The 288,358-nt window shown below is 38.7% G+C and overlaps 2 protein-coding genes and 1 long non-coding RNA gene across 3 annotated transcripts; 1 reads left to right on the plus strand and 2 right to left on the minus strand.

The window, feature by feature from the left end:
• Nucleotides 1-51,475: 51,475 nt before the first annotated feature.
• Nucleotides 51,476-154,125, plus strand: COL5A2 (collagen type V alpha 2 chain). The gene is made up of 54 exons (XM_027704918.1): nucleotides 51,476-52,063; nucleotides 101,781-102,005; nucleotides 103,488-103,501; nucleotides 104,840-104,872; nucleotides 105,528-105,560; nucleotides 106,235-106,288; nucleotides 109,795-109,905; nucleotides 112,297-112,374; nucleotides 114,343-114,387; nucleotides 114,847-114,900; nucleotides 115,454-115,507; nucleotides 117,581-117,634; nucleotides 118,399-118,452; nucleotides 119,190-119,243; nucleotides 120,442-120,486; nucleotides 121,869-121,922; nucleotides 122,755-122,799; nucleotides 125,529-125,582; nucleotides 127,341-127,439; nucleotides 127,919-127,963; nucleotides 128,070-128,168; nucleotides 128,589-128,642; nucleotides 129,627-129,734; nucleotides 130,200-130,253; nucleotides 131,009-131,107; nucleotides 131,792-131,845; nucleotides 132,357-132,455; nucleotides 132,554-132,607; nucleotides 132,706-132,759; nucleotides 133,240-133,293; nucleotides 133,861-133,914; nucleotides 134,243-134,287; nucleotides 134,719-134,817; nucleotides 135,660-135,767; nucleotides 135,892-135,945; nucleotides 136,667-136,720; nucleotides 136,833-136,886; nucleotides 137,918-137,971; nucleotides 138,782-138,889; nucleotides 138,997-139,050; nucleotides 139,257-139,310; nucleotides 140,354-140,515; nucleotides 140,629-140,736; nucleotides 141,730-141,837; nucleotides 141,982-142,035; nucleotides 142,355-142,462; nucleotides 142,566-142,619; nucleotides 143,882-143,989; nucleotides 144,503-144,556; nucleotides 145,236-145,343; nucleotides 148,150-148,441; nucleotides 149,339-149,526; nucleotides 151,389-151,613; nucleotides 152,522-154,125. Exons 1-54 carry the CDS (start codon nucleotides 51,961-51,963, stop codon nucleotides 152,666-152,668), a joined length of 4,491 nt encoding a protein of 1,496 aa, XP_027560719.1. The 5' UTR covers nucleotides 51,476-51,960; the 3' UTR covers nucleotides 152,669-154,125.
• A 7,745-nt stretch (nucleotides 154,126-161,870) lies between these two features.
• On the minus strand, nucleotides 161,871-212,788 carry COL3A1 (collagen type III alpha 1 chain). The gene is made up of 51 exons (XM_027704917.1): nucleotides 212,576-212,788; nucleotides 194,657-194,862; nucleotides 192,889-192,927; nucleotides 192,232-192,348; nucleotides 190,525-190,599; nucleotides 187,280-187,345; nucleotides 186,621-186,674; nucleotides 186,376-186,429; nucleotides 185,582-185,635; nucleotides 185,372-185,425; nucleotides 185,004-185,057; nucleotides 184,465-184,509; nucleotides 184,230-184,283; nucleotides 183,236-183,280; nucleotides 182,481-182,534; nucleotides 181,886-181,984; nucleotides 181,719-181,763; nucleotides 181,498-181,596; nucleotides 180,477-180,530; nucleotides 180,234-180,341; nucleotides 178,976-179,029; nucleotides 178,755-178,853; nucleotides 177,875-177,928; nucleotides 177,439-177,537; nucleotides 177,229-177,282; nucleotides 177,006-177,059; nucleotides 176,407-176,460; nucleotides 176,006-176,059; nucleotides 175,771-175,815; nucleotides 175,582-175,680; nucleotides 175,386-175,493; nucleotides 174,878-174,931; nucleotides 173,839-173,892; nucleotides 173,677-173,730; nucleotides 173,009-173,062; nucleotides 172,682-172,789; nucleotides 172,455-172,508; nucleotides 171,909-171,962; nucleotides 170,424-170,585; nucleotides 170,191-170,298; nucleotides 169,311-169,418; nucleotides 168,857-168,910; nucleotides 168,567-168,674; nucleotides 167,899-167,952; nucleotides 167,695-167,802; nucleotides 166,460-166,513; nucleotides 165,995-166,102; nucleotides 165,095-165,374; nucleotides 164,414-164,601; nucleotides 164,038-164,280; nucleotides 161,871-163,040 (listed from the first exon to the last, which is right to left on the minus strand). The coding sequence occupies exons 1-51, from the start codon at nucleotides 212,652-212,654 to the stop codon at nucleotides 162,894-162,896; spliced, it is 4,383 nt and encodes a 1,460-aa protein (XP_027560718.1). The 5' UTR covers nucleotides 212,655-212,788; the 3' UTR covers nucleotides 161,871-162,893.
• A 4,072-nt stretch (nucleotides 212,789-216,860) lies between these two features.
• LOC113978181 lies at nucleotides 216,861-222,557 on the minus strand. The gene is made up of 3 exons (XR_003537505.1): nucleotides 222,474-222,557; nucleotides 221,100-221,285; nucleotides 216,861-217,053 (listed from the first exon to the last, which is right to left on the minus strand). It is a non-coding gene; the product is annotated as an uncharacterized LOC113978181 (long non-coding RNA).
• Between the last annotated feature and the right edge of the window lie 65,801 nt (nucleotides 222,558-288,358).

Raw genomic sequence — 288,358 nt, forward strand, 5'->3', positions numbered from 1 at the left:
ATCAGAAATGGTGTGTGGGGAATCTGATATTCTTGTACTGCTCCTCAGTGTTGTTTTTCTGGAGTTTAAATGCTCTTAGACTGTGTGTACTTCTAGTTGTTAAGACTCCATAGCATTTCTCCGTAAAAGAGATGCTGTACACCAGATCCCATTTATAAGGTGGTGTAGCTTGCTTCTACAATCACATAGTTCTGCTTTGGGCAGCAGTTTAAGTTCTAGATATGTATGGTTTTTATTTTTAATGGGTCTGCTGGAGTGGCAGCTATAAAATCAGGCCAAAACTGAATTACATAGTCACTGGAAAATGCACACTTTGAACTGGCCAGCAGTGAAAGAAAGAAGGAGTTTGTTAGACTGTCGGAGTTTATGCTGTGGAACAGATAAAAGGCCAAGTGTAGCCACTGCCAGTTAAATAATTTCTAAAATAAGCCAGTGGATCTTTTTTTCTACTGAAAACTCAGTTTTTCCATAACTCCTCTAATCTTCTAGTTACAGCTCCTGTTTTAGAAACACTACTGCAAAGCAGAGGCACCAATACATAATCCAAGTTTTACCTCATCAATGGAGTTTTTATTTACATATGTATGTAATTTATATGTATATATATTTTTTAAAATCACTGTTATTGCAACATGAGGTACTATTTATTGTCAAACCTGACCAAGTCTTTGAGACGAGCGCTGGTGAGTTTATTTTTTAAACCACTTTGAAGAGAGCTGGGAAATCTGTGGCATGTCAGATGGTGGTATCAGGTAATGAAAATGGGAGTGAGAGTCCTAGAGCTGGAAATAGCCTTCAAGTATGGAGGACTTGGCCCCCTGCATGCCTGAAAGTGCTGATATAGGACAACTGACGATGTCTCCTCCCTCTTCCTCACTATGAAGTTTTCTAAACTCTTTTTCAGGAAATTTTTGAGTATTTTTTTGCTTCAGTCTTAAGATTTAAATTATTTACAGTGAAAATTATCCAACTGCATTGTAGCTCCATATGCAATTTGTCATGCTGTGATCTGTTCTTGCTGCAGCAGCTAGAGAAAGGAAGTTGCCTCTGCTTCAGGATAGAGAATAAAGGTGACTAAAGCATTCAGCAAAACCCCATTGCGTTTCAGTTTGGAGCTGAAAGCTACTTCTGTCTGAATCAGCTGTGACTTGCTCACATTTTTGTCTGTGCTTACAAATCTTAGTCCAAGCAGGATAAAAAAACCAAAGCCCAATATTTTTCATCTCTACCAGCCCTTGGAACATTCTGTTCTGTTTATTACAGCTCTTTCCATCCACAGTGTGTTCAGTGGCAAAAGATGTGATATTACAGCTAAAACTTACTTCTGCTTTTGTAATCCCAGTTCTGGTTCCAGCAAAACTCTCCATACAAATGTGAATCCAAACTTTGTCAGGGGTTTGTAAAAGATGAGACATATGAAAACTAGATTAATTTAGTAATGGAGCTATTTGTTCCTTCAGAACCAGCCTTCAAAGATCTCTTTCAAGTCAGACTTGAGAGCTGTGTGTTTTAAGTCATAGCCTGCATTCTTGTGAAGGGTAGGATTATTGGGTCCATGACACATTTTGTATTTCATCCATGTTAGTGGGTTTTTACTTGTTAAAGAACAGGGCTATGTACTATAGTCTTTGGCTTTATTTATTTTCTTACTATTCAGTTTTTATTGTTGGTTTGCTTTGGTTTTTTTTCAAACATTCAATTAATTAAGTGTGTTCATGTAATAAAGATTTTTAGAGCCTGATGGACCCTATACATGAAGTTTCCAAGCTTTCATCATTTTTAAGTGTTCCATACACTGTAGGTTTAACCTTTATCAACTTCATATACGTACAAGCAAAGCTTGGTTGGATACATACCAGCAGCTTTCCAAGACAGTAAAATGAAACAAGCTTTTGAACCTCTTTAATGGTCTGTTATAGAGTAATTTTTCTTTCTTTTCTATTATCCAGTCTCTTGGCTCTGTGGAGGATTTATTTTCTAACTAGACTTGTTTTGCCTTACTGCAAGTAACAGTAACTTAGTGCTGAGGCACAGTCTCTCCTTGTTTCAGGGTTGCTTCACAAATCATTTGGATAGATTTAAGCACAGCAAGACAAAATTTGGAAGTGCTTTGTTGCAAGGGACTGGAAAGTTGGAGGTTTTTTCCCCCTTAGTTGGGGGTGTAAAACTACAGGAGGAAAATAAAGCGGGACAAACAGTAGTAGATATTCCGGAGATTATGCCCAACTGGTTTCGAGACCATAAAAAGAAATCCAGGAACCATCTAAAACTCTTATCAGTCAAAAAAAATACCCTGAAACTAACCTTTGAATTTCATTGATACTCCCTGGAACTGCATTGACTAAGTATATAGCAAATACTACATAGCAGAGCAGCTATATACTATATGTATATTACTGCTTTATAACTCAGCAAGAACTTTGTTTACCCATTGATTTCAAGCATTTATAAAAGTTCCTTTCTGGATCAATGCAAAGCATTTTCATGGGCTTATGTCTGTCCTAAAAGCTTATCTTCACAACGCCAGCAGCAGCCTATGCTTTGCTTGTTTTTCTTCATGTATCACCTTCTCTGCTGTCTCCCTCTGCTGTGTTATGACTTTAATTCTGAGTTTGAGGATTTACTGGGTAGTTTTATTGCATGCTTGGTGTTAAAACAGCTGTTCTGCCCTTGCTTATGATGAATGTGCAATGGAGCTCGGAGTTGCCACCGATACATTTTACAGAAATATATCGCTGGACCATGTCCTCACGAAAATAGATTTACCACCAGAACTGCTGGGGAACTGAATAGTGAGTTGCCACCACAATAAATTCTTTTTGAGAAAGAAAAGGGGTTTTTAGTACATCTTTCCATCTGGTTATGCTTATGGTCCTTTTTGACAATGAAACAACACAGCACTGTCATGATAGAATTTTCCATGACGAAACCTACTGGCAAAGCCTAGGTTTCTGCTATTGGAAATTATTACCTATTTCTATTAAGTAGGCAATTGCAGACAGATAAATTATTCATGTTATTGAAATATTAATTGCCCTAAGAAATAATCTCTGGAGAAGATGTGAAACTTTGAAATATAGTAGTTCAGTTTTGAGATGTGTATTCCAAGAAAGTCAGTAATTAACAGGACTTAGCTCTGTGGCATGGCCAAAGAGAAGTATGAAGATGTATGAATCATATGAAGAAGAATTTTCTGAACTGTAAGTTGAGTAAGTGTGTGAAATCATCATTTCTGATATGAGATGAATGCTGTAATAGCTGTACCTTAGTGTACCAGGCGCTTGTGGATCTTTTTGGTTTAGTTGAGTTGTTAACATTAGATTTTGGAAAATGAAAACTTCATAACAATACCCAAACCCAATGAATAATATTTTATGAAACTAATATATGTATTGTTGATTTTTCTACTCAGCTAATTAAATGGAAGTTTTGAAGAGGAGATGAAATTCTATAGTATGAAAAAACAAAAAGTCCCTGGCTGTCAAAAGCTATCAAAATGTACATGTGCTCGTGTTGCATGTTGGATTTGAGATCCCTTACAGAAAGACACAATACCTTAAAAATTCCCTCAAAAGGCACATTAGTGGTAACTACTATTGTAATAAGGCAGGGTTTTCTCTTCTTGTTACTTTCCAATATCTGATGGCCACAGAAATATAATCCAATTCTCAAAAATCTTTCCTTTTTTATTTCTAAATCAAACCCATTTTTAACAACAATATGTTTCTAAGTAGTACCTCTGAAATATCTCTACACCCTTAATTCATTTATCCTACATCAGAGGAACCACATAGATCTCCTAATACCCAGCTGATGAATTTTTTTTGTCTAAAGACTCTTTCAAACTCTTTACAGGATTTGAATGAAAGACCTTAAATATGTATCTAATAAAAAATTATATTGTGGCCAAAGAAAATGTCTTTTATCTGTATTCAGCTATTCTGTTCTGACCCACTCTCCCAGGCATCCATTAATTGCAGTATTTTTACAGATGTTAAAGGGTATCCTTGATTTTTATTTTAGTTTCTTGAAAGCTCTAAAAAAATCGTCAACAGCCTGGTAGTTGATGCAGAAATAGAAGTGGAACTGTTTCTCTGAACACTTTGAAATGTTGAGTATGTTCAAAAAGAATCAGTAACTGAACTTGTCCTGCCTTCTCTTGCAGAAGTCAAATTTCTGTTGTCCTTAATGGCCCTTCTGTGTATACATCAGTGCCTTGTGGTTTGTGCTTCCCTATAATTTATAAACTATCCTTCAAGCTGGTTTTGAAGATGTTTGCTTGAATTCATGATATTATATTGTTCCCTCATAAAACACACGCATAGAATTCCTTAAAAGTAGTGGATACTACATCTATGTAACAAGAAAAATACCATCTGTGGTGGATTACACAGCAGAACACACATGGTTCAAATAAGGGAAAAAAATCTATTGTTTACTAAAATTTTATATTCTGCAACAGATACCACATGAAATTCGGGCACTTTTTTTCAGGCTTCTGTGTCAACTGTCAGGGAGTAAAGCAGGAGGAATGCATGAATTGGAGTGGCAGAAAATCTAGTCTTACCTGTCTCGTTTCTTGAAGCATGTTAGAAATCTGGTTTCAGAAAGGGCAGCTGTAAAGGGGGAAGGAAAGAAATACTTTGTCCATCTAGGAAGTCAAACATAGGACAACCCTAGGTATTCTGTGCTTGTCACTAGGTTCACATGGATACAATAAAGCTTTCCAGACATGGATATGCTCCAGACTTTCATCACCACTGTGCAGCTTACTACTGAGTACACCTCCTGCACAGCAGATGATTTTTCCCTTGCTATCAGTGATGTAGTGACGTGTGCAAGGTCATCAGCAGCCCATCTATTTTCATGGAAAGTAAAGTCTTCACACTATTACACTTGCCACACTACTTGAAGAAGCTGTAAGGATTTTTTTTTTAATTTGAACCTAAGTAGGAAAAAAAAAATAGTCCTCCCCTACCTTTTATTGTAAATATAAAGGTGCTGTTTAAAAAATTTAAAAAGTTTAGATTGTTAAGCATGCTGTGCCTTTGACTTCAACGTGAGAAACTTGCAAGGGCAGCACACTCCTGGTTTTGCCTGGCAATCTGATACATTTACATGCACTTGTAACAAATTACCCTTGAACTCATGTGCATCAGGAAGTGCATGGGTCTGTTGAGAGAAGGTTTTGGGGGCACATGTCTGCAGTTTTAGGATTTGTTTTGAGTAAGTAGCCAAATATAGTTGCTGTTATGTGATGGCTAAGTAAGGAGCAGCAGAGCTCTAAAAACAAATTTCGAGAACTTAACTTATAAATAATGCTGAGCAAGGCAGGTGATACAGGTAGTAGAAGTGCAAGAATAATTTACCTGCATACAGCCAGCTTCCAGAGGCAGTGTCTGGCTGTTCTTTATGATCCCCGTGGTATCATATGGTGTTTCAGGTCTCCACACTTGGCCAAGACTTCTGGGTGCCCAGAGCACAAACTCCAGGTAGAGTCATAAGCCAGCTAGAGGCTTCTGCAAGCACATACAAGGTTGGTTTAAAAGCACACTCAGAGCACTCCTTGGAGTCTGGGAGCTGGCTAAATTTCTGTATGTACAGCTGGAACTGTCTTGCTCTAAACCCCATCCTGAATGCTGAGAAGTTAGCATGTGTGTTTTCACACACAATGTGTGGAATGGTTTCACATGCATTTTAATGTGTGGAACAGTTGATACCCAAGTGTTAGATCTCAGGTTAAAATCGTATCCCAACAAAAGCAGTGGAAAACTAAGTGTCATTGTTTATATTGAGACCGGGTTTAACTGAAATTGGTAAAACTACTTGAAAAATAAGCACAGTAGACTGAAGTTGGTCTCAGTATGATTGTTATGGTTCCTATAATTTTTTTTATACAACTTGTGTATCTTGTTTAGTAACTTCTTATTCAGGAGTCAGCTGTCCCACTGTAGAGACTGCAGAGTGAGCAGCAACACCTGCCTTGTTTTCCTGGTGCCTGTGAAGAGTTCTGGTTGACAGTGGAAACTCAAACCTTGCCTTGGCAAGACCTTCATGCCACTGACTATTGGGAAGGGCAAACTTCTCACTCTGGCATTGAGAAGGACCCTCGGTGTTCCAAGCTATGCTGGATAGGAAAGGTCACACAGAAACAAAAATTTTGTGCAAACTGCTGCTGGTAAGAAAGCAGGTTCTTGTACTGTGGCAGACTTAAGGAGATACAAATTGAGGGAGCAAGTATTTATTCTGGTAGCTGGGTGTGTGTTATGGTTACTGGGATGAGAAGGGTTTGGAGCAGAAGCAAGCTTGGACAGCTTGAGTAGAAATTCTTCAAAGACACAGGTGTTTGCTAAAGTTGCACACAGGGATCAATTTAGTCTTCATTAAATTCTTAGCTCTTGTTGTAGATACTGCATTTTTTTTTTCTAGTTGGTTAATTTGAAGTCTCAAAACAGTTATTAGAACCTGACAGGCCCCAAAACTGAGCATGTTTTGGAAATGCCTGTGGCACAGTGCAAGCAACCCCTTTCCTATTCCTTACGGTTTTCCAGGGACCTGGGTTTATAAGGGCATACCAGGAATCCCCATTGTCCTAACTATGGAAAAGGTGGGAAAAGGAGAAAAAGAAGTCAACATAAGACCTTAAAGAAGACAGGAATGACTATGGTGAACTGTTATAGTCAGACATGGTACTATTTACTTCGGAGAGACTGTGCCCGAATCTAAAATCCTGAGTTTCCACACATACTGGCAGAAGAAAAAAAGTATATGTGATATTGCAAGAACATAAAAACAAATGTGAATTTGTAGTTCAACACATTATTATTCGTTGTAATGCGATAATGTCAAGTTTTGAAACCCTAGGGAGGCTTTGTTTCACTCTGCCCCTACGCTGTATCACAGGGAACCTGGTTGCCCATGTTGTTTTGTCTTTGGTTATACTTAGTAGCAGATGTAAAGATATAGTAGGCTATCAGCAGTTAGTAAAAAGGCATACTGCAGGAAGATGAGTTTTTTTGGCACTGGGCATGCAAGTGCAACAATTTTGGAGTTAGCCAAGCAGTAAAGCAGCCACCCTGACCAGGTATCTGCCTGTTTGTAGTGAGGGTCAGCAAATAAAACAAATAATCCATCCTGGTTTAATAAGAAGTTAGCCTGATGATGAAAATTCAGAAGTGGGACAGAAAATAAACCATAGAGAGCAGAGTCTTCACTGCAGTGTAACATTATTTTAAATTATAAACTGCATGGTGAGCTTTTACAGTAGTTGTGGGAACTTCTTCATTTCCCATAGCTTCTTACCCAACTGTCTGCTACTGTGTTTCAATTGCTTTAATTCCCCTCCCCCAGTGAATTCCCTCTGTCCTATCTATTATCCAGAGAAAGAGAGTTTAACTTTGTTTTCCACATTCTTTAATTTACAGTTATTTTTCAAAAGTAATGCACACTCCTAATGTAGGGTTTAGAGACCGTCCATAATTCAAGTGCCATTCTTGTAGTGGCCACACACTGAATTGCAAAAGCAGGCAGTAAAATAAGGAGCTATAAATTGTGTACCTTCTATATTTGCTCATATTTCCTTATAACAGAAGCTGCTGCTTGTTAGGGGTTAGAGAACTAAAATGTTCTGGCATCTCTTGCAAGCAGGAAAATAAAAAACTTCAGTCATTCATGTGCTGCAGTAGCTGTGGTACTTAAAATGGTCTTGCCTTCTTACTTAAGATGAAGTTAAAAGTAATCTGTCATGCTTTGTACTGACCAGGAAAATGGTACTTCATTTTATTAGTTGTCATGCTGTTGCACCCTTTTCCCTGCACATGCATTCAAAATCCTCAATAGTTTTCTGTGTTTTTCCCTACAAAGCATAGTTCCCTACATGGTTCTGGGATTTTAGTATTTTTCACTGTCTCAATTATAAAATAAAAAAACAAAGAAAAAAAAAGAAAACCCAATAAAAACCAGAGGCACAACTCTCCCTCCCAAAACCTCAAACCCTCACAAAATGAATGCTTTTCCATTCATGGAACTTGCAGAGCTTATTACTGTTTCCATGTTTTTCAAGGAGGTGGGGTTACAAGAGTTATCCAAATTTTTGCCCTGGATGGAGGCTTGGTGTGTTTATCCCAATCAAGCTTTGCTCATATAATCACAGATTTTTGAGGCAGTGTTAAATTGGATTTCTTAAGGTAACAGAAACCTCTTTGTTTGAAACCTTCAATTCTGGAAATACCACAGTGAAGTTTAGAAAAAAAAGGAATAAGAAACATCTGGTAAGTCAGGATGCTGTCTGCACTGGCACAACGATACAATGATAAAAAGCCATTTTTTTCCAAGTCTGTTCTTGCAAATAACATTATTACAACACTTTTCTGGCTGCAGAGAGCTTTATGGGGATGAGAACATGTTGCAAAGCGTTTTGCTGCACAGAACAGCTACACATTGGAAATAGTTCTCTGTTGGCTACTTGCATGAGAGAACAGTGAGGTTGGCTTGTAACTGGGGCAGGTCTGTGCATCTTGCACGGACATATTCAAGCAAGCAGCTGGTAGCAGAACCAAGTGCAGAGCAAAAGTTTAGTTCCTTAGTAGTTAAGGCATTCACTGTACTCTGTTGTAATTGGTTCTTCACAGCCTTGGAAAAAGTTATTGGATTTCCATGGGGATCATTCTCTCTGGTGTGTCAGCCTGTCTTTGATACCCTTGGTAGTGACAGGCCTGCAAGAAAATGGACGTTACCTGTGCATACAAAGATTGTCCCCCAAACCCCAACTATGACTTATTGATATGGGCTGGGCTGAATGTCCCACTGCCTAGGGACAGTTTGCTCTAGGAAAGTAGCCAAAAAGCCCTGGCACAGAATGATTTCCCAGCCCACAAAATGGGACACGGAGAGGTTGTAGTAGTTCAAGCAAGGTAAGCTCATGCCAGCCACAATCCAAGCCCTTACATTCAGAATGCAAACAACTCTTGTGCTTTCTCTGGTGTGCAAGCTCTGCTCATCCTGGCAAAGATAATGCTAATACTGTTCCCACAAGAATGGGGAACTCCTTACTTTAGTAAAATTATTTTGAGATAAGACAGCCAATAGCACCATTTTGGAAAAAATGCATTGCGGAAAAAATGCATTGCAGAGAAAATACTGTGAATTTACTTTCTTCTCCCGGCCACAAGCATATCCTTGGCATTTTTACTGTTTCCTTTCTTTTCCATGTAGTCAGATTCTTGGTGTGGTTTGATGCTGGATGGGAGGTGCTGATTTACCTCAGTGTCAAACAAGCAACTCTTGAGCAAGTTGTGAAGTGGGACGTTTGTCGCGGTGTAAAATGTCTCTGCTGGCACCAGATGTCAGTGTCGGTCTGCACTAACAACCCTGGCAGGGCACATCTGAGTGTCCCCCTCTGCACCACAGGCTGAGCAACTGCCTCAGCAGCCCAAAATGGTGACAATTTACTTGGGAGGCATCACCTGCAATGGAGTTATAGATGAAAACAGCTTTTTGATTAAAAGATTTCTTAAAATAAAATACTCGCTTTAAAAGGGTTTTGATAAATTGTATCAACTGTGTGTGTATGGGAAAAAGGAGTTTAGATGAAGTAGGAAGGGACATGCTTTGAGGGGAGTGGCTGAGACTGATTTCTGAGTCAGATTCTGTGTTTCACCTTCGGGAGGATTGCAGAGAATTCTTGGCTTGTTGTGATCTATGGGCTGAAAGAGCTTTTGGCATAACCTTGCCAGGGAAATGTTACTCTGTGTAAGGGAAGCTCATGCTGGCTGCCTTTACTTTTAATGGCCACAGCGATGTGAAACCTGAGGCCAGCATGTTTGGCCAGTACTGCTGGTAAAGGGATGGCCTTCCCACACTACAGGAGAGTCAGAGGATAGGGTCAGGGATGCTGTTTCTTGGCTGAGACCCTCAGTTTTGAGGGGAGTTACAAGCAATTTTGGGGTAATTTTAGTCAACCTAAGTAAAACCTATCTGTGACTCGAATTGCCTTCTAGAGGTTCCTATTAATCTCTGATCATTGAGGAGAATACAACAGCAGTGCTTTGGGTCATATATATAATTTAAATAATTAAAATTTAGTGTGATCAAAGGTAATATCTCATTGTTTAATAGGTCAATAGATTGATGAATTTTTCTACTATTGCTGCCATAAAATTGTTACTTCCTACTACAGCTCACAAAATTGCATTTTGAAATCATGTAAGTTTTGACCTCTGGCATCCTGCAGCAATGACTTCAACAGTGTGACAATCTTTTGGGAGCAAAGGTATCTCTTTTGCCCCTCCTATGCCCCTCAAGAATTTACCTTCTATATTAAAGACAGACAACTAATTCCCGTCTCCCCATACTTCAGTATCATTCTTTTTTATTTTTCAGATTTTTGTCATGGTCCTTCCTTTGGTATCTCTCTTTGTCTAGAGACGAATATCTCTATTCATTTCCCAGATGGATACTACACCTCTAATAATGCTGTTCAGATTCTATCACTTTGCAGAAAAATGGTTTGTTTTCTAATTTTCCCTAACACTTCCTATTTATTTATTTATTTATTTATTTATTTTTACCCTTATGAAACAATTGATGTTTTTTATAGGACTATGCATTACAAACCTAAGATCTTTCTTCTTAATGGAATTAACTGCTTTAGATCTATTGTTATATATACATATAACACTTTTAAAAGAGGCCTTCTTTATTTTTTCCATTAGTTTTGAATTCTGGGAAAGATTTGGACTTTGGAGGTCCTTACTCTGATTCTGCTTCTCGTGGGGAAGGCTTGCAGCACACATTAGAGAGAATGTAATTCCAAACAGGACAGTCTAAAATCTGAAAATATCAAGGCTTGCCAAGGGACAGAAAGCTAAATGCTTGGAAAACCTCTTCCTTGTTTCTAGTTCTGTCAAAAAAAAAAAAAAAAAGATGTATTCCTTAACCCAGCTCCCATTTGAAGTAGCACTGAATGCTGCTTTCTAGACCCAAGCCTGCTCTTACTTCTGAGGTTTATTATAGGTGGGTCTGGATATAATCTGTTCCTAAATTTCTGAAATCTTGGTACGAGTATTATGTGTATACACTAACTTAGAAGATACTAACCATGCTATCCATAACTGTCTCCATAACAGGGACAAATACTTTTAGTTACTTTAATTTTATGCTCATGGGCCTTTTGCAGCAGGGAAGATCCTTTTGTAGTTACGTATTCCACAGCTCAACTACAACAGTAATTGAACAAAACAGAAACCACTTGAGAGCTGCTGTAATTGCTCCCAAAACTGAAGTATTACCTTGTGTTCATCTCCAAGCATATGACAACTTCGTGGGTAAAACTTTGAAACATTATTTAGTGTTTTGTTCTTATCCTTAAAGTGTTATTGAGAGGAAAATTGTATAAAGGTGAGAAAATCCCAGCATACACCTTTAACTCATCATTCTTCCTAAATGGCATCTATTTGGTAGGTGAAGTGGCTGTAGTTTAGGGGAGGGTGTGAAACAGATATTTAAAAGACTGTTTAACACACTGTCAGTATTTTTTCTCTCTTGCCCTTCCCCCACCCACATTATCTATATTCCCTTAAACTGCTGTTGTATTCATTGATGTGAAAGTATATCCATAAACTAAAGTTGCATTAGGTCCTCAGAGGAGGAAGAAGGTGAAGAAAAGCAAAACAGTAACTTTGGCTTAGTAGTACCGAAAAAAATATCTCTGGTAGGAGAGAATTCCAACAGTGTGAGAATTGGAACACTGCTGTAATTGAAAAGAATGCTGAACTAATGTTTGTGTTAGAATAAATTACTGGGAAAGAATAAGAGAAAATATGAAAGTATGAAAACATATCTAGACCACAGAGTCCAAAGAGATTACATTTTAAGGGAACATAGAAGGAAACAGGAAACTTCCTGTTATTCTCCTAAGTTAGATTGGTAATAGAAATAAGAAAGTGATTTTAGCAAGAAATGTATTTCGCTGTTATCTCTGACTCTTTCCTCATATTACCCTAAAAAAACATGATAATGGATATTAAAAATAACAAAAAACCCTCCACCCCTGCCCCAAAGCCAAAACTCTACCTGCTTGCCATCTTTATAACTCCTGTCAACCCAGAGGTACCTTCAAATACCCAAAAATATTTAGCCAGGAGAGAAGTTCTGACTTTATATTGCTTAATCATCCTATGTGCTTATTACTTTGTAGTTCTGTCTGTGATTTGCAGTCCAACCTGTCACCTGCACTCTCTCTTAGTATTTCCTGCTCTCACCATAATGCTGTTATGACATGATCTTTGCCTGGTACTTCTAAGGCATTCCACAAAATAAAATTATGCCATCAATTGTTTAAGTATATTCTGACAGCAGTGATCTAAAATATGTTAAAGCTGTAATAACTTGGTTAAAAAATGGAAATACTGCTCTATTTTAGAAATATATAGAAGCCAAAAAGTAGCCACAGCATATATGATAACATATTATTCTTGAAGAATTACAACCTGTTAGTGTATTTCTAGCTGTGTAGTAAGACTGCAAATTAAATACTCCATCTACTCAAATTTTCCTGCTTGGTGGTAGTAAGACCAACTGACATTATGGAAGTGGTATTTTAACATTGCTTTGAGAGATGAGGTAATACTTTGATCACTGAAAGGGATTCTTTTTCTTTAAGGATTTTTGTCCTGATTTACAGAAAAAACTGAAGAGCTCTCATCTGAGTGAGTTTTATGTGTTTCATCCAGGAAAAAAAAGTACAGTGTACAATTTATCTTCCTCTGTTCAGTGACACTGATCCAAATCCTATTGAAGTTCAAGAACTTTCTAGCTATTTCTATAGGTTTTTGCATCAGGTTAGAAAAGAATATCCTTTTGACTTTCATGCAAGTGAAGTACTTGTGTCTCAGATCATAAATCTAATCACCAGTGGAAGTCAGACAGAAGAATGTCCCTTTTTAGGCATGGAGCTGCACTCTTTCTTCTTGTGTGAAAGTAATGACTGAGCTTTCCAAAGGTAAGGGCTGATGACTCTTTCCTTCCCCATTTTTTCCTCAGGGAGTAGACAATTAATTCTCCTTCCCTAAGGTTGCCCAGCATGTTGCCCTCCTAAGAAGACAAGAATAAGAAGGATGTTTAAGACACTTCTTTCTCACATTGCCTCCTTCAATAAGTTCTGTGCTTCATTTTCCTTTTCCTGGATTTACTCCAAATGTTTCATCATGAGCTCAGAGTTTTATTTAAATCTTACATCTGTTAAATTAATCTGTGTGTAGCAGACTGCTACCATGATTAATATTTCCCATCTTGGTGTGGACAGTTGATGCAAAACACAGGCTAATATTTTCAAAACTGCACATTTCTAACTAAAATCCTATTACTCATCTTTTCTAGACAAAAATGAAGGGTCATGTCTACACTCAAAGTGAGGTTACTTTAAAAGGCAGACAGAAAATATCATGTAAAAGCTCACAGCGTTTTCAGAGCATGCATTGATATATGTAGCTCTAAAATATTCCAGGGTGTGGGTTTTTTCTTTTCTGGAAGAAAATACAGATGTTTGAACTCCAGCATTACCCACTGCACTAGTCATGTTTTCCAGGTTGGCTTCCTAGATGAACTGTGGCTTCAAGTCTAATATCTCTGGGATTCCTCTTCAACTACATCAATATCTGGCACAGTGATTTTTTACAGTTTTGTGATTACTTTCCCCATTTAAAATATATACACCTTGAAAAATGTTACTGGGTGGTGATGTGTTATCATACAAAGGAAAGATGTTTTTGTTTTCATGGTTAAACATGAGATTTTAGGCATGACTGGTTAGAGACCCTGATCATAACTTTAATTTTATTTTTCTTGTATCTGAATAAGAACTTTCATCAAACAATAATCAGTGATTAGACAGGCATCTGAAGCAAGCAGAGGGAGCAATGCAGGCACCAAGAAGCTTCTCAGGCAAATCTGGGTGACCTTTAGCATGGCTGCTGTAGCCCAGCCCTCCCTTTAGCAACACCAGAAAAATGCTACTGAGAGCAGAAGGTTTCAAACAAGTAAGTGAAAGTGAATAATGGCTCTTATTCATTCTACTTAAGGATGATAAAACAGGTAAATAACCCATGTATTGCACAAAATTGAGTTTTAAGCATGAGAAGCATGTCCGTGGTGAATTTGGGGCAGACAGGAGTGTGATAAAATCAGCTGACAGGAGGTGACTTCTGCAGACTAAACTGTACTTCTACACAGATCAAAAATTGCAGGGTTTTGTCTTCAATCTTAGACTGCTCAGAAATCAAAAATGCTTGAGGTCCTATATTTCCACTGCCTTTCTCAAGTCCTCATATAAAACTGTATTTTTTATACATTTAATTTTATAATGTCACGTAAGGTAATTTCTACTAGTTCTACCCAGTTTATGTCAGGGTTTCTTCAGTGTGTGGTTCCATGTGCTACACATATAAATACTAGAGCTGCCAGAGCTATGTTTGCCTATTGTTAAAGTGTCTGGGCTGCACACAAGGTCATCTTGAAAGGACTTAAAGACAAGGGGTTCTGCAGGACTTAGAAACAGTTTGAACCTAGTAACTTCTGGGGTACTGGTAAAGAAAGCACTCCTCTGGCAGGCAGACTAAGTAGCTAAGGTTTTGTGTTTTAGTTTAATTGCATTTAATGTATTTTGTAATTCAGTTAAATAATTTAGAGCCTTAGAGGTAGATTTAAAAAATTGATTAAAAATTAATAGCATATAAAATAGAATTGTAAATTCTTACCTTTAACCTAGTTAAAGCTGATCCATAACCCAAAGCAGAAAGGCTGGTTTATTATATCATCAAATTTTGTCTTCTGCATTTCTCATTTCAACAAGTGGGGCTACATATCTCTCTTTTTCACTAGTCTGGAAACAATAATTTGAATTCACCACTCCTGTGGAAAGAGGGAGGAAGGTAAATTCTGTGTTCAGCTCTAAATGTAACCGTACCTACATTCCTTCCTAGCAAAGAATAGCCACTATCCTGTAATTCAGAGAGGGATGTCCAAAGCTGTCCTCAAACACTCAGTCATAAAATTCGAGTCCCAAACACTAAACCTTGATCTTTTCTTTGATAAGAATGCACATGAGTAAGTCAATCAATAAACACATTGAGTGCTCCCAAACTCTCCTGGCAGCTTTGCCACTGTGAAGTCTTGCATCCTCAGGGCTCCCTGAGTACAGCACTGATTTACTACTGCAGCCACTCCTGTTTGCCAGGATCTCTGCGCTCATCTTCGAAGCTGCAATCATGTCAAAGTCTCTTGTCTTGTGCTCCCCTGAGAGTGCCTCTTATTGGGATTCTTGAAATATAAATCAGTGACTGTTTCAGCCCACGTTCTAGCGAGTGGACGACCTCTGTATCCCTTTGGATAGCTCTGTAGTGACTCACTAGTCTTGTCCAATCCTGGCTTTCTTAACGTTTTTCCGTTCACTTCAAGTTGCAGAACAGTGTTTTTTCCTGCACTTCGGCTCTAAGAACGAGGGAATTCTATTCAGCATAAATTAAGCTAGCTGACTAAATCCGTGCCTCTTGCTGTGTTCTTCGTGTGGCAGTTAACTTCCTTTTCCCTGCTTTGCTTTCTGCTGGACAAGGTCAGGCCCTGAGCAGGAGCAAACCAAGCGGGCATCTCCTCGTGTCCCTTGGCTCTGTGCAGTGTGACCTTTGTCTGGCACTCCACACTTGCTGCCATGTTCGGCCTGATTTAATTTGCCAGTTTGCACAGATTTTATTTTGGAAAAGAGATCTGACCATGCTGATACGTGGAACTATGAGATGACAAAACCTCTGCGTTACACCGTGGGAAGAGAGTGTTTGCAAAGAGGGACAGTCTGAGTAAAGCCTGCAGCCAGGACAGCAGATTGTTAAAGGTACAGAAAACTACCAGGAATACAATAGACGTAAGATTGAGAGTCGGTTTTCATACGGTGTCACCAATAATAACCCTTAATTGAAAACCAGTTACATAAAATAGTGTTTCATTCTGTGTATTACAGCAGCACAGATAATGAGAGTAACCAAAGCTGTGGCACTGAGAACTGGAACAAAGAGCTTTCTCCCCACAGGGAATGCTCTTACCTTGGGGGCTGTGGGTCCATCCCTCCCAGATTTCTGCAACTAGGAAGCTGTGGCTTTCAGGATTGGCTGCCTGCATTTTGGGGAGGTAAGGGATTTCAGTAACATGCTTCTAGAAGTCAGCTTTGTCCACCCCATCTGGTATCAGGGTTCTGTTCAAAGCTTCTACAAAATGTATCTCAACTTACAATACCTTGTAAGTTACTCTAACAAAGAACATGATTTCTTGTAAAAAGTAAAACTGAGTATTTTTGTATTTCATAATTTATGAAAATTTATAATTTTATTTGTATATTTCTGATTTTTGTAATTTATCATAGCTTCCATACTTTGGCAGGAAAATAAACAAGGTAATTAGCTGAGATTTAGAATCATAGGATGCTTTAATCCCGGTTATTAAAGGTATTTATCTGAAGATTCATGTATGATGCCTAAGGGTAGATCTTAAAGACATTTAGACAGAAACAAAATCCTGTTGTTTGAATTCTTTTTTTCCCCCTCCTCTGAAAGAGTTTATAATATGAGAGATATTAATTTTAGTTTTGCTCTGGTTTTGAACACAGTGTGAGTGCTGCTATTACAGTGATGGGTTTATTGTGGTGTATAAATGAAGCAGGTCTCTCCATCCAAACTCTGAAAGTCTTCCTCTGTGCATAAACATGTCTATGCAACACTCATTACAAACCTCAGCTGTTTGAAAACAAAATGTGTAATTTTTAAAATGTAATGTTGTAACTGCTAAATTTTATTTTTATCAGCAGGTTTGATCAACTTGGCAAGAAAGAACTATTTTGACAAAAGACCAGAGCTGAGGGAGATTTTATTCTGAAGGAGAAATTGTATGCAGTAAGTAGCAGACATATTGTGTGATTCTTATTTTATTCTTAAAATATTTAAGACTCCATCAGAGTGTGCAATAGAAATGCTTTTATAGAGGCTGAGTTACTAATGCCTGATACTGCCAACTTTTGGAATGGCTAGAACTGAATTTCTGTAAATGGTTGCCTGCCTTACACAGTTAAAATTAATTTGGCGCTTCCCCCCCCCTTTTCCAGTTAAAATTAAATACTTTAACACATTTAACAAATTGTTGCTCTATAACTTCACTGAGATGAATCCAAGGGCACTGATGCTTTTCTGTATTGTATTTATGGTACCTACTCCATTCTTCTGCCTTTCATTTCCAGATGGTGGATGAAAGAGAAGAGTCACTGATCTGGAGCACTGTTAAAAAAAAACAGCCCTCAAAGGTGCTTAAAAGTAAAGATCTGAACATTATATTAAAACTAAAAAGTTGCATTTCATTATCACAGCCGGCACTGAATTTCATGTATTCTACTATTAAATGAGACTTTCTGTGCTAAATCCCCCCTTTTAAGATTTGTCCTTTTTTTAAACACTAGAGGTTACTTGAGTTTTTTTTTTCCTAATAGGGTAATTTCTTAGCAAACCTGTGCTTGTGTGTTTTCCTAAAAATAACTAACAATGCTAAGAAAAGAAAGCTTTACAAAGGTACAGCAACCCATTACAGCACAATGTTAATTAAAAAGCTGTCTTTACATCTGCAGCTGATTACACTTTTGTGATTATTTTGTGCAGTAGCCAGGAAATGGGTGCTCACTTGTTAGGAAAAACAAACCTTAATGGCTGCTGTGAATCATCCAGGTTGTTAAGAGGTTAGTTCACAAACCAGGTGGGATTAGGTAGAGTTGAAAAGGAGGGCCAGGCTCTGCAGTAGCTGGGGGTTCAAGGTAGGTGAATTGTAGCCTTCACAAAAAGCTCGAGGGGGTAATCCTTGAATATGCTGTCTCTGACCTGGATTTCTAAATGTACAATGTGTTAAAGAAAAGAACTAAATGAAGTGACTGCCAAATAGAGGCATTGATCTCTTGTGTTCCTGAGAAGGAATTAAACTAGCTTCACTGCTTAAGTACTTTGCTTGCCTTAAAAACAAACAAACAAAAAAACAAACAAAACCTCCAAGAAATCAAAACCCAACACCTGCACGTTAACCAACATTTTGTGATGTTTGCCCTCACAGAGTTTATCTGGGGCAGAATTGGGATCTGCACTTTCAAACCATATCTGCACAGATTTTTCAGAGAGAAAAAGTGGATTGATAGATATGAACTAGAGTGGTAACAGAAATTGATAAAACCTTTTTATCTTTTTTGAAATAACCATTAAGAGCTTTTCTGAAAGATTCTACAGTTTTTGTGGGATTTCTACTTAAATGTTAGGACTGGACCACATGGTAAAAAATTGCAAAATCCTCTAGAGGATACCAGAAATCTAGAGGGATGTTGGTGGTGTTACCACTAGCGAGTCAACATGTTATAACTGAAAATTTTAGTTCTGGCCTCATATATCTTTATTTTGAACTAACAGAAGGTTAGAAATGGGCGGTTCTTGAGATCTGTTTGTTGAACTTTGAAGCTTATCTTTGTAGAGCAGCAGTGAAAGTCTAAGGGAAATGTCAGCTAGGGTTTTGGATGTTTTTTATACAGTGATTTATCTTTCTAATCAAGGAGGACTAAAACTTTAAGAATTTAAATGTGAGAAAGGAAAAGGGAAGAATGGGAACTTGAACTGTGGAATTGGCATCCACATGAGTGGAGGTATGGGGCTGTTTGTGGAAAGGTACTGATCATAACAGCACTGAGACTTTAATTTTTAAGGTTTTGTTCTGATGGAGTCATAAAAGAATAAGCTTTGTTGTGGTAGAAAAAAAAACCATTGTGATTTATTTAATCCCAAAGATATCTCCAAATATTTGCCCTCTGTCTTCCCCACAGTAGCCAGCTCTGACCCAGAGATACTAATTCAGCTGCTCTGGCACTGTGGGATTATACAGCATAACAGATCATAGCCATAGAGAGGAAATATAAGTTTACTTCCTTATCTTGCATTAAAACCCCTTGGAGATGTCAGTTCCTCCTGTTTAACACCGTGGTTTTACAACATGGACATGTCCAACAAAGACTTGGTTAGACAGACTTCTTCTTTGCATGTAATCCTCTGAGGACTTGATAAATCTTAGGGGGTTTCATTTTTATTTATTTTTTTTCTACTGGAATTTTTGAAAACAGGCTCTTGCAGGCCAACTCCTGAATCTTGTGAATCAGGGAGGTGGCACACAAGACCCACAGGTAAATTCACTGTGCCCCTGGGGCTGGTGAATCAGTCAGTATTTAGAAAGAACACTACGGAATCAGGGGTAAAAACTATAAAATCAGTAACTGGTAACAATTTTTTTGGATGTACCAGCACTGACCAGTTTTTGAAAGGGTGATCTAAACCACCTCTTTGAGCTTCTACATGCAGGCCTGTGTGGTGTTGCTGAACAACATTTACCCAACATAAGTAGTTTTACAGGTGGAATATTCTGAAGCAAAATGACATACCTGTTTTTATAGAGTTTTGTAAGTTATAAAGATATAGTTGGACATTTTATACAAGCAGTATCTAAGAATGGCAGTGTTTTATTAATTCTGAAAGCAGCAAAGCTTGCACAAATTGTTTGCGTCAGCCTTTGAAGTCTGTTTTCTTAACATGTTGAATTCTGGCTTTGAGACAGAGATGCTCTCTTGAATGATTTAAGAATGGTGGCAACTACACTTGAGCCCAGCTGCTTTAGCCAGTCCTAGTTTTGGTATATGACCCTTATGGCTTCCACAAAAACCATAATTCAAAATTTGTCAGAATGAGGGAGTCTTGTTTATGACATCAACGGTAACGCAGTGCTTACAAGGTCTGCTGCCAGAAAACATGCAGGGTTAGAATTGTATGCTTTTGTTCTGTATTTCTATAAAATAGAGAAGAAAATTCTATCTTTTATGCTCATAAAGTTTCAATTCATGTTCTTTCATTGCCTCTCTTGTCACTATGGGAATTCTAACTAACAGGCCCTTAAAGCACTGCAGTAAGTTGCTATGGGATTCATGTTTTTCCGTGCTGCACAGATGTGTGGGTTTTTTTTCTTAGCTGTGATTCTCATCAGGTAGTTTGGACTCTCTTTAAGTTATGTAGCAGAGGTAAAAGGGGAAGAGGCTTGTGAAAAGGAAGAAATCTGAGTTTAAGACCTAGTAATAAATGGGAAAGGAGAAGAGCAATTTTGTTATCTCTGTAAAAGAAAAAAGTTTTTCACTTAACCTTTCTTTCGTGTTTGTTGAGCTATAAGCATCTGCCTTCTCTAACATAATGTTTTACCAAAAAGTCCTATAAAATATGATTTTCGGTTTTGGGAAATTTTATTTTAAAAATTATGTGGGGTTTTTTTTTTGAAAATAGATGACTTATTTCTAAAGCACTTCTGAATTCCACTGGGTTTTCTGATGAAGATTTTCACCACTGTGTAGTGAGGTATCCCCATTCAAATTCAACTGTAGTTAAACAGTGAACTCCTGTGCTTTGAAAACTTCCCAGAGTACCTTTGAGCATTGGGAAAGGGCTGCATGGCTTCCCACAAGCTTATGCAATGACTGGAGCATTTGGAATGCGGCTTCATTTGTGGCTTCTAAAAGCATTAGATGTGAAAATAAGTAATAAAAAGTGGTGAAGGATCTAAAACTATTTTGAGAATTACACTGATGAAAAAGTATGAACGAACTTGTAAGGAGAGGTGCAGCAAAAAAACCTCCAACAACAAAAATCCTCCTCCAAACCACCTGAAATGCTGCTGTCATAGTTCTTGTTTTAATAAAGAAATAAATAAACACACCCCCTAAAAAAAACCCAACACCAAACAGACAAAAGCCAAACCAACAATTCAAAACTGAAGTTCTGTAATGTTCCAAACCCATGTTCTGCTATTTTTATTGTGAACATGAAAGCTCACAATGACCAAATAATATGTTCCCCACTTTAATAAACTTATAAGCCTATCTGTCTGAGGTACAATTTCTTTTTTTAGAATAAGTTAACAACTTTACCTGAATTATTACACGTAAATTTACCTGTATATTTACATATTTCATGGTGACTTGAACCATAAAGAACCTATTTCTCTGAACACCCCTGGAAAGGTGAAATTTAATAGATATTCTAAAATATACTTTCGGGGTGAAAAAGTTTAAGAAACACTCCATCCCTGTAGGATGAGAATACTTCATACAGCAAAATTAGGAAGGTGGAGACACAGAGGGGAATGTAGAGGTGATTGCTGTGCCAAATCCCAAAGAAGCAGTGCTTTCCCCCTTCCCCTGGAGAGGGGTGTGAGAGCTGTTGCAGCCTTGTAGTGCTTATTCACACTTGTGAAACTTGCTGACAACCGACTCAAGAGCCAGCAGAAGGAAAAGCTTGAAAAGGCACTCGTGCATCACTTTAGTTCCCTGCTTATATATTATGTATCAGCAGTGTTACTCAGAGTTAAACTGTAAATTAGGTGCCTTTGAAACTGAAATTGAAAACCCATATGGGTATTGGTCTCGGTTTTTTTCTGGTGGCTGGTGCTTTGCCTCAGCTCATGTTTCCATATGTACCCCAGAAATGAGCTTTCCCTCAGCCTGGGGAAAGCTGGGTGGAGCATCTCTTTGGTGTGCAAGACAAAGACCCGTCTGTGTGTTACGGACTGGAAACTGCATCGAAGGAAATGAATATTGTAGGTATGGCTCCCCTTCTGCTGGGTCTCAGCAGTGGTTCCAGGTTATTGCCGGGCATAAGACACCGGCGGAGGGGAAACTTCAAGGCTTCCGTGCAGATCTGGAATATTGCTTTGTAAAAGTAGTAGGAAAACTCAACCATGTCAGACCAAGTAAAACAGTAATGAGGGAACCGTAACAAGAACAACAAAAATGTTTGCAGTGTCTGCCTGCCTGGGCCTTCTCTGCTACTCTTCATTTTTGCTTATGAGCACCTGTAGCAGTCGGTACTTGCTGGCTTTGTTCAGTTTGTGCCACTGCTGCGTGGCTCCTCACATTCTGATTAGCTCACTGAGGAAAAAAATGGAAAACAAAAACGTCCAGAAATTAAGATGTGAAGTTCCCATAGACAGCAAGAGGGGAGCTGAAAAGCGAGGACCGGAGAGGGCTTTCATTATTCCTGTCCCGACCTCCTTAATGCTGCATCTGAACTTGTATCTGAGTTTTTGTTCAGCAGTTTGGGCAATGGTTGATTTATGACACGTGCACTTCTCACCTGAAGCTGAAATCATGAATGGGTAGGATAGGATTTGCTATCGCAATGGCATTATAAAAATAGCACTGTCTGGAAGCAATTTGAAGAGTCCCTGCAACACAAACAGCACACTATAAAGGCTTTCTGATTTGGAAAGTATTTTCTACTCCATGAGGCTTAACCCTTTGGTAACTGCAGACATGTAGCACTTGCCAAGTTACATACAGGGATGTGGTCTAGCAGAAGATAAGCCAGGTGGGACATCATGTTAAGAAATTATAAAGTCAGAGATACTCGTATTCCTAGGATGTGAGCATAAATTATGGATCTAGGCAGCATACTGCAGATTAAATGTCCTAAATATTTGTGTTTTTTACTAAATATTATAGAAATAAATATATAGCATATTTATATACATGGATAGAATTTGTGTGCTTCATGCTTTAGGTACACTTTCTGTTAATATGAACTGGATTTGCAGTCCAGAAAATATTTGTATTCAGACTGTTAACAAACACTGTTCCAAGAAAACTTTCTTTACAGAAAGCTTTTATGTAAGTTGAAAATGCCTTGCTGTTTATACATAACTGCATACACAAAAGTGGCATTACAGGTCAGTTGCTTTGGAAAAAGAGATGTGACCTGGAAAAAATTGCCTGTTTGTGAAAATTTCTCTGTTTTGTAGATGCAAAATATTTTGCTTTATTTTTCCTTCCTTTCCATTGGAAAAGAAGTGGTAGGTCTCATAGTGACATAGTTCATCAGCTAAGAGGATTTTACTGAACTTTTAGAGCACAGGAAAGACTGTGCAACAGAAATGCGTAAAACAGCATTTCCAAGCAGTTTGTGGCCAGCTCTAGCTGCAAACTTCCATCTGTGCCCAAGGGATGCCACCTCTTGTAACAAAACTTGAAAGGACCAGGTGCTTTCTTTAAAGATTTAGTTTCTCAATTGCATTTTTAATATAAGCAAAAGATGTGTCTTGCTTGCAGGTAGCTGATAATATTATTATTCTTAGCTACATGTTGTCTGACCTGCTCCTGAGTTGAAGTCCACTGCAATTTCCCTCATAGCCTTTAAAGAAAAGTGAACTGCTGGTTTACATTGCTTTAAAATGCTATGGTGTGAACTGTACCAGCTGAAGAGATGATTGGTGAATATTCCAGTTGTCCCAGGCAGCTGAGGCCACTGCCTCAGCAGTTATCCCAGGCCAAGTCATTTGTCCTTGTGGTCAGTGAGCTGTGACCTATTTCTCCTTTCAAGTATATTTAATGTACATCTTTTGCTGTTCCTTTTTCCTTGTCCCTGTATTTGAATCATGAATTGCAGTGCTACTTTGCTGAGAAAAAGAATTGTTGGCATCTCAATAAATGCAAGGTAGCTGAGGCAGGCAGCGTGTTCCTCTGGGGCCAGGGCAGGGATGGGGAGCTGGAGGCAGTGCAACTGCTCTGGACACAGCACAGGGTGGGGATGGCCACAGATAAACTTATTGCACCTCTGAATAACCTTCCTTGAGGAGAAAGCTTTCTCCACTGAGATATTGGCTTCCTGTGTGATCAGTTAGATTGTCTTCTCTGGCTGAGAAGCAGAAGGCAGAAAAATACAGTAAAGTTTAACAGAGCAAGTCAGAGGGTTTAACAGAGAAAGAGGATTTCAGATTATATGAACAGGAAAATGTATTTCTAGAGGAACCCAAATTACTGTATAACCTCTGCTCAGCAGCTAAAGGAGAGAGTGTGTGCTTTCTCCAGGCCAACACCCACTCATGACATGCCTTTTGCTCCAGTCTGAGGAGCTCATGAAATAACCATTTATTCTGTACAAGTTTTCCATGTGAACTGAAAGAATAGCTCAGCTTTATGATTACAGCTATTACTTTCATCCAGTGTCAAAGCTGAGTTCCAAAAAGGTCTGTGTTTAGTCTCCAGTGAAGGAAAAATAAGTTCCCTGCTCCTGATGCAAACTCTCTCATCTTTTCCAAATAACTTCTGTGTGAAGCAAAAGATGTGTCTGAGCAGCAGAGGTGGCAGCAGCACATGTTATGCTTTGGCTACGACTGGAATTTGCAGAGAAGTGCTCTCTGCCTGGAAACCAGGCTAATATTCCTTCACTTGAGTAGCATGTCCATGAAAAGGCATTATAACAGAAGGAATCCATGTCTGCTGTTTGTGCTCCCTGCTTAGGGACACACATGAGCACAACCCTGCAGAAGTAAAGCCTAAGTGAACTTCAAATTGATTTCCTTTCATGAAATGTTTCCTATTATATGTACCACCTATTCCACTTCTCTATTTATATAGTGGATAATAATTAATTAGAAAATAAGTTTTGTCAATATTGCATCTTCATCTTTTGGTCCTTGTTTATTTTAAATTAGCTTCTAAGTCTGAAGGTAGAAATGAGACTTGTGAAAAGACTTTAAGTTTACTTCAACCTAAAAACTGGAATTGAAACTGCACTTTGTCCTCACAGTTATTAATACTTCCATAATCAGTATATAAATCTGTTGTGTTAGAAAGATGGGAGTTTTACACGTGCCTCCTTCAGGCACAAATAGGTCTGCAAAGAACAAAGCAGAGGATCCCAACTTCTGGTTGCTCAGTGCTCTTTAATAGCTTTAGCATATGATGTGCAAGTTCTCTGTCTGTTTTTCAGAGCAGAGGAGTTGGTAACAGCAGTGCCCTGGCCAGATTCCAGCAGGGAACTCCGGAGCTCCATCTGCCAACTCCCTCCCGCGGTCACAGATGGGTAACTCTTGCCTAAATAAAGCATCCACCCACTGCCGACTCTCTCACGTGCACGGGTACATGCAGGGTGCACGGCTTAAGTGGCTTCATGCCTGTGTCTAAGTCATCTCTTTATTGTGATACACAGCAGCTTCTCGTTGTGTGTTACATCATGAAATGCTGAATTTTTTTTTCTTTATTTTTTTCCCTCATCTTTGAGCAGAGGGGTTTTTTTTTGTTTTGTTTTGTTTGTTTTTTGTTTTTGTTTGGTTTTGTTTGTTTTTGTTGTTGTTTGTTTGTTTGTTTTTTAAATAGAGTTTGCCAGGGCATTGATTGTAGACGTACCTGAGGGATAACGTGTCTGCATTTCGGCTTTGGAGAAGTTTTTTACTCTCTGTCGAGTTCAATACTGAGGAGGAAGTTGGCGGAAATTTCTTTTGCAACAATGTCTAGAAGTATCAAGTGCAACGTGAAGTGCTACAATGTAGGAGCTGGCAATCTCTGCGAGAGAAAGCAGAGACGACCTGGCATCTCTGAGCCTGAGGATACTGGAAAGAGGGAAACTTCTGTCCCCATCCAAGAGCAGGATTTAGGTTTTGCAGCAGGCTTTGACTTTTAAGGTACGCTTTAAAGAAGCAGTCTTTGTAACTTTACTTACAGGAAATCTTTATTTTGCTCCTCATGCAGAAACCAAGATGAGTGTCTTTAGCAGGAGGTGTCCAAGCATCTTTTCCAGCCCCGATCTTGTCTTTGCTTTGCTTACCCTAAACTGGCTCCTTTAAACAAGACACAATGAGAAAGAAACCTCCCAGGAAGGACAATGGTTTTTTTTTTAGTGCAAAGAGAAAAAGAGCTGTACTTCAACAGGGGCACCTCATTGGCAAGACATTTGCAGACAGTTGTGTGAGACAACGTTAGTCTGACATGATGAATATTCTGGATCAACAGCTGCATTACCTTTTCACTTTTTGCTGTCTGAAAACTACGGAATTTAAGCCAGTTTGTCCTGGCCATTAGTGTTATGTGTATGGTATATGCAGACGTTTTCTGATTCCCAAATAAGTAACAAATATCTTTATTTGATGCTGAAAGTACACATACTGTTTAAGTCTATGTTTTTACTGTAACAAAAATCTAACAATTATGCAACCAGTGCCATGCTGCTGCTTCTACAGTCTTTGTTCAGAACTGAATATGTGAGGGAAAATAAAGTTCTTAATCTCTAATTTTCAATAGACTTTATTTTCCCATTTCCCCAAGGTTTAAGCGAGCAATTGCTCTTTGGAAGTTATGTTTGTAAACGTGCTTCTGATATAGCTGTATGTTGATAATCAATTTTACAGCAGAACGACAATAAGAAATAGCTGACAGTGATTTAATATTTCCTTGATAATAAAAGGATTATTCAGTATGTATTTTTGTACCCTAGCCCCAGATTTATGTTTGAAATTGTTGCTAAACTCCTGCAGAATGCAAAGTCTTATAAACCCTTGTCATTGTCAGAGAAATGGAGGCTGGTCTGAAGTCTGGGCATATCAGATGCAAGTAGGATTTTCACAGTGATAAGATTTCACCCTTGGATTATGCTGAGTTCTCAGTCAAGAGATGACTGAAAGCTTAAGCAATTTCCTTTTTTTTTTTTTTTTTCCCTACTGGGAAATAAGAAGTTGTTTCAGGCTTATGTCAGAATCCATCTGAGTGGGTATGGAAGCAGGCAAGTTCCAAAATCACTTCAAATTAAAAATCAGGCCAATGATCGTTTGCGTTCCCTGCAAGCAAAGATTTCTTAGTATCCAAATATAGCTTGAAATTACGTGGCCGCAAGGAAGGATTAGTACCATCTTATGATAAATATGATTAAATAGAATAATCTATTTGAAGTTGCTCTGGAATTTGCCACTCCTATATTTATACACCTTTAGCTACTCCTGGAGGAAGGTGAGTGAAAGGAATTTTCCGGGATTTGTATTTGCAAACTTCTTTTCTAAGAATCAAGGACTCTTTAGGTTATTTGGAAAGTAAGAATGTGAATCCATGCCCTATTCTGTGTTTTTTCATATTGCTGATAAAAACATGCTGTGACATTTCAAAAACAAACCTGGAGAAACTCAATTCACGATACTGCTGTACAGGATACATCAGTATTATGATGCAGAAGATTTGAATACTGGGCCAATGGTTTCTATTTTGAATGTTCAGTAAAATAAGTGTGAAGAATACAGAGACTGAATCTACATTCCGAAACATAATGTTGTGGTGAAGGGAGAGAAAAAACACACAAGGGCTATCCTCTAAGCAACATTCTCAGAGTAAAAGTACGAAGAAAAAAAATAATTTTAAAGTGTATCAGTTGAATTTTCAGGTTTCGTGAGATTTAGCAGGCTGTGGATTAGGGTCTGAGCAGAAAATGAATGCAATTAGAATTTACATGAAAATATGGGGGGACACTACACATGCAACAAACGTCTAGGGAGTTGTGTACTGTGGTGTTTTGGCAGATGATGGCACCAAGTGTCTCAGCGGGTCTTCTCCTTCCCTCGTTTGGGTGATTCCTCATATCCCCAGGACCTTCGTTTGAACAATTATTCCTGTGGAAATCACTGGCTGAGCAGTTCTGTAAGGGATTGGTAGCACAGTGATGGTCTTTGGTACAAGGTGGAATTTTTGTTACTGCTAAAGCTGTTGTAGCCACAGGCACATTTAAGGGATCGGGAGGTTGTAACTGTTTACTTGTTAGGTCCTTCCCTGACACCTCATTCAATACAGATGTATTTATATACCTGTGCATAAATATGTATGTGTAGAGTGTATATATTCATGCAGAGTGAGTGAATTTTTGTGAATGGAAAATTCTAAGTTGGCAGTACGTTAGCAAAATGATTGGGAATTAAAAGGATTCTGTCGGGACAGTGAGGCCTCGGATTTTTATTTTGTTTTATTCAATCAGACATAAGACTTGTGAGATACGTCATGTTGATAATGCTAAAAAATAAAATTTATCTTTTCTGAGAACAAACTCAGTTTGAACAGGTATAGATCAAGCTGTTAATTTGATTACCCTAATTCAGAGAGACAACTTTAAAGCGTTTCAGCCTCCAGGGCATCTTTTGATGGATAGTTATGACAGTTTATGTACTAATAACACTTGTTCAGTAGAAAATAATTTTGAAACCATAGATCACCTATGTAATCATCCAACAATGAGTGAAAGTTAAATTCTAGGACTCGATTACATTTAAATCAGAAGACTACTAGTCAAAATATTTGCATTTCTTTACCAAACCTCTGCATCCCCTTGTCTCCTCAGAATTGCTTTGTTCAAGCACCATCATAAACTGACTTGTATTTTAACAAAACTGAGGTAAGTAATATCTGTAACTTTGAAAATCTAAGTAAAGAAATCTTATGCAAATTATGAGAACCAAAAAGTGAAGTTGGTGTGCACAAGGTGGATGGCTTTTATGGGGTAGAGAAAATGCATTTAACAGCATATCTTGAAAAATTCCTGTGACCTTAAAAATGCAGTCAGATTGCTGGTGTTGCATTTGCAATGTAAGTAACTAGGCTGATTTTGACTGCTGCTGTTATCAGCTGAATTACACAGACACCATGATAGGACACAGGCCTCATGTTTATTGTAGAAAGATTCAATAAAATTTGCAATTCTTACATACTTCTGCTACTCTTAACACTAAAATACGTGCATCTCTCCTCAACTGGATACAATGTTTATTTTTTATAGTGAAAAATGATGGCTGATGGTGAATCATCAGGCCAGCAACTACCGACCTTGTCTGGAATGATGCAACTGGTAGTCAGAGGCATGTGAAAGTCAGTCATTATCTGAAGCAATGCTAAAAGTACAGTATTTTAAACAAAACAAAAAATCAAATGTCACAGTAAATAGGTTCCATAGTGAAAAGGGTACTATTTTTTTTATTCTCCTCTAATTTAATTTGGGTGATGTTAACAACTATTCTGCATTCCTGTAACTACACTGCAGCTCCTTGGCATGCAGCTGAGCTTTCCAAGTAGATGCCATGAAAATCTCGGGACAAGGATTGTCCTGTTGCTCTCACAGTGACCACTGCATGATTTGAGATTCTGTGGATCACCAGAAAACCATCTTTGTAGTTCTTTTAATATTGGGAATCCTGAGAAAACTTAATGTTTGTGTGGCTTAGTCTGATGTGTAGATTGCTTTGTTGATTAAGCCCTTCCCTGACTTAGAGATGGGTCAAAGAAGAAGGCAGCAGGGAAAGCCCTGGTGGATTCCTAAAGCTGCTCTGCATCCAATCTGGTATCCCTTGGCATCCTTTCCTGCATTTGCAGCCCATCCTGATCATGGGACAGAAAACAGAGGGTGTGCTCTCCCAGACCCCTAAATCTGCTTTTCTGTGCCACTGTTGACAAATCGCTCTTAGCAGAACTGCATCAGAAGAAATCATGGGGGTCTCTAGATTTGAGGTTCTTAAGTTCTTTGAAAATTATCACAGAATGATGGATCCTTTGCTGTTTGAAGCAGACAGGGTTGTTCATATGTAAGTTCTTTTATCTGAGGAACTGTAGACGTGATGTGTCATATTTGCCCTGTAATTTTAATATCATGTGCTATATTACTGCGTAATTGACTTCTAAGTTGCATTTTTAGACGTGTTCACATGTTCACTGTGTTAAGTTTAGAGTGATCTATGTTTAGCAAGTGCAATGGTTTTCAGAATACCAGTGCTCAAATTTTTTTTGGCATAGTATTCTCTGTCAAAAGGCAGTGCTTGAAACAGGTTGGTGCAGAATTCAGTGTTTGCTGAATGGACATAAAATGGCAACAGGTCCGTGAGTACTGAAAAGTCACAGCTACATTTTTTTAAGCAATGGAGAGCATTTGCAATGGACCACATGTAAACATTTTTAGGGAGGTACTATTAATAAAGATCTTCTTTTCCTTTCCCCCTATCCCCAAGTTGCTTTTATACTGTTTTCTTTATGTTTGGGTGGAGTTTGAGTGGCTCTAGTCGTAAATACCCTTTATTTCTGATTGGTGTTTTTGATGGGAGGGACACCTTCCACTAGACCAGGGTGCTCAGAGGCCCGTTCAACCTGGCCTTGGACACTTCCAGGGATGGAGCATCCGTAGCTTCTCTGGGCAACCTGTGCCAGGGCCTCACCACCCTCACAGGGAAGAATTTCTTCCTAATATCTAACCTAAACCTACTCTCAGTTTGAACCCATTCTCCCCTTCTCTTATCGCTACATGCCCTTGTTTCTGATTATATTGAGGTGTAAACCAGGTTTATAAATCCAAGAAATTCACATATATAAAACAGAAAACAGGTTTCAAAAAGCAGAATTTGCACTGATTCTTGAAGACATTAAAAGTTAAGACAAAATGAGTGAGTTTTTCTTCACCAGGAAATTTCGAAAAAAGGATATTTTTTAGAAAGTTTGGTGCTGCACATATTCAAAATACATTTGTTCTTTCCTCTTCTGTTTCTTCTTCATTTCCTTCACTTGGACATAGTTGTGGGGAAGCATAACCACTATGAAATACCTGACTACTTTGGTAGGAACATAAATGATGACAGACGCAACTATTTTGGGGAACGAAAGCTGCTAATCCATGTAATTGTAAAAACATATGAAACTCAATAACAGCTTTTTTGTACACTGAAATGAATGTCTAATTGTTCACTTGCACTTGTCTTTGAGCTTAATCTTAAGAACTCAGGGCAATCAGACTTCCCAAGAAACTGTGGTACGTCAGAAACAGAGCACTTAAATCTGAGCTGTGAAGTTAATTTTGGCATGTCTTTCTTAAGTAGGGTTGCAGCTGGGAAAAAATGTTTACCTGGGTGGAAAAAAAAAATCTGTATGACCCAAGTGAACTAGTTTGGTCTATTTTTCAGAAAAGCAAACAGAGCAGCATCATAACATGATCTATAGCTATTCAGCAATGTTGGATTGTACACCAGAGGAAGTATCTTGGTTGAATGGAAAACTTGGGCTTACAAAGTGGCTGTGCTGGTTACCATTCCCCAGTTGCTATGTTTTGTTAAAAAAGGAATATTGAGATGTTGGTGAATTACTGTGAATTTCCATTTGACTTGCCTCAGATTCTGCACTTGGCATGAGGTAATTTCTAGCTGCCTTTTATTTTTTTTTATTCTCAGCTTCCAACCCCCATTTGACATTACTTCAAGACTGGTCAAAATGCAGAATGTTTGTTTATTATTAGACTCTGAGTGTATAGTGGAATTTTCAAAATCCCCTTTTTTGAACTTTATTTTGTTAAATGAGTTAAAAGGCACACTCGTAAAATTATGTGAAAATTAAAAAAAAGTGAAAACCAGTTTCATTTCCTTCACTCATATATTTGCTTTGCTGAACTTGGAGATTTAAGAAAGGAAGGGACTCCAAGAGTGTAAGGTCTAACACCTAAATGGGAGTATTGTTTTGCAAATCTGTTTTTACCCAGTTCCATTTACAGTGTGGATGGTATTTTAAGCTTTCAGGCTTTTAAATATTTTTTTTTTAAATTTATTTACCAGTGTCTGAATATTTAATCTTCCTTTTCTTCCCTTTGCAAAGCAGATGTATGGCAGTGGTCACTTGGATATTGGAAAACATTTTAAGCAGTAGGAGAGAAATGTCATTCAACTGGCATTAGACTAGTTATTTATACTTAAAACCAACAAAAACCTCTAAAACCCCGTGCCCTTCAAAACAGCCTGTTTCCTGTAGAAAGCTTGATGGTTAAATTCATCATTCTTATGTTTTTCTTGGATGCTTTTTGCATGTCTTTAAACACAACTAATAGCCTTGGGAAACATCACAGGAGGGTTTGCAGGCAACTCTGTGAGTTTTTCAGACTCTCCCAGCTCCTTTGCAGTGTGTTCCCATTTGTTTAATTGCTCTTTGGGGGCAGTTCCACAAACCCGCTCCCTTAGTTTCAAACCCTTGCAGCTGGATTATAAATGTCTGTTAACAACACTGGTAATGGTTCAGTGCCTTCAATTTGGATGCAATTAAAATATGTTTTATCATATATGTTTCCTTATTCTGTCTGTAAGGATCAGGATGGCTTTGAACTATTCTGGCATATAACTATCAGGAATTTATGCTGCTGCTGTTGAGGACTCTGGACTTCTTGCCAGTCTGAGAGTCCTTGATAGGCCATCACTGAGTGAGATAACTTCATCAACTACAGAAACACGTACAAAGATTTAATCTGTGTCTTTGCTTTTTTTGCAAAATGGAAGTTAAAAAGCCTGGGGGTCTGGTGGTTGGTTTTTTTGTTGCCTTCATTTTGTTTGTTTTGGTTTGGTTTTTTGTTTTTGTTTTGTTTTTTGGGGGGGGTTTGTTTGTTTGTTTGTTTGGGTTTTTATTTAGTGTTTATTGGGTTTATTTTTGTGTTTTCGTTTGGTTTTGGTTTTCAGTTTTCATTTGGTTTTGGGTTTTTTGTTGGTTGTTTGGTTTTCTTGGGTTTTGTTTATGGTTTTTTGTTTGGTTGGTTGGGTTTTTTGTGTGTGTTTTTTGGGTTTCGAATTTTTTGGTTTTTTTTTTGTTGGTTTGGTTTTTTTAAAGAAAATCTAGAAATTCTAATTTTTAGTTTTCTTAAGTTGGAGGAATTCAACTTTCTGTCAGAATAGAAATTTACAGCAGTGGAGGATATTTTCTCTTAGATTTATTGTTGCAGCCTGTGCTGGAATGATATGATCTCTTAAACTAGTTTGTGCCTGAGCTTTAAATGTTTATTAGGGTCAAACAGACAACTCCAGAAAGAAGCCTTTAAAGTACAACAGGGTGAGATTGATCAATTCAAGTTGTGGCTTGGAAGCAATTGAATTTATGAAGAAGGGTGAAAATTAAACGGAAAACTCTTGTCTGCAGCGTGTTATCATGAAAGGTGTGGCTCAGAAATTCAGAGTTAGAACAAGAAGCCCCTACTTCATTTTATTTAAAAGAGATATCAGTACTTAATTCTCATTCTTCTTGGGGAATTCTATTCCATGTAAATGATTTTAAAAAATTCCTCAAAAGATTTACTTAATGATTTTTAAAATGTGCCATCATTTTTTTCTTAATACTATGCAAACTAAGACATAAAGTTAGTGATTTGCAGAAGTGAAGTGAGCCCACAGGACAACCCGCAGTAAAATTCCGGTGTTCTGATACTGAATAAAATTCTGGTGTTTTGTTCCTTGCACTGTGATTGGATAGAGATGCTTGCACCAGCAACTGAACTAACAAAAATTTGGATTTTTATTTTAATTTCTTTAGTTCCCATTTATTACTGCATTTAATGACTTGGACCGAGTGTTCATAGCTAGTTCCTGGGAAAAAGTTGCAGGAACTACAAAAAATGGTTTACAACAAATGAATCCCACCCTTCTTGGTGTCCCAGTGTGACCTGTGAGATACTTGTCTTTAATCAAACTAGTAGGGCCATTCCTATGTCTATGGGAACAGTCATAAAGTTGTACCACGGTCCCTCTCCCTGCCTCCCTCAGTTTATTGAAGTAAAATACTAATGTCTGCACTGCTGAAGGTTGAAGAACTTTTAATATACTCACAAGGAGCTAGAAAGATGAGTCAGTGGTGACTCATTTAATTATCTGCTTCTCCTTAGCCATGTGGTGTTTCACATCTCACTAGCTCTACGGTCAAATTTTTGGCAACCCATCCCAGCAGTGAGTGCAACAGGCAGTTTCTTCTCTCCCTGAAGTGAAAATCCAGCTGTGACCCCAGGGGCTGGCAGCAGGCAGGTTTGCACTGGCCCCAAGCCATGTCTCAAATGCCATCCTTTCAGTCCCACCACTGCCTGACAGCTGCCCCTCTGCAGTCAGAGGATCAGCCTCCTGCCTGCCCCGAAGCAATATTGACCATCAGCCTCGTGTTAGATGGCACACAACCATCTCATTTTATTGTGTGAGAAGGCACCTCTTCCACAAGTAGAGGTGGGAAAAAATTCCACCGCAGAATCGAATTTCTCCAACCCGTAGAACTCGGACAAAGTTTTCCTTGGAAGCGTAGATTCGTGACAGAATCAGCCAGTGGCAGGTACAAATCAAATTCACTTGCAGATCAGAACCCTCAGAACTATAGAAAAGACCAGGTTAAAAATATGGTGGATTGAAGTGAGAAGCTGTTTAACGACAGTTAATAGGAGCTGAGGAACAAGAAGATGCTTACTGAAAAATATTTGTAAAAATACAAATAATATAAAAGGAAAGTACTATATATTAAAGTGCTATATATTAAGTACTGTATATACAGTACTACATATTAAACAGTAGTATATATTAAAAATCCATTATATAACTTGTCAAGTAAGAGAAATTACATCTGTTTTTACAGAATCATTTCACGTAACAAACACACAGCAGGACACAAAATTCAATGAAATGTCGGTGTAGAAAACAGCATCGCCCAACTGCTGCCTTTTGTATTTATGTGGTGATCAGGCAGATTTCTCTGCCTAGAAATGCCTCTCATTTAATTGGTATGCCTCTGTATTTACCACTCAGGTGACACATCTAGCAAACACACAGAGAAAGGAGATGTCCACAGGGAAGTCCTACTCTTCCTGATAGAAGAGCAGTCCACATCACACCCTCTTATATCATGGTGGCAGGGCTGAGTTTCATCACTGGTTTTAAAGAGCAAAAATATAATTAAATTGCATTTATCTTCCCACGTTAAGATACCATGATGTAAAACTGATGGCTACCTGAAAGAGTTTTGTTTACTACCAATTAGACTTGCAGTGACTGAAAAATCATTAAAATAGCAGCCAATTGAATTTGGAAAGACTTCCAAAGTAAAGAGACAGCTGCTTGTTTTATGCAGTTCCTCAACCTTTGTGGGTTCCCTGCTCAGCAGAGCATCCACAGAAGATCAGCAATGCAGGAAACGATGCATAAATCATTACTGCAAGGTCAGTAAATTCACTACTGGAAGTTAAAAGTTATTTGTGATCAGACAGAAGCAGTAAAACCTATCAAATGGGGGTTCTAGAATTCAAATAAAAGTTGAAAAAGCAGACAAACATTCTAACATGATCTATGTGTTTCTACTTTGAATTATTAAAGGCTAAATTAAATTTTTACTGAATCTTCTGGCTCCAAGTCATCTTCTTCCACCACTAGCTCAAATAAAAATGAATTGCTTCTATATAATAAAAGTAAATGTAATAGAACCTCTGAACAGTACTGAGGACAGGAGTAGTTTTTTATTAAGGATGGTGTGTGGGATTTTTTTTTCCTTTTTCAAGCCATGTAACCAATATTTGGAGCTTGCACATCCAGGAGTGATAGTGTACCTAATGGTCTTGGCTCTGATTTTTCCTACTGCTGGCCTGTTCTTTTAAGCTTTGACTGTTTCAGTTTTTTTTAGTGTAATGGTTTGCCTTCACTTCTGGACTATCTACTTAATTTATCAGGCAAATCCAGCATTTTAAATTTTCTGCACAGGCAAAGTGATGAGACTCTCTTATCTGTTGACACTGGCAAGCTTCACCCAAGGCATTGCTGATGTTGCACCTGAATTGTTGTGATCTGTCATGACATCCCATAATGTGGGGCATTTCTCACTGTTTTCCACCATACCATCTGCAACGTTTATATGCAGTTGTTGATGTCTTTCCCTTTGCTAAGCAGTTTATTTCAGATTTCTTGACTTTATGTTATGCTAGAAGCTATCTCCACGTTATATCTAAAATAGTTTCAAAACCTGAGGATTGATATGGACATTGACTCCATCCAAGCCAAACTTTACTGTGGATATTGATATGTGGGTTGTAAATCTGTTTATTTCTTGAAAAATTCTTCATTCCAATGAAACTTTGGCTTCTGAAAAGAAAGCTTCATTTTTACATGTTTTGTGGCTTGGTTTTACTAAAACTAATTGTGTTTATAATAATAGCTGACTTAATTTGTATGGTAATGGGTTATTTTGTATGATAATTAAGAGTTTAGATACAAAGAGGACACCGAAAGTGAGCTGTCACTGAGCATCAAGTACAGATTTATGGGTTCAATTAGGCTTCTTGTAATACTGAACCATATTAAAAAAACTGAATGAGGATCAAGGGGAGACAGAAACACATCTTTGTGTATCCAAGTTTCTTAACTGCAAAGTAGGTGATTGACAATTCCACATGGATTGACGACAACACGCTACTGTTCTCAGGGTTTTTCAGTCGGGTGGATTCAAGGTCATGAAATTGCAGGGACAAAGGTTTGGTGTGGAAATTGTCCCATAAATGAGTAAAGTGACTGGTTCTGGGCCTCATACAAATGTAAGGAATTAAGTGTTACTTAGATCAGTACCTTAGTTCAGTGGTTTTCTGTACTGATGCAATACTTTCCTTCCAGGAGATCAGTACTGGGAAAGGGGATGCAAGACAGGCATTTCTGAGTTGTCTCCCTTTTTACCTCCTCTCCCCCTCCCTTCCCTTTCTGAAACACAAAAAAACCCCACTGCATTTGTAGTGAACTTTGAACCTTGCACACACTTACTATACTGTCTTTAGTGAAGTGTGGCCTTTTCTCCCCACAGTCTCACTTTTCTCTGGAAATTGTGACCAAAGTAATTTTGGAGAGTTCTCTTTGGAGAAAGAAAATTCAGTAGGGAAGAAAGGAGAAGAGGAAGAAGAGGAAAGAGTAGATTAAAACAACACAGTGTAGAAACAAAAAGCCTATAGATCAGAATCCTGCTTAGGAGGCTAAATGTTTGTGTGTTTTTTGTGTGTATGTGCCGTAACATTAGGTGAAACCATTGGCATAACAAAGCCATTGCTGTTGATTTGAGTTTTGGTCAGGATTTTTCCTCTTCAGTATCTTCCTTTCTTGTCCGAACCAAGGTGAGATTCCTAATAAGCTGGTTTGTGTTTTGGTCTCTGAGTGTGTCACAAACTGTTACGTGACTGCATGGGGTTGAGGCTTTCAGGAAGGATAGAAAAATCAAGGGGAAAAAGTTTTGGGCTTGGAAAGCTGGGGTTTTTAGTATGCGTCACCTGAGGGCAAAAAAGCAAAAATCTGTGCCCATTTTCTAGGCTGTTCTACTGATTTGTGTGTGTGTGCTGGGAGAAGTTGAAAGACTTTTACCCTAGATCCAAGGCACAGGTACCAAAACATGAAAATCAGGGAAAAAATACCACTGCATGCAAAAAATAACATTGCACGGTGTTATAAAGCAAGATACAGAATGGACCCAAGTATGCAAATAGTTTCAAAGCTAATTCTGAGTAGGTAAAAATGTACCATGTACCACAGTATTATTTTTCCCATCCAAACCTGCTCAGCACCCCTGAAAGTGGTGGGAAATAGGACCTCTTTTAAAATATTTATTTAAAGGAGTCTGACCAAGCACCAAGAGTGTCCACGTAAATTGTGTTTTCTTTCAACTTCAGCAGTTGTACAAAACCCTGTACTTAAGCAACACTGTCTTTATGCCAAGTTGCTTTGGTTGACTGCTTGGAATACCCACGGGAACCTCTCAGTTCAGCAAAGCCACTGTGTCATAGTCTTTGGAGTAATGTGATGCATCTCAGAGTGACATGTTCATCTGGATGCAGTTGAACAATTTTTAAGTGAGATTACTTTTTAAACTAAACTCTTCCCTGCATGTTAATAAAAAGAAATTGCAAAAATGGAAAGCAGGTTGTGTTATTCTGTCTGTCCTGTTTGCTTTTCCTCTGATTTTCACTCTCTCATTTTTTCTTTTCATGTAACATATGTCTACCAGGTTAAATAAAAATAAGGATTCCTTTTCTGGGCAAGTAGTAGATCATGTGTTACATTTGAGAAATATATTGGACATTCTTTCACAAGGCTTGTGTCATTACTTCTACCAATGACAAAAGGTACCATTATTTCCTCAGACCTTTCTTGGAATCAGGAATACCCAGCCAATGAGTCAGAACCTCTTCACATTTCGCCTTTTAATAATTTTCCAGTTGCAATGGTTGCCTGTGTTGTTTTTTCTAAACCCTGTAAACGTAAAAACCCCATTCTAATTAAGTGAAAACAGACTAAAATGTGACTCATCCTACTCGTCAGGGATTGGTTTGCAGATGTAATTTCTCTTTCTATAGCCAAAACCTGGGAATAGTTATAACTAGTCTGACATGATATTATGTTTCTGGTGAACTAAATTAAATTTCAATCCTTTTAAAAAAAGTTTCAGTTGGAATTACTTTCTTTCAGTCCTCCTACTATTAAGTAAATTTGAGCACTCCCCAAATCAGTCCTGCACTCTTGCATGTCTTATTAGAACATAAACATCCAGCAGGGAATTTTTGGAATAAAATAGCAGCTTTTATGCTCCAGCAATAGGGATTCCTGGTAGCTGACTGTGCAGCTGTAGTAACCACACTGTTCAGGGGAAAGTGAGGTATTGCTTAGAATAATGCCGAATTTCCAATTTCCCTCTGTATTTTCTAGGGAACTCTGTTAAGAGACCAAAAAAAAAGTATTTTTAACATTGCATTGCTTAAGAAGTACACAGGAAGTTAAGTTTTGGTAAGTTATAAATTCTTGGGTTCCTAAATGCCTTAGTTCACAATCTCTTTGCTTGCTTTATTATTTTACTAGCCTGGCTGGGAAAACAGACTTTTAAGTTCTTATGGGAAAAGGGGAGGAGGAGGAGGAGAAGGGAGGAGCAAACATTAACATCTGAGAGAGAATTACAAAGCTGGGAAATAAAAATAGCTTTTGGGACAGCACTGTGAAGTGAGTCATGCACTTGGTTAGAGACTAGGATGAAGTAGGACTGTGTAAAGGAGGCAGCAGGCTGTGAGGGATGGCCTGAAGGGGAAATAAAAGGGAGAGTGCTTGGCCCTCTGATTAAAAGGGAAGACTTCAGGCATGACTGTTGCTTGAAGAAGATGGGATGTTAAAGTGGGATGATTCATTTCATGTTTCTCACCTCTCCTAACCTGACCAGAATTGTCTTTCTTGAAACTTGCAGACCTTTGAATGTCCTAAGCTGGGTACTAGCATGAAGCCTGCACAGGAGATCTGTGCTTGGATCAGGAAGCTTTGGCTCTGTGCTGGCCCAGGTACACACACCTCTACTCTTTCTTTTCCTTAGCTGTGCTCCTCCATGCCTCCAAGGTGGAATCTAACCCATGTGTTCACTTATACATGCCTTATTCTCAGATCCAGTCCCCTCCTTAGACAGGACATTAACCTGTGTCCTGCTATTTCCCTTTTCCTTTGCCATGCATCCTTATCTGCCAGAGAATACAAGTTGAAGTCACCTGTACAGCATTAGTTGTAGAAATAACACAGTTTAGTTAAATTGCTGGATGACAAACTCCTGATGTGCCTTAGGCATAAATTTTCTTTCAGAGATGGAGGAAATAGGTTAATCTGTAGAATTCTGAGGCCAGCAGACATAACCTGCAGAAGGACTAAGTAAGGATGGATCATGAATGTTTGCTAAGGAAGAAAGATGATTAAATTTTTAGTTTAGGGAGGAATTCTGTAGACAAGCAAAGCTATAGGATGAAAGCCTTCCAGTAGCCCCCTTGTAAATGTGAATGAACAAAAGACAGAAGTCCTTTTGGTATCTCCTTCTTATTGACAGTGGAGAATGACTTCCATGAAGGCTGGTAAGCATCAGACACTTAAGTTTCAGTATCACTTAAAAGTAGTTGTTTCTGCAGTTTTCTTGAGTCATCTCTCACCATCATTAGCAAAGCAGAGTTTGTCTTTGGCTTTTCTGACATTCACTGACCTCTGTGTTCAGAAAAGGTACTTGGTGCTGTCTTGAATTTGACTGTGAAAATGTTACACTAAACAAAGCTTGAAAATATACAATTGCAAACAGTCTCTAGAGGGATTGAGTGATTTACTGAAACATTCACTGTTGTGGAAACGAACAGTCCTTTGGGTACAAAACATGATACCTGGAGTTTTAAAAACATTACAATAAGCACTGAAGGAATATGCTGTTGAAAATGATCCAGCTTCATGAAAATGAAGGAACCATTTCATTATTATTTAGCTGTTCTTTTCTTTCCTATATAACTTTGGGTAGTGTCTTTTTTTTTGGAGTTTAGATACTTTAGATATTGCAAAAAGTGCATGATTTGGCTGTGTTTACACAGACTTGTTCTCTGCCAAAGAAAATACTTGTCCGTGTGCCACCCTAACTAAGTACTCCCTCTAGTCTGTGTGTGTGTTAAGTTCAGCTTGGCCTTCTGGTGGTCTGTTCTAGCCTATATATAACATAGTGGGCTTTTAAAATTCTTTGTTACAGGTTTAGCAGCAAACATTCAAACAGCCACTGCAAGACTGCTATAACAACAGTGTAAGTGGTCTCATATCCCCAGTCCGGGGCTATGGAGGATGTAAAAGGCTCTTTCTGCCTTATTTCTTGTCCACAGAATCTGCATTTTGTTATTTTGCTGTTGACACACAGATTGTTTGCCTTTGCTATGGTGTAAGTCCTGTTCCAGGACATGCTTTAGCAGGTCATCAGGCTGAGTTACTTCTAGCACTGATATTGGAGCTGCAGCGCAACGAGCCCTCGGTGAGCTGTAGGTCCCTCATTCCCTCATTGGAAATGGCTTTATCCTGCAGCTTCAGTGAGTTTGAGTGGCTTTTCAGAGGCCTAAAAGTTCTCTTACAAGCATATAGATTGTATTTTCAAACGTCTGTGGCACTGAGGAGAGGTTAGGAGTAACTTTTTTCACCTCTCCTCTCCTTCTCTGTATTTTCTATATATCAGAGTACTCTTATAAGATTATTCAGAAAAGCCTGAAAGTTACAAGCCTGAATTTAAGATTTCAAAAAGGCTAAAAAAAGAAAAAAAAGAAGGTATGTTAAGTAAACTAAACAAGTCCTGGAAAATGTCCAAGCCCTAAGAATATTTGACTAAATGCTGGTGACTTTTTAAGAGTTTGCCACATTCTTGAGTTAACATCTGCATGGAGCCCTCTGACTTCAGTGGGGCTTGTGACAGTTCTGACAACTATTCCCAAGGGAGTGTTACAAGATAAGGCAGGGATCAATGTCAAGTTCCTGACAGGAACTTACCTCTGACACATGAGTGTTTCCTTTCTTTACAGAGGGACATTGTCACAGGCTTCTTGAAGGCAAATAAATGAGGTCAAGATTTTATATTGAAAGTTTTTCCTGTATTCCCAGCAGAGTAGAGCTAGCATTTCATGACAGTCTCTTATTCTTAGGTGTAATTCTAAAAATAGTTGCAAGAAGCAGACAAAAAAAAATCTGGAAAATTCTTCCACCTTCATTAAAGTTGTATAGGAATTGACAGATTTTCTATTGCAAATTTTATAAGTAATTGTAAAAAATATTACATGAAATAATAATACTAGATATTCAAAACTTGTATTCTAGTTGCAAAAGATAAGTTTTTATTAACACTGTGCAAAAGGTAAGTTTTTATTAACACTAAGTTATTATTAACACTAAGTTTTTATTAACACTAAGTTTTTATTAACACTGTTTCATCCTGCTTGAAAATATCTTTCATGCAATTTAAACTTTGGTCTTCACCGGGCAATTGTTGGAATGTTGAATGTTGGAATTATACGGATGAAATCGAACCAGCATTTTCATTTATGTTTTCAACCCAGCATATGAGATGTTTAAACCTAAGAATAAAAATAATCAATTACAATCGAAAATTTTGTTCTTGGTATCCTAAAATCTGTGGAACATCAAGTACTTTTTGTATACAAAAAAGGGCTTTTTTATACATGGCTAAGTTTATGTGGGCTTGGCTCTGGGTAGCCATGTTTAGGCTTGATTTGCCTGCTGAGGTAATGCAGGTGTAATGAGTGTACTTGAATATAAATCCTTTATACAAACCCTTGTTTCCTAACAAGAACTCTAAATCTTTCCCAGAGAGCAAACAGTTGTTAACTGAGGGGAAAAAGAGAAGTCCAGTCACCCACTGTGGCTATCACTACCTATGGTTTAAACCAACCCATTACTGGACCAAGGATTATAAGGGGAGGTTGTGTTTGTGTCCTGCAGTGCCACCAAGTTTAAGGATTTCAGCCACTGTCAGAAATTGCATGATAGGAGATATAAGGAGACTGTTTTTAAGCTACCATGGGAATCTTGGGTATGGGGATCTCTGAGAAACAAGTTATGCTACTGAGGCAATGAACAACCATCTTTAAGCATTAATAACTATTTTATAAAACATCTGAGGCTCATCTAAGCTAAGCTAGCTCATCTAAGCTATCACTCAAAGGGTAAGAGACTGGTTTCCTGAACTACATCATGAAAGCAATCATTTGAGGCAAAATAAAACATGACAGTGAGTGTGGAGGGTAGGTATCCTCCTGAACAATCTGTTTCAGCCCATTAACCAGATGAAAATCCACTTGCTGATGGTCCATAGCTTTGGAACTAAGACTACCTCATAAAGAGTTCTGAAAAAAAAATATTTAAAGGGTTTTTTAAAAGTTAAAGCAGTTAATACATTTTTTCACGGCAAAAATTAAACCTAAACTTGAGGGATTGTTTCTAAGTAAACTATGTTTTCAATTAGCACTTGGTCTTTAAAGGCAGCACAAAATGTGCTCCACACATGCATTCATAGAATCTTAGTGCAATAAAGCTCATAAAAGCTATAAAATATTGGAAAGAAGACAGCAGGGAAAGGGAAAGGAAATGGAAAAGCAAAGCAGGCAGAATCAACATGGTTTGCATTCTGCATTTGAACCTAGCACAACTAACCAGCCAACTGCATTGACACCTATTTAATGTTGTCCTGGGCTTTTAGTTCTAGTAGTGACACCAACATCCCCAGTGAGGGATATATACATATTTTATATATATTATAACTCTTAGAGAAAATTTTTCTTGTTTTAGCTTTGTGAGAATGTGATGCACAAATTCAAGTCTTATATCCTTGACTTACACAGGTGCTGATTCCTTTCTTACTTCTTTTTCTCTATTATTTCCTTCTGCTGTTGTTGTTCTTCCCTTTTCTTTTATTAATCGTCCATAATTTTGTCAATGTTGACACAGTTTTTTCCTTGCTTCTTTAAAGAAAGAAAAATGGAATATTTATGTGAACATGGAAAATACTAAAAATATAAGAAGTTTTCCTTTTTCATGATTTTTTAAAAATATTTTTAAGTTGGGTTTTAATAATTCCCTGCTTTTTATTTATCAGATTTTATCGTCTGATAGAGGTGGATCCTATTTTCCAGAAGAAGACTCACTTTAAAGAGAGAATATAGTCAGTACATAAATCCCATTTTTCTGCTAGGAGAAAAACAATGTTGGAAAGAATCTAAAAGGATCATCCAGAGTATTGTAATGCATTATGGAAGGATAAACTCTATCCATATTATTCCTGGCAGGTGTTTATCTAACTTTTTCTCATAGACCTCTCGAGTATAAGCTGCCCATCCCCTGGAGGTGTTGAAGGTGAGACTGGATGTGGCATCAGTGCCATGGTTTGGGAACCACGATGGGGTTGGATCAAGGGTTGGACTTGATGATCACAGAGGTCCCTTCCAACCCAACTGATTCTATGATTCTATGATTCCATGATGGGATTGCTACTTCTGCTGGCACCAGCACCTGACAGAAGGACATTGTGCTCAACGCTCCAGGCAGGGATGTTTGTTTATGTGCTAACAAACAACGTGATGAAAAGATGGTTAGACAGGGGTGGAAGTAACCATCCCAAGAGAACACATTAATTCAACAGCTGAATATTGCTGCCATCTTCAACAGGACCATTCTTTCACCACGGTGTCTAATGCTTTGATTTGGTGTCAAGGATACCTGCCCAAAAATTGTTAAATCCATTTCTTCTTATCAATTAGATAAATAATTTATTTTAAGAAGATTACCTTAGAAAAAGCTGAGCAATTCCAGTAAGTTCCTTCTGTCAATGGAGTTGAGGCCTTTCCTAGTTTTAAGGGGTAAAAAAGTAGAATCAAAGGCACTTCAACTATCCAGGACAAAATCAGTATGATTAAATATGGGCGTTTTCTGGCAAATGTAAGTGTAACGTATAGTATTATATTGAACATTCACTAAACATCTGCTAAGCTTTTTTCTACATGAGAAACAGTATCCTGTGTAAATGGATCTCTTCAGTCCTACTTTATAGTCTGTGTAAAGTCACAGGCACTTTGTTTCACATGGATGCTGCAATAAATACAGTTTTGTATAAGGGGAAAAAATATATTCTTTAGTTTAGAGGTCCTTTGCCTCAGTGTTTCCCTCCTGAGAGAGCAAAGTCTCCTTGGACCCATCTCCACTTTTGGCTTGCACAGGGCCTCATCTGCTCGAGATATTGCCTTCTGCAGACCACCCAGGGTGGTTCCCCCACAGCTCCCCAGCAGCCAGCAGGCTCAGGCCCAGAGCACTGCTGACAAAGTCTCATTTTACCCTAACAGACAAATTCCAATCCACTTGGTTACCGTGGGGTTTATCTTATATGGCGACTTAGTTTATAGGGCTTGATCAGTAACTAGCTATCCCTGCAGCATTATGTATATATTTTCCTCTAAGTTTAATTTTAACGTACATTTACTGTGAGTAGCCTGTTCATTCTGAAGTCCCTCCTGGAGCTGCTTTAGCCATTCTCCAGTCAAATCTGCAGGCAAACTCTGTCAATTGACGTGTAGTGTGTACAGGTTTTCTCAGCATTTTTATTTTCCTGTGAAATCAGATGTAACTCGGGAGCAGCGTGGTGTGTAAGGCTGCATTCTGAACTTCTTGCTCTTGTTATGGTTGGTAAGAATTTTGCTACAGACTTAAGTGCTTTATTCCCCAGGCCTGTCTCAAGGCAATGACTCTTTCAGCTTCGGCTATTCCACAGAATTAGCTCTAAGGCTGAAGATCCCTGCTTTAAAAATGGAAGTGCAATGATAGGAAAAGCAATCAGCTGGGGGTTTTGCCACGCTTCGGTCAATCGTTGTGCAGTCTGGTTGAGCAGCTCATGGGATGTAAGTCCATGAGACCAAACATGGAAACCACGTGCTCTTTTCTTACCCAAACTGACAAAATGACACATCAGGAGAGCTGAACACGGGCCCAGGCAGCACGTTGTGAAACTATGGCTACTTTGCTTCTGGTAGTTGAGGAGAGAGACTCATGTCCTTAGCTTGAAGATAAACACTAGTGACTATAGGGTTCCTTCTGTGTGGGGCTTTTGATGAGAGTGTTTGCTATAAGGGTTTTATTATCTCCACATCATCTTCCTGATTTTTTCAATGGGGTTGTAATTGCTCCTTACATTTGCGAGAATCAATTCCATAATATTTCTGAATGTTCAAAACCTGCAGCAATTACCTCTGTTTAAATAAACAGCAACAGATACAACATTTCAACAACCATGGAAAAATCAATAAATAAGATTTTAATCATGACCTTAGTTAACACAATTTAAACTCTAAATGACAGACAGTACTTTGTTTCTTAAGAACATAACATGCTATACTAGGACATTACGACGAGTTATAAAAGGGCTCATTTTGTGCTTGGGCCTGCACTGAGCATATTAAATCACAGTTCAGTGATCTGGAATCGGTGACAATAAGATGAAATAGTTCTACATATTCTTAGACACAGATTTTTAAATAAAGGAATGACAATGAAATGAGTATAATATTCTTTTAAAACCGTGGATAGGGTTTTGTTGTGTTGAGTAAGTAACCCTGAGCCTCAACACAGTTTATAACAAGCCTATTCCTAAAAGACAAGAAGGTTCAAAACAAACTTTCAGCCAAATCCCCTGTTTACAGTCCCATCGATTTCACTGATGCCCTGGGTCAGGAAAATTGAGATATGAATGTGCTTGTTGGATAGGACTTTAACTCTACTTTTGCATGGACTTTCAGTCAATGAAAAGGTACAAAGTAAACTAAACTATCTTAGGGTCCTAAGGTAAATTAATAAAATATTAGGGGGGGAAAAGTGTAGACCTATCATCAGTTAGGGCCCATTTGAATTACAGATCAGCATTTGCCCTTGCCATCTAAGTGGGTAGCTTGCTGTGAACCTTTTATGTTTTCACTTAATCAGTTTAAGTTCTTAGGCAGACAAAAAAACAGACTGACAATGAATTTGCAATAAACAGTGAAATAATGATGCTGTTTTTCCTGTTCTAGGTAAAGAATAAGTATAATTTACAGAGGACTTCATGCAAGACTTTCCCTAATTATTTCCCTAATTAATTCCTTGATTTTTTTGCTTAGACTAATGTTGAGTTTAATTTAATTGGGGCATTCTGAAGGAAAGGCTGCCAGTGCCAATAACCTTACTGAGCTTATTGGGTTTGGAATTGCTCATAGAAAAAGCACATTTTCAGTGACTTGCATAATCCAAGACTCCACTCTAACAGTTTAAAATCAAAGTATCATCCTACTTCCCCAAATCAAAATAAACTGAAACAGCATTACGAAGTTTGAATGCAACCAAAAAAATATATTTCCTCTGTAAGGGCTTAAATTCATTTGTTAAACCTTCCTAACCAAAAGTTGATGGCAAAAATCTCCTGCAAATGGGCAACATGTCACTGATGTAGCATTGTTTAAATCTCTAGCTGTCACTAGCTTTTTTTTTTTTTTTGGGTGAATTTCTCTGCAGGAAAATTAGGATTTTGAGGTTGTGCAGTTTGTAATCTAGTCCATTTAAAAAGCTGATTAAAAAGTAATATAATATTTTACTGGTTTTATTCTTGCCCTTTTCTGTAGTTTCCTATTACATTTTCTTATTTTAAATAACAAAATTTTCTGTCCTTTTACTATGTGAAAAATCTGTATAAAACAAGAAAACTGATTCCTTATGCACTAAGGGTTTTAAAAGTGCAAAGTGAACACACTGCAAAGGAAAAGAAATATTTTCCTCTCAGTTGTGTTCATTTGAATGGTTAGTTCAAATGAAGAAGAGTAAGCTTTTTATGTGGACTATATTTTTGGGCTTTAAATATATGGTATGTCAATTTGCTGCCTGTTTTTATTTTTTTTTTTTTTAAGCTAAGTGGGTGATCAAAGAGCTTATACAAGGTGGAGATTTCAAACAGCACTTACCATGGATTTAACTGCCTACATAAAACTTGATAGCACCTCTCACACTGACTTAAGCTCACTTTGGTGAAACTGTGTTGCTCTTGAAAATATTGCTTGTTTTTTGAACAGACACCTTTCGAATTTAATGAGAACTTATTTCCAGTTTCCATGAATCCACTGATTTCATGTTTCTCTAAAAGACAGGTCCAGGATCTGATTTGTAACAGATAGTTTGCTCATTTTTATGAAGGCATTTTTTGTCAGTTTGGTACAAGTTAGTTCAAAACAGGAGCACTGCCACACTGTATGTAACAGTATGAAAAGTCCTTGAACTCTGTTGGAGAGACTCTCGTGGATATTGGATTTTAATTGCTCATATGTTTGTGTGCTCTGAAGCATCCAAATCTGCTAATTATTCAGGTTTTTCTGGCCTGACTTGGAGATTTTGAAAGATTTAAATGTGTGAATTATATTTTAATACATTTCTGAGTCCTCACAATTGCCTAGTAGTATTCCCTAGCTTCATCTATCCCTCACAGTGCTCTATGATTTTTGAATAATTTTGAATTTCATGCATGGTTTTTAGGTCAGATAACACACAGTACCAGCTTATTGGCTAAAAATAAGAATGGATGTCAATAGACTGGATATTAGGGAGTCTTTAGTTATTTTTTTTTCAGAGTACTATATCTTGATATTTTTAAGAGTTTCCTGGCTTTGGGGACAGCTGTGATTTCATGAAGACTTTTTAGAGCAGATCCTAAAGGAGCACACACTGCTTTTGTGTGGAGATTTTGCTATTGCTTTGTTACTTCTCTTCATTCTTCAAACTTGAATGTTGCTCCAATGTGAAGCATTATATATATAGTATCCTGCCAGCACCTAAAAGGGGGCCTGTGAGAAAGATGGGGACGGGCATTTGAGAAGGGCCTGCTGTGATTGGACAAGAAGTAATGGCTTTGAACCAAAAGAATGTAGATTCAGATCAGATATAAGGACAAATTTTGTGATGAGAGTGGTGAAACACTGGAAAAGGGGTTCCAGAGAGGTGGTAGATGCCCCATTCCTGGAAACATTTAAGGTCAGGTGGGACAGGGCTCTGAGCAACCTGATCTAATGGGAGATTTCCCTGCTCGTTGAAGGAGGGTTGGGCTAGGTGACCTATAAAGGTCCCTTCCAAACCAAACTATTGTGTGATCCTAACAGAAAGTGATTTTTTAAATCACTTACTAACATTATTCATCTCCCATGAGCCAGTAATCAGCCACTAACTGGTATCTATCCTGAATTCAAAGTGTCTCCTACTGCTGGAAAGAGCCTTGGTTTGTGTCCTGCATTTCCACATTTATTGCTCTACTGACATGGACCAGACAAAGAGGATTCAGTCTTACCACTCTGTCTACTAAATTTGGGGTTGTCACATTCTTTAAGCTTGGTGTATAACAATGAGTAGATTGAAGGTGGATTGGAACAGAATCTGCTCCAGGAGCCAGGGCCCAGGATCCCCTCCCAAGGAATTTTCATCTTGTGGAAGTTTTCATTGACACAGAATTAAAACAAGCTCTAGAAAGGCTTTACTACTGAATCCAGGATCTTGGGCTAGTTTGCAAAATTCCACATTCCTCTGTTCTTACAGAGTCCTAAAGTCTATGGAAAAAGTGAAAAACCACTGGAGAGAAGTTGCTGCATAAATATGCAGTATTATTCTATGCAATGCTGGCTTCTCCCCTATTGAGAGGAGGAGGGGGGAAGTGACACTGAGCATACTTGGAATTATTTATCTGCCCACTCTTAATTTCTTGGTCTGACTCTTTTTACAGTGGTGATAACTGAGGAATTTCTCTCACTCATATCCAACGGGATACTATCAAATAGCTCAGGCCTAGAAGTGAATTTGTTTAAATGAAAAATGACAGACTTAGTGACTCCTTATAACGCTTGTAATAAAACTGAAAACCTCTTTAAATGCAGATCCATGGTAAAAGGAAGTATTTATAAGGAGGCATAAGGGGATGGATTCCATTTGCATCCTTTTCTATTCTGTTGTTCATCTGTTTTATTTATGTGACATAATTTGTTGGTGGCACCAAAGCAGTAATAGATTTGAAGGGCAGCTTTTAGATGTTGCTGCAGGAATCTCTACAAAGGAGTGAAACGGCAGCAAGTCCTCAGAAAAAAATTCCATTGAAAATGGTCAAAGGGGTCCTTCTGATTTTTTTCTTAATATGCTGTATGGGGAAAATTACATCATCGTTATTCTATCCTGTTCTTGTTCTGGGGTTTGTCTCAGAGTGCTCATTCTTGCTATGAATACTCTAAGAATTTAACAACCTGTTGCAGACTTAAGATTTGGGGAAACTAGTGTGAGCACTTGTTATCCCATTTTGAGGACAAAGTGATTGTAAAGGTGAGTTTTACAAGTCTGTGGCCATTTCTCTGGTTCTGGGGTAGAATCTGAGTTCATAGAATCATACAATTGTTAAGGCTGGAAAAGACCTCTAAGACCCGAGTCCAACAATCAGCCCTGCACCACAACTGTGTTCACAGCTGAACCGTGTCCTTTCTGTAAAAAATTGTTTCCTAATATCTAATCTAAACTTTCACTGCACAACTTGAGGCCGTTTCCTCTTGTCCTGCCACTTGTTACCCGAGAGAAGGTATTTTGTGGTCTCACTGTAGCTTTCCCCAGGCTGCTTTAAGGACTTTCAGCTGTGGGTTCTCTGAGCAATTCACAGTTTTATTATAAGAAAATTCACATAAATTGTCTCCAGTTAGTAGCACATAGTTCAGAAACACCTACCTGTCTGTCATAATGGTTTTTCATCAACAAGCACAGGAGATTTTTCAAAGCAGTGTTCATATTCTCAGTCTTTCTCCTCTTAAATTATTACTATTTGTGTACTCAATGCTGTAAGTGACAGGTTACGTCTAACTGGGTGAAACCTTGATTAGTGTGGTTTTAAAAATCCGTTATTTTCCTTCTCATATATATATATATATATATATATATATATATAATGATTTTGCATTGTGTGATTTCATGGGATGATTTAGCCATGTTTGCTGCTCTGTCATAGCTCATGTGTGCACAGAACAGAGCAAACAGCAAAGGTAACATCTAGCTCTAAATTAGATATATTATCTAGAGCACCTGTTGTTCCTAGCAAGTATCACATAACATCAGCTTTTCAAGGGAGATTTCTTGGGGTTCTGCTAAAGTATGCCACTGAAATCATATGATTTTTGAGACTAGCAAACCTGTGCAAGTCCTGCATCAAAACCAAATTTCACCTGTGACAGGGCAGGTGTTATAACAAATAAAAGATAACAAATGTTATCTTTTGTTTTTCCAGCTCTGAGTTTCTCAACTGACACTTACCAATGACTGTTATTGCTTTTCAAAATAAAAATGGCAGTGGCTTGCACAGCTTCAATATTTTCTGGGTTTTTTTTCCAAAGTTATCACACGTGAGCAACAGGGACTGTGAGATACTCCACTCCTGCAGTGACCCCCTGTATGGGTTTAAGATCATTGAGTCGAGACTGCTTGGTGCAAGAGAATATAGAATTTTGACTTTGTTTTCTTTCAGCGTATTTTTATGCTAATATCTGATTTTACTAGTAGGAGAGGTTTGATGTAACATTGCAGTGCTGTACCATTTTCTGGGTTACCTTTCTTCTTCTGGTCATGTTGCTCCTTTGAAGAGATAGAAGAAAATTTCACAGGGTTTAGGATTCTGCATCACTGAGAAGTGCTAATTCATGCTGTGATAGTCAGAGTGTTTCCGTTTTGCTTTAATCCAGCTGAAGTGTTTACTTAAAATGGGATTGTTCTCAAACTGAAATGGCTGAACACAGAAAACCTTCCAGCTGATGAATCTGCATTTCCCTGCAGCAGGTATAGGTGACCCCACACAGCAAACGAGGGGATTAGTGACTGAGCTTCCTTTCAGCAGACCATAAACACTATGGGAAGAAAAAAATTAGCATCCTGCTCCCAGCTGCAATGATCCACAAAAGAGATTGGCTTAGTGCTCACGATAGAAAGCTAATTAAGGCACATTGTTAAGGGCTAAATACTAGGCTGGGGCTTAGGTAGGTTTCCAATTGTCGGGGAACAGTGGCAGAGAATATTGGAGAAAAGCAGATAATAGGATAGTTTGGATGGTCATTCTGGTGTTAGAAGTGCAGAGCATCTTCGAGAGATTTGCAATAGTCTTCCCAGCTGGTAGGACAGTAAATGTACAGCATGCTAAGCATTTGAGGGAAGATTATTCAGCGAAAGAATTCTTTTGAGAAAGATTATTTCCCTTTGGGTGAAAGGCAGTTACTTACACGTTCCTGAAACAAGCTGCCTCAGTAGCTCTGTGGTCCCTCTCAAGGGACTGGAGTCACGTTTGATAACACAGCTACAGCAAGGCAGGGGGCAGTTATCAGGGGAGAGGAGGAAATCCTCCTCTGGCGAGCTGGCAGGGATCAAGTTCCTAATAAGGGAATCGTCTCCAAATGGGGCTCTACCCTCCATTCCCAGGAAGCGTGGGCTGGGTGTGTAAAAAGAAGAGCTTTCTCTTCCTGACAGCTTCTTACGGAACTGTGCTGCCTTAATAACTGGTCCTGACACAGCACATGCACTGCACAGCAGCAGGAAAATATCCTACAAGTGTACTCGTAAAGAGAAAAGTTGGAGGAAGAGTGAAGCCAGCCCTGATTCGGTTATTTACCATCAATCAGACTGTTGCTTGGCAGGGAGTGGATGATTAGGAGCCTGAACGAGCTGAAAAGGGGCAGGAAGAGAAGTGGAGGCAGCATTCTTCCTATTTAAAGCTGCATCCCCTGAAAGGAGTGTTTGCAGACTGCGCTGGAGCTGGTGCTGAAGAAAGGGCTCGCAGACTTTGTCCTGGAACTGATGCGGAAAGGCAGAAAGACTCCCCAGCTGGCTTCATGGTGCTAAAATAACCTTACGGCTCTGCACTTTTTTTGCTGCCCAGGGAGGATACATGTCTCATATCTAGGCATGATGGCAATCTGGGTACAAACGAGAACTTTTTTCATCCTTGCTGCTTTATTAGGCCGATTTGTAACCACAAAAGCGCAAGAAGAGGACGAGTATGACGGTGGTGAGTTTCTCTCCCTCCCTCTAACAAAGTTATCATAAATCCCCCCTCTTTGCATGCAGCGTGCTTGTTGTGTGATTTGGCAAGTAAGCGGAATTGAAAACCTCCGGAGCGCAAGAGTAACAAGACTTTTGCTTTTACATACTGAGAAGGGGGCAGAGAAGGGTTTTGCGCTTTGGGCTTCTCACCAGAAGACCGAGGGAGGCTTTTAAAGCCGGGTTTTGCGATGCTCGCTGCGGGCGCGGAGCGGGAGGGGCGGTCAAAGGCCAAGTGGTGCCGCGGGGCTGAGCCCCCGCATCCCGGCGGGGCTGCGGCCGCTGGGAAGTTCCCAACAAAAAGAAGGGCTTGGGACGGGGCTGGAGAGCAGCTGGGCAAGCGAGCCGGGAGAGTAAACACTCGCAGGGCGGAGTCTTTTGCGCTGAACTACATCTGCTTTCTCACATTCTTTGTTTTAGAGAAACGCAGAAACGTGGATTCCCCTTTCTTCTCGCACACGCTCCCTTCGCCCCCTCCGGCTCTCCCCCCCCTTTTCTTTACCTCCTCCTTTCTTTCCTTCTCCGACTCGTTTCCCCCCGACTGTCGCTGGAAGGGCTGCCCGATCCCCCCGGGATGGCACAGCCTCCCCTCCGCCCGGGGCTCGCGTCGCGGTCTGTGCCGAGCTCTGCGGGGGCAGCGGGGCTGGCAAGGGGCGAACCTGACCCGTGTAACCCGAGCTGTCTCAGGCTGCTTTATATCCGTCTTTATTTAATGTCATTTCAATGCCTGCGAGAGAGAGAGACTGATGGTCAGAAGGACGCGCAGTGACTGTCCTCTTTCATCGCTCGGGATGGATGTCGTCCTGTGTGTTGATTTCCTGAAATGTGAGCGGACTGGCTTTGGGACAGTCTGGAGCTATTGTACTGAACGTGCTTCCGAGGCTTCTCATGTGTAACAGTCTTCTTTTCCAAATTATGCCCAACAAAGGGACTTTGTAGGGCATTCAAACACACTGTGGGATGTACCCGACAATACAGTTTGCAGTTACTGTATCGTGTATTTTCAAGAGTAATTTTTCTTGTAACTGAGCTTGTCTGGTAATGCGCTGGATTGCATAAGTGAGGAGGAGTCAAAGCCTGATGAATAAACCAGTGCAATAATTCCGAAACTTTCGTTCTACAGAGCAAAATGAGCCTGTCCTGCCCATGCACAGCTGCGTGAGAAGTCCCATAGAGGGGGCACTTTGTATAAACTTGCCATAAAGGGAGGCATACATTATGCATTTTTCAGTTACGTGTCATACCAAAGAAAACACTTGTGAAAATATTGACTCCTCTTTTGGTATCTATTTAGTAAAAATGATAGCTTTTTTGCCAGTTTAAAAAAAAAGGCAAAATTTATGTGAGAGTTCCATGGGCTTATTATACGTCATTTACTTCTTTGTTGCTATTGTGGAAATTATGGGATGAGCCAATAATGTAGTAACACATTTTGGGATGTACTTCCCGTACGCTGAAGGCTGAGGAAACGGAGAAGTACGTGGTAAAGTCAAAGAACAAAATATGTTGTAATGAATTAGTGACATCTGTTTTCACTTACTTCACTTATTCATCTTCCTGTTTGAGAATGTAATAGCTTTTGTCTACCACACGTCTAAGGAAGCCCCTTCTCCAATATTCATTATATTAAAAGAAAAAAGAAACCCAAAGCTATTTGAGTGTGATGTGAGGGATAGTGCAGTGATGGTAGAAGTGGGGCACATCCTGCACACTGGTCTGGTTTAATTGCATAAGCAAGGGATTTCAGCCTTTATTTAGTTCCTGATTGAAGCCTACAAATGCTGCAAAGTGGGCAGGTTTTTACCCTTATTTTGTCTTTGGCTTGGTGCTTGTGCAGAGGTCTAACATCAGTCAACATTGTATTGTACTGCAGGTGATTTTGTCCGTACAGTTGCTTCACTTCTCCCCATTCATCTAGTCAAATGTGTGACTTGAGTATAGGTAAAACAGGAAAACAAACACTGGAGGTGCCTGGGAAAGCAAGAAAGGCACTTCAGGAAGCTTAGATTAGAAAAAAAATCAGACTTTTAGAAAATATGTAAATGAGTGTTTTACCAGTCATTTGTCATGACAATCCTAGAAAAAATGAGAAGGATTAAATACTGACTGTCAACCTCAGCCATGGTGGAAGAAAGAAATAGCTTTTGTGGGAGTATGTAACAGAATTTATCATGATATGGGGGGAGTGATATGGACAGATGAGTTGAATATAATAAAACAGGTAAAGTGGTCTAAAAAATTAATGAAATAACTGTAGTACTTCTTCAAACCAAGCATACTGCTTAACAATATTTTTTTTTGGCACTTACAATTGTTATGCTTTTAAGTAATACCAGGTTTTGTATTAATTTTTTTTTCTCTTGGAACTATTGCAGATATCTGTTTTGCTCAAGAACTCTTGGCTGGCAGTGCTACATGGTGCAGGCACTTAAAATGCATGTAAAAATGTGAAAAACAGGCACTTTCAAACCTAGTACAGCAAAATTGGACATTTTGAGACTGACTGCTTAAATGTGCCTATTTAAAAGTTATTTATAAATAAGGTCAGCACTGTGAAATCCCAGAAGGACTGAAAGATCCTGGTTTTAAATTCTGTGTAGAGACCTAGTTTAGTTCAGAAATGCAGTAGGGTCAAAAATTGCCCAGGAGATGGCTGAAATTATGTGCCATTTAAGCACTGAATACTTGGAAGCCCTGAACCTTGGGTGTTGGGTTTTCCACACGCTGTTCAATCCTTCCTTTTTCCTTAGGGCTCAGGATAGAGAAAACTACTAGCAGAAGCAATGCATGCTTCTGGGATCCTTTCCCATCCACTTGGGAGTGTAAATGTGATGGCTTTTTTTCAAAAGAGTTTTTTAAAAAAAATTATAAGCACACCTTCGGTGGAAAATCAGTACACTTGAATCAGATCCAAAATTGTGGGAATCACCTTCTTCTCTTTGCATTGTCTGCAAATTCCACATGGGCATGGGCAGTGATGGTTTATTGCCTCCATCTCCCATATTTCTTACTGCAATCCTACACTTGCCCTTAGGTTCTCATCAGTTTCTGCAGCAAAACCTTGTCTGAATTTTGTGGTGAATTATCTTTCCCTGTCCCCCTCTTGTGGTGTCAACCCTACTTCAGCTGAGATCAGTGTGAGCCCTGGTATTGATTTAAAAGTATCTAATTTGCCTTGTTTGACAGCATGAGCAAACAAAAACAAAGAATGGCCGCTGTTCCGTTTGAATTAATGATCCTCATTGCTGCCTTTGAATTCTCAAGGTCTTTCATTTTGTCTGGAAGCCATGCAAAGGAGAGAGGAGAATGGACTGGCTTTAATGGAGACAGAAACAGCTCAGCTGGTTTAATGGGGGCTATTAAATGTGTCCATTATCCCCTCATGACATTGGAGACATTTATCTTCATGGAGAAAAGATGTTACTGCATTGCACAGTTTCCATAGTGGGGCAAGTGTTCCAAACAGGATGACAGGTGAAAGTCCTCTGTAGCTATGAGAAAGTAAGAGAATGACTGAGCATTCATGCCAGATGCTGCTTTAGTTTTTATGGGTCCTTCATCTTTGTAAAGAGTCCTCACAACTCCTAAGGGGAATGGTATGTATGAGAGGTACTCTGTATGAATGATATCCTATCATTCTGTAGGAAAGGGGGGAAAAAACCCTCTGTTTTGTGACTTCTCCCAATCTTAGCGAGGCTCTGATGATGCTTAGAATTACGGAATAGTTAAGATCCCGCTCTTATCTGTGAACTCGCTGCAATCCCCTTGTCCAGATCGTTGATAAAGATGTTAAACAGGACTGGGCCCAACACTGAGCCTTGGGAGCACCGCTGGTGACCGTCTGCCAACTGGATGTAACCCCATTCCCCACCACTCTCTGGCCTGGCCATCCAGAGGGTTTTTTACCCAGTGGACAGTGCACCCATCCGAGCCACGAGCAGCCAGTTTCTCCAGGAGAATGCTGTGGGGAACAACATCCAAGACTTTACTAAGTTCAGGTAGACAACATCCCCAGCCTTTCCCTCACTCACTAAGTGAGTCACCTTGTCATAAAAGGAGATCTTGTTGGTCAAGCACGACCTGCCTTTCATAAACCCATTCTGGCTGGGCCTGATCCCCTGGTTCTACTGTAGCTGATTCTTTTCTTTTTTTCCCCCAAATTTCCAGATTCCCAGATCACTTTCTTATATCTGTATTCTACTTTCTTAGTGAGAAAGTGTGCGTGTGTGTGTGCATGCATGTAGATATCTGTGTTTCGGGGCATAGTCACAGCAAATAACTCAAATCCAGAAATTATTATAGCTCTAAGCAAGCAGAAAATGGGAATTCAATATCTATTAAAAAAAAGTCATAATCCTTTGGGGGCTAACTCTTTGACTTTTGAATATTTGGCTTTCCTGACTGTAAAAGTGTGGGAAGGAGACTCTACACAGAAATTTCCACAAGAAGAGTTCTCAGGAGGATTCCTTCTGCTCAGACTGATCAAGCCTTTCATCAAAACTCTAGAATACATAAAACTGAGGGTCATGTTAAGCTATCCACATTAACTTGCAGTTTTTTTTGGAAAATACCTTTTGACTGAAGAATAATTGCATGCTGTGTTTGTCAGTGCAGGCATTTTTTTCCTACAATGTTTACAAATATAGATTGTTGCCCTAGAAACCAAATGGTCATTTCATGCTCTTATTCACATTTTGACCCGCTCAGTCTTCATTTCTTGGTGAAGTCCTTCCATCCTCTCAATTTGTTTTGATATGATAATGTTCTATCAGCTTGATTTGCTCATGTAAAACATGCAGGATGAGTTTAACAATAGTTGAATATAAGTTAGTTAAAAATAAGTATTTTTCAACTTGCTAACTCTTTTGAAATTTTCAGAAAAAAATAAATGTCCACCAACCCCCTTGACTGATTATAAATGTACCTAGGAAACCCCGCTTAGGAACAACTCCTGGTGTTGAAGTTGTATTTACTGTATGGGTAAATTAAGCTGTGATTTTTCTGTGGTTGGAATTAGAACTGATGAACTCACCACACAAATTGGTTTTTGGTGTTTTGTGAGAAAAGAAACGCAGGGATTTTTGTGGTATGTGCAGGAAAGCAGAAACTCTGGAGGCAGATCTTCATGCAACACTATGATCCCTTAAAAAAATGAGCAGATGTTCATGGCCTGTGTACAACTATTTTTCCATATACAGAGAAAGGCAACAAACTCTGTGCCAAAAAATAACAAAGTAATAATAAAAAATAGTCGAAATTCCAACTGGAGGCATGTGATCTATCCTTATATGCATACTGATTGTTTCACTCATGTTTGTCATTGTGACCCTGCACATTTTTGTGTGTAAAGTCCTGATGATACGACTTTCTCAAAAATTCTTCTTAGAAAGAATAAATCAAAGTGCTAATCCAGTGGATTCTCAGTTGGGCCAAGGAAGAGAAACGGGGTTTGAACTTCTACTTATTTTACAGACAACCCCCCCCTATTCTTAATCTAATGCACAGGGCAAAACCAAGTATCCCTTAGTGTAAAATGAATAAATTAATCAGATTAACTTGGAATTTCAGTATTTTACAAAGGCTTCTTGGAGTTTGAACTTTCAGAGCACGAGGAAGGATTGTTGCGCTGCCTGAAATCTCAAGCAGCAACAGACCCACCTTGTTCAACCGTCCTTTGAATGCCCTGGTGAGACTGTCACGAGAAGAGGGTCAGGTATAATTTGAACTGGAATGTAGCATGCATTTGTTCCAAGCTTAATGAGGAAAATGTATTTCTTCAAATAGTATAAAATAAGAAACCAGGTACTTTCAAGCTGGAGAAAAATGGCTTATAAGTCACGTAACACTTTGAGGAATAGAGGTACCCCAGAGGATGGCACTGTGTACTGTTTATATCTTTTATGTAATCAGTGTCAAATAATGTGTGTACAAAAATACCTTTTCTCTACTTTTTTTTTTTGAGGTGATCCTACACTTTTCCTAACTTAAATTCAGAGACATTTGAAGGGATAATGCTTTTGCTGAACTACCAGCAAGGATAAAGCAGTAATGCTGTCTATAGAAAGCGACACATTTTTTTTCAGAAAACTCTTATTTTATAATTTGCTTTATAATTATGAAAACAGTAACAGGCAGGAAGCTTTGGATGCTGATAAGCCCTCCATGCCTCGGTAATTAAAATATCCAAACCGTTGCTTACAATTATCTCTTCTTGGTAAGCAACATACATTTTTCATGGCCTGCTGTGCTGTCTTTTATTCTTGCAGTGAGAAACAATTCCGTTATTCCACTATCCCACCCGCATTTGCTGCGGAAAGGTCATGTGTTATATAAGCAGGGAGACTAAGAATGATTGTCAGAGGGCCAGTGGTGGGATGCTCTCTGTGCAGGGAACCTCTATTCATGCAGACCCTTGGGATCCTGTTTGCATTAGCTACTGAAGACAGGTCTTGTCTTTGGAGAGCTGTTCTGAGGCTGTTCCTTGGCCCTGCTGCTGCCAGCTGAAACTTGACTGGAGCTTTGGGGAATTTGCACTTTTCTGCAGCTTTGTGTGAGTAGTGCAGTTGGGAGGAGAATATGATGAAGTCGTTTCTATACTGAAAAACTTCCACGGTATTTTGTTTTCATTTATAACCTTTGAACTATGTAGTGGTGGCATGGGAGGACTGAAGAATTAATTTGAATCTTCGTGCCCCTGTTCTTTGGATAATGTGGCTGAATAGAAGTACAAACAGCAACTCTGATACTGCTGGCAGGAATTCAGAATTTTGGACATGAACTCATTTAGGATAAGAACACAAGAGTCAACTGTCTCCCTGAGGCCTGCTCCCTGCTGTGCAGTAGATGTCTGGCAGAGAAGGTCCATACAATATCTTCTCCAAACATTCTTTGGTCATTAAATGCTTGCCAGCATCTTCAGCAAGCTGAAATGAAGGATTATAGGCATAATGACAGTGTAGAGCAGGAAGAGATTAAGGGAGATAAAGGAATCATCAGAGGATCACAGAATGATTTAGGTTGTTTAGGAAGTGACATTAAGGATCATCTTGTTCCAACCTCCCTGCCATAGGCAGGGGCACCTTCCACTAGACCAGGTTGCTCAGGCCCCTGTCCAACCTGGCCTTGAATGCTTCCAGAGATGGGGCATGCACAAAATCTCTGGGATTTTGTGCCAGTTGCCTCTCCTCCTCACAGGAGAGAATTTCTACCATATAACTAAACCTGTTCCTTGTTTGAGAACTGTCCCCAGCCAGCTGTACTACTACAGGTAACCTCGGAGGTTACACCGGGCACTTTGTTAAAAGCAGTTCTCTCTCTTCCAAGAAATCATAGACCCCCTTGATTGGTATTAAATCACTTTTTAATCTGAAGTCTCATGCCTCCTGACAGGTTAAATATCCCAGTAGGTCAAGAAAAAGCGTATAAGGAAAAAATTAAAGCAGAAGCAGTGAACACAAGCTGGCCTTCCTTGATTGCCTGTTTTACACTCAGTTTTCCCCAAATATTTTCTTTACAGGGTTCTATAAAATCTTTTGATCTCATAAAAATGTGATGTATTGCAATAGTAATTGCTATCCTGTGATAATTATTCATGTCTTATTTTCTGTCTACCGTAAAGTGTTGTTTTTTTTTTTTTCCCACAGCTGCAGTGCCTCATGTTTTCCAAATACTGATCCTCACAGGTTTAGTGGTTGGATAACAGCATCCCATGGCACATTGTTGAGATAAATAATTGAAATAAGGGGAACTTCTGTTAGACCAGGATATAGCACTAGGCTTATGAGGTGCCAGGATTATCTAGCCATCTTCAAGCCATCCATGCTATTCAGAAAAGTCCAGTTGCCCTGAATTATGAACATCCAGTTAGACTCAAATTATGAACTATAGTTATAGGTGACAAGTAATATAATCGATAAACATTTATTATTTTTATTATTTGTAATCAAGTGTGATCTATTTTTGGCCTTCTCACATCAGTGATGAGCCTCTTGATAGGAAAGAAACCATTGGGTAACTTGAGTCATCTCACTCCTCCAAGGCTCCTGGAGGTTTCTTGCAATTCCTCTGAATAATCCTCGGTGTGTCAAAAGCTCGGAGAAGAGACGGCAAAGGGAAGCAAGAGGCAGAAAATTCCAGAGGTGTGTCAGGTGTGTGGTGGGGCTCATAACTCCTGAGCAGTCCTTGGGTCCATGTAACAGAGGAGTTATTACCCTGTTGTGACTTTGGGTTGTGGAAAAGGAGTGGAAATAATCTGTGTTTTTCACTCCTTGAGAGGTATAGACAAAAAGTAGTATCCTACCTTTTCTCTGTATTAATTTTCCACCAAAGGAGTGAATGAATCTTGAATTGTCTGAGGAATGAGGTGGAATGCAAGTGACAATAACTTCTGAAGGCACGGTTAAGACTCTTGAACTACGCATTCGAATCACAGCACGAAAGACTCCAGTTTGTTGGGGGCTTTTTGTGTTTTTTTTTGTTTGTTTGGGGGTTTTTTGTGTGTTTTTTTGTTTGTTTGGTTTGGGGTTTTTTTGTGTGTATGTGTGTTGTTTTTTTTTTTAGTCTTAGAAAAAAATCCACTTCAAATTTCCTGCACTAGAAAAAGAACACAATTCTATATGTAGATATCTGTAATTTAGAACTCTCTCATATCAGAAGTGCTTGGGTCTGTAAAGCTACCAGTAAATTTTTAAAAGAAAGTCATGTGTGTTATTGTGTGTTAAATTTTAAAGTAGGATAATATAGTGTATGTTATTTTATATATATATGTATATATTATCTCACCCATAAAATGCACTACATATATGTAAGTGTGATGCCTTCCCAGTGTATGGGAACTACATTGCAAATGCATCTCAGTGGTGAAAGTAATGGAGGATGATTTCCAGATGTTTAAATGCTTGCTTTGGCAAGAGTCAGAAAGTCCTGGAACATGCATTGGCGGCAACAAAAGGAAGGGAAGAACCTGATGTAAGAGGCATTGAGCCTGGTGAAAAGTGAAGCAGAACATGGAAAATGGAGCCATGTGTGGAAGGAAGAGCCAACATGACACTATGGCTGCTGTGACAGCACCGAATCTTGGAATTATCCCAGTGACTGGCATCGTGCAGGAAGCCTACTTCAAAAATTAGGGCTAATATCAGACAAATTGTCCTTTATTTTCTCTTTCCCCCGGGGGAAATGTTTGCTGTAACGATTGAAAATTTTGTCTAAACCTGGACACTGAGCTTGAGTAACTCGGGCATACTTTGATTTTACGTTATTACTGTGAAGTGGAGGGCCTTCCTATGAATTTGTGTGGTGCTGAGCACAAAACATCCTTGATCTCGAACGAAGCCTCGGGGCACTGCTGTCATACACATACTGAGTCATTGTGCTAATAATACATTTCTGGAATTGCATGGATTTTCACGTGGAAGGGCTGACTGGTTTCAGAAGTGCAATCTGGCTCCTCAGCAAAGGAATCTCTGGTAGTGAATCACCTGTAAGGTTTCAGTAGGCACCTCTCTGTGGGGCCGGCTGTCTTTGTAGTGTACACATCAAAACTCTGCAGCTTTACCACATTATAACAAAATGCTGACCGTTCTTGTGCATTTTTTTTTTGTTTAATTTGTTATCATTTTTTTCTTTCAGTTTTTTTGGATGATGGGGAGAGAAAAGCTAAACCTTGATCTCTTCAGTCTGTGCATGTTTGCCTTTATGACGAGGGCCAGGGCCAATCAGTGTGTGTGGCACTGCTTTAATTTCTATTAGTGAGATCATTTTAATGGTTTTAAAATTGAGAGTATGGAGCACTAAGTTCTTGGGGTTGGCTTTTTTTTTTTTTACTTTTCCTTTTCCAGCTGTTCTCTGTTTCTTTGAGCCTTTCCTGGTTTCCTAGGAAACCGCTGCAGTAAGGAATTTGTCTATTATACAGGCACAGTGCAAGATAGGCAGTTTATTTTGTTTATGTTTGAATGCAATGAATACAGAGAGTAAATATTTAGTTATTTAAATCTCCCATTCAGGAGAGTACCAAACTTGAGGCACGTGAATGGTCTTATTTCTTGTGATGAGGTAGCTAGTTTGTTTGCCCCGTAAAGAATGAAAACTGTAATTATTTCAGTTTTTTGTTTAAAAGAGGGCAACAAACTTCAGGATCTATTTGCCTGAAGTAAGATTTAATTAGGAGAAATGATGCAGCAGTAAGTTACTTGTAATAAGAGTAGTTATCTTAAAAATCTTTTATCAATTATACTGACATTTTTGCACAAATTCATGTGATTTTGACTGAAGGTTTCTTCATGTCATGAGTAAACATCAGCACACAAACACAGCCCAGTTTCTGGTTTCATGGGAAACCAGGGGAATCTCAGTGGCTTTGGTTTGAGTTAGCTTTGTGCTCGAATCTGACACAAAAAAGGTCCTTGCATCATCTCTGTACATAAGAATGCGGAAGTTAAGGCTTTTGGATTCTAAAGATGATCCGTGTGCTTAATATGGCAGATGAACTCCTGGTACATTTTCCATGAAGCTACAAAATATTAAGTAGAGGCTTAAGTTTGGTGCAGAATTAAGCAAGCCTAATCTAGATAGTGACATTTGGGGTGTGTAACGTCCTGATCTATAGCTCTGCCTGGAAGAATGCTTTGGGACCCCTTGGCTGGAGTGATGGTACCAGGAGGGAACGTGACTCTGCCTGGAAAGGAGGTGCTCCTGTGGTCCTGTTTTCTGACAGGATTCAGCTGTGGCTTAGTCTAAGTCCTATAAATGTCAGAGAGTGTTGACTCAGTGCCATGAGAAGAAACTTTCTGATGTAACAGTTCCCTGCCTTTCTCTTACTGGGACTGGAATCACAACTGAGCAATTCCTGACACGCACATGATTTCAAAATGCCACGGAAGACAGCGAGCTCCTGCTGCTGCTCTCCATGTCTGCATCCAGTGTCCCTGCTTTCAAAGCCCAAGTTACATCACTGGTACCACCTGCCAAGTGGAGTTCTCTTGAGAAAAGGAGTAACACATTTTGCTTGTGCTGTTTTGTTTTTTTGTTTTTTGTTTTTTTTTTTTTTAAGTCTACTTATCCCATCGGTTGAGCGTTTAAACATCTGAAAGGGTTTGTAAATGTAGCTAAAATACAGCACTGTTTTTGAGATAAAGCTGGTCTGTGGGCTGAAGGATGCATTGAAGTGGAAACATGAGCTGTTGGATAGTATTGTTATCCAGACTTAGTAGCCACCCATACTCAAATTAGCTGGGACAGCTCCTGGAAGTCTGTAGCTTCATCAAATAATTACCAAAGGGCTTTGCTCTTGGAGACAACTGGGAGACACTGGGCAGCAGTTCCTGTAATGAATTACAGTAGAGGTATAGGATGTCCTGAGCCCATGCTTAAAGACTGTTCTCCAGTTTGTCTTTCTATTTACACCCTCACACAAGAAAAAAGGTGTGGTTTTAATGGATCCCTGTTATCTTCCAGTATAATCATATAAAACTGAATTTGATTAGGATTAATGGAGTGGTTCATCTTCTGACTTTCAGTTGTTTACTTCCAAAGCATAGATTTGGGGCTGGCTTAGCAAAAGGATACACTTCTACTAAAAGTAGTTTCCAGTATGTCAGAACTACCACCTTATACTTTTGGTCACCAAAACCAAAAACCAAACCAGAGAAATCAGAATTATTCTTTTACCCCAAAGTGGATTTTATTTCTTTATAAGATGGCTAAATAACTCTTCATCTTATTCTTGTGTGCATGTGCATGTACTCTCCTCAATTTTTTTTAATTAAATCTCCTCCTTTTTGGAGGCTGAAAGACCGAAATTCCTCCTTGAGGTTTGTGAGACTTAGAGAATTCTAAGTCATTTGTTTGTATGATGGAATGCAGTTCACAATGAAATGTAAATATCAGCACTCTGATCCTCCTGCTTTTGCTTTTGTTATGACATGAAACTGTTTATTAAAATGGCAGAGCAAGCTTTGGGACATTTTGTCAGTCAGGCAAGACAAATATCTAATTATTACAAGCCCTTTTGATATCTAACAAACTGTGAAGTTTGAGGTTAGGTCTTGCTTAGGCCTGGTTCTTTCAGTACTAGTCTCAGTAGGTAGAAGAAAAGGTTTTTTTCCAGGGGTGGAGTGGTGTAGGTTTTGTTAGATTTTTGAGGGGGTTGGGTACTGTTTTTTCTCTTTTTTCTTCCCCCTGCAATATCTAGCATAAGGAAGATGAGGATTTGACAAATTATTTCAGAGCCAGTGCAGAAGAAGTTTCTCTTATCCCTTTGTGTGTCCTGTTAAAGCAATGCTTCTAGGACTGCTAGCCTTGCTCTGAGAAGACAACAACAGAAATGGTGTCAGACAACTCTGGTTAAGGCAAGTTTAATAATAAAGAAATTATGTATGCCTCTAGCTGACAATAGCCTCTGTCCCACTGAAAAACTTAACTAATATCTTCAGTTTGATTAGAAATAGAATGACAATGTTTCAGAAATACAGATATGAAAAAGAAGAAACATCTGCTGTGTAATTTGTGGGTTATTACAGATGCTATACAATTATACCAATTATATTTTCTGTGCAATGCAGCACAATATCTTCAGGCATCTAAAATGTTTCTTTCAAGTCTTAATGAACTAAACACAGCCCCTGTTCCTGAGGGTGATGCAGGCATGTGCCATACTTCACGTGTTCCTCTGCTATGTGTTTTTGTAGCCCAGTAGCAGATTTGAGGCTGGGAGAAATTGCAGATCTATCTATTATCCCTAATGATAGATGTACTACTAAAGAACACAAAGTATTTCCTCAAGATGCCATTTTTACCCCCTATTCTAGCTTATGCTACTTTTCTTGCTGTGGGTTTGTTTTTTCTTTTTTTTTTTTCTTTCTTTGAGTTCCCATCCTGTGGGAAACATGTAGGAGCCTGCAACCAGATAGCTCCAGGTTTGGAAATGAAATTCTCTTCGCACAAAGTGCCTGAAGGGCAATGTTTTCCTTTCAGTCCAAATAAATGCATAATGAGTTTTCCAGCACCTGTGTTAATACACTCACTGATCTATAGTGAGGAGTCTGACATGCTTGCAGATATTCACCTTTTCATAGCCTGTGGAATTTCTGTTATGTCATATATGATTAAAGTCCATGGTGTGTGTTGCACCGGTGCTTTAGACGGTGCTTATTCAGAGAAACTTTCTGCAGGAAGAACTATGACCAGTATGTACCCTAATTGTAGTGTTTGGTCTGGGCATGAATATTCCCTATCTAATAAAAAGGAAAAATTTGCTGATGCCTTGAACAGGCTGGTATATATGTTACTCTGGCTGCAGAATATTAAGAAGAACAGAACAGAGAATAGAAAAAACTTAAACATATTACAAGTATTTTAATCCAAACTGACTTTGCATTTTTGATTAAGGAGTATTCTGAGTCATCAAATGTTTGAATTATTGGTTCCTATAGCATATGAATAGTTCAGCAATTACCTGAAATTAATCATCTCTTGTGTAAGAAAGTTTCTTACTCAGTTTGAAGTATTACCTATGTTAATAACAAATTAATATTAAAGAAGATGGTACTAGGACATCAGATGCTTGAGGCCTGATTCAAAGGGAGTAAGTTTGTAAAGCTACTTTTGAAGCCTGTGTGAAACACAGTGTAGCTCCTGTGCAATGCACCTCTGAGACAGTACTACAGGCCCTTCTGGGCTCTGCAGCTTGATACTAAACTGCCAAGGAAGAAATAAGGTTTTTGTTCTTCAAACACTGCTGGCCTCTTTAATAACATTTTAATATTCCTATATTAGCTGGACTTTAAAACAGGCTTAATTTCTGGGTTATTTTGGAAGTATATTGCTCCATCAGAGCAAAATGGCACCCCCTTCCAAACCAGCCTACAGGCCAATGAGTTATGCCTGAAGTTTTTCATGCTTATAGGTAGGGGAATGGAAGCACGGAGTGAGGAGACATCTGTTTCCATCTGCTTGCTGATTCTGAGTATTCCTTTTGGATACTGGTAGGGAACAGTCAGTAGGGAATGTTCTCCCTACAGATTTATTCACGCAGTGACCTCTTGCTGGATCGGGGTGTTTCACAGTGAGCTCTAGGCACCTGTGTTACATCAGAAATGTTTAATTGCATACCTCAGTTGCAGGAGGATGTCTTGCAAAAGGCTGTTACACATTTTTGTGTGCTGTCCTGTTTGAAAGAAAATGCTTCTGTTGCCAGAGGGATGATTTACGTGGACACTATTCTGTACTTCCATTGTTTACCACCAGATGTGCATCTGGGATTGAAATTATTGCCCTTGAGGTCCTCTGAGGAGTAATTTTGTTCTGGATCAAGCAGTCATGGGCTTTGTACCTCACCAGTTGGCTCTTCTGCCTCTCTGCCTGTATCACTGAGCTCCTCAGAGCATATTCTTTTCATGGAGAGCTTGCCAGGAACAAATGAGGCTTGTTCTCCATGTTGACCTCAAGTTGTGCGTAATTACGTAAATCCGGCCAGACGTAACAACGAGGTGTGCATAGAAAATGTGCTTCATGGATGGATTTATAGAGCTCACAGTGCAGTTGAAATTACATAGCTAGTTATGGGAAATGTATGGCTAGCTATGCTCCATGCTGTGCCTTCCCTCAGTTCTGTGCCACGAGAGAAACACGTTGCCTGTATCAGCACTGCTGTGAGGATCATTATTTCCATGTTTTGGCTAGAAAAGGTATTATTGAACAGTAGGAATGGCTTTCTGTCTCTCTTTAATACCTTTACAATAATATTTATTTTCCAATTTTTCAAATTTTAACACAGAATGTAATTCTTCTTTTATATTTTTAGTTCAGTCAATCAAAAAATTAATTGCTCTGTATTTATCAGCATCCTCTGTCTGCTCCAGACAGGACTGTGACCCTGCAACTCAGAGCTCAGTTAAGAGCAGGGAATTAGGAGACTTCAGAAGGTGCAGTCTCTCTGCAAAGTCTGAGTAGGACGATGGAGGGAACTTCACTCTGACAATGTGACATTTACTTAGGGTAAGAAACATATTTTGGGCAGGGAAATCATTCTTATTTGGCTAAGAAATGGAATTCCTTCATTTCATGTGCCAATTTTTCTTGCTCTGAGCAAGAAGAACAGCAACCATTGTGTTCCTGCTCCTTCCTCGCACCCTGCCCGACCTCAGCTTTGTCTCTGGTGGTCTCCTTCCAGCACTGGTTCAAACTGGGAATTCCCAAATTCTTAATTTCTCCTTCACTCCAAATTTGTTTTTATTGTAGGTAAATTGCTTTGAGGGTAAAAATGAAAAGTCAGTTTACTTAATATATGCTGGTTCCCACTCATAAAACAATTAGAAAACCAATGATTGATTGATGGTCCTAACTGTGATTCTGAGTTGATTTCTAGGTTGGAAAAGCTAAACAAACATGTCCATTTTTATTGTTTTCCTTGATAGGTCAGCATGAGAGTAAGAAAAATTATTAGTTTGGAATTAATATTTTGATCAGTGAAATTTTATTCTCTCAACTAAGCTGATTGTGAAGTGGAAATTCTGGTATGTTTGGCACCAAACTACCAACCTTAGATATTTTACATGTGGTGGAAACACTTTCCTAGAAGTAGACATTGAAATAGCTTGTGGAAGAGCCACCTGTGCAGATTTGTGTATAACTCAGATGATAAACACTTTCTTTGAATGTAATATTAGCAGATTTATTTCACAAGGAAAATTTTGGCTGAGAAAATGGGGACTGAAACTTTTTCTCTTAAATGCAGCTCTCAGGAGCCTCACATGTTTTGTTTTTCCTCTGGTCTGTGGTACGCAGTGTAAATTCAGAGCTTGGGAATGAATGGTCTTAGGAAAATTGCTTGGATATTTCACCCTTTCACCTGAAGAGGTTGTGCCTGGCTTTGGTGCTGAGAGCCAGGAGCAGTTACTGATCCAAGGGTGGCATCCAGACTGCCATCTTTGTGATTTCTGACATCGACACAGAACCAGTGAAATACAGTCAAGCCACCATTTATTTACTTCAGCCTTCATGAAGGGGGCCTGTCCCAGGCTCTAGGCAACCTGCCATCCATTATCCACACAATTCACAACAATAAAAGCGAAAAAGCAGTAAACCATACCCACGTCTGCCAACTGCCTTAGCTTAGGGGAAATGAAATCATCCAGCCTCCCGTGTTCCCTTGGGCCCTGCAACTCGGCCCCTATCAAACATTTGTTCCAGAGACAAGCTATGTCTCTGTTGGAGTTAAAAATGTACATGTTAATATGTTCCAACAGATCATGAAATTTCCTAGCTTAGAAAGCTGGCTGTGCCAAGCTCCTCTTCTATAGACTGTAATTTCCTTTCTGAAGAGAGAAGAAGCATCTGGACCTACTCAGTCCCCAGTGCAGAGCTCGTCCACGTCAGCAAACTGAAGCTCCAGTGTGACTGCCGAGGGTCAGCTGTGGACTGCCTGGAATCTCCTTATTAAACAAGCCCAGAGTTTTGGATATGGACCAAACCCCCAGAACTGAACATGCTGGGACATTTGAAAAGTCCTGTTTCTATACCAGAACTTGGTTGCAAGAGGTCATCCATGTGTGCTCTGAGTCTCAGACTTCAAGTGCAAAACCTTATCCCAGCATAGTGAGGATTAAAAACCCAATTAATGGGGGGGGTCTGCTTTCATTAATCTCTCCAGTAGTAGACAAGGGGATAGACTGTGTTTAACTTTTGTGATTAGAATCAAAGTAGCAGTTTAAAATTATCTTGGTTTCTTTAGAAAAATTTGTTTAAAACTTACATTCTCAGCCACTGTTGCTTGGTAGAAATTTTCCAATAATTAAACTTCTGTAAAAGGCCGTACCTGAATTGTGGTAATATAAAGTTATAGTGTATTTGGCATGAATGACAGATTATTAATTTTGAGGAGAACATGGTGTGATATCTAATTTCAGTCCTGGTTGTGTCTCCATGGTTCTTTCTAGATGACTATTCTTTTGACTTTGCTGAGAGAAAATACAATAACATTATTCTTGGCACCAAATTAACCCAAGGATTGTTGGCTACTGACATTCTAGGGTAGATGGAGATATACAAATGGGATCCTCAGTACACATTAGTCAGGGAGATTGGAACAAGCTGCTTCCACTGGAGAATTGTCTCCTGGCCTTATTGCCTCACAAAACCCCAACCCCAAACCCCAGACTAAAAACCCAACACCAGCCTGCATTTTCTGATTTTCAAGGTGCTGTGTTGGAAGCCAAGTCCCACCCAGCACATTTCTGAAAGGCTTAGTTGAGCAGTACTGGAACTGGTCACATCTGCAGTGGATTCTCTGGGTTTAGTTTTCAACACCAAATAATTTTGCAGTATATTTTTTCCTTTGATTGCAGTTTCATACTCGGGTAAGTAATGCATGAAAAAATGTACTGTCAAGTCAGATCATTTGACTTACTGTCCTGACATTTCTGTTTGGAAGAGGCAGATCTTGGAATAGATCTTCATCTGGTGTAAATTACGGTGCTACCATTACTTCAGTGGAATAACTTACTCAAGCCAAAGGTCTGCAACGTTATCCAGGGACCAGGTGTGCAACAGGCTCAGGTTTTTCCCCCACTGTCTGTAAAATTATAATGTATTAATGATTGGAGGGCTCCTAGTGTGGTGGGTGATCTGCTCGTTGTAGTGTGTGTGCCTAATGCTCATCATAGTTAGAATCCATGTAATGAAAATGTTATCCTTGTTAATGTTTATCTTGCATGTAAAGTACATCCAAGAATTTGGAAATATTCCTTAACCTCCAGGCTGTAATTTGGGGATAGGAGGAAATCTTATAACTCACACTTTTAAACTGGAAAAACAACAAATAAATGTAACAAGTTGTTGTTTTCTACTTTTTGGGTCCTCATCCAATACAGCCCTGAGAAGCCTGAATTTAGGTTTGAATTAGGGCCTCATTCAGTTGTTGGGATGTTTTCATTGAGTTTCACAGTTCTTCTAATTGGAGAATGAGAAAGAGACCTTTTCTTCACTCCTGGGTGAGAAGCGGGGCCCAGTTTTGGCCTTGTATTGAGTGGTCAGTTGATGCTGTTTCAGATATTATTTAATGTTATGCATGAAAACAGGGGAATTTAGAGCCCTATGAAGTTTGCATCAGAGATAAAGACTATGGGTAATGAAACAGGCAGGTGTCACTGTATTAGTTCCCATTCTGTAGTAGGTAAGTTTGTATTTTCACTGACACTACTTTTTGAGAGAGGACCAGGTTTTTTTTGCCAATCCCTCAGGAGTTGAGTAAGTCCTCTCTAGGATTCCAGGTGTTGTCATAAAATAGATTCTTTGAAAAAAGTAGTAAAAAAACTACTGATAATACTACCTGAAAGTAACCATAGGAGACTTGCTTGTCTCCTTCTGATTGAAATGTTCTATAATTTAAATAAAGTATTGGGATGTCATCAAGCTTATGGCCCAGTAACACGAATAAAATCAGGCAAATTTTGTCCATGGATAACCATGTTATCCTTTCCCATGTGTTATGTCAGACAGAAAAGCAACTGATAAGATTAACATCCAGATAAGTGGACAGTATTTATATGAACTTCTTGAGATCATGTAATCTCCTGGAAGTACAGAAATTCCCTGATTGCTATGTAGCACTTCTTCTTAGACTGGGGCAAACTCTCAAGCATGTATAAATGAACCTGTGTATGCATACATGGGGCAACAGTAAAAAATGTTTATTATGTTGATGAATGAATATTTGAGGGTATCATTTAAAAGAAAAACAAGGCATTGTGAATGTTGGCATAGTGAGATATTATTTCTTTTCTTTCCCAACTTTTATGGGATCATTTTGGAATAATTTACGCTCTAAAAATTCTTTCTCTTCTAGTTGAATTGTATTTCCAAAGAAGAGGCAGAAAATTGTATGAAATGAATTTCACTTGTTTTGAAAAATTAAGCTTTTTATTACAGCAAACTTTATTTAATAGATAAAAATGTACTCAGAAGTCAGGGTTTCTACCATTGGAAAATTTCTTAATGGATGTCCATGTCTGAGTATTCCTCAAATCAGTGAGAGAAACAACACCCATCTCTTCCACAGCATCTTTAACTACTGCTCCCCAGAGCCTGTGGGACTATTGTGCACACTACAGCACTACCATGGATGTTTCCAGTGTTGCTGACTTGACTCAAAATTTATGTAGATGAGAAAAAATGGACACAGGGCCAAAGAATGCAAAAGTCATGAAGCTGGAGTAGGGGAAGAATAAATTCCCATGTTGGGAGGAGACATTTGTTGTTTCACTGGTTCCTTGCTTTGCAGCATCACATGCCAGCACTGAATTGTGGTGGAGGACTGGGAGGAAAAAAAAGGGGAAAAAGGAAGTATACCTTTAGTGCCTTGCACTAAATCAGCTCACCTTTCAATTAAAGTGTAGGCATTTTCTCTTTTTTTAAGGTCTTCAATTTCTGTGCTATTTAGTGTTCTCTAGAATTGGCTCAAAGCTAAGTAATGTGGTTGAATGTAAGTTATTGTTTAATATCATGTATTGGTTAATAACACACCTTGCGTTCCAGAACAAAAATAATCAAGGAAATGTACATAAACAAAGTGAATTGATGGCACAACCTGCTTTTGCAGTTAATGGATTATCATAATGAGATGAAATACTTTTTTTTTTTCTCCCTAAGTAATTATTTTCCCTTTTTTTCCTCCCTGGTTGATAAGAATAGTTTGGGAAAGTGGAAATACGAAGTATGACACTGACATCGGATTTCTAAAATTCCATTCTGACAAGTATTTTTTTTTTGATTGCATCAGATCCTGACAGAAGTGCAGTCAAAATATTTTGTAGCCACTACAGAAAGGCAGGAAACACTGTTAACCTTTGTGGGCTGTGGTGGTTATTTTTATGGCTGTGGGTTAAAACACTCTCATATAGTCGGTATGAGAAGACACCTATTTGATAATACTTAATTACTTTGCAGCACATCACTTTCCATTGTTGCCTTTCCGTGTGTTAACGCTGCTCCTGTTTGTTTTTCAGTGATCCAGGTATCACACTGATCTCCCTGAGGAGATGGAACCCCTGTATTGTGTCAATAAGTATTTCTCCTGCGGGTGTAATAGTGGCATGTCCCCTTAAAAAAAAATTCACTTTCCATATATTTATAAATTAGTCAAAATGTTTAATTTCTATGCTTATTTATTTTTGTAGCTAATTAGGGCACTCTTTGACTGCAGTGCTATAAACACAAGAACCTAGAGTTCTGTATCTGAATGTAAGTCATGTAGCATTTCATTTGGAAGCATTTCTGAATTAAGTTGTGTTTCTCACTGTAGTCCAAGGAAAAAGATCACAGGTTCTGGTGTGTATTTCTGGAGAGCCAAGAAAAAGCTTAATTAAAACAGCACCACAAAAAAGTTGTGCTTTCCCACTGTAAGGGATCTTCTTTGGTCATGATTAAGGCAGTGTAACTGTGTTTATAGCTGTTGATCCTCTTTTCATGTGACAAAGGTTTCACGCGGGGAAATAACATTTCTCTTGAAATTATGGAGGGGAGTAATGATAACAAAAGTTCATAGAGTGGGAGAAATAAGCAAAACTCACTTTGTAGTATTTAAGAGTAAAATCTGCTCAAAAAGTGCACGTAGCAAGTTTAAAACCCCCCTGTGGAGTATGGGTGTGCAAGAATGAAAGCAGGGACTTCCAACTAGAGTAAAACTAAGCACCTTTGAGTCAGCAAGAAGTCAGTATTTCAACTGAAACAGTCATGCCAAAGGATGAAACGTCCTTGCAAAAGAACTCCTTTGAGGAAAGGACAAGGTACCAAAAACATGGGGACTGGACATCTTTAGTTAGGCTTGGTAATGACTTGCGAGAAGAAATCAGACTGAAGGAGTTCATTTGCTTGGGTGTAGTCTTCTGTCAGTCTCAAGCTTTAGTTTGTTGAGAGTGACAAAATATGACATTCAGTGTGTTACGGAGACTTTTGGGATTGAAGAGCAGGGATTGATCACTTCCTAGTAAAACTGAAAAAACCCCCAAGAGATACTTGTGGAGTGTCTCAGAAAAGAACTGAGATTTTTATTAATTGCAGCCCCCTCGCTTTGTGTTCTGCATCTTTAATAGAGTAGGGAGGACTTTTTTAAGGCATAGAAGGGTGGGCTGTATTCTGCTTGCTGTTCCATATGGACTTACTTCAAAATCAGGTGAAAGGAAGCTAAGTCCCCTCAGATATTTTTAAGACATGGCCAGAGAGGCAGATAAAATACAGTATCAGTCTTGGAAAATTCGGGGAACCAATTTGTTCTCAAGGAACAGAACTGCCTGACTTCTCACAATGTATGATGAGGTTATGGTGAAATAATTACAGAATCACAGAAGATCTTGTGTTAGAAGGGACCTGTAAGTATTGTCGAGTCCAACTCCCATTTTAACATGCTTACACCAAAATCAGTGTTGTTATCAAGAAGCAAGTAAACTAAGCAAAGCAAAAGATTTCAGTTTGATATTGAAAATGCTTTCCAATTTTATAAAAGCTATTAATTTACAAAAACTAAGTGTTAAATAGAATCTAGTTTAAAAAAAAAATGTTGAATTTGTCTTTCCAACTTAGTGCAGACTGAGGTCAAATTTCTGCAAAGTGACCTCTAGTTGGCCTGCTGAAAAAGAAAAGAGGGAGGAATGCACTTGATGAGTAGCTGTCCTCACAGTATCTCGGGGTGAATAGACCTACTATTTTGGAGAGGTAAAGATTTCAGTGTTCTAAATTGGGAGACAAGTAGGCCTGAATTTGAAAGAAGCAATTTATTTGCCCTTTTTACTTCAGGTTGAGTGGTGGTTGTACATCATTTCATTAGGAAAAAACAATAAAAGAAATCTTTCCAGATGAACAACCCCAAACAAGGGACAACTTTCAAATATTCCACATTCCTCAGCTGTAATATAGGAACAAAGTAATATTATATAACCTATGAGGTTTTTTTTTAAATGTCAAAGTACTTAATATCCTTTGATGGAATTAGTTATGTTTAAAAATATTTTATGTAAATTAAATATCTTAAAATATTGTTATTTCATGGTACAATGGAAAAAGATCTTAAATTATGAATTCAAGAAATAATTTTCTTGAATATTAATCATAACAAAAATGTAGCATTCTCAAATTATATTTATACATTTGAAATACTTTAGAATATGTACATAATATATGTATAGTACAGAATTTATGTAATGCACAGGTAAGCATCCTGATCTCCTTAGGAGGAGAGCATATAGGAAACTTAGCAAAGTCTGTCTTCTCTGATTTCATTCAATGAATAGAAAAAGAAACCAGTAGGAAAAATAAATTTCAAAAGAGGTATCTTAGAATTATTAACATTAATAATTTTCAGGCAGGGTATGTGCAAGTTGTGTCCCTGATTCCATTAGGTGTGGTGCTACATTAGATGTGTTAAGCAATTCAAAATTAGCCAGCAAATTCTTCCTTTTCTCCTGAAGGTACTACATATCAGCAAAATATTTCCACTTCCATTAAAATTTGAACCAGCATATGGTTCATGCTAATTATGCAAGCTGAATACCTGGTAAAAGATTTTCATGTTCGTAACACAAGAAAAAACAAATTATGGTTTAAGGCTCTAAATAATTTTGCAACTAGAAGATTACCTGATAATTGTATTTGAATTCAAACATCAGGTTTTTGCAAAGCCAGACATGTGCGAGCTGAAACTGGAGCTGAGACAAAACAAAACACAGGTTATTCTACACATATTAAAAACCTCCCAGCCCCGTGTGTAGGTTATTCAGAAGTGGCATGAAGCTTGCAAACCAGTGCCAACTACAATCCTGAATATAACAGCATGACCAAACCTGCTGGTGAAGCCACGTGACAGCCTGTTGGATGCAGACGGGCGTTTGCACTCCTCAGAAAAGTAATTTTCTGTAAGTCAAGGCAGACCCCTAAATATTGGGTAAGAGTAGCAGATGTTCACTCGTGCCTGACTGCCTGACCCTCAGTGGACAGCCACTGAAGGAGGTCAAGGATGTATCAGAAGCACCAAGTAAGAGAGTCCAGAGTAAGAAGGCAGAGCAGGGGCAGGAATGAAGGCTCAGGAATTCACAGTTCAGCTGTATGAGGATGTACATCAAGCAGAAAGTAAAACCAACAGCCTTTCCTTATATAAATAGCATAAATAAATATCTGATATGTCAGGATTTCAGCTTGAGGAAGATTGACTGTGAGTAGTGCAGACCTGCCAGAACCTGACAGTAAACCCACGTCCGGCAGCGGGCCAGGACTCATCATTAAGCATTTTCTGTTCTCATGACCTAGAAAGGATTTTACAGCAAAATACCTGAGCTCCCTTTTATTTATAATTGAGTTGTTTTCTACAAAGTGGGAAGGTAAATTAAGTTCAAACTGCTTGATAATGCAAAAAAGCAGTGTCCCCTTCCACGTTTTTGGATCAATGCATGTGATGAATGCTTGGCACTCTGATGTTGAGTAAATGAGAATTTATTAGCCATGCACTGCTTTTATGTTGTTCTGTGTGACTATACAGATGTTTTGTGGGAGGAAGATGTAGGAGCAAAGACAGGATTTGGAAAATGTTTAGATGCTTCTGATACATATAATGCTGGTGTAAGGCTTTCCTTGAGCGTGTGCAATTAATTAAAGCTTGGTTACTAATAAAGCATTTTGGAACGGAATACTAGAAGTAAACAAAAAGAAGGAACAATCTGATGCTGATAATAGCAGATGAGATTCATATGAAACTAAGATACAGTTGATGCTGTGTTGTTAATTAAGATCTTATTTAATTATATGAAAAGTTAGTATTACAAGTCTAAAACAAGACTGAGCAGTACATTTGTTGCCAGAGATGACTTCTATTAAGCTCATATTTTATATGTAGAAGACTGTAACCTTTCAGAAACAATAGATTAGATGCAGCCAAAATGTGGGAGGAGGTTTTCTGTTTGTGTGCAGGGGAGGTGAGTAGACAGGCTTACAGACATATGTGTGTAGTTGCTGCATTGCAGTTACTGCTCCCTTCTCTGTGTGAAACCTGTGTTTGAGGGTACACTGAGACCCTCCCTTGGCTCTGTGGCTCATATGTTTTTGGTCCTGTTTGAAAGACTGAGTCTGCCTGCCCAAATGGCTTTATAGAGGAAAAATATACAAACTCATCTGAAAAACTGTTCTGCAAGGTCTTGTTTACATGTGTGGAGTTATTATCTGTGATTTTTGAGTATATGGAAATGGCACAGTACTCAAAACCAAGTTACAGGTTATGTTTGAAGTAGAAAGCTATAATAGCTCGTGATACCTCCACTTGCTTTTTATTGGTTTTGTTTTAAAAATTTAGAGGGACGTGTAAGATTTCCTTGGTACTCTGTGTGGAAGGCTGGGCCAGCTGTCATTCCTGTAGACATTGTGAAACCCTGGCACTGGAATGGAATCCTCATGTACTCACTAGACTCACAAATGAAATGGCATTGCAGCAATTTCATCACACCTTTCAGCCAGTGGGACTCAATGGGAGTTTGCTGGAGTCTTGGTGATTGGATATTTCCTCCCGTGCAAGATATGGAGAGGCCTTGGAGTTACTGGGACAGGGTATCCAGCCACAGTCGTTTTTCAGATGTCCTCTGTGTGACTCAGACCTTGCTGGGAGGTGTGACCCAGCCATCACAGCCTTATGAGCCACAGGACTTCCAAAATGAAGCAAACCAGATGCAATGTAGGTAAAGTAAAAGAGCCTCTCACACAGTGAAGCCTCATGTGAAGGTAAAGAGGAGGAACTTAGAGTTCTAAAACTTCTACCCCAGCTTTGTTCTCCTGCACCTCACGGCTCCCACTGTGGTGGCAGCAGAGCAGGCCAGTGATTTTGGTCTTCTTTGGGGCCCTTGTGTGCGTGCAGTCAGGTCACTACAGTGTTATTTATGTGCCCAAGTTCTGGGCTCTGGGTGTCTTTTACCAGGGTAATAAGTTATGGGATAGATTAATGACAGTTTGCCTCACGCATTTTTTTTTCCTTGCACAAAATGTGTCAGTGGGTTGGGCTGCGGTGGTGGGAACATAACAAAGGTCTCTTTTTTTAGAAGGTTGAGACAATAAACCAATGAAGAGTCTTCCTGAATGATAGGAACTACAGAGTTAAGGGTACAGTTTTAGCAAGGGACAACATTATTATTCAGGAACCTAATAGATAATTTCAACTTTAGCAGAACTTTTCTATAATTTGACTGAGATTTCTAAAATTGAGATGACCGTCTTCTGGACTTCAGTATTGAGTGGAACTTCATTAGTAAAATGGTAAAAGGCAAATGTATGCTTGTCTATAAACAATTCCTCCCTTATTTTTCCTTAATTTATAGATTTTTAGATTGATATTCTCTTATTCAGTCTTTAGCATAAAATGAAGTTCTACAACAGAAAAGTCATTAATAAACATATATGTATAATGGTAGTGAGGCTATTTTTGTAGATATCTTCTGTCTGTTTAGCTTCAGCTGCTTAAAACTGCAGTGCTGTAATGGCTAGCAGGTGTATTGATAATTAAATAATTAAGCATCGGTTAAGTAATAAACACCAAAAGTGCTTTTGGATTATTATCAGCCACCAAAATGAGAGTTTGTGCATTTTAAATGAATCTGTGAACTGTTTCAATAACATGAGATGGAATACATTTGAAAAGATAGCTTTGTCCTCAATGCCAAGAAGATGTGTTTTCACCACTAGATAATTAACATCATTTACTCATGACAATGTGGAAAACCAGCCTGGATTTTACTGTAAAGTAACTGAGATACGGTTACTACAGTGATAGTTGACCTTGTCTCCATTGGGATTTTACAGGGCATTCTCTAATGCTAGTTTTCCCACTGTGGGAAAAAAAGCCCAACAAAACAAAACCAAAACAGCTATTCTGCTTTCAATCAAAGAACTCAAATTTATATTTATAAAGGTTTTTTTTTTTAGTTTTTTTATTTATTTTTTAAGGGTTATTTTAGTCTATATTTATTCTTTTCCAACCAGCTACATCTATATCAGGTAAGAATCATTAATGGGATAGGACTAGTTTGAAACCTGGTAGCCTAGATAGAGAGGTGCCGTAGCCTAGAACAGGCTTTTACATTACTTTGAGTAAGGCAGGGTAATAACATGAAATAGAGAGAAAGAAAATGCACAAGCAGTGATTTGTTGAGTGTAAATGGGAAGGAAAATAAACTCTGGCCAAGGGCTGAAAATGAATCTCATCAAATTTTTCACTAACCTGGGCCTTCAGACTGATTTCTATTCCACATTTTCTGGATTTAACCTGCCTTGGGATTTGGGAGGTATTTTTAAAGAAATAGAATAGTTTTCTGAACTCTGGAAGACTGAAGCTATTTCCATACAAAATAGGCTTCCTGGCTATGTCTCAGGTTCCCATATGTATTAAAATACTGCAAAATGTGCTTTTGTTCTTTTGTACTGTGGTGGGATGTAATCGATTATAAAGACACGCAAAATGTAGAGTTTGTTTTTGTTATTCTTTTCCATGCTTGGATTAGTAATTATCACTGTCAGGAATTTTCCCTTATCAGTCTCTCATATTTATCTAGTTCTCTGGGTACAAAACATATGGGAACTGCAAGGGAGGGCAGGGGGGCAGCGACTGTAGGAGGAAACTCGGAGGGATTTGCTAGGAGCAACTGATCCCTGGGATAATGGCTTTGCAGCATTTTTTAATATGTGGGCCCTGAAGAATGCTGGGAGTGCAGTGTACTGTAGAGCATTATAAATCTGCTAACAGCAGACTGGCTTTTCCTCTGGTGTTCTTTAAACCTGAGGTGCATGTCCTAACCGCATCTCAGTTCCGTGCTGGAGCAAAAGGAAAATTTCCACAACCCTGCCTTGCCTGTTTCCTTTTATGCCCTGTTTTTTTTTTTCAGGAAGAACTGTCAGGGGATGACAGAAGTGGGCTCTGATGCCATCTGGTCAGGACCCAGGTTTGGGATATCAGGACACCCGGTGCAGTCAGTGCACACGGTTGCACCTGCATTTTATGCACTTCATACGTACCTGTAGTTATCTTAGTGGGACCATTTTTTTTAACCCAGGTTCAAAACCACTTCAAGGAATACTGCTTTGAGAGAGTTGTCAAATAAACTGAGACAAAGCCTATAACCTATTGATCATTAAAAGAGATTAATATGCAGTAAAAGGCAAATATTGGAGGAGACTGGTTGAAATTATACTGAACTATTAAAATTTAAGTTTGGGCAGGGTGCTCAGTCTTCTATGAAATACACTTTTTTTTTCTAGTACTTCTTGCATCCCCAGCAGCTGTTCCTTGCTGAGCTCTTATGTAGGTGCCTGGTTGCTGCAGGTGGCTCAAGGGAACACAGATCTTGGATGTTAGAGCCTCGTACCTCCTGCCTCATTGAGTAAGCAGAACCAAATATTTGCCTGTGTTTCCAGTGTCTGGATGGATGGTCACCTCCTGCCATGAAGGTAATGGTTCAAAGTATATCTGGTTCTTAACAAGCTGAAGCTCCTGGCTGGGGAAATTGATACTGAGGCACAGCAGAAATGGAGACTTTTGTTAGATAATATTTACCATCACTACTCACATAGAGATACCCCGTGATTACTGTGTGTTTCAACCCTGTTACCATGAACAGCTGTATATTATTTCTGTGCTCTGTATATTAATATTGGATACATGAAATCCATTTGGAAATATATTTAAGGAGCTATTTAAATAATTTGGGTTTAAATATCTTCTTACGGATTTATATGTAATTTATTGTATGTATTTAATATGCTCTGAGTTTGATAAGCAAACACATTTATTTGCTTACAGCTTGCAGAGCTATACGGATGATTTCGTGTGTTCAGGTTTGGTAGAAACATTTATAATGGCTGTAAAAGTTGCAATGGAAAAGTGATTGGAAAGAGATTTGCACGATTAAATTAAGAAATGTGTTTGAATTGAATATTGCTAGAAATCGGTGGCCATGATAGCAACACCATCCAAACACGGGGAAAAAAAAATCTCTTCCAAGTATCCCTCCAACTTGTTTTTATCATCTTTCTTGTAGGAAAGTTTTCTGTCTTTACTTTCTCTTTGTATTGCTACACTTTGATAAATAAAAAATAGATAAAACAAAAGAATGATTAACAATAATGTAATATATTCCTAATACAAATATTTTGATGCCTATTATCATATGAGTTTGAATTTTTTAAAAATATACCCCTACCTTCTTAAATTGGTCCTGACCTGCTATTTTGCTGCAATGTCCATTTTTTTAGCTGGTCAGAGCATATGCTAAACGTCTGTTAAATACAGTATATTGAACCTGGTACTTTTCCAGACTGGATTATTTGAAAGACAGAAAGAAATTCTATGCATATAAATCCATCAAAAATTCAGGATGAATGAAATCCCAGAGTGACCGTGTCTGTTTTCCATTTATTATATATACACGGTCCCGCCCAGAGCAGGATATTATAAAATAATGTAACGCAAAAGTCATGGAGTAAAATTTTATAGGGGATTTTAATTAAGGGAAAGAGAAAGAGAAATTAGTGTTTCAGACTGTGGCTCACTTTCTTGAAGTCACAAACTTCTGAACATGCAAAGAAACTGAACTCTCACCTGAGGACAGTTGGAACAGCAGTGGTAGTGAGGTGCTACTCAAAATGAGTAAGTTCCTAGAAGAGATTCTGCAGCTCTTTATAACCTATCCGTGTATTTATCTTTTGGTAAATAATTAAATAATCCACTGTGCCAGCAATATAGATTTATCAGTGTTTGTCTTGCCAATGGAAGTTATTATTTCGGGTTATTAAAAAATTCTGGTTTAGGCTCAGATCCATATTTTCAGAATTTCTCTGTAAATGGGAGCTGATACTTGGTTTAGTTTAAAATAGGAAGAGAAGAAGAAATCTCGTGTTACTTCATGCTGTTTGCCATTAAAGATAGTCGTCTAAAGCACTAAAATGACTTTTAAAATGCAATTGAGAGGAAACTTCCTGACAGATAAAATAGATCCTGAGCAATGTGCTTGTTAAGTGTAAGGGTGTGTCTGATTCAGCTGCTTCAGGTTTCCAAACCATTCAGCAATGGAAAGGAGGGCTCCAGGGTCATGTCTCCAGTTCCCTGAAGTAGGATTGGCACCATCCCCTGGGGGTTGACTGGAGTCCTAGGGACAAAAATGACAGAATCACAGGCTGGCTGTGATTAGCAGATAGTGCCAGAAGATAAGTAAATGGCAGCAGGACGTATTTCTACTCACCCTACGGGAGAGAGAGAGCACTTAAAAGGCCGAGCTGCTAGTAAATTCTAAATGGAAAAGTCTGGAAGATAAATTTTTGCAGCATTGTTTTGATTTTCGTTACACATTATAGAGCTTTGAAGTTGTTCCGGCAAGTGATGATCTGGTTTGTTGTTGTTGGATGTCTCGGTATGTATTCATTATGCTTACAACACACATGAAGATTGCAAATAAATGGAATCAGCCATTTGAAAATACGCTATGTACTGTAGGCAGAGGAAATTTGAGGAATGTGTGTGAATTTTAACCACTCACCACCTGTTTGCAGTACAAAAAAGCTGAGAGATGCTGCCTCCTTTTTGACCCTAAGTTACGGATAACTTCTGAGGAAGGATTCCTTTAGCATAAAAGTTGCTTATGTCTTGGGGTAAGTGTTTTTCAGAGTGATATTTCAAGCTCCTTCATGCAAAAAGGAGTAGTTTCCTGTAGTAAACTTTCTAAATTTTGCTCTAAATATTTTAGTAACGGTGGGAGAGTTTTACTAGATGTACTTACTACACTTGGTGATGAGGTAACTGGAGCAGTCTAAACTTACAGACACAGCAAGGAAAATGGACTAAAAATGGTATTAATAGTTCAGTTTCTTATCCATCATCTGCTGCAATATGCCACTGCAAGGAATTATCTTCTTTTAAAAAGAGAAAATCCAAGACTGAGCATCAGTAGTGGTCTGCAGGGGGTACTTCAGTGCATGTTGATGTGAACAGCTGGTGCAGAAGCAGAATATAATTTTGTGCTGGAACTTAAGGTTGCGAAACTTAGATCAATGGCTTTCTTTGGTAGAAAGCTTTGATATTTCTCATGGCAGAATTCTTCCTCTGGGTGTTTTGAAGCGTTCACCATGAGGAGCTGCAGCGTGAGTGGGTGGATCTGGCAGGAAACTACTACTTACAGCAGAGAAAAACGATCTCCTGTGACATAAAAATAGATATAGAGTGTGGCACAGAAACTCTTTTGTCTCTTGAGTTTGGCAAGCTTTCTGTGGGGATGGAAATTCATGTGAAAGTGTTTATTGGAGGTATTGATCAGAGGTTTGCCAGTCATCCACCAGAGGAGAATGGAACGATGGCTGGACGGTGGCTTTTGAACCAGCTGGGATTTGGGAGCCAAAAAATACATCTGCAATAATTGAATAGAAGTCTAAAGGTGTAAATTGAGCCGATCTTACCTTAAGCAAACAAAATTATGATATTTTAAGGAAAACCTAGTTACTTTTCAGAAATACTTTGTTAGAGGATTCAGTTTCAGGTTTAAAGCTTTTAGAACAAATCTTCACAAAGCATGAAAGAATCATTGAAGAATAATTGAGGCAGAGTTTAGGCTTTGGTTTGGAAATGGACTTTTCTTTTGCAGCAGAAGCAACAGCAGAGCAATTTCAGAACACAGGATGTGGTTTTGCTTGGTATTGGAAAATAGTAGTTACCTGTCTCTCATTCTTGTTAAGTTTCTTTTGGACTGCTATGTGAGACCTGATGTTCCCAATGGGTCTTAGTATCTACAGGACAATGTTTCAGTTTCTGGGTTTTAGGAAAATAGACGCCAGTGTTTCAGTTTTATTAACTCATGCTTTTGGGGTGGAGGCATCCTGCAAAGCACACGGTGACGGTCTAATAAATGAGACTTTTCTTGAAATTAGCAATTAAAGAATCTTTATTCTTTATATAAATTGCATATAAAGAATCTTTTAGAGACCATAAGCATCTGCAGTAGGAAAAAAAACATAATCAATCTAATTTATTATCCTTAAAGTCTAGTTACTTTATAAAGCTTAGTGACTCTTCAAACTGCTCTGTTGGTGGGGGCATCCAGGCAATTCCCAGTGACCACTGCCTTGCTGTAGTGCAGGGCTCAGCATCCTGCTGGCTCTGAGCTGTTCTGTCCTTGTCCTAGGATCCTTGTTGTAGGATCTGCACCTGAACTGTCCCAGGCTCAAGAGCTCACCCTACAAGCACAGTGCAGGTGTCTTTGAAGGTGCTGATGAAGGAAGTGCATCTGCCTGGGTGGGCAGAATCTTTTCCTGCAGTCCTTAAAACACCCTCCTGCTGCTCTCTAATTGACTTATCAGGAGATGAGAATTTATTGCTTAGGACTGCTTTGCTAGGCAGTGTGAATCAGGCTCAGGTTGGGTATCCTGTGGTGTCCTGTGTGCTAACACATTCACAGAAATCACAAGTTCTGAAAATGCACTCTTTCCAACATCCTGTGGTATCCCCAAACCTTACCTCGATTTCAAGTCTTGGGGTATGTATTCTCACAGTTTCATTTCCCTCTCTTGTTATCTGAGTTGGAATATTTATCACTGAGTTAAAATAATTTCCCCCTTTGTGGAGACTTGAAAGTTCCCACCTGTTGAAAGAAGAATTGTAATGCAAATGTGTTAAGGCTGAATTTCATGCTATTGGAATGACTGCTTAATATCAAAGGCTGTGTTATATATATATATATATATATATATATATATACATATATATACATATATATATTGAGTTCAGGATGAAACTGGGATTTCAGAAGGCAAACATGGAATAAACCTTGCTCAGTTCTATAGCTGGTAATAAAGAATACACAGTGAATACACAGTGAATACAAAAAACTGGGAGTCCTTGTGAATTTACACCTTTTAAACCTAAGTGGTCAGTCAGTCCTGAACAGGGAATTTCACCATTGTGAAGAAGGCAGTATGATGTTGATCTGCAAGCCATGGATTTCATCCCAGAACTTTCCTCCAGTGTTTAAAGAATAATTCTTCCAAAGTGTTTGAGTGAACTGCTTATTCCATAGCACCAATACAGGTCCCTATAAAATTACATGGTTTGGAATAAAAATAAAATAAATCACGTTGTCCAAATGTAAATATGGATATATATATATATATATAACATAATAATTTCTGTAGCAGTTTGTCAAATTTGTGAAAGATTAATCACTGGATTCTTGTGTTTGGAGGTGAAAGGGACTGTAACACCATCTATTCTCTGGCCCTTTTATATCACACTTCATTTGCTCTCACCACTTTACCCTCGAGCCCAGTATTCTGTTTTTATTGATTACATCACTGTTTAAAAACATAGTGTGCCTCATTATCCCATTTTTTTCAGAATTGTTAAGGTACCTTTTAGGGTTTTTTTGATGGTTTCTCACCTGTCTAATTGGAAAACGTGGTCTCTCAGGCAGAGGTGAGGTTCCTGTGGGCATTTGGTTCTCATCTGTGCCTCTTGACAATGTCAGTGGAGTCTGGTGTGCCTGGTGGGGTCTATTTGCACGTTGGAGGTCTTGAGACCTCAGCATTTGCTCAGTATTTACAGAGATGCATATTGAAAGGTATCATCTGTTATCCTCTGTTTCATTCCTAACATGACATAATCTTTATTACTCTTTTGTGTCTCAGAGAAAGCATTAAAGCTCAGCAGTGATTTCTGTTACCTAGAGTTTGAAAATTGTTACATTATATCAATATTCACATCTAATAGTAATTGTATCATAGTTTTTTTTTTGTTTTGTTTTTTTTTTTTTTTTTTTGAAGACTGACTAGAATGTTGTTTTTCCATAATATTGTCCAGGGATCTGGTGCTGACCCCATTACAACTTAGGAGGTTGCAATGCCTCTTATGGTGAGATTTAGTGGATGTGCTTCATTGATATTTACCTGGGTCTGGGAAACAGGCTCAGAGACCAGCTCTAGTTCCTTTGCCTGTGCAGGAGTCCTGAAACTGCTGCTAAACCAAGTGCTGTGAAGCACAAATCTCATACAATTACAATATGGATAATAAGTAAACAAACGAAGAAATTATAGAGAATCAAAATTATTTTTGAGAGAAGTAATAAGTTCAGAATTCAACCAGTAAACTGAGTTTTAATTGCATATTTAATACTGTTTCTTTAAAAAGGAGCAGTGCATGGCCTATTAACATAATAATAAAAGATTAGGTTAAGAGCATTAGCTGAAATATTGTTTGAATCAGGTCTTGTAATGTAATTACAAAATCCAGTATTGTCATTATGGAGAACATGGTGCCTACAGATATACCCATAGTGTACAGAGCTGATAATTACCAAACCAAAGCTTTTAATCCATGTGGAAACTTCTGCAGTGGAATCAATAAATGCCAGTGCCTAAGAATGATTTTTATAATGTAGTAATTTCAGTTTGATCATTTTCAACCATCTCCATGAGGTGATATCTTGCTTTATATTTAGAGATTGTGTATTTTCTGTTGATTAAATAGAAACTGATGAGTACAGGTATTTCTAGTGTTTTATTCAAAATTGAAGAATATTAAGATTTTTATCTAGTTTCAATGGCCAGATACTCAGCAGATACACAAGATCAATGTTTAGAATTGACTTTTATTTATTATTACTCCTTTATTAATGCTATAACTGTATTTCACTCAGCAGTCACCTTTCTGATTTGTTGGAGAGATTCTATAAAGCACAACAAGCAATCTCTGAGCTATGTGCCTTATAAGTTCTTATATTTGATTTATGGACTGTATTCAGTGTAAACTGCAGTGCTCTGCTTAATATCAAGAGTATAAGAGGCCCTGAATCAACAAGGCTGTTTATATTCTTCCAAGTGTTGATATCCAAGGAATGCCTCGAAGTGAGGTTTGCTTCTGAACACAATATATTTATAACTTTCTGTTTGCCAAAATGGTGCAGCCAAGGACGAGGATCTTGAAACTACATCACTTATATTGTTTTTCTAATACCCTGAAAGGATATTTTGCATCCCAGAACCTTGTTGACGCAGGTCTGTTGAGTCACTGTCATCCAAAATATGACTGGATAATTAAAAAAAAAAGGAGGTATACTTTGTAGTGCCTAAGGAACAGTCCATGTTTTGGCATAATATATTTTTAGCACTAAGTCAGACTTAAGTCCTGTTGAAGAAAGGCACATTTTCACCTCATAGGTTTGTTCCTGGTAGGAAAAAAAGTAGAAAACCTGTAAATTATGCTCTATAATGATTTTAAATTACTGACTTTCTAAATTAATGAGTATTGTATTACAATCAAATCATAGTGCTCTCTATGTAATATAGTAGTTTATCAGCTGTGCACAGTGGGGTGCACCTCATCTTGGAAGCAAACTTCTCCCTGTTTGTCCTACAGTATATCAACAGGGAGGATTCTCCACTCCCCAAAGTAAAGACAAATTTATATAATTTTCCTGTGTTTCTATTTGTTAGCACAGAATTGCACAGGAGGCTACACCCCTGCTGAAATGCCACAGAGCTCAATGCTTAATTAATTGCTCGTTCACTTAAAATTCTCTCACAAAAAACCCCAAATCAACTGTCTTCGAGTTTCTAAAAATTGTCTCTTGGGGGGATTTCTCTATTAAAACCCCAACGTTTTATGTGATTTACATAATAAATAATTTAATTTCTTTTTATGTATTGCAAAAAGCTGTTACCTCGTTTTGGGTGGGTGCAACCTTTGCAGGTTCTCGTGGTTTATATGTGAGAGTAACTGCAACAGCTCGTGGCAACTGTTACAAATGTAATCTGTCATGTTGACAGTGTTTAATTTATTATTCATTTTTAGTGCTTTCCGCAACAGTAAGAAAACCCAAACAGCCCACCAACCACAAATAAACCCTGTCAAAAAGTCCCCTGTCAAGCAGTGAGCGAATTCCTTGTCAGGAAAGAATTTGTGATCCAGATATAGGAGGAAATTCTAATACTTCAAAGTTTCTAGCAGAAGAACAGAGAGCTGGGCAATGTGAAGTGAATTGTAAGCATAAAAAGAGGAGCCTGATCCAAATTTAATGAGGCTAAAAAACGTTTTTGGGATTGTTAAATTAAAGGGCTCTAAACTGTAACATTAAATTCTGGATTGGATCCAGAACTGAGTATTAAGAAAAGCGTGGTTATATTTACTTTTTACATACGTCTTAAAAATCATTCATTTTCAATAGATAGAATTAGTGAAAATGCATGAAATTATTCCAGATAATCATCAGTTCTAGATCAAAGCAGTTAAATGTTTTTGGAAAGGACAAAGCTGAATTAATGTTTTCCAAAACATATCTGAATGTAATTTTTTAACCTGGAGGTTGTTTCAGCTGTAATGAAATCTGTGTTGGCTTATTCATCAGATGAGATTTTTATTTTATTTAGGACCTGACCTTTCCATCTCTCACAAGTAGCTGTCTTCTCTGTGTTATTTTTAGTTTCTAACAGGTCTTATCCTTGGTTTACAACTGCTAGTAAAATATACATTATATCTGCACGTGTGCTCACAGATGGGGCAGTGTTTGTCCCTGTGTGACAGCACAGGACAGATCTGATGTGTCACAGCTCTGTGTCAGTGAAGTCACTGCAGGTTACTTCTGAAATTGCATCTTTCTAGTTGAGGCAGAAATGTTGCCTGCCAGCTGGAAACTGCTGGAAACAGGGAGGCCTTTTAGGGAAATGCTGACAGAACTTTATCTATAGCATAGCTGTGTAAACCATCTGTTTCCAATAAGGTGGTTTTTATCTTTTCTTGTCAAACTTATCACCATGAAAATATTTTGCTCTCTTCTTCAATATACAGGAGTGCAGTTACAGACATGATACGAATGAGCTTTATGAAGGATGGTTTTCTCTTTTGATATTATGCAGGTTCAGATATCAATTTATGCATGTTTATTTCATTGCCAGAGGCAAAAAATTATATTCCTTTTATGTTCTCCCAGCTCTTCAGTTTTGGTAGTTCTTCAGGGAAACAACACAAAGGACCACACTTAGACATGCATCTCATTCTGCAGCTTTTAAAATTGCTACATATCCACTTCTTTAAAAAATGATGCAGCAGATGATGGTGTTGAAGGACTGTTATAAACAATGGGAAGGTCTGTCAGCAATGATACCGATCCATTAACTTCAGTGCCACAGTACCTGTTCACACAAATTGAAGGCAAGGTTCTCTGCATTAAGTCTGTGAAAATTTGTCTAGTTTTCTCTTTTGCTCATTTAGTGCAGTTCTGTCCATTGTCTTTATCATGTATAAGAGTAAGATTCAACAGGTATGTGTTAGGAGACCACAGACCTTGAAGGATTTTGATTTAAACTTTGAATAAGTCCCTGGTGAATAAAACCAGAGAAGAATTTATTCATATGATGCTGCCAACTCCATGCTGAAGGCCCGCTGAAGGTATTCAAGAAGTCTTGTGGGTGGCCTATGAGTATAAAATAAATCTGTTTTATTACATGCATCTAGTTTATGTTGCAACATTACTGAAAGCTTGAACTCTCCCATGAATTTTTGAAGAGAGCCAGGCAGCAAAGCACTCTCCCGAGGAGATGTGTGGGTTGTGCTTTGGAGCTCCACTGTTGGACACTCCTCCCTGAGAGCACTCTGTCTGTTTTATGCACTGGTGTGCATCTTTAAGAACTGAAATAGTCACTTATGTCCTGCAGAGCATTTTATTTGATTACAACAACCCTCTAATGAATTTGATTCTGGGTATGAGCCTACCGACCTGGTAGGATCAGTGATATTTTAAAAATAATATAGTGATGATATGTTTAGCCTTACTTGCACAAAAGATTGTTGGGGGTAGCTGTGTGAGGCTATGTTAGCACAGGTCACTGGTGAAGCAGGAGATAGGGAGGAAGGGCACTGGCAATATTGCATTTCTTCACTAGTGTGAGTCAATTTAGCAACAGGACGTTGCGTTCCGGAAATTGTCACAGACTTCTAGTGCTCTTTGTGGACAGATGCCAGCTATTTCTAATTATCTGGGAATTGTCCTAGAACAGTGATAGATACCTAGTCAAAATCTTAAGCAGGCTTAAACTGGAGAAAATTCAGTTTACTGATGGCTACTGGCTTCTCAGAGCTGTGACTCTTTTAATCAGCTGTGAACACACCACCGTATTTCCAGCCTTTTTAAGTGTAAGAAATGTGAGTATCTTTGGTGGTGCTCATGGTGATCGCAATGCTCTGAAGGAGCTGCAAGATTAGAGTTGGTTTAAAAGCTGTGTTAAGTTTGAAGTATAACATCCCTAATTGATTAATTGAATTTCAGCAGGTGGGTGGAACAAAACATGCTAATTTGCACACAGATGTTCCATTCTTGCTTTGCTCAGAAATGTGATAGTGACCCAGGCAATAAAGCCACCTCTTAAAGTTCTTGAACATAAATACCTACAGGCTTTGAAGAACCAGGATAATGATCTCACTTCTGTCCTTTGATCATAATAAGCATCAAACTTTACTGTTGTTACTGAGAGTGTGTTCCAACATATTCAATATTTTGCTGAACTGGATTCCTATTTCTAAACAGATGGTAAAAGAATAGCAAATGCTTGTCTATTTGAGGTAGTGTGAATTACTTCTTGCTATGGAGTTACTGATGCTTAAAAAATTTTATCAAGCAGTTCTTGAATGGGAAATCGTACTGTTAAGGTATCTTCTTGATGTGACCCTCAGAGGGGGAAGGTGATGAAGTAAAGGAAAGATACGCTTTTTCCTTAGGGAAAGGGTTTCAGAGGAAGAATTTGGGGTTCAGAGGAAGATAAAGTGGAAGGGTTTTTGGTTCAGAAAATGAAATTACACGGGAACCTAAAAAGATAGGAAATGAAGGTGCTTTTTGAGGAAAAGTTAAGACCTTGAAAGACCCAGATGAGCTTGTGATAAGCTGCAGTTTATCTGAACCAAGCAGAACATCATTTGAGCTTCTCCAGGGAGTGATTTGAAAAATATCGAAGAGATGTGGTGAATGGGCTTGTATCATGTTTGTATCCATCCAGTCATAGAATGTTTTTTCAGTGCAAACTCTCAATAATTCCATGCTCAAGTAGAGACCACAGGGTCCTAAAGTGAACCTTTATGCCCTTTTTGAAAAGTCCTAAATTGTGAGGTTCAAAGAAGTAATTGGACTGTTGTTGCTTGTCTTGCAGTCTTAAATACTGTGTGAAAAATGTAATTTGGGAAGTGTTTCTGGTACCACAAATAATCACTGCATTAGAGACAGAAAAACTTATCCTGGAAGGTTGGTTATAAGGAATTGATGTGTTGCATCATGAAATTTCAGTGCATCTAAATGTAACACAATAATGCTTTGTATAGGATTAAAGCCCACTGACATTAATAGGTGTCTTTTGATGCCAGGGGCTCCATCACCAAAAGTTTATCATTTAAAAGCAATGAAGGCTTCAGTGAAAAAACAAAGTCCTTTGTTTTTCAGCTGGGTGTGTGCTACTATCATGTAATTTTGTAGATAGGTAAAATAGGACACATATTGTCACTGTTAAACTGAGTCAAAGGTGATGTGCAGGATTCCTGGCTTCCAGCTGGTGATTTCCACTTCAAAGACCAAGCCAGGTTTGGTCACATTAGAGCCCAGTTTTGTGTCAGGGCTCTCTGTGTTGTTTGTACAGATTTCTGACTGCAAGTGAAGGACCAAGTATTGATACCAACAATGGGGCACAGTCACACTAGAGTGCCCACATACTATGAATAGTTCCCTAAAAGTGATCTCAAGTCTAACATCTAATCCCTTAAGCATGGATACTTCTTCCAACCACAGAGAGATTTTCATTCTTTTATAGAAATGCTGCTTATTTTCTTTTTTTTTTTGAATTCTATTCATTTACATGCACCTGGTTGCAGCTCCCAGCTCTGCTTTGAGAGTTAACTGGTGCAACAAGTTGTCTGTATTTGTAGTGCTTTGCTTTGGAAGAAAATGTTCTTGTAACTTGGATGCTGTCTCCTTGGGATTTTAAGGGCTCATCTCAAAGAAACAATAGTAAGATAAAATTAAAAAGATCTGAAAAATGATAAAGTAGTTTTGAAAGGAGGAACTGGGGGAAATACAAAGTAGATTAAGTTCAAAGCAAACAGTAGCTGGAGGTGATGACGGCTGGTTTGTTTTAAACCACCGCAACCCTACTTGAATTTTAATTTCTTCCAAACCTTTTTAGCATGGACTATTTGCCTGACAAAAGTTCATAATGCTTCTTCCCTGAAGTATGGAAAGATATCCAATGAATAAGAACAAGAGAGCCTGCAGGAAAGCCTTTCATTTCCTCTGTCCCAGAAACCATAATCCTGCAGGACAGCAAAGTAATGGCTGGTATGTGTCTTTTTAAAGGACATTTATCAATGTTATGCATCTAAATGGCAGGGTGGATAGGATTCACTCTTTGCTGACCTTTTCTTTTTTGTTCTTTTTAACATTTGGTGAGGATTTTTTATGCTCATTTTTCATATGTATGGACCAAGAATTGGAACAATACCAAAGAATAATATAGTAAGAGAGAGAGTCTCCAGATGGGCAAAGATAACTCTAGTTACTCTTTCACACTGGATGTGTCTTAAAAAGTTAATGTAGCCATTTCCCACTGTTGCATAAAGACAAAATAAGAAACTAGTTTTTTTTTTTTTAAATTTCCTTCTTAAATTTAATGAAGTTATGCAGCATTCTGAAAATGGAGTAAAGACATTCTTCATCTGACCTAAATCTTCTCTTCCTTTAGTAGGATTTAAAGTATGTTGGTCTGCAAATACAAGTCTACTTGAAGACATCCTGGAATTTGCAGTTTGCAACCACCAGCCTGTGCTAGAGAGGAAACTGCTTATAAATAGCTGGGTTTTCCCAAGCCAGCCTTGATGAGTTGGGGCAACCTAAAAAAAGGTCTCATGACTCAGAAATGATGAAAAAGATGGAATTGGGTCAGGTCAATGAAAACATTTTTCCTCAGCTTGACTTGGATGTTTATTACAAGGCTTTTATTGGTGTGAAGTTCTCTTTAGCAAATCCCAGTGGGGTTTTTTTGACTGAAATAGGTAATTTCAAACATCTTGAGAATGGAAGAAAAGGTTTTCAAGTTATGCATCTAACAAAAGTACCCTCCTTGGTATTTCAGCAATGTAATGTTTTCCAACAAAAAAATCCCACATTGTAGAAAAATTCCTGGCCAACACTAATTGTATTGGTTTTATATCCAGTCTCAAGGATTTTTTCATCCCAAATCTTTATTAAAATGAACTCAGCTTGTTACTTACTGACATTGTTACTTTTTTGCACTGAAAGAAGGAAACTGCTTATTGCTCCTATATCTGTAAGTAATAAATAACTTTAACTCTCTCGGGCATGACACACATCTAAATCATTGTCTCTTCCTCATGTATGTATGTCTGATTGACTTCAGATTGTGCTTAAAAACTAGGCTGCTCCTTTATACCCCCCTCCTCCCTGATGCTGTGCAGAAAGCAGCCAGGATGTCCTGAGGGCTGCCAAAGCCTGTTCCATGTCATCTTGAAACCAGAAGTTGCTGACTGAGCTGTCTGAACTGTGGTAAAGGTAATGGTGGCAGAAAAGAAACAGAGGCTTTGTTCCTGACATTTTTGCAGACTTTTTTGCTTACCATTCTCCCTTTTTAATTTCTCAGAGGCCCAGAATTTCAGCAAATGAATAGCTTTGCTGTGCAAACAGCATATTATGAGTATAGCTTTCCAGCAATACCTTCCTGCTCCACCCAAGCACTGGGTAATTTTCAGTTCAGTTTGAAAGGCTGAGCCTGTTGGAATGCAAGGATTTTTAATTATGGAATTGAATTTTCTTGCTAATTACAAATCTTTATTTTTAGTTGAAACGGTGGGTGATATTAGCCAGCAAGGATACATTTAGGGGATTACATGAGTCCACTTTGTAAACCACAATGTAGGAAAGCTTTGTGGAAAGGGCAGTGTGTAATGGTAGGTTTCTACTGAACTTTGATGTGTATAGCTTCAAAGAATGAGAATGCTTGGGCAGCAGCGTGTTTCTCTTAGATGTAACAAGAAAAGATATTCATACACATTTTGTCTGACTTCAAAAGAGCTAAATCCTACAAAGCAAGGAAGGCAAACCTGCTGTTTTGCTGTGCATTGTTAGACTCCTGGGTGTTATAGCATGTGTGAAACTGGAACAGTGAAACTTGTAAGATTTTGAATAGATGGGTGCAGAGAAGAGCAGACTGCAGTTAGGGGCTATTTATTCAATTAATTTTCCCTTTGCCATTGAATTGGTTAAATCTGATTGCCTTCTACAATGAGATGATTGGCTTGGGACACAAGTGAAGACAGTGGATGCTGTTTAAATTTGGTTCAGTAATGATGTTTTTGATGCCATCTCCCATAGCATCCACAGGCAAATTGGGGAAGTATTCAGTCCTATATTCAGGATAGGACTGAATGAGTGGATAACAAGGGGAATGAAAAGCTGGTGGGACTATTGAGTTCAAAGAGTGACTCTGGTAGTTCAGAGTCCAGCTGGTGGCTAGATCATGGTGACATTCCTCAAGGATCAGTGCTGGGAACATCAGTAAATGCTTATTTTAGAACCTGGCTGGCACAGTAAAACCCTACCCTGCATAGCTTGTTCCTTGGGCAATGGGTTTCTGGTTGACTGGACAGCCCAGATGGTTTCGTGCGAATTGCCGATGGATTTAGCACAGGAATCCAAAGGGACTGTGAGTGGAAACTGTGTCTTGACAATACTGACACAGGAAGCAGCTGAGAGAATTTTCTTCACAGCCAAAATGCTTTACTTTTTCCTGATGCACAGCAGTCCAAGACTGGATTTTGGAAAGATCAAAATCAAACATCCATGGATTCTGGAACAGTAAGCCCAGATAGACTGTGGAAGAATATTAAATTTTCATTGTAATCTTGCTATTTTAGACTCAAGTTTAAATATGTTAGGAGCAGTTCCCTATGTCCTGATCAGATTGGCTTTAATGTGCAGTAGCAGCAGGTTGGGCAGAATTCCCACTGTTGGGGTGTATTTGCTTCCAGAATGAAACCTCTTACATTTTAGGAAATGTGCTTAATGTAGGTTTAGTTCTGTTTTAATTTAAAATAATGCCTGTATTGCTGAACTTGTGAGTGTTCAGCAGTGCTGAGCTCACGCCCTACCTCCACTGATTGAAATGCTTCTCCTACATGTTCTCTTTGCAAGCTCCCTGCCATAAGAATCTGATGTTTCTGTGGGACCAGCCTGCCTTCATGCAAATGAAGTGATTCCACTTAAAAATGTCATCCCAGAGTCAAGAATGTGCTCCAGTATTTTGCTTAGAAAAATAAATGATCCCTGTTGCCTCAAGCCTCTTTTGAAATAATAGAAGATAATAATTGGCCATGATAAGCCCTTTATTTAGGCTTTTTCTGCACTGAGTCAGGAAGAAAGTTGTGGTACAGGCGGCAATAGCTGAACTGACCTCACTCTGACTACCTTGCATGACAAAGTCCAAGCAGGGCACTTGTGGCCATGTGGGCTCCAACAGGGACCAGGCACCCTGTTACTGACTTCAACTTTTGGCTGATTTGCTCCAGCTGCTGAAATCTGCAATAGTGTTTTCTCAGGCATGCCCTGAATGCCTCCCCATTGCAGTGTCTATGCAGCCTTAGACATTTGGAAGTAATTTGATTTCCCACTGTATGCTTGAGGCTTGATTGCTGTCATCTGAGAGTATTTGAGCAACCACTGCTGGCAGATCAGGCTCTTCCAACCCCCTCCTTCACCCTATTCTCCTGCAGGCACCAAGCGACGTGTCCAGCCATTCACTTGGGTTCACAAGTAGAACCAAAGTGAAAACAGAGAAAAAGAAAATAAACATGTTTACATCTAACCTCCTTCATGGGATAACTCCAGCGAGTTAGTCAAACTAAGTGCTTTTGCAATAGGCAGATCCCAGACTGTGGGGTAACCAGCAGCAAAGGACCAGTCCAACCAATCTTTGAGCGAAGTGTTGCTGCTGCACAATTCCCTGCCCTGCCTGGGATGTTTACGAGGGTTGAGACTTGTTCAGCAGCTCAGGAACAGTGAGGTTAAGATGCAGATACACACCAGATGCTCTTAGGGAATTGAACAGTATAATAAACATTGGTTAGTGCTGCGGGACCAGCAAGAGAAATCCTTTTTACTGGAAGGGATCCCACTATATTCTGCCTTTGGATTCAGCATGTGTTGGATCTTGTAATAAAAACATTCTTCTTGATATGTTCTGTGTTGGAAATGAAATTTATCCATAAAAAGGCAAGGAAAACTTCTATTCTTACTGATGGAGACATAAATCTGTGAACCTGAGAACTGGGGAAATAGGGACCACCCCCAAACTAAATGTAAGGTAGCAATGATTCCATCCAGTTAAGGGAACAGTGGAGAAGCAGTTGCATACTTCAGATATTAATTGAAAATAATTTTGGAGAGGTTTTAACTGTATCCTAAGCATTGTTTTTTCCTATTCAGTTTTCCCCATTCAGCAAAATTTGAAATTACGATGCCGAGTGGAGAACATATATATTTTGGCACAATTTTCTGGAAGAAAAAAAACCCCAGTTGCCAGGTCACACTCAGAGAGCCCTTTACCTGAGAAATTGCCTCTTCTCCTGAGTCAGGGTGTCTTGTTGAGCTGTTGCTTTTTGCCTGTGGACTGGTGTTTAGAGCTTGGAGGCTTGGTTTTCTTGGTCGATGAATCTTAGAGGGTGAACTCCCTCCCCTCAGTGCCAACCAGAAGCCACTGGCCAGGTGTAAAGTGTGTCTTTAGTAAGGCTTTTATGAACTGCCACAGCAGTTTCAGCAATTAATTTACTAATTAATCTCTGCTTGGGAGCTGACTTGCACCTTGATACTTAGCAGTTTTTATTCATACTTAAAGTTATTTGTGGGCTCTGCAGGAAAACCAGTTGAGTCTGTAATTTTCCAGTTCTGAAATACATGTTTTAAAACTATCTGCATCACTTAAAATAACACTCTGGGACTTTCCTCCTTCTGAAACAAGGCACAAAGAATTGCAGCTCCTTGTCTAGAGAGCTGACCCCCTCAATCACATTGAAACTCATTTGGACTTAAGAGCATGCAATATCTTTTAATCCGTGGAATGCTTTTAAAAAAATCAACTTTCTCAACTTTGCAAATTACCCTCTAGGTTTTTTTTTTTTTTAAGCAGGAACTCTTCAGGATGGATTAAAACCCCCTCTCTCTTTTCCTGAGAAAAAGTTCTTATGAAACCTGTTTTCCTACAGGTTTGTAGTCTAAACTGTGTGTCTGTGTGCATTCCCAAAGGGATTTGTTATTATCCAGTTGTTTTACAAGGGAGCATTGGTAGGGCACTAACTTGTAACTCTCTTCCTAACTTTGTGAGTGCACAAAATTGGCAAAATTGTGCATCAGTTTGGTCTTTTATTAGTCAGGAATTCCAGGTTCATCCTCATGTATGTAACTGTAAAGTACTTACGTGAAGTCTGTGTGTTAATAACTATGAACAAGATTTTTTTCTGTGTAACAAATGCAAAATATATTTTGTGTTTGTCAGCACTCCTGAAAACTATCTGATTTTCAAAATAATTGGTGTTTACATTATAATTTGCAAGGTACAATAATTAGGATAATACTTTATTTAGTACGACTCCAAAAAAAAGTTACCAAAAGATAAACAAAACAGGCAGTCTGATTCTCACTGGAGTAAATGAGAGACTTTTTCCACTGATTTGAAGGGAATTGGACTGACAGTCAAACATTATTAACACCAAGCTCCTCTTGTCCCTGCCTTGGCAGTCTGTACACATGCACAACAGCACATCTACAGAATGGCTGCTAGCACATATCAACTTTCACTTTTATTTACTTCTGCACCTCTGCTTTGTGAGTCAGCAAGCTTAAATTTTGTAATTCGTATCTTGAAACTCTGAGTTTCACATTCTAGGTTTTCTGAGCTTAAAACCTGCTGTATCTGTGTAATCTTATGTTTCCCTATGCTTTTCACAAGGTAGCGTGAGGATGAGATGAGCCCTATTTCATTAAAAAACCCCCATACCTCTTCTATTCCAGTCTTTTTATGTTAAGCAATGCCAGAGCATTGGGGTTTGGTTACAGGATGCATCAGGAAGTTCCTCTTGGCAGAAGAAAGCCTAAAACTGGCAGACTGTGCTTTCAGAACCAGTCCTCATCTTTTCTGCCTGTGTTAGGCTGTGTTCTCTCCTGCTGTAGGTCTGTCAGCCTTTAGGCTCCTTTAATTAGCACATTGGTAGGACTAATAAAAATGTGACAAAATGGAGCTGCTTTGATGTCAGATCCTTTTATTTCCTTTACCATTTCATCTATGAACCAAGGTTGTTCATGCCTGCAGAAAACTTTTATATCTATGTATTTTCTTCCACCGTATACCTGCCGTCACCTCAGCTGAGGTAGTGGTTGCTTGACTGCTTCTGCTTTTTATGGTGCCATTTTCCTTCTTTCTTTCTTTTTGTTCTACCTGGTTCCATGCCCAGGCCTTATTTTCCTTTTTCATACACAAGATGCAAACCAGAAGTCAGTGAAAGAAATATGGGCACAGTAATGTGGAGTAAGTAACTTTAAACAGCCAACGAAGCAGCAGTAAATTTCCAGGTTTTGCTTTCAAAATGATGCATATCTGGTGGTGAAAAATTGAAATGGCTTCGTGTGCTGTCTTTTAAAACGCGTGTCCTGCTGTTGGTTTGTTGAGGAGTGGAATTAACCTTGAGAGAGATTTACTTGAAATGAAGACAGGCTCAGCACAAACTGCCCGAAGCAGGGTGTGCCTTACACACCTTGTATGTGCACAAACTTCTTTGACACTTGCTTGTGATGACTGATGGACGTTGACAGCCATCTAGTGGCTGGGATCCCGTATCGTGTCCCCTGCCCCTCTCATCCCCCCAGTAATTAGTACAGTTTCAGTGTTGACACCAAACTGGGCCTGGGTATGTCAGTGCCTGATATGATTTTTACTTTCAAGCTGTTGAAAAGTGGTGTCTGAGTCTGATGATCGAGCACATCAGCTATAACTGACTATTTGACTTCTGAGAAATTAGTTTCTTTGAAGTAAAACTGTTGCACCAATATCTAGCAGAAAAAATGGCATTGTGCTTACTGTGTGTTTCATTGAAATCCTCTTTCTGAAGGTTGGTTGCGCAAGCTCATGGATGAATGAGTCCTTAAATATATCATTGGGTGTTTCTCCTACCTTGCCTTTTGTATTTGCAGACTGCTTTGGAGCTCAATTTCTCCAGCTTCAATGGATTGGCAGCCCTGCAAATTCTTTAGTCAGTCCAGTACTAATTAGAATTGTACTTTTTTTCTGTAAGAAAGGAATTGGTTAATGGGCTAGCAGATTCTTTTGCCACATTAAGGATGTCCAAAACTGCTTCTCAAGCCGTTCAACACATTGTTTTACAACTGCAGGGATAAAAAGGACGTGTGATACATAAAGAGTTTGTAAGTTGGTCTCTGTAATTAAAACAAACTTGCAAATTTCTGAGCCAGAGAGGAAATGGTAGAACTATTTCCTTTGCTGTCTTTGCCGATCTGGGTGTAGCTGGATAACGTCTCAGGCCTGGGAGTCAAACATCAAAATGTACTTTTGAAATGAATTGACTCTGAAGTAGCTACTCTTGTCAGGTTATTGCCTCAGTGTGATGCAGTCACGACAGAAAAGAAAACTAGAAACACCAAAGGTAATCACAGAATATACTGAGTTGGAAGGGTCTCAGGATCACTGAGTCCAACTCCTAAAGCTGGACAATCAAAAGATGTAAAATCTCTGTAAAGATGTAAAAAGGTGAACATCGAAAGATATAAACCTGTGTTTTCTGGCAGTGTAATGAGGTATGGGGTTTTTGGTGTGGGTTTTTTTTTTTTTTTGGTGGGTTTGTTTGTTTGGTTTTGGTTTGTTGTGTTTTTTTATTTGGTTGTTTTGATTTTTTTTGGCGGTGGTGTTTTTTTATCTGCATATCTGCAATCTGATAGGGAAGCAGACTTCTTAGTATGCTTCCAGAAGCTGGTATGTGCTTTTTTCCCCTGCCTTTGTCTGCCTCCTTCCCAGCCGCTGAGCGGGACCCGGGTAGAAGCCAGTCCCCATCTGGCTCAGCTCTGATTTGCCAAAGCGGTTGCTGTGTGTGGTTTATTTGAAGTTATGACAGAATGCTGACTTTGGGCTCAATAACTTAGAAATTTCATTTATGCAAGCTGCTGCTCCTTTGAGCAGCACAACGAGTTCTGAGGGTGATGTGTTAAAGGAGACATAGACCATATGCCAGACATCTGGGGGGGAAAGGCTGAGTGTGTCAGACAGCGTGTGATGTCATGCTCACAGGGGAGAAGGGAGGAGAGTGGTTTCCAAAATGCGATCTGCTGTTTGGAAAACGATTCTCACAGTGTCATTGATGGACTGTGCAGCAGACTTGGTTGATGTCTTTACTTCACACTGAAAACATTTCCTCCTGAGCTTCTGCAAGCACCTCTTCTAGTCCTCCTGTCAGTTGGTGTGATAAAGTGACCGAAGAGGAGTTGACCTGGTGAAAATTGCCATTTGAGTTTCTGTTAGAGGGCTGCAGAAGTTAGTGATGGCAGGCAACAGTTAATGACACATCTGCTCCAATTCTTCTTGACATTGATGGAGTAACTGGACTTGAGTTGAGGCACGAAACCGAAATTCCAAATCTGGTCATATTTATTACTTTGTAATTTTCTATTTGCATCTGGTTTAAATTAGGGCAGAAATGTATAGAACAGTGAAACTTTCGTTGTGCTTAGAACTGTGAATTTTTACACTAGTAACAGGTTTTCTTAAGAAAAGAATGGTTGTGATCTTAACTAAGGGGATGTGCCCTATTATATATAATTGACCCTATTCCCAGTTCTTATATCAGTTAGAAATTAGGCCTGATGGGGAGTTTTCAGTAATGCTTTTAACTGGATTGTCCAGTTTCAAAGGCACTTTTGATAGGAAGGTTTCTGTGATCAGATAGAGCTCCCACCCAGGTAGGATTAATCTTCTCTGCAGCATCTCAGGGGTCAGGAGAATAATTTTGGACTGTGAGTGACAGCTTTGCTGTGTGTGACTCAGAGAGCGTCTTGGCACTGGGATTCTTGGTCTTCAAGTTGTTACACATTTTCTAGGGACAGCCTGAGGTCAGTTCATTGGTTTTGTGGGTGCTTGTGTTCCTTTAGAGGATGAAACATTCATTGGGACAAAATGAAAAAATCTTTTTGCTGCTAGGGTTTTCTGTAAAACATCAGATATGCAAGGAAAATTTTCCACTTGATTTTTGAATTCTTTCTCAGACATATTATAATTTTAGGAGAAGATACTGAGATATACTCACCTCGTGATTAAAAAAAAATCCATGATATTTAGAGTGTTTGCCTACAGAGTAGGAAGAAAACAAAGGCATAGACTTAAGTATGCATAGAACAGTACCCAAACAGGTGGTTAAGTCCCCTTAGATGCTGCCATCAGTCAAATGGGGAAATTTTTGAAATTTCTAAGTTGCAAAATCAACCCACAGAACTTGTTTCACCTGGGTGACAGTAGATTGTTTGTAGAGGAGAGAGAAAAAACTATATTGAATGGAATTCTAATTAATAAGTAAGAAAATTAATTCTAAATTGGAATTCAAGGAAAAGAAAGAAGATAGTATTAAGACAAGAAGGAAAGTAAACCTTCTGTAATGGAATGGATTAGGTTAAAAATGATGTATGCAACTCCAATAAAATAGAATGAGCTCCACAGAAATGTGTGAATATGTACATAGATGGGACATATGCATATAGTCAGTCCATGCTGATCCTACATAAGTAGTGACATGGGATAGTCTTTCACATATAGGTAAGATATTTAAGAGGCACTTTGTATGTAGTTAATATATATCCATAGGAATATTTTGTGCTTGCTGGGGTAATCATGTAGGTCCAGACCAGCTGGATTATTAATGCTGAGCAAAATAAGTAATGTGGGGAGCCTCTTGTCACTCACCTGGAGACACTGCAATAGATTTCCTTGCAGTGGGTGCTGCTGGGCCAGCGGACTGTGGCTGAAAGTCCTGTATGGAAGATTTGATTCTCCATTCCCCAATAATTAAACCTTGCCTAATAAATGAGGTTTTTCTGTTTCAGCCACTGCCACGTCTGTTCAGCACTGTCCCAGACCTGGCTGTGTAGGTCACCTGCAGCTGGGAGAAGGCAGCATGTGCCATTTCATGCAGAAATCTCACAGGTACTTCCACCTGGTCAGATGTCTCGAACACCCTGTGCACAGCTGTGACACAGAGCAGGGAATTGGCAGGAGTTCCTCGGGGCAGAGTTGGTACCCCATGGAGCAGAATGACATCCAAAGACTCGTGAGGCAAGGTTCATTTAGTACTGCAGGGGGACTGTGCTCTCCCTTGTGACTCTATTTTAATTCTTTCTGACCAAGAAATAAGGTGGTAAAATAAGAAAGGCTTTTGACTGATATCTAAAAGTCCTTAGTATCAACTCCAGCTATGCTGGTGGCCTGATTTCTCTGTGTATGTGATGCTGCTTCTCATCTCCAGGTGTGCCCTTTCCTTGTCCAGTCCTACTCCTTCGATTTCATGGTTGGAAAATGTGTCGTGTGTTCTCTCTCCCCTGTGCCAGGAGAAGATGTTGAAGAAATAGCCTGCACCCAGAATGGACAGATGTACCTGAACAGGGATATTTGGAAGCCCTCCCCGTGCCAAATTTGCGTCTGTGACAATGGAGCAATTCTTTGCGATGAAATCCAGTGTCAGGATCTGCTGGAGTGTGAGAACCCTCAGGTGCCCCCTGGAGAGTGCTGTCCCGTGTGTCCCCACACTGCACGTGACTTTGACCCCACCATTGGTGAGACTGCTTTCTAGTTTGCTTTTCTGAAAGGACAGAAAACCCAAAGAACTAGGAAACCTCATTATATTGCGGTTTCTAATAGTATTTCCATGGTGAAAGTTTAAATCTGACAATAATAGGTATTTGATAGTTGTCTTCCATCTTGGGTTGCACCAGAGCTGGTTCTGGGAACAGTTTTCTTTAGAATATGAATCTGAAATAAACCCAAATGACTTTACAGCTAAAAAGTTGATCTGAATTCCATCTTGACGTTTCAAGGAGGTTGAATTCTGGCTTCTTTCTGTGGTTCATCTGAAACTCAAAGACAAATATATTGAGATAAATATATATAATAAACATATTAAGATAAATATATATTATATACATAACTATATATATTAAGTGTATTCTTTAATAAAATGCTCAATTCAGGGGCCCTCTAATAGATGAACAAATGTAAACAGTGTAAAGTGTTTCCCCAAAGTGAAAACATGGATTCTATCGTAAGACATAAAAATAAAATGAGTGTGAAGTATTATTGACCCCGTTTGCATCCTGTCTGTTATATACCTTAAAGATTATATCCTTTCCAGTCCATTTCTTCTTCCTGTAGAGACTTGAATAAAGCAACTCCCCCTCAATTTTCCTAAAAGAAAATTTCTTACCTTGCAATTAATGCCACATAATACAGTGTATTGAATTCTTAGAAATACATTATATGTATAATAATTAATTTCTTCAGGACATATAATTGTTGTTGATTAGCTTAACATAGAACAAAGTAGTGATAAAGACCAAAGTAGGGACTTAAGTAATTGAGAAATGGAGCAAGATGTTGTGAGCATTATTAAATGGACTCTGCATCCTATTGTGTTTTGGGAGGCGTTAGGCCAAGACCAACAGACTACACCCAGCAAATATTAAAGCAATGTAGATCCATACCCAAACTCCTTACTGTTATTCGAGGTATTGAAAAAATATTCCTCTGAAGGATTTTTGTGGTCGTGGGTGTGGCTGTATGGCTCTGAATGCAGGCACATGGTACTGCAGGTGCTTTATGAAAAAGAAAAGGTCAAAAATCCCTCTGTTAGCTCTGCCTCTTGAAAAATACCATGTAATTAGTTGTGGATCCATCACCACTGCTTGTACTGGAGTCAGTAATAAAGCTTCCTTTGACTTCACTGTCAATTGTTAGGCAGCATCTGACAATTCTCCACAAGATAATCTGCTTTCCCAATGTGATTTTTGTTATACTGTGCAATGAGGAAAAAAAAAGCTGAGAATCAGGGGACATCATTGCAAACTGTTCTGATTCCTCACACCTGAACAAGGGAGTATGTGTGTCCCTGGGAACTTCTCCAGCTCCCTGTAGGCAATACCCCATCCTCTGTGCACCCCAGGATCAGGGATGGCTCTGGCTGAAACACAACTCTTACTGTGTTCTGTCTCTCAGAGTAAAAGCACTAATTTCCTCTTTTTTTCTTTTCTCCTTTTTCATAGGTAGAGGAAGAAAGGTAAGATTTCCTTCACTTTCTTTTTTTTCTATCGTATTGCAGCTGTTGAAAGACTCTCTTGCATCTCCTTGGAGCACACCATGAAAGATACATATATAAGCTCTGTTTGAAACACTTAATTCTTTCTCTTGGCCTTCCTCAATGGCTAGGGAGACTGCAGTCCACGTGGAAAAAATGTTGGGATGCAGGCAAAACCCCTGATCTTAATATAGAGAATCCCCTGGCTGAACATCCCTGCTGTCTACATCAAAGGAATTCCAGTTTGAGTGGTTTGGTGCTTTCACTTCCAGCCGTGCCACAGACTGAAGGAAGGGACCAGGAGGTCATTAGATGCTATCAAAGCCTGCAGCTGGCTTTTGTGCCGAGGCTGAGCTGCCCAGTGGGCAGTAGGACAGTGTGTTCCTGCCCAGAGCCATGGTTCTGTGGGCAGCATCCCTCATCACGTGCAATTAAACAAAGAGAAGATCTGTTCTTACAAAAGAAATTAAAATGTGTTCTGATAAATGAGCTCCTAAGATAGTAAGTAACTACAAGAAATAATTGAAATAATTTTTGGATGATCAAGTATCTACACTCCCTAAAACTGAGTGCTCTCTATGTAGAGGTAGTTTATAAATAGATTTATTTATTTAAAATAATTTATAAATTTAAAATAAACTTAAATCTATTTATAAGTGGACTGTAACCACCTTATTGTTGCTTGATAAACAAGGCAGGAAATTTTTTATCTTTGCAAAGTTCTCTTTTTTCCTTAGAAAACCAGTTACCATCAATAGGTGTAAAGCCAGTGATTTGATGTAACATACAATCATTGTCAACACACTCAGCTCAAAGAAAACTCAATTGGCAAATGCAGTTGTCCTTCACTCTGAAGCTGTGCAATGCTATTCTGTCCCTGGGCTGCAGATGGGTTTTTATGCCCATAGATTTCATGTTACAAATTGCAATTTAATACCTTGAAGAAATGGAACCTGAATGCTGCTGTGGGCTCTGCATTTTGTATGAATCAAATCATCCAACAACAGAACTCCTGCAGGTTTCCTAGTGCTTTGTAACACTTCTAGCACAAAAGTTTCACGACACTTTTTTAGTTTGGTTATTCTGTCACATAGTTTGTTATGGAGCTAGAGAAACTTTTAATTTATACCCTTCATTTAATCAGTGTCCATAGTCATTAAAATAATATGGATTATTCGTCACAGGTACTTTAGTCTAGTTGTATCCTTAGAGAAGCTTTAGTTTTTGTCACAGTCACAGGGAGTGATAAACTAACTATACTGTTAATTGTACTCTCACTTCTGTTCTGCCATCTGATGTTTTTGTATCTTTTTCCTACAGGGACAAAAAGGAGAACCTGGAATAGTGCCACCTGTAAGTCTATACTTTTTTCTCCATTTATCAGCACACCCTGGAAGTGTACATTTGAGTGCTTTAAAGCAGAATTGCAGTAATGAAGTAAATACAACAAGAATGCACACCCTAGGAATGAAAGGAATGGAATTAAGTGCACTGTGTCACACACGCAACATTAGAAATTCCTGTCAATTGCATTTTGGGAAAAGTTCTTACTGAGTTAAAGCTGCTATAATCTTTATTTTTATAGTTAGATTTTTGTGGAGGTACAACGATAAATTAGTATCTAGAAAGTGGTGAAATAAAATGTCACTCTTTATGTGAGTGACAGTATGTTTATCTCTTTCTAGTGTGAAGACAAACAGATTTAAAAAAATCGATAAGTTGAGCCTAAATAATTTTAATTCACTTATTTGTTTATTTACAATAACAGTGATTCTTCCAAGATTTTGTTCATATTGCTTATAAAAAGACTGAACTGGAAATTGATAACCAGTGGAATATTTTCTTTTTTCTTTTTTTTCTATCCCCCTAAAAAGCCTTATCATTTGCCCCATACTTTAATTTCCTCTCTTGTTATTTGCTTTTCAGTAACTCATTTTCTGTAAGGTAGTCATGACAAACACAGCCATCATGTTTGTGTGGTAATTTTAGTTTCTATTGCCTGCTTTAGGTTTCAGGAATACGAGGCCGCCCAGGACCAGCTGTGAGTACTTTTCCATCCTCTCTTTCTCTGATGGTGGCATTTGCCACTTCCTGCCATTTCTGGTTTGTACTGGGGGGTGATGTGAAGGAGGACTCTTCCGTGCCTCTAGTGAGTATTGGCTGCAAAGCCATCAGGTTTGAGGGGGTGAGATTATGGGATGGTTGTCACAGTCACAGGTCGGCCCATCCCAAGTGAATGGATGAGTGCTGGTAGGATGTAGGTCATGCAGGTCTGAGGACCTCTGTGCCAGGTGGGTGCTGGGAAATGCTTCTCCAGCAGGGATCTAGCAGGAGTAGAGGGAGATGCAGAATTCTCTCCAGCTGTGGCTAAGCAGGGAGCACTTCTGGACTAGCAGGATGGGTGGCTCAAAGCTGTACAGCTCCACATGGAGAGCCTCCAGCATTCAGAAAACCTTTGCTGAATTAACCTGTGGAGCACACGAGAGACGGGACCATTTTGTGGATCTCTGCATCCTGGTTCTACTCCCTTCAGGCAATGTACAGTTGAGAAGAAATATTGAATACTTGGTGATTAGAGCTGTTTTCTTTATGATGATGTGGAAAAAAGCCCCTTCCAAATTATTTTTCAAATAAGCATGGCATTTCATATTTTCAGAGCATTATTAATCACTAGCTAGTTTAAAAGGTGCTTAATATTTCTGATCTTTCTTTTAGGGACCTCCAGGCTCACAAGGTCCACGAGGAGAACGAGGACCAAAGGGAAGACCTGTAAGTTATTAAATACCTCAGAAATAAAGTACTTGAACTAACCTCAAAAGATTAGATGTCTTTAAACTATCTTTGTGTCTTCTAGAGATACCAAAACTGTCCTATTTTCCAGGAATCAGGTGACAAACAGGAAAATGTTTCTATTTCACCATTCCTTGGTTAGATTGAAACGTGAATGCTTTGAGAGAACTGAGAGAGGTTTAGCAGTATTTCCACTAAAAGTCGTGCATTCTCAACAAACATTCCCAGACAAAACTGGAACATCACGTTCCCCTGTTTCTGAACTTGTTGACTATTTGCTGGTGACTCCTGTGCAGCAGAAGCAGTGTGAGTTGTGTGGCCCAGAGCATTTGAGAAAAGACAAAGCTCAGGAAGTTAGCAGGAGTTAATATGTGACTACATTTGTTGGTATGCTGGTGAATAATGTAATCAGGATTGCTCAGTGGAAATGAAGACTTCACAAGGGAATTTCAGTGTCTGCATGTGGAGAACCACAGAAAGGCCAAAGAGGAGTGCTGAAAATACCCAAGATGACATGTTCCTTTTGAAAAAGCTGGGTCAAAGAGCAGAAACTGCTAAAAGCAGATTTTAGTGTTGTATCATTGTAATTCCAATGTGGATATTTTCCTATCCCTCAGGAGAGAGCAAGCCAATACTGAGGTTGGGCATAGGTCTAAAACAGACACTTGAGCTGTTCTTCCAGTGTGTGCCTGTTGTCTGTAGATGGAAATGACATTTCTAAAGCAGTGGGGTGAGTGTGTAGCCTCGAGATGACTGCCAAGCCACTGCTGCTCTTTAGATCACCATAAGACACTTGTCTGAAAAATGAGTGTCAAGATGCTTAAAAGAAATCTGGGAGTAATTGTGAAATCTTGTTGTGTGCAGAGGAACCTGGACTGTGTTTTCTGAATCAGGCTGTGTCTGAAGTGCCTTCCTAATGTGCAGTACTGTCACTGAGATGCTAAATAAGTTCTGATTCCCTGCCAAGCATCCCTCGCATGTCTCTATGCAGTGCTGACTACAAGCACCTAAAATACCAAAAGCTTGTAAACGCTTTTGGGTTCCTTTGGCACAGGTTATTATTCTGCTTTCAAGGAATATCAAGGGGTTGAGAAGCAGTTAGCTCCTTTGAAAACGTTACAATCAAAGTTTCCAGAGAGCTGTGTGTATGTCAGGTCTGAGATCAAAGAGCACTGGTGTTAGATACAGTGACTACTAGTGAAGGGGGTTTTATTTTTACTTGTGGAAAAGAGATGTTAGCTCACACCTGCAGTTTGCATTATGAAAACCTCTCATGGAGTAGGTAACCCTGCAGAGTACAGACTGCCTTTATAAAATCAGTCTGGGTAAATGCATCACTGACTGGGGACGTTACAAAAGCACTACAGGTTTTCAAACTGTTTGTTTCTATCTTGAGGTTATTATTGATTATTATTTTGTTGTTGTTGTTCTTTAAATGGGCTCCTGCTGGCTAGTGAGAGAGTAGAAGAAACTCACCCTTGCTGTGGATCTCTGTCTTTTACAAAAGCAGGACCCTTGAATGTGAAATGAATACAGGAATAGGAGTGTATTTTTTACATTAAATGCTTTGCTAGTGTAACAATGAGAGCCATTTAGGGACTAGCACGTCTGCATTTGCAAAATGCATCTAAGGAGGGCGGGTTTTGGAGCATGATAACGTTTTAGGTATTTACAAATGATCTTTTGAAGACAGGAAATAAACTTGGGCATCCTCAGAACCATTCATATATTTTTCTTTTCATATGGATCTACGCTCCATTGTGATTGCAGTAGTAGTGTAAATAGACAGAAGTTTGAGAGTGTTCTAACACAAGATGCATTTTCCTTTTATTCTATTACAAGCAATCCCATTAATAGTTTCCTGACCATCAGCAGCAGTGGGCCAGAATGAGGAAATTGTGTGTTTAAACGGTGCCACCTCGTGGCATTTGTGAGAATGTTTTTCCTTTTTTTTTTTCCCCAAACCTCACTGACCTTGAGCTGGTGAAAGAAAACGAAAGGGCTTTTTTATGTGCGTATAAATAGATGCATAATATAAAATAAATAAAATTATAATCAAGATTTCATTAAAAACCCACTTATATTGTTTATATACCACTAGTTAGTTGCCACCTACGAATACAAACATACTTCTCTTAAAGCAGGTTGATTTTTGGTGAATAAAAAGTCCTTTTTAGAAAATAAATTAAAAAAGTAACACTTTCTTGATTAAATTTTGTCAAGGTGTCTTGTTTGGATATAGAAAATAGATAGTCATACAGAAGGTTGATAAATTCTTTATAGGCAGCTGTTTGTTGGGTTTTTTCTGTAGTGCTTAGCTTTGTTTTGTTTTTATTTTGAGAATAAATGAAATAAGGTAACTAATTATTTTCCTCCTTTGAACAGTAAGCACTTTTAGGTTTGGCAGTGTGTACTTGTGTTTAAAACAGAGATATTAAATAATAAAATTTTCCACTAGAACCTTCTGCTTCCATCCATCATGCACAAATCTTCTCATTTGTTTTGGAATTCCACCTATTCACAGCTCATTCTGCAAACCATACTACTAGAAACCATACTAGTTCAGACATAAATTCCACTGAAATGTGTTGCAGACACAGTCCTCATCTCATGGAAATACAAGCAGTCTGTCTGATTATTAGCTGTGTCTCTAAAGATGACTCACTGAGCCAGGCTTCTAAAGTTTTATGTTTAAGGATCCTTAAAATAAAAGAACTCATTATATAGTATGAAACTTTTCCTCCCCATAGTCAAGCATTTTATCCTAGTGAAAGAATCAGTAGTGACAGGCACTTTAACATCTTTATTTATGGTTCAAATACGTCTTTATTGGCCCTGTTACCACTGATTTTGTTCCACTAATGCTTTATTAGCTGCTTCTGTGTTTAATTTTAGTTCTTACATGAATTAAGATGAGTGCAGTTTAGGAATCAAGAGTGGGTGATCAAAATGTGAACCACAGGATGGGCTCCTAGCCTATTCTGCAAATACTAGCTAAAGATAACTTTGACACCAGATAACTTACTCTGCATTTCTGGCATTGTAACTGTGTTGAGAATTCACCAATGGTATGAGCTGTCTAAACCATTCATGATGTCAGTAGGCTGTAAAAATCCAGCATTACTCGGAATTCTCCTAATCATATGTGTATGCATGTGCTCTGATCTGAGCTGTCTGTATTTTAGAAGTAAATTCACTTTATTCTGTATTGTGTGCAAAGCCAAATAGTTTTTCAGGGACAGTATGCTCCAGTCTGAGTTTCTAAAAAACTTTTTTCAGAAATTACTGCAATTTACTTATATTTTGGATTCATAATTAATTTTAGCCAATGCTTCTGATCTGAAGGTAGGAAAAGGTTTTGAGGGATGTTGTTTGTTTGAAGATCTTCAGAAACCCAGGTTTGTCACAAAGAGGCAGTTGTTTGCCAGTTACTATGATTTCAATGAACATCTTTGCACACCTGGCATTTCTGATTTTCTTTCTAGGGTCCTCGTGGTCCTCAAGGGATTGATGGTGAACCTGGTATCCCTGGTCAGCCTGGTGACCCTGGTCCTCCAGGGCATCCCACTCACCCAGGACCAGATGGAATAAGCAGGGTAAGTTTTACACTTGCTTCAGGAGAAAGTGAGATGAATGTTGGATCATATCCACATGATACAATTAGTGACTTCCTTTTGATTCAGTCAACATGGAATGCTGTGCCCACAGTTCCCATCTTCCCGTCATGAGGGACAACACCAAAAGGTTCTGCCAAAAATTCTACCAAGAGCTGGGACAAGTTGAATGTGAGAAATCTTGGAAAGGACACACCTTTCAAAGTGGGTTTTGGGGTCTAGAAAAGCCAAACTGCCCAAATCAAAAACTATCACTAAGGTTCTGTTACTTCCAGCTGATTTAAAGCAAAGGCATCCGAGAAATTATACAGGGAAACTAGTGCACCAAAATAGTAATATAGAAAAGAGAAAAGTAAGATGAATTATAAATAATAAAATAACTAGTGAGACAAATGAAAATGTGATTGTTTATGCTTCTTGCTGAAAGTATTCAGACCAACACTGAGAAGATTTATGTAAGAATTTCATTTGTAAAAAGCAGTGCTAACCAGCCATAGACATTGACAAAGTGTTCTGCAAGACTTATTTTTCTCCCTCCTCCTTCTATTGAACACTAATTATCACTGATAATTAAACAGATATTTGAAATTCTCAAGTATACTCAGTTACACATTTATTGCTGTTCAGAAGATACCTGTTTTGATTTCTCACTCCAATGGTCCAGCAGTGTTACTGAAAAAAATAGAGTTATATTGACAAAAATCTGAAATAGAATCATAGAATCATAAAGTCAATTGGGTTGGAAGGGACCTCCGAGATCATCAAGTCCAACCCTTGATCCAACCCCACCATGGTTCCCAGACCACATCACTGATGCCACATCCGGTCTCATCTTAAAAACCTCCAGGGACGGAGAATCCACCACTTCCCTGGACAGCCCATTCCAATGGCTGATTACCCTCTCTGGAAAGAAATTCTTCCTAATATCCAACCTAAACCTCCCCTGGCACAGCTTAAGACTGAGCCCTCTTGTCTTGCTGGTCACTGCCTGGGAGAAAAGATCAACCCCCACCTGGCTACAGCCTCCTGTCAGGGAGTTGTAGAGAGTGAGGAGGTCTCCCCTGAGCCTCCTCTTCTCCAGGCTGAACAATCCCAGCTCCCTCAGCCTTTCCTCATAGGACTTGTGCTTCAGTCCCTTCCCCAGCCTCGCTGCTCTTCTCTGGACCTGCTCCAGCCCCTCAATATCCTTCCTGAACTGAGGGGTCCAGAACTGGACACAGCACTCCAGGGGTGGCCTCACCAGTGCTGAGTCCAGGGGAAGAATCACTTCCCTGGTCCTGTTGGCCACACTGTTCCTGAGCCAGGCCAGGATCCATTGGCCTTCTTGGCCACCTGGGCACACTGCTGGCTCCTGTTCAGCTTCCTGTCAATATTCATGTTAGGCCAATGACTTGTTACTTTGGGCAGCTTTTTATGACTTTAACCACATTTCCAAATAGTCCTGAATCCAGGAGATTTAGCCCAAGTAAATACCTTCAGCAGACAGGAATCTCTTAGAATCACAGAAGCAGCATAATGGGTGTTAGGCTGTTGCCCTACAGAAAACATGGAAGAATAGGTGTGGCCAGAGATCTAATACATTTTTTGTTTGTATTCCTGTCTCTGAAGTTAGGCAGTCTCCAGCCTCGTGGAAAATATGTTTGGACACCAATTTGATGAGGAACAAACAGTAAATCTTAGAAGACTTGAATCTGCATTTGAGCTGTTCCTTGTTCTCAGCCACTGTAAGCTCTGGCCTGCCATGAGTGAGGATCCGGCTCTGAGCAAAGCAAAACAAAACTTGATTTTAACTATGTGCTTGCAAAAGAAGGAGGGCACTGCAGGATCTTCCTACTCTATCTCATTGGTCTCTGTGAATTGGCAGGAACAACAGCGGCTTTCAGCTTTGCTAGATGAGGGCAGCATCCTTAAAAAATCTGATTTGCAATCATAAAATCAGCCACATTTCCTTTTACCTTAAGATATTTCTGAATTTTGAAGCACAGTGAGTGAAAACAAAAGGAAGGTTTAGAAGACATGAAGGAATAATGCAGCTGAGGGTAAGGTGTGATTTAGATTTGCAGGTCATTAAAAAAGTAACTTAATTTCATGGGAGGATTTCCTCTTTTTAGGTAACTCTCTCATTTATCTAAGGTTGAAGTGGAAAGAGAGTAAGAATAGTAAGCAGACAATATGATTTATTCACCTGGTCTTTGAAGCTTTAAATACCTCAAATTTACAGGACAGACAAATTCTTTTTTAATGATTAAACTAAGAATTTAGTTGTTAGCACTGCAAAGCCAAGGTAAAAATCTAAAATGCGCTTAGATGGATTTTTGCCTTGTGAACCATGACCATGACTTACAGCCAAAATCACCCATCTTATTTTTTCAGCCGTTTGCAGCTCAGATGGCAGGACTGGATGAGAAATCTGGGCTTGGTAGCCAGATGGGACTGATGCCTGGCTCAGTGGTAAGACCAGATTAGCCCTGTATGGTAAGACAGGGTGCAAGTGGGGTGCACATGCAAAACCTCAAAGGGGTTCCTATGCCTCTAGAACCTGGATATACAGTGTATTCTAGTGCAGTGTTGCTCAGTACCTGGAAAAAAAAAAAGTGAAAAAAACATTCTTCTGCTAAATGAAAACCTTTTTTCCCCCCACCTCTAACCACCCTGTTGTTTTCCTTCACTCCTTCAAAATATAGCAGCTACTAACAGCAAGGTACAGGAGAAAAAAACAGCTCCTGAGTTTGTGTTTCTTATATCTTGAGTAGTGCAGATCAAATGAAAACTGTCAGGTATAACACAAAGCAGAATAAACAAATATGTGACTTTGAAGACTTCTTTTCACATTGTGACAACAAATAAGTTATTTTTGGTAGTAATTGAAAAAAAAATAAAATTCCAAACCCAGCTCTTAACTGAAATCTATGCTTTATTATTTCAAAACAGAAATAAATTCTGTTTCTCCATGGATCCAGTTTTATCACTGGCATCCCTCACTCTTCAGATATGTCTTTTACTTTTTGTGCACTGGGGACTTAATTGTAACACTAAAAGTTTTTGCCATCAGTGAAAACTGTTTCACCACCCCAAGCTTTTTCTGCTAGAACCCTTGGGGTTGTTTTTGAATATTATCTCTCTTCATGTCTGATGTCTTGAAAATACTGTTACCCTCTTTGCTAATATCTTAACATTTATTCTTAAGGAAACAATCCTTTAGTGATTGTGCTGTCCATTAGTTTGCCTACCTGAATCTAGTAACCTTCAAAATTAGTTTCAATACCATATGAAAGGTTCTAAAGATAATCTGATGTTTTGCTTTAAGATTAACTTTTCTTTTCTGTGAATGTCTCTCTCCAGTGAACTTGCTTTGTGCACATACCATGATTTGTTCCACAAGTCTGTCCTGCTTTGTTGCCCTTCATTGTTTTGCTTAATCCCTTTACTCAGTTTTTCTCAAGGTATTGCATCTCTTGCACTGTCTCTTCTTTTGTCATTCTCAAACATTATTAATTTTAATATTAATATATCTACAAGGCCTCACACAAAGTTCAATAAAGTAATTTGGTACTTACTGTCTATGGATTGATTCATCATGTTATGTGACATTATTTTTTCCTTTCCTTGTAAACTAACTGACAGCTGAAACATTGTTTTGTTTCTAATGTTGATTAGATTTTTTAAAATAGCCTATTACAAACTCTTTTACATTTGCTTTGTAAAAATTGATAAAAATTAATGAATGTTAAAAGACATAAATCTTCAGCCTCTGTCAAAATGCAAATTGTTGTCTCTTATAGATATTTTTGTGCTCCTAGAAACAAGAGAATTATTTTCAAACAAGATAATGTTTATTTCATGTTACAAGTTACAATTAAGCATGAGATTTTTCTAACAATCCCATAAAACCTTTTAAGGGAAAATCTGAACTTTCTGTAACAAACCACAACCATTTGGAAGCTGTTTTGGTGGTTTGTATGATACATTTAAACACATCCTTCCATTGCTGCTTCTCAGCTCATGGCTGAGAACAAGAGGATTAATTTATTTTTGTCATTGATTCTATTATGAGATTCATCTGAGTAATGAGATTCCCTTCAAGGGAAGGCTATTCTTTTTTGTTACTACATTTTTTTTTTCAGTGGAGACAACACAGTTGTTCTGGCTGATTCCAGAGAAACTGTGAGGTTTCAGGAAGCAATCAAACCCATATTTTCAGCTGTTAATGAAATTACACTCCTCTGACTTTTTAAGTTGGAAGATTTCATCCTATGTGCATTTCATAACTAGAGTTTTCAGAGTAAAAGCCTTCTCGAGGGTTTGACCATAGAAATGCCACCTTAGAGGTCACTCTGAGGCCTTTTTGCTGTCTTTGCTGGGTGAATGTTGCTTGGGAAAGGGTGTTTTCCAGTGTGTAACAAGTTATGTGTTCGACAGGGTCCAGTTGGTCCAAGGGGTCCTCAGGGTCTCCAAGGAAAACAAGTAAGTGCTTCACCTCAGGGGATTTGGGATAATTGGCCAGAGCTGAAGGCAAAGCTCACAGTGATGGGTGTGTGTTCATCTCTGGGGAAATGCCCATCTTCAGTGACATGTGGCTGAATTCACCTAGAAGTGAATTTAAACAAGCTGCTGTCGAGAGCTCTGCTCCAGGTGTACTCTAGACACAGGAATTAGCTCAAAAAGAATGGTTTGTTAGACCTTTAACAAGGTTTTAACCCAGCATGTATTTTTTAATGAGGGAACAGTGATGAAAATGGTGACTGTTCTGTACAGCTTCAGTGTTTTAATATCCAACTTTCACTCATATTGAAATGTGAACTGGTTCTGAATTAGAATCCAGTCTGTCCCACAGGCTGTGATTTTCCTGGCCATGGATTTTAATTGATATCCTTATAATTCCTTTTGGACTTTGTAACTGTATTAATCTCTGGTTAATTTTAGGGTGGTGCTGGCCCCACAGGCCCACCTGGTGAACCCGGGGATCCAGGACCTATGGTAAGACTGATAAATGCAAACATTTCCACAAGAAAATTGCCAATATGTTATACCTTTTTGTTTCAGAACAGAATTTTTCTTATGTTGTTTCAGCTATTAAGTAACTTTAGTGAAGAGTTGTGTTGTTCAAAGCAAGGACCAATGATATTATAAATGATCATTCTTACTTTTCCAGCAGAGACCTGAGGATGGTTAAGCACTGGTAAAACCATACCTGGTAGTGTAACTTACACAAAGGGTGATGAGAATGTTTATTTTTTGAGGGAACAAAATGATTCAAAAAGGCAAGAGCCAGAGATTTCAAGCAACACCAACTGTGATTTTTAAAGTATTTTTTTTCTTCTTAAAGAGTCTATCCTATATTTTTATATAATATAATGCAGGTATTTTAGGGCAGGATAATTAGAAACAGCACCACAAAATTAAGCAAATGCTTAGGCATAAAATTTGTCCTTTGTCCATATATTTTTGTAAAAGCAGACTTTGAAATGAAGCAAATAGGTATTTTAGTGATGGCTAAATTGACTTCTCAAGAAATATATTTATGTCTTAGGGACCAGTAGGCTCTCGAGGACCAGAGGGACCTCCAGGCAAACCTGGTGAAGATGTAAGTTTGTTGCTCTTTGTATCTTTTTTAATTTTTAATAAAACAAACCTTGGCATCTGTGAGACAGTGACTAACCAGCAGATGTGCCTGTTGTAACTGTTTGCTTTTCTTTGTAATCAGGCTCCTCATTAAGTGCAGTGTCACAACTGTGAATCTTGGCAGCCACCATTGTACCTAAGGCCTAAGCACCAGCTCTTTGTTATTTCTTGACTGTGATGTCCTTCCTGAAATAAAATGTGATAATATATCACGAGGGAGCAATGCTCTTCTCTTTTGGGATCACATGATGAGTTAGAAGAACTGTGGTGGTAGCATATACATGTGCCTGGACAACGAGATTTTAGTGTTTAATTTCTTAAAGCTTTTGATAGTTTGTTATATTCAAACAGATTTTATTACTCTATCCATGTGTGTACACATATATCTAAAACTTATGGTTTATACATATTACATAAATGTATATGTACTGCACTACAGCAGCCTAAGAGCTTACCAGTAGGTGCACATTATTTGTTTGCAAAGCAGACTAAATCTGTCTGAACTGTAATTTATAGCTTGGAAATTCGTTAAAAACTGCAGATGCTAGATATTTTAGTATAAAAATTACCATAGCTTGTCTGCCAGCTACCCTCCCATTTAACTGTACGTTACAACCTGCCCCAGAAAGGGGGGGGTAACTCAGGTTCTTATTAATAAATCCCTTGAGGTGGATTAGAGTGAAATGACACTGAATAATTGGTGTTTGAAAACATATCTGTGTAGGGTTTATTTTAGAACAATTTCGTTTCAAAGGTAAACAGATGCGTTGCCGTTTTGGGTGTTACCATCTATATCTGTCATCTACAGCAATATGGCAGAAAGATAATCTTTGGGGAAAATGCATAAGGGAGAGAAAGGAAAGACAGGATAAGGGTAAAGGAGAGTAAGGGAAAGAAAAGATGAGAGTGGAAAGATGTCTATAGTCACCACCCACGGGGTCCAGCGATGGAACTTGGTAGTTGCAACTTCCATGTCTGTGAGTTGAAGTGGTGGCCTTGATCTGTTGGGGGTGGGGGAGGGAAGGCCCCACACTCAAAGAAGTTATGAGTTATGATATCCATGGATGGTGTCCCAGGCCATGCCTGGAGCCTCCAACGTCGCCTGGAGCCTCCAACGTCTCCTGGGCCTGCGCAGAGTTCCCATGAGGGGCACAGGAAAAGGGTTTTTCCTGCCTTTCAGGATTGGCAGGGAGCTTTGATGGGCCAACAGCTGCCTCTTCACAGCCTGCAAAAGTCCCCTGGCGATCCTAGAATGCTTAAATCATTAAGTGTTTCAGTCTCTGACACTGTACAAGGAGTTTTAAGGATCCTTGGAAATAATTAACTCTCAGCGTAGGGAAACCAAATCTTGATGCTGCCCTAGGACCTTTCTCCATTTCCAGAGTACATCTGGGTGTCTTTAATTGCATTTGTGAGGCACTTTGCCTTCTCTCTGTCCAGAAACTATTTTTCTGAAGCCTTTCATATTCCTGCAGGCTGGTGTCCTGGATGTATTTGAACTGATTGATGCATATAAAGGAATGATTGGTTGTGACTGGAGGACTTTTAATAATCTTCAAAATGTGCTTGTTTGGTTCTACCATATTTTCTTTCCCATTGCAGCACAGAGAAAATAGTCACCATCCTAGAATGGAATTATACACATTTTAAAATATTTGAACAGAAGGAAAGTAACAAGCTGCAATGCAGACAGTTTTAGATTGCTGTTCCAGTGGGAAAATAAAGCAATGTGATGCTGGGTGAAGATTGCCTCATTAATTCCCAGGAAAATTACGTGGCAGCGCCATCTTGTGATGCTGGGATGCATTATGGGATGCTCAGTCTTCAGTTCCCCCAATTCTTGGTTAAAAACCTTTCTTAAGTTAATGTGTCTAATATACAACTGCTGGACATGTCTGTGGTCGATTTAAAAAGAAGATGTATAATATTGATTTGAATGTCTTCATTTATTTGAATGGAAGAATGTTAAGAGAAGTTAATTTTCCCATTTTTTCCTAATTTATTGTGTTGTTTGTTTGGGTTTTTTTTCCCTTAGGGTGAACCTGGTAGACCAGGACAAGCCGGTGAACCTGGATTTCCAGGATCTCCAGTAAGAGCATGATTATTTTCATTTTAGAATAAACAATTGTATTTAGAAAAATAATTGTTTGATGTGATTACTTATCACATCATACTGATGATTCATCAGTGCAAAGCTCTGCCATTCATACTTGTGTTAGCTCACCCTTAGGCTCCAGTCAGTGTTTGCTGAACTGTTGTTATCTGAGAGTGTGAAGGTGTTAATGTAATTTCTGTTATAAATTCCTGTGACCAATATTCTAACACAAGCACCTAATTCCCCTCCATTAGTCTTCCCCGAGAAACTGGGTAGGAAACTAAGTCCAAGATGACTTCGGTTTAATTGCTAAATGTGTTTTAGTGATGGTTGTTTGTCATGCTGAACTTTTCTGAAAGAGCATATACAGTGTGCAACTCTGAGTTTATTTTAAAAAGCTCTGAGTTTTGATCTCTGTTTAATTAATGTTTCTCCATATTAAGACTCAAAACCTCATTTGCCACCTGTTTTATTTCGTTACTTCTGGTGAAATTTGAGGCTTGATCATACCCTGATATAAATGATAAAGCTGTTAATATTAGTGAAAATGTGCATAATGGTGAGACAGTCCAACTTCAAGGCTGTGTCATGTGTGACCTGCTCAAATTCCCTGCCTCTTTATGCTATGTCACCAAGGCAAAGGGATGTTAGGAGTATTCATATTACCTCCACCCTCATCCCTGTTAGCAGCATTATTGATGGGTTTATATGCAGAAATCAGGATTTTATTTGTTTGTTTTTTTGTTTTTCCTACTTAGGGTCCTCGAGGCTTTCCTGGTGCTCCTGGTCTCCCAGGTCTCAAGGGTCACCGGGTAAGAGACAGGTTTTCCTGCTGGTTATAGATGATATTTCCAGGCAGTTTTACTATAAAGATACTAAAGATTTTTTTTTTTTATTTATGTGGAATTTGACTACACTACAGGCGAGCCAGCTGTAGCAGAATTACTGGCATTTGAGAGGAAGAAGGCCTTGCAGAAAACCAACGCTATTCCCCTTTAAACTGACCTCTGTGTTACATTCTCTAGTGCTTTCTTCACTCTATTTTCAAATGTTCTGGGAATCTGGAAGGAGCTTGCATGAGCCCTGCCAAGCTTCAGGAGGCGCAAACCTGACAGTTCTCTCTCTTTGTTGGCAAGTCTCGCGTTAGGGTGGGGAACTTGAGAGGTGGATATGTTTGCAACATGGAATGACTACAAATTACCAGGTTTTCTGGCCAGAATTTTACTTCGGGGAGGAATAAGTAGGTTTCCTATGGCTCAGAGCCTCCTCCTTGTTGTTTTAGGATTTTTTTTTTAAAAAACCATTCTTGTTTTAAAAAGGAAACCAAATCCAAGGAAATGTACCTTGTACAACTGGTTTCCATTTAGGAAATGTTTAAAAACTTTATTCCATCTGGGTTTTTTTCTTCCTTATTTTTTTCTTTCTTACTCTTACCACCTCAGATCCATTCTTAACACTTTAGTATCGAATTACTTCAACAATAATAGTCGGAATACCCTCTGTGTGTACATATATGAATGCAATTTCTCCATATTTTTATAATTTACAGGGATTGAAAGGACTTGACGGTCCAAAAGGTGAAATTGGAGCAGCTGGAGCAAAGGTATTTTCATGGCACAAAAAAATAAATGGTTAAGCATGTTTTATATGATCATGAAAGAGGGTAGATATTTTGGACACAGCTTTGTGCACGCTCCTGTCAGTGCCATTCGTGCAGAGTGGAGTTGTCCATATTTGCTGTGTGTTTGATACATAAAAACTGCTATACAATGACACGTCTGGGCTTTATGCTGAGAGTCCCAGTTTCAACTGGGGCTCAGTTTTGGGCCTGTAAGGTGTCACTGGGTGAATTGACTGTGGTCCATCTGTGACCTGTATGTGACACTGAACACAGCAAAGTCTCTTAACCAAGAGCCTATGTATATCTTGCAACTTTCCAGTTGGGCAGTTCATGTTTCTTGTTGGCTTTGTGACCAAGTTGAGAGGGAAAACACAGTTTTCTAACACTTTTTTAATACAATAAAACAGAGCAATGCATAATTAAAACCTGACTCTTCTCTTTTGAATTACTGTACTAGAGACTGACTTAAATGAAACAGGCATTGGAGTGGAGAGAGAGGATATATTTCATCCAACTGACTATTTTTCACCTAACAAGTTTATTCTATTACAATTTTTGACCCCCACTGGCACTGCAGCACCCTTACAACTTCAGCTTAAAGCAGTGGTAACACAGGATAGCCAGCTGGAGTGAGTCCTTTCAAGATAGGTTAAAAGTTGTATAAAAGGAGCATAGAACACTTTTTTCAAGCTTTTCCACATTCATTAGTGTTGATGCTGAAACATTTTTTGGCCTGGCATAGGTGATAATTGAATGTGGGACAGAACCATTCCTTTAGATTAAAAACACAGTAAATGAAGTGAACCTTCCAAAATCTAAATTTAAATGTGTAATTAGTAGTTAAGGAGAGTTTGTGTAAGAAAAAATTTCTTTCCTGACATTGCCCACGACTGTCAGTGGAGAAACAACAGCAGAAGACTTGGTAGGAGCAGGCAGGTGGTGTGGGCAGGTAGCTGGAACATGTAGGAGTTAAATCTACTTCATTATTTCACTGAGAACGTGTAAATATGGCACTTCCCATCAGCTTGGGAAACAGTGCTCTTGCCCTGTGTGATGCACACAGGTGACTGTGCAAACCTGCCTCTGAGCTCCAACAGAAGCACACAGGACAGGGGTGAGATGTAACTGCACTTTGCTTTCACCCATTTCTCTAACTGTGTAATTTCATTTCCATTTCTAGGGAGAGTCTGGACCAACTGGTGCCATGGGAGCAACGGGTCCTCTGGTGAGTGTCGTGTGCACTGGGTATTACAGAAGTGATTGTAGATACTGTTGCCAGTAGGAATTTCTAGGTTTTGATATCTGTATTTGAGGTCGTGGGGCTGAACTTTCTCTTAATTAAGGCTTCATTTTATATTACACTCACAGTAAGTTTGGTCCACTGTAAGTTGTTATAAGGATAATAATGATAAATCAGAAGGCTCAGCAGAGACATGAATATAGGTGTGGTGGTTGTTTGCCTACTCATGTAAGTGTGGGGTGACTAGTTTTTTCTTTTTTACATGTTGATGCTTCACATGGAGCGATTTCAATATGAGAAAAACTGGGTTAGGTTGCTCTGAGGTAGAAGTGGAGTAATTTAGTCAGAAATGAACTAGCTAAGAAAACCATGGGCGGAGGATTTTGAATATTTTGGTAAGGACAAGTAAACAAGGCATGAAAGTGAAATGGAGAAACTTTTTCTCAGAGTAGTTTTCGTTCAGATGCGGTTTTAGAAAACTGAATAGGTGTAAGAACATGCCAAAAACTGACTCTCAGCAGTGCTTCTGGAAGTGAAGCACCTTTCTGATGTTAGATAATGGCATCTCTCTGGGAGGCACTATCTTGTATCAGGCAGGATGCAATATCCCTGAAGTGAGATCCAATTTGTGAATGAGAAGTAGTGAATGAAATTGCTTTATTGTCACTGGTAAGTATATACAGGATTTATTCTAATGTGTTTGGAACTGGAAATACTGTTGGAACAGAAGAAGAAAAATTACTGTTTATTAAATTTCCACTGGTCAAGCCTGTGAGGCTGTAAGGACTAATGTGAGCTCCTACTTCTTTCCTGCTATAGGACAAGATGTGGTATACCTGCAGGGGTAAAAAAAAAATAACTTGCTTCTGTAACTGTTGTTTCCATCATCTGTCCTTATCACTCTTGTAGTCTCAGTGAAACTAATCATGTTCATGTTTTTTGGAACGGCCTACCCAGAGAGGTGGTGGATTCACCATCCCTGGAGGTTTTTAAAAAGAGATTGGACGTGGCCCTTAGTGCCATGATATAGTAATTGGAGTTGGATCAGGGGTTGGACTTGATGATCTTGGAGGTCTCTTCCAACCCTACCTATTCTATGATTCTATGATTCTATGTTAAAAGTAAATAAAGAAGATTGAGCAGAAAACCACTGGAGAGTGATGCAGTGCAAAACTGACTTGAAGCAAAGGAGAAGTCAAGTACGTTTAGAAAAATCCTCAAAAAACAAAGGAAAAAAAATCCAAAAGATGTGGTGGCAAGTGTTCTCTTCATTATGAGGGGGAAAATCAAGCGGACTGTGCTTTGCCCTTTTTATTATTCTGCCATGGTGGCCTCCTAATTAATGCACTTCTTGTTCTCTCTTCAAGGGACCTAGAGGAATGCCAGGGGAAAGAGGTCGAATTGGACCACAGGGTGCCCCTGTAAGTAGGATCTTCCTTCTCCATCCTAGTAATTCTTGCCTTGTTTTACTTAAATCCCTGACCCCGAAAGTGTTTATTCATGTGACTTGCATGGTGAGTTCTGCTGTAGCCTAAGAGTGTTAGGGCTGAGTGGGTTTGTGGGGTGAGACCTTTCCTATAAATTCTAAAAGTTAGAAACAGTTTTTAAAAGGAGAATGGTAGCTGTATGGTAACTTCTCATACCAGAGCTGCCCATGAGGCCAAGTGATCAGAAAAAATTTTGTTTCTGTGGAATTTCTCATGAGAGGCTTTTTTCACCAAAAATTACTGAACTGGAAATAATAGGTATTGATTTTTGTCTGCATAAAAGTTTACAACGAAAGTTTAGATGCAGTCTTTCAATTAAGATTTCAAATTTAGATGAAGTCATACAATTTAATTCCAGATGATAAAGCTGTCTTCTTAAAAAATATTTTGATTTTCATTTAAAAGGATTAGCCTTGACATGAGATCATATTTGAGTAGAAGCTTCATCTTGTTGCTTTTACATCCAATGTCAAGTATTTTTTTCTGGCATTTCTCCCTATGACTTTTATATGCTCCATGTACGTTATATGCCCCATACAATGACACTCTCAAAATATTGTCCTTTCTGAAAATAGAGAAATCCGTTAATTAGAAGGGGAAATGTAATTTCTTCCAGAAGTTTTTGACAGTGTTTGGAGGAATGTGCAATCCAGCACTTCTTTCATCAACTTACTATGTACTGCTTTTATCACATATGCCAACAATAATAATTTTTTAAAAAGTAGAGTTCTTATAAATATTCTCTGTTTGATATTTTCATAACTAGGGCGGGCGTGGCCAGCATGGTATGCCTGGGAAACCAGGGCCAATGGTAAGTTTTTTTTCTCAATCACCTATTTCTTCTCTCTATTTCCACTTGCCTTTTGACACTACCAAAAAAGAAAAAAATGTTGGCAGTTACTGGTATCAGTAAAGTGCACCTGGAATTAATTATCTGTGAGTGATTCCTAGTTCTTCTTATTTTAGTTTTGGTGCTGTCTTCTGAGAAATTAAACTCCATAGTTTACTTCCTCTAAAGGCTTTAATTTGCAGAGAAGTAGACCATAACATCCCCTGGGAAAGGTGATGCTTTGCTGCTCTTATGGAGTCCATATTGTAGGGAGGAAACTGTCTTAAACATCTGCACTGTGATGTAAAGCAGTTTATAATTGTGCATTATCTTCTTTCGCATACAAAGTTGTCAAACAGGAGTGCAGCCATTCCTGGCAAGGAAAAATGCCACTCCCTGAAGCAGAATTTGCTCCCTGTAGTTGATCTCTTACCAAACCTGTGTAAGAGCCTTTTATTTGGGGACAGTCACTTATGGAACTGAAGAACCAGAAGCCTCAATGTCTGCCAAAGTGAGCAAACCTGGTTTGCGTGGCTGTCGAAGTCCTCACATGATGGCAGCAGGGCTGCAGATGATGTGGCTGTTTAAACCATGAAGTCAGTGTATCAAAGGTCGTTGGTTTCAATCCTACAGTCCGGTCTCACAATGCATTTGGAAAATGCATCTGAGAAAAAGTCACATAAATCAGTGATTATTCACACACTTATTATTAATTTTCTGTTGTTTTTGCACATGAGAGCTTGTGATGATTTTGTACCGCTTGTGCAAAGCCTGCTTCCACTTAAAAAATATTGTATACCTTTACATTTACTTTTTTTAGGATATGGTTGACAGTTTCTACCCGTTGATGTAGTCAGCCCAAACCTTTAGGTCTTTGTGATGTTCGGCTTGTAAACAAAACAACAAACCAAACACAACATCCAACAACTGAACACCCCAAAACCATTGCACCAAAACAACCCTCAAACCCCTAAAATGCACCTGACCACAGTAAAAATTTCATTCCTTATTTGCTAATGGTTAAGACCTGAGAAAAATTCAGTTACCCATGTCATTGGAATGAACAGACTATTTTATTAAAAACTTCATTAAGAAATAATTAGCTTTAATAGAAGCTCAAAAAATGAGCTTAAGTTCCTAAAAGCTGCAAAACTCAGTTATTTAGTTTGTCACGAAAGAAGTTAAAGTTGTTAGAAGAAACTCAAACAATGAAAAGATTTTTGCAGTATTGAAAACAAACAATACAGTTTAAAAAAGCTGGGTCCCAAGCTAGGGAATTTTACATGAAGCTTGAAATTTTTCTTTGGCTTAAAATATGAGCTCAGCTTCACTGGACATGGTAACTGGTTGGCTAATATTTTTGGAAAATCCCATGAAGTGTCACAAGGGAGATACTGGTCCTTGATGCGTATGTTTCTCATTGGAGGAAGAGTTAATAAAATGTGTTATTATTTGGGTCAGTGCAGTGGTACACTGGAATTCTGGAATTCTTCCTGCAACAGGAGAGAGATTTAGCAGATATGTATTTGTGATCCGATAAACTGGGACATAGGTTTACAAAAATCTACTTAGTGAGTTGTTATATCAGTTCTGTAGAAATCCAGTGCAAGGTCACAGCAGAAATGCCTGTGATAATGCTAAGTGGGACAGATTGTTCTCATTAAGTTTGTCAGGAGAGCTTTATTACATACAATATTTTTCTCAGTATGAATCATATTTTGCAAAAAGACAGAAAAGATAGAGGAATCCTCTGGGAAGAGTGTTGTAGTGAGTGTTTATAACCACCGTGTGCCGCCACTCTGAGATTTTATAATACAGTAGAAAGTTCTTCTATTGAAAGTCTTGTTCAGCACAGGAGGCATTATGGAAATGGAAATAATTTACAAATTTAAGGCCCTTAATTGGCAGTCTTTCTGTATAGCAGAATGAGGTTTACATCATACCATGCAGGTATTTTCAAGTGTATACACTTGAAGTTTGTTTTCTAGTGAGTTTGGACAGTCTGCCATGTAATGCCTGCCCAAACCTCGTGTCCTCACAGTCACAGGAGGTGCAACTCTGTTGCTCTGCAGTGCAACAAACCAAGAATTTGCCTCTATAGCTGGAAATAGTGTAGCAACATCAGTATTGTGGCTGGAGCTGTCAGACCTTCTGAGAGCATTGACAATCTCAAGATATTCTGTTATTTGGAGAGAGCTATACTGGTTTGGGGAGCTGAAGGTGCAAACACTTGTGCTTCATGGTGTGGCAGAACTCAGCCTTTCCCCCACTTCTTTTTCCAGAAACACCTGCCTATCTTTGAACAAAGATCCAAGCAGTAAATTGTCTCTGCTCTACATCTTTGTCACTCTTGAGAATTTCATACAAAATCTGTGTTTTACAGCTTGCAAATGAACTTGTCTGTGAATCTGGGAATCTTCATTCCCATAATTGTTAACTGTGTGTGTTGCAATTTGGGCATTAATAGCTGAATCAAGAACTTTTCTTTGCTGAAATCAGTAAATACATTATTAAAATACTGTGCCACAGTTCCATAAAATGTGTGTGTATCACTTAAAAAAAGATATTTATAGTTATTTGGGTTTTTTAATAGAAGTTTTATGACTAAAACCCACGTGTAATCCTAGAATCATATTTACCCCAGTGATTTAGGAACTAATCTGTGTGATACAAACTGCCAAATTACAGCTTTGTGTGTCTGTCTTTTGTAGGGCCCACTTGGCATAACTGGTTCTCCAGGTTTTCCCGGTATTCCTGGTCTGAAGGTAAAAAAATAAACTGAAATTATCTTTTTAAAATGTCTAATAACACAGAATTAAAAATAAATACTAGACTGCTCAGAGTTCAGACTGACATGTGCACAAGTCCCCAAGAGTCACTGTGAAACCAATCTTAGTCAAGACCTTCAGAGAGAAGATGAAAACCCAAAGCCAAATGAAGCAATTGCAATTCACCACCCTTAGGATACTTTGCTTTCACTTTTGCTTGTGTTCGGGGGTGATTATAAGATCAATGTCGTGCTGTGCCTCAGGAATCTTGTCCAGTTCATTCAAAGCATAACAAGATGTGCTACAAGTGAGGTTGCGAGGACTGGTCTCAGTCAGTATGGAAGCAGTACCTTCTAGTGCTGAAACTTTTAGTTTTGGCCAAGAACACTTTTTGAGATGACCTCAAATGCCTGAACCCCAAGAGAGATGTGCTGCAGTTCATCACCATAGAGCAAATTATGACTGCTGCCTTTTGTGGCTCTGTGTGATTGGGCTGAAATGGAAAACTTGCACTGGCTGCAGCACTGCCTTTGTGGCACTTCCCTCACTTGCTTTTCAAGAAAGTGTTTTTTTTCTTAGCCTTGAGACAATGTCTTCAAAGACAGAAAAGACAACTCATACGGCTTCCTTATACTTCTTATACTTGCCCTCCACCCAGTTGCTCCTTTTTTTTTTCACTTTACACTCCTAAAACATGATAGGAAAATGTTATACAAGAAGAAACTCTCAATCAGTCAGATAGCCAAGATCAGCAGATGTTTTGTGTTGTTTTGAAGCTGGCAGCGCTCATGAAACTGTGTTTTAGAAACAAGTCTTTAGAAGAGTGTTAACATAATTGTAGAGTCAAAGAACAGCAGGTTGGAAGGGGAGCTGGAGGATCATCTGGTCCAAGCTTTCTTTGCAAAAGCACAGTCTGGGCAAGAGATGGGTGTACAGCTAAATGATAGACCTTTTAGTGCATGTCATAAATGGTTTTGATATGGTAAGTACTATCTTACATAAGCAAATGTTTGGAGAAGCTGTCACATGATGAATCAGTTACAGCTTTTGAAAAGGAGAAGCTTGGCTTCAAGTTTGATCATCAGATGATGTCAAATTGGAGTAGCTGCTTTGAACTGAAAGCTAAGCAGAATACACAATGAAGATGTGGGCTTTAGTTCTGAAGACGTGATATTAACAGCCCTCAGTTCCAAAACACTAATTTCCTATATAAAGATAAAATTCAAAGAAGATGCTAGGAAGAATTTCTTTTTTTTTTTTTTGTTTGAGCATCCAGTCTAATCTTACAGGGATTTTATATTTAACACAGTTCTGAAACAGTGAGTTCATCTGCACTGTGCAAAAAAACCCACCCAACCAACCCCAGATGTGTTATTATGTCTAAATCTTAAGCCTTGCTGCTAATTAAGGTTAAAAAAAACCCTTGTAAAATTACAGACACATACTGGGATTTTAGAGAAACATGTCTGTCCCTTGATCTGATTTGGGCTCCTGGATAATGCTACTTTCATATAGAAAGCTTCCTTGTCTTGTAAACATTGAGGAAAAAAATCCTGTTTATGCTTTTAAAGTTTACATTCACATAGAAGTAATAGAAGGTAAGCAAATAATTAGGAAAGCAAAATTTAAGGGTAATAAACTATTTCAAAACATTAATTATTTTTCTGTTATAAACTCAGTATGCCTCCTTAATTACTTTATAGTGCTGCTTTTTAAGGCAAAATAATGTTGTTATTTTGTTGTATGAAACCTTAGGGTGAAGCAGGTCCAACAGGTCCTCGTGGTCCTGAAGGTCCTCAAGGACAAAGAGGTGAAACAGGTCCACAGGGCCCAGCTGGATCACAAGGTCTTCCTGTAAGTACATTAAATTGAGTTCCTCAGTGCTCAACTTGTGCATGTTATCTGTTTATAGGGGTTTTTAGTACCCCACTTGAGCGACACTGAGTTTTATTCAAATTACTTTCCTTTTTTATTTTTTTTACCAGGGAAAAAAAAGGTCTCATTCATTTGTTTTGTGCTTATTTTACTGATAATAACTTTTCATTATTTAATTACAACAAGAAGGAAAACTGAAAGTTATGCAGCTTGATTCAGTATCAATCCTAGAAGTACTTTAAAACTTGAGTTTAAACATCAGATCTTCAACATTAAAAATCACATTTACTTGCATAATTTATTACCCATTTTAGTGTAAGTAGATCATATTTTGCTGTACTTATTTAATAGTCTTTCTTGTCTGGTCTTCTAAAGTGGATAAAATAACTATCTTCTGCATTTGCTATTGATGCCCTCCTCATTAAAATGGTTCTTAATGATTGGTACATTATCTTTAGGGTACCGAAGGCACAGATGGCTCCCCAGGTGCGAAGGGCCCTACTGTAAGTAACCATATTTCCTACTGAAGAAATCGTGTAAATTAATTTATTTTATTTCCTTATTTTTATTATGTTTCCTTACGGTGCTTGCTGTTATGTCTGTTTGCAGGGATCTCCAGGCACTGGAGGACCCCCTGGTTTATCAGGCCCACCCGGTTCCCCAGGACCACAGGGCAGCACTGGCCCCCCTGGTATCCGAGGCCAGCCGGTAAGGATGGCCTTGCCTCTGTGGGAATCCCAATGTCTGACACGTGTGTCCCTCTGTGAAACTAAAACCAGTCATCAACAGGGCTTCCTTTAAATAAATTAATAATGAGTATGCTGAGACTCGGATTTTGTGGGTCTTCTGTGTGTCCAAAATACTGTTACTGCTTTCTTAAAAGTCTAAGAAAGGAGAGTGTCTATATAAACCCAGACAAAGAGATTTATTTACTTTTTGTCTTCATAATGTCATAATAAACCAGCATGGTAAGGGGATAGACAAACCATTATAAGCATCCTATTATATTGCCTACAACTAGTAACTAAACTAGGAAAGGTTCCTCTGTTTCATAGTATAATACAAACTGATCAGGTGATTTATGCAGACTTTAAATCTTATCAGTGCTATCCATGTCTTTGCTTTCAGGGAGACCCCGGTGTCCCAGGTTTCAAGGGAGAGGCAGGACCCAAAGGTGAACCTGTAAGTCTCCATATGCTTTGTAAGATGAAAAGGAATCACAAGGGCTTGTATGAATGTTTCAAGTAGATCGTTGCATTTTTAAAGACATTTCTAACTGCTCATAATCATGAGAGTAACTATTGTGGAAGGCAAAGCACAGTGACCCCTTGGTAGAGTGTGCTAACAATGAATGGTGAAGTGGGTTCTTGGATGTTATAAATCACCCACCCAATCTAGGCCTGACAGGACTCAGGGACAGAAAAACCACATAGTGCATCTATTGAGGTTTCTGCAGCACACAGAAGTAGTTTCTCCATCTCATATGATTCTGGACATTAAAGAGCTCACAGGTCTGTGTGCTAATCATAATGAAGTCCATTTTATTTTAAGCTTACATTTAATACTTATTAAGTTTTCTATACATTATAGTTTATTTAGACACAAAATAACATAAATAGTTGCACGTTCACAGTGTGAATAGCTGTTTAGGCCACAGTTAATATTTGTGAAAGGTTACTTGAAAACATGGCTAATTCCATGCTGTAACCATGTGACTTTTGGGACAAAACTGACTCTACAGAGTTTAAGTTGGTTTGACTTGTCAAACAATCTTTAGTTTGCCTTTCTCACTAGTTAAATGATCATGTAATAACTGAAAAAAATGTACAGGTGAAGTAATGGTTTTCTTACTACTGTCTTCTCTACTAGAGTCTCACTGAATTTTGAATTCTTTGCAGCTTTTCCAAATACAAATTATTATGGGTAACTGTAAGAAGCACTGTACAGCCCAACTGCAGAATTACAATTTATTAGCTTATAAATATTGTAAAGGAGAAAAGCAGATGCTGAAAAGCTCCATTTTTTAACTGAATCAAAACCTAACTCTTTTTTTCTCCTTTATTTGGAAAAATGTTTATGGTGTTTAGAAGATGGTCTGTCTCAATATGCTTGAGAAGTGGTAAGCTTAACAATGATTTTTTTTAAAAAGCATTTTACTTTTGCTAGGGCCCACAAGGTCCCCAGGGTCCCATTGGCCCCATTGGTGAAGAAGGGAAAAGAGGTCCTCGAGGAGATCCAGGGTCAGTAGGTCCACCAGGCCCTGTTGGAGAAAGGGTAAGCAATCCAAAGGAATAATGTCTTGAGACAGCTGAGCTGAAAAACTTCTTCACCTAACCATGGATGTTCCTACATGGATGTTCTTAGCTTTGTTGTGGGTATAGTCAAACTTTATTTTCCTAACAGAAGTTAATACTGTGCATTATTTTTTCTTTTGACTGGATATTTTCATGTGGGGATTCACTGCACAGGGTGGTATGGTAGGGAAAATGATAGAGATAAGGACAAGGTAATCTGCAGACCTTTTTCTTAACCCTGTGTAAGTGGTCATCTTGCATCATTCATCAGCATGCATGAATGAGATATTGATATTTTTACCACTCCAAGTGGTAAAAAAACCCCAAGACTAAGTACTGAAGTTAGAAAATTGTAAGGAACCCCCAAACCATAAATCTGGTCCTTTATTTGCAATAACTTACATAGAAGTTAAGATAATCACCTCGTATCTATTACTTTTCCTAGGGTGCTCCTGGTAACCGTGGTTTTCCAGGTTCTGATGGCTTGCCTGGACCCAAGGTAATTGAAATTAAAGTGTCCATCTTTTATTGGGTTATTTGTTAAATTTTCATACATGCAGATACATAAAAAGAAATTCTTCCGTTAAAAATGTGTGCTTCTGGGCAAATAGGCAGATTCTCAAAATCACTGGAAGAACAATCAAAAAGACCTTAGAAATGCCAAAAGGGGGTCTGAGTGTTTTGGCACTAAAATTTTTGGGGAACAGTCACTTTCAGTTCTTGTGATGTTCTGCTTTGCTTCCTTGTCCCTGACTTAAGGCTTCCTCGTGCTGAAATGTGCATAGATAAGATACTTTGACTTATTCTACTACTATATTTCTTAATGTATTGCTCTGTAGGAAGTAGCTATTTGAAAAATTGCCTTTTCTTCGTGTACAGTGTAATTTTCCTCACACAGATGGGCTTTTCTATCTTTGGCTTTCCTAACCACTCTAACACTTCCACTTCACTTAAGTGATTCACATGGGTGTTTTTCTGGTGCTTCTGTAAATTCCTAATTTCTTGGTAAAAATAAAGGGATTCTAAAATTCTTACATAAATTTGCTTCAAGGGCGAGAGACAATTTTAAGTAAAAAATTGGGAGAAAAGTAGTAATAATAATAATAATAATAATAATAATAATAATAATGGTCTTGATAATTGGGAACTCTGTTTGCAAAAATAGGTCCTTAATGGAAGACGCTGTTTTTATTTAACTTTCTCTTACTGTTGCTGCTTGGACTGTTAACAAGTAGCCCCTTGGTATCTTTCTAGGGTGCCCAAGGAGAGCGTGGTCCAGCAGGATCTTCTGGTCCTAAAGGAGGTCAGGGAGACCCTGGACGTCCTGGTGAACCCGGCCTTCCGGGTGCAAGGGTGAGGGACTAACAGCAGCACACTATAAATCATGGCACTCTGCATTTTCTAAAGGCAACAATGAATGTTTGGGAATTAAGAAGCTCTTATACAAGGCTTTCAGTGGGGCTAAAGGGCAAAATACCTGTCTTTTTTCCCTGCTGATTTTGGGAAGCACAGGTTTTGTCTTTGAGAAAGGGGAAATAGCCCTGACTGAGAACAGCTAAACAGAGGGAAGTGAGCTTGTAAAGCACATAATTGCCACAGAGAACATGAATTGAAGGCCAGCCTTCGTTGAATTGGTGGTTGATAACTTACACAGTTGGGTGATGCCTGTCATCTAGGGATTTGTTTACAGGAAAATTATTTGAGAGCAGTTTGGACTATCTGAAAACGACATAAAGGGATAAAAAAAGAGATAAAAGGTAAGATATGATATAGATCGCTGGGTTATGTTGGCAGAAATATAGGTGAGCCTGTGAGAAGCTCAAGAGGTATAACAGCAAGAAAAGGGGGAATAGGAAAAGGAAAGCTTAGAGACAGTGAGGAATGAAGCTGTAAAGTGAAGATAAGGATGAAGACCTTTAGCACAGGGAATTTTGTACTGTGGTATTAACTGTGCATGTTTTTTGGATTTATTTACATTTATTTAATGTTCTAGAATTATATGCCTAACCCTAACACCAATATTGTTCCCAATATTAGGGTTTGACAGGAAATCCAGGTGTTCAAGGCCCTGAAGGAAAACTTGGCCCCTTGGTAAGTGTTACAGAAATTAGTTCTTTCAGTTAATGTTGCAGTAATTCAGAGGTCCCACGTCACTGAAATTACTTCTATTAACATGAGTTTTCTCTGTTTCTTAAGGCTCATCTTCTCTTTTAATTGTGTGCTTTAGATTCCTGACTTCAAAATTAGTTTTGTCTGTATAGCAGTGTCTGTTGTTCAGCGGCTGCTGCAACATTTTTAAACCATTTATTGCTAAAATATTTTTCTAGCTGTCTCTTCAGGGACACAATAAAGTCTTTGGTACATAATGACTCATTTATAATAATTTCATAGTACTTGGTTAAATCCAGCAGTATGGCTAAAGCTACGTCTCTCTAAAGACATTTTAGCTGATAAGTGGAGCACCAAACCAGGTTAATGTTATTTTCTTTCTGTATGCAAACATTTTCTAGAGGTTAATAAATGCCTATGAATGTTTATAATTTATTTGTAAATAAATTTTATTTATTTATAATTTAATGTGGAAAATTCTTTCTCTCTGCAGGGTGCTCCTGGTGAAGACGGACGTCCAGGTCCAGCAGGTTCAATAGGAATCAGAGGTCAGCCAGGCAGCATGGGCCTTCCTGGGCCAAAGGGTGGTAGTGTGAGTATGGCAAGATCTGTTCAACTTTAAACATCTTCATATATTTTAATGGATGAAAAAAGTATCTAAAAATAGTCATTTTTATTCCTGCAATTTAGGGTGATCCTGGAAAACCCGGAGAAGCAGGCAATGCAGGTGTCCCAGGACAGAGAGTGAGTGTGGTTGTTATTTGCAATGATTACAGAAAATGATGCTTTTCTTTTATATAAATTCATTATACAAGATTTCTTCCTATGTCATTTTAATTTAGGGAGCCCCTGGTAAAGATGGTGAAGTTGGCCCTTCTGGTCCTGTTGGCCCTCCAGTAAGTCAGCTTTTACCACTCTGCCTGCTAGTCACTCCATTCATTCATTAACCTTTTGGCTTCCATTTTTTTCTGTCTTCATGCCAGTTGTTGATTCCAGATGAAAAAATCCCAAGAACGTTTAAAGAACAAACTGTCCTAGAAAAATGGGAAGCTTTGTATTAAATATGTGTATATATATATATGTGTGTGTGTGTAGTCTAATTCCTTTTACTAACCATTACAAAAAATAGTGCATGGAGCAAAATTTTCATAGTTCATTTTCCTAGCTTCCTTAGTTTTAACAGAACTGGTTCTTTTCTGTGACCACAGAACTTTTGAGGGGGGAAAGATCTTAAGAAGAAATAATATCTTTTAGATAGGGTATATCTTGGCCTGGGATAAGTAAAAGTGTTGAAAATATACACATTCAGAGAGAAGAAAAATTGTGGATCCTACCTGTATTCCTCTACTGTTTACTTATTATTTTCTTTTGTGTAGGGTCTGGCAGGAGAAAGAGGAGAGCAAGGCCCTCCAGGTCCTACAGGGTTTCAGGTATGTGCATTCATTTTTATTTTTAGTTTTATTTTGTTAAGAAAAAAAATAAACAGCCATGTCTTTATCAACTTAAATTGGAGAAGTTCAATAAAGTGATATATAACAAGACACAACTTCAGAACTAAGGCAATGTTCAGAATAATTAGTGATAACTTTCCTATCAGCTGTGCACTCAACTGAACTGGCAAAGGCTTAAATGCCAGCTCTGTATCCCTTGAGAAAACTGCTGTTATTCAGCTTTTATTTGGAGATTTTCCAAAGATGTTCCAAATACGGAGCAAAGTGATTGTTTTGATAATGAAGTATTAATTAAGTCAATCTCTGTTTATAGAGACCTTTATTTTTAGGGTTGACATGCATATGTCCTGCAAATGTTTTAGAGAAGGGCTGTCATCTCATTTGGGGGAGGGAGAATGCTTTGGTGCAATATTCATAAAACTGTTTCCCTTGGGGGTCTCTTGTACTGAGTGTGCTAGTACATTCATAGTCTTGGTGTCTTAATTAATTCTGGATTTACATAAATTTCTATCACGTTTGTGAGCATTTTATTTACTTTTTTCACAGGGCTTACCTGGGACACCAGGTCCTCCAGGTGAGGGAGGAAAGCCAGGTGATCAGGTAATTTATGTGTAATATATAATTAAAAAGAATTCACTTCATAAAGTAATTTTACACTTTCTTCTCTTTGTAATTTAATTTCCCCCTCTCCATTTCAAGATATGTACTGATGTAGTTTGCAAACTGGCCAAGAACTGCTTTTGGATAAAATAATTGCTAGAATCTGACCATGTTCTTGGACTGAGTTGGACCATCACCTCTTGTCATTGACAGATAATATTTAGAACCAGCCATCTACATTCACAGGACTTTGGAAATGAAAATGTTTATCTCTGATTTCTTTTATGAATAGTGATTTCTTTCTAATAGTAAGTTCTGTTCTGCTTAGGGTGTGCCTGGAGATCCTGGAGCTGTTGGTCCATTGGGCCCGAGGGTAAGTGTTCGCTTTCAGAGTTTAAATATTCATAAAAGTTCTCTGAGGTTGAAAGTTGATATATAATACAGACTTTAACAGGTAAAGTGGCTATTTGACTTTTTTCCCCACCAACAAAATCGTTGTAAATGTGGATATTTTTTAAGATACTTTCTGTAAAACCTACTACCTTTATATGGGTTTGTAGCTCCTGAAGTGGTGTCGAGTACCAGCTGCTAAATGAATTGATTTACAGTTGTGAAATGACAGTTTTTAGTTTGTTGACAAACATGCTATTTCCCCCACCTTTAACAGTAAAAGCATTTTATTTGATCAGTTCTCCTAGAATTTGTTCACGGGCTCTGCAGTTCTGCGCTTATGATGCATTTAGCATTTTGTCTACCAGGACTGTACCCTGACTTCAAAATAAGTAATAATTTTCCATTTTGCAGGGAGAACGTGGCAATCCAGGGGAAAGGGGAGAACCAGGGGCATCAGGACTCCAGGGTGAGAAGGGTATGGCTGGAGGTCACGGTCCCGATGGTCCAAAGGTAAACTGAATGGAGATTTGCATTGCTGGAGTGATGCAATGTATAATTCTGCTCCTTTGCATGAACATGAAAGAGAGGGCTTTCATTATTATAAATATGAAAAATCTTTTCTTTGTGTAAGGGTTCTAGGAGGACACAGAAATTATTCCAGTTATAACAATATCAATGACTTTCAACATACTTAAGTGCTGAGAGATAGAATTTTGTATTAATTTATATAGGTCTGAAGTTTAAAATGGTTTTTGTGTTTCTCAGCAGAATGGGACAAAACCACTTCTGAGCTACAGACAACCTTCTAGCAATGTTTTAAGAGCCATGTCAGCTTGTGCAAAGACACTTGGCAAGGCCAAGCATTTTAAAAAAAATGCTGAAAGCTGCGTGCCTGCCTCTCATCTGCCATTGATGTGATTAGGCCTAGGAAGGGAGTAGGGAGTGTCTCTAGTAATGTGGGACATGTGATAGGCATGAACTGGGAGAAACAAAGGAAAAATAAAGCACCTTTGCCCCTGGCAACTTCTACCTGTACCTGCTTTGTGTACTAAACCCATGTGGCATCGAGGTCAAGGCAGAAACATGCTCAAGCTTCTTTTTTTGCCGGTTTTCATCCCCAATATGCACTGAATAAATACTTTGGAAGGACTGTGGTGTCACAACTGAACTTCCTGAGTAACACAATGGGGAAAGAAAAGTATTTGGATGTGAACAAAGTCCAAATTTCAGATGAAATTATAACTTAAAATTGTACCCCAGAGACTTCAGCACAGGCAGAGAATGTTCTGCAGCCAAGATACAAAGATACTTCTCAGTTGAATAGGCAACAACTTGTTCTTTTTGTGCTTCAGGGGAGCCCAGGCCCTAGTGGGACACCTGGTGATCCCGGCCCACCAGGTCTTCAGGGCATGCCTGGGGAAAGAGGGATTGCTGGAACGCCCGGCCCCAAGGGTGATAGAGTAAGTCTCTTTGTTTCTGTTCTCCTGAGTGGAATCACCTATCTCTTGACACTACAATTATTCCATGGTATGGACTATTCAGCACTCAGTGTCACAACTGAGCCTTTCTGGGTGTTTTCCGTAGGGCGGCGTAGGTGAGAAAGGTGCTGAAGGTACAGCTGGCAACGACGGGGCAAGAGTAAGTAAATCTGCCACTCTTCTTAGATCCTACTCTTCACACCCTGGGTTGTTTACTGTGCTGGGGGGTCTCAGCTCATGGAGTTAAACACCAAGCTTAGCAATATCACGGATTTGTAGTCATTGTCATTACTCCAACCTCCAAGACGGTTTTGGGACATCTGTGTTCCAAGATCCTGTTCTGTATCATCAATAATGGGAGTTAGGATGTCAATGGAAAGGATTCTCAGTCGGTTTGGGATTCGGCTAAGCTGACTGTAATAAGAAATATGAAAAAAAAAAGAACAGGCAGAGATCAATAGGGGAAAAACAGGCCTTCCAGCTCTGACTCCTGGACTAAGGCAGATGCCTTCCTGTTGTCTGGATTGAGTTGCCCACAGTCACTCCTGAGTTTCACATGTGAAAATTCCTGTAAATGTACTAAGCTCCACATGGGCGATAAGTCACAGGCCTTACTCATAAAGACTGCATGAAGGAGAAGATGAAGTTAGATGAGAAGAAAGAGAGAATGAAAGAAAGCAGGTCTTTTATGGGGAGTTCAGTCATTGGGAAAGGAAATGCAAGTCAGTTTTAGACAAAGGAGTTAAAACAAGTTTTCAGAGATGAAGAAGAATTCAAATGAATGAAAAAGCATATGGGAATAGTAACATCTGAGAAGTTTTAAAGTAACTGTTTTGGAGCATCATTTCTCTAACTTTCTTTCATCTTAATTTGTTCAAAAGGGTCTCCCTGGTCCAATAGGCCCAATGGGTCCAGCAGGTCCCACTGGTGAAAAGGTAAACAGATTTTTATTCCATTCTCTCCTTAATATTATCAGACTTTATTAGCACTTTTGCTACTCAACAAATAAGTTACTTGGGAAATAATAACCTTTAATTTTATTTAAAGGGTGAACCAGGCCCTCGAGGTCTAGTTGGTCCTCCTGGCTCTCGTGGAAACCCTGTGAGTAAACATGCTTTGGTTTTGCCTGGCATAAGTTAATATCTAACACTGATCCAAATTCCAGGTCTTTTTCTCATTTGCTGATATATTTTCCTCTTTTTCTTTCCCTTTCTTTGTATCCAGATTTGTAGTTCTGACTTGTAACTGTGCACTTGCAAAACTATTACTAGATTTTGATCCTCTCTTCTATACTTGTTTTAGGGAAAACTTTGCAGAGTTAAACTCACATCACTCCTGAAAGCGTGCCACTACTTTTAGTTGTTTAAATGTTTTTAAAAGCATGCCCATACCAGATACCACTGTACATATACAAATATTTAGATGGACAAAGTGAGGAGGTAATTCTTAGTTCATCTAGTTATGTAACTCTTGTCATCTTCCCTCTATTAATGACTTTGAGTGTTTTAAGGGTTGACTTCAATTAGGGAATTAGAGGCTCAGCCCTTCTTGATCCTTCATACTGCTTGAAATTGATTGTGTCCCTGTCATAAATCAGAACAGTCTTATTTCCAGGATAAATTGGAACAGATTCCACCCTCTAGGGAGTACTGGAGTTGGCAGCCTTCAGCTCCTTCTTTTCCAAACAAATGTTGTGGGGAAAGCTCAGCTGAAGCAGCTCATAGCCTGTTCTGACTGTGTAGAGGTCTTTGAACTACTGTTTTTTTTCCCCAGTGTGGTTGAAGTGGCAGGTTGCGTGAAGTGCATGCTCTTTGGCTAATCATGCTATCTCTGGAAGGGGTGGGTTGGGAACAGAATTTCTCCTACTTCTGCTTTAGTACTTGTTCATTCCTTCCATTTTTAAGTTCTGAAAGCTGCGTACAGTCTTGACCACATGGCAGATTTTAACGTCGTAGTTAACATCCTTTGTTTTATGATTGAAAGATCATTTGATTCTGATTAATAGAGCAAAAGTATAACAACACTTATGACAATAAATACTTAACATCCTTTCTTATATCTTTAACTGTAAATTATACTGCATATAGAAAGACAGTTGTTAAATACAATTATTCTAATTTTTTTTTCACCAGGGTTCACGAGGAGAAAATGGCCCAACTGGTGCTGTTGGTTTTGCTGGCCCTCCGGTATGTGTTTTGGAACACTAATGAGTTTCCTTTGCTCATGCTTTGACACAGCTCATTTCCTTCATTATGAATAATATTGCAGTGCTCTGGAACGGGAGACACATTTTTGCTGCAAAAAGGGTTGTTCCTTTTCCCCGTCAGTATATCAAGTGAAGAAAAGGGCCAATAAATGCCCTAGACAGTTGAAAAGTGGTTTTCTTTATAGGGTTATGTAATCGCTCACCAGATCTCGTATTTTCATTAATATGCAATGTTGGTCCTTTGAGATTAAAATGAGGCAAGTTGAAGAGTGTTGTCTGCTGAAGGTAGCAAAGATTTGCACCATGAGTAGTGGAGGCTGGAATGAGTTGCTGGACCAGATGGAAGGGAATACTCTAAACTTTCCCACAGCCTAAGTATCCTGTTTCAGACCTTTCACAAAGAGTCAGGCACCTGCTTCCTTCTCTGGGAAAAAAAAAAAAGCCTAGAAAAGACAATTTCGTTTAGCTCTTTTTGATTTTAAGTATGTTGCTGTGGAAAAAAGAAAATCTGAAGAAAAGGGAAATGTGAGCTAGAGAAGAAAAATATCTAAAATGGAAATATTGACTTCACAGAATGTTCAGAAAGTCTCATGTATGATCTTCTAAAGACTGTGCTGAACTGTTACAGCTCCCTTGATCTGAACTGTTGAGCAAATGCAGTGTTTTCTGGGTCAACTTGTTCCCTTGTGTTTTTTTTCCTTATAGAAAATCCCTACAAAATAACTTTGTTAGGCTGGACAGATTTGGTATTATCTAACCTGATTTCTCTTCTAAATATTATTTCTTATAGGGCCCTGATGGTCAGCCAGGTGTAAAAGGTGAACCTGGAGAACCTGGACAGAAAGGAGATGCTGGATCTCCAGGACCCCAGGGTCTTGCTGGGTCTCATGGTCCACCAGTAAGTGAGAATAACATCATCACAGAACCAGTGACGTAGGCTGATCTTGCTTGTTTAAAAAGTTCTGGGTGTTCACTGTCACACCTCTCTTTCTCCTCTCCTCGTAGGGTCCTCCAGGTGTTCCTGGTCTGAAAGGTGGTAGAGGAACTCAGGGTCCCCCTGTAAGTAGATTTTATTTGTTGTGATCTGACTGTAGATAACCTAATACTGAAATTTTACGTAATGTGTGTATTATTCCTTATGTCAGCTTGTTTTTTCACAGCCTGCAAATATAACATTTGCTCGCTAATTCAGCTGAGAACATTTGAGGTACCTAATGCTGTATTTCTTTTGATAAATGTGGCATTAAAACTTTTTTTTTTATTAGGGTGCTACTGGATTCCCAGGATCTGCTGGAAGAGTTGGGCCTCCAGGACCTACTGTAAGTCAGTTGTTATATTCCTAATAGGTGGTTAACTGGTCATTAAGAACCTGAAGACTAAATAAAGTAGGAAAGGTGAAGCAGTGTTTATGGCCTGGCACTATAGAAACAACAGCTAGTCAACACTGACTTCTGTGACTGCATGTTTACATCATTAAGTAAAACTCATTAGTCTTTGTCTTGATCCAGTGCCAGTGTGTCCAATGGGTGCAAGGCTTTCCATTGTGTTAAGTAGACTTTGAGCTGACGACTTAATTGCTTAAAGGAGCAAAACCCCAACCTATATCTGCCTCTTCTTTTTACTTTTTTGTCCCTTCAGTGGTGACTGAAGTTAGGGTAAAGGAGGAGGCCTCTGCTGAGTTATCTCATTGGTGGAGTTACTCGTAAGATCCATTAAAATAAATTCAAAACAAAACCACGATCACAACATTTTCAAAAACGCAATTAAAACAAAAAGTTAGCTGTGGATCAACAAGTTGAGGATTCAACTTCACGGAGACCTGTGTCATGCTTCATATGCCTTTTGATATTTTAATGAGAAAAATAACTTGCAGTCGTTGTAAATTTCTCAAAAGGCGAAGATTATGAAAAACTTTGTATTCCTGTGAAGTTTTTAAAAAATTTTTAAGGAATGAGCAAAGATCTGTTACAACAATTTGTACCATGTGAATGAAAAAATTGGATATGGACTTTAGCTTGATGATAGTGGGAAAAAATGGGCAAGAGTGAGTTTTCTAGCAATGGTTGTACACCTGAGGTGAAAAGAAAAAAGAGAAAAACAACCAAAAAAAGTGTCTTTTAAAGGAGGGAGTTTGGAATTGAAAATTGGGGAGGCAGAGGTGGAACTTGAATGTAGTTTGATGTTTATTTCATCTCATCTATCTGATCATAAAAGAGATGATGAGAATGAGCTTTTAGATCATTCAGATTTTCAGCCTTTCTCGGACTATACGTATTTATAGTTAATTAAAACACGGTCCTTAGAATTTTATTGTCCTGATCAGAGAAGGACCCAACGTAACGAGGTGTTTTAATCTCCTTAGGGAGCCCCAGGGCCTGCTGGGCCTATTGGTGAGCCGGGAAAAGAAGGTCCCCCAGGTCTTCGCGGTGATCCCGGTTCTCACGGCCGCGTGGGAGATCGAGGACCCACTGGGCCTCCTGGTGGCCCTGGAGACAAGGGTGACCCAGGGGATGATGGGCAGCCGGTACGTCCTCTGAATGTCACTAATTCTCCCTGGGCCAGCTCTGGGCTTGGTCTCACTGTTATTTATTACTGCTGACACGACAGTGATGTGCTTTTCTCCTTTCTGGATTTCAGGGCCCAGATGGCCCCCCTGGTCCAGCAGGAACCACTGGTCAAAGAGGAATTGTTGGCATGCCAGGGCAGCGAGGGGAGAGAGGCATGCCGGGGCTGCCAGGTCCTGCAGTAAGTAATGACCAAGGCAGTAGGTCACCAGCCTGGGCATTCTCTTTGTGGGATTCTGAGTGTAGTGCCCCACAGCACAAGGAGAAAGCTGGAAAACTTCAACTGCAGGAGCAAATATAGAGAGAATAGAAAATAAATGAATCTTATGCAAATGCATGAGGTGCAAGGTTTGTTTCTGCCATAATGGAAGGTCTGAACCTGAATTAAGGATAAGGGGGTAATAGCATTAAGACTTCTGACTAAAATGTTCCTATTTGACTTAAAACTAGAGCCTTGAAAAAAACAACCCCAAAGTCTTCATTTAGGTGCCCAAAGGTTACTTGAATGTGAGCGGATACTCTGTAATCACTATTTCATAAATAGTGAACTACAGTCTTTAAAATTGCCATTTGTGCTCTCCTTGCTAAATGTAGGATTTATAAATATTTATTGGAAAGCTGAATTATCCAGGAATTCAAGTCATTAAATAGACTGTTAGTTAAAGGGTTGGTATGGAGGATCTGCCATTACCACTGGATCTATAAAGTCAATGTATAGCTGAAGTCGACCAGAAATTATTCCAGGCTAAGAAGATTTGTTGGTTTTGAAACAGAGAAAAAAACCCCCAAAAAGTTACTTATATCAAACTTCATTATATTTTTCTGGAGTCTAAAAGACCTTACCTGTTGCAAATAATGACATTGAATGTATTGATTTATCAAGGGAGTGTGTGCTTAAGAGAGTTGCTACTAGATAAACTAACTTCAAGTGCAGCTCCTAGTCAGTAAAAGCCTATTCAAAAGTAACTAACACAATTAAACTTCTCAAAAATACACAGTGTATTAAATATGTATTAAAATCTGTAAGAACATTTTCTAGAATTATCAATGTTTGGAATTTGCAAATGTAGATAGTACTTCAGGCTGGATTAATGAGTAGTTTTGCAGGCAGAAGTTTTTTTGTGCCTTCTTTGTTTTGTGATTAAAATTTTGATATTTCTCATCTTTTTTTTAGGGTACACCAGGAAAACAAGGTCCCACTGGGCCACCTGGTGATAAAGGTCCCCCAGGACCCATTGGCCAGTCAGGTGCCACTGGACCTGTAGGTGAAGCTGGTCCAGAAGTAAGTATTAGAGCCTTGTAGCGTGCAAAAAAAGTCTAGAGGTTATTCTCCTTGAACTAGAAAGTTGTTATCCACCTCTAACTTCTTATAGAAATGCAAAGTTACAGAATTAACTGATAGCTCTATTTTATTCCATAACTCCAGGGACCTGCTGGTAATGACGGTACTCCTGGACGAGATGGAGCTGTTGGAGAACGTGTAAGAATATGTTGTTTTCTTAAGTAACTTCTGGAAATCTCTGTTTTATTGTTGACTTAATGTAGATTTTTTTCTTCATTCAGTTAACCTGGATGGAGAACTTGTTCTGAAAGTGTATCACAGCTTTGGATAAGCAGTACCTCTCAAAGCTGGGGGTACCTGGCTAAGAGGCTAAGAACACCTGCCTCCATGAACTCAGACTTGAGTTCCTGCAGCAGGAATAGCTCTGTAGATTGCAATAGCTCAAAAATAGGTTAGCAATGCTACTGGTCTAGACCAATCCTCTCTAGATAAATAATGTTGCAATTCTGTTTTGCAGGGTGATCGTGGTGAACCTGGCCCTGCAGGCTTACCAGGTTCTCCAGGGGGTCCAGGAACTCCAGGCCCTGTTGGTCCTCCAGGAGATGCAGGTCAAAGAGGTGAAACTGTAAGTGAGGCTTTTTTTAAAGACACTTTGTTTGTTTATCAAAAAACCATCATGTCTGGTTTTGTGCATTGCTTCACATCCCTTCTGTGTGTCATCTTTGTAGGGTTCTCGAGGTCCGATGGGTCCCCCGGGTCGTGCGGGAAAAAGGGGTTTGCCTGTAAGTTGTCCATGGTCACTGTGGTTTTGTCTGAGATACCTTTTACTGGAAAGTGTATGAGAAACTCAGCCCAGATCAGAACGCTAAACAGGGCTTCACCTTCTAGTGTTCTGACTGCAAGTGGGTGCAGGTGGTCTTCTGAGCAGCAAAGCTGGACAAATCTGTTTAGATAGTCCAGTTATTTCCACATTGAAATAACAAAGGCTTTGGAAGCCTCTTTTTTTGGACTGTGTTGCTGTCTGGATAATGGTAGGACATGAGTTAACAAATGGCTAGAATCTGTGTTTAAATAAAGGGTAAAGAGACAAATGCTGAACAGAACGGCACATTTTTAGGTAAAAATGGCAGAAATACAACAAAATCACCTGTTCCCATTAAACTGCCTTAATTCAACTCATGATTTTCTAAATTCAGTCCAAATGGAAAGCTAACAAAAGTCATCTTTTTTATGTTACATAACTCTTTTACAATCCAAGCTTGGAACAGAAAATTAATTGCAAACTTGGGAAATTCAAAACAATGTTGTCCTGTCCCTAAGCAGATGTCATTTATGAGACAGGAAAAGTTTATTGAGTAGTTAGTGATAATGATGCCATTGATAAAATATTTGGAGTCTGGATTTGAGAAATTTAGCATTTAATTTGAGCTGAGAAATAGAGAATTGAAAGCAGAAGCCGTATTGTCCACTGATTTTTGAATCAGTATGAGAAGTTTGAAACTCAAAACTAACGAAAATGAAATTGTGACAGTAATAGAAGCAAGCTATTTATACTGGAGAGCCTGGACATTGTTGTCTGTAGTTAAGGAATGTAACTTCAGTTGTACAGTAATCACAAAGAAGCTGTGGGAAGTAAAAATGCATCATGGAGGATTTCATAGTGAAAATATGTCTTATCATTATGAGTCTGTGAGAGATCCATAATATTTCAATCTCATCAACAAAAATCATTTGCCATATCCAGAGAACTTCTTAATTCATACAAAAATTGGTTGGTTTTTTTGGGGTTTCTTGTTTTTTTTCCTGTATTCTGTAGCTAAGTAGGTCAAATTTACTACAACGATATTTAAGCATAATTTTTCTGTATTTATTTTTACTTATTCTTTGGTAAAACATTAAGGTTCTTGGAGCTGACCCAGCATCACCTTCTTTTTGGCTTTAGGAGGGAAGAGGTCTGAGTACAGTCTAAAGACAGATGAGGGGTGTTTGAGGTTGGGGTTTTTTTCCAGTTCTGAATTTTACAATTCATCCCTGATATTTACAGGGTCCCCAAGGACCTCGTGGTGACAAAGGTGACCATGGAGATCGAGGTGATAGGGGCCAGAAAGGACACAGGGGTTTCACTGGGCTTCAAGGTCTTCCTGGTCCTCCTGTAAGTTTTTCTGTTTTTACTATAATTCTATTTTCTTGGTAGTTAAATAATGTATCAGGAACATAGTTATTTAAAACAGAAAACAAAGCCAAATAGTTACTTATTTCCTCCCAAGGTGTTTATGGGTGGCCTGGCAGTCCACACTTGCTAATATTTTTCATGCAGCTTTACAATACCATTGCATGATGAGGTAAAACTGTGTGTTGCAAGATAAAAAACCCAACACCCAAATCATATTTTCACTTCACATTAACTCTGTCAATCACTCTCTTGTAAGCCACTCTGATTCTAAACGCCATGAAATCAAGACTTTTCTGCAGAAACAACTTAATATATAGCCAAGCACCAGTAAATTCTATTAATTTACTAAGGTATTAAGGAAAAAGTACTACCCATTGTTCATGTATATTTTAATCCTATTCATCCCAAATCTTGTGTATCACACATTAGCCCTTTAAAGCTAAAGGAATATGCTTCAAATGTCACAATGATATGATAATTTCTTCTGTTTAGGGTCCTATTGGTGAACAAGGCAGTCCTGGCATTCCAGGCCCCTTTGGTCCTCGGGTGAGTATGATATTTAAGGTTTTTTGTGCTTGATAATTTCTTTTGCCATGGTCAGACTTCTATTTCTGCTTCACTTTTATTTCAGTGGATTTTACTGACTTCAGTATCATGTGGTGATTACCCTAATATCTTTTGCTGAGACATCACCTTGTTTAATACAGTAAAGCTTTGACATAAGTGTAGTTTATAGCTAAATAAAAAGATCAGGATCACAACAGGCTCTTTTTTGCAGACACTTTTGCTGCAGCTGATGCAAAGCCAAATAAGTGGCAGCTCTGCTGATTGCTGCTCTGCCTTTCATACCCCCATATGTGTCATTCACCCAAAAGTAAAGGAGAAAGGTGACTCTCTTGGATGTTCCCAAGGGACAGTATATCTCTGAGCTTGTATATGTTTTAGCATTCAGCAGCTGTTCCGGACTGCATAGCATCTGGAATTGATCCCACTTGAATGGTTAAGGAAAAAATATACAGCTGATCCAAGTTATATTGTCTGAGGTGATTCACATTGAAACTGCCTTCTTACTTTTACAGAAGAAAAACAGTGATTTTTGAAATTGTGGTAATAGACACGAATAATTGGGTTGCTTCCTGACAAGGTACTGCTTATAAAGGGCTGTTTTGTTCAACTTTGTTATTGAATGCTAAAATATGTTTCTTCTTTCTCCTGTATTTTCTAGGGTCCTCCAGGTCCAGTTGGTCCTTCTGGCAAAGATGGAAATCCTGGTCCACTTGGGCCAATTGGGCCTCCTGGTGTCAGAGGGACTGTGGGAGAAGCTGGACCTGAGGTAAGTTGGTGGGAACATGGAGAGAAAAGGTTACTTTTGAATAATGAGCTTTGTTCAACTGTCCATCACATCACTTTCTCAAACATCCACGAGCTTGAGGCAAACAATAAATGTGTTAGTTTCTCCAACAAACAGCCAGGGTTACTGTGTATTGGAAGGGCTCATTTCTTACTCGTTTTCATCTTCTGCACTTGTGATGATCCCAGTTTCATGCACCTGTGCTCCCCTTAGACCAGCCTGGGACCACTTCTGCAGTTAGGTCATTGGATCCTGCTGGATCTGTAGTTTAACATGGCCATTTGGCCAGTTGGGTCCTTAAACCTCAGGTCTAAGCATAGACCAGCTGGTGTCTGGAATCGGCAGCAGTTCAAAGCTGGCAGTGCCACAAGGGTGGCACTGAGTTAGCACAGCCATCACCACACTCCACTGTGCCTTCAGTCCAAACAAACAGCCCCAACTCTAACACTAAGCCCAGCTGACCTTCAGCCTGGTCTGAGGTTTATAGACACCAACTATGAGCTGATTTACAACTAATGAAAACTCGTTTGACCATTTTGGAAGAAGTCCTAAACCTTTGCTAAACACCCCAGGCGTATTCCACATTTACCAATTTGCAGTAACCTTTCATAGGATGGTAGTTAGGCTATTCCAAGGAAGACAAGTTAGAAAACTAGAGGGATTTGAGAAAAGAGTGATCTGGATGATCAAGTGAAGAATTAAAAAATTGGTGTTACTTATTTTCGGGAAGAAGTGGAAGAGATGGAACAAAACAATGAGCAAGAAAAAGAAGGCAGTTTCTACTGTCTTTCTGTCTGGTAAAACATGATGTTTCCCGTGTTTATGATGTTTATCATTCCATTCATTATTCACTCTATTTCGTTTGAATTTCTACCAGTTATTTGTATTTCCACTTCTGTCGAGACACCAAGATGTGAATGAAGAGTCTATGGCAGAGCATGAGAATATAATATGTCTCCAGGTGCTTCACCTGTGTAATAAGACAGTACAAGAAATGTCACATACCAGTACTTTTAGTTTTGCTTTCCATGGTGGATTTCACACAACTGTGAATTGGAACCAAAAAGTAAGAAATAAGAGTTAAGAATTCCTTTGCCAGACACAGTGTGTGTTAGTTTGGGTGTGTGCTCTGTAGTAAGCATTTGGAGCACTAGTTGTGAATTCTGAAGTAATTACTCTCAAGGAAAATGTCAGTTCTGATCCACTTCTCATGCACCAGAGCACCAAACGTCAAATGAAGGTGTGGTACAGACTTTATGCTGCCTAAGAAGAGTTTGTGTGTGGAGATATGCTTATTATCAGATACCTTCTGTGTCAAGATTCAGTTACCTCCCCACGTGTCACAATCCAAGTTGACAGAAGGACCTCACAACCTTTCATTTGGGAAAACTTAGTCAGGAAAACACCTGTTCTTCCAAAGCAAGGATGATGTAGGTTCTGTCTCACAGAAGCCCTGGGTTCTCTGACCAGAAAGCTCAGCACTGGGCTGCATATGTGTAAAGATGTTTACAGTGTCAAATTTTACTAATTGAAAATGTGCCTGAGGCATCTCTGGGGAAGCAGGAATTTTAGATTGCTCTAAAAATCACTTACAGCTGTTAGGAATTTAAGAAATAAAGTTATTAGGCAGAGATTTGAACAAGAAGGGACAGATGGCTCAAAAAAAAAGGAGCGAGGAGGCCATTCCTTGGTGACTTTTTCCAGCTGTCGAGTCTAAAATCAGGAGTAAGAAAAAGTGGAGCAAGGCACTAAGACAATCAGAGAGGATGTGAAGCAGAGAGGATGCCTCATATGTGGTTCTAATCTCTTTCCCCTGTTCCTGAAAAGGTGAATTGTTTATATCTGAATTGTTCCCTGTGCATGAGGGTGACTGGACCTGAAGTTCAGGGGTTTTTTTAGTGGCTGACTTTGCTGCTGTTATGATCGAGTTATTAAAACTATTAGAAATGCCTCTACCCGAATTCAGGTACAAAAGAGACCAGATGCCAAAGTCGATAGTATGGGGTTTATTTAATGGTAAATGTGAGACAGAGAAAGAGAGATAGAAAGAAATAGGAAAGGGGGGGGGGAGAAGAAATAAAGAGCGTGACAGAGATTAAAATAGAAGAAGTATCGCCACTCTGTGTAACCCCATGGCATCGCATCGGTCTGGTTCTTCTGCTCTTCTTGGTGGTGAGGGTTTCCCGTCAAACATAGAGTCCAATGGATTAATATATGTTCAGGAGATGCCCAGTACATCCCCTGGGGGTGGGGGAGAGCTCTGCAGTCTCTTGTGACAAGCTCTGGATTTGTTACCTGGCATGGATCATGTGCAGTCCTCTGGTGGTGGAAGGCCTCAGGAACAAGTTGGGGGGGCTCTTTGCAGGTCTTTGGTGGTTTATGACCCCTGCTCAGCTGCCTCTCATGTGAATGTCCTGTGTGTACATGGCCTTCCAAGAGTGGGTGGGGGTGTTTATTGCTTCAATTTGGTGTGGAGAGATTTCACACACCCAAAACACTTCTCCTCCACCACCCCCTGAGCCCAGCTAGGGCTGCTTCTTAACACAGATACATTCTTTTTCCCTGAACCTTGTTTACTTCTCCTGAGACTTGAGATGATTAGACAATGGTCCAAGTTCCAATCAGGTTTCAGTGGTGGCAGACAGGCAGTTGCTTCCTTGTAGTTTCACAAAAAGTCTTTCTATGGTTTTGACAATATTTAGGACATTACCTATATTTCAGTCCATCGCAGCTGCCATTTTGCATAGTCTTTGCTGTGCCTCTATTGCCTTTTTATTTTGAACCTTAGGGTCCACCAGGTGAGCCTGGTCCACCCGGCCCTCCAGGACCACCAGGCCACCTCACTGCTGCCATTGGTGACATTATGGGACACTACGATGACGCTATGGCAGATCCTCTACCGGAGTTTACCGAGGATGAAGCAGCCCCAGATGACCATAACAAAACAGACCCAGGAGTCCACGCCACACTGAAGTCCCTGAGCAGCCAGATTGAGACCATGCGCAGCCCGGATGGCTCAAAGAAACACCCAGCACGGACTTGTGATGACCTGAAGCTGTGCCACCCCTCCAAGAGGAGTGGTGAGCACAAACACACCATCTTGTGTGGGCTATATGATGTTGTCTTGCTTCCACTATACACTTGGGCACTGGAAAAAACATGTTTAATACAGATTTTGATGGCCTAACTTGACATTCACAACAGGAGCTTGAAAACATCTCTCAAAAAATTACTTCTTCTTGCCAGTGAAGTATATATTCTGATGTACCCCATATTTAGTTGTTCAGTATTTAGTCAGATGTATTTTAAAATAAGTGCAGTAGCACTCATATAGTGACAGAGATAAGTCAGGATACCAATTGGGAATATTTGCTTAATTGCTATTAGCTCAAAGTGCTACCTGTGGGCTGATGGCCTGCAAGTGCATTCCCTCTGGAATTCTCTGCTATTGCTCCATATTGGCACTTCACAGGTGGTAAAGCATGAACATGCTGTTTAGGGTTTTCCTTAATTTACATGGATTATCAGTGGATAAATCAGAACAGGCTGCAAGGTAGAGATAATTTGTGGTAGGCCTCGTTATCTTTTGCCCCATTTCCTGAAACTTTGCTTCCAACATCAGTATTTAGGAGGGGCAGCCATCGGTTTCTCATATGTGGAGAAAAACGTCTTCTGGCCACTGAGTGTTCTTTATATACTTGGAGGGTTCAGAAGCTTTGCAGTGAATTTAAAAGACCTTAACCATAGACAGCTTTCAAGTGTGAACACTTCAGTTTTAAATGTTAGAAATACTGATCAGCTTGTATCTCGGAGCAACACTATAATGTATATCTGAAGCACACATCAAAACACACTTTGGATTGATTCGTGAAACATATGCCTGTTTTGCACTGTTGCAACATACTCTTGCTTATGTCTTCCCAGTTATTTCAAGAGTCCTTATAATATAACAGAGGCACATTTTATGTTCTTTGTAGGTGAATATTGGATTGATCCTAACCAAGGATGTGTTGAAGATGCCATAAAAGTGTATTGCAACATGGAAACTGGAGAGACCTGTATTTCAGCAAACCCATCTACTGTGCCCCGCAAAATGTGGTGGGCCAGCAGGTCATCTGACTTAAAGCCTGTTTGGTATGGCCTTGATATGAACAGGGGATCACAGGTAAATAAATATAGTTAATGTTAAGAGTTGGCTTCTGTGAAACTTATTTTCTTCTGGTTTAGAACTTCATCTGCCACTCTGAGTGCATTCTGCTACAGTGAGAACATTATAAGTATTGATTGACTGACTTATATTCAATTGGTTGTTATTACTATACAGTAAAGATAGGAAATAGCTGGGAAAAGCAATTGTAAGTGCATCTAAGGCAGGATTGCCTGAAAGTGGACCACTGCTGTAATAGATTTATTTCTTTTGATCCCAAAGCCATCAGCTTCTCTAGCAACCTATTTGACTAAATCACTACCTTGTCCTTAAAAAGAAGTGTACTTTTACCCCAATATGTGATCCAGAACTCTGCTGTTTTGAGTTCTCTCTTCCTTTCAGAAAACTCTTTACTGTTAAAAATAACAAAACTTACTTCACAGATTTGTTTTTAAAGAAGGTATGATTGTTATACGTGTCAGGTTGATTCATTCTGAATGCATCAATCCGTAGGCAGAAAAAACTCCACTCACCTTTCTGTTGGGTTTTTCCCTCTGTGGTAACTTCTAAAATTAGGCTTAATGATGCCGACATATAACAGAAGTTTATCCTATGCAAAGGATATAATTAATTAACCAGTTTTTGCCATTTTTCCCCTACTTTATAAAAAACACAGAGAATATCTTCAACTGTTATTTCATAGGGAGTTTTTATCTTTAAGTATTTGGTGTGTAAAAGAAAAACTGACTGGATTACTGAAAACAATTCAGAGCTTCAACAGTTAAGAAAGATATGATGTTGAGAACAGATGTGATATTGATTGCTTTTTTGAGATGCTTTCACTTATTATCAAATTCAGGAGATCTTGCCATGACCCAAGATATCACAGTTGATGTTTAGCTGCCTAGAGAGCTACACAGAGGGGTTTTGCTAATCAGATGCTCTTTGGTGGAATAAATGATCTTGGGGAATACTTACTGTAAAAAAATTTTCATTTTTTTGATGTACTGTCAGATTTGGTAACAAATAATATGAGCTGTGTAAAAGTCATATGAACTCTTTATGGATTCTAAATAATAAATGTGTCCAAGGCTGCTCAATAGAGATATCATATTTTATAGATTATGACAGTGTCAATCAGTAAGAGCTTCTCCTTTCTTCTCTGGTTTCACTGAAATGTATAAACTTTTAGTCATTCTTGACTGTTGTTTTATGTGTTGCAATGATTCATAAAACATGAATAAAATGAAACGTGCACAGATAGGGAAAAAAAATCTCAGGAATTTTAGAATTTTGGTTATTGATAGAAAAATTGCTTGTTTTCACAGAAACAGTGGCACTTTGTAAAACATTTGTCAAACTTCTCTGCAGATTGATTAGTTGATAAAACCATATGCAAATGTATGGTTATTTTTATATAGTCAGACTCTGGCTGTTTGTGATGCTTCTAAATGCAAAACAAGTTGCTAAAGTTGCAATGTAACAGGTACTCTGTAAAAGGGTTTTCTGTGCTTGACATTTCTTATACGCTTCAAGGTTGCCCTAATGCACTGTTTCATAGGGAACAATCCCTTTCAGAAACAAGGCAGAATTCATTCCAAAATTTGGCATTTCTGTGGAGGCCCAACTGCCTTCGGGTTGTTCAATTGCTGAGCTTTACAGCCAAAATTCTTCAAAATTATCCATGTAACAGAATGCCTGCATTTCTTTGTCCTCACCTGGCAGCAAAGCACGAAAGAAACCAATCTTAGATTTTATGTAATAGGACTCCTGCTAGTTATGTCTGAAAGGGGGTACGATAATGACAGATTTTAGAAAATTCATGACCTCTTAATGAATTTTAATGTAATGTAAGTTGACCTATTTCTTCATCTTCACAGTTTGTGTATGGGGATACAGCTGTCACTCAGATGACATTCCTGCGCCTCCTGTCAAAGGAAGCTTCCCAGAATATCACCTACATTTGTAAAAACAGTGTAGGGTACATGGATGACCAGACGAAGAACCTGAAAAAAGCTGTGATTCTGAAAGGGGCCAATGACCTGGAGATCAAAGCAGAGGGAAACAGCCGATTCAGATACACTGTTCTGCATGACAGCTGCTCTGTAAGTTTGGGGGATTTGCCACTTGCTGTGGAGAAATAGGACTTTTGTCCCTTTTCAGTTCTTTCTTGAATTAGAAAAAAAATCCATAGAAAGAACTAATTAAACTGCTGCTGAATTGTGTCATGAATTGTAGAAGTAACCAATCAAATAGTCATTCTACTACAATTCTAGCTTTACGTAGTAGAAGTCTGCATTTATGTAGAGAATGTTTACAAATTACTACTTCTTAATGAGCATACTGAGATACGTAATCCTGCCATTTTGCATTTCCCAGTATTTGTTTACCTCTGTGTGGAACCACACAAAGTGGTGTGATAACCACAAGTATTTGTCTGCCAGATGGGTAAGATTATTGCAGCATTGCAGTGGAGGGACCTCCAATGAGTTGGAATACTCGTTAGAGTACACAGTACTCATTGAATACTCCAATGAGTTGAAAAGGAAATGTTTCCCCCCAAAAATTCTTAGTGGGAATAGAAACCAGCAAGTAGTAGATTTTTTCATGTTCAGTTGCAGCCTCAGCCAAGTACAAGACACTGGCAAATATTTCTGAATTTAGTTTTGCAACTGAAATGAATTAAGGGCTCTCTGTCCTTTAAAGTAATGATGTGTGCAGGTGCATATGAACGCACAGAGGAGACTTTCACAGCATAAAGAAAAAACAGTGCTGTTGTCTCAGTCTGACAGGTCTGTTCATTACTGTAACAGCAAGAGAGCAAGATCTCTACCTTTCAAAATAACCAAGGTGCAGTGCAGGTGGTGTTGCTCAGTGTGTGTCACTCAGTAAACGCACATTGAGATCCTTCTGAGCAATCAGACAACTGACTCGCCACTGGAATTTGGGCTGGTTTTGACACGGCCTAATGCCTAATTTTTTCCTTTTCTTTTTTTTTTTTTTTCCCTTCTAGAAACGTAATGGGAACGTGGGCAAAACTGTGTTTGAGTACAGGACGCAGAACGTGGCGCGCTTGCCTATCATAGATATTGCACCAGTGGACATTGGCAGCACCGACCAGGAATTTGGAGTTGAAGTTGGGCCAGTTTGCTTCGTGTAAGAGGAATGGGGGAAATTACCACACTACCCAAGCAACAGCAGCAATTAAACACGTGAACTTAGACTGATTGAAGTTAATCCTGAGACTCTTGAAGTAATGGCTGATGTTGGATCAGCATTGTATATACAGCTCTTTCGAAATGCCCGGCCTCCTTTTGAATATTTATTTTACTTGCAAACGTTCTAAGTGATTAGAACCAACTTTTTAGTACAACAGTACAACTTTAAGAGGATCAATGACCACCTTTTAAAAGTAATATGAATCTTTATGAATCTTTTTCCTTGGTTTCGTTTCAAATAATTTTGAAATTTACAGGTATTCAAAATAGTTAGTTTTAATGTGGGACTATGTAAAGCTCTAGAGATTATTTCTTTTGCTTTGATATGTACTGAATAACAGAAAAGTAGAGCACTTCTGTGAACCCTTGGCTGTATTTCAATCATACCTACTCCCTCTATCCCATTTTGTCTTCCTGTGGTTGCCAGTACAACAGACATTCACAGAAATCTGTGTCTTTTGTAGAAGAAAATCTTCAGGCAAGATCATCTTAGTTTGGTATAGTTTTTCCTGCACTTTCCTATGTAAGTCTGCTCAGAAGAGGGATCCACAGCCATGATTAATTTATGAAGTAAAAACACTACTGGGGTAAATGTGAGTTTTCAGTAGAGGTGTCCCATATATTAAATTTTAAGGCCAGACTTCACTTCTCACAATGTATTGGTGTAATTCCATTAAATTATCCTTAATCTTAAAAATACGTCTTAAGCCAAATACTTGTTGATTTTCCAATACTTGCCCATCTAAGAAGCCATTACATATCAAATTATAGAGATGTCTTATATATGGTGCCAATTTCTGTACATTGCAAACCATTCACATGTATACCAGACCAATTGCTAATAAAGAAAGTTTAGAAATTCATTGGTTTTAGCTGACATCCAGACATGCATCACCAGTAATTTGACTTTGTGGCCTTGAGTTGTCAAGGCAGGACAGTTCCATCATTTCTTAGCATGAGCTACCTCATCTCTGGAAGTTGGGATGCAATTAATATTCCTGTTTTTATTTTAGATGTTAAAAGGTGCTATGCTTCTGTTGTTATTTCAAGAAAGGAGATAGGCAGGGCAAAAAAAAAAAAAGAAAAAACCCAACAAAAAAGTGATGGTGCTAAATGACTATAGAAGGCTGATGAAATAAAGATGCCTACTGTCAATGTCATTTTCAGAGCTTAGCTGTTAGGCTTATGGTGTTTGAGAGAACAATGTTACAGTGCATTTATTTGTTGGTCATTCAGTATATAGAATGTTTTGTACCTCTGTCATGCTTTATTTTGTAAAGTATGTGGGTACAAACTTAGGTTTTTTTGTTTCTTTATTGCATCTGTGCTCTCCACTTTTTTTTTTTGTTTGTTCCTTTTAAAAAAAATAAACAGCTGGGGCTATCCCTAAAGAAAGTCATGCACACAGCTTTATTCATGTATCTTTGCAAAGCATTTAATTAAATACATGCTTCTTGCTATGTAAGTGGTTTCCTTTCTCCAGTGTGTCCCATATCAGTTCATTTCCAGGAAATTAAAAATAGAAGTATTTAATCTTTGTTTGGTTGCTCTTTGCATATCTCATTTGCAATGAATTCTCCTGAAATATTTCAAACACAGGAATATAGGGATATTTTGAATCATGTCTTCTGTGCCAGTTTTTGAAGATGGGTGCCAGTTTGTACAAAGTCATCACAGCAAACCTATTAAAGCTGCCTAATTAGGATTGTTTGAGACTCCAGAGAGAGAGATTTCATTCAAGATGGAATGAAACGTAATTTGGCCAATTCCCAATGTCCATGTAAGTTATCACTTATAGAAAACAGTTTCTGGACAAGCTGTAACGTTGCACTTGTGGCAAAGCAGGCAAGAATTTACCTTCTTTTCCCACTTCTGAAAGGGCAGGAGCTTGGCAGTTTTCCAGGCTGTCCGTGTGCATGTCCTACAGGAGAGATATCGAGGTTGGGAAGAGGGAAGCTGACAGGTTCACGCTGATGTTACCTGTTGGCTTTTATTACCCAGGCAGGAACTCTACCTTTTTTTTTTTACTAGCATGAAATGATTTCTGTGAGTATGTGACTCAGGAGTTAACTTATCTACTATTGGACCCTTGAGAAGTTTTAGATGACGTTAATTCCACTGAATAATCTGAGGTGTAATGTCTTGCTCCAGCATGTTCAAGCACAGGTAGATATCCAATGGCTGTGATCATACCTCTACGGCACATTTATCCAGATGCACAAAATAAATGATATTTGGAGTATAGGTTCATGTTAGAAAGTTATTTTTAATCTCTAATTTTCATGAACAGGGTATTATAATCCATGATTAATACAAATGTTTTGCGAGGTCGTTGAAGAACAACAGTATTTTGTTATGAAAGATACTTTTTCTTTTCAAGTTTTTACATCTCTAACTGCACATGAAGTGTGCAGTGTTTCCTCAGCCAGCTGCCTTGAGCACTGAAAAAGAGCTTTAACTAGAGAGCTAACTAAGGTAATATTGTGTAAAAACTATGGCTGGACAATCACTAAAGCAAGACCTCTTGTGAAGTGTGAGCTCTCAGGTAGTTAACTGAGGAGTCTTTGTAATGTAAGTGGTTGGACATGCTTTTTCTCTTGATTATGTTTATGGGATACATGAATACTGCACCTCTTTCCCTGTTTGTGTGTTCCTCAAAGTATTGTAGAACGATTTTAAGCAGGCAAAAAAAAAAGGAGGGGGGGTAGGGAGGGGATTTCTTGTCCAGGCAATGTGGCACAGTCTCACATAAATACAGCTTTAATTCTGTGAACCTAGAATGAATGAGCTGATAATACTACTTTATAAATTCCAGAAAAGGTCAATGTCAGCTATAACATTAATGAAGTTCTGTCTTGGTCACAAACAGCCTCAAAAATGGTAAAAAAGGTACTTTAGAGTGATTATAGCAATATAACACGAAAGACTGCATTTAAATTAAATTTAAGTTACAAGAGTTGGTTGTTGCTTCTGTTTTTCCATAACTAACCTGTCCTCAGTGAGAAACACTCCGGGACTGCCAGCAGCTGACATCTTCTCTTGGTTCCTCAAAACCAGTAATGCAATATTGGTGTGACAACTATTCATTGAAATCTTACCCAGAAACTAAAATTCCTGAACTCCTTCCTTACCTGCCTGTTCCCTTCCTTCAGGAAATGAAGGCTACACTGAAGGTTTAATACTTGCTAGGCGGTTGGTTTTGCTGAGAGAGGATTCCAGAAAGAGAGTAAAACTACTGCAAAAGGAAAAGCAAAACTAGATGAAAATGTAGAAATGTGAATGAAGGAAAAATATTCCCTGCAAGTATGCAAATAGTGTTACACAAAACAGGAGAAAACCTGATTAGCTTGATTGCTAATGCATCTACTGTGCTATCAGCATTACATATTTTATGCTTTGCTGGGAGAAAGTCTGGAAAAGCATTAAGATACCAGGCCACACTCTAATTTGAGCAGGATACTAAAGAATCAATTTTTTACTCGTTCCCCACTCTAATTTTGTGTACATTTTTATTTTCTTGCAAGTAGAGTAAGAAACCATCTTTCTATAATCTCTGGCTTATTTTTTTTTAATAATGCGATAAATTGTTATGATCTGTTGTGTTCTCAATATCAGAGAATGGTGTGCTGTCAAATATTTCTATTGCAAAATTAGTTCCTTGATTTATGTATTACTGTCCCTCCTCCAGTAAAGGCTGCAGCTCAGTGTTTGTAGAGAAAAAAAACAAAAACAGAAACCCAAAACCAAGTAAGTTCACATTTGACAAAACATCACAGAACTGCTTTTTGGCCTTAGTCAACTGAGTGAAAAAGTCTGACACGACCAACTGTAACAAAAGAACATTATTACAATTCTAGAAACTTCAGTGAAATATTTTTGCATGTTTAGTAGGGTACAATCTTCCCTGCCACGAAGAAATATGACCATGACAGAAGATTGTGACAACTGTAGGAGCCATCATTGTGATTCAGGAGCCTCTGCCCTTTAAAGAACAAGCTGTGTGATTCCACACAAAAATCAGAGCAAGTCCAAAGCATTTCCTGCTGCCACATTGGTGTGGTTTAACCCAGCAAGCAGCTGAACACCACTAAACTGCTTGCCCATTCCTGCCCTCCGTGGGGGAGGGAAGAGAGCTGGAGGGGAAAAATGTATAATTCATGGGTTGACAGAAAAGGAAGGGAAAATAATAATAATAAAAGAATTCAAATGTACAAAATAGTGAAGTACAATGCAGCTGCTCACTCACCACCCAGTGACCTATACCCAGCCAATTCCTGAGCAGTGGTTCCTGGCCGGCTTTCACTGCAGCTTTACATGTTGAGGATGACACCATATGTTTTGGAATGTCCCTTGGATCCACTGACATCAACTGTCCTGGCTGTGTCACCTCCCAGCTCCTCGTGCACCCCCAGCCTCCTTGCTGGCAGGGCAGCACGAGAAGCTGGAAAGGCCTTGACTTAATGTAAGCACTGCTCAGCAACAGCATCAGTCTGTTATCAGCAGTATTTTCATCCCAAATCCAAATCCAAAGCACAGCACTGTACCAGCTACTGGGAAGAAAGTTAACTCTATCCCAGCTGACACATCAAATCTATGATTTCCTCCTAGGAATCTTATTCTCTGCTTTGTAGATGCTCCCCGAGTGAGAGGAGGAAGTAGCAGGTTTTTTCAGGTACCTCAGAGCTGTTATAACAAATACAGAGAAGCTGAAATGTGAGTTATGATGAGAACATTCACAAAAACCCCACGGAAACTGCAACATCTCCAGCGCTTCCAAAAGTGATCTTCAGTGACTGCCTTCTCAGGGGACACGGATTCAGCTACAAAACTTGTGACCTTTAATCCAAAGTTATTTATGGCTAAGGGTATACTGAAAGAAGAGAAAGGTTGGATAAGCTTAATTTTGCCAGGTACAACCTCAGGAAGATGAAATGACTTGCTGTGATGGGAAAGCAGCAGTGTGGGTTACAGTCAGTGCTTTCAGAAGACACCCTAGGCCGAACCCTAGAGTCTATTTTTGCAGGATGAAAAGCAGGTGGGAAGACAAGAACACAGGGATTTTGTTCTGAGGGACTTCATTCATCCTGGAACAGCAATCCCTCAGTGTAGTGTGAGCTACTTCTTGCCTCCTCCCAGTAAACAGGTAGGTAGAAATACAGAAAACATGTCTACACCTCCCAAGTCCTAAAACCTCCTGCAAAATATCTTTCTCTTTTGGAACTTTACGTCTAGGTTTATATAGATTTTCTTTAATAGCACAGCAAGATATAATTAAGGACATCTGGTTACAAGCACATGTTGAATTACAATGCTAGATCATGATAAAAAAATTCATACATTACTGTAGCTCAAGATTTTTGTGACATTATCTGTCTCATTACCCCATTTCCCTAAAGAGGCACTTAGTTTAAAAATTGAAGTCTGCCAGACCCAATTTTTTCCTGGTGTAAAGAAATGGATAAGATTTTTCATTGAACCCTCAGGGTTTCAGTCTTGGTTGAAATGGATGTGTTATCAGTAACAAGAAATATATTCTAATTTAATGACTACAATAACGTGATCTTATTGTCATAAATGGTGAGTCCTCCAAAATAACACCTTTTCCAGCCTATATGAATAACATGCTCCTGACAAGGAACACTAGACATTAGATTTTCCTAATCTCAGGAAAGCTCTCAGAACAGCCTTAGCATGGCAAAGCATGGGTTGGAAAGAAATTTCTCCTTTATGAATATTGTGTGGACAACTTCTTTCCTTGTTTTTTTCATGCCCCTCTTTCAACTTCAAGCCTCTCTTTAAACTACGTAGACAACAATATTTTTTTCTTTTCTCCAAGACAGTTTTAAACTTACATGCCAAAGGAATATGCACCTGAATATGTGTCTAAAATCAACTTCTCTCAGAGCTTGGAAAAAGGTGTTGGTGTTTTCATCCAGAGCATTTCTGGATGCTTAAAATGTAAGGAAGGCAAATAGGGAATTGATTTAAATCCTCTCTGTCGAGAGCCTTTTTTCAAACCACAGTTTTGTATATGCACCTTAGTTTTAGACTAACTACAAAGAAGAGTTTACATTTTTACATTTTTACATTTTTCTACCTCTATAAAGGCAAGTAAAGAGTCTGAAAACAGGTTTAAAAGCAGAAAAAAAAAATTTTTTTTTTTACTACTGTTGGATGCGGGCTCTAGGTTCTTTTTCTCCCCTGTAGCTGCCTGAGATTGAGCAAAAACTGGTAAACACTCTCTTAATCTATGGGTATTTTAATTATTTTTTTCAAGAAATCAAGGCTATATGGAAGATTTAATAATCACTAGGCAGTTGGTCTCCCTGAGAGAGGATCCCAGAAAGACAGAAAGTAAAAAAATTGCAAAAGGAAAAGCAAAACTAAATGGAAACGTAGAAATAGTAATGAAAGAAAAAAAGATTTCCTGCAAGTGTGCAAATACTGCATGGAAAAAAGGTAAAAATGATAGCATTAGACAATGATGGTATAATTGTTTAAAAAATCATGACAAAATGTAAAACTAGACTAGCTGGTCAAAAGCTGAACTCGAAATGCTGAAAAAATTGGGGACCCATAGACCCAGTTGGCCAACCTGTGTGTTTAAGCTAGAAAAAAATACATCATTTTGATTTTTGGATTATTGTGTCCCTTTAAACCCCCTGCTGTGAGCTTAAAGATTTTGTTTTATTGTGATTTCAAGCCCATTCTGTGGAGTTCAGAATATCCACAAAGGAGCCTGCTTGAGCAGAGTTGTTACGTCGGTACCAGGGAGATGAAGGCTGGATCTATCCTATTCTACCTGCTGTCCTGCTATTCAGAAATTTAGCTCATGTTAAAATCAGAGGTAATGCTTATTGATGTATCAAATAAAGATGGTGAGAAACCTGAAGAATATGATGAATTGCAGCTGAGAATCACCTGTGTTAACCCCTGCCCTGGGAGAGCATTTGTGGTCACAAAGGGAAAACCAGGTACAAGGGACCGTCTTTCTTGTGAAGTTGTTGCTCATTCCTGTGAGGTGATTATTGGACAATATATTTAGGAACAAGAGAAGAAATCTGCTTTTTCCACAAGCCAAAGAAGAAGAGTAAGTAAGTGTGTTTATAATTTGTTTAAAATTAGGGTCTAATTAGATAGCAAACTTTTCCTCTTAGAGGACAATTTGCTGGATTTCTGTCAAGTTTTGGAGTGATTTAAACATCATTTCCATAAAGAAGGTAGAAAGGAGATGAAATAGTCCCCTTGCCAGCCAGTCCATCTTCACCAGCTTGGTCTCCTGCAAAAGAGCTGCACCTCTAGGTGACAACCTGTGAGTAATTGGAAAGGTGAAGTTTCAATGCAGCATTAAAAAATGAATTAGTGATGTCTTGAGCTCTTGGTATGAGTCAGGCAAACATTTGAGGCAGGGTTTAGTTTGTTGGCATGTTTGTCTGGGGTTTTTTGGTTTTATTTTTTTTTTGGCTGGGTCTGGGGGTTTTTTGGTTTGATTTTGGTTTTGTGAGTTTTGTTATTGTTGCTTTTTTTGTCTTGTTTTCCCAAAGAGTAATGTGGTAATATAAAAATACAGACATACGAGGGTCATGGTAGCTTAGTGGGTGACCCTCTGAAAAAAAAACCACAACGTTTTTGGATCAAGTAAATTATTTTACGTTGGTGGTGGTTGTTTCTTTGTGTTTTCTACAAATGTTCCAGTAATCATCTTTCATTAGAAGAAGTTATTAATGAAAGACTTGACTAAATGTGTGCTTTGGAAAATAGCCCCCAAAACTTCAGTTTTAAGGTTGAGTAATTGTTCCCAGCCATGCACCCAACCCCAGTAGCAATGGGGATAACAAAGGCTATTTTTTTTCTGCTATGGGGATTAAGAACAGGTGTTTCCAATGCATTTTTCCAGCAGCCAGCATTTTTACCAGCTGCTTTCATAAAACTTCAGCTGCAGTCAGCTAATTCAATGTAATTTATGTCAGATTATTACATACATGCAATAATATTACACACATGTAATTCTCATCTGCCATAAACAGTATTCAGTTTTCACCATCAAATGAGGTTTCCTGAAAGAGCCAATATTTTTTATGAGTTATTGGCGCTATTCTTTTATGTTGCGTTAAGTATAGTTGTGCCTGTGTTGATGCTGCAGTTGTGCTGTGAGGGTCTCCCCAAGCCCTCACTATTTTTGTTCTGTGTGCCACGTCCAAATTCTATAATGCCAAAGCAGGGCAGTGTCTTGGCTTAACCCCAAATCTGGTGAGATTTCTTAAAAACTGTCTTTTTTCTGCTAATTTTTTTCTGTTTGGTCCAAACAGAATGTATTCTCAGAGGATGCATAATCTATAATTGTCAATGAGAACTTTTAAGAACCTGATGATTTTTTTTAAAATCCCTAATTTTTATTTGACCTTGTTTTTAGAGGATCCTTGATGATCCTGGGCTGTGGAGCAATGCGTGGCCGTGGTAATGATGTGGGGGCAGGCTCTGTACCTTCCTCCATGGGAAAGACTGAGGATCATCTATCAGCATCTACCTCTGGGAGAGGTTTCCTGGCCCGGGTTCCTTTGTGTGGCTTGTTTCCTTCTTCTGGCCTCGAGCTCAGACACAGTAGTTTGGCAACTACTGTGGTAACTGCTTCTCCTTAAATTTTTGCTAAGATCTGGGGATCACTTGGTTGTGCAGTTCCAGTGGCCATAAAAAATATCAAGATGTTTCAACTGTCAGCTCTGGCAAACTGCTGGTGCCTCTGGCCTGCCCTTAAACCATTTATTTACGTAGCCCATGACTGCCTATTTATTTAGACTGAGGCAGGTTTTTTTGGGAGGGAAGGTTATATTTTCTCCAAACTGACCTGCCTTGGTGCATGGGCCCTGTTTTGGATCTTGCTGTCAGAGCTGCATCCGTGCAGATAGAGAAGCTCACCAGGCTTGCTAAAAGGAGCCACTGGATGGAGAGGAGTAGGAAAAGTAAGAAAGAAAATTTCCTAGTAGTGTGCCATAAACTGCATCCCTTAGGATTACCAGGGTTTCCTTCAAACAAATTATCTTTGAAAAAATCAGCTGAAGCGGGACCAGAGTTGTGTCCTGCCTTGTTAATTTGCTTGAACAAAGAGATATAAATAGTAAACTTAAAAAAAAAAAAGATAGTCAGTTTTATGAAACAACAAGGAGTTTTATTAAGATATTTTATTATGTGTCTCTGTAAGGAATAGACCAACAACCATATAAAAGCTTACAAAGATGGTTAACCTTCAACACTATAAATGTGTTAACGTGACAGAAGAAATTCACAATTTTGCATCTTTATTGACTTTTACAGAGTGAAGGGAGAAAGTTCTCAACTATGACATGCCAATGGCTATCTTTGACAGGAGACATTTACAATTCTTTAAATCCTTTACATTTTTGGGTTTTTAAGCAAGTCAATAACCCTGACTTGCAGAGTTAGGAGTGAAAAATACATTAGCACCATCATATTAGTCTTTTACACTTCCCTAATTTTAGTGGTCTTGACCAGCAATGACAGGAAAGTAGAGAAGCACCTTTGACAACAGAATACAATCCAACAATAAAATTATGGTGACTACTGACATTAAGGTATTAAACTCTTAAAATACACTGTACTTTTCACAGTTAATCAGTACAGAAATAGATGTTTTTGTACCAAATGATTCTATGGAATTGACACTGGGTCCAATGTGTTTTGATTGATTTGATTGATTTTTGGTTTGACTCAGACACATCCCAGTTTCTGTCCATGTTGAGGTAGTTGAAACAGGGAGGTCTTTCTAGCTTTATGGACTGCATCTTGGAAAGAAGGGTAAACTTTGGTACTGGGAGCAATCAGTGCTTTTTAAATTGGCTAACATTCAACTAATAGAACACAGTGTTGTTTTATTAAGTGTTGAAGTTGTATTTTAGCACCACGGAGACATGTTTTGAAGATGGAATTTGGTAAAAAAAAATAGAGCAAAAAGCATTTTTACTGTATTTTGTGTAATAGCAAAAAAACAAACAACCCTTGATATCAAATTGATTTTTCCCCCAGAAATTTTGTTAATAAATAACTGGGATACAGATGGTCACCTGTACTAGCTGACAAGGCTTAAACAAAGGAGCATGGTTGGAGTGTGAATCTGTTTGCTGGGGTTTCAGAAAGAGCAGGATCTTGGATTTATAAGAAGCAGACTGGGCCAACGTCCACACCAAATTCCTGATCAGGACCACCGATATCTATGGGTGCAATATCAACCACGGGCAACCTCATTGGCTTGCGTGTCCTGTATTCAAAGACTGTTTTACCCCATTCACCAGTGTGTTTCTGTGAAGTTAAAAAGAAAAGCAAAAAGAAATATTAGGGAAATGAGTGTTGGGGCAATGTGAAAATCATCCCACGGTTTATCAGATTTCATGCTCTCTATTTCCATACTAACGGGTCCCTTTCAACCCCCTGAAAACCGGTCGCAGTCTCTGTGGCAGTGAACATGTAGACAAAGCATTCTTCATTTCTGGACTGTTTGTGTGAGGGCTTGTGGCTGAAAAGGGTTGGAATCCTGAAGGACAGTAAAGTGCTCTGGAGCAGTTCTAGCATCCCGACTTCGGACTGAAATGTGCTCTGCATGCTGAGAGATGGTACAAATGGCTACTCTGTTCACAAAAGTGGTTTTGGCTTCAGTAGAGTGTCAGCAGTGATGACACAGCTCTTCATGTTGGTGTTAAAGAAATGGCCATGAAGTGGCTGCAAAGTAGATATGTTCACACATCCTTAAATGGCAAATTTAGCATACGGTGTTTGTTGTCCTTTTGGGACCTTAAACACCAGGAGGGAGAAATTATGGACTGTAATAGTGTTTTGCATTTGTTACTGGAAAGGCTGCATATGCTGATAGACCAGCATGCTCAGGGATGTTACTACTCCTCTCCAGTGCTTTCTGCTGCAGTGAGGAAGGCACAGAGAAGCAATATTGGATCTGCAAAATAACCTTCCCATAATCAGAGCCTATGGCTTCAAATCAGCTAGCCTTGATTTGTTGGTATGGTTGGTTTTAGAGCTGACACGAGATGGATCAAAACTTGTTGACTATGACTTCAGTGTGTTGACTCTAAAGCAAGGAGGTACATGTAAAGCAAATATTTTAATGGAAGTGCACCTCACTTTCTACACTTGCTACAGGAATGAAACTTCTGGTGTACAGCATCTAAGTTTCCCTTATTAGGGGCAGCTGTATTCTTTCCTTGCCTGGACCATGCAAAGCTCTCTCTTTCTTATTTATCTGCATTATTTATCAAACTACAGCAGTAAATTCCTGTTTACTTACCGTACAGCCGTCTTCAAGAACAGCGTATGTGAATTTGCTGTTTCCTTCAGCCTTGATCTCGCTTTCCGTAGAGCTCATCAGTTTGAGAGCCTTTTTAACGTTCCCACTGGCTTCATCCATGTAGGCAATGCTGTTCCTGCAGTGGTAAGTGATGTTCTGGGAGGCACGGCTGGAGAGGATGCGAAGGAAGGCCAGCTGAACTTCTGAGACATCCTCGGGAAGCTCAGGATCCCCATAGCTGAACTGCAGAGTGCCACACACATACAACAGCATTTAGCCACGTCTAGGGACAGTCTACATCATGATTATTTCACCTATTTATTTTTCAGTAGATTGTGATGTACAATATGGGCTGCTAACTGTGGTTATTTCTCACCTGGAAGCCTCCATTCATAGATTCTCCAAACCAAACGTGTTTGTTTGCACTGTTTGTGCCGGTCCACCAGTTTTTCCTTGGCACAGCCCCAGGGTTAGCACTGAGGCATGTCTCACCAGTTTCCATATTGCAGTATACTTTAATAGCATCCATCTTGCAGCCCTGGTTTGGATCAATCCAGTACTCCCCTAGAGGTAAAAAGAAAAAATGTTGAAGAGTTTAATGTATTTGGAGAAGAATCTGACTGCACGATGGTAAAGCTTATTTCTATGCCAGATTCCTGAGCCAAATTAGGAACCATATTAATTTTAACCATGATGAGATGCCATAGAAAAGGATATAAAAATATACTGGGTTCATGTGAATATTGTAATCAGACTGACATTTGAAATAAATATAGAACTTATACTTGCAATGCCTTTTTCCCTAAAATTATTTAAACATATGTTCACTTATAAGGACGTAAGGAATAGGGTTGAAATCAGTGCATATACTGTTTAAATGCATAGTTACTCAAAGTTTAAAATTATTTTTATGTTTATCATCTTTATCACGATATTTGTTTTAAAAAAATCAAATTTTTTAGAGCAAATCTCTCCATTTAAATACTGAAGTTGAAAAAAACCAACCAAACAACACCCAAGACCTGCTACCACTGGTGAAAACAAAATCTAAACGTACCACTCTTGAGCTCTGGATGGCAGAATTTCAGATCCCTGCAGTTGCGAGCTGGATTCTTCCGTGACCCGTCAGGACTAATGATGTTTTCAATCTGGTTGTTAATTGATTTCATTGTAGATATGATGTCACTCAGATTGATATCGTTTTCTTTTGGCTCATCTCTGTATTCATACCCGTAGCCCACTGGACCTTTCTCAGCAGCACCCAGGCCAACCGCACCACCACAGCATGGACCAGGAGGACCAGAAGGACCAGGAAGACCAGGCTGGCCTGGTGGACCCTAAAAAATATAATGAATGTAGCCCTGAATAGAGATCACAGGTTAAAACTAAAAGTCTGCCCTAATCTTAAAAAAAAATGGGAATTCTCTCATAGACATTTTATTTACTCATTCATTAATTAAACAGATGTTTAATGTCTGTTAGAGTTTCCAGGCCTGTATTTTCCTAAGACTGGAATTTTTCTCCCCTCGTTTTGTCAAGCTGTGACCATCCTTTGGTGTGGGCTGTCAGAAGGAAAAGGAACCCTTTCCACCAAAATCCAGAGAATGGCCACTTCTCGGCTTTAGGAGCTCTGGCCACTCTAGAGGAGTCTAGAAAATCCATTTCATAGCTTCCAAGAGACAAAGGGAGTCTGTGCTCCGCAGTGGAGATCCTGTTGTACGTGGAAAAGTCAACGATCATCCAAGACTAACACAACGCCCAGTGCACCATTAGTTACACTAAACTACAAATGAGCTGTATTTTTTTAAATTTAGCATTGATGGTTAGATACCTCCTGCCACAGACTCTGTCCATGAAACACAGAATTTCCAAGGGAGGTATTTGAAGAGGAGAGCACCCTACATTTCTCAAATATTCCCTAAATGTTTGTCTGTGTGAGTGTACACTGTTTACTTACGGCAGGGCCGCTTTCACCTCTGGTACCACGGGGGCCAGGAGGACCAATTGGACCTGGGTATCCACTTCTACCCTCTTTTCCAGGTGGTCCAGCTGGTCCTGGGGGACCCTAGAACAATGATGAACACAAATAGTATGGTCAAAAGAGTTTATGAGGCAATCTCAAATTCAGAAATACTTTGTGAGATATTTTGAACGTTTCTGTAAAATTTCTCAGGTTTTTTCTCTTTCTTCAGCTGCTGTCTGTTAAGATCTAATTTAAATATAAATATTTACCTATAAAATATTTATTTAATATTCAATATAATATATAATATATATTATATTTAATATATGTACTATATAATAAACTATATATAATATTGTATTTTTAATATTTAAATATTAAAGTTTAAAAAATATATATATGGAAACAAAACAGTCTGAATTTTCCTTGCCATTAGGCTAGGTAATGAGTTTTTCTTACCTTTGGACCTGAAGGTCCTGGACTTCCAAGTGCACCTTGTGGACCCAGGGGACCCTATGAAGAAAAGTCAAGTCAGTCATGCACAGCCTGCTAATATTTTGCAACTAGCTGGATATACCTTATAACTTATATACCTTAAATAAAGACATTGAAAACATCTTTCAGATTATATGAAACACATCTTTGTAAAAAGATGGGTATCAGAGAGAATGGTTGACATTCCTTGACCAGAAAAAAACTGAGATGTTCTTTATAAGAAAACATATAAGTGATGTGTTATCCAAAATGCAAGAAAGCCAATTGACACCAATGAGCTTTGGATGAAATCTTGTATTAATAAGAATACGCAGCTATAGGTTCAAAATTCTGCAGTTTTAATCATATTACCAGTGAAATATTGTAAATAATTTAACCAAAACTCATGTTTTCAAATGCATTTAAAATTTGCTCAATGTATGCATTACAAAGAAATAGGCCATTTGTTTAATAATTATTGAACATCTCGCAGTCATAGTGTGAATGAGAATTTATCAGATTTTTACTCATATTGTACATTAGAGAATGGATTATATTGTTTTGTTAAATAGGTTGGTATTGGTGCCACCTCTGGTAGATTAATTGATTGAGTTTTGGTTTCTTGATTCTCACTTGTGTCATGAGTGCTATTAATAGTTTTTTTGGTATAAATCCCTCTTTAAATTTTATCTGTCATAAATATCCAGGGAATGCCTTTCTATTCCTGCCCATCAATTCTTCTAGCTATTAAGAACTGCTCAAATTGGTAAGGCATGTTTACAATTCAGTAGTTTACAGTTTCATGCCCATTTTTCCTATAAAAGAAACATGACAGAAGAAAGGTATTTGGATTCTGACTAGCTTTAATTGTCTGCCTAGGATGGATTTCTAATACACATAGATATTTCAACCCATACTTCTACCTTTTCTAATTTAATCAGGAATAACCTATGTAAATAAATCAAGAAGTGTTTATTGGAAGAGATTATAGTAAACCCAGCTTCAGCTCCTACCAACTCTCTTCCTCTTTTCTAACAATGCTTATTTCAGGTTCATCCAGAGGATCTGGACTTTTGAACACATTTGACAGTCAAATTACACATGTTCTTTATAATTTTTTTCTTTCCTCAGTAAATTAGTTGAGGCTAACTAGGCACCTTGGACCTAAACCACAAAAATTAAGAACAGCTGTAGTTCCCAAATCAATACAAAATACTCACAGGAGGACCAGGTAGACCGGGGGAACCAGGAAACCCTCTATGACCCTTTATGCCAGGGCCGCCTCGTTCACCAGCGTCACCTTTATCCCCACGAGGACCTTGAGGACCCTGTAAGAGTAGATTTGCAATATAAGGAGATAAGAGCAATGCCCAAATAACAGGGAATAGTGAATGGATATCATAAATACTTTAAATATAACTTACAGCAGGACCACGAGCACCAGCAGGACCAGTAGAGCCCGGAGGGCCAGGTGGACCCTATGACATGATAAGGATGAGATGGTATGGATCACTTGGAGATGCCTAGAGCACCTTTTTATTTCCAGATAAGCAGAATATTCAAAGCCAGCAGCTGTTTAGAACCAAAGGGAGCCACACACACACTCTATAATCAGCGAGAATCATGGCCAGATCCCTTTTCTACCAGTGCCAACCTTACTCAGCTGCTTGTAGGCACTAGAGACCTTCTTGACTTTGTGAGGTGCTCAGTGCTCAGGCTGTGCTGGTGTCAGCACTTGTAAGAAATAACTTGCAGACTTCCAAAGGTACTCCCTTAGTTTAAATAAATAACATTGCTTGTGCTGCATGGGCACCAGATGGGATGGAAATTAAGACAGGGCCCGGTGGGATGATGTGCTTTTTGGCATCCTATGGAGTACACAAATTTTGAGCTTGATTTCTATAGTTATGTGGAAAATAAACTGAGATGTCTTTCCCCTCAATATGGTTATGAAAGAGGTCCTCAATGCCAAGAAACTATGACAGTAACAAATGTATGACTCTTCAAAATTTCCTCTTTATTACTGCATGAAATGGACTTTGCATAGGAAAGGTATTGTAAATAAGCAGTGAGATATTTACTTTGGTCTTACCTGAAATCCTCTTTCACCAGCTTTCCCAGGTGGGCCAGCAGTACCTGCAGGTCCAGGGTGACCAGGGGGTCCTGGAGCGCCAGGAGAGCCACTTTCACCACGGTCACCCTGCAGACAGTAACAGTTGACAGGATAATAAATGTCACGTTTTACAGAACTTAATATAAACATTATTTTCAACTAAGCATAAGAGGTTCAAGGAACAAATTAGATAGCAGAGAACTGTGCATATTGTCATGCATCTCATGTGTCATTTATTTGGAAATCTAAGGATATTGGTGATTTCTTACTTTGCCTCCTGGGGAACCATCACGTCCAGGCGAGCCATCGGAGCCAGGGTTACCCTGCAAAAGAGAGGGGTACAGTTTGTTCATAAACTGCATGATGAAAAACGCTTGTTTCCCAGTCAGCTTAAATAATGCTCATCAAAGAAGGAGTTTTCTAGGAGGAAGAGTTCGTGGAGGTGGACTGGCCCCTAAAAGATCTGTAAGACCTACATTATTTTACAGGCATACAAACAGTGTAAGTCTCTTGTTCAGTTCCAAGTGAGACAGATGATATCCACAAGCAGTGAAGGGGATGGCAGAGACAGCAGGCTATGCCACCTTACATGAGAGTGTGATGTGCCCAGGCCCCTGTGCATCAGGCACTAGAGGGAGGCTTTGTGAACCTTAAAGCTCATATCCTCCCAGAGTCTCCCTTTAGTAACTCACAAGCGAGCAGGAAAGAATCACATCCACTCACATCCCTGCCAGGCTCTCCAGGTAAGCCTCTTTGTCCAATGGGACCTTGGGGACCAGGGGCACCACGTTCTCCTGGGACACCATTGGTTCCTGGTCTACCATCTTCACCCTGAACAAAAAGGGAAAGGATTTTGTTGCAGATAATGTACTTATGAAATACCAGTGTATTATACATCTAATTAATTATGTAGTAATTTTTAAGGAGACCTAATAAAATGATGGGCCAGTGTGGTTTTGGAGATTGTGAATTAACAAGAGAGTATAGAAATTTGGACCACATGATTTCTTTTCATTGCTGGTAATATTCATGCAATGCCATTGAACTCAAGGAATGTTTTTTGTCAGCTAGGAAATAATATATGGCTATGTCTTATGTGTCCAAAAACAATAGCCAAAGCAGTTAAAAAGAAAAGCTGCTCTATTGTTGTATTACTGATAAAATATAAACCAGGCCTCACACCACCTTTTCTGAAGGGAGGTGAAAGTATTTTTCCATTTGAGTCATAATATTTAAGCAAGAGATATACTGACAATGAAGCAAAGATACACAACTTGTATCTATCTGACAACTTGTGAGACTATCACTCAGATCTTGTGGTAAGGAGAGTTTATAGCCTCTTCCTCTACCCTCCTTAAGAGTGTGAGGCATCTTCTATACTTCTAGATAATCTGATATGAGATTCTTGGTAATAGGGATAAAAGACAACCTCACATCCCACATTTGCTGGTTGCCAGACATTCTAAAGCCTGATCTTACGGATGTAAGCACAAATAACTCTAAATTCTGTTGTCTCTGGACTAAAAACCACTAAACACCACTCCCCCTCACTGCCCCTGACATATTCATTATTTTTTGTGTCCCTGCAGTGAATGGCTCTCACCTTGGCTCCTGCCATCCCAGGTGGACCACTCGGGCCACGCAGACCTGGCAAACCCGTGTTACCCCGGCCGCCAACAATGCCTTGAGGACCTGGTTCACCCGGTGCCCCCTGATTGAGAAAAGGTCACATCAGTCAATATGAGCACCTTTAACATTCCATAGGTGGTTGTTCATTCTTGGCAGACATAATCCAAGACTGTTGGTGTCACAGCTTCTGGCTGAAGGTGTACTTACCCTTTCTCCTCGTGCGCCTGGTGGCCCTTTTTCACCTGGTGTACCGGGCTCACCTCTGATTCCAGCAGGTCCCGGACCGCCAGGAGAACCGGCACTACCAGGGGGTCCAGGAGGCCCATCCTTGCCTGCAGGCCCTGCATTACCAGGGGGACCTGGACTACCCTAAAAAGAATTTTAAAAAGAAGAGTGTGAGCTGAGTTATCTGAAACAGCTGCACACTGGCACTGCTCTTATGAAAGTCGGCCAGACCTGAGTCGCTGCCTGAAGGCAGATTTAGGGTCCAGCCTCTGTGCACCCAAATCTGATCTGGTGTTGTAAGAGAATCCTTTCATGTATCACTCTCAAAGCTGGTATTTTTTTATCCCTGCTGTCTGGACATACGGTTTGCGTAATGCAACACCTGCATGTTCTGGATGCCCAGTGGCTGTAATGGATCCAACACAGGATACATGTTCCTTACCCACGGCTCTGCCACAGAAATTGGAAAGAGTAGGAGATCCTTCTGCTTTCTTAATCACTGCTGCCAGATACCTTTAACATAGTGTCTTGGACATGTACAGGATGAAATGTCTTTCATTAAAATCTTAGCTGAGCCAATCAATGGAAAGAATTGCATTGGCATTAATGGTACCTTAAATAAAATCTTACTTTTCCTTTTTATTCAGTAATATTCAAATTTTCATCTCTCGGTAACTATGACAGAAAATAAAAATCTGTTTATCCAAATATAAAAGAATTTTTTTAAATTTACATCTCAGTTACCATACAACAAAATTTTGTATTTAAAATGGGCAAATGTATTTGTGTATTTTGTTTTTTCTTAATTTTTAAAGAATCAAAAATCAGACTCTAATTTTTACTGTGGGAGTCAAAAGTAGGCACACATTGAACATGCCAGGATATTAAGAAACAGCTTTTCCTCACAGACAGATATTGTAAAAAAGTTTGGAATTAATAGATGCACCAGGATGTATTTTTATAATAGGACACTGCAGCCTGGTAGATTAAACTTCAGATGAAGCCACATCATAAGAGAGAAACTTTGCCTTAAGAATGATTTCAGTTAATCTCAAAATAATTCAATCTTGTGCCATTTCATTCTACAGGTACCTAAAAAAATCTCAGACATAGCTTTGAAAGTGAATACCAATTCAAGATGAGTATTGAGTGTTTGTTGCATTGTAAAAGAGCAAGAGTGAAGATAGGATATCTACCACCAGGAGAAATACTCAAGGACCTGATCCAGGAGAAGAACTCCACTAAGTCTGGCTTTGGAAAGAAAACCATGATAGAAGGTGTACCAAGACAGTAAGTTAAGTCAATGAATTGCTCTTCCATATAAGGAGAGTAAACTCCTTTTGCAGATTTATTTCCCTAAGTCCAAACACCATATTCAGAAAGTTTTTGCATAATATATTTTATTATATTAATAGATGTATAAATATATTCCCAAAGTAAGAATAAAAGGGGCATAAGACAACTTACATTGCTACCAGGGGGACCAGGTAGACCACGAGCACCAGGGAAACCAGCAGCACCCTGTAAGAGACCAATACTTTTAGTTGTCATTTTCTGAAGACTGGAAAAAGAGGAATAAATTGATTTTTATACACCAGCTAACTTTGAATTACAGTTAGTTGTTTTGCTTGAAAGTTCCCAGTTTTTACAATTTTGTGCCCAATTTTTTTAATACTTTTTTTTTGAAGTTGAAGATCACATATGTTCCGCAGAGGTGAATTAATGGGCTCCGAGAAGCTTGGAAAAGATGGCAAGTAAATATAACAACTGTTGAGATAAGCCATTTTAGAGCCTTGGGTCATTGTGCCAAAAGCTATTTTGTCACCTTACTTATATTAAAACCAATGTAATCCAGACCACTGAACACCTCAACTTTAATTATTCCTCCTAGAACACCTTAATTATTTTTGAACGGCTCATACTAAAGTCATTGAAGGTTTTTTTTTCATTTACATCGTATTTGTTGTAATAGATAGAGACATTTAGCAGTGACTAAATCAAGGAGATACTCACAGGGCCTCCAGGAGATCCACGGTCTCCTTTTATTCCTTGGGGACCGGGCGGACCCTACATGGAAGGAAGCAGATAAAGCAAAATGATTTGATAAAGACTGAAATCATAGTGAATGTCAAGAAGTTTTAGGCAGTTCAACTGCTTGCACTTGGGGGGTCTGGCCACCTCGAGGCTGAGGGAGGGCTGAAGAAACCTCTCCGTGGCAATAAGGGACAGCAAAGACTTACTGGTGCACCGGGGCCGCCCTGTGGACCCGCAGCTCCAGGGGGTCCAGCCTCTCCTCTCAGACCAGGTGGGCCTCTCTCTCCTTTCCCACCAGGTTCCCCATTTTGGCCCTGAAGAAAAATTATATTGCTTTATGACGATTCAAAAAAAAGCAGATGATACCACTGTGATGAGAAACCTTATCCAGATACTCTTCTGATGGGAATTTAAATGTTAAATTAAATGTGAATGCAACTGAACTCTGTTGGTCTACCAGTACAGAAAGTTAGGGACAAAGTTATGTTGCTTTACATGTGACTGAGTAGAGAAAGAGTAGTAGATATACTTACTGGAGCTCCAGGGAAGCCAGCAGGTCCAGGAAGACCTTGTTCTCCTCGCTCACCCTGTAGAAAACAACATGTCAGCAATGGAAGATGTTGCAAAGATAAGCTTCAACCTACAGGTTAGAGAACACTCCTATTGATGCTGCTGAAGTTTCTTTGTCTTATCAGCCTTTGAAGGAAAAAAAAACCCTGTTCCAAAACTACAGTTGCTCCTGAACGCTAAGAACAGGAATTATTTGATAATATGATAATTATCTAAAGCGTGACAGAGTGATCTCAGTTACAACTGTATAAACCCTGAGAACAACCCACGGTGTTTCCCAGATCCAACTGAGATCCCAATGTGCTGTGATATCAGTATAAAAAAAATAAATATAAGGGTATTTTTACAAGTTTACTTAACTGTAAGACAAGATGGACACCACTATTGCTCACACTCTTGCCCTGAGCTACCAGCACAGCCCCCCGACCCCTTTGCACTGTTAAAAGCACTGATTTTCTGAAGGCTTCTTTAGTACCTATAAATCCCAAGAGTCAACAGCAGCTGAATGTGCTTAGCTTATTTACAGCTCAAGTCTCATGAGTTCCTGACAGGGCAGGTACAGCACTTATGCCTACACTAGCCTAGAGGAGCCATGCTCAAGTTATACTGGAAGGAAAGTACTGTCACTCACAGGACCTCCACGGGAACCCATCGGGCCTGGGGCACCTGCTGGGCCAGTCTCCCCCTGTAAGGAATAAGGATGGTTATGGAGTGTCTGTTTGTCTGCTTCCCGTGACACAGCCACTGCTGGGACTTTTTACTGCACCACGTGTCACTACAGGAGGTGCTTTACCTTATCTCCCTGTGGGCCGGCAGGACCAGGAGGACCGATGGGACCTACGTTGCCCTAAACAATAAGAAAAGAGCACGTTTTGTATCAAAATATGACAATGTTACCCGTGTTTTGATCAATAGCATTTATGTCTCAGTGTAAACAGATTGTTAAAGATATTTAAATTGTAGAGAGTTTTCAATGTCAGAGTGCTGTTGCAAACTATGTTTTGGAGTGACACTCTGAGATCACACCATTTTGCAACTGAGAGATCTCCAATGGATTGATAATTTTTTTCTTTTCCCCGCCATCCAAACTTAATCCAAACCCATCTGAAGTTAACAGGCCTCTTTCAATGGTATACAGTAAAAGTTATCTGTTGCCCTAACTTTTCTTATAAATAACTGATCCACATTTCTTCAGTATATGTTCAGTATTTCCTGACTGGCTCCCTGAGTTTTTTCTTTTTTGACAATTTAATGTGTACCTTATGGTTTGAAATAAATTTTTTATATTTTCTCCAACTCAACCAAGCTGCACTGGTATATTTGTCATGCCTCATTATTTTGATGGATGCACTGCTTGCAGGTACTAATTTGATATATATGTATATATTTCAAGTGTCTATTTTATGTGTATATGCTATATAGATGCAAAATATATCATATGCAGCAACCTGTAGAAGCATCCTGGGTGAGAATGTTTCCTGTAGATGTCCTTTTGTGATTTATTATAAACCTGCATTCTCATCAGTCAGATAGATTTTCTCTACTTCTGTATGATTGCTTTCCCTCCAAAACATTGTCCCAATTAACTATGATCTTCTGCTTTCAAAAAATTCCATTATATTTACCCAAGCAATGGTAATCACAAAAACGAGTATTAAGTCTAATTTAGTTTACAAAACTAGTTTAGCACTGCTGGAATGAAACACAACAGGATTACTACTTCACCTCTCCTAGACAGTACTTATTCATTGTAACTGTAGGTTTATTCCTGTTCTAAGTGCAGCCTGTGAGAAGCTAGTTGATAAATTGTTAGATGTTAAAAGGTTACTCACTCTCTCTCCTCTTGCACCAGGAAGGCCGTCAGCACCTTTGCCACCAGGTTCTCCCTAGGAGGTGTAAGATGCAAAAAGCATAAGCCAAAAGCAAGCATAAGGGAAGGGAAAGGATCTCGTGCTAAGGGTCTCTCAATAATGACATTCTTCCCAGTATTCAGCATCAGATATTACATACTTTGATGGAAAAGAACCCAAATTGATTCAAAATGAAGTCTATGCCAAATTGTTTGTCTGTGGTATGAACTATTCTCATGGTTTATTAGCTGGTTTGATGTATCCATCCCTGAAGAGACCTAGCACAGCAAAATATCTAGCACATATTAAAGCAGGGGGAAAATTCCATATTTTTCAGCATATAGGACCCATATGACATTGCTAACTCACCAGTACTGCTACACAATCTACTCCTCTGAAATCAGGCCAAAAGTGAAGACTTGAACAAACCCAGTGCTTTGTGGGAAGCTAACATTAAATTAGCATAACATTGGCAGTATGTTTGTGTTACCCTCTCCCCTTTTGGTCCAGGACTTCCAGAAGCTCCTCTTTCTCCTGGCATTCCCTGTAAGCCAGGCAGTCCTGTGCCTCCAGGGGGACCAGGTGGTCCGGGAGGACCCTAAGGAGTAACAAAAAGTAATTAGAAAAAACAAGATTAACCTCAATGAGAGACATAATAGCAGGAGAGCAAGAAAGTCTGTGGGTACCTTGGCACCTTCTGTACCAGCAGGACCTGGCCCACCTCTTGTTCCAGGAGGTCCTGGGGGACCCTGTGCACCACGTTCACCTGGGATACCATTTTCACCCTGTGACAAAGAAATGCATTATTCTTTGCTTTCAGGCCCGTGCTGTGTTAATTCTTTCATATAATTGAGAAAAGTTGCTTTATTATTTACCTTAGGGCCTGGGAATCCGGGTCCTCCAACATCACCTTTTGGTCCCTGGTTATGAGAAAATAAATGTAAGTTATCCATGCACTTGGTAAATCTCCATTATGGTTGGCATCCTGTTTCTCCCCTCTATTATCACTAAAATCAGACTTCTCTGCTCTGAATAGAGCTGAGAACACCCTGAATTTGGAAATGTAATATACAAAAAACCTCTCATTAAATAAAAGGAATTACTACTTACTGGTTCTCCAGGCTTTCCGTTTTCTCCAGCTGGTCCTGGTCCACCAGGCAATCCCTATGTGAAGGAACAGTATTATCCATGTTACATAGATAAGTTACGCATTTTCCATCTTGTAATTTTTTTTTGACCCAAAGACGTGTACTCAAATCATTCCAATCCTTTACAAAGGCAGAGGTGCCAATTTGATAGCTGAGGGTATTGTGTTACACAGTCTAAATTAACCACCCAGCCTGCAATTATGATATACGAAGTAATAACTTTTGTCAAGTGGTTGATCTGTCTTACTTCAAAATATGATGACGTGCACTGCAATGTAAATGTTAAGATGCCTTTATTATCTTTTTTTTTCCTGTGTGTTTTAACCTATTAAAAAGAATCAGAAAGCAATAAACACACAGCACCTGGAGGCCAGGTGGACCTGCAGGTCCTGGTTCTCCTCTGTCCCCAGAAGCACCCTAGAATCAAACAAACAAGAAAAAAAAAGCCATGAGCTTGTCTGACAACATTTCAACACACCAACACCTCCATCCCACCTCTAATCTATGCCTTCTTTTCATGATCTGATGAGATGACTTTGCACAGTCCCAAAGACTAATCTATCTTGGTGTTCTGGTATTTGCTCTTCTCACTCCAACTGTTAGATGTGATTCACCAGACACATTTTTACTTGGTAACAGACTGAGTTGATATAAACATTAAAGGGAGCAACAACCAGTAACATGCTTCAGCTTGAAAAGGTGGTAGATCTCTGAGAGCTCTTAAATTGACTTTTCATTTCAATCTGTGCCAGGCGTACCTGACTCAAGTTTATCCTACTGAAGTTTTGAGTACTAATTCATTAAAATAATGGCAAATAAGAGTTCTATTTGTCTTCATAAAAGGAGATTTCTATATATCATTAAAAATATTTCCTTCCCCTAAAGTCATAGTGTCAATCTGTAGATGCCAGACCCCCTTAGCAATAATTGATCATTGTCTCTCACAGGGCCACCACACTTACAGTAGGTCCTGGAGGACCTGGGAGGCCAACATCACCATTCTTCCCAGCAGGACCCTGTACAAAGACAAAATTAGGCCATGGTTAGGGGTTGATACCAATTTTTATAAGACTCATCAAAATACTATTCGTATTATGTTGTTATTAAATTGTCATATTATGTAATTATTAAATTATCATATTATTAAATTATCATATTATTAAACAAAGTGTTGACAAAACTTACAGGTGTTCCAGGTGGTCCACCAGGGCCTCTTTCTCCATTCTTACCCGGTGCACCCTTACAAAAGAGAGAGATCACATTTGAAATACTTCTTCTGGTCAGTAGACAACAACCTGAAGCTACAACATGAGATAGCCCCCAGTATGGAGCAATTTATTTTAACATTTGACTGATCAAGCATCAGAACAGGAGAAGTGGAGAAATCCCACTCACCTCATTGCCCTTAGGACCTGGGAAACCCATTACACCTGGTTGGCCACGAGGGCCTGGAGGGCCAGGTGGACCAGCACGTCCAGATTCACCCTGACTGCCCTGGGATGAGGAGAAAAGAAAGGAAGTCATGGCATCTCTCAGGTGAAATAAAGGAATAACCATTAAAGGGAAAGTGAGGGTGAGACACTGTTGTTCAAAACCTCACGTGTTTTGTATTTCAACTACTCTCCTGTATACTCTGTATTTTAACAGTACTAAATGAGAGGATTTACAGACTGTTATTACAATGATACAGATAAAGGACTCTGGTGGTTAAAACAAACAAAAAAGGAGACAATTTATCTGACTGTGATAACAACCTGTCATGTAGATACTGTGGGATGAGGGTAAGGTCAAGTAGGAGGACTAGCATAAAATATTTGCGCAATGTACATACGGGAGGGCCAGGTTTCCCATCACTTCCAGGGCTTCCTGGAATTCCAGGCAAACCCTGCAATTGAAGAAAAAAAAGTGTTACACTTTGGTTTAAAATGTGTAGTATTAAGTTTCAATACATAAATATATAGAAACTATTTATTTGGTTTAAACCTCTTTAATAAAGATTAAAAGTCCTCCCATTTCTCCCATCCCATTAAGGGGAAAAATTGGAGAAAGCTAAAATATTTTTTCATTATGGGTTTATTGCTTTTCCTGAGAGGCACTGGATATAAACAAGACATTGCACATTAATTAGCAAGCATAAAAAATGTATTCTTTCATTATTTGGGAAGAAAACTAATTTCAGATGGTAAAAAATCAAGGAATGAAACAATTCTGACTATGTACCTCTACCTAAAAGCAGCACAATTCATAGCATTTTTTTATTAACTTATTTTTCTACATATTATTTTTGCTGCATTTTAAATAATTCATTTTCACTTCCAATAAAATCTTGTTTGGCTCCCAGCAACCTGCAGTTGGGTTTTTGAATTTCAATATGTTTGTTGTCAGCAGTTGTTAATTTTTGGTGTAGTTCACAGAATGCTGTTCCATTGTCCTATGAACACTTACATATTTTACATCCTGTGAGTATTACCTGGGAGGCCATCTCCAAAAATCTTTGAAAGCCTGACCAACAGCTTATTTGCTATAATTGCAAACGAGCAATAAATGTTAAGACTTGGCTATGTTGAAATATATAAATGGATATATAATTTAACTCTTTAAACATTAAGGTCTATTAAGGTCTAAATAAAAATCAATAATCAATTGTATCAGCTCAGATGAGTCATCCTTAATAGAGGTTCTCTCTCTTTCTTGGAGATGTCCTGTCTTACTCTCATTCCAGGAAGACCTGGGCCTCCGTCTTGTCCGCGCTCTCCTGCAGGTCCACTGGGGCCAGGGGGACCTGGGCTCCCCCGCTCCCCTGCAGGACCCTAAAAAAGAGATGTGGGAAGTCACAGCAAGGAAACCAGCACCTGATTGAATGCAAAATTCTCCATTCAAATGGATTCTCCAAAAGCTCGGAGGGTTGTTTTTTTAAGGGGATGATTTATACCTTTTCACCTGGAAGTCCGTTGCTACCGGGCAAGCCACGGAATCCGGGGGAGCCCTACCAAATAAAAGAACAAACTGTGGATCACAGGCAACGTGGCATAAGTAATGGCAAATGGGTTTTTCTTCTAAACTATTTACCATTAGACATATTGTTACGAAAATTAATGAAAAGAAAAAGATGGAAGTGACATTTTACTGCAGTAAGAAGGATTACAGATTATTTTCTCTTTGGTTATAACCCTCCTGTTGAAATTATAGTCCACCCACTATTATTTTAACTGGCTCTGCAGCATTATTTATGAGTTTTCTAAAGCAGTAAAAAAAAATAACCATCATTTTCAGTATTGAACAATTATACATTATATCCTCTAATTCAATACTGAGAAGAGCTCTAGTTTACTGTTTTAATATTTACACTCATTACTATCTTCATTGCTTACAAAAATTTGTAATTGTAAAATTTAATTTGTACCCCATTTATGTATTTAGTATGATTAATTTGTTCACTGTGCATCTTTGGTTTCCTCATAGCTTCAAGCAAATATTGCAATCAATTATTAAGTTAGGAGTTATAAATAGATCAGCACAATTTTGCTGATGGTTCAGATGGGAACAGAAATCAAAAATTTGTAATGATGTTGTTATTTATTTTGTTGAATAAATCAATTCAGGGATTCCTTTGTAAGTCTTCAGAACACTATTGAATCTACTAGCTAAAATGACTGTTTGCAGTAAAGATGTTATAACATAGAAGACGTCCTGACAATATTGCTGCTATAGACATTTAAGATGTACTGACAATAGAGATGTTGACATAGAGACATATCTTGAACGTAGAAGAATTTGCAATAATTTCACTTTCCAGAGCTGAAAATGTTGTAATTGTGTATTTTTGTTAACTGAGAAGTAATTTTGAAATTTGTTTTATTTATACCCCCTTGTAGTTCTCAGAGTTTATGGTGCTTCTCAGCACAAATCTTTTGATATAACTTCCAGATGTATAAGATCACTGCTTCTTCAATATCGAAACCTGAAAGGCATGAATTTATCTCAGGCTGAGATAGATCCAAGCACTGCAATTCAGAGGAGAAGCTGGATAACAATTCTGCCCAGTTTCATAACCCAGTTTCGCATCTGGAATTTGCTGAGAAGAGACAAGGAGCCAAATTTTCTCCTGGAAGTATTTTGAACACCCGAATTTTCTGTCTCTGTCCTAACCCAAAAGGTACTTCCTGTGCAGGTGACCTGCAGCCCCTTACCCTTTCTCCAGGGGTGCCGGGTACACCGTTCTGTCCGGGCTCACCGTTGGCACCTCTTTGTCCTGCCTCACCGGGCGGTCCAGGAGCTCCTGGGGTGCCATTCTCACCCTGGCAACGACAAAACCCAAGTCCGCCAGTGAAGGCAGAAGTCTCCAAAAACCCCAAAAGGGTTTTTTATATGGGGAGTGATTCAGAGTTGACTTCCTTGGAAGAACTCTCTGAACACATTTAAAAGTCACTTACACGCTCGCCTTTTGGGCCTGGATCTCCTTTTGCACCATCTTTACCAGGGTCTCCCTAAACAAGAGAAAATCCTGCTAAAATTATCGGTAGCAACAGGGTTAAATACTAAGAAGTAAACGTGATATCTTTGAAATTATTGACTCATATTTATTATTTATCATTCTGCACAGAAATTAGCATTCACTGGCTGAACCTGGGTGTGGAAGACATAGGGTTCCTCAGAAATCCAGTGAAGAAAGAAGTGATACAATCTTAAACACCACTGAGTAAAATTTTGTTCCTGTTTCTGAGCTATTCCAGATATCAAGTCTTTTCCTTGAAGTCCTTGAGTATTTTCTCTGACAAAGAACTGTGTGTGGTGTAAGGCTGTCAGAAAAGAGCCTGCAGGGGGAAATGACAGTATAGGAGTAGGTACAACTCTCTAGATGTAGTGGACTGTGGACTCAGCCCATGGGAATTTAAATGGGTGAAATTAGGATTTTAAACAACAGATTTAGTCCAAGGTAGACATTTTAGACAAACTTTATCTTTGTAGTGAGTTTCCAAATTGATAGATAATTTAGGAAAAGAAATAAGCATTACTATCCTCTTTATGTATTTTTTGTATATAGGAATACCTAAATGTGTGAAAGATAAATATATTATATATTTATAAAAATGATTGCCTATTTTCATTATAAAATAATTTATTAGACCATCTCAAGTGAATACAAGTTTAATCATAGAATCATAGAATCACAGAATCATAGAATCAGCTGGGTTGGAAGGGACCTCCGAGATCATCAAGTTCAACCCTTGATCCAACCCCACAGTGGTTCCCAGCCCATGGCACTGATGCCACATCCAGTCTTATCTTAAAAACCTCCAAGGACGGAGAATCCACCACTTCCTCGGACAGCCCATTCCAATGGCTGATTACCCTTTCTGTAAAGAATTTCTTCCTAATGTTTTTTTAATGGTATCAGAGTTATTTCCACCATATTTATTTGTACAACCAATGTAATGAATCTTAGTTACTCACTGGACTGCCTTTTGCTCCAGGGTTTCCACTTGTACCTGGTGGACCAGGAAGACCACGGCCTCCTGGCAGACCAGGAGCACCAGGAATACCAGAAGGTCCCTACAGAGAGTGAACAGCAAATGGGGATGAAGAGAGTATGGCAATGTTGGACTCTATCCAGTCCAAATGGTGACCCTCACCAAGACAGTGCAGCAAAAAGTAGGGATATGAACAGTACCCACCATTTCACCCTTGCCTCCAGGGCTTCCAGCCCTTCCGGGAGGGCCCTGAAAAAAGAAATGTATTAATAAGCAATGCTGCTCCCCTAGGACTGAGCCAAAGGACATGCAGGGCTTTGTGAAGAGCAGGTGACACAACCCCTCTCAGGTCCCATGTGGTGTTTATGTACCTGAGGCCCGGGTGGCCCAGCATTACCCTGAGGACCAGGTTCTCCTCTCTCTCCAGGACTACCACTAGAACCAGCAGGACCAGGGGGACCAGCTTCACCCTATGGGAAAAAAAGGAAAATGAGAAAATGAATGCATTTAGTCTTGTCTCCTGGGCAATCAGTATTAGCTTCATGGTGTCTTCCTCTAACTGTGGCATCTCTGACTTTGGAAGAAGATTGCCACTGTCACCTCCCGAGTGCAAGAGACAAATCAGACAGTGCCCCCAGTGCTGAGGCACATGGTACCCAGGTGCTACAGCCAGCAAATGCTGCACAGCTCCTGAAGGTGTGGGAAGTTCCCTTCAGTCCCTGCCTTAACACAGCACAGAACACAGGGCCTACTGCTTAAAGGTTTTTTGGAGTGGGCATTCATGAAGATGATCGGGATAGGGTTTGTCTCATGCTACTTATGAAAGAACATCAGTTCTAGGCTTGCAAACAGTGTAATAGCAGCCAGAAAAATGAGGGCTCATAAAATAATGATGTACAGTGACATAAGCTGTATAACTATAGAAAGGACCAAGTCCCATGTAATTATGCATCTTTAGCTGAATACCTTAAAACCTGGAGAGCCTGGAAATCCTGCAGTTCCAGGGGGACCTGGGGGACCCTTAAAAGTGAAATAAATACTATTAATGCAAAAGGTAAAAGACATATGGAATTAACCTTAAGTTAAAAAAAATATCTGATTATGGGATTTTCCTCCAAGTGAGGAAACACCTGGCAAAATAGAAAATACAAATCATGCTGTAAAAGATGAAGTTTGGCTAGTCCTAAAGTATCACACCTACATCTTGGTTACTCTGACATTTACATGTTCAGCTATATTTCTGTGTTTTAGATTTAAAAACCATGAAATCTATCATTGCAGAGATTAAGTTATAAAAATGTTCTAATTATAAAAAAGGTGTAGGAAGGAAAAAAAGCCAATATAGTTGTCACATTTATAAGTGGCCATGCTCAGGTTCCTAGGCAGATGATGAAGAAAAATTTTTTCCCACGTCAGACAGCTAATATAAATGTATTTGATAAGACTATTCACAACTTGATCTCCATAGAGTACAGCAATTCTATCTATCAGTATGTTCTCTGAGAATAATCTGGTTTTGGATTTTTGCATTTTCCCGATTTGCAGTGTTAAAACTCTCCTATTGCACTCTAAGTGCGTCAAGTATCTTAACCAACACAGTTATGAAATATAATTAAATAAAATGGTCATTCTTAAACCAGTGCACTGCAGAACACCAGCTAGAAGTAACTTGACTAAAGCAATACAAATACTTAAAGTCAAACATCCGTAAGTTGTCTTACAGGTGGGCCTGCTGCTCCTGGAGATCCGTCTTTGCCATGGGCACCCTGTGGAAAGAAGAGAGGTGTTGAGTACAGAGCACTACCCCAGACACAGAACCCACACGCTTTGATGTCCATGACTCAGAGACCACGTTCTTGTCTGTGCATTTCCACCTAGTTGATCAAGACCTGAGGGTTCCTCAACTGAGAAATTGCAAAATAATAATTAAATAAATACTTTGTGAAGGAATGTCCAACACTTCACACAACTTGTACTGTCATGATGAGACAGTAAGATGCAAAAATATATTCTTACTACATTTCTTAAGGAAATGCTGGCATCATCTGTGTGAATAAATAAGATTGCAATACATGTGTATTTCAAAGTAACAGTCCTAATTCACATAAAAGACTAAAATTTCACTCCAAAAACCTAATAAACAGTGGTATGATTTAAATCCTGTTGCCTGTCTTACAGACATATTAGACCAGGTCCTCTACCCAGGTTATGAAGTGTTTGTACAAGCAAGTTGCTGGTTATTATATTTTAACTATGGTTTGCTGATTGTGTTGAACGCTATGAATTCCTTCAGAGCAAGTGATGTATTCCCTAATCCCAATCAAAGAGGAATTTTGTCTTTTTCCCACAGGCTACTTCTGAGGTTGCATTTTTAACTCTCTCTGCCTTCTCCTGCTGCCCTTTGCTTCCACTCCTCCTCCCTGTTGCTCCTGGCTGAACCTGAGCATGTGCTGAAACACTGAACTCCCCCTCAATGTGTAATCAATTCATTTAAAAAAAGGAAGCAGAAAATAAGATGGTGAACAGGTTGTGAGTTAGAAGCGTTACATTTTTAGCTGGGGACCAGAAAGTTTCCCTGTATGATTTTACAGATGCCATATAGTTTTTTAGCCCTTTGCATTACAACTGTTATAAGGAAAGCTATGAAGTAGGGAATTCTCAACATATTGAATCCAAGTGTGCTGCCTCTGAGTGAGAACAGCTGCAACTACTCACAGGGCCACCAGGATTCCCAGGTCTTCCTCTTTCACCAGTTGGACCTCTTGGTCCCTAGAAAACATATGAAAACAAGTCAGTTAAACAGCTTCCAAATTAATATGGCTGAGCAAGGAGACATTGCCCTTATTTGCATATCTCACTGTTGTTCAATGCATGTGGTGGGATAATTGAAGTTAAGAGAATGATGAGTAACTCAGGTAACACGTAAACACTACAGGATGCACATACTTACTGGCTGGCCTGGTGCTCCATTTATTCCAGGAAGACCAGTTTCACCCTGTCATGGAAAGAAAACACCAATGACAGAATGAACTTTGGTGAGAACATTTTTTGGTTTATTCCAGGGGAAGAGACACAAAACAAGACACCCCAATCCATTACCCCTTTCTGCATCAAGCTGAGTGTTCTCAGCAGGAAGTGAGGTCTGAAAGGTCTGAGAAGTCTAAATAAGTGCCAAAACGAAATATTAAACAGGAAAAAAAAAATCAGGAAGACTCAGTCCTTTAAGTATTATGCAATAAAGTTAGATGATCCAGCCATGTCCTTCACTTTGTAATCTCATGTTTATTATGACTAGACAATTGGGACAGACGTGGTTCAGGAAGTCTAACTCATTTGGAATGATTCTTATTCTTTTCATAGAGAAATTAAATGGGTTTCTTTAATGTTAACTGGATTTTTATAGCTGCTTGAGAGGCAAAGCACAGCTACACAACAAATGATGGAGGTCATTAATCTACCTACTACAAAGATGACACTCTAGTTTTTTACCTTTGGACCAGGAGCACCACTGTCACCTTTGGCACCATCTTTTCCATCAAAACCCTGTGGGAAAGTAAAACCATATCTGTAAATAGTATTCCTCCTGCATTCTGTAAAACTTGGTTCCTCTTGGCAAAATATTAAGCCCCCAAAAGAGGCATATTTTGGATAATGAACACTATCAGCTGTTGGAACACCTTTTGGCATTTGGGATGAAGCTCTGCAATTGAGGTAACTAGACAAAATTTGAGTATTTGTTACAGAAGGTCAGATCACATTGTTAAGAAATTTGCCTTTAATTCTAGGATTCAGCCTCTTTGAACTGATGACTGAAAGAGCACAACCATGCAACACCATAATTCAAGTGGTTTACTTACACGTTGACCTTTCATCCCAGGCATCCCAGGCATCCCAGGGATTCCCTTGTGACCCTAAACACATAAACATAAAAGCGTAATAAATCATGTATTTACTGTATTAAGGTCACAAACCAATATTCACTGTGAGTCATGTTCACTTGACTAACTTAAAATGTGGGAAAAAACCTCCTTTGATTAGAAAACTTGTTAGCAGGGGCTTTTCCATACCGGTAATCCAGGGAATCCACGATCTCCATTTCTGCCTGGTCTTCCTGGTTCTCCCTATTGAAAGAAAGTAAATTTTTTGGTTTTTAGTGCTTACTATTGTTTTAGTTACTGGCAAAGCAGCAGTTCTAGAAGATCAAGGTGAGTCAGAATAAGCAGGTGAAGCTTCTACCAACGACAGTGGGGAAAATCATAGCAGGGTGACAGTTCCCTGCCTTCTGAAGAACAAGTGCCAGGATTTAAAAACTCAATTTTAAACAGGATTTCAGTTAATATCTAAATTATTTCAAGACAAACTTTAGAAAGAGATGATCCCAGAAAACTTATTTTTCATGTGGAACACTCAAAGTGGACAAAATATTTATCTATTTGTCTTGCCTGGTACTATACCTATTCAGGGCTGCCAGGTGTGACACAAAACATGGTGTTCATGGCTAGAACTCTCAAAGGAAGATTTAAGGGGAGCAGAAAACTACCACTACTGTCTGATTTTCTTTATAACTGTTAATTTATTTTTTACCAGGTCAAAATGTTATTTTTTATGCTCATGTTTTCTCTCTCTTTTTTAAATTATATCAATCAAATTGCCTACTAAAACTGAAACATTTTTTGAATGGATAGTTAGACCTAATGTAAGGCAAATCCAGATTCTCACAGTCATATTGTGAAATGGAGAAATAGCGAGACGTTAAAAATTCTGAAATCCAACGGTATAAATGTGCTCTGCTGTCTCACCATTTAATTAACATTTATTCCTTCCCGTTTATTAATAAATGGGTGAATAATAGTGAACTTACATCTTTCCCAGGTGGACCAACTGGGCCTATCATTCCAACAGGGCCTGGAGGACCCTGTAAAAAAATAAAAAACATTAAGTCTCTTTCAAACTAAAAATGCATTAGGCATCACAAAGTACTTGTATATTTGAAATGCATTATAGTAAACGGACAGGATGAACTGTCAATCCACTCCAGTGATGACACTGTTTCATGCTTGTAAGATCACTCCTTTAGCATATAAGTGATATAAAATGTATACGCACAGGAGGGCCAGGTTGTCCTGGTTCTCCAGGGGAACCTTGGTATCCAGCAGAGCCCTGTAATGCAGCAAAAAATCCAGTTAAGATGTGAGCAATTACATGCATCATTTCATGGTGCTGTTATACTTTATAATCACATAATGGTAAGGAGAATTGTGGTCAGAATGGTCGACAAATGACCAAAGGTGAATTTAGCAGAACCAAGCAGAACCTGCCTTCGTGAAATCAGAAACAAAACTGCTCCTCTAAAAGGAGAGGGATGTCAAAAAATCAGACTCTTTGTTTGCTGAATGTGTATTAGGATTCCCACTCTCCTTTACCTCCTGTTCAGCTTTTGTGTGGGTAAACATTTGGGGTTGTTAACAGGATGACAGGCAGTGGCACATCTTAAAACTGCCTTGGCTGAGACCCCACAGACTTGCAGAGAGCTCAGGGGTACACATGGACTTAAGCAAGCACAGTGTATTGCCCTCAGCTCTTCAGTCTTGGTGATGCATAGAAGGTACAGCCCAATCAATAGAGGATGACATTTATTCATAAAATTCTTCAGCATAGTATCTAGATTTACCAGTTGAAAAGATACTTAATATTTATGACAGAAAAAAAGGAGAAGCTCATGTAAAAGGATATTAGGTGATTATGAAAAGATTAATTTTACTTACAGGGGGACCTGCATGACCAGGTGGGCCAGGGGGGCCACTGGGGCCAGGGGGTCCTGGAAAGCCACTCTATAGTGTAGATTAAAAAATAGTAGTTATATTAATTTATATAACTGTAAAGCTTAATGCAGTTGTAATAGTCATTAATACCTGTGAAATAAATTTTTACATGTTAGAACAGAGAAAAATTCACAGTGACCTGTGCCAGTCAAAAAGTGCAGTACAAAAGAGGCAGCAGTATATATACACATTGCTAAAGAAATATAGTCTTGTAGCTACAGTCCCTTCAGAAAAGGCTTCACTGGGTTTCTCCTTGCAAGCTTAACTGACATACTCCACAAGCTATTTTCATAGCTGCAATTCTTGCTTTTTGAGTCACTATGCCCCTCCTCTGGACACCCAGAAGGATGCTCACAGCTCAGCTTGTCAGCTGCCTGAAGGGCAAGGGTAGATAACTGGAACTCCTAATTTGTTAAACAGAATAAATGAGTCCCAGCTTCTCTGCCATGCTTTACTAGCTTTACTAGCCCAACACTACAGATTTCTCAGGACTTGAGGGTATACTGAATTAAGGTTATATTTTTGCTACTGTTAGTAAGGCAAGTATTTCCACCAGTGAAATCTTTTCTGAAATTTAACAGTACTAAGCCATAAGAAAGAAAGTTAGTCTGGACTAACTAAACCCTCAGTAGTTCTACTTGCTGTAACAACAACCACGAAAGCATTTGATGCTGCAAAACATAAAACATTTGAAAGTTAGCACAGTGCTCTACTGCTGCTGTATGGGGTTCTTCAAAAAAAGCTTTTGTCAAATTAAACTCTTCATTTTTTCATAAAGCCAAAAGAGTTACATATATGAATTATATGAGAATCGCTGTGTGCTGCAGTACTGGCAATATATCCCATAGTTTAATTATCCACATAATGTGTGTTTTATGGGATATTGTCATATTGTGTCAGAATAGGCTGTTACACGAATCTAATTTTCATAATACAAGATCAACAGTTTTGCTATACTATCCTGGCATATGTAGTATAGTATAATACTATACTACAAATACGCTGTGTTAATATTAGTCCACAGATTGTCTTTTGTCCAAAAAAAGTCAGTCATTGTAACATTTACTATTTTTTAGGAGGAGAAATATACAATGAGTGGCAGAGCAGTTAGGGTCAGGGTAAATGGGGTGCCCTTCAATGTGTGAATATAATAAGCAGTCCCTCGTTGCTAATTGTTACAACTCATTTAGTATAAGTAACTAGAGAGTCAAGATGAATTAGAGCCATCAACTCATCAATAGCAACCAATCCATTAGGCTTATGACTATAAACAAACAAGATAATATTTTTTTCAAGCAACACACTGAGGAGATAAACTGATAGTTCGGGGTGACATGTGCCTGCTGACAGCATCTCTAGGCTGTGAACAAATGAGATTATGGAGGATGTGCACTGGTGGAAAGAGACACAGAGAGCACATGGAGGTTGTATGAGAAAGTAATGAGAAACTGTGATGTAAAGCACAAAATCCATCTACAAGCAGTGGAAAGATATGGGAAGACAGCAATGGAGAGATGTGTGATAAAGGAAAAACCAGGCATGGTAACCACCCATGGACCATATTTCTGCTGTATTTTTTTCATAAATCTTCCAAATTCTTTCAGTTTGGATACTTATTCAAATTAAGTATTTAAGTTGAAAATTGATAAATTTATAAAATATTAAAGAATTTATTCTATGTAATTATAATTATAAACATTATTTATTCCTAATGATTTCAGTCACATCTGCCTGTAACTGCTGTTACTTTGCAGTCACACATGGCATGATGCAAGGTATAAGACCATATGACCTGGAAGTATACAGACAATCCTGAAGACATTCTAGGATGCCCAATAAAGTAGTTTGGTGGAGTTTTTATTAGTCAAGTCCAGGGGTCAGAGCACAAGAAATCACTAATCACTTCCAGGAAAAATGCCAAAATAGAGAGGAGTAGCCATAGTTTTTAACTGAGTGTCTTGGTTATCTGCCTGGTTCAGCACATCCCATATTAAGACAATAGGTAGCAAAATGTAGATGATTATGATAAGCTGTGGGCAAAACTGTGAGGAGTTGAATATGAATGAATGAATAGATAAATACAAAACCAGATGGTTGAAGAAGACCAATGCATGGCTAATCACATTAGCAAATGGAAGAAGCAGAAATAAGCAGACTAAAATAAATGTGAGAAAATAATGAACTATATTTCAGGAAAACCAGCTGTCATGATCAGTAAACTTTACTTCACAAGATGATCTGGTTGAACCTTGAGAAATAACACACTTGCTTGGAAGTGCCCTGATATGTTACAACATGTGACACCCAAACCTTGTTATGCAGAATTGGACTGAAAATAGTGATTATGCTTAATGAAGCAGCAACCAATTTCAAATAATAACAATTCACAACATCCTCTATATAGCAGATTGCCTGAATCAAGAACACTTCATGGTGAATATCTCTAAATCCCAGTGCCTAAAAGGAAAATCATGAGGTGCAACATTCAAATTTATTTTATATGGGAAGTATAGCTCAGGCACAACTCTTTCAGGCAATCCATGATTTTTGTCACTAAAAAACCTGTGAAAAGCTTATGCAGATACAGCATCCTTAGTACACAGTCTGAATACCTATGGGTAAAAAATGGCAATTGTAAAAAGGAAAAGTGAAAAGATTTTGACTTCTAGGATGAAAAAAAAAGTTTATAGTAGGGTTTATTCACTTTTTATCAGGCAAATTTGAATTGTGGAAAAGCAAGCAGGTATGGAGCATCATTCTGAGTAAAGACAGAATGCTGCTGAGTGTGTAAAGGAAGATTGAGGGCAGTGGAAAAGGTAAAAAGGCTGTGGAAGGGAGGGAAGCAATTAGTGGAAGAATATGAAGCAGATAAATGAGGAAGGTATGGTAGGGAGAAAGGATAAATAAAGTGAACCAGAGACAGAGATTAGGAAAAAGAAGGTAAGAAATTGAAGAAAGAATGTGAACAGGCAAAAAATCCAGATGATCTATAGATACTTTCTAGAGTAATATTGCTGACCAAACTGCTGCCTTACATCACATTCAACTTGCAGGTAATAAATAAATAAATGAGAGTTTATATTATTAAATTAAAATCAGGATACATACACATCCAAGGCACAATCTACAAGCAGAAATTTTGCTCTTTTAAAAAAAGAAAGGACAGAAAAAAGGCTATAGCATCTTACAATGGCCTGTGGGTACATGGGTACACCTGGACCACCAGCCTTCACATCATAGGAGTCATACTGTGGAGAAAAACTCTGTAAAAGAAATAGAGAAGAACAGAAAGGAAAAAAAAAAAGAAAAAAAAAGAAAAAATTGTGATTGCTACAAATAAAGTAAGTCTTATCTTACATTGGCATGGCAAATTTATGGAAATAACTCATTTGTATCTACTGAGTAATACTTGTTTGACATATAGTTGCCATATATTTACATCATCCAAAACAGAAGTACAGCCAATGTCTTCCCTCTGAGGTCATGGTAAAGTTAGCTCCCTAGGCTGGGTATATCCATTTTTCATCTTGACAGCTGGGCCTCAGCTGAACCAAAAAATTACCATTCTCTCTCCTTTTATTCTTGTTTTATTCCTTTTAAGCTTCTTCTCCCAGTCTCTTTTCTTTTGGACTTAGTTGTCACTCAAGGAAGTTGATGAAATATTTTCTGTTGCACTAAAGAATGCAAATGTTTATTATTATTATTTTCCTAATTTCTTTTACCTGTGACTAATGAATGACTAATTAATGACTCATTTCATATTAGCAGACTTAGTTAAATGATATGGCATTAATGCAGTAATGGCACGTAGGTGGCTGAGCAGGAAGGGTTGAATACATGTAGTGTTCTGCCTGATATCCCAAACCAGTGTGGACCCAGCTCCTCCACTGGCCAGGTACAAGACTCCTGTGCTACTGATATCAACTGTCTTGTCAGGATTCAACAGCACATCTTTGGGTGACTAATTCAGCCTTTTATCCTCTCCTGTGTCAGCATCTGCCCACCCAAAGCCAGTATCTCTCTTGCTGTATTACTGTGATGTCCACTGAGACTGGTTAACTGATCCATGGGGACCTCTCCCAGAAGCTCTGTCCTGCAGGGGCAATCCCTTTCAGAATTAAATAAAAACAAGACATCTTTCCTCAGTTTCTGGCTTACCTGGGAGTGGAAGTGTACATGCAAGTTATAATCAGTGGCCTATATTCAAAGTAGCAATTGTTTCAACATGCAATTCTTAACATCCTGTAAATCCAGGCTCAGTCAATTGCATGGAAGACAATTCAATCTCCTAAAGCACTGCCTGGGGCTTAACTCCAGAACAAATCCAACTGCACAGAAACTTTAGTTACAATATAGTTCTCTTGCTGAGCCTCACCAGCTCTAGTGAAGTTCTTTGGTAATCAGAAATGAATTCAAGATTCAGTGAGCCAGAAGTAAAGAGGGACCACGACAAACAGTACCTGCATGGCACTTCCTTGCAAGCAGAGTACCTTTGTTTCAGTCTAGTCTCACGGGAATGCTTCTTTATTAACCATGCATTTCATAAAATATAGGAAAATATGAGAGTTCCCTAACCATTGAGTGGACATACTGCCTCCTACACGCTCTTTCTAGTTAGACTATTTCTGAGTTACACAAGTGCTTCAACAGATCTGGCTCCAAAAGGTTAAAAAATAAGATAAGGCAGAGATTTAATTGCACTTCAGGGAAATTTTATAGACAACTCCCCCAAAAAACAGCAAAAAAACTCCACCTACCACTCAGCTCTGTTTTTCAAAGGCACAAATGAGAGATGAAAGCAAAGCACCTGTGAAGGTGCAGGGGACAGGTGCCTGCAGTGTTGCTTTGTGTGCTTATGAACAACAATGTAGAAGCTGAACATAACAGTGACTTACACCTCCGCTTATGCTGGGACATGACTGGCAGATCCCGGGAGCCCCAGGAGCTCCAGGACTCCCTGGCTGTCCTGGTGGGCCAGGCGGACCATTTCTGCCTGGAATCCCGGGAGAACCCTGCAAAGACACAAACAGATACAGATGTTGGCACCTGTGTTCAACTGCAAGGGCATCCCAGGACAAATCTTTCCATTTGTAACAAAGCCTGTGTGACTGTGGTGGGAAAGCTCTGTTAGACCACAACCAAACATTCAGGGGAGACACAGTACACCAATTGCACACATGGAAACAATTCTTAGTTGCTGGAGCCTTATTGCAACTGGTATTTGATCAAACATGTTAGAAATATTAAGCAGTTCAATTCCTGAATCTAAAATTGACACTGCTAGTGGAGTCAGAGATTTTTTATTTTGCTACTGGGAAGAAGTATAACAAAACATAACAAATGTGACATCATTTGGACCAATCTCTCTGTGTTCTTCCAGCTTACAGTTTTGAGAGTTTTTTGAACTTTAAGGGATACTTCAAAATAACTATATAGTACAGATATCAATGAAAGCTGGATATCTTAGCAGATAGGATGGGATATATAACACTAGAGGAACTGGATCTGCTTTTGTTCATTTCCTTGCAGAGGGAAAAAAAAGGTGTACTTACAGGGTCTCCTTTGGGGCCTCGGGTGATTACTCCAGGAGTCTAGAAAAGAAAAAAAGAAAAGTAATTAAATAAGATAATAAATAATAAAACAAAACAATTACACACATAAACAAGAGAAAAGCACATTTAATCATTTGAATATAGTTTTAGGACATGAATTCCATTTATTCTTATTCAGTACATTTAAAAGCTATGGGGTCTGTGGTCAGTCTATCTGCATTTTTTTTTGGCTCATCTATAGCATTACATCTCCCCTTCATCCAAAAAAACATGGTCCTAATAAACTCAGTGGAGCTTTGCTATTGAGTACAATGGGGACAGAAGTCCACTGTGGAGCCCTGTAAGGGACATTTTTCTTATATCCTTCACACTCCAGCATGTTAAGTGTGAGTATGTAGCTAATTTTGAATTCTCAGATCTACGGTTCCAATTTATTTATTTTTCAATTAGTGATTCAGTTACATGTTGCAATCTGGGTTTTCAATTTACATACTCAGCTGCTGATGGTAGCAAAGAATATTCAGCTGAAAATATCTTGGATCTTTCAAGGTGGCATTTTCTCTCTACACCATGCAAGGTCAACAGGACAGCTTCCAATGGGCTCATAAATCAAAGAGTGAGGCTGGGGGAAGTATTCCACACGTCCTTCATTACCAGGAATCCCAGAACTGATAAAATGAGTCTCTAGACACAATGAGAGAGGGAGTTGTGCTTAAATCTCCAGCGTGCTTGTATGTACCACTCATTTACACCTCTCAAACTGTTCACTGAGGCAGCTCAGGTAATCCCGGAAGGAGTAGAGTTGCACTAGTGTGGTGCAAATAACACGAGGTGACATCTCATGTTCAGGCAGATATACTCTAAAGCTGCAGAAATGCACTTTCTGTCTCTTCCATATACACATCTCTTTCACTGTCTTATCCTCTAGACAGGAATCTTCCAGGTGTCTGTGGCAACCTCTGTGCTCTAACAGAATCTCATGGATCTTAAACATGGTTTAAATGTTCAGATAACCTCAGAGCTCAGCACAGCTGGCTCACTCCCTGAAGTGGTTAGGCAGGGGACTTGGCTTGCACCAACATTCTTGATTTCCCTGAGGTTAGGTTGCTGCAACTGGCTTATATAGTGCTGGTGCCTATAAACAAGATGATGATGAGTTAGGGATGTGCAGTTTGAATCACCTTTCCTTTCCAGGGCATTAAGTCTGTAAATGAACATTTACTCTGTGATGGTGTAGAATTGAGTTGATAAGTAATGCAGGCTGTCAGTATGGTGTGGCAATTCTCCAGTTTTCTTTGACTCTCTGCTGGCATTAGTTTCATGGATATAGACTGAGCATGTGGTCAACAAATAAGGTGTTTGCATTATTCCTGTGCTTCTCCATAAAATGAAAAATGTAATGGCTAACTGCTGCCCTCTGTCCCTTTCTACTCTTTTTCTCTGCCTGTTGTCTGTGTGAAACTGAGCTGAAAGAATTAATGCTTTCAGCTGCATAGCTCAAAGTTCTAACAAGTGTTTTATCAGAGCTGGTACCAATTCCCTGATAAAACACAGAAATATTCTTGAATTAAGCAAAAAAGGTAAAACTCTCTGAGTTCAAGCTGGTTTTTAAATTTGATTTGCCAAAATTTGCCCATCCTAGGTATTTGCCTAAAGCCAGAAAGCGGCATTGAAAAGTGTTTAAGAACATCTAAACCAAAATGAATTGAGGTTGACATGGATCAAGAAGGCAGCAACACCAAAGAAGCAACGTTGAGAATAAACTCACTCTTGGAGATGGTGTCGTTGTGGGTGGACAAACTGGACAGCACTCTCCAAAAGGAATCTCTGGGTTGGGACAGTCCAGCTCCTGGTCATCACAGACGATGTCGTCGCAGAGAACAGATCCTGAGTCGCACACGCAGATTTGGCATGGCTCTGGTTTCCAAACATCCCTGTCAGCGTAAGCCTGCCCAAGATGGGTACATCCTGTGACTGGAAAGAAAGACAAAAGAGTGTTTAATGTTATTTCAAATGTTTTTTTTTCCAAATCAAAGATGAATAACGTGAAAACTGTAGGACAGTTTGTTTTGTTTGCTGCTGCCATACAGTTTATGTACGTGAGGTAAAAGGCTGAATACTCCCCTTCAGACACTGGAAAGGATCTGTTACATTAACTACAGAGTCTGCTCTGAATGTAGAAACAGACATCAATGGAAACCTCCTGGAGCTGATCCAAAGCCCAATTAAATCTCTGATAATCTTCAGTCTGGAGTAATTTTAGTGTCAGACTGAGTTACTGTCTAATTAGCAATTGAATTCTCTGCTGCAGCTAAAATGTAAACGTGCCAAACCTCTCAAACAAGTGTATGTTGGTCCCCATGTGCCAACGTGAGCACTTACACATGGAAGAAGCCATCTGGCATCCTGCATTAACAGCTAACACCAAGGGTTTTCAAAGCGTTTCTTGAAAGTCAATGTATGTGACAGATCTAAAAGAATGTTCACATTAATTGCCAAAATGGTTTGCAATTATTGTGTCATCTGGCCTGCTCAAATGTTACAAGTGTCTGTATTTTCAGAAAAAATATTGTTCATCTGTAATAGTCATGGCTTTGTGAATTCCTTCCAACAGCTGTTTTACTAATCAACCTTGTTGTATATTATGAATTCGAAGAGACTGACAAAAACCAACTTCAAACATTAAATTTGGGCTTTGTATTTTCTTAGAAAAAAAATTATGAACCAGAAAGCTGGGTCATTTAAGAAACCAATATGAAAATAACACTAGGAAGTTTTATAAGCTCATTTTTAGTTTTATAGAAGTTATTACAAGTCTCAGATTACACATATAAATATCAGTGAATGTCTCGAATAATGTTGCAATATTTTTTCCATAACTAATTCGAAAGAATTGTTTATAAATGCAAAACTCTGGAGGAAGAGCTATGTGTGAACCTACATCATTCGTAAAGCTTTAATACCAGAATAATTTACTTACTACACACCACCCTTCAAAAAGAAAACCAAACTGCCAAAAGATGTAATTCAAAGCTCTGACATTAAAATTACCACTGACTCCAGGCAGAAATTTCTGAATGCCATCAAATTGTTGTAATGGTCATTATTACGTAGTACGAGACTGCATCCAAATTTATAGTGCAGTCCCTTCCTAAGGATTATTCAGTCCCTTCCATCCCTCCCCCCCGTCCCCCGTCCCCTGCATCTTTGATCCTATTTTTTCTCTCCTCCACTCCTGCATTAGCACACTAGTCTCTTTTTTTCTCTTTACATTCTTTGTTTTCCTTTCTCTCTGAGTTTATGGGTACCTGTTCCCATACCTACCCCCAGGCTCTTTGGCAACATACATACTGAGATGTGTTTCCCCTCTTCTCATGCTCCCTCTGAGCTTCACCCTTCCTATAACACTTAACTTCCCTTTTCATCTGCTGTGAATCCTCTTTTATTCTGTACCTGAAGAGTTCACCTTCTTTATTGCCATGTACTCAACTGAGATGAGTTTTCCTCTCCTCCCTTCCCAGTGTCTCACTCAACTGCTTTTCCTTATCCATATTAAGCTGACTTTTTCCTCCATTTCACCCATGAAATTCATCCCCTCCTTGTACGAGCTCTGGAGGGGTGACTGGGAATACAACCAAGACATCATGACTGACTGAGAGGAGAGCTGGAGTGGGGATCTTGGAGCAGGGCACTGCATGGGACAGTAGGGTTTTTTCCCAATTTCAACCCTCCTACAGGCTGTCTGTGCACACCAACTTATGTTGGTTTTGCACTTCAATTATACTTTGAGCAAACCAGAAAATGTTGGCTGTCAGTAGGCTGACACTACTTATGGTTAAGACTTGATTTTGACCACTATCTTTATTAGGATAACAACAAGATGCATCAAGCTTCAAAAACCCTTTTCAGACATTTTCTTTGCCTGATATCAGGCTGGGAGCCAGTATTTTACCTTCCTTTGACAACAGAGAAAATCCTAAAATCAAAAATATTCCAATGGCATATGAGAACTCACCCCCCTCAAACATTCTCTATCACGTAGAAATTTACTTTTCCCATTTCCATCCCTTTTGGGTCTCACAAGAGACTTCAGATTCTGCACAAGAGAGATGGAAAAGAACTGCTCATTTCCAGGACAGCCTCTTCCTCCCCCACACGACAGAGGGTCATGGCATCAGAGGATGCTGCTTCAAAGGACACTGCCTAATAATGACTACCTTTGAAGAGGATCTAGACATCCTTTCTTAGTCTGCCAAGTTAGATCTAATTTCTAAAAAAGTTGCTTGGTTTCCCAGTTCTCACACCACATAACCACGCCCATGGATCCCAGGTTAATAAGCTTATTCTCTGCTTAGTTAAGTGCTGATTGTTTCTGCAAGAAACATTTCCCTCCTTTTCATAAACCAGGATTTCACTGTGGGCACTTGGGGAAAAAAATAAGTTGCCCAGGCTTGACAAGACTAATGGCAAATGTTTCCTGACAAGCAAGAAGGCTGAAATGTTTTTTACAAATGAAAAAAACCCTCATATACTGTGGGAGGCAGAAAGCCACCAAAGCTACCGGGGAGGTTAGAGCTTGTTATCCATCTCAAAGGAGCTGGTTGGATACACTCTAGAGAGCATGGATGGGCAGAGATCCATGTCAGAGTGACTCAGCTGCCACTCCAGCACTTCCCAGGTTCAGAGGTTAAAAGATCCTTTTCATTCACAAATGTAACGAGGAAGAGGAGAAATTATTTTTCTTTAGGGCAAGTTTAGATATAATTGTTAAATGAATATACCGTGATACAGATCTAAAAGGACTTAATATTTTTACTGTTTGCACTTGTAGTGGACATTTATGTGAATTGCATACATATGTAAAAAGATGCATAGTGTACACACATTTCTGTACCCCAAAGATGTGTTTGATTAATTGTAATATTCAGATTTTCAGCTCTCAGTATTATTTTCTTAGCCTTTCAAAACCACATTTTTTTAATTATGTATTTAAGACAGCAAAGTCCTTATTCACTAGGAAATTCATATCCAAGGATTTGCACTTTCATATGTCCATTTTTTTCTTAATCCTTACATCATTTTCATTGATTTGTTCTGTTGTTTTGTCATTTTCAGAGATGTGATCCTGCTGCCCTAATTTGATGAGGACAGCTTGGATGGGGAGCAGAAAAAGACCACCTATCCCATATTTTTACACTACTGGTTAGAAAAGATTCTGTTTTCAAAACACCAGCAGAGGTTTTTCTCAGTGACCAGCTTTTCCCACTGAGAGCACTCACCTTTCTATATTTTAGTAAACAATATAGATGAAAATAATGGAAATTCAAAATGCACCAAAACAATTGACATAATTTTACAGTAATAAACAAATAAAGCAGATTTCTCTGCATTTTTACAAGATTGCCATTCAGTTATTCCACAGTAGATGGCATCATTTAACAGAGAGAAGACAAAAAAAATGAAGACATATGGATATAATGACATTCATCTTTGTTTCTAACTTTCTGGACATTGTTAAACGAATTAAGAAATAAGCTAGGAGAGCTGCAATGAAAATCACTGTGGCCTTTGGCAGAATGAAAGCATTAAAAAAGGTTTCCAAAGGAAACTTACATCTGGGAAGACTTAGTCTGTTAAAGACACCCCCTCTGTGCTCAGATGTAGATCTGTGTGTCAGCATGTTATGACATAATGCATTTTGCATTGCTCATAAAGATTAACCATTAGCTCCAAAATCCTTTGGAAAGCTGATTTGTGCTAAAGCACTGCGAGTAACATATAGGAATAATGAGGTTATAAAAAAGCTGACTTGTCTGCTTCTAGACTTGTGTTATAACAGTCACATCCTTGCCAGCTTTTCTTATTGATTCTTAAATGTACACATCAGCCTAAGATTTAAAAAATATTAGAACTCGACAGTATTTGCCTATAGCAATGCAAAGTCCTATTCTTCTTCCCAAAGCCTTAAATAGGGTGGCTACACAGCATTTCACCTCTGTGGCACTTACTGCAATGGTTTGTTGGAAGTTCTGTCAATCTCTAGGGCACAGTAAAAAAGTTAAATATTTGAAAGCCTGAATAACTTCACATTTATGCTGTTTATTGAGCATTCACGTTGTTAAAGATTTTGCTGTGAGTAGCATTTCCCTGGGCCAGCCCAAATAGTGAATAAAAGAAAAAAAAGCAACACAATCTTTGTCATATGCTGGTTTTGAATTATTTCCCGTTTCAAGCAGACCAGCAGCTGTACAGAAGCAGACCAACAGTGGGAACCGAAAGGAAAATCACCATTTAGTTCCAAAGGGCCTATAAGTGTGGTACATAAAAGAGCCCAAATGGGTACAAGGGAAAACAAATATGGTCACTGCAGGCCTGAAGGATGACAGATGTCATATGGGACACAACTCCAGTCCCAGTGAGGTGAATGGGAATTTGTTATCAATGCCATGAACTGGGAAGCTGACCTGTTTTGTAGCTGCATTTGGCTTTGCATTTGTGCAAGCACCATGATCGTGACTTAACCACAATTACATGGCAAAAGGAAAAAATTTCCTAATAGTATCCTCAAAAACCACAGGCTTTTCCACTTTGGATGGAGCAAATGTCCAGCTTTTGCATTAGGAGCAGACTCATATCCAGTCACATTTGCAGAGATGTGACTAAATGGTTAGAAATTAAAGAACATCTTGAACTTGTCTGGTTCTGCCTCAGAAAGGGCAATAGTCCACACAGAGGTGACTCATGATCCTCCAGCAGCCGCTTGATGATGGCTTGGGAAACAAAACTGAGGAGCTTTGATCTGTGAGAATCTGATCACAAACACAATGAGTCAAACAAACAGTTTTTGCTGAATTTAAAGTGAATCTGGTAAAGGCTAAAGCACAGAGAGGAAGGAGGCCTTGCCTCTAACTTTGACTGAATCCAAAGCCTGATGAAGCCAAGAAGGGTCTTTCTGTTGCTTTTAACTGTACAAAGCCTGTGCTTCCTTACTCTGACCTGGTTTTGCTCATTTGCTTTACGGGATGACTACTTCAAAAATTGTTTTACGTTTCTTCCATAGTAAATACATTTATTAATTGCATGCTCCAGCACTGTTTGATACACTGTTTAACCACAGGACAAAGTAGAAAGGAGATGTGTTGTCTGTTTTCAGTGGAAATGCTATCATTCTACCCTGCAGTGGAGTAGATGGAGGAATCCATCCCAGCATCTGCAGCAACTCTGCTTTCCATTTACTGAGCAGAAAAGAATGCCACAGAGTCTACCTCGAAGCAAATGGTTTGGGCTGCCTGTCTGGTATTATGATGAAGTTTATAAGAAACCCAAACACGCTCGTTCCATCCCATCATTAGTAATGGAAACAAAAGGACTGTCATGATGAATGAATTGGCTTGCTGAGCCAGAACAGCCGGGCTGGTTGGCCTGTTCTCCTCTCAGGTAAGTGCTGAGTACTCAGAAAAGTCTGAAATTCTGTCTTTTCCAGGGAGTCAGAAAAAGAGGTGGAAATAAAGGAAAAGAAGTGGTTTAATAAGTGAGGGTTTTTTTCAACAGCAAGGCCTTCAGACATTCTTTCAGCTGGAATTGTCTTAAAACAACAAGCTAAAAAATTGAGTCTGCTTCACACAGTGCATGAGGACATAAGGGTCAGTTTGGGCATCCCTACCTATTAGGGCATTTTCAGGTAATATTTTGTAAGACTTGTCCATCATGTGATCAGAGGTATCAGGAAAGAAACCTCAACTTATAAATCACTTAAATGCAGACTGTGAAGAATCGAAGTGGGTCTATCTTAAAAATCCTTTCCTGCTCCGTGAGCTGTAGAGCATGAAGAACTGCTATCAGGTGGAATGGAAAAAAATGAATGAATAGTTCACAGATTTCCCAAGTTTCACACCAAAAAGAACGGCTACATCCTGTGCTTTCAGAATGAAACCAAAGCTTTCTTACTACTGGGGGTGCTTGTCTGCCAAGAAAGCTGGTGTTGGAACAGTCCTGCCACAGTGCCAGTCCCAGTTTTCCCCTTTTCTCACATGCGGAGTAAGAAAGAGAAAGCTGCAGAAAAGAATGCTGGTTAAGCATAATACAGCACTTGTCTGTCAGCAGTATTGTGGCGTGGAGTCACGCACTGTTCCACTGGCAATGCATGGAAGAGGCTGAATTCTTGGGCTCAGGAGCCTTATGTCACACAATCAAACTGTCCTTGCTCTGACACCCACCCATTCTATCTATCAGATTACAAAATAAATAAGAGAAAACCAGGCCTGCACTGGTACAAGCAAGTACTTGTATTTTAAACAAATAATTTCTTGTTCCCTTCTTTTGTCTTTTATGCTACAAATGCTGCAGCCTTTCTGCAGTTTTTAAACATTTTAGAAATGTATCTTAAGGATATTTACTACCAAGTAAATCACAAATTGCCTCCATTTTTCTTGCAGATTATTGGCTTTTTTTCTAATCTTTCAAAATGTGATTTAAGAACTCTAATTTTCCTGCTTTATCTTCGGGGGTTGTTCTTTTCAAAGGTAATGTGGTCTAAAGGAGTTGAATCTGGCACATTGTTTTGCCTCAGCATTTCTATTTCACAAATTGCTCTATCTGGGCATGCATGCTGACATCCCTGAACGATGTTCTTCATACAACTTCTAAAGGTCACCCTGCCCCGGCAGTGCTGCAAGGAAATAGTGACCAGCAATATCCCATCAGTGATATTGTTACACAACAGCCTCTCTGGCTTCAGCTGGTGTCCAGGGTGAGAAACAATGGCAGAAGGGTTTCCTTGTTTCAAAACTGCTAATAAGCAAACAAAGTGCAAGAAGGTTTCTTTGGTTTTTTTAGTTGGTGGGGGTTGGTTTTGGCAGAACTGTCCTTTCAGGCTGAGTCATACAAGGGGCAGGATGGAGCAGACTGCTGTATGTCTGTCACCATGGTTCTTTTTTGGGCTTGCCCAGAGAATTGTTGTCTCTGTTTCTGAACTCATAAAAGTCATTTTGAGAAAAACACCTGATGGATGCAAGGGATGGTTATATTCCTTTTGTTCTTAGCTATTCCTTGACAACATCACAGCCTATAATGTTTTTTGTAAGGGAGGAAGATATTCCTGAATGACATCTCTATTGAGATGTTATTCTGGGATTTCCTTTCCAAAGTCTTCTCTCAACAGGTTGACTCTGTCACTCAATTATATTTACACTTCTGTCTTTTTAGTAGAGATCAACGTCTTTTTGCCATAAGCTGCAGCATGCAGGTAATTCTTTCCCAGCTAAGGGTAATCACTGCCTGATCAGAACCTCACTTGATTTTACTGGGCTTTAAATCAGCCTAAAGAACACCAACTTCTAATTATTCTGGTGGCAACCGGAGCTCTTCAGTGCCTGAGAGATCAAATCTTTTAATAAGGATAACCATTTGAATTAGACCAGGACCCAAAGTAAGAAAGAATTTCATTTTAGCTCAGTGCATTCAATGCTCTTTAGAGAGCATTGCATAATTCTTCAGTTACTCTTCCAGTTATTGGTAAAATGCCCATGAGATTTTTCCATCCCCTCTGTTCTTACATTACAATATTTTTTGGCACATCACCTTTTGTGCCATTTGGTGTCACTCTAAAAATAAGCAACAGGCTGCAAGCACTTCATCTGTGGCTCTTTCATTGTAACACTGGCACAAATTCTTGCTACCCTGCAGTAATCTGATTTTAATGTGCTTCTTGTCTTTAGTCACTGATGCCAAATGGCACAAAGGCTTGTGTGTCTTAAACCAAGCAGAAACGGACATAAATTCAAGGTTTAATACAACTACTGATGATTTAATGGATTTATTAGTTTCTTTAAATATACATCCTGCCTTTTCCTTGGGTAGTCAGTGAAGACTTATTCAGTCAGAATCCAATTGTCAAGGTAATCTTATTTTGAACACTTGACCACTTCCGATTCTATTCCATAAGAAGCTGACCTAACATATTTCTAAAGAAAAGCAATAGCTTCAAGCTCAACATTATTAGCATCAATTAAGTGGAAAAAAATAACAAAATCCAGCACAAGATTTTGTCAGAACTTTAGAAAAAAGGTGTAGCTCAAGGACATACTCCTGTGTTTCTGATTTTAGCTAGGACCAGGAATAGTTTATAACATTGGAGCATTCTTTGCAACATTCATTCCAGTAGGTCTGTCCTGGGAAGAATAATGAAAAGCTGGAAAAGACATTATGTACAGGTTTCCCAGACTGTTCAGGCGCTCTGACAGATCCAAGGCATCCTAAAAGTGAGATTCAGCTTCTGATCTGCTACATGAAAGGGAATGAATGGAAATAGAGAACTGTTATTGTTTGCTCTACACAGCACCTCATGTCAAGCACTGAGCTACTTAATTCAAGATGCTTTAAGCTTTTCACATGATCAAACCCAAAGGTTATGTGGGGAAAAAATGTATGATTTTTGTTTTGAATTGCCTAACTTTGTAATTAAAACCATTTTTTGTCGGGTGATTAAAATTTCAAGTGGGACGTGATCCTCTCTTTCCCCTCAGCTCTGTGAGAGGACTAACAAATTTATGCAATATTTTTCTGTGCTTTGCCTTGGAAGAAATCAGCTTGATTCAGTGCTCCTCTCCTGAGGCTGAAGCAGATGGGAAATGTTACAATGCAGAATACTACATGTGGTAATATCATTTATATATTCAGATACCTTGGACAAAGTCAGCCCCAATATAACTCCATGGCCATAGTGAATTTACATCAGAGATGAATAAAGCAGTAGGGGGTCAAATTCTACACTAGTGTAAGTCCCTGCACAATTTTATTGTTTTCCCTGTAATTTCAGAAGTTGGAAGTAAATGAAGGGTTTGGTTCTTGTGTTTCATATTCCTGTGAAGGATTAAAGCACTCTGGCATATTGTCTAAAGAAAAAGAGTCATATCTCTGGCTGCCAAAAAATTAAAGGTATTTGTAATTCAGAAGGTCACGGTGGGATTGCGAATGCAGAGAGCATCATTAACCCAGTTTCATCTGCAAAACACTTGTATCCATTCATTCCTTATTCCAGTTGGTGCTAATTCACCCCACATCCATTTCAGACAGTTTGTTGGATACGAATGGCAGTGTTTGAAATTCTTCTTAATCTGCCTCATAGAGGATATTAAATGGCTATTTGTACACTGGATACAAGGTTCTTATTGTCAATTTCCTTGGGCTACTAAAGTGAGTATTGTGAGGGTTTTGTCAGGGTACCAAAGACAACTTTCTTAATTTTGGGGCCACTTTTAAGTATCAAGATCTGCCTGGCCACTTTTCAAATACAAAGACTTAAGGATCTCCCGAACTAATTCCCTTGTGAGGTGAAAATTCACACTTCTGGTGCAGTGAAGAGTCAGCAGAGAGCTGACTTTTTATTAATATCAGAGGTCAGAAGCTTTGCTACTGAAGTGGTTGCCTGAAGCCTGGCACACATTTAGCTCTCCCTGCTCTGTACAGCAACATCAGCTGGCAGAGGTTGATTAAAAACAGCAGTGCATAGCAGAGGAGGGCTAGAACATCTTCAGCAGACACAAACAGATCCATCACAGTTTATCTGCCACAGCCCTTAAAAGGTATGAGTGGAAGAGCCAGAGCCAGAGAATACCTGATAAATGAAAAGGCTCTGTACTGTTTGGGGATTTTTTTTTGATTCTTCACTCGGAGATGGTTATATCATTCTTTCTCTCAGCTGCTCTAACAGGAAAATAACCAGTTGGACTTGAAAACCTCTCTTCTTTCCTTTTTTCCTCCCCCTCCTCCATATTTATGCTATTCTGTTCATACTAAAAAGAGGGATCTACAAAGAGGACCACCCTGCCAACAGCTAAGCCACCAACGGGCTTAGAATATTGTGCAAAGAATCTTCAAAATGTCTGAGCAGATTTCAATTACTCTTTTCAAAGATTTGCAACTCCCACTACACAGCCCATTGTTTGCTTTCACTAGGACATTCTTCTCTTAAACAGCTGGCACAGAATGACTACTGCTCTGCAGGGAAACAAGCAAACACCATACAGTAGATTTAAAGCCAAACACAGAAAATATATAATTTTTTTTTTTTAAACAGCCTCTCATGAACATAAAAGTGTTTCCCAAGAAAATATTAATCCTATTTTTGCTGTTTACAGCTAAAAAAGGCATGGGGGATGTAGTTTATTCTCCTTTGATGCTCAGCGTGGCAATTACACTGAACAACAAAGGAACAATGAGCGATGCTTCCCATATTTCCCATCAATTCCGTTCGGGTGAGCAATTGTTCTGTTGTGTCTGTTTGAAAAAGGAGATGAAATTTTGCTCTTGCCTATTTTCCTAAAAGAAAATGGAAAGAAGGAAAAGAGAAGCAGCAGCACAAAGGGTAAGAAAAGAGAAAAAAAGAGATGTTTGCAGCAGACAGCCTTCTAATGCACCGACTGGTCACTGGGCGTGAACTGCAGGGAGTTGCAGTGGGAACTAATTATGTCCAGAAGTTTTCCAAGAACTGCCAGCACTGAAATGCTGTGGGAAGTAGTTTCCAGGCACAGATCACCCTTTCATATCTACTGCTCCAAACGTGCACGGGATGTTCCTGCGATTCTGCCGCCCTTGGCGGGGCTGAGATTGGGAACAAAGCGGTGCCTGAAGGTACCACAGCAGCCCATAGAAGGTTTGCACGTGAAAGGGAATCTTTCATTGCCTGATGGGAGAGAAGAGATGCCAGTGCCACCCTCAAGGATGGGATGAACAGTGACTGAAAGAGAAATCCAGCAGCAGAAAGGGATGGGTCTCCTGTTGTTGTACTGAAGGCAATTCTGGTACAAACTCAGCTAAACTCTTAAATCTACAAGTCACATCCCTCATTTCATAACAGTCATTTGGGTTCTCTTTAGCTGTGAGAGAAGGCCTAGGCTTTCAAAAGAAAAAAACCCATTCAGGCTTAAAATATATAAATTTCATTATCCTCACATTCTTCCTGTTCAGTGTCCTGTGCATGCTTTCTCCTCCCTGGCAGACACCTCTTCATGGAGCACTTGTGTGAATCAAAGGAAGACAAAAATGTGCAGACATTGTTAAAGGAAGCACCATTTTCAATCTCATTCTGATAGCTCATGTTTAAATGAAGGGTTTGACGTAAATGAGGGAAAATGGAAGTAGTCTCTGAGCTAATCTGAAAGGAATCTCCTCTGCTAAACTAAACAAAGCCAGAAGTCCCAGAGCTCAAGTTTATCCAAACTAAAGCCAACAAACGGTTGTTGTTGGAGGGGGTTATATCATGTTTTCCATTGTCATGTTGACATGAAACAGGCAGAGGCTTCCACTTTGCAAACTTGGAGACAAGATTGGCTCTGAAGTGAAAATAAATAAGAGCAGTGGTTGGAAGTAGGTTAGGTTTTCTTAAAGCAAAATGGAAAGAACCTTTCCTATGAAGTACAAGATGAGAAAAAAATAATGACTGCTTGAAAATATAAATTTAATTTATGTTTACTATGCTTCTATATGAAAGATGTGTTCCTCTACAGTAAATGATGGATCTCATTTCTCCTTGCACCTTTTCAACATTTAAGATAGGATAAGTACACCTCTCTGCCTCTCTGTTGAACATGCAGAAGAGATTTTCTGACTCCTGTAACATGTAATTTTTTACTGCCTGTGGAGATTATCAGCTGATTAGCCATAACCAGGAGCAGTGCAAGTGTTAATATTTGAAATTGTTATACAGTCTCATAGCAATGTGAGAAATATTAATAGCATGGTCCCCCCACATTAATATAGAAATCTTATTTCCCTGAAACATGAGGCATCCGATTGTGCTGAATGGAGAAAGATCAGGAAATTCTGTGGGAATTCCTTATAGGTATTTAGAGTGACAACACATCTCTTGTCAGGGAAACCATAGAGGGGACAGAAAGCAAAGCTTCACAAACCCTGTGCATCAATGGAAGAAAGAAAATCCATAGAGAAGTAGCTGTTGTGCAGCAGTAACCAAACCATCACTGTCTCCCATATCTAGGAGCAGCATGGCCACGGGAAACCAACAGCAGTGAGTCCCCATGGAGCATCTCTGTAACAGACAACATCACTGGGACAAGCATGGCCCAAAGTGCCTTCCCTCCAGGAGGAATCCACTGGATCCCCCAGGCTGGAGACGGGCAGCACGCTGAGGGTCAGGGGCTGCAGCATCTGCTGCACCCCGCCATGACCCCCTCAACAGCCTGACCTGAAGGTACAGAAGTAAAATAACACTTCTTGCACCTCTCCTGCAGAAGGAATCACATCTGTGCCCAGTTCTCCTTCTGTACAAGGAATATTATGATGGCTGTGTTGAAGGAGAGGTAGGCTGGTAAGATACTGCAGCAGGTAAAATGATGACACGAAAGTTTTCATTCTGTTTTGGTTGAAGGTTATTTATCATCTGCCAAAACCCAAAGTCAGAATGTCTCAAAACTATAGACAGCTGGTGGAAGGTGCTGAACTCTAATCTGTGTTAAGGTCATGCAATCTACAATTTACCAAGCTGCTACAGGGAGAATGAGCTAACAGTTGCAATGCTGAATCAGAAGAGATTTTATTACACCCTTTTCAAGTCCGAGTTTTATTTTTTTGGGTGCTGCCAATAATAAATTGAATTTTGCTCCATCACATTGAACTGCAATGATGTGGGACCCTAATCCAGTTACTTCAAGACCAAAAAAACCCATTTTGTTAACACCACCTCTTTGCCATTGCCAAAAATTTCCCTTTATTTAGCTGAGATCTTTTGCCTAGTTTCTTAAACAAGCATGACTAAAGGACAGCATAATCTTGAGTATTAATGGGTATGAACATTGCACTGATTTCTAATTCTGTGGGTTTTGATGGCCTATTACTTCAAATCAACAAATTAAGACTTGCCACTGTAAGAGCTGCTTGTGGCTTGTGCTCTTCTCCAGACTATGAACCTGCCACAAAAACATCAAGAGCGATACAGTTTTCCTGGTGCCCACCAGCCTGGGAAAGTGTTTTGTTATTGTTAGCCCCGGCTGGTGGGCTGAACCTTTCAACTCTGAAGAGATTGCTTTCAACCCAGTATGCTAAATGGCATCTGCATCATTCCCTTTACTGACCCTCGGCGCAGTGTCCCAATCGTGGAGCCAGGTAGGTCCCATTTTCTGCAGATTTTTTCATTAAAACAAGGTGTGGAATCACAGAATATGCTGAGTTGAAAGTGACCCATCAGGATCATCAAGTCCATCTCCTGGCCCCATGCCAGACACCCCAAGAATCCCACCATGCACCTGAGAACGTTGTCCAAACGCTTCTTGAACTCAGACAGTCTTGGTGCTGTGTGAACAACATCATAACATAACTGGGACAATGACTAATGTCAGTCTGGTTTCTCAACCAGTGTGTGAAACAAAAAAAAAAAGATATTAATTCACGCCTTTCTTTCTCTTGAATATCATTAATTAAAGTTAGCACCCAGCTGTTGTGCAAGGCTAAGAGTTTGCCAGTGACACCTGGCTCCTGATTTGAAACCTCAACATTTCTGCAGAAGCTGGAAGAGGAAATAGGATCTGCTTGTAATCTGCAGCACTAAGAAGAGAGCAACTGTATCTACTGTGACTGAGGTATCAACAGTAATATTTGTGCCAGAGACAACACCCTTCTACCTCTGCTTCTTCCCCCCGTAATAAAGCAGTGGATGTTTCCAACTCCACCTCCTCTTTTAAAAAATCAGCCTATGTAGATTTGGTGATTTGGTCTCAACTCAAAAATAAATCTGGAAAATAATGAAAGGGTTATGTAATAGTCTCATTTTCCTAAGGCTAATGTGTTCCAGGGATGTGTGATATAAAATGTGTTTATGAAATTTGTCATATTTCCAAGAACATATATATAATGTTTAGAGGGGGTGGATTCCCCAGGCTTTCATTTAGCATGATTTTTCCATACCAGAAAGGAATGTTTCAATTTTCCTAAGCATAACCTTGTCTGCCGTGTGCTCACCAAAAAACACTTAGGAAAAATGGGAGAAGAGGAGTAGACCCCTGATATTTCATTACTTCACATAGTCCAGATTATTTATGATGGTTAATTATCTGTTGGCACACAGGCACACATCATCTGGTTTTACTGTCAAAACTGTGGAGGAGAGCTTTTCTATGTTACCAAAACCTCTGAGGAAAGAGAGTTCTGACTGTTGTTAGTATTACCCTTAAACTGGCACTTTATCAGCAAAGAACACACATGTGCAATGTTACATAGAGCTAACTGCTAAACATGACAGTCTGGCAGTCTCATAAATAAACTGCATCTGTACAGTACCCATCCACTTCATTACCTATCTATAAAGTTAATAAAAGAAGAAGTAAAATAGTCAAGTCAGCTGTTTACAAGTTTTCCTAAAATATCATCCTTTTATCAACGATCAGAAGTGGGTGCTCAGCATGAAAAGTCATTTGCATGTCGTCTTCAGAAACCCACATGTAATTGTTATATTTCATTTTAAAACTGTAAATTGTGACTGAAAGTAATATGAAGGGTCAATAAGTCTTTTCAGAGGTATTTTAGGATTCAGTCATTACCTCAGAAATGAATTTCCTGACCAAACATCCAAGATAATACTTACATTACAAGGAAAACAGTAAATTACATTAGAGGGAAAAATTATTTGAAATAATCCTGAAGGGTTTCTGGCATTGCCCTCCCTCTGCTTTCACAGCAGCAGTGTTTTCCTGATGACCTCAGTGAAGTTCCTCAAGGACTATTGGGTGTACCTACAAGAAGTGTCCCACTCCAGGTGATTGAGGTGTCCTTTAAGCATTGCAGATGCAGATGAGACAGGTCCAAATCCATCTAACTTCCCTTTTGGCACCATGTAAGGGGGCTGGGGATGTGCTTCTTTTGTAGTAGGTGGAAACTGCCAAACCAGTCTGTCTAGCTAAAATTTATTCTGTCTTCTGGAAGTAGCTGTCTTGGTTGACTACAAACTCAAGATAAATGGGATGAGAATATGTTGTAAGGCTGGCAAATGCTTTTCACAAATCTTGCTGGCTGGGCAGAGGATGGATTTCTTTCCTAAAGAAACATTCCAAGTTCTTACACTTTTTAGTAGTTTAATATGCAGAATGTAGAGGTGCCTTCAAACAGTGGAACTGAAGAAACGTTCCTGGAATCTGACTCATCTGTCGTGCCTGAAGCACCAGCTCCATGTCCTGTCAGCCACCAGAAGGCATTTTATCTTGAAAGCCCCTTACAGTAACCTGATACCCACCAGAAAACCTGGATTGTGTCAAGGTGGTTTCACCTGCTGGCTACAAACACCCTGGTGTGACCCAGCTTTTGGTCACAGAAGTCACAGAATATTCCTTGTTCCACAATATCCAGCTCCCCAGCTTTTGAGAAGGTTTAGCCTGAGGCTGTGCTCAAATCTCCCTTCCAAGCTATTACAGCAAGACAGAGAAACACATAGCCCAAGGGTACATCTGACTATCCTAAACTTAGTGTATACTGAGCAGTTTCCTTAATATCTTGCCAAGTCTTGTCTCCTGGCAGGCTTTTCCAAGGAAAATTTTATATTGACTTACATTTGATACTAACCATATAAACATTTTTCTTGACAAGAGAGTGCACTTTAGCATGTCTGGAAATTCTCTTTTCAATTGTGGAAAATTTGCTTTCCCAGTCCATTGCTGCCCTGCACGTGAGTCAGTGATGCCAATAATCGACACCTTCAATTGTTATTTTCTGTGAGAAAAGTATATTCAAATGTGTGGAAAGAAGCATTCCAAAAAGAGGAGAGAATCCAATTTTTTAAGGCATAACTAGTGATTTATCAGTCTCTCTCTCCAACCTCATCCCTGTAAGTAGTATGGAAGTTAGCCCAGTAAGGAAATGTTACAACACCATGAAACAGGAATGTGGCAGAGAAATGAGAATACTCCTTCACACTTCGTTTGTATATAGTTCTTCTACCCAATATTTACCATTTTTTGAGTCAAATATGTCTTGCACCTAAGAAATGTTCAGGAAAATGAGTGAGGGAAGGAGACCTGACACTCAGAGGGGATTTGTTTGTTGGGAGAAATAAAATTAATTTTTTTTTTGTATTGGATCGTCCCTTAGTGCTTATCCCTCTGAAGAGAGTTTTATAAAAGTACACATAATGCATGTTAAACACACAGAGTGTGTATATTATCTGCTGCTGTAAGCAGAGTCACAGCATAGAGTTGCTCAAATTCTATAATCTTCACCGAATTTTATAATCTTTACTGAACATTATTGGAGAAAGAGTTTATATACTGGCCAAGCAGAAACAGAAGAGCCTCAGTTCACAGTAAACTATGTTTGCTCTCTACAGAACATCTTTATATGCACTGTTTTGTTGGGTTTTATTTAAAGATACCTAGGCTTAGCTTGTGCCTGTGCTTGGAGAGGAGGCTGGTGTCTGAGCATGCTGCTGTTGCAGAGGATGTTGCCTGATTTGCTCAGGCAGGATCCCCCTGAGCTCTGGCTGCTCCACTGCCTTCTGGTGGACTCACAGCATCCCCTCGGCAGAGGAGGTGCCTTTCCAGGTATGATGAGGCAGAAGGATTTGCCATGAAGTGGCTAAAGTAATCATGTTCCTGATTTGTGTCATACGGAGTAGTGCAGGGTGTGGTTTTAGAGGCATTTGGCTCTCCTTTGCAGCATTACAGTTTCTTTGGCTGCTGCCTATCGAGTTATTTGTGAGGTTATCCATTGCCTCCATGCAGGAATAAATACATTGCCAATCTCTCATATTTTCATGAAAGAAAAAAAGTTTCATTTTAAGGACAGTCTGGTTTACAACGTCTGGCAAGCAGGAACAGAGCACATCCAAAAAAGGTCAGATGAACTTGTGGAATGTCATCTGTTTAACTTAAATACTCATACCACACTTATCTTCACTCTAAGTTGAATTACTGTATACAAAGTACTTTTCCCCCCTCTAAATTCCATGTTCACTTAGAATTTTGGTGTTCTTGCTCTCTGTAAACATGCACACACATACTTGCATGGACTTCCAAATACCATCAGCTGCTAATCAGTCTCGTGAGGGACTGAAACAGCCTGCAGATGCCCAATTCAAACTATTGCAGCTGGGGAAATTAATTTACCCTCCTGTTTTATGCCAAAGTAAAAATCCTGTAAGCTGACATATTTTCATATATCCATCTTAAAAGCTCCTTCATGAAAACCGGTTAGAATTTAAAGGTTTTTTTTTGCAAGCAAATTGTTTAAAGAAACCCCCTTGCTGCCAGTGGAAAACAAACAAGTACAAAGGAGAAGTTCAAATAAAATAGCTGGAAGTAAAGACTTACAGCTTGTGACAAAAAACTTCCAGGCAGCACAGAGCTAACAGTTGAAATGTCATTCCAAGAGTTAAAAGAAATAGCTTAAAATCTCTCTGGTGTCTGTAGTAGGAAAACAAGTAAGAACAAGAACAAATGCAGCCAAGGCAGACAGCACTGTACAGTGCTTCTAACTGTAAAGAAAGCAAAGCAAAGAGAAACCTTTGGGATGAAAATGCAAACCCCTGCAACTTTCAGCTTCACCAAGAAACATCTGACTGCTGAATTAGTGAAGGAAAAGGGTTCCGGTGAGATTCGTGAACGCACATTTCTTACAAGCTGCTAAGATTATTGGTAAAAATGAAAAATAAAATAAAAACATTAAAGCATAAGAAGCTTGAATTACTCACCGACTTGTTGTGCCAAAATAACTGAGGGTTGAAACACGGCAAGAATGAGCAAAGTTACTTTTTGCACAGAGCTCATCATGTCTAAATATTAGACATGAGACTCTCTGTGCAAAAATAAAAATGGGGGGGGAAGAAAAAAATCTATTCAAAATAGCAACATCGGTTGTTCCCTGCCCTTCCAGCACCGGGCCATGTACAGAACTCAGCCACAAGCATTCCCCAGCTTTGGCCTTAAATAGGAAAAAAATTGGCTTACTTTACTTTTCCACCCCCTTTACTGAAACATGAGAAGAAGACCCATCCCCTAACAGTAAATGAATGATTAATATTTCTCTTGGCTTTACAGAAGAATAAAGTCAACTAAACAAGATACACAGCACATCTGGAACTTTTGTGTGTGTACGAAACGCATGCTGACACTGTGTCTGAATAGTTAGTGTGTGCTGTATGTGAGATATATGCATGTGGAAAAAAAAGTCCTGTGGTAAAGCCTCTGGGGCAAAGCACTTTTTCATGTTAATTAGGAGTCAGTGGGTACAGCCCAAAGAGGATTTTTAATTGTTAGTGCCCCCTCAAAAAGGTAAAAGGTAAATACCTGGTGTGGCTGCACGAACCGAAAGGGTCCCAGAAGTGGAGGAGCAAACCTGGGTGTTTCTGCTGGTGAGCAATCAGAGTTAATGAGGGGAAGGACTGAAAATCACAACACTTCTGTTCCAGTACTTTTGTCACCATTTCCACCTCCCAACAGGATTTTGTGTGATTTGGGGAGAAAGCAAACATCAAAAAAAAAAAATTATAAAAAGATCAAGATCCCAAATCAGAAGAACTAATCTCTCAAAGTAAAACTTTTCAAATAGTTCAGTTTGATGCTGTCATTACAATATTTGAAAGGAATGCAGAACAAGTACCACCTTTTCCTTCTCTGTTTGCTTCTCGAACAGGAAGGTATGGCTGAGAAAAAAAAACAAACTTGAGACTAATCCCTTTTAAACCTAGTCCTTTTTTTGCTCCATGCAAAACTTTACTGAGAATAAGATCACAACCACAAACTTATTTTCCAAATCAAATGGCTTAAGCAGGCTTTGTTATGAATGTATTTCTGCTGGCAGTGTAGCTTTAAGTACAAGTTTGGGATACTCCAAAGTGGATGCAGAAACCTGTCACAGTGGACATCTCTGCTAAAACAAGGACCAAACTAATTGCTGCTCTCAAACCATCAATATGATCCAGGTCATTAACTGCAGAGGTGATCATTCATTTGTTCTTAAGTGCTGCTGAGATTACAGTGACCCAGGAACCAACCATCCCTCCTATCAATAATTCCTGAGTACCACGAAGAGTCATCCAAAAAAAGGGACCCGTATCTCTGCATGCATCACAAAACAAGAGCAGCCTGAGGTTAACTTTTAATCTGATATATATTGGGTCTCATTTCAAAACCTATTCATCTGAAATACTTTTGCACTTAAACTGAAACATGCTCTTCTGATGGGGTCACTTGAGGTGGAAGAGGTTGAAGCAAATATGAAAAGATCTTAAATAATTCAATGTCACTGTCAACATATGCTGAGAGTTTCTTCTGTGTCTTAAATACTTATCAGGTATGAATGGCTTGATATATTTCAAAGGAATTACACACCATTTTCTTTAATGAATTAAGTACCTTCCAATATTCCACGCTATCTGTGTTGCAATGGCAGAAGTATTTCCTGCAGCTTTGCGTTTTCATATCCAGTATCATATCACTTAGAAATTAGGTTGTTTGGTTTATAACATTCAGGTAGCTACAATCAACAAAGATAAATGCCTGCTGTTGAGCTATCCTACAATATACTTCAAATTTTTATGCACGGGCCTATAAGGTTTTCTCCTCTTTTAGAGGAGTTATGCTCAGGACATAAAATAAAACAACAAGAGACAAATTCAAGATAAATCCTAGATTTATTTCTTTGTCACTCTTCAATAGAAATGCACAAGCAGATCAAACACTGGATACAAGCATTCTCAGCTATGGAATGAAAATTAAACTAAATTAATGGTTTATCAAAGTTACATGTAGGTGAAGTTCAATTTTCTGTGATAATGTCTCAATGTTTGTCACAGTAATTGTTTAGTTTTCATGAAATATATGAATGCTATGTGATAAGCGTTTGCATTTAAGGAAAAAAATAAGATTAATTCATGGTCTTTGACTTAAAGCCACTTTCTTCTTGAGTTCTGCAAATCTTTCAGCCCATTTGATCACAATACACATTTCTCTACATTTCTTAAGTTTAATGTTTCAAAAAAAACCCCACTCTTGGTGACTCCCTTATTCTCACTAATGTTTGGCTTCAACTGACTGCGTGAGTAAAATTTAAATTCTGAGAACAGTTTTGTGTTTTGCACCTTGTATATTATATTCCAGTCTATATCTAGATTATGAACCCAAATTTATCCACAACACCTACTACTTGCCATAGGCATTGGAGTGTCAACACACGTGCTTGAGTTTGTACAGAAATGAATCCTGAGGTATAGAAGCATAATCCACATCACTCAATGATTACATCCCATAAAAAAACAATAACCTGTGGACCTTATCTTCCTTGGGCACTACATTTGCTGTGGTTCAATACATAACACATAGCAATGCTCAGCTACACTGGAACTTCTCATTAGTGCTACCTTCCCCTAACAGTGGTTGTGAATTGATTTTATAATTCTAGTGTAAAACACTGCAAAAATTGCCATTTGCTGTCATGAGTCAATTACTTTTGACGGGCATTCCCCACTTTCTTTTAATTATATGGCCTGCACATCCACTTTCCTTGAACATCCATGGACACTTTATGAACAAAGGCTTCCTTTTCACATCCTCTGCACAGAAACAACCCCCCTAGAAACCCAATTGTCTTGACCCTTATGTCTTGAAGGCAGCTTTGGATTATTTAGTAAGTAGCTCTTGGTTAATACTCAGTTTCCTGGGCATGCAATGTCTTAGCATCTGGACTAAACTGGAAAAAGTACTCACTGTACTTTGGAGCATTTTTAAATTGGAACATTGTAAATTGGAGCATTTTTATGAAGGGACTTGGAATAATTACTTGTAAAAGATACTGAACACATTTGTGCTCTACTGTAGATACCATGAAAGATGCTCTACCATGTGCAGCTCAAACCTATAGACTAATCTCTACATCAGATGATTGGAATATTCATGTTGCTCCTGCAACCTGGGGTTCCTTGTGCCTGTTTGAGTCTTGTGGTTAGTGGTACTCTGCCTCAGAAAGAAAAATGAGAGACATATTCTTGCATATTTATCAGGTGATCTCAGGTCCACTTTCCTAAAAGGTCAGTCCTTATGCAAATAATATAAGGGTTACCTTAAAAGTTCTGATGTTCTGGCCTGTAGAACCAGCTGGCAGCTCTTTGTTTCCAAGAGAGCTTAATCTGAACAAAGAATCTTCAGATTTTGTCGTTGTAGTCACCCCTATGCAAGGAACAAGACATTTATTTTTTGTTCAGTGTGGATTTTAATGATAGTAGAGAACCTCCAGATTTTAAAAGGAATGCATAGTCTCATAGAAATAAAGCACTGCAAATGGTGCAAATAGTGACAGAAGGCACAGTGGGGGAAAGAACCTAAAAGAAAAGCTGAATGGGGCTGGATGTGGCACTTAGTGCCACGGTCTAGTAACCATGGTGGTAGTGGATCAAGGGTTGGACTTGATGATCTTGGAGGTCCTTTCCAACCCAGTTGATTCTATGATTCTATGAATTTAGAGCCAGAAAACAAAACAAACAAACAACCCCCCATGCACTTCTTTAACCATTCCTGTTTGTGAGTTGGAAGAAATGCAAATTATGACTGTTGCTTTAACAGACAGTTCCAGGAATTAAGGTAGCCAAGTCAATGAAATGGTTTCATTCTTCTCCCATTTTTCCATTTTCACTGAACTTATATCCTAAGAAAATGGGAAATCAGCTTTTGAGATCCAACCTCTTGTTCATATGTGCTCTTTTTTTAGCTTTGCACATCCTCAAGGTTTCCACAAATGAAAATCCTCTTTTTTTCTTTTTTTTTTTTTTCCAAAATCCTGTGCAGATTAAATAAAATCCTTCATCTGAGTCATGTTGGGAACTAACTGTGTTACAGCACAGCTGTGAAGGCTCTACAGGCAGAGCCAACATTATGACTGCACACGGGTGAAGCAGACAGCACCCACAGCATTTTGTCCTCACAGCAGGAGGGACACCAGCCAAAGTAGTTTAATGACCTTTGGGTGTACTGAAAGCTGGGGAATTCAAAATCTATGGCCAGGGCGTGGCTTTTCTGTACTGAACACGCACCCACTCCTGCTGCCAGTGATGGAATCCTTAATTCAGAGCACTGGCTCAACGCCTTTCTAAGGATGCTCCTCTTTTCACCGAGGTGTCAAAATTTTTTTGCAAATAACCCTTTTTTCTTGTCTCCAATCCAGATTTCCACTGTAAAACTGAAAAAAAAAGCAGACATTCACTTTTTAAAGAAATTCTACAGTCCTATACACCTAAGGAAGTACTTAATGAAACAGCTGCAAGACTTTCTGGCAGGACATTGACTTGTAATGGCTTTTGTGCTTTGCAGCTTGTGATTGCTGCACACCAAAATAATATAAAATAGTGGAAAATATTTATAAATTTAAGAGTAAACCTGGCTGTGCATTTGTGATTGTGTGATTTCACAAAATCTGTTCTGCTATATCTCTAAGTAGCAAGATGATAAATTCATCAGAAGAGCAGCCTGAGAATGAATTACTGTAGAAAGTGGGATGTCTTTTCCACCACTTGGTGTAGCAAGTGTAGGTGCACTATGCAAATCAGCCACTCTTGGCTCTGTTCAAACCATTGTGGCTGCAGACAGTACATGTAGTTCCCAGAAGAGCTCAAGTATTCTGTACTTCAGCTGTTGGCTCCTATGGGACCTCAACATCAAAAGGTTCCAGGCTCTAGGCTTCAGGCTGGGCAATCCAGCACATTGATTGAACACTTTTCTTTTTTTTTTGGTATTTTTAAAATAATAATAATAAAAAAAAGAACAATAACTGTAAGATACAGCCAAAATCTTTTAAAAATCACTGTTTCAAATTTTTCTGTTTGGCAATTTATTCTTTTTCTAATGAGGGAATAAATATTCTTGTTTGAGTTTACTAAAGAATAACAAAAGGCCATCCGTACTCATGACTCATCCTTTAGAAAAACCAGAAAACAGAAGGACACAGGATTAAATGTTTTAACTCTTGATCTGTTCAGTATTAATGTGCTGGGAAGCAAAAAAAATTTCCAAGGCAAAACAATATAATTTTGGAAAAAAACCCAAACCCTGCTCTAAATGAAGCCACTGGAAATGCGCAAGTAGGTCAGAGAACGTTGCGATACAAGAGTCTTCCACTAAAAATGAAATCCCAGTCTGAAACAAAAAATGATGTAGTGGTCATCAGGAATAGAGTCAGACCAGTTCTCCCTGGCTGACAGTCCGAGGCAGGTATGACGTTCTCTTCTGGACTGTGAGTGCTCCACGTGTCCCAAAGAGCACACTGATTTCCTAGAATGGAGAAATAACATCCAGCTGCTTTTCTGGAAGGAGGGAAACTGTACCACGCTGGGGCCAGCCCTGATGATGCTCACTCTGGTGGGTGGGTGGCCTGGAGAGCTGACTGTGAGGATTTTCTAGGCTTCTATTTTATGTGGTTTTTTTCTGATCCGTGACCTCGTCACATTTTTTCTCTTCTGTTAAGTCCAGCACATTGTCATAGAGCCCATCATACATCTGCTGTGGGAGAGTGGCCGCACTTATAAATTCATCTGTCCAATGTCCTGCACAGAGAAACAACTTGGGACCCTAATTTAAATACATGGGTTGATCTATTCCACTTTTCATAGGCAGCTTTCAAAGTACCTTTCCTTTCCAGATGAATTCTGCCCTAGCAACATAAAACCACCACCTGGTATTTAAGAGCCTAAAGGTCTGTACTAACAACACCTGGTACAGTGGTATATAAAAAGGATATTAAAAAAATATAAATAGTTATGTAGTTTTACTGCTAATCTGAACTAATTTTATGGCTGAGTTCTATATGGGCTTGTAGGTTTTATTTTAATATTACAGAAAAGAAAACCCTACTTCAAACAGATCAACTGTGTGTCAGTAAGAACTGTATGGGGTATCATAGGCAAGTGTGGGAAAGTTTTGTTAGATACTCTGAGTGAAAAGATGCCACAAAACCACCACAAAGTAGTAACAACCAAACTGTGGTAGACTCTGGAGACCAAGTTAAATAGTTAGGAGGAGTCATCTGGAAAACCAAATGAAAATACCACACATTCATTCATTTTCATCCCTGTAAACTCTGTGGCATGAAGAGTGGTAATAACAATTATTTTCATATTTTTAGTTGAAACACATATGCAAATGAATTGGAGTCAAACTATTCTGTGAATCAAGAAATTGTTATGCCTCATTCGAGATCCATTTACTCTTTCTTTCTTAAAGACAAGGGATGCTTTCTATCTCCTTTCCTAACAATTGCATCTTATGGAAATGTAGAAATAAATATAATAAGAGAAATAGATTTTTTTTGTTGGAACAATATAACTTTTTTTTGTTTTAATAATCAGCTTCGAGGTGTGAAATCTTCTTATTCCTTAATAGAAGAACGTATTCTTCTCAGCACATCATTTTCTACACACGCGGAAAATTCAGAAAAGGGTCCACTACATTTAACTAAATCCAAATTTGAATGGTATAAACACCCTTTTTTCTCAAATGGCAGAACAGTGAATAACCTGGTATGATTACACTGAAAAACAAGACTATGAGGTGAGTGTTGTGATTACAGAAGAGTATCATAGTCATGATTTTGAGAGCAAAGAATTAAGAGCGTGCCATGAATGAAGACATGTGCAACCCGACCTTCCCAGCCCAGCTGAACTCCCTGTCCCCAAAGGGATATTCCACCAAAGTGTTGCTAGAGATCAGTCAAGCTCCAAATCCCACACCATTGAAGAAATCTTGCATGCAAAAAGTTAGAAGAAGTGGCAGTGGAAAGAATCTCTCAGTGAATGCCACTCTGCCTGGTTAGTATTTATTCCAAGATCGGAGGTCTGGAATGGGTCACTCTTTCCTGGTGCTTACTGCAGTGGCAGCATTCAGCCAATCCAGTTGGCATTACAGGAAAGAAGGAGAGTGTGGAGGTCAATAAAGCTAAGATGATTCCAGGGAGACAAGAAGCTGGAATGCTTTATTGGACTTACAAGTTCATATTTAAAGGGTTTAGGGTCTACATATTCAATAGGGGGTTGTAACTATTACAATTTATTACAAACAGGGGGTTTCAGGGGATGACATAAGGGAAAAACCCAGATTAACAAATTTTTGGGGTCTTAACAATTACCTCATGGGGAAAAACCCACTTTATCCTAGGAGATTTTATAGGGGGGAACAGGTATTCAGGTCTACAGAATGCAAAGATTCAGGGAACACAAAGGGAGAAATAAGATACAATAGGTCTTCTGCACAGGTCTGATGAGATCAGGGTGCAGACTCTCTGGCTGGAGCAGGGCAGGTGATATCATGCAAGGAGTCTCTTCACATCCTGCTGAAGAAGGGAGGAAGAATCCACAGGGATAAGATCAGTGAAGAGGAGTTTTGCCAGCATCTGTAGCCCATGGCCTTTTGCAAAGACCACTCAAATGTCTCTCTACAAATATTATATTTTGGGATCCAACAGGAGAGTCTCAGTTGCAAAGAGATCCCCGGTGGGAACCGAAGACTATTCAAATTCCACCTCTCCTGGGAAACTCTACAACTCCCTGGCATGGAAAGAGTGCCAATCCCCTGCCACCCACCCCACATCTCCCCCACTGGCTTCTGCTTGTTCCCGAGGCCAGCGGGGCACAGACCTCTCGGGAATGCACGGAACCAAGTGGACACATACACAGGACTGAAAGTCTGACCTACTGTTATGGAAATCTCTGGTTCTTTGTACAACAGAGAATTAAGCCTGTTTCCATTCCCAGAGCTTCTGGTGATGGTTTTGATTTAGAAAATGCACTTCCTAATTTATAAAGGCCAGGAGGTCAGTGTTGTTATTGTACTATCTTTCCCATAAGCTGCCTTACTGTGCCTCCTTATGTTTTGCCATTTTGAAGAAAACCACTTCGTACCATGAGATTTCCAGCTCCCAAGGTACCATCCCTGACAATTTTAACTACTTAGAAAGGGGAGGAAAGACTTTCTTTTGGAAGAGCAATGAAATTTCAAAATAACTAGTTACTCTACATATTTACCATCTCTAGATCTCTGAGAACTTTACTAATTGCCATCCTTGTGTTAATCAAATAGGAAATTACAACATAAAGAAGAGGGAATAATTTCTAAAACTACAAAATAAAGGTATGAGCAGAAACATGGTACTAATCTAGTGCCATATTTAGTGAATTACAGTTTATGGAGGTTGCAATGTGCTTCCAACTTGATCCTCACCAGCCAAATGATACTTACCATTATTCCTCAGAAATATAACAGGCATTCCCATCAAACTCTTGGTACATTTGGAAACAGAGTTGTGCCACCAGAGAGTGAAACACTAAAACATTTTAAAGCTTTATGCTGCAGATTCATTGGTCCTCTACCAATGCCTAGATAGTGCAGGTCCCCAAATTCAGATCTATATGTTAGGCTGAATTTCTGAGGAAAACAAAAAAGGCATTTCTTAAATACGCTCACAATGTAGAATGAACTTCTGGGGATTAATTTAATTATCATTCTTATAATGGTTAACATTTCTAAAAATGTGTGTGAGTACAATCTACAGAGAACTGTACTGCTGTTCATGTTTATATTCCAAGCTAAATCAGGCATTGCAATGCAAAATATATCAACAAACTAACTGGTTTCACTGACTGATAGAAAAAATTTCAATACAAATGGTGAGTGGTTTTTCACCCCCAGCCTGTTCTATCTCAGTAAGTGGAATTCCTTCCACTTTCATGATTCCGGATCGCTGCTTTAGGGAAACAAAAAGAAGGATCTTGCTTGATTGCATTGATGCTTTCCATCAACGCCTGCTCTATTGCTTTTTATCCTGGGGTGACCCTCAAGGCAAAGTTTTATAGTGGCCTTCTGCAGCTGTGTGCACGCACATTTGCCTGGGTGTGATACAAAACAAGTGCCCTAGAGGTTATTAATGATGAAAAAAAAGATACTGGCAAGAATATTTACTCGGTTCCACGTTGCAAAACAGAATAAAAGACCCTTTCATTTTAAACAGCCTTGCAGCTTTCCCCTGCGCACCCTCCCCGTGCACAGTCAAGTGGAAAAGTGCCCAGCCCTGGGGCCTGGGGGCTGGGAAGAGAAAGCCCCTCTGAGCATCCTCAAGAAACATCAAGAGAACAGAAGTTTCATGACGTATTGATAAGAATTTGTAGCAGCTATGCTGTAAAAACTAAAATCTGATACCTGGTGATGTTATCATGAAAAAGTTTTGAGTGTCAGTACCTCCCATTTAAAATAAAATCCCACAAATTATGTCACAGTAAAGCCTAAGAGTACCTACCCCTCAGTGCAGATGATATTATGATACAAATAAAACACTAGTTACAGCATTATTTTGTTTGTGCTGAGGTAGCTACCCCACCCCCAGAGAACCTGATATCCAGTAAGATGACAAGCTGTGTGAAGCGACATATGATCTGAACATGACTCTGCAAGTGGAGTTGGAGCATTCAAACATTATTTATCATACTGACAAGAACCCTGGGATAAAGGAAAATAAACAAGCTTGCTTAGTTGTGCCCTGTAGGACAAGGTGTGTGCATGTTAAGTGCAAACTTACGGCACTATCATTTTAGTGATCAGAGTATTTATTAATTTTACCTGAAAGCAGCTTTCTAATGAAGATGAACAGACAGCAAGCAAAATTTTGACCATGGATTTTGGTCGTATTCTTCTTTTGTTAACCTGTAAATAAAATTTCATGCAGGTGAAAAAACAACATATATGTAAATCAAACATTTCCTATACATAAGCATGGGAGGAGGGGGGGGAACAGTCTCCCCTATTATTTTTTTTTAAAGCCTTTTCAGAGGTAGAATGACATGTCTTTTCTGAGCTCATTTTAAACCCTTTTTGAAATAGTTTTTTCATACAAATAACCCTTAGGAAAATTCATCTCATCAGTATCTTTGAAAAGGTACAAAGCTGTCAACAGCAATACTTTAATATTCATAAGAGTCTTCTACTGTGGTAATTGTGAAAGTACAAAAGTAGGGTGGATTAAAATTTCTGCTAAGCAAAGAGTAAAAAATATTTCAAACCATAAGAATTCAAAGAATTTGACCTTGAATAACTTCTAATGTTATCAATCTAACAATGTGCACTAGTTTTCCTTTGGACCCAGTGCATTGGCTATTTTGGAATACAATGGGCAAGGAATCTTTAATCTATTCATGCAGAGCTAATGACCTCTCAAAAGAGAAAAATAGCTATTAATCCTTTCCAGAAATTCTGAATCTGGTTCTTTCTGGAACTGATATTGAAGTTATATTCTGATAGGTTTCAAGCTGAAAGGAAACTTTGAAGATTCTGTTTAAAATGAATCAGAAGTTCAAAACACAGAGATGCTCATTATGCCAGTGTTAAAGTGGATATGAAACACATTTATAGACACAACAAGGTCTTTTTAATGAGCTGAATAGTGGAAAGCAAGCATAAACATGCAAGAATCTTTCTCTATTTTCTGCTTCTGTGGAAGTGTCAGGCAAAAATGGCACATGAAAGAAATACTTGCGCCATAGAGTTATTCCTATCACTTCAGGAATGGCTGTGGGAAGCAATTTTGGATATAGGAGAAAATGAGAAGACACTGTGTTCTGCAATTTTTAAATGCAGTGTATCCTTTTCAATGAGCTGATTAAGGCATAAGTCAGACACCTGAACATGTCAAGCGCAGTGTAAACATCACAACTCTATCGTGTCAATACAAAGAGACTTTCCACACTCTATCACTGAAGCACTTTTGATTTCCCAAAAATTATGCTTACCGTATCCAGGCTGGTTTGATCTCCTTGGGAATCCAGGTTCAAGTCCATCCAAACTGTGCCTCGACAAGTACAAAAAAAAAAAAGATTTTTTAAAAAAAATTATTATCAATTTGCCTGGCGAGAGCATCTACTATGAGGAAGAAATAGGACCCTGGTTTCCACAGGAGTCTGTGGCCACCTCTAAAAGACAAGGCTCCCAACAGCATTTGGACAGTGTATATACCTGCCATTTTCACTCACTGCATTTCTTTTTTGGAGCTCCTGATCTAGTTCTCCTTCCAATTGCGCATCGTTTGATTAACAAGGAGCACCGGGAACATCTGGAGTCAAGTTGGACAAAAGGAAAAACCCCAACAATGAGACTTCTGATGAATTATTCTGACCTGTGACAGCTGAAGAGCCTGCTCTGCCAACCCCTCACCCCTGTCCCCAGAGAGCTGGAAAACAACCACACAGACAGACAGCAAGGAGCAAGCAAGACACTCTGCATCAACGAGTCACTACTTGGCTGACCCTGCAGTCTCTCAGCTATCTTGAGGGAATCAAGAACTAGAGGCTGCTTGCTCTTTTGACATTTCAAGCTTCACAGTCATCACACTAATAATTTTTTTTTTTTAAAACTACTTAACACAATAAAAATTTAAGGACATGTAAAGCGGTGCTTCCTTCTGTGCTGCTATTTCACTGCAAGCACGTTTGTAGCATGAACAGAAAAGTTTGCCCCAAAAAAGCTGACAATATTTCTTCTTTGCTTTTTGCTCTGCCAATTAGGTCAAATTCAAATTAACTACTAAATTCTCATGTTTTTAGTGTTAATTTCAGATACAAGATGTATTTGTGTTTTTAAAGACCCTTTATAATTTTAATGTACTGTAAAATGGTCTTCACGCATGTGAGGTCGTAAAATAAGTACTGCAAATTGTTCCTTTCACATGTGATATATTTAAGACACATTAATACAAATATTTTGTATATTTTAGCTAGCGATCTTTATCTTTAACCAGCTCTATTCCATGAAGGCATGTGTGTCTGCTGTGAGTTGCCATCTAGCCTCTGTCGAGTTAACTGGGTGGTTCTGCCTTTTTGCTCTCCCCTCAAACACAAATTTTAAGCATCAAAACAATTACCTGTCAAAACAGGCAACTGTAGAAACTTCCAGTGTGTCAGCTACTCAAGGAGTGAACAATCAAGGTATGTAGGATGGGCATTGCTGGAGTGACCAGGAAAAGGGATTTGGGGACTATGACACCCTTGGGTGTTGGTGGGAACCAGACCGAGCAGTTATGGAGACAAGAGGTTGATATTTGAGCCACGGACTCCGTGAATGGAAGAAAACTGGAGCATCAGATCACATGAGGACAGAGCAGACACGCAGGAAGGCTGACACCTCAGCCCTGCCAGCACTCCTGGAGTCTTCCTGCTCTGGGAGTGCCTCTGTGGGAGCGGGAAGGAGGAGCTCTGCTGCTGTCTGCTGCCTCCAAAGCCACGAGGCAAAGCCAGCAACAATAGCACAGCATATTTTCTTTACACATGACAACCTCCACCCATCGAGCTGAGCCGGAGTCAAGACATTCTGGCAAACGAAGAAATAAAATGAACGACGTCTGAAATAAGTTAATATAAGGACTGACCCATTTGTGCTCCAGATCACACTCTGGGATGAGATAACCCTACCACAAAAACACTTCATGGTGCTTTACCCTTCGCAACTTAGTGCATACAGAAGCTTTGGGATGTGCAAATTTTGAGTTTTAAAAAATCATCTTCATAAAAAGACCTTGAAAAAAAGATGTAGTTTTTAATCTCATTGGTTTTTAGAATGATAAAACTACATGTTGGAGTATCAGAAAAATAACTTAATTTCTTAATCAACAGGACAATAACAATTATAATTTTCTGTAGATTTTATGAGCCTATTTATATAATTTTATGGCTTTGGCACGTTCTCTTGGACCAGGTCTTTTTCCTAATTGCTTTTGATGGATCTATCTGAACCTATAATTCCTTATCTGAAAGCATAAACTCTCATTCTGTTTATCCCAATGACACAAACAATTATTTTTTAAAAAATGTAACTACTTTAACCTGTACCTCTCCTTTCTGCCTTTTAAAAATCTTTTTATACATATTTTCAATAAATATGATTTTATATATTTTATTATAAACTGTCCTTGTTTTGTTCTGCCTCATGAGATGACTGCCTTGGAAAGCATATTTGGATATTCAAGTTATTTTCACAGTTGTTAGTTATCCTTTCCCCAATCTCTGTGTACTTTGGGAAAGACAGGGCCTGGACAGAGTCACAACTATTCAGCTGAGAATCTGAAAAGCACAAGAACCACCCACAAAATGATCAGCCAGTTAGTTTAGACATTGCTGCAGCAGAAGCAGAGAGGCATTGATCTCTCTGCTAAACTTTTATCAGTCCACCCATATAAGCAAATTTCTGGCATTTCTGGCATATGATCTTCCTGAAGGACAAGTTTATTTAAAAGCTGCTTGAATGTTTCTTGAAGAACCTGGACATTTCTTTTCTAGAGTGTGCAGCTTTTTCAATGCTTATTCATAAATTTATTAGGAGCAGAATTATTCTACTTCACTTGGATAAACTGGTATTTTGGGGCTGCAGACATGTGCATATGCAGTAACATGGAGAAAACTTCATGTTATGCAATAAATGGACACTAGTTTATTTGAAAACCTTGATTGAATAGTTACTGAGTGCCTGACTAAAATCAGGGTGAAAGCAGGTAGGGAATTTGCATCAGGGTTGAATGTCTTTGAAATCTTCAGTTTGAAAATCCCTCTGATGATCAGAACACACAAAATGAAGCACTAATTATGTAGGGGAGTGTTTGCAAAAGCTATTACACATTTCTTTGGAATGTTTGGATTGCAGTTCCTTTGTCCTGGCTACATCTGCCTTTTCCACTTTGGACTGAGTTTTACACCTCTGTCCTGTTCACTGTCCTGAACTTTTGTTTCCATCTTCAACATTTCTATTTTGTATTTTCTATTCAGATAACTCAGAGAGAAATATAACTCATTTTTTTAAAAACCTACTACTAACGCAACATTTTCTGTGACTTTTTCAATAAAAATATCCCTGGTATTTCCTAATTAGAAAATTTCAGACTATTGCTGACTGAACTTTCCGAGCCAGTTAAAATATCCAGGTACTAGATACCTAGATTGCATCTGCAAAATCAGCTTCTGCCTGTGTTGGCATACATAAAATTATTATATTTTTTACTATGCTTAAAAATTAATTTTTTCCTAAAACACCCATAGAAGTGTCTGGACATAAAGCTGGTCATAACTCCTCATTTTTGGTTTCACACTTCATCACTTTGGTTTTCTCTAATACTATAATCTTCAATTGGCCAAACGTCGTTTTTCTCACAAAACATTTCACCATCTTCCTCTACAGTGTTATTTATCAAATGCCCTTTTAGTATCTTTACTTAAGTCATAAAAAAACACTTTCTGGGCTTTTTTTCCCCGAGCTTCTCTGAGATGAAGCAAAAGAGCAATGTTTAGACACAACTCTTCCTGCATGTCTACGAAAGTTCCCAGTAATGTTCCCCTCTTTTTTGGAAGTCTTATTGTCAGACATGCATGAAGATTTTACAAAAATCATACAAAAGCTCTCACAAAAGTTAAAACATCAGTCTTAAAAGATTTCTTTCTCTGGAAGAAGCAAAAAATATTTTCTTGTTGACCTCTCTATTAAATAATACACATTTTGTTATTGTACACAGCACCTCCTTTACTTTCCAAATTCCCATCTACTGAAAGTATGATCAAAGCCTCTGTATAAACAGCAAAACTCTGAACTTCATATAAGAAAATGCAAAGTTTATAAAGTCCCATGAAAATTGATACATATGGAAAATTTTCTGTAAATTAAGTTGGGAAGGACTTATGTAGAAAAAAAATTGAATCTTCAGTGTTCTGTTTATCTGATACTGAGGCTTCAAGTGTTTACTTTCCATCAGTCTGTGTTTACAGTGGGTTTGTGGACACTAGATTAGACAGCAATGAGATCTGTAAAAGCCTGGGAAAAAATGAACAGTTGGCTTCTTGTTTCTAGAAAACACATAAACTGTCAGTAACTTTCAATATTATAATGACCAATAAATGCATGTTATAAATAAAGTTTTGTGTGTTTCAGCTTCAGAATGACTCACTTTGGGGCTTTTTTGTGGTTAGATTTGGGGTTTTTTTTAACTATAGGTTATTCTTTTTAAGTCACTCATACCCAATAGAGCTCCTACCCCTTTCCCCAGAATCTACTAAAATAACCAAAAGGGCTAGAATTTGCAATGTGATCTTCTAGATTTATGTCCTATCTCAAATATAAAACTAAGGCATTTTTATTATTGTAAATAATATATTAGAAGATCAAAGTTCAAAATTACTTTCTTGATTCAGTGGAATTATAGGACTCAAGTCTCCTGCTTTCTGGGTAAATGACCTTCAAGGTAAACAAGGTATTTTGAAACAAGTATTTCTTGATTCCTGTTGAATTTGTTTCACTTGCTCTCATGGAAACCCAGCAATCAAGGCAATCTGGAATTTAATGTTAGGAGCGGTTGTAAGCAACTGGATTGACAATGATTGTGGAAATACTGTGTTTGTGTATGTCATAAGCTTGATTCTGTGTATAAAGTATAATTTAGCATAAATATCTTTAGACATTTAATTTGTTTTCTAACCACGTGTAGAAACTGTGTTCACTTCTGTAACTGTGCTTTATACAATTATACATTTATGCTGGTTTGGTTTTTTTTTCCTCCATGGCTTTCAAAATAGTTAAAGAGAACTGAAATAAAAGATGCAGAGTGTTATTAGGACACAACATGTTACCATATCAGGCTACAGATTTGGTGGATAAACAGCAAAACTTAGCAAAGCATGGTTTCTGAGGGCTTTTATCCTGAGTCCTGAAATAAGAAAAAGTTGCTCAGAATCCCCAAAAAATGACTGAACAGTTATTTATAGAACTAAGAACTCTTTCTACATTTTGGAACAAAACAGTTCCAGTTTCTTTGCAACTGTCTTAAAAGATGTAGGAAAGAAGAAAGAACAGGCCCTGGAGATCTATGCAAGTATTAATATACTAAATCATTCGTGTTTCCTCTACGACTTTGGGAGCATAGAAGCAGAAATTTTGGACCTACTATGTATGTACAACCATGGATATATATCTTTTGCTATCCAGAAACCTTATGCCCAAATGGATTTTAAGTAGCAAGGTATAGCTTTTATAGTAGCTCTGACAGATCTTCTGAGGATCCTTAACTACCTCATACCTTGCTATGTGGATGAAAGGTTTACTGGAGCCTGATTTTGAGAACTGAATCTCATAAAGATTCCTCTGACAGGAACACAATAATTGTCAGTCAGTCAAAATCCAAAAAGCATCAGCCCTTATGCAGGGAAAGAGAGCTGAATCAGGAGCGAGGCAGTGTGGGAGATGCCCCACAGAGCCTCACAATAATATTGTTATGACTTCTTGAAGACAACAAAAGCTCTAGTCTAGGGACTATGTCAAAAGAGGCAAAGCTCTGCTTAAAAAAAAAAAAGAAAAAAAAGAAAGAAAAAATTTGTGTCTCCAAACAGTTTGTATTGTTAATTTTACCCTTTACTCTGTTCCAACACCTAGAGTGAAAGTTCTGATGCAAATGAACCTGATGAACAATCGAAGAATAAACTTCAAAAGGTTTGTGGGTTTGTTTTTTTTTCAGTTTCAATGTAATTTGAAGCCAAAATTCCTGGTTGTGGTCTCAATCTGAAAAGAGAATACGCAAAATCTCTCAGTAATTGTCAGCAAAGGTGAACAAGACACGTAGAATTTGCAAATGAGAGCCCTTTCTCCACAGAATTTTTTTTTGGAACTGATGAATTCTGCGTTGCTTTGTACACGGCACAAAATGGAAATAGCCAAAGAGTTAAAAACTGATGAGCTGGTTTGGAAAATTTAAAATTTTTGTAAAAGAGACAAATAATTCTCCATTCAGGCTTGTGAGCTGTTGACACAGCATTTGAGAACATCCAGGGTAGTAGGCAATGTCTACAGGCAGACCAAACCAGAGGGCTGTTTTGACTACAGTCTTTAGCAAACCTAATAAATATTTCCCCCCCTATATGCCAGGGATGGAACAACAGAGAACAGCACGACACATCAACTTTTCCATTTTTCAGTCATCTGGGTAACATTTTGTAATGGTTCGTGTAATACTTGTTACAAAGGCAATGCTCTTTCTACATCTGTTAAAATTTTTCTTAGATAAAACTCCTTCAATCTCCTGTGTTCCTGAGTTCTGACTAATCCCAGTCACTACCTTGTGCTGATGTGAGCTGGGTAACACTTAGGGAAGGCTGTGCCCAGCACATATCTCTATGTGAAGTGGAAATCCAGCTCTTGATTGAAAGCAATGACATTCTGATGGACATGAGCAGGCCACAGAGAGATGTGAACAGTGTTACCCTACTCTAAGGATTACAACAATTTTTTTGGTTAATTTGCTCTCATTCAGTCAGACTTTGTGTCATACTTTTTTTTTTTTGTCTCTTGGAAAAGTTCCTACCTGCTCCCTACCTGGTCTGCAGAGCTTTTGAGGAAATAGTGCAACACTTCCTGTTCTGAATGTGCAGTTTTACTAAAATGGGATCCTTAAAATCTGCTTGTGTCTGGTGTGTTCCACTGATAATATTTCCACTTCCCACTACTCATGTAGTAATTGAAACACAAACTGAGTGTAATGGTACTCCAAGGTACAACAGTCAGAAATCTGATCATTCCTCAAAGAGTGGGTGAGAAAAGAGCCACTAATATTAGGAAATGCTACAGTTCATTCTGTACACGATTTGGATAAAAGGGAGTGAATAAATTATTAGGCATTACCATTTCCAATTCCTATTTGCTACTTTTTTTTCACAATACTGTAAAGCAAAAGTCTAGTAGCATTTCTCACATGAAAACTTTATGGTATTCAATCACAACACCAAGTGCTGTTAGCAAGGACAACAATCTTCACCAGTGACAATTAATTGCTTCCTGTTTGGTTGGTTGGTTGGTTTTTTTCCCCCCCAGCTCCTAACACACAACTGCTTGTTTTTTGCTTCTGGTTTTTATGTTTAATTTCTTTGTCATCACTGGGCCCTGTGGAAGAGATTCTGGGTTGGAAGATGTGTGTGTAAAGCCAGTCTTCTCAGATGGGGCTGTTCTGCAGCTGTGAGCAGCTACAGAGGATGATAATGCACTGTGTGGAGGTGTTCTCTGGTTCTCTGTACAGACTGAATACCATGAAGGAAGCAGCTGCTGCTTGGTTTGGCAAGAAACAAACTTACTCACTTAAAAGATTTCTAAAAGATGTTGTTTTAGAAATCAAGACTCAGAGTTTCAAAGTAATAGGACTATGTTACAAATTCACCTATCCTATAAATATAAACAGTTAAATTAAGGCTGCTCTCAATAAATTTAAGGCAATGTGATGTGGTCTTAAAGGATTGCATGTCTTAGACCACATGTTTTCTTAGGGAATGTGGGATGCTACCTAAGGGAAAACATATTTCCTGACAGCGTGGGTAGCATTAGGTTTTATATTGAACCTTTTGTAAAGGTCTGTGTTGTAGAAGTCAGGAAAAAAATACAACTCAGCTTTGCTAGATAGCACTGTTCCTTGAATTCATGTTGTTTTCTTTGTTAGAGAATAGTTCTCCAAAAGGATTGCCAAGGAATTTTAGTAGGACTTTGGGAAATTTAGATTTTAGTAAATGCATGTTTTATACCACAGACAATGTCAGTATTTATTTATGATCACTTAGGATGTAAGAGTTGTTTATACAACACACATAGACATAGATGTGTAAGTATATTCACACTTTGTAGGTCAGGAATCAGGAATTAAAAGTAAATACACATTATTAGAAATTATTATATGGCTACTTGTTTTTCCATCTCTCCTGAGTGGGGTAAAAAGACATGAACTAATCCAATGTGTGACACTGCAAAGCATTGAACAGAGTATCAGGGTAACAGAAAATAAAAGATACCTTGCAGGATTATGGTATATGTGGTAAATTGGGAGTAGATTTAAACAATTCTAAACCAGAGGTGATGGTGATAAGACAACTTGATAATGGGAGAAGAGAATATGTAGCAGATAGGGAACGTCAGACTATGCAAAACCCATTTCCTTAAAACACAGTTGTTGTCCCAGCTTGGTATTGATGAGCCATAAATCCCATGTCAGTCTATCAAAAGAAATGAACCTGATATTAAAATGTAGACATGATTTAAACAGTAAAAATAGCCAATACAGTGTCTTCTGCTCAAGCAGATTAGAAAAAAAAAAGGTTTAAAGCAAAACGAAGCCATCAGTTAATTAGTGAGAAAACAGAACTGGATTCTTAACTAACTCAAAAAGCAAAGGGTACAAGATTTTTGTGTGGGTGACTACTAGTTTAACTACTTTTTGGAGCAAGATTACTGTGAAAATTGCAGCAGTGTAAGGCTTTCATATTCCCAACTGCACACCACTTAACCAAGGACTTGGTTAGAAACGAAGAAAACAAAAAGAGCAAATCACCATTCGCCCTTTAGTCTCGTAAATAATGAAGAAGAGTATGAAATGGGTCTATTTGGTAAATTAAAAAAAAAGGCTGAAAATCTTTTCTGAATTACAGACTTTGGAATGAATAAAAATAACATACTGTGCATATTTATGTGGTCTGTGTCTTGCTCTCTCTGTCTGCATTTCAAATTTCATCTGCTGTTGGCTTCTATGCAGGCAAACTGCTTCATGTTCTACACTGAAGAGAAAGTCATCATTAAAAAGTCCTTTCCTCTTTTCTCTAAGAGAAAGCCCTTCAGTTTTATTCTGTTTTCTGCATATTCTGACTTCTGCAAATTCCTCTAATTGTGAAAAAACAATAATATGTGCTATTCCTATCTCAGCACACTGACAACGGTAAAAGCAACATTTTAAATACTCTGGTAGTGTTCTTGTCACCATTAACCATGATGTACACAAAGCCCTACAAACCTATGAAACACAGTGTGTTTTATTTCTGCAATCATAGATATATGGTTACTGCATTTTACACTTATGCATGCTTTACAGTACATAAATAATTTCCTTTATTCCCTCCCTATTTCCCTCCTAGTATTCCCTGAAATAATCTGCTGTTATGAGACTTTGATTTCAATTTTAAGAACTCAGTAATGAGAGAGACTGCTTCACTGTGCTTTAGACAGACTTTCAGACATCCAAAATCTTGACTGCTTTTTGTTATAATGGTTGTCGACTAGTTATTCTTATTTTCATGTAGTCCTATAGTTGCCCAATGAGATTATTTAACACTAATAAATTTAAATGAGCTGTAAATACTAGACACCAGGGTATTTACAAGACAAAACACCTGATTAATAAATATTTCTAGCTATTGAAGACTAACACACAGAGTAGCATTCTCAGCAGGACCTTATTTCATAAAGAAAAAAACATGGCAGGGAATCTAGGTCACAGATAAGAAAACTTTCCCTCTCCTATGTTTGTAACTATGTGATGTGGTATGTCCAGCTCATATTAACACATGGCATTATGTTAAGAGATGTTTCTACAGTAGCATCAGGCAATTTAGCACTGCTTTGATTGGTCTGACTGCTGGTTCACCACTCCTTCATTGAATGTGTCACATGGTCAGAAGCATATTTAACTTCACTTAACACTGCCCTTTTACTAATGAACCAGGGCTTTTTCTGCAAAATACAGTATCATCACTTATTTAGAACAAGGACATTATTTTCCCTATACTGGACCAGACCAAAGACCCTTTTAGACTCAGTTTGAGCTGTAACCAAGAGCAGATGCCTCAGGAGGAGTGTGAGAGCAAGGCCACTACAAACTGACACTCTCCTGGAGTAAAATTGCCTCTAGCAATTTACAGCTGAGGGATTTCCTGAGTGACAAGCAGTGTTTCTGTGTTTAACAACTTCCACATGTGATTTGGCTTTTTGTTGTTGTTGCTGCTGCTTTCTTTGTGAGTTCTCTGTGAGAATTCTGAACCCATGCATGCAGCATTCAGAGCATCCCACGGCAAGGCCCAGGGCCTTGGCAATTTGAACTTCATTGTCTTGTGTGAAGAAATAATTATTTCGTGTAGTTTGATGCTGCCATTTGCTGGTTTCATTCAAAGCCCTTTAGCTCAGGGCAGCAGAGAACCATTCCTTATTTACCTCTCTCATTCTTCTCATTATTTTATAAACCACTCCAAATCTTTCTCCAGCATTTGCCTTTCAGGCTGAGGAGCATTGGTCAAATCATTGTCCTGTAAACAACAGCTGATCTCAAAACCTCCTGTGCCAACTGAGAGACACAGATATGAAATTTCTCTGTGCTCAGGGAACGGGGACTTGGAGAGAAACAGAATGTTTCCCTTTGTGTTTTCTCCCCAAAAGAGTTCAACTTGTCACATGTATGGTCACTGTTTTGTGGACAGGGGAATGATCATCATGCGAGGAACAAGAGTTGTTCTCTGAGTTTTAAGATCAACTTAGAAATTACCAAAAGCAACAGTGAGGCCCGAGCAAAGAAGTGCCAGAATATTTCATGTAAACTGTACCTGAACTTGTTTTTTTCAGGATCATCACAATTTTTTCAGTTGTTCCTTGTGACTTGTTTGTTCTTTTGCTGTTGGGTTCTTTTTTTAATGATTTTTTTAATCTTTAAAAATTAGAATGCAAGGTTGCATAACCATAAAGTTCACACGACTGCTTGAAATTACCAGAATGTCCAGAATATTTTATTTTGCAAAAATTACCTGCTTTTTTTTTAATTGTTGGAAACAATTAGGCTGAAAAGAGATCATCTGGCACACTTATTAGAACAATCATTTTCTGAAAATAAAATCTAAACAAGAAACAGTTAGTTATTGCCTGCTGTGAGTTTCGATATCATATAACCAATACTTTCACTCTGCCCTTTCAAAATATTTCCTAAATTTTATTTATTGTTCAACATTTAAACCTTATTCTAGTCAACCTTCAGCAAACCTCATTCATATTGAATGACAAGTCTGGGGTGTCATCCCTTCTGTGTGTGCACTGCCTCAGCGGTACCTCATCCTTTAAATGCTGTGTTCATAAAGGGATATGGACATTTCAGATCCAAATCTTACCTGTTTCAACTCAATTCTCCATTTCAGGTTCTGCTGCATATGGTGGTTGTTTTCCGATAGGTTTAAACACTGAGATGAAACTTAATGCCCAAAAAAATTGACAATTTCAAGTAAGCAAAAAATCAATACAGGTTGTAAAAGATGATTCATCACAAACAGGTCAGCCTGTCTCACCTCAATTTATCTGTATTTTTCTACATTTGGCAAATTAGAAATTAGGAGATACAGAAAACACAAGAATTTCAAAATGCTGAATGAATAATTAGGCTCGGATATCTGATGGTACATGGATTTGCTTAATTCTAACTTAAAAACTGAAGGCTTTAGAATTGCTTGTTCTTCCAAAGTTGTCAAAAGTTCTAAGTTGTTTATATGAGCCAATGTTCCTGGATTTTTTACTGAGATTGCCCACAGCAATCTCAGTTTACTGTTCTCAAAACTGAAAAATTAGATATGAAATTATTTATGGCTGAAATTTGGGAAAGATCCTGTGAGAAACTGATGGATTGTGGGAGACTGATGGATTACAGAAGTCTTAAGCCTTGCCTTCTGAAATTAGAAAGAAAAGATTGTGTTATTAAAAAAATGATACAGGAAAGAAAATATACAGAAGTCCCAGACAGAAAAGGCATCATGACACCAACCTTCCAGCTTCACCTGTCTTAAACACAGGGAATTTATTTGCAGTGGCAAAAAAAAATTATTCTAAATAACTATCTATTACATGAAAATTAGGAGCCCATCATCACAGGATAAAGTGGCAGCCTTAATTTGTAATCCTAAAATCACTAAAAAAAATGTAAACTGTCTCTTTATTCTATATGGGCTATTGGGATGTAATGTCAACAAGAAACAAAGTCTCTGGCTTAATATTCATAAGTGTTTTGTGTTATTTTTCAAGAGAAGCTTTTTACTGACATTCACCTTGAATTCAATTTCTTAGAAACAATTTCTTGTTTCTCTTCTTTGTCTACAGATTAATATTCCAGGGAAGCTGCACATGTTGCTTGAGTTTGTCTTGTTTAGCTTTCTCATGTTTCCCCCTAATTCTGCAAAAGCAAGAAGGATATTAGGCTTACAAAAGGTTGTAGCTCAGCAAAGCTTTTGCACTTACCTGAATAATCCCATTTAGGTCAGGCAACATTTCATAAAGGAAATGGCCTAAAACCATACCTTCTGGATTTTCAAGTAACCTGTTTAGGCTAAATTTAACATAATCTATTAGGTTAAGAGTCATATTCCTAATTAAATACTCTAAACTGAATGTTTATTAGGATATGAACACTTCTCTGCAAAGGAAAAAAATGTGTACTGAAAGAATGGGACTAAAATATTCATATCACGATGTGGTTGCATTAAATATTTTTTTTAGATGTATCAGTGACAAAACCTGGAATAAGAAATACAGCAGTCTACAGGAACACTTTGCTTTTTGTGTGCAGGGAGCACTCAACAGGTAACAATGCTGGGCTACAACACAGATTATCAAGGCAATTATCCTTGAGCTCCTGGAGACATCGTTCACTATGTATGACCCAATTAGCAGTAAAACACAAGCACACAATAGAAGCAGTAAAAGGTGTTTTTTCCCATTATTATTATTATCCACTGTGTAACCTGACAAGAGACTAAACAGGAGGCTAGGACTGCAATAACTATCGTGGAATCATGGAATATCCTGAGTCGGAAGGGACCCACAAGGACAGGACACAGGACACTCCCAAGAATCTGTCCATATCGCAATTCATAAATTCTTAAATATCCATATTGCAATTCATAAATACACATATTGCAATTCATAAATATCCATATTGCAATTCATAAATATGCACAAAAAATAGCATGGTCTAAGGGTCTTGAGTCTTTCCCTGGTGTTCCAGTTCGGTAAGCACTCAAAAGAGAAAAAAAATTGTGGCAAAAAAAGAAATTAAACCCTACGGATTTCTGAGTGGCAAAGCAACACCTGAAGTAAAAAGCTTGCATACCATAGACAAAAGGTTTTTCCTCCCCATTTAGTCCAAGATTTTTTTGGAAGCATGTTCTGTGAAGGCCAAGATGCCGCGAGCAGAGACCAGAAGGAACGAACGGAAAGGTCGGTCATGTGCATCAGGAAGAGCTTCTTTCCCAGAGCCTCCTGTTTTGGAGGAGTCATTGCTTCACTCTCTCCCACCACAGTCTTTTAAATCAACCTGTGTCAGCTGCATGGCTGCCTTCCACGCGTTCTGGCTCTGTAGGAATAGCTGCTGTTGACTTGCCAGAAACACGAGCTGAAGTGTGGGAATGTTTGTGTCCTATAAAATAATTCAGCTATGCCAGAGAAAAGTAATAGCCAAAATCAGAGGAGTCTGTATTCCTTAAAGTGAATAAAGCAGGGAAATACCCACTGGAGAGGCTAAGAGCTCATCATTTTCACAGACCTGCAAGGCTGTGATATGGGAAGCACCAGCCACAACAGTGGTGCTCCAAGAAATACTGAGCTACTACCTTCATTTTCTCTAATGATGTCCCTTATATGACTTTTATGTAGTGCAGATAACAGCTAAAATTAATGAACTCAAAAGTATATTTTAACAAGGAATTGAAAGCTTTGCAACATTATTAGCCTTCTATGTTTTACTAGAGGCTAAAGAGGAAAGGTTAGAATGGCCATAATTGTCTTCCATTATTTTTCAATGTGCCTTCACTGTAGTATCTCAAAGTGTAGACATAGATAATTCTTCCAAACAACTGTGTTAGTGGTGGTAGAATGGAAGAACCAGGTTTTCAAAGGGATAGCTGTGCTGACCCAAAATGTCAGGCAGAACAACAGCCATGGATTCAGTCATGGGTTTTGTTCCTAGCAAACACTCTATAGTAAAAACCATAATTAAGATGATGCCTGTGGAACTCAATAAGTACAAAGGCAACAAATCAAATTTAAGGCAATCAGTTGTTTCACTCGGTTCATCAAAAATTAGTCTAAATTAGCTTAGATTCCCGAGAGAAAAAACTTTCAGAACAGCATCCAGAGCACAGGGGGAAAAAGATGATTTTAAGGAGCAAAGGGGCTAAAGAAAGAAAACAGGAGCAAAGATAGAGTGAAGGAAAATACACCAGGAAGTCTGAATTATTCAGAGGACTTCTCCTTTTTCCTCTAAAAACATCAGCATATAAAATCAGTCTTCTACATTAGTAATCAATGGGCCATCTGTTACTTTTTGGCTAAGCATGTACAGCTTCAGGACAGGAGAAAGCAAGTAGAGACAATAAGAGGAAACAGAACTAAAAATACTTACAAAATGTGTATCTAAGTTTGGAATAATGACACTGTGAAATAAATGAATAAAACATATTTCTTCTGTATTTCATAAGTGATGACTGGATTAGAATGAAGTATGCATAGCACATATGCCTTTAACATTTATAAACTGGCATAAATAATTTAGTTGAGAAGAGAATTTTGTCATGAAAGTAAAAAAATGACAGCATCATTGTTTTGGTTTAGTTACATAACAGTCAAATACCCCATGAAACTCTGCTAGAAGTCCAATTTCACCTTTTCCCAGTCTGTGTCTCCTCATGCATGACCAAAACCGGGGCAAAATTGAATAAGCTTTGTTGTGTGGCAAGAAAAAGGAGATAATAATAGGATGAAAAAAAAATCTTATTTCCACTCATGCCCTTGTCCCAGATATGGAGCTAACTTCCCAATAATGGAGGATGAATAAAGTATCCAGCTCAGCCTGACAGCCAGCAATTCTCAGTGGCTTGAACTGAATCACAATCTCCTGCAAAAGTATGGAATGGCAGCAAGAGTCTGAAGTCTGTCTCACTTCACAAAGAAATGGAATACCTGAACAGTTTCCCTAACCTGAGCAGAGCCAAGCTTCTGCCCACAAATCCTTACCTCTGCATGGATTTCCACTGACATCACTGGGCTGTGTAGGTAATTGTCCATGCAAAGAGATTTATCTGTAGGTTATGGGCCAGAGTTCGTGTCTACTGGGTTGTCTGGTTTGCTGTATTCGTCTGGGAGTGTTTTCAGTTTTGGATATTAAACTTTGCTGCTCAGCCCCCAGAAATTTTCCCTTCTCACTCCTTTCCAAGTGACTGCTGAATTTTTGGGATGGAAAATGGCAGAGAGAGAAAGATTTTCTGAAAGACATGGTTTGTGAAGCAAGATTTAGATCTTACCCTATGCCCACCAAAAACTTGCTACTCATATAAAAAGACAGATACATGAACAAAAAGAAGTAAATTCAGATTTAGACTAAAAAAAAAATATTGGAGAGAGATGATAAATGCTACAAAGACTTTTTTAGGTGTGTAGCCTTCACCACTTTTGTTAAAAAGCAGCCCTGAAAGAAATTCTAGCTCTATTGTTCCTTCCTGTGTTACCAGCAAAGCAGTAAATCAGAATGTGCTACTTGGAAAGTTAGTTATAGAAGTCCAGGTTATTTGATGACATTTACAGAGATTTGGCTTATAGTTAAATTATATACTGTATTTAAGTACTTGAGAAAGAGAGAACCACTCCATGATGCATGATAATTTTAAGCAGTATCAAGAGAAAAAAGGTATTTAAAAAAAATAATTCATTATGATTGACATAAATTTGGAAAACAGTTTCCTAAACGATAAAATAATGCATCAAGAAACCTTGTATTTAATTTATGCTTAAAAAAATCCACAACCAGAAAAAAAATATTAGTAAAAGCCACTCTTCAGGGTTGCTTACTTCTATTACCTACAGACAGAGTGTCCTAATGAGAGAAAAGAGAATAAAAAGGTTTGCCTTTGAAGACCTGGCCAGTTTTACATTCCTGAGCATTTTGCATGTGATTTCAGAGGGTAGGATGTTTTCAAAGTATTTTCTTTGAATGCTTCATTTCTACTGTAGTGCAAAGAGCGTTTCTGTTTTCTCACTGATGACTTTAAGCAAAAAAATTAGTAAACTAGTTAGTAAACTAAAGTAGTAAAACTAATGATACATTTCCATTATGGCTATACTTTTAGAGGCAAAAAGAAAATCACAAGAAGATAAACTCATGTTGAGTGTGACCTCTATTGTAGCACAGATCATTGCACATCTCTTAAGCAAGTAGCTGGGACAATCCAAATGTTTGCCTGGATGCTACAACAGCTTTAACATTCCTGGTTTACCCCGAGTGATTCTTCAGAATCTCTCAGGAGTGATGCTGTGCAGACCACTTTGAGGCAGGAAGGGCCACCGTGCAAGACATGAGGTTTGCCTCTTGTGGGTTGAGCAAACAGGACTTGCATTTCTTCTTGCTCTGGGCTGCATCCAGAGCGTTCTGGGTGTGTAACTTTGAATGAGGGTCATGCTCCCTATGACCAGCTGAATTGCTGTGTGCCTGCCCTGGGAGCACTCCCCTTCTGGCATGGGCCTGGGTGACCCCTGTGCTGCAAGCGCTGCTGCTTCTGTCTCACTCCCATTTGGCCAAAAAGTTACAGAGCCTATGCCTGCCAGATTACAACTGTGTGTAAAAGTGTGGGTTTTACATTTAGGCTGCTTGGCCAAACGTGTCTGTCGTTCTCCAGTCACAAAAACTGTTAAAGGCAAAAAAACCAGAGAATAGAGGTGATGGTTACACTTGGCTAGTGTAAGAGCTTTCCTATACCTCTGCAATGGTCACTTTTAGTAGCAAAAAAAAGCAATAAAAGATGCCATGATTGGGAAACCACATATAGTGCCAGACTTAAACCACAGGATTCACGCTTGTGTTGCATTTCAGTTCGGTACCACACAAATTTGAGAATGTTTATCTCTGTGACTCTGCTCGTGGCAAAGCAGAGAACCACAACTTCCAGTTCACAACACAGTAGACCACATGAAGATGAAATTCAGGGGTTGATCTCTTCTCCTTTGTAGTAAAAAGGCTTAATGAAAATTAAAGTGGTGCTGAGCATAAAGGGATCGTGAAGGATGAAATTAATGTTCACATCTGCCTGTTCCCCTCTATTCCCACTTACAGGGAAGAACAAAACTGCCTCACAATGTCAGGTCTGACAGAACTGTGTTGACATGAGGCAGTGTATCAAAGCAGCAGCTGTAGCTTCACCCACTCTTAGGGTGGCTTCTGATGTAAACTGGGGGATGACTGAAAGCATAAAAATATGAAATGCTAAGAGAAATGTATGATATTTATTTGGGATATTCTAAGGGATGGAACCGTAGACTATTCTATTTTTTTTCCCACAGATGACTATTTTCACTCAAATATTTTAAAATTATTGCTTTGTCCTTGTCATCTTCCATTTTGCTTCAGGAGAATTTCATGAGGTCTGCCTAGAAGCAACATAAATCAAGAAGATTCAGTTCAAAGTGTCACTGTAATACCAAGGAAGACTGGGGCAACTGGAAAAAAAATGCAGTTAGTGTGTGTTAAGAAAAACCCAAACAACCAAACCCAATAGATTATCTGAGAAAATTTTAATTGGGTTTGAGTGGATATAAGTTCAGGTTACTTAGGACATACTATTTTCAGTCAAATTTGGCCACCCAAGTAAGAGTGAAATACTGAAAGGATGTGAATCAAAGTCTTTTTATTCCTTTCTCAACTAATTAGCAACAAAAGATAGGCTAATACAGAACAGATTCATACATCTGTTCAAGTGCTAGAAACAGTGGCTTGTATGGCACAATTGAGAAGCCAAAAATAAAAGAGAAGCTTGATCACAGTGTCCAAATACATGACCATATATGCCTAAAATCCAAAATGTTGAACAAAATTAGTGAGGCAAAAAATTTAATTGTAAACATCACATTGTGTAAATGGACAAGAAAAAGAGAAGAAATGAAGAAAAGTTCAGAAGAGGGAAGGAAACTTAGACAATGGCCTAAATTAAATGATAGTAATGCCTGTTTTACATCTGAAATTATAAACTGTTATGCAATATTGAACTATGCTTAACTCTAGTAAAATTAACTATTGTTCCAAGTAGAAAGCTATGAAATATTTAAATGTAGACAAATTAGAAATTATTCTGATTTATTAAAAAATTTTCAGATTGTGAGAAGCACTCTTTTTGTCCCACATGGCAGCTTTGTAACATGTACTTACAACACAGAGATCTCATTTCAAGGGGAATAAATAACAGAACAACCTAAGCAGATTTAAAGTAGTATTAGTTCCAGGAACAAATACAAGAATTTTGGTTTGTGCACTTGAAGAGATCTTTTCCAAACTAACGCATAAAAAGCAGTGTTTAGATTTTTTTCTCATGACTTCGTTTATCCTTCTTAGACTTCAGGAAAAAAATACTCAGGTAAAAAATAAAACAAACAAACAAAAAAGCAGAAATAGAAAATGCATGGGTTGAGGGAAATCAGGTGATGCTGTAACTCAGATAAAGTAATATAAACTACAAAGAAGCCAGATAGTCACTTCTCTCACTGTCAGTCTCTGGGCAAGAAAAACTCTCAGTGAAACTCTTTGCATTTTGCAGTAGGAAACATAGTCCAAGAAACTTTGAATCTTGTTTTAACATAAATTTTACTTCAAACTCTCTAAAAGATTTAATTGGATTTTGTTAGTGTCCACTGACACTACTGAAGCCAATACTGGACTAATGGCATAGTGTGCAAAAGAAAATCCATCTCAGAGCTTGAGAGGTGTAGGAAATAAAGTGTAATTGGGTTTGGATGACAATATCATTTACAAAAAGCGTACCTTGCCCATACATATGGACTGCATCAATATTTCTTTTAAAGCAAAAAAATTTTCTGAAAATCAAAGATACCCACAAAGCACTATCTTTTTGTTAAGGTTGGTTTGTGCTGTTGCCATTTTCAATGCCTGACAGATGGATCACAACAATTTTATTGCTTTTATTTTAAATACTGATTTATATACCTTGAGACATCATTCCAGTGACTTAATGCTGTTTCTATAAATGTTTTACATATATGTGGCACATTACATTTTCATATCTATTATGCAGAGGGGACTACAAATAAAAAAAAATAAATTTATGGTAATGAACATTAGTTTCTCAACAAAGGTGTCCTCTTACTTGCACAAATGGCAAAGTTGTGGAGACTCCAGTAGAAATAAACCAAGAACCTTTGGTATATAGACAAAAGCAGTGAAAAGGCCCGAGGCAACAAATGGCAAAAATTTTTCCCCTGGGGAAACAAAGGCATGAGTCCTTTCAGGCTGATAAGGAAATGGAAACCCCATGTGCAACAGTCTACCTAACACTTGGAGCAGAAGTTTCCTTAGAGCTTTTAAAAATAAACCTGCATAAACAGAGGTCAGAAGTGGTGCCCTGCAGTACGAACGTGTGCTCCTGCACGCGTGTTCCGTACAGTGAGAGGTTACTCTTTGGGCCTTGTTTAAGCTATTAAAACTGTAAAGTTCCCAGTTTCCCAAGAGTGTGTTATATATGCTCCTGGAGCACTCCTGGCACCGGGGCTCCCTCTTGTTTGGTTGTTCAGCTGTTTGGTTTTTGGATCAAAATCAAGCCTGGGGAGAAAACAGGCTCTGAGCTCTCCAGATAAAGGCAGTTCTGGGCATGCATGGAAGCAATGCATGAGGTACATGAGGAACTGTAATACCAAAACAAGGAGATGCCCAGGTGATAACTGGCAGCAGCTTTTACTATGTCTATCTCTCTTTTTTTTTTTTTTTGTTTATAGAGTTTTGGTCTTGGAAGTCTCCCTTTACCCAGGTCTTTCTTGGATGTTATGCTCTAATTAAGAGGAGACTTAAATTTTGGGGCATATGACCCTCAGCTAACAGCACAGTCAGTCAAGCAGAGCCTGAGGGAAGTGCAGCACCAGGAGAAGCAGCATCAGTTTGCATTTCTGGTGCTGTTTCTCTTTTGCTGAAATTTTGGCCTCCTCTGGTCCTGCCAGTCCACAGGGTTCAGCACCCGAAAGTCTTCCATCCTACTTCTGGCAGCAGCAAGTTGGGTACTGAGCAACTGCTCCTGGTGAGTAAGTATTTCCCTTGTATTCCACACAAAACTCTCATTTTTTAATCTGAGCACCGGAAAATTAATTGAACCACCATCTGTTACAAGGTCATACTGGTTTTCAACACTTTTACATGCTTTTTTCAAATGTCTTCTAAATCGTGATTGCAGTTGTAAAACTAGTGTTGAACACATGAATATATGTAATACACAAATGAAAGGGATGAAAGAGTTTACATTTATGAGATGACTTTTTAAGAAATTTTGATGTGCTGTTATCATATTACTCTGAAAGAAATCTTGTACCTACTCAAATAGCTCTATGCAACTGGACCATGTGAACAGAAAAAAGTGCAGTGTCATGCTTAAAGTTTGTCCATATTCAGAGCTGACCTTGCAGGGAAATTCAAAAATCAGGAAAGTTTAGAGAGCTTAGAACACCCTGCATATAAATCATACAAACCTCTCAAACTCTATAACAAGGGTTGCTTGTTCAGGAAGCTAAAGTGTTTATTTAAAGCTGCATGCAAAATGCATGAAAAATTCAGACCACATTAAGATATCCTATTTCATATCCTGCTCTGCTAATCAGTTATCTATCTTGGATGAAAACAGCTGTTGATTTACACGTTGAACTCTGCTTAAGACATTCCAGACTGAAGCTGATACCACAAGTAATACAAAACAAGAAAGGCAAACTAAGCAGACTTTCAAAAAAAAACCCAACAAAAAACAAAAATAAAAAACTCAAGACTGCATTTGCTTCTCAAAATTAGTCACGCAGAAAGCATTATGATTCTTGAACCATGTTTTTCCTGCTCCCGGCCAAATCAACAATTTGCATTATTTCTAGTGTTCAGCATGGGAAGCAGAGAACACAGATGTATCCCTGTCAGCTTTTCCAGTGCAACACACAAATATTTTCCTTCCACGGAGAACCAGGCCCTTGACTCAGTGTCTTGGTCAGTAGACGTTATTCATTATAACACAGCACAGATGCAATTCAGATTTCATTTACATTGCTCTCATTCAATGAGTCAAGCTGCACACTTAGATGAACAGGATTCCACGTCCATAATATGTTTTAAGGGAAAAGAATGGAAAATTACTGATGTTTTTTAAGGTGTTCAAAGGGTTACAGAGATGGTTTTCTCACCTAACTGCACTTCATTCAAAGACACTAATCATGCTGTTTATATATATTTATAACACTACCATGGTATATTGATTCTAATGGTGAAGATTTAAGTGTCTTACCCCATACCGCCTTTACTATCACTGTACAAACAGTAAGGCTATTTCCTTTCCCTTACCTCAAGACCATGGAATATACTGGGTGGGGAACTACCTTGGTTTTGCTTCTTTTGCCAAAGACTTATAATAATGGTGGATAAAATAAAAACAAGAGCAGAATTAGTAGTGAAATAAGTATAAAAGCTAAATTAATCTTTGATTATCAGGTAAAATTCCCTATATCCAACAGAAGACTGGGTTTACTTATGTTTTTATTACCCCTTGTTCTTTCTTCAGTATAATATGTTGCTATCATAGAGTGGGTTTAAGGTTTTTTTAGCAGTGGCTTTGAATAAAAGTGGGGCTTTGGCTCTATTAAAGTCAAAGTAAACACTACCCATACCCTCCTCTATTATTTGAGTTTGATTCAGTCTGCATTTAATCAAAGTCTCCTTGAACTGAAAGACCTTAAGTAAAGTTGGAAAATCTGAATGAATTCATAAGGGTTTGTGCCTAACATGACATCAGTGTGTAACATCAAATAATTCACTTTCAGGGAATTTTATAACATTTCTGTGCTTCCACTTGCAAGTGTCAGAGGATCAACGTTCCAATAATGAAAGACACAAAGAGAGCAGTGTTTGAAAATAACACTCCAGAACAGCTCTGAGAAGGTAGATTGCAGAACCCAACATCAACATTAAAGGTGCACAGTTGGGAGCAATGTGAGGCACAGCTGTCCAGAAGGCACAGAAAGAATCATCACTTCTGTGGAGATTCACTAAACCCCCTGCAGCCTTGAGGCTTAAGATACTACCTACCAGCTGTACAGCAGCAACCATCACAGACAGTTAAGACTGCCCAAAAGTCTTAATGGTATGAAAATCTCTTACTACTTCCAGCAGGGAATTTGGAGGTGAGGACCAGGCAGCCTCAGCTTTGCTGCAGCTTCCCCAAAGCACACCACAGTTGCTTGCTCTCCCCCTCCTGCCTCTACTGAAGGGAGCAGGTCTGATTCTGAGCTGCCCCCAAAGCATATTCCCATCCTCCAGCACAGCCAGGGCTCCCCACAGTGCACAAAGCTCCCTGTGAGATGGGCACAGTGCCATGGGAAACCTCCCTATGGTTTAAGACAAAATGCAATTTTCATTCCATTTCACGCAATGCAGGTTCATGCAACTTCAGGAGGCGGTGGAGGCCCAGAACAGGTTGCAAGGTGAGGTCCACAAACACCATAACACTACACTCTATGGGCCTGAAGCCCAAAAATAGGGATTTTGTCTGGGTGAGGGTTAAGCAAGTTTTCTACAGTATGTCAGGCATCTCTCAGGCTCAGTTACTATAGCACAGCACCTGTATTCAGGCTATAGGAAAAGCAGCCCTGAGATCAAAGATCATTTAAACCAAGGGGAATAAAGGTACATTTTCAATCTCCTTATGCCAAGGACAGAAGGTGCGGGCTAAGAAATCTGAGTGATTCTTCAAAATTGTTCTGAAAAGCTGCCACAAGTTATCACTTCCAACAGTATACAAACATGAGCAACGTACACAATGCAACAGATGTTCCTTCAGCTGTTTCAGGTGAGGGAAACACAGGATTTAAGCAAGTATTCATTATGCCTGGAGGCTGAAGATGCTGTGGATCATCTCAAGCAGAGCACTTGCCACAAATGGGAAGGATCAGTATTACACTCAGGAGGGACCTGGATGGCTGATACTATCAGCAAGGATGTGAAAAGTGTGTAATACAATGGTAACACCACACAGTATTTAGGGCAGGCAGTAACTCAGACACGGTGAAGCACCTGAGTTACAAATCCCTATTGCATCATAACTATAGATCAGTGAACAATGTGATGAAATTCCAACTGAAACCCAATTCATAAATGCACATGTATGGAAAAAAAGTAACCAAACCCACAGCTAAAATTCCCCAGTGTGGTGGGTTGACCTTGGCTGGACACCAGGTGCCCACCCACCCTCTATATCACTCCCCAACTGGGAATGAACTCCAGCTCAGCCAGACCCAATATACCCAAGGTTCACAATAAAATAGGTCAATTAATGAATTTATTACTACCGTAAAAAAAAACCCAAAACTTTAAAGAGATCTTCCATCACTTTTCAGTTTCGTAGGCACTCCATCATACCTTATTTCAACCCTATTTTTTCGCCTATTTTAACAGTACAAGTTCTGGTTTTCTAAACAGACACAGTTACCCATAAGCTGCCGAAACTGACTGCATGAAGTCCTTACATTTTGTCTTAAGTGAACAAAGGAAAACTAAACTCTTAAATACATAGGATTTTTACAATCAATTTTCATATTTGAATAATGCTCAGCACTGGGGCTGTCCAAGGTGCAGACAGTGTAATTTGTACAATTTGTTCACATAGAGCTAGCTTAAATAGATGTAAAACAAATCCTGCCCAGCAAAACCCTGTGTTAATCCCTCTCAGGAACTCAGGTACCTCAGGCTACCAATCCCATCTCTGCTTGTACCTGAATTTTCATTCAACCACTCAGAAAATGAGAACCTAACAAAAAAGGTTCATAACTGGTAAGACTAGCCTAAATCAACCTTCAGTCTCCTCATAAAACATGTTATCTTTGAAATCATTAGAAAAGAATATTTAAGAGTTATATTTTCACAGACTAAGATGTAACCTCTGAACACTCAAGGTAATTTTCAGAGAAAAGATCTGATGTGACATTACTCTCCAGCCTCCCCAGCAGATATTCTATAATGTAAGCCTATAATCCAGCTTTATGGATTGGCAAGCAGATGTTAAGCATGCTGTTACCTTTTAGGATTTAATCTTATAAGGCCTAGTAGAAAGAATTTTTTCCTCCTCTCAGGACTGTTTATCTTTTCTCAGGCAGCTTCTGCAAACATGAAATTGCAGTGGCAGAAGAAGTTCCAAACTTAGATTGTGTTTACATTTCATTCTGCAACTAATCAGTCTATGGATTAGTCACAAACTGGAGGGGATCTTGTGTCACTGCAGAAGTCTACATGTTCAGGAATGTCCTTGGAGGTTTTTTTCATTATAAAATTTAAACAAGCTCAAGATGTCTCAGTTTTCACTCACTGAAATAATGTGGGTTCAGTGGTGGCCTTTACATTTCGTTCATGAAGATATGTTGCCCTCTTGTTGTACTCCTGCAGAAACTGTACATTTGGCCAATGGGTCACAGACAAACACTATGTCCAAGATATGAAAAAAATGGGAAAGAGGTATTGGTCATGCAAGAAAACTGCTGTATTGGATCAGAACTCCAACTATTCTAACTTTCATCTCCCATATTCGCTGGTATCACTTACTTCCAAGAAAAGCATAAAGCATTCTTGCGGAGCAGCTACAGAATTACAAACCATCAAATTAATCTCTCCTCTTGATTTGACGTTGCCAAAAGCTTTGTTTATATACAACCATATATAATTCCTTCCAAACCCTGTTTCTTGTTGTGCTGTATTGTAAATGTTTTGATAGCTGTAATTTACTTCCATAACTATCAGTCAATGTTTTTGAAAAGTTTATGATTCTTCAATTTGTTTTTTATAGAAATTTTAAGTAGAATATTTTGGGAAGCAAATTAAAAAAAATAAATTCAGCATATTGAAAGCTGTTTATGGCAAAATGTCATTAGTAGCTTTTCCTGCTTGCCATGCATATATAGCTGAACAGGATGGAAGTGGGTGCTCCTAAACTCCATTTCAAGTGTTGCCTGTTACTACATTAAACAGAGCAATTAATCCACTAAGAAAATTATATATAAAGCACTAAAAGAAGGCTCATCATTTACTTGTGTTTCTAGAATGTTTAAGCATCTACTTAACACTAGAAAAGGAAAAAAGATGAATATTTTTATTCTTGTAAATATATCAGACAATTTTCTTTGATAACATAACATTAAATAACTCACTAAAATTTCCTGGTATCCTTCTTTCAACTCCTTGTCTGCTGCTACAACGAGCAGGGCAAACATGTTGGTTTAACCTCCACTAAAAGTATTCACCCCAGTTATAATTCCTCTGCCCTCAGTGGGCACTCCAGAGAGAGGTCTGTGCTCACACACTAAAGATGTTGGGCTCCATGGCATCATTTTTTGTCCCCAGTTATATGTAAAAGGCCTAATTTTCTCAGACTTCTTTTTCCATAACAGAGAAACTGTTGCAGCATCTTTTACATTGGCTTTGTGGAGAAGAGTGAATGAATTCTGTACACAGGCACGTCAATCACCATGAAATTTGATGAAAGGATATTCAGTTCTTTCAAAAGCTTCTGCATTTAATGCAGAATGAAATTCACACACCAAATGAAAGGATAAAAAAGAAATAAAAATTAATTAGTTGCAGAGTACGACAGTGTGCATCTACTTTTGCACGTAACAGTACAGTGAACACTGACTGAACTAATGTGCTTTTTGGAGTGCCATCCAAAGGAATCTATAAAAGCTATAAGAATTACACACCTGCATCTTTCAACATATTCCTGACCTAAAATTGTCCCCTTCGTTTTGTTAGGGAAGTGTTTGGGCCAAGGACTCCCACAACAGGCAGGTGATTTGATACCTGAGAAAAGGGAAATAATGTTCACCTGTCACAGAGCTGCAAACCTCGAAAGGAAACCACTTTGAGCTCCAGATACTCATCTTGGGTCTGATCTAAATCAGCCTCACAGGTACCACACTGCTTAAAACTGTTAGAAGCTACAAAAACGTGTGGACAGAAATATTAAAGATGTACCATACACTGAGGATTTGACATTTTTGCAGGCTGCATTTCAAACCATTACTATTTGAAAGCAAAAACATTTATTAAATTGCCTACGGATTTCCCTTCATTCAGAAAGAAATCTGAATAATCTGAAGTACTTAGAGATAGGTATGAAGGGAAGAGGGTGACTCACTGCTGTGACATAACAGCAACTGTCATTTTGGAGCTCAGAAGCTCTTAGAGGCAGGAATTTGAGTGCTACTTAGTTTGCAACATAAACAGATGGGGTAAAATATAACATGTTTGGACTTCCTCTTGTGAAATCACAGATCCTCCCTTTAAAAACCATGTTTCTTTCTGTTCACATGTTGTGACCTTTCTTTTCTTTGATTGGGTAATTTTTTTCCCCCCTCTTATTTATTTCTTTTCTGTTAAATTCCATTTTTTCCTCATTAATACTAAATGCTATAAACATCATCTCCTGATCTTCTAACCTAGGCTCTACTTTTCCAGCACTTCAGGTTTTGCCACGCTGTTTAGGCTAAAATGAAGTTTTAAGGAAAGAGTTTGGAGGAGCAGGGAATACACAAAGAAGCCCACAAGGAAGAAAGAGTCCCAGTGACAGGTTGTCCAGTCTGTGCTTTAATCATGATACCCACAGAGGCCAAGAGTATGCAACAGTAGGGACTGGAGATGAGCAGCTTCCATCCCTCTTTCTCCCCTATTGATTCTTGGGGATACATCTGAGACGTCTCTTCCCTTATTTCCCAAGGTTTATCATTTATACCCTCTTCTGAATCTCTCAAAACACTCCTTCTTCACAGAAAACAGTCATGCACTCCTTATTTTAAATTTATGCAAGAGTTTGCAGCTGCACATTGTGTTTTTGCTCTGATTTCTCTCTACTTCAGAGTGAAACATCTCATTTCCACAAGTGTGAACAGCACTTAGCTGGCCTACCACAAAAGTTCTGAGTGAAGTGGGTTTGGATCCACTAGCAAAAAACATTCATAATATTGTGGTGATTATTACTTCTTTTTTTCTCCAGTGAACTTGTTCTGCTTAGAATCCAAAGAATACCTATTTATCTACATATTTTGCTGTAAGCTATGATTGCTACTACAGTATGCACAGCATATGTAGCATGTTCTTACATCATCTAGAGCTCATGAGAATTTTATCTTTACAAAGGAAAGAGAAGAATTCTGAACAGTGTTTGCCATGAAAGTGGCACAGAAATTGTTTTCCTCAGGAATTCTAGGATATTATTGTAATGATTTTTTTTTTCATTTTAAGAGCATTCCTAACAGTCTCCAAATTTACCTAACAAAAAAAATGGAGACACTGATGGAATTTTTAAAAGTCAATTTTCTCCAATAATTTCATTATATGACTGAAAGTTGAACTAAAACTTATAAACAGAATCAATTTACCCCGCTGGCCAACAGGTTAATTCCATTGACCTCAAGGGAGTGTGATGTGCCCTAAAAATTGACCTTTTAGCAAAAAAATATTCAGCCTATGGGAAGATTAATTACATTTCAGAATAAAATGAATAGATAGAAGTGATAATTTCCTCTTTTAAAAAGTCAGATATTATCCTTTACATGTGAATGTTTCTTGGTGAAAAAGTTTAAATACATTTCTATTAATAAATTACGGTCCTACTGAAGCACAAGGTTAGATGTAAAAAAAAAAACAAGTCCCTAGGGAAAAATTAATGTTTGTATTGCAGAAGAGTTGCATGTCTGTTACAGAAGTATTTCCTTATCCTGTTGAGATATTGCTAAAGTGATGTTTTGTTTTGTGGCATTTTTATCCCCTCCCATGTCCCCTCCTCCTTGGCTTTGTCTTTTAGAAACTGTAGGTACATTTCACATTTTAAGACCACGTTATGTCATCCAAAACTGACAGAATTTAAACATAACTATTCCAGATAACTACATCCTCAGAATAATTCCAAATATTTCTAATTTTGCATTTGTAAAATAGTACCATTGCTCATAGCATTAATGTTTTGCAGCAGAACCTTTCAAGTAGATATTTATGTCAACATGAATTAATGGGAATGCTTATACTCCCTAAAACTGTTTGTGGAACAGCCCCCAGTGCAAAATGGGAATTAGAGTGCATGACTGTATTAAACAAGAATTCCCATTTAGCCTTGTTTTGCTCCACCTATTTTAGGACTTAACTATTTTTATAGCTCTTTAAAAATAAGCACAGCTTGTTTACTATAACAGAGAGGAATAAAGTAACCCAAAATAAAACAATAATAATAAAAAAAGGCCAGACAATTTGGATTTAAAAGCGTAACACTGGAATGCCAACATCTCCTCAGTTGGTTTTTCTTTTCTGAATTCCAAACTGCTGTGCTGGAGAAGGATATCAATGTGCCATCTTATAGATGATTACTTGGAGCTGAGGAAATCACACCAGGTAGGATAAAAGTAAACAATCATCTATTTAGACCTTTAGATCTATTTAGACCTTTTTACTCTACTTATATCTACTCATGTAATAATGGTTGCTTCTTGTACTTTAGGGTATTTAAGTGATTCAAGCTGCCCAGCTGACAGCTGGGATTTAATTTCTCTTTTTCTCCCCTTAGTTTCTAAGCATCACTGGCTGCATCCGTGTAAGTATTTATAATTAAAGAAATCAGGATCAGCCTCCAGTTTTGCCAGAGCACTTTGATTTCTTTCTTTTGCACACGTGTGGCTGTTTTGGCCCACTGTTTCCATGCAAGGCTGTTATACACCACTTAGACTCTACACTGTTATGTTGTAATTTCCTGATGAAATATTTAATGCTCTATCATTGTTACTACAATTTTCTTTCACTAGGCATGCAATTTTTCTTTTTTTGGTGGCAATTTGCAGCTGTGAGTACGAGAAGATCTCTGAATATCCAGATGTTTGCAGAGAGAAAGACACGGCTTCATCTAAGGGGTTGAAGCCCTGAATTCCAAAGACAAGTACTGCAACAAATTAAATGGAAAACAGAGGTTTCAAACATCTCATTTCCTTTGGTTCATACCTGCACAGCACTTATGTACAATGGTAATATAATTCTTCCAGCCCCTCCTAGGTTCAAGATGAACTCTTCCAAGATGTTTTCAATTAAGGTCTGGGACTTTGCACAGACATTCACAGACCCATCACATTTGCATTATTTGTACTTTCTTGAGTGCCAAATAAGTGGAACTTTGGACTCATTTTTATACAATATTTTCCCCAGCTGTCATTGATGGATCTTTTTTCAAGAAGACCTGTGTATATTTGCTTTGAAATAATTTTCCCCTAAACTCCCATTAGACTTTCCCTCAGGTCAATGTATTATAATTTTCATTTTTGTAGAAGCTATGTCAGTTTGATCATCCTATAGAAAATTCATGTTGCCATACAGTTCTTTGACCATTTTTACAAACTTAAATAGTGGTAAATTTTGAAAATCTGACCCATTCCTCTACTTTGCATCCTATCCCTTGATGAACTTGCATAAGATGTTTCTACAGGTTTCCATTGTAGCATTATTTAATGATTTTTACATCTGCTCTACAGATTGTCATTCTAGTATTTTTTATTGACTTTTACACCTGCTCTCCCCTCACTCTCTATTTTTCCCCCCTCCTCAGCACTGTCTGTATTCTACATTTGTAGAAAGGTTGTGATGCCTGCCAAAGTCTAAAAGGAAGGGCAATGACTTTAGCTCCTTTTAAAGTTCTTTGGAAAAGTTACAAATTTTGGTTTAGTTCAATCACAACTGAAGAATTTTGATACAGGATCAAAGAGCCACACTGAGGGACTGTGGAGGAGCAATTATCAGACTGGGAAAGATACAAGAAGTGGAGAGAGCTGTATGGGAACTGAATGGACTATGGACTTTAAACACATGGAATGGACTTTCTCACCACGGACTGACTGATGTTTTCCCCAGTTTTATTGTGTTATTTGTTCCCACTGTTGTACCCCTGTTTGTCAGTGGTTTTCATGAAATTTTGATGTACCCTCCATTTTGTCCCTCCTTCTCCCTCAGGTTTTCCCGCCTTAACTTGTTTACTCCCTTGTTCTCCCCTGCTTTCCCGCTCCTCTGCTGCTGATTGGCTAAGGTTTGCCGCAGTGCAGAGTGAGCTCTCATTGGCCCTTTCCCCCAGATACTCCAAGGTTACACCTCCCTCTCCCTTATCCCCCAATCCTTATCTTCCCTGGATTGTCAATCCCATGCTCCTCCCCAGTTCTGAGTCCTCCCCTCTGACCTACCCTATTTAAGTCCCTGTTTTCTCTGAATAAAGTGGCATTGCATCCCCGACCTTCAACTGTGTCCTGACCCTTATTCGCAGTGCCGCGTCCCAACTCCCTTTACCCCTCGGGCCGTAGCAAGGGACAAAGACAGATCCAGCAAACAAAAATCTACAGGCACCTGTATCCATCTGACTGCTGTCCTGATCATGACTGCCTGGTCCTGCTGCCTCTCAGCTCTCCAGATCCTTGCTGACAAGGTGTGAGTCTTTCTTGACCCAGTTCAAGATGCAACTGGCTTGTGAGAAATCTCGGAGGAGGGATTATTTGGAAATCAGGATGAGAGCAGAAGCACAGCAGCCAGCAGTCAGACTGACCTGGCTTTAAAAAACTTGCATTTTACATGTGGAGAGGCTGTGTGAAATCAGCTCCATACCCACTGTCAGCTGGAAGTAAACCATCATCCATCCACAGTGTGAACAGATATTGTGAGTGCTCCATAGAAAATCAGAGGGACTCAGTTTAAGTCACTCATGGGTTTTAATTTATATTTCTTAACCTAATGTGCCCTGTATCCCGTAAATATTGCCCCTACCATTTATAATGTGTTGTAACAGAACTCTTCAGAAGGAATGTTATGCAAGAGAAGATTTTGCTGCTTGTGGTATTTGCAATCTAACTTTAATGGCATTTTGTTGTTTCTTAGCAGCATCTGAGTTATGTAAAGAACGCATTTTTGCATCTTATGCTTCCTAGCTGGAATATATTACAAGCAGCCAGTGGATGCAAAATGCACTTTCTCTTGACCAGGGAACTAATTGTTACTGATGGAATCCTGTAGAAAGCCAAATTCAGGGCTGGATTATTCTCAGCAGTACTTGAAGAAGCTTTCCCCCCCCTTTTTTTTCTTTTCATTCCTTAAATGTCTCAAATGACAATCCTTCCATCGCTTTCTGATGACTATTCCAACATCACAAAAACAACTTAAACCAGTGCTTTAAAAGGCTACAACAATTAGTTTGTAGTTTTTAAGTTTTTTATTTCATCCTGAGGTCAAATCATTGATTGAGTATGAATGTTCACAATGCTTCCATAGCACCCGTTTTATCCTTTAAGCAACCAGGAAAGAACTTACAAATTGTGGGGTTTGGCTGACCTTGTGAAGTTTAAAAGTCGAGCCCATTTCTCCTCTTGTCTTCCTTTTGACACACTGCATTCCAAGAAGCATAGCAATGGTGTGATAAATCTAAGGAAGCAACCAAGAAAGCACAGTAGAACTTTTCAAAACGAGCACAAACCCAACTCATCTGGAAATGAAGCTAATAACTAAAGAAACTTCTCTTCCACGCAGCTGTGTCACAGTAGAGGGTCACTTCTCTTGTAAAAAAACCTTTGTCCATAAACACCTGTTTTGTCAAGCATTTCCAATCTATAAACAGTATAAATGTATAAAATAAACTTGATGAACATCAGACAAGTACATTTCAGTTTCTTGAGTCTTTTCCCCTCCAAATTTTCTTCCAGAACAAGCAAGCTTTTTAAAAGCAAAAACCTATTTCGAATCTAAGATTTTCTCCTTTATCAAGTTAAAACAAAACAGAAAAACCACCTAACAACAAAAGCCTCCCCATGCCCTACACTCAGGTTTAAAGGCTGATCCAAAACCCATTTCCCTCCATGGTGCTCCTCATACTGATGCTTCAGTTCTAAGGGTTGTCTGGAGCTATTTTTCTTCTGTTTCGGTCCCTGTCAAGGTGGAATTCTCTTTGCATTTTGAAAAAATGACTAAAACCAAAGAAATATTTGTCAGAATAACTGTTGCAGCAAGACACACCACAGCTGTGCTGCCCTTTGCAAACCTGGAGCTGGCTGTGCTGACACTGCAGAGCATTTGCAGGCTGGTCTCTGCTCTGGGGAAGTGACTGTGCTGCTCCCTCCCTGACAGGACACAAGGCAAGAGAGAGCAAACTGCTCTCTTCAGACCCTCAGACTGTGCCATCCTGGTCACAGAGGTTAGCATCCAGAACTCACCACAATGTGAATTGAACTCAGAGAAGTTTATGTGGTTTGTTTGGCTAAGGTTAGGCTGCTGTGCTCTTATCCACACGTTCCCTTAGTGAGTACAGCTTGTTTTCCTTTTTTTTTTTTTCTCTGATGGGCGAAAACTGTGACTTACAATATCAGTTTTCAGCTTGCAGTCAAAGTAGAATAAGTCAAAGAGCAGTTGCCAACAGTTTTACTTCACTCTGGCCCACATCTAATCAATTTTTCATACCAATCTGCAAGAAATGCTTCAGCCAAGAACTTCAGGCCCAAACCTGTTGACTCGAGCGGCTTCAAAGGTGACTTACACTTGTTTTTACACAGTGGCTTCTGCAAAAAAGTTATGCTTCCTAACACTGTTGTTCCTCAAAAATATATTCCAGCCTGCATTGCCTTTGCACTGAATTTAAAAGGACTGATTAATAAGTGGCGAGTGATGCCTGGCATCGCAGCAGCCAATGGAGAACTGCAAGTTAAACTAGAAGGGTCTTGTTTGACAGAGTTTTAATCATCAACCACCACTCTCAGAAGCTCTAATCTACATAAATTAGAATTATAATAGCACTACACAGTTTCTTAAACGCTCTTAACTCCTTATTTCAAGGATATTTTCCTGACAGTGTAACAGTGGAGAGCACAAAGCATTTACAGTGCTGATGCAGGACAGGTACTGCCCTGAACACGGGTTCACACACGTACACACACTGCAGGCCATGCTGGGAACATCTTTATCCCACTTGTGCCAGGTGTGTCATCACATAGTTCCAATTTTGGAGGTTTGTACAGTTCTAGCTCCTTATCTTGAAATCACCCAAGACCAAACTGTCTCACACTGATATGGAAGCAGTAGAAGAAAAGGGAACAACCTTAGGCAAAACACTTCAGAAAACAAAGCAAGGGAGAGGAATAATACCTTTTGTTTGAAAATCTTGTACATCTCCAAACTAGGGAGCAAGTGTTGAAATTTCACAGGACATGGCCTAACTTACTTCACTTTTCTTGTGAAAACCCACCACAACCTGTTGAACACATAAACATTTCAAACGCTAGGCCTGCACATGCTTAGTAGGATTTACCTCATTGTCATTACTCCAGAGACTCCATCTGTCCTGGAATCTGGCCAAGGATTCAACAGGGATCTTCTGCAACTGGGACTCTGGGTTTCACTGGTCCCTGCAAAGTCGTGGCACCGGAACAAAGTTCTCACTCCTCTATTTTCAGTTATTCTTATTGGTCATTAGTCATTGAACTGTTATTTCAAATAATTTTTGTTATAATCCTTATCAAGCTATCAACACCTCTGCAAGCTACATAATGCTCGGCATGGCTTGACTGATCCTAATCTGTGCAGAAACCTGATGAAGAGGGTTCTCAAGTGCTTAAAAGTTCCTGTTGCACCAAGAAAACACAAACTACCGAAAATGCAATCTTGCCCCTGGATGTTTCTGTCTGCTGTTCTTCAGGCAATTATGGGAAGATTGACAGAGACCATCTGGACCTAGTTTTGTTCTTATCAAGCAGCAGAGGTTTGTGGGTTTTTTTTTCTTTCTTTCCAGTTCTCTCTAAGTGACTCATCCACTAATGTTTAGCCACAGCTTTTTGTCTTTGCCAGAATGAGTTTCCATTGAGCAGTACTCGGATGGGGGGGAGTTGGAGGGAAGAAGTTCTTAATTGCATCTCCAGCTTTGTATGTTTTCTGCAACAAACTCCACTGTTTTAATAATGGTTGTTTCAAAACACTTTCATTTCGCTCTTCTAAATAATATTTGCTCAGGTTTCAAAAGCCACAGGGATCATTTGGGAAATACAAAAATGGGTTAAGACAGAAATGAGTTAAACAAAGTTTAATGGTTGACTGCACCTTTTTTTTGGAGGGAGAGAGTTCATTAGGAAAAAAGAACAGATAAATTCTGAAATTCCATCACCTTGATGAGGTCACACTTGATGAGAATCACAGGAAGAAAGGTTTTGGATAAAAATGCACATTAAAAATTAAAAATTAACTAAAAAGTGACTAAGTTAAAGTTAGAAGACATTTCCTTGGTAAAAAATACTGAATACCATACTAATGGAAAAAATTTCCTATCTTCACAGGAAGAATCAAAATGGCTCACTCTCTCATGGTTCATTAGTCTGCAGTGACTTCTAAAAGCTGAAGCATCTCCCCAGTTAATTAAATATATTGTGCAACCATCACAGTAAACAGGTGGAAGACGCAAAAAAGATATTAAGGTAATTTATACTGTATCACATACATCACACACCTAAAATGCTGGATACAGGCTCTAACGTGCTAGGTTTCCATCACAAATGTTTACTAAAAATCATAAATGATAATTATTGATGTTAACTACCATCATGCAGAACATTGCAAAGGAAGGAAACTTTGAAGCACTTCAGAATTTGGTTAGTGAGAGCCAAAAGTAATCACCCATCCCTACAACATATCAGTGTAGGGATACAAGCTGAGCCTCAGGCTTTGGTTTGTCACGAAGATGAGGTTTCACGTGCAGAGACAGGATGTGCCGTTTTCAGCAGAGGGGTGCACACATCCCTGCAGCTACATTCCACTTGTACAGTGGCAGTCACAGACGAGCAGGAAATAAAGTCTGAGTAGTTTGATACAGCAGCACACTGCTGAGGGAGCATGGTGAGTAATTCCATACAGCTGAACTGTTGATCCAAACCCTGCACTATTTGCATTTAAAAAATAATCAATAAAAAGCGTATTGGATATAGCACAAGATTCTTCTTGTCAAGCTCGAGAGCAAACACAGAAGTAGATGTTACTTGGCCAAGATATTCCAAACCACCTGATCATTTCAGGTGCTAAAGTTGACATTAATAAAAGACCTTATTTTCAGGAGATATTGCCTACCAACCTCCTGAAGGTCAAGTTGCATAACACATGAAGTTAATTTTCCTTTTTTCTGGTACTTTCAGACACACACAATACACCACAAACAGCCCTTCCCAAAAATTAAACAAATAACCATCCCCCCAAAAAATACCCAAACCAAAAAAAAAAACAAACAACAAAAAACATCCCTGTGTGCTTTACTGCAGTTATGGAACTGTTCTGGAAAAAAATGGAATTAAGCCAAGCCATTTGAGGTGGAAAGTCTGAAAATTAACATCTTTCTGAATATTTTCCACTACTATTACTGTGCCATTTATGTTATGATAATACAAGACTGACATGTTATGAGAGAAAAATCACTTTGCCAGGTAAAGCAGAATTCTCTTAAGCCAGATGTCCCTGTAGTTGTCCCTTTTGTCTTTCTGCAGGGAGTTTCCAAGCGACAGATGGCAATAATTTAATAACAGGCAGATAAAAGGAACTGGTTGTATCTGCAGTGGACTAAGGATCCTGTGTGACAACAACTTCTGTGTCTGGGGAGGTCTCTGTCTTGCACTGGCCACACTTGCCTAACTCTCCCTGCTGCCCATTACTTTGTGCCCTTACCAGAACCTCATTCTGCTTAGTACATGTTGGGAAAAAGTACTGGAGACTCCTGGAGAGCTGAGCATTCATTATGTTACCACTATCACAGAGATTTGAAACACACTGTTTAAATCTGCCATTTTAACACACACACACATGGTGGGACTAAACTACTGACTCTGCTGGGAGTTAGTCTTTTAGGACAGTTTTGGGGACAAGTGCTCTACTGGAGATCACACCTCTGGAAACTGTGAAGCAGCCTGCAAAGTGAATTGTCACTCAGGAGAAGTGTTGCAGTTTTTGGGATAATAAGATCTCTTTCAATCATTGGGCCCTAACAATGCTCACTTACACTGGAAGGTTAGAGCCCTGGCTTGGTGTAGCAGCTGTTCCTAGGAATGACTTGTTATTCTTTATCAGCTGCCTGATGACTCTGCCCGGGTCAGAGCACACATTTTTTTATTCCAAAGGCTCTGGCTTAGCACACCCCAGATGGCTGGAGAACACTTCCACTGCGATCGTAGGCAAGGAAAATTGTCCTCAGTTTGGCTGATGCCTGTAAAACACTGGTTCCAGATAACTTCCCTTGCTTGGATTAAAAAAATCGTGCTCAGCTTTTACAAAATTTGTTTAGAAATGTACAAAATTTGTCAGGCCAAAGCACGGTGTCATGCAACTCTATTTGTGCACAGCATCCAGTTGAGGACTCCCTGTGTTGGGACAGGGATGTCATGCAGGTATGGATGTGCTGCATCTGTATTTATAGGTACACTGAATTCATCTCAGGCACTATCAGGAAATAAAAACTTCAGCTATTGGTGTGGTGAAATGGTATGAATAGATAGTATTACTTAGCCACCATTATGGCCAAGTGGACGCTGCACACAGGTTAATTATTTTGTTTCCTCTCCCTTTACATAACTCATCCTTTCTAAGTCTGACTTGTCCCTCCAAATTGATTTTTTTCCCCTCCATTTTGGAGATCTTTTTTATTACATGCACTATTGTTCTGTAGAAAGATTATGATTAGATTTGTCATGCTTACAAACTTCTATATTTAAGCATATTTTTAAATGATGCATGCTTACATAGCCTTTTCCAAATTCTACAAGTTATACGTAAACTTCTTTTTTTTTTTTAATTTGGTTTCCCTGCCTTTGGCTGCTTCATAAGGAATATTTGTTCGTATTTTTTGACATGAATGTTACAGTGAGGCAATTTTTTCCTTTTAGAAAATGTTATTTTCATACAGGTTTCAAAAGGATTCCACAGATGAGGTTTATATAACTACACTATTCATTTTAAAGGTAGGTAAACAAGAAAATTGAAGCTCACTTTGTCTATCCATGCCAGATGCAGTAGTAAAATATTTTATAGGTGCACACGAGAGAAATGTTTTTGACAATATTTGAGTGGTTCCACAAGGAAGGAGAATTTGGCCCTTGAGCAAGAACTGCATTAAGAGGTTTCGGAGATTTTCTGTTCATTGATTGACTCATTAAAAAACCACCACTCCATCCCACTGACCAGCTATAATTTTTTAAGTCTAACATAACCTTTTCCATAAAACTGTACGAAATGATTCAATTCACAATAAATAATGATAGTTTGGGTGCCTCTCTCTCTCTATTCCTGCTGAGAACCACCGCAGAACACAAAATACAGCTGCTTTCACTCTGGGCAGTGACTCATCATTGAATGGCTCCCAAGAGGAAGAACTCCAGTGCAGTGGAACCAGGAGTTACCAGTGTAATCATGAAAGATCACTGTTAGGATGGGGTTCCTGTACTCCATGTACTCTCACATTAAAAGGAAGACAGGATGTTTTATTAACTGCGATCGTCTTGCCAGCGGATCCTTTGTAACATTTTGTGGCACTGGTCGACTACAGAGCCTGTGCTTAATCCCACAGGCATAAATCCTAAGGCCTCAGGCAACTGTTTGCTGGATTTGACAAATTTGCAATAGTTTGAAACAAAAGGTTCACAAAGCAGCCTTCTGACATTCAGAATATGCTTCAAAAGTGAACCAGATAATGAATTCTTGAGTGTCCTCTCTGGACAGGGGATTCTCATGACTAAGAGTCAGTCTCTGTGCCCAATCCCAACCAGGGAATGTCCTATAAAATGTTCCCCACCTCCCACTGTGTTCTCAGTGATCCCTCACCACCATCCTTTGGCATCTGCAAAAAACAGCCAGAAAGGCTGCAATTGCATTTAATCTTCAGCAACCTCTCTGTTGTACAAGAGCATCAGAGAAAAAAAGCTAAATTTTCCTGCCTTCAACAAATTGTAATGGTTATCAGAAAGTGTTTAAATCTGCTCATTTAAGGCTTTTTATTTAAATTTGTCCCTCAAGATTTCCAAAATTCGGAAATACAGAAAGCCTACCATTTAGTTCCAAAAATGGATGTTTAAAAAATGGGAAAAAAAAGACTAATTTAGAAAGGAAATTAATGAATATACACATTTTCCTCTCTAGTTTTGTCTGTATTTAGGACTCCAGGTCATTAGATTAGTTCAGACCACATTACTGTGGCTATTTGAAAATGTACAAGTACAGGTCTTAGAAGAAAAAGAGAGTGATGTCACAGGAGACTGGATGATACTGCAGCATATTTTGAGACCCTTAAAAAAAAAAAAGAAAGAAAAGTTTTGTATGCAGAACCTTAACATGAGTAAAAGTTGCTGCTGGCACAGACAGAACACAGGAGGAGGAATAACAATACCATTCTGAGGAACTCAGAGCATGGATTCATGTAACTGAGAATTCCAATGTAAGTGAACAATATCAATTCTAGAAAAATATTGTGATGTCCATTCTGCACAAATCTGAGGCAGAGAAACAAATCAAATCGCCCCAAATATTTAAATCCATTTTTTTTCCTCAACAAATCTTCTGTTTTTTCTTTTCTTGGAGGCTGTAGGAACCCCTACAGTAACTGCACAATTAGAAGGTGCTTTCAAGAACTTTTTGAAAACTGTGTTCGTATTAAAAAAATAAAAAATAAAGTACAGTGGAGTTACCACATTGCAGACAACCCATTACATCAAACGGGAAACTGTGAAGCAAGAAGCTGAATTCCCCAAGGACTTACTGGAAAACACAAGAGCAAGCCATATAACCATTTGGGACATGAAAGAGTTTGCAGTCCTTTGCACTGCCAGGAAGGGACTATCTAACAGAAGGAATGAGGTGTTCCCTAGCAAAGACAACCACAGTTAATCACCAAAATATTTTCCTGACTATGAAATAATAACGTGGTTTATGAATATCCAAGTGATAATACTAATAGCAGTTTTCTATTTGGAATATGCATGTTTTTCACGGGAACAAGCACAATAATTCTGTATAGATCTCTAGTTTTACACCACAGATGTATGTGAGCGATTGTGTGGCAGCTTCAAGAAAAAACATCAACAGTGCTTGATTTTTTTAAGAAAAATGATCCATGTTTAAGATCTTCAAAGCTTTACAAGAAGATTTTAAAAGTAATCTTGACTGGACAAAAATCTTTCTTTAGCGTGGTTTGAGCAAAGAGAGTGTGTTGCCTTTAAACACAGAAGGCATAAGCTGCTAATACCAATTTAACCTTTTATACACTTGACACTATCCCAGTTGTATCCAGGTATTCTTCCTACTGGCATCCTTGCAATTTGCCAGCTGTTCCATTCCTTTTCTGTCCCAAAAGTCTGACCTGGCCCTAACAGTTTTAATGGGAGCTTTGCCACCGAATTTAGTCACCACCTGTTCTTCCCCCTCTTACAACCTTTGAGAATTCCAAAAACACCTTTTAGTACCAGTGTTTCTAATATGTAGGACTCCCCTCCTCACATTTCTGTGTAGCAGTTCTGCCCCTGGCTAGTTCTGTTTACAATGAGCTTCCAGTATTTCAGTAGGCCTATGCCCTCCTTTTTAAAAACCAAAGATTTACTAAATAAACAAACACCCCTCACCTCCCACACTAAAAAAAAAAAAAAAGAGGATCCACCACCCCCCTGCACTACTCTTTCCCATTCCCAGGATCATAATTCTGGTGGGATCAAGGAATCTTCTCCCTTTCTGTTTCCCTTCATCTAGCAGTTTAGAGTTCCCAGTTGTTCCCATTTCACATTAAACACCTTATTTAATTTTTTTTTTCAGAAGCCTTTATTGTTTTAGTTCGTCTGTTCTTTATTTTGGCAGCTCTTCTATAAAAATCTGTTGCAAACGTTGTGTGAGATTTTGTTTGGTTTGACTGTGTCTCTGCAGTTCAGCCTCCATTTGGATACATATGTAGGAACTGCTACAGCATTGATGATCAACTTCATCTCTTTTAAAAATACTTCACTTTACTGAACAACATTCCATTCTTTTACCAAGTCATAATTATGTTTCCCTTAGCTCTTTTTGACTGCTAAATATTACCTATCTGTTAATTACTGGAAGTACACAGAAAAAAAGATAGGTCTTCTGGATTTGTTTCTTCCCCTCACAATAATTCCCATGTTCAATCCCAAGAGGAAGACTGTTTTTTCCCTATATTTTTCTTGTCATCTGCTGGGGACAAGGAGCAGTTGCTATTTAGTTGTTATTTAGAAAGGTCAATTAAATCTGTAAATCCACTGGAATTACAGTATCTAACCCTGCAAAGCTGAAAACATGATGTGCTAAAAGGACATAAAAGGATATAAAATCTTATATCCTTTCAGCACATCGTGTTTTCAGCTCTGCAGGAAGCCCACAGGAATAGCTGGTGTATTTTCCCAGCAAAATCCTAAACTTTGAAGTCTTGAACTTGGGTCTTGTTTTAGTCCTGCAGAACATCATTTCAGGTTTAGACAAAGAAAGTCTAAAATGTTTACAGTCTTGGTGGCCATTCCTTATGAACAACTATTGCCAGAATGAGGGATGTAAATTTAGATGTATTAAAAAGATGAAGGTGAGGTTGCCCTTTCCCCAATACTTCAACTAATCTGCAGCTGTTTTCTTTCTTGACCAAAGCCATTGTCAGAAAAACTCGCAGCTGGGCAGATGACCCTTTACATTCCCAAGAAACAGAGGAAGAGAAGGAACCACACACCCAGTACTTTCAGCATGGAGCTGACTAACAAGCCAAACTACAACTTACTGAACTGTCCCAAGAGAAAATTTGGTGCAGATTATCAGTGATGGAATTTATAAAAGTCCCTGCATGTTACCCTAATGACAAAAAGACCATGCCCACTGAGTCATTGACAAAACAGATACAGAGAGCCTGTTCCCCCTAATTAACAAGCCTTGGAAAAGAATGTGAGTTTTGCAGCAACTTAATTTACACAACAACCTCAATGTTATCTTTATATGATCACAAGTCTGCCTCATGCAGGAAAAATCCCACATCAGAAATCATTTTCAATGGTGATCTTGTCATCCTCACTTCCCATCACTTTGGGGCTGTTTGCAGGAAATTACCGGTATGGAAGGGTGATATCACAGAACAATCACATTAACTTCAGGAAACACTGTCAGGAATCCACCTGACAGTGGATTCTTTTCTTGTCTGAATGTGGGTTAATCTGCACAACAAGCAGGCTGATTCACTGCAAAAAGCTCCAACACAAAAGCTCTATAATTTCATTGACAGAACACTCTGGGTGAGTTAAGACCACCCAAAAGGAGCATCACAGGACATCAGACAGCTTCTGGCCAAAGCCAAGCTCTGACAGCCAGTTTGAGTAAGGGCAGAGGAGTTTTTGCCTGTATTTGCTTGTGTTGCTTTCTCTGTGCCTGGCATAACAAGCCTTCTGATGCTTCTTAAATCTGTGGATTACTTGTATGCTCATTTCTCTCTATAGAATTTTCAAAGGCTCAGAATATGTAAAATAATATTTGAATGGGTACCTAAATCCATGCTGGGTTGGTTCTCAGTAAGGAGACCTGAAGCATTCTGGAAATAATAATGACAATGTTGATTTCAAGGTATGTCCACACTGAATCTCCTTTCTTCTATTTGATTCATTTTCTCTCCACCTTTGTCCGGCTTCTGACGTATGACTCCCATTTAGATTGAGTGGGCAGCAAGTTTGTGACTTATTGTCCTTTCAATAATACCACCAAAATCATATTTTCTCCCCCAAAAATATGCACCAAAGCTTATATACAATTCATAATACTTGGTTACACATCTACTTAATTAGAGCAACAGGGAAAACCAGATAAAATGAAATATTAAAAACAGAGGCTTTTACAAACATATATGGAGTGACACAAGCTGTTTGTTATTGGCAGAGCTGTTTTTTGCAATAGCCTCATTTTGCCCTGGTTATTAAGACTGTGGTTAACACAGACATTGGATGCCTGCTACATAATAGACATCATGTCAGACATGTGAAAGACTATAAAGAATTTCTCAGGGTCTTTTAAAAGAATTTTCTCATGATCTTTTGAAAGAACAGCTGGGCTTGCTTATGCAGAGATGTTCAGGAAAGGCTCAATTAGCTATGTGAAGTTAATGAGCATAAGTTAAAGCACATTCAAAATCCAAACAGGATCATCTGCAAGGAAATTTAAGATGCTACAGCTCATGACCACTAATCCTCCACCAACCCCTGAGTCATCCATAGCTGTCCTAAATATTTCCACACAAAGCTAGCTACACTAAGGAGAATTCTCTATTCCTCTTCTGGATTCTACTGATTTCCATAAAACAAGAGCTAAAGTCTTATGAATTGCACTATTCAAACCACAGAATTTCACTTTTTGCACTGGAAAGACTTACTCTTCCCTCCATTGTAAATGAAAGATGACTCACCAAAAGTCTGCATAATACTACCCGAAAGTAACAAGTCCACGTTTATTGTTGCACTAATATAGTTAGTCCTGACCCACATCAAAACCATCTCACATATTCTCCAGCAAAGCTAAACTTCCAAAACAGGGGATAGAACAGTATTTACTTATGTGAAACAATTGTTTAACGAAAAAGCCCGCATCCAAAACCACTCAGGCTTTTTGGCCTGCATTTTATGCTTTAAGGACATTTTCCTTTTTGGGTTTTTCTCAGCACAGCAACTTCAACAAGCTAGGTTCAACGGGCTCCATTGAAATATAACATTTGATTATTTACCTCTGAAAAAAATCCTTGTATTTTCAGGGGCAGAAAGAAAACCAAAATGTTGTATCGTTATGCCATACAACAATGTAAAATTTTTATCTAACAATAGAATTTGATGTTACAGAGATAAACACGTACCACAAGTGTAAAAGAAATGCCAGTCCTAATAAAGAATATACCTTTTGCAGGTGATAGACTTTTGGGTTCAGAAAAAACACCGTGTGATGGCTTCAAGAACTCACTATCCACAAAAATTTAACAGAACTTTTACTTCAGTTGTTGGTTTGCTTATATATTTTTCTATTTTATTCTCAGTCTATGTAATTTTTAGTCCTGCATTTCTTGTTTGTCCTATTCTCCTGAAACCTTGTGTCAAAGCGTATGCTTCAATATAACCGTACTAAAGTTTAAAAAAAGAAGAAAGACAAATAAGCCACTGAGGTCTACCTCTCCCAAATGAATGGGATCTTGGAAATGAGTGCTTATGCTTCCCCACAAGAGAAATGCACATTCTATGAGCATTTTTGCTCATTCTATTAGCATTTTGACTAACCAGATGTAGAAAAAGTTAGAGCATCGATAGGCAGTGTTGTGTCTCTACATAGGATAATATGGGGGCTACCAACAGATTGAGTAGAGGGTAAAATATTCGACATGAAAAATGGCAAAGATGATGAAAACCCACACACTTTTTTCAAGAGCTGCTGCTTCCTTTTCCCCAGCATGATGGTAATGCCACAAAAAGTGGCTGCTGCTTTTTTTTTTTCCTTTTTCAGCATGACTAAACTTTTCAGATTTTTGTACCAGACATAAGACAAGAATAAATTTCCAAACCTACAGCATTACTCTTGCATATTGGAATGGAAAAACAATTGCTCCAGCAGACACCTCCAGTCTTATTAGACTGACCTCAACAGTATGTGAGATTCAGGGCTCATTTGAGAGAATATTTTAAAACACTGACATGACTGGAAAATGAAGTAGAATGAAACACAGACCTCACAAGGACATGTCACACCAGATTAAGAGGGTCTCTTTCATAAGACAGATGGTATTCAAAACAAAGGAAATTAAATAGATCTACTCTTTTTAGATTCTACTGAAGTATTTAATATTGCACCACATATTTTACTGCTAATTGTCCTGGATTTCAGATGCAAAAGCAGTAATGAGAAAGGAAGTTTGGCTAAATGGGAGGTAACTGTTGGAGGAGGAAACAGGATTCCTTAAATGGTTAGTTTTGAGGCACATTTTTATAATATTAACACCAAGCAAACTATGGAGGTCGCTGAGCTAAAGAGGGAAGCATTGCTAGTAAATATAGAGGAAAGAGACTCAACAAGTTTGATATCTCAAAAGTAGGTACAATAGAAATTGGAGTAAGCTGAGCATACAAAAGTGCACTTCAGGAAAAATAAGGCCCATCTCATTAGATAAAACCAGAGAAGGATTAAAACCTGGATGCAACAGGAATCATGATACGAATATGAACTATCAATATGAGTTGATAGCGTTGGAAACTTTCTTCAGTATTGATCGTTCAGTGGATTGCTCTTTTTTAAGAGTGGTGAATTCAAATAAGGATAGACTGAAGGGTTTTTAGGATTACAGAAAAACAGGCCACTGTCTTACACGGTGAAATGAAATTTTACCTGTTCGACCTGACGAAATAAAGACCAGAAAGAGTGTAATTGCAATCTAGAAGATTATTAAAGAGATTAAATAGTGTGGAAAAAAAAAGGTAAAACCAGCTATTTAGAGTAGAGTTTACAGCTATAACAAGAGAAAATAGTTGCAAATTACCATGAAAAACTTAGAGTATGAATTAATGAAGATTTTTATCACTGAGGAGAGAGAGGGGAGAGATTTGATCAATTTAGTAACCATTTATTCTACTTTATTCATAGTAGTTGAATGAAAACATCAAGACTGCAATCACTGATTCTGGACAGCTCTTCCTGTTCTGTGTTACATGTAAACAACAGAACATAGGGATACACAATTTCAAAACAAAAATATGAGTTTTGAAACTGGAAAGAGGTCCTGTGTACAGGAAAAGGGATAAATTTTCTGGTTTGTTTGATCAGGAAAGATCCTTTTATTCTTATTCCAGTGTTGGCAGATGCTTCAGACTGTGACTGTCATATTCCAGATTACTTTGTTATATGTTAAGTCATATAACATAAGTTATATGTTAAGTCATAGGAGTCTCACAGACTAAGTATCTTCTAAACCAAATTATTAATGAAAACAGCTCTTTACAGAACAGCCAGTTTTGACAAAAGGAGAATATTTTATTAAAATGAGGATATATTGAATATATTTTGGCTAGCTTTGTTAGTCAAACACTAAGAAGGCTAAACACATATCAGAGCTCATGATGATGGTCAGGATCAAACCCTGAAATGACATCTCAGTGTTTACCAATTTTCACATAACTAATCTGTTCTACATTAGGATTGGTGAGATGGCAAAATTGAGGTTATTGTATTGATTACTCTTTGTAGTCACAAGAAGCTGAGCTTGTTAGTTTATATATCTTCATTTTTACTGTTCCAGCTGAAAAGAAGTTGTACATATTTGACTAATTAAATCACAAAAAGATATTATTGCTGGTTGACAAAATGACAACTTAGAAGGACCAGGTATATTGGAAAGCAAATGTTTGGTTTTGTCTTTGGGAGGCTGAAGAACCTCTGGGTCGTTATGCTGAATATTGTTTGCCAGATTCCTTGTTATTAAGTCAATAAACTCCTCTTAGCTTATGCTAATCAGAGAGTTAATTATCATATTATAATAAAAGGAAGATTAATAAGTATAATTATAGAACATCAAGCTGCTTTTTCAGAGTAAACCATTCATATTTAATCTTTGCTCCTGATTCAAAAATTTCTTCCCACTTTCTTAGAGCCCATCCTCTTTATTTTTAGCCTTTTATTATTTTCATCTATGTTTACATGGAAAATCTGAAGATTTTGTGTCTTGGATGATGGGTGAAAACCAAGCACAATTTTCATCATGAGGCAGAATCCCACAGCGCCATAAATGGAAATCAAAATGTCTAAACATATCCATAAACCCAACCAACAGCAATTCCCCAAGCTCTTGGTGTTGACTTAATTCTTGTCCCATCTGAAATCACTAGAGGACAATGACTTCCCCAAAACTGAGCCCAGAGGGAGCACTTCTGTTATAAAAGTTTACACTGAATGATAACAGGCAGGTGTCTGATCTGTCTGTGTTTATCCTGTGGCACTGGCACATTGTTTTCAGCTTGTTTACCTTTTTTTTTACTCATTAAGGTTAAGTTTTTTAACAGCAACCATATCTCTAAACCACAAAATGTATTTTCATTGCGTAGAACTCAATGGTTGACTTTTTTTTAGACCTGTTGCTGTTTCTTAGATATTTCAGAGAAATACAGATTCTGTCCTAAGTGGAAAAAAAAATGCTGTTCTGGTTCCACAAGTGTCAGCTTTTTCCAATAATACTGGCATCAACTACACAGTTGTTAGGCCAGCTTTTCATAGGAATTGCAGGTATCTCTTCACTGTCTGTCCCACAAACATACATAGTATATTTCTAACAAATACTGTGATGCTATATTACTTTACAGGAGGAATAAATCAATGACCAATTCTGCATTGGATTGTGTCACCAAGCACTTGGATTTTTAGAACAACTATTTACATTAATAATCAACCAGAGTCTTAAAAAAAGGGTAACAGTGATGTAGGTGTCTCCCAGCCTGCCCTGTAGCACTACTCAGGAATAGCAATGACTCACTTCATGGATTCCTCCCATCACAAGGGGCGTGAAAATTCTGACCACATTCACTTAATTTAAAAGTATTCCCTCTCCACAGTCTGATCTTTTGACAATCCTAAAAAAAATCGACTAGCCTAAACAAGTGAAACTTGATAAGGAGCAGAACTGCCAGGAAGGGAAATTCCTGGAGCAGTTAAAGAAGCACACTAACACTTAATACTCAGGAAAGCGGTGCCTCTGCCTCGTCAGTTCTAAACCCAAGGATATCACAACCAGGACTTTTGTGTAACTGTTAAAGAAGTGATAGCCAAGAAATGATAGTACTAGCCCAAACTATCAAAGATTTCCAGCATACTGTTCTTAAGGTCAATTCTCTTGGTTCACGCCTTACAAACTCTCCTGATTTGGGAACTTCAGGTAAATTTGGTGCAAGAATTTTGAAACTGCATTTGGGTCTGAAAACACTAACTGGGAATAGAAGATGAACATTTGCCAGGGTGGTCAATTTAAGGGGCAAAAATCAAACCCAGAAATTGATACCTTGATTTATGCTAACCATGCTGACAGTCTTGCAGTGAATACAAGAAAGAATTTTAGACAGACCAGCACTCATAGTTTGCTTTGGTCAGCACCAATACTTTTGGTTTCTTACCACCACGGTAGCACAGAGTCCACGTTTTGGTGCACACAAGATAACAAAAATGTAAAACATATGAAAGAAAGTGACTCTGCAGATTTTATGACAGCTGGAGTCTAGACTATGGTTTGTTTCAAAATTAGGGTTACATGACATGAAACAAACCAAATGTTTAATGTGGTGGAATGCAGTAAACCCAAAGTGATTGCCCCGTTCCTTATTTGTTATCTCTCTCTAAATTAATAATATGCAATTAGTTAATTCCATAAACAGTCATTACTTAAGACAGTACTTCAGGTAAAGACAGCATTCCCATTTCATTTAGGTATGATTAAGCCATTAATGGAAATAACAGCATTAATATTATCCTCCAGCTGTTGGTGGATGTGCAAGAAAATGCCACATCAACAGAAAAATGACTGAAGATTGGGATCATTAGAACGTGTTTTCCTTATAACAGGAAGAGGAATGAAGCTTGAGAACTCACGACCGCCAGGTCAAAAGACAGCTGTGCACTTTAGGGTTGCTTAAGCAGCTGTGTATGAGCTTAAACACCATTTTCTAAGAAAGAAAAAACTTTGGCTACTGATCCAGAATCTCATTTTTATGCAACACCTTAACTACAATAGTAAATGCCTTTATTATTTAGGTTATTGTCCATATTCCACAATCTTTTGGGGGTTCTTGTACATCTGCTAATGAGCATTTCTGTAACATCGCCAATAGAGAGGACTAGGATACTGTTATGCAATCCAGAACAAAATGATCAAGTATTAACATGGACAAACTGAAGCCTAAACAGGATTCACAGAGTTTATACACGTATTTTCTGTAGTGCTGCTCATGTGATCACAGAATTCCATCAAGCATGGGTGTTGAGTCCTCACAGACACAAGAATCACGTTGCTATTTCAGAAACAAGTTGCCTATGTGGTTATCATCTGAAATTAAAAATCTGGCATTAAAATGTAACCAGGAAGTGCTAACACTTCTTAAACAAAGACTTCTTCTCAAGGTCTATTTATGTTTGTCACCATGAAACTCGTTCTCCATTATCTGTGAGGGACAAAGGATACTTTGCCAACAACCACGCCAAAGGCAAGGAAAATCCTTCCTTCAATCAGATGTAAAGTACCACAGTATGCCAGGGTGGAATCCTTATACCACAGAAGATTACTCTTGAACAGTATTAGAAAGCTTTCTGATGATCAAGTTCAACACATTAAAAATGAAACGTAATCTATTATAAATCTTTTTAAAAAATTTATCTCTGCATAAATATTCCAGTGGCTTCCAAAGCAGTAGTGTTAACAGCTGTAATGAAATAAACAGAAAATTTCTTCTATTCTCTGTTTTTACTCTTAATCAGGCCAAGAATTAAAAAAAAAAATCCAGTGTTTTCCAGAAACATCATCTAATATTTATGTTTTCTTTAGGCCTCCTATATCCTTCTGTATTCTTACAGTGTAACTTCTCCTTATATAAAATATACCAAGTAGCGTGTAAATACTTCTCTGTATATAATATTTCACCTTATATCTGCCTCTTCCAAATTTCTGTTTGCACAAAAACGTGCTTCCAGTTCTTTACATTAGATTTATCTCAGAAGTGAAAACATACATATTCTACGCTGTGATTAACTGTAGAGGAACAATTTATATTGTACTTTCACAGATAGGTCACATAAGTAATTTCAGGGAAATGCACACATAAGGGGAGCTCACATCACATCAGATGTTCATGCATGATAAATATCTGGTCACGTACTCCTCATTATTCATGTGCCAACATTCATAAATTCTGAATAAGATGCGTTAATGCTGTTTATGCTCTCATAGTGTGTGCCTGGAGTGGAGCCATTAGCTAGTCCATTTTGTGATTTTCTAGGTTAATTTGATGCTGTAATGCCTTGAAAGTCATAGTATTTTCTATTTTTAAAGTGTTGGCAGAATGTGGCACAAAGCTTGCATTGACTATGGTGGTAGATTGGCACCTGGCAATGCAATGACCCATACTTATTTTTTGGAGTTGCTGAAGAGGCGTTTTTCAAATGCAAGAGAATGCATCAGATCTTTATCAAGATATCTTCATCTTTCATTTCTGTGGGCTCAGCTCAAATGGATTTATTCAGGATAAACAGCACTTGACAGCGCAAAGAACCTCCCCTGGAAACATTTTTATCAGGACTCTGCATTTGATCCTTCCCCAAAAAATTAAGAGGAAGAAGAAACATAAGGTGACCTTGTGAGAGGTCTCTGATTCTCTGGGGTAAACATAAACACACCAGTTGTTAGAATGGGAAAAATAGTATTTTGGACATGGCTGGTGGCTTTTCTGGCAGTTTTGAAGGCCATCTTGTGGTCGTGCCACCTCATTGTTGGGTTTCAAAAGTGTTTTGGCAAAGGGACAGATTCTGATCTCTCAGCTCTATCAGTCAATACTAATGCCATGGAAGACATCAGCATGACTGGGTTAAAATGAGGCAAGCAGTCAAATTTTATAAAATATACCCCCATTCAAACCAGACAGCCATCCTACTTATATTAAAATTAAAAGCAGGATTTTTTTTTTTAATAGGGATTGGATTATTCATAAGAAGAAGACTTCAAACCATAAGGCTTTTCCATCAGTAACCAAATACTGGCTCCCTTGCCAGGCGGAGTGACAATTCCAGCTCTTGCACAGCCATTAAAGCAGCCCAGCACTCCTGGTTAGTTGGGCATTGGGGTGTCTAATGAGGCAGTTTTCTGTAAATATAGTGAAATACCTGATGAAACAGTCATTTGAACACTCCTACTGCCTGAAAGAAGGACTTGAACGACTTCATTCAAATCCCCAATGTACCTTTTCCTGCATTGCTCGCGCAGTCCCACAGAAGTCAGGAGGGATTTGGGAAGGCGGGCTGAGGGGAGGGACAGGCACTAAAAACAAATGAGGAGAAAAGGAAAAAAACACTTAACAAAAGACTGCCATGGCACCAAATGTCCACCAAAACACTTCTAAGCCAATAATGTAATGTAATTATTCTTGTACAGACTTCATGGTAAAGAATTTTGAAGGATTTTAGACATACATCAAGATGATGGTCCTTGTACAACAGGCATACAAATGCATGTCTTTAATCTAAGTACAATAATGTTTTCTGACATACCATGACAGAGCTATTTTTTCTTTTCAGATTCTTAGTTATAATTTTTGTCAAAATATTCATGTGATCTGGCTATTTAAAGTATTTTAAACTTTTTTTAAGTTCTAAATGAAACAGTACATTGTGGAAGATCCATGTTAAATCACCTTTAATGTCTCTTTTTTTTTTTTATAAAAGTTGATCTTGCAAGAGAGAAACTTCAGATTATTTCCTGTGGCTTATTTAATTCTTGGAAACAACAAGTGTTGTAATTTTCTGATTGTGAGCATCTTAGGCGCAAATTATTTTTTCATTGACTAAAGAAAATTATATTATGGGTCTTAAAAAGCCTAAACAATTCTAAAAGGATAATTCAATATTATCCATGCTAGTTCCTCTATCAGTCTTCACTGTTACAGCATCTAGTACTGCAGGACAGTGACTAAGGGCTCACTGATATTGCAATAAGACAAATATTGATATGCTATCAGCTTACTCTTTCAAAGACAATCTTAAAAGAAAAATAACTCAAGAAAACAAGAAAATTTTATCATTTTAACAATTCTAATTGGGAAATAATACGTTTTCAGTCTTGGGACTGATGAAAACAGCACAATATTCATGTTGATCTTCCTCAGAGCTTAATAAAGTGTTGTATTAACTGAGGGCCATACTTCGGAGTGACAACATGTGGATATTAAAAAGTCACTTGTTACAAGCCCAAACACAGTCACTGGAGAAGAGCATCTCTTCTCACAAGGCTGGATCTCACAGAAACCTGGCAAATATGCTGTGTCTGTACCCTCCAGTGCCTCTCTCCTCTTGCCACAAGACTTTGGCTGCTAACTACATCCACCCAGCAGCTTTGAGACTGGCTTCTGCCACATCCTAAGAGATATTCTATTTGTATCCTCAAAAGTGAACCACAAACTTTGGGAAGTAGCGGCGTCTCCACAGTGGAACAAATGAGAGGCGCCTCTGACACAATCACATTGTGATACATTTATAAATTCACCGAGATTGATTGAAAATGGATGTTGGATGGAAGAAACAAAAGGAACAAAAAGTACATCATCACCTGGAAGTGATTTACAAGACAGTGCTGCACTTGGTAACAAAATCAAGATTTCTCAAACATGTAAACATCTCTCTGTGAGCTGCTGAAGTCACAGGTTCCATTTTTTTGTTTTCTTTGGGCAGTCAGGAGAAAGAAAGCTGGTCATTGTGGTATCACCAGAGGATAGAAAGTACTGACCTACTGGGCAGGTAACCTACACAGTGCTTTGAGCAGGGACTGTCCAGCATGCACAAATCTTCATCACACAGGTTATTTCCCATCATTCAAATTCCAGTAGTTTGCACAATGGATTTTTCCCCCCCTTGTTAGGCACAGGTTTTAGCACACCTGTATTTTACGGCAATAAGAAATGCCCAATGAAAGCTGCCAAAGGCAAGAAGTTGCTTGTTTATATCAACGAGAAATCTATTTCAGCATCAGAAGTAAACAGAGAAGCTGCATAATTATGAACTGTCAGCTTTTCATCAGACTAAGTCATTCCATACATTGTGTTGGGGTAATTTTATTGCAAATGCACTGAGTAAAGAAATCACTTTCACAAATTTCAGCTGTTGTAATAGTGAAAGAGATATTTCAACAACTGGTTTCCAGCTGGTCCTTAATGTAGAGAACAATCTTAAATAGAAAAGGGCAGCTTTTTTAGAAGCTGAAGGTGGTGTGATCATGACCACTTGAAGACTTGTGTCTTTGGCTTCTCTCAAAATCCCAGTGTGAGAAATCATGCCTTTGTTATTTCCAATTTCGCTTGAAGTTTCAATTTGGTTTCACTTGTTTTTTATAATTTTCAGTTGTTAGGACGTAAGGAAGTATCTATACTTCAGTAAAACTGTTGAAACTCATAAAAAAAGTCTATTACTGTATGCAAAGGCCCTTGGGGAACACTCATGCAGAAAGAGTTCTGCAATGCTTAACAAACAAAAGCTGGAATTGCAGTGGAAGTTTGAGTGTTTCAGATTCTTCAAACCAGGATACAAAGTTTGCAGCAATATAGACACAGTTCTGACAATCAAGAAAAAGCATTAACTGTGTGAGATCATGAGACAATAGTCCTTCTTCTTCCTCTAAAAGCAGGAATAAAAAGCCTACCCTGGCTACTCAGTTCTTCAGAAAGCACTCTTGTTGAAGAACAGCTACAGGTGTCTGGAGCCTCAAGTACCCAGGTTCACTTACCAAGTGTTAAACCTGAAATCCACCACCAAGTTTACACACAGCACAGACATTTTTGCTGTCTTGCTGTACTGAGTCTGGCTGGGGTGGAGTTAAATTTCTTCATGACAATCTGGTGAAAAAAAGTGTTTTACTTTTGTGAGAAAACCAGTGTCAACAGCACACCAGTGTTTTAGTTTTTGCTGAACAGTTCTTGCACAGCACCAAGACTTTGTTTCTCACTCTGCTGCACCAGCGAGTGGGCTGAGAGTGAGCAAGAGGTTGGGAGGGAATGCAGCTGGGACAGCTCACCCCAAATGACCAAAGAAATATTCCATACCATATAACGTCATGCTCAGCAATGACACCTCAGGGGGAGAGGGAGAAGAGTCTTTCCAAAGTAACTGATGCTGTCAGTGGGTTTCCCTTGCGTGATTCTGTGACAAATCCTTTGGACTCCAAAGGGCACTGTGTTCAGTGTCCTGTCCCACTATTTAGTTCCTTTTATGACTTCAAGCGCATCACACAAGCGAAGTTTTATTCACTTAAATGCATCAGGGACATGGAAAAGAAAAAAAAACCAAACCTATAATTAATGTAGCTAGAGTGGCAAGGCACTTGAGCATGCAGTAATTTCCATTTTCATATAATTACTTGTCATGGGGGAAACCCAAAGGAAATCTTCTGTCATCATAAACAAAACACTTTTTCAATGTTGATGGTGCCTTACTTGTCCTGGCTAATTATATACTGTTCTGCTATGATTACTCAATCAACACCCACATGGAAGGCATCCTGAGAGCCTTCTAAGCATCCCTTTTTTTTCCCCATGGGCAATTAGGTGTATTCTGTTTATCCCATCCATCCTTACGGCATCCCCACAAGTCCTTACGGAACTTACGCCATGCTTAACTCCCCTTTCATGAAGTATTTTGTCTCCCTTGAGCTGCTATCCATGACTGGCTTGGCAAGAAAGGGTGGAGGGGAAAAAAGAAAGTGAGCTGCAGTGTAAATCTGTGAGCTGACAGCACGACATCCGTGTCCACCTCTGCACTTGACAGGGCACAAGAGCCAGCAGCCACGACTCAAATCGACTGCTCACCGGCAGCAAATGCCTTGGAAAGAGAGGTTCCACCCCATGGCTTACACTCCTTAGTTAGCAGACAGGCTAATAATATTTTCTTTGGAAAGGCTTTGGCTAAGGGCACTAATAGGAGCCTGGTTTGATAATGTTTTTACAGGCGCCTTCCCAGATAAATCAAACAGCTGAGAAAATCCCAATCGGTTTCACACAAACACTGAACTGGAGCAGAAGAGCACATGGTCTGCTTGGCTGTTCCAAATCACTTCCTAAATCAAGATTAAGGGCTAAGGACTATGACAATAGAGGATAAGCTACCCTCAAAGAAAAATCCCCAAGAAAAAGGAAGTCCATTCAAGCCTCCCATTAGGACCTGCAGGTCTGATCTCAAGGTAGGCTTTTTAGATAAGCTGACTTTGGAAAAGGTCCTACAGAGGTTTAGAATGGCCAGTTATTAAATGTGTGTCTGTTCTGAGAGCTATGAACCATCCCTTCACTCATTTTCATGTAATTTGAGCTGAAATAATCTGAGGCAGAAGAGATACATCCCCAGGCTCTTTTCAACCTCAGATTCACTTTGTGTTCTAGCCGTGCTTCTCCTTAACAACTTTGTACTGAACCCACTGCTAATATAAAAGGAAAAAAAAGTGGTAAAGAACCATTCTGTCTTGACTAGGATTACAATTTTGTATGGGCAAACAAATTGTTATTCAGTGCATTCCAGAATTGACTTTGCCCTACGCTTTCATATTATAATTAAAAAAAAAAGAAACTTAGTCCACCAAATCACATGAAAATATTTTCAGTTCATACCTGAAATCTTGTCACTGAAATCAATAGATCTACTTGTCAGGTTACCTAAACACAGAGCACCTGGATAGGGATCACATCCAGTCCTTAATGGATGACATATTTCCTACCTTTTTTCCAGTATCTTTCCTCTTCTTACACAGAGCAACTCTAAAAAGAAATCAGTGAACAAATACATGTAGTAAATATGAGGGGGATATAAAATAGACACGAACAGGATTTAGTTCTCTCCAGGAATATCTTGAATGACTCTGTTACCAGAGCATTTGGTGTCCTAGAAAGCAAGGAATAGGAAGTGGGAGGTAATCCCTAGGAAGCTGAATCTGTTTTCTCCCTGCTGTTTCTTGGAGTTTCTAGGCTCTAAAAATATTCATCTTGTTGAGCTCAACTATTTTTACTCAAGGTGCTAAATTTTATAGCCTGAAGTAGAAGCTTCTGAATGCACTGTGAGTTTTTCAGTTACTTTAGCATTGCAAGCTACATTTTTATGTCCTTGAGAGAAAGAATTAAATCAGGAGAGCGGGGAGCCTTTATTAAAACTATATATTTTGTCCTCTGCAGCGGTTTCCACAAGTATTTCATCAACTTTTTCATTCCATTTATACAAATACTCATGTAGCATTTACTAGAATATGCATGGAAGATTTTGAAGTTTTTCCTTGCTTTTTGAATTAAAATTGGACACTATATAAAAATTTAGTTACAAAGAACTTTATGAAGAAGACCCTCAAGTCAAGGAATATTCATTGCTGGATATCGAAAATTCCTAATCTAGAACCCAAAACCACAGGCCTTGGTACAATGCATTTTGAATCAGATACACCACTAAAAATTGGAAGTAAACCCAGGGAGCTGTAGGGAGGGCCCACAACAGATATAAAAGTCCAAGTGAATCAAACACTTCTATTTGCCATGTAAGTGTTTTCACCATGGGCTATGAGTTGACAAAACATTCCCTTCCAACATAGCTGAATTTTGCATTCTCATAAAATATTGGTCATTTTTCTGGACGGTTCTGAGACCCACATGAATGCAAGAATACACAGAATAGACCAAGAATATCACAGGAAAGACACAAACAGCACCAGCTTGATATCACAAGAGAATGGATTTGTTGTACCAAGCAAATCACTTAAATGTCTGTAAGATGCAATAATTCTTCACAAGATTTCTGGATGAGAAAGGGAACTGAAAACTGAGGGTTGATTGAAAATTTCTGGGAGAACTTAGCGCTAATTCTATCTTGAAATTACATACAACCTTTTTTTTTTTGGAATTTGCCGCCTAAAATTTCATCACCATGGACCATTCTGAAAACTTGAGCACATGTCGCTTGGCTTTTACCTTGTTGCTGTTGATAAGTTAAAGCTGGACAGCTTTACCCTCAGAGAATTCCCTTTCAGAGAATGGGATAAGGAGAGAACTGTAAATGCCAGGCAGCAACATGAAAAGCCCTTGGTGAGAACTTCAGCTGCTTGGTTGAGTGTTCATCCCAGAGCATGTGGATATTCTGCAGTAATCTGGAAAGTCTCATCAGAAACATAAAATGTAGTGGTTTTATTTCTTCACTTCTGGCAAAAGATGCAGAAGTTCCCCTTTGAATTCAGCATACTGGATTATTTACTATCAGAGGTGGGTAGTAGAGTTCATTCACTTCTACCTTTTTTGGTGCAGTTAATTACCTTTTTATAAGTGGGTTCTGACTTCTGTGAACAAAAATAAAGGTAGGTGCCAGGTCAGATCACAGCACTTATTGTTCATTAATCTACAGTTTTTTTGGAAGAATATATGGCTCAAATTTCTCTAAAGATCATTAGGTTCTGAAGTAGGGTTTAGCTGGATATTCACCCACTCTAGTGGGCTGCTTGTCTGGTAAGAACACTTTCTTCTGGCGTTGTTGGGATTGATTATTAATTTCCACATTTGAAGTGTGTCATTTGAAGGTTAGCAAGGATTTCCTGCAGACAAACAGTGATTTCTCTGATGATATTTATTTCCAGATCTTTTAGAATGTACTGGCATGTGTTTTTTGGCAGTGAAATCAGGGGACACAGGACAGAAGGGGGAAAACAGTTCATTTTTAGTAAAACTGCTGATTTTGACAGATTTTAATTTCTCCTTTCTTGGGCAGGAAATATTTAATGAAAGCAAGACAAATATCACTGAGGCATTTGCTATCTAAAAATAATATTTTCTCCCCTATTCTGTCATCTTCAATTACTTTGGATTGTTTTTTTCTTACTGATTGGATTCTGTAAACAAGAGAATTCCATAAGCAAGAGATGAGAGAATAACACAACTCCTTCCCTCTGAAATCCTAATTTTCCAAACTCGTTCTCTTTCACATCTACTATGGAAACCTTTTTTTTTTGGGGGGGGGAGGGCAAAACTCAGCCTTCTTTGGGTTGATTACACAGCTTTTCAGACCTAAAGTGGTCTGTGTTGTCATAAGGAGAAGGAAGGAACTATCCAGATGTTGCAGAATTGAAGGACATGTAGTTTTAAATTGTGTGGGATGATCAAAGAGATTAAAACTCCCAAAACTATGGAGGAAAGAATGCCATCCTCTTATCCAAAGCATACCAAAGTGTGAAAATAGTACTTTTTTCATACCTAAGCATACTTGGAAATTTTTCTTGATGTGAAGTAGCATCAGAAGAGCAACATAAAATTTCATATCCTACAAATATTCAATATTAGTGAGGCTATGAAATGGATTTCTGGATTTGCATATGAAAGGGAGTACAACTGTGGAATATACTGCAGCATCAGTCAGAGAAAAGATTTCTGTCTTCAGGGGATAATAAATCCACTGAAGTAGTGAAATAATCAGGTTACTGATTATGTGGCCAACTCATTCACGTGAAATTATTGCACATAGACACCGTGTCCCCACCACTGCCTTTAGTGACAACCTGAGACAGTTTGGCTGAAATACATGTAGAATTAACTGCTGGTGGTGCAATGGAACACATCCATGCCATAACTCCACTTACCCTAAAAAAGAAATATGCTGAACAATATTTATTAGCAATCCAGGTAAAAATACATTTCCCTCAGCTTGTTAAGAGTACAACCATTGCAGGCTTCTCCTATTTTATTCCTTCTCTATACACTGCAGAGAGCACTCCCACCTCTTCCTTAAGGTGTTGCAATGTTACATGTTTGGTATATTTTTACTGTGGTGATTCTGGGTTTTGGTCAGAACAGACACATGGCAACACCATTATTCTGACCATCCCTGGCATTTGTTCAGAGATGGTCAAAGTTTTGGCAGGGCAAGAATTTGATCTTCGGAAAAAGTTCGGTACTAAGCCTTCGGATGTTAAAAAGAAATAAAATTAAAAAAAAAAAAATTGGCTCCAGAAAGATGTACTAAGTTTCCTGAGCTGCTGATTCATCTTGGTGGAGCTCCACGCATGTGTTTTGAGTTCCAAAAACATCTTCCTTGTGTACAAGCCCCGGCCAAAGGCATTACAGAATCCAAATTTCAGCTGACAGCATCCAGAAATGTTTTGCAAGCTTGAAAGATCGCGCCGTAGAAACGGCACTGCAAACTCGACAGACAGAGGGGCCGTGTCTGCAATGCAAAGGGCAGCCTGTGCTTTGAAAATGGAAGAAGGGCTTTCTTCTCCCCCAGTTTTTGTGCCACTTTGGGGCATCAAGACTGTCTTCTCTAATGAGGTTTTCCTGAAGCTGCCTCCAGAAAATTCTCACAACGTGCCACGCCAAGCCCTGGGTGAAGGAAGGTTTAGTACAGGACTTTCATAGAATCATAGAATCAACTGGGTTGGAAGGGACCTTCGAGATCATCAAGTCCAACCCTTGATCCAACCCCACAGTGGTCCCCAGCCCATGGCACTGATGCCACATCCAGTGTCACCTTAAAAACCTCCACGGATGGAGAATCCACCACTTCCCTGGGCAGCCCATTCCAATGGCTGATTACCCTCTCTGGAAAGAAATTTTTTCTAATATCCAACCTAAACCTCCCCTGGCACAGCTGAAGACTGAGCCCTCTTGTCTTGCTGATAGTTGCCTGGGAAAAGACACCAGCTCCCACCTGGCTCCCCCCTCCTGTCAGGGAGTTGTAGAGAGTGAGGAGGTCTCCCCTGAGCCTCCTCTTCTCCAGCCTGAACAGCCCCAGCTCCCTCAGCCTCTCCTCATAGGACTTGTGTTCCAGTCCCTTCACCAGCCTTGTTGCTCTTCTCTGGACCTGCTCTAGGACCTGAATATCCTTCCTGAACTGAGGGGCCCAGAACTGGACACAGCACTCGAGGGGTGGCCTCACCAGCGCTGAGTCTAGGGCAAGAATCACTTCCCTGGACCTGTTGGCCACACTGTTCCTGATCCAGGCCAGGATCCATTGGCCTTCTTGGCCACCTGGGCACACTCTGGCTCCTGTTCAGCTTCCTGTGAATCCACACTCCCAGGTCCCTTCCTGCCTGGCTGCTGTCCAGCCACTCTGTCCCCAGCCTGTAGCGCTGCAGGGGGTTGTTGTGGCCAAAATGCAGGACCCGGCCCTTGGCCTTGTTGAACCTCATCCCATTGGAATCAGCCCAACTCTCCAACCTATCCAGGTCCTTCTGCATCAAGACCATCTTCTCTAATGAGGTTTTCCTGAAGCTGCCTCCAGAAAATTCTCACAGCCTGCCACGCGAAGCCCTGGGTGAAGGAAGGTTTAGCACAGCGCTTTCAGGCTGTCTGGAACCACCAGATGGTTTTAGGGGGGTTGTTCCCTGCTGCACGTGCTAGAGCCAACCCAAAGTCACATTAATGTGTGTGAAAGTAAAAGCAGAGCTCAGCTAGGCCCAGCTCTAGGAACTGGCAATGACTCCTCAGAGTTTCCCCTCCAATTTTCTCTGGAATAACCGTGTTCACTGCTGCCAAGATCCCAGCCCAGGTACCTCTTTTTCAACTGCTTTTTCAGTTTAAGAGACTGAAGACAGCCTCACTTGAATAAGTAAGTGAATGAAACTCAGAGCACAGCAAACCTAAGAAACACTGACAATAAAGAACACTTATAAAGGAAAAAAATCACACACTAGAACTGTTCCCTTTAAGGACCTTGCACGACTTCACCTTACACTGGTTGACGCTACAGTAAGAAAAAAATTACGTTTGCACAACTGTACATTGGTGATGGAAAGAGCAGCTTTAAAAATGTCATGTATAGGAAACTACCCACAACACACCCAGTTAGGTATTTGAGAGACAGGTTAAGTCAGTGCAGTAATTAATGTAAAAATCTGAAACTAAACCCACATTTTAATGACAGATGCAACATGTCTGCAGTAAAAATAGTTAAGCTGTGATTGAAATGAACACTTTGAAACGAACACTTAAATAGTGTAGACTATTATCTATAGGCCTTTTATAAAATGTCACACAGTTTTCAGTGACTTTTTACTTGGTCAATAGATCTTTTGACTGTAAGAAGGTTTGCAACTGGAAAACAAGTTTGCCTCATTCTTAGAAGCAAAAATCATTTATTCCATTATCTAGGCTCCATCCCCAGAAGATGTTTTCATTTGAATGACTGTACACATAAAAAGAGAGTTCCCAATGAGTCTTTCTGCCCAGTTCTCTTCCATAGCTAAGCCATTCACTGAGAACAGAGTTTAATAAGGGAAAACCAGGTACCAGTATTAGAAATCAACACAGCAAAATAATGAAGTAAGGAGCTTTTATACCATTGCTTCCTTAATCATGCTGGCAGCAGACATTGGATTTGGCATGGAGATGACCAAAGAGATAGAATATAAGAAGGGGGCAGGGAAGGTTGACCTTAAGAAAATGTTCTTAATAGTCAGGGGGAATTAAGAGATAACACTAAATATTTATATTTGCATCTGATTCACTTTGTAGTTTACCATTTAATTATTGGATTCATTTTAAAAAGGTCAATCTCTCTTCACATTTGGTCTTCTTATCTGTCAACTGTAATTTTATTCTTCAGAACAGTTCAGTCAAATCACACCCTGTTTGCCAGACATTAAACCACATTCATGTGGAGTAGAGAACATTTTTGTCTTAAAATCTAAGTGTCATATACTACCAGTCTGTCAGTTAATCTAAGAGCAGAGGAGGTTGGTTTGGGATAATTGCACTGCAGTACAGGTATGCTCTACTTTTCCCCATTTAAAAACAACATTCTAAACAAAAAAACCAACCAAACAAAAGCAACCTGCAAACAAACAAACAAACAAAGTGATGTGTAATACTACAATGAGATTGTATTTTGCCCCACCTCTTATATTTTACAAAAAAACCCAAAGCAGTGAAGGCCATACTCCACACAAAAAATGGCACGTTCAGGTGATTTACTGTTAAGAGTTCAGTTGTCTCTCCCTTGTTTTCCTTCAATCTTTTATCAATCTCTTCCCAAGTTGTCATACAAGATACACAAATTATTTTCTTTGTATTCTGATGATCTGATGTTCCAGGAGTAGATCAGCATTACAGCACCTTCTTTATACTATAGTACAATTCTAGCTTCTGTTTGGATATAATTTGACTTTTTTTGATGTATTCCATAACTCCTTGGCAATCTGTCCTACTTATTAAGATTATGGCATCAATGTTTATTGTTATCACGTATGAATAGATCTGAACCAACCATTTCATTTCTCAATCTAAAATATCACAAAAACTCAGAGCATAAAGCAAAAAACATTCATGATTTTAGTTTGGATTCAGATTTTATCAGCAAGCAAAAATACGACCCATCTACTCTAAATGCCACCCTTCTAACAAATGAACTAAAAGTGGATTAAGTCATTTTTGAATGTTACCTTCCAAAGATATGAAAACTGCATACCACAAGTTTTCCACAGATTAAGTTTACAACAATATTTCTTTAGGTATATTAAAACAAAATTGGCATTTTTTTACTCTAGTTTTTCCAGGAGATATATGCAATCTATGATTTAATTTTGTCATTCCCTTTTTCATGCAACTAACTCAGCCAGAATGTTATGTGAACACAGTATTTTTACTTAAATTTCTCTCAGCTAAAGGAACTATGTCTTTTTGTGAAAGCTCTTTTTTTTTTCCTTGGCTGCATTATTCACCCTATACCTAAGAATACTTCATTACTTGGATTGCCTACATATAACCTTCTGTCCCTTGGCTATTTTCCTTGCTTGGAAATACCTTGCTAAGACATCTGGGCTCATGGCAGTTGCTTTAGCCATATGATCCATAAGGATAAATTCAGATTTTGCAACTTCTTAATGGCTGACAGAAAGAACCTTATCTTTTTTTTTCTTTATTGCACTAGACAAAGTTATTATTCTTTTAGAGTTGCAACCAGGAGGCAGAAAAAAAACACAGCTCCTGAAGATGTGAATTTAGAGCTGGTTTAAATTGAAAATAAGTCAATTTTTCATCTCCTGGCATTTTCCGTTGCTATATTTCTGCAGTGCGGACACTGGAAATCTTTCTTTGTGATGCAGAACAGAGTAACACTCATAAAATTTACTATGGCAGCAAGACAGTTGTCAGTGTGATGTTTAACTTCTGACTAAACACCAAAAGTCAAAAACAGTTTTTGCAACAGAGTTTACCATGAGCTGGATGCAACCTATGCCTTAAAATGAGTTTTTCCCCTGCTGAAGAAACCCAGGCAGGATTAGAGTCACAGTACTGCTACACAGAGCACATAAATACCTGCCTGGAGTAAAACTGTGCTCAAAGTCACAAAAAAAAAAAAATCACATTATGTCCATTCTTATATTTTTTAATTTAATTTTTTAAATTATTTTTTAATTATTTTTTTAAGGTATTGCCAGAAATAAATGCAAATGCATAGAGGATGCTTTTAGTTAGTAATATTGTAATTTAGTTAGTAATATTGTAGTGCCAGTTTCTCAAGTTTTTCATCAAAAGGTAAACAGCAAGTGACAATGTATCTCAGGATGTTTTTCATATATGACCAATTCATGAGGAATTATGTAAAACAGACTTGGCATTATACAGAAGGAAAAAATGCAGTGTACTTATATATCACCACTTATTGCACATCATAAAGACAAGGGAGATTTTATTTAAAAATACAGATTATACTAGTGCTGACAAATATAAATAATTCACAGAAAATGGAAGCCTTATTAATTTGGTACTCTGTTAAAAAAATATTGCAGGAAAATTAGTTTAGTGTCATCTACTGATATCAAATGACCCAAATTCCTAGAGTATTTAATGCGAGGAAAGATAATTCATGCATCTGGACCAATTCATATATTAATCTAATCTCATCTGGCCTAGAAATTGAATTACCTCACTTCTTGGAGATCCACATGAGGTCAAGGACAGTACAGGGTTTTTGACCTGGCTTGTTGCAAGGTTGTGTAAAAGATTGATGTTAGGTTTAGACTCAGTTGAAAAAATGAATTTACGCAGAAAGTCTTTGGTATAGGAAGAGACCCTAAAACACAGAACTACCTATAGCAGTGAGCTTTAGGCACTAAAGAGGATCACCTGAACACTGCCTTAAGGTTACATTAAAATTCTCACTTCAAAGTATTATTGTTGCTTAAAACAGACATTAATTTTATTTAACGTAGTCCAACAGACAAAATCAGTTGGGTGTTGTCTGTTAGAGACAAAACCTCATCTTTTGTTTTATAACTGTGCTGGAAAACAAATACAAGACACCCAAACTGACCAATAGAGCAGTGCCACTTCCATCCTGGGTTAAACAACACCTTGAGATACAGGTAAAACTGATCCTTGTTCCCACAAGTTTATGTCACTATTAGGGAAGGATGCAGTGAGAGAGGGGGAATTTCCTAGAAGGAATTACCAGATCTTCCGAACTGCAACAGGAATGGGCAACTAGACTGACTTCAGCAGAAAATTAGCCATAGAATTCTCAAGCCAAAAGATTTTGCTGTGAAACTCTCTAAGAAATTTTTCTTTTGAACTTCACATACAATTCTGTAAAAGCATCTTTGAAATGCTTCTTTCATGGACTTCTCTTTTTTTAGATTAGGTTGTCTTTCTCTGATCCTCATTATATTTAAAAATCAAACAGACTTCTGCTGTGTGTTTGGGAGGGAGCTGCTGCAGCAGAATGGTTTGTATCTAAGAGAGAGCAATAAATCCCATTTTGTGACCAGTGTTGTAATGAGGACACAAACAAAACCTCCAGATTCAGAGGCTTCCATAAGTTTGCAGCGTGTCCAGAGTGTCAGCAAGTCAGTGCTACAGCAGATCTGAGTGGGAAGCACATTCTTCTGTCAAGGACCCTTGGTGGAGGCCTGTTGACAGTCATTTGGTGTTGTTTGCAGGAGGTCTCCTTCTGAATTGGAGAGCAGAGAGTCCTGTGCAAAGAGCAAACTGTGTAACAAAGGAAAGCACCGGTTCAGATACGGCAGAACCAAATCATTTTTTATGGTTGAAAGATGACAAATAAATTGAATTCCTCTTTGCAAATACAGACTCTGCATAGTGCAAAGGCACACTACTCTCCCAAAGATCATATGCACAAATGACTTCTGAAACTCTCACCGAAGATGCAAATGGGATTATTTCCAGCACACCACATGAGCCCCATGGCTGACGTGAGGAAAGAAATGCACTGAATAGAAGTTTCCAGGAACATCCCATCTGTGTCTCCTCTGATTTGCAGAATAATACTTCTCTAACCCTCAGCTATGCCAGTTTATTTTCTCAAAGGGTTTCCAAAGTAAATAACATATTTCTCTGAATCCGTACTTCAAAGCATATGGATCTGTTGCCTTAATTTTAAGTCAGCGTGAACAGAGCAGAAGTATATAAGCTCCAGAGAAATATAGAAAAGCTTGAAGAAATATTTGCAAAGTCTTGAGGCGTAAGTGCTAACATGAATATAGATTACATAGACAACATTCCCATGAAAACACAGGTCAAGTGAGGCTCTTTCAGTTTGGGCTCACAGATGAAAAGTAGGGTGTGAACCACTTCATGTTCCTGGACTTCCAAACTCCTTCCCTCCCCTCCCTTCCCCACAAAATCCTTCCAAATTTATCTGGAAAGCAGATATTTTTCAACGGTTAGCGTCCCATGAAAAAAAAGGAATCTTGAGGCTGGAGTAAATGCATATACTGTAAAGAGATTTTGGCAATCCTTCTACTGTCTGGGTCTTGTTAAACTCCTCCTGACAGGCTTGCATTGTACAAAGGAACAGAAAAGGTCAGGTGCATTCTTAAACAAAAGCAACGCCA

Source organism: Neopelma chrysocephalum, unplaced genomic scaffold (genome assembly GCF_003984885.1).
Source record: "Neopelma chrysocephalum unplaced genomic scaffold, ASM398488v2 Primary Assembly neopelma1_298, whole genome shotgun sequence".
Taxonomy (NCBI): domain Eukaryota; kingdom Metazoa; phylum Chordata; class Aves; order Passeriformes; family Pipridae; genus Neopelma; species Neopelma chrysocephalum.

What these genes read in the sequence shown, in the direction of transcription:
- COL5A2 (XM_027704918.1), top strand. Translation starts at nt 51,961, where the DNA reads ATGATGGCAATCTGGGTACAAACGAGAACTTTTTTCATCCTTGCTGCT. An exon ending in CTGGGTCTCATGGTCCACCA is followed by an intron (nt 138,890 to 138,996) that starts GTAAGTGAGAAT and finishes CTCTCCTCGTAG; the next exon opens with GGTCCTCCAGGTGTTCCTGG. An exon ending in ATGGAGCTGTTGGAGAACGT is followed by an intron (nt 142,036 to 142,354) that starts GTAAGAATATGT and finishes TCTGTTTTGCAG; the next exon opens with GGTGATCGTGGTGAACCTGG.
- COL3A1 (XM_027704917.1), bottom strand. Translation starts at nt 212,654, where the DNA reads ATGATGAGCTCTGTGCAAAAAGTAACTTTGCTCATTCTTGCCGTGTTT. An exon ending in CAGGTCCACCTGGCCTCCAG is followed by an intron (nt 176,060 to 176,406) that starts GTGCTGTGTGTT and finishes TCCTTCACATAG; the next exon opens with GGATTGCCTGGTGGACCAGG. An exon ending in CTGGTGAAAGAGGATTTCAG is followed by an intron (nt 167,953 to 168,566) that starts GTAAGACCAAAG and finishes ATCATGTCATAG; the next exon opens with GGTCCACCTGGCCCTCCGGG.